Below are 255,850 nucleotides of genomic sequence, written 5' to 3'. Positions count from 1 at the left end.
GGCTTTTTATACGATTTCATACAGAAAGGACAATAAATTCAAATAAATTACTATAGGTATATGACGCATAAGTATAGAATATATTAGAACATACATTTTGAATACATACGATATTATTATTTTTTAATTACATACATAGTAATAATAATAATAATAATATGTATTTAATGGCGTAAACTAATAAATATTTGACCTAACCTTAAACCTACCTACATTGTCCGCACGGTATAATTTATTCGACATGAGTTGAATGCTGATCGATCCGGTATCGGTGCGGAACGTCATGGGATTATATTAAGCCTCGAGGCTTAGCTAGGAAGATGGATTTTTCAATGTCCTCTCCGCCGGTATGGGTTTCCTCGCTCTAATATGTTTCATATCAAATATACATTACCAAAGGTTTTTTTCAAAAAAAAAAAATAATAATAATAAAGAAAAAAATCCTTACTGAGAATAAGGCACATACCTATTCCGGTAACTATACGTATTAACAGTGCGCTAATAGCATTCTAAGGATTCTTTGAACGAAAAATGGAAATTTACTTTAATAAATATTACAACATGCAGGCGGTCCACAATAGGAAACGTGAATCAGACGTAGTGTTTCCCGACTTTGAAAATCATATAACTAGGTATATATTAAAAAAAAAAAAAATTAATACCATCGTGTTTCATGTCGAAGCTAAAAAAATATAAGTTAAAACAAGCAATATAATAATATAGGTATACTATTATATTATATAATATAAATTATAATAGGTACTTTGAGTGCCAAGAATATCTCAAATGCTTTTGGTCCCTTTGACGAAAAAAAAGCCCGACGTAACTATATTATATTATTATTTCTGACCGATATTTGCATAAAAAATGGGCACAAATTTGAAGAAAATATTATAATAATATTTTGTAAACATATTATATAAATCTTGAAACCCTACAAAAAAAAAAGCTATGGTGTGGCAGTTAAAAAAGCTTAGGTAAAAAAATGTGACCGTTACAACGAATAAGTAAAAATACAATTTTTTTTCTTCGGTTATTTAATTTTCATTAGCGAGTATTATAAAATAATATTTACATTTAACAGTTATTATTTTGAATGAACCCAAGAAAACCTATTTGTTGTATAAAACCAAATAATTTATAATCGTGTTATCAGTCATTATGTACACATACAAAATAGTGTAACACCAATTTAAAATATGTACAAAAATATTTTTAAAAATGTATTAAACTATAATTTCAAAATTCAACCGAATTTTATGCATTTTTGAAACAGCATTAATCAAGGGCCTAAAAAGCTAAAAAGTTTTCAACTAAAAAAAACAACAGTTTTAATGTTTATGTAAAGTTTAAATACCGAATGCAACGTACTACATCCCGTTTTTCATTTTCCCTCACTATAAATGATTTAAAGTCATGTAATTAAATTATACGTGTGTAAATTATTCATCAAGGGTAAATAATTGCCAATTTTTTTAACTTTTTAAAGATATATATATATAACAAAGAAGGAAGAGTAATGGTAAGAGAAATTTATGATTATATATCACAAGCATAATTTGTTGGTAGAAAGAAATTAACAAATTAATTTTACTTAATAACGTATGTTTTACTTTACTACGTGATATACTTATTTTACTCACCAAGTTGTTAGTATAAATAATTATATTTAACAACTAATGATCGTTTTCAACGGTTTAACTAATTAATTAAGTACAGTAAAAAAATACTAAAACCATAGACTAAACTGTACTTTTAAATTTTAATGGCCAAAATGGTGAACCGGCCACGTAAGTTATTGTTTTTAGCCGTCATGTTTATTAAATAATAATAGACCCGTGCGAAGTTTGATTTCTAAAAAGCATTTATGAAAGCTGTAAAAGGGCAAAGTTATTAGGCGAAATTGCTTTTGGGGCACAATATGTGTCATGTTGCGCAGTTGAATAAAGAATAACAGTAATCGAAAAATCGGGACGGAAAAAAACACTCGCTGGGTAGTTTTGTGCTTTTTTTTCTTTGCCAAGAGCCTGTTCTTTATTAACATTTAACAGTGCGCTTTTCGGGATTTTAAAACCCGCATTGGCTTGTTGATCTCCAAAAGTATCTAATTATTAGTAATAATGCGGACAAACGTTCCCGTTGGATGTATACATTTAACATTATTATGTAGAACTTGCAGTAAACGGATACGAATTGTACAATTGGCGCCGTCCTGACAAGTCACACCCCCCTCCCCCGACACCCGTTTGCGATGATATCAAATTATACATATTGTGTATTATTACTATTACTACGGCGATAATTATCGGGAGAGCTGAGAAGCGTGCGCGGCTGGCGGCGGTTGTCAGTACTAGAATGGCCGAGATTGTTTTAGGGAATTATAATTTATTATTTCATTGTTGTCCGTCTTGACTATTTTACACTCGACGATGGTCTTGACCGGTCCGTTATCGATGGCCAATCAACTATCGATAGCGGATCTTCTTATCACGAGGTCGGGCGGCTGCCACGGCGACCTTGCGCGTCCGTCGGCCGAGGAACGGGGTAACACACATAAGGTAGGCCGACAACGCGTGCCAGCCGCAAAATGGCCGTCGGCCGTTTCGGACTCCGAAGGTTTTTAAGCGACCACGCTGGCGGCCATTCCGTAAAAATTGATAATACAATTTGCCGACATACCATTACACGGCCTACGGGAACACGCTAATGACGGTGGGGGCCAGCAGTTGGCGAAGAGTTAACCCGACCGACAGCGCGGTGCCGGCAGGCGGCACTAATATCGATAGTACACGCGCCGCCGCCGTCCACTGGCAATCCCCTTTGCACACTCCCCTCCCTTAAAATATATATATATACCCATGGACATATACGTATATATATATATATATATGTGTGTGTGTGTTATATATCGAGTAAGGATGTAGTAGTGGAGACCGACGACGAAAACGGCACCAGCGGTTGATCTGTCGGCGGCAACTCTATTATCAATTCCAAGGCGGCAGCGGCGGCGGTCGTCGTGCGTGCATTCGCTGTTGTGAACCCTAGCGTATACGACTGCTATTGGTGACTGTGCGACTTCGACGATTGGTATTTCGCACCAGTCGGATAATATTAGTAATAATATTTCTTAGTATTATTATTACTCTTATTATTATCCTTATCATCCGTCGTTATCGTCCTCACGATGGTTTTGTGATCTTGCTTGCTGCTGCTGCTGTTGCCGAATCTGCTTGAATCCTAGACTCACAACAGACACCTGGACCATCGAAGAACTGTTGGCGAACAATTATTATGATAAACAACTATATGGCATCGGTTTTTGAAAAATTATATCAATGAGCAACGTGGAGAAAAAACTAGAATCCGACAACGGTGCAGGTCGACTAACAACAGCTACAATGGAACAACTGTTTACGGGTACAATACGCATCAAATTATGCAAAGCATCCGGATTACGGCCTACCGACTTACAGACTCGCCTTAAGAACATGTCATTCCTGAAACCCGAAGACCCGTTGCTCGACGCCTATGTCAGCATCGATGTGGACGACAATATACTGTTGAGGTCACAGACTGTACCCAAGACATATGATCCTGTATGGAACGAATATTTTACTCAAGACGTACATGAAGCCAACAAGCTGGGTCTAACCGTATTCCACGACGCTGTCATTGAAGATCTATTTGTGGCTAACTGCAAATTATCATTTAGCGAGCTTATTCAACGCGAGAAATCTGAAGACCAAGAGTTCTGGGTAAGCATACTTGTATCGACTTGTTCTACTATTATAAAATTTAACTAACCCTAGCTTTCATGTTTATTGGTAAAATTCAAATAATTTATCATATTAAACTTAAATTAAAAATATTTATGAAGAAAAGGAAACCACCAACATTCATAATTTTATAGTAACAATAGTTTTTATAAATAAAATTAAAAATACAATTTTATTAGTATTTAAATTTTAAATAATATTTCAGTTGATTTTCCTATAGCTAATATAAGTCATACTATTTTGTAGTTATTTTTTTTTGAACAAATAGTATAGACTACACTACTGATTTCTATGATATGCGATTACTTTAAATATTTTGTTTCAACGCTTTAAAGAAAAATAGTTAATTCATTTCAAAAATGTTTTAATCTATTGCAAATCAAAAACTCATTTTTATTTATTGATTTATTTTCATTCTATTGAACAATTCATATACAATGATGTTTTTATCACTAATAATAAATCTATACTATTGATGTTTTAAAAGATTTATTGGATATATAATATATATACACACAGGATTATTTTTATTTCATGTTACAGTGATTGTATTTAATGATAAAAAATTGTTATTTAATATTTAGTAAAAAAATAATTGTTAAAAGTCAAATACCAACATGCGTATTAACTGTTTATTAACTGTTAAAAGTAGAATGCTGTAAAAAAAACATTAACTGGTTGAATGTTGAGTGTGAGTGAGTGATGCATGTGGGTATAAATAATATTACAGTATACCTCATCCCAGTCTAAACCTTTAAATACTAATGGCTTAATAAACATTTAATATTTATTCTAAATTGTTTATCAACTAGCCATTATTTTGGACTTTTGAAACAAATTATTAATTTCATACATTTTTCAGTTTTAAATGCTGTAAAAAGATTCTCTTAAAAAAATCATAGCTGTATAACCCAATATTACCATGTGCCGAAATCGATTCAAAGTTTTAAGTTTAAGTAACATGGGATTTTCAAAAAGCTTTAGTTATATTGTTTCAGGTTCACAAAACTCACCTTAAATTTCAAAAACAGCATGCACAGTGTTTGAGTATAATTGATTATCTATATTTATTTATCTATAATCGGATAATCCATCTAATATAGTTTGGCTCCCTGCCGTAAAACGATATGGTAGCCGGCCGTTTTGGCGGCTCATGAGGCCCATGAAACTTATTTAAAGTTTCCCATCTGGTTATTTTGTGGTATGCGCCATTTATCATTACAGGTTTTCGAACGCCCTTAATCAATTCCCAAAATCGCAATATCTATATCTATGAATGGTAAACGCTTTTTCACCAGTTTAACATTTGGAACCGACATTATTGGTGAGGTATACCAGAAAAATGAAAAAACAACATAACGTGTCTATCCACATCATGTACGGAATTTTTGGAATTTTTCGTGACCCTGAAAAACAATAGTAATTACAGCTTATTGAAATTCCAAAGTTATTAACCGAAATAAAACTCGCCGTAAATGTTTAAACGTAAAACTTTCAATCGAATTCAGCACAGGTTTATATTGAGATAGGTACAGCTATAATATTTTGAGTTTTTTTTTTCATCATATAAAACCGAAAAGTTTTGTGAAAATTGTGTTTAAAATGAGAATATTTTCAAGGAAAAACTAATCATTTAAATATTTTTAGTTTTATAAATTTAGGCTCGCCTTGTAATTTATATCAATAACATATAATACACATTATTATATTGGTCGGTATTGATAAAAACTAAATAGTTAAGTCAGAAAAACTTTGTAAATAAAGGTTTAGTGTTAATTAAAACTGTTAAAATAATCTGGTAAAAACGTATGCGATTTAATTTTTGAATTACATCTGAAGCGAGACCTCAATATAATCTGATGATACAAGTCAGTTCACTATAAAAAGTGAATCTTTATTTTTCTATTTTACGTTCTTTGCAAGCAGACCAAATGGCTATACTAGAAAATAATCCTTTTAAATCACTTTTGCCCCATTTCTTTAATGCACAACTCATCCTTTGACCACGATTTTTCTCGGAAGATGTTCATAGACGTATAAGTTTAAAATACTATCAATTTCTCCATTTAAAAATCGAGATAATACTTAAATCTGTCGAACTAATAATAAATGTCACTAAGAACGTTCAGAAAAACAATAGTAAAGATGATTTTTAATTAACAGAAAAAATATTAAAATGACCAACATAAATGTCGATTTAATTGAAAAACAATTTTGGCAGTGACGAAAGAGAACAACGCGTTCATTAGAAATGCAAATCTCGACGTGAAACATAAAAAATATTTTGGTAAATTTCCGGTGATAATTTTCCATTGAAAACATTGATGTTTCGAAGTTACAGTTCAAACGTTATGCGCTTTTATCGTGAAATCAGTATTAATGGAAAATCATTAACGTTTCGTGTCAAAGTAAGTTAGTTTTCTCAGAGATAAAAAAAAAAATCAAATAAGTTATTTCGTCGCCGTACCGCCCATCTTGTGTCTCTTGCCACTATATAGAAGCGATTGTGGCAATTACGGAAAATCCTAAAGTCGAAAACTTCTCAACAAAACTCGTCACGATAAATTTCACTTAAAACTTGAACGTGGTAGGGGGGAGGTGTCCTCGCCATTACCAGTTGCTATAATCGAGTGAAGTTAAACGATGCAACGATTTATAAGACGTTGCACTCGAAACGGCTAATTGTTATTACTATTAAATAAAATATATTCAATATTGATTTCAACTTTAGGAAGCTCGTCGTTTTTTGTATTTACACGACATAAGTAATGTACAATTTTCGAGTCAAATATTGATGGGCAACAAAAAAGACGCCTGCGACAAAAGTTATAAAATCATTTTGAAAACGAAACTGTCGGTGACGACCGCAGTAATCGACATTAAATCAAAAAACCTAAATATTTTCACTGTATAGAATAGGTAATAAAATGGTCGTGGACCACCGGCTAACGGTGAAAATACCCCAAGCCGCGTTTGCGATGGGTTTGACCCTAGTCGATAACTTTGCCGGCAGCCGTGGTGGAAAACGTCGAATGGTTGTTTCCAGACGTTTTCGACCTTAGTGTGAACACGCATTATCTAATCAAAACTTTTACATTACGTGTACGACGACCGTGACGCCGGTGTGAGTTGGTCGAAAATACGAAATGTTATGGGGGCAAGTTTATAACAAGGTTTGGCTAGCGTTAAACTCGGATTCAGCTGAATTCGAAACTCTATTTCGTAGGCCTTTCAGACTTAGCGGCGTTCGCTCTAGACGCGTTAACAGGAGGGAAAAAACCCCGGTAGGTCCTAATCTCCACACGAATATCAAAAAGTTTTTTTATCGGCCGTTCTATGTTTTTGGTTTTGGTTTTTTTCATCCTTTTCCGATTTAAATATTCCAAAGCCCATAATACACGGTAGGCAGGTACAAAGCAAAACCGTATTGTGTTTGCAAAATAGTCTTCCGGCGTGTAATTTAACCCGCATAACCTTCGGCCGTAACGAGAAAAGGGTGAGCGCCAAAGAGGTGTCTACGCCTCGAGCGCAACATTTGAAAGGGCGCATAAATTTGAATGACTTAGCCAAAAGCAAACAAAAGAAACGACATCGTGTACACAAAATCTGGGTAATTTGCTAGTGTAAACTTTAAAACCGTATAACGGGGTGTGGTTTGTAGTGTCTGAAAAAGGCGCTTAGAGTTCAGAAATTATTACAAATGAACACAAATTTGAGAATTAAGCCATCGGCACAAATCAATTGTACAACAAAGTACAGTGTATAGAAAACATGCCTCCTGGATCCATTATGGTAGGTAAGTGTACAAAAATAACCCGAAAACTACGATTGTGTTTATTTATATTTTCACGAACGCCCGTCCGTTTAATGGAGGCGGCACCGTACATTCCTTAATACAATTTCTATACACATACGTGTGTTGTATCTGTTGTAATTCGTATACTACACCAGAGATTTATATCTTTAACTTTGCTTCAATAGCACAAAATATAACGAAAACTATTCATTTGTATTCGTTAATGCTTTATACGTTGTATAAAAACCGCAATTGTACAATAACTCGAAGAAAAAATAATTCTCGAGTTATACAAAGAACATCATTACACTATCTAGACAAAAAAAAACCACAAGGTTACATTTCACATACCTAAAAAATACTCTAATATAACCCATTTATTATGCGCGTCATTTGTTCTTTTCTGATGGAATAATCTTAGAATCCTTAAAATTGAAAATTTTAGCATACGCAACGACACCGCGTAATAAATATTTGAGTGCCCTCGAGAATATCCGTGCACTTAACTTAAATAAATAACAAAAATGTTTGATTTAAATACCTTTTAACACCTTCTCATGAAATTGAATTAACATAAAATCTATAAAGATAATTTATTTTGTATTTTTTCGTGAATGAATTACCTTCCATCAAATTTTTATTAAAAAATAGCATCTCTGCTCTGCATCGAAGCTAAAACAAGTTATTTTGTGTGACACAAAACCTATGTGTTTATATTTTTCATTTGATACTGCGAATACAAACATAATCATTAAGTCAGTCAGAAAATGTACATTTTAAATTAATAACCACAATATAAAACTAGGGAAATTTTGTATTTTTCCTATTTAGTAGGTGATCGACCTGTTCATTTGACAATTTTTAAATCTATAAGGTTTAAAAATTAAGTCTCGACCTGTAAGACTGTCCAAGCCTTAGAAAAATCTATCGTAAGCATACATTTTGAAAAACAAAGGGCGGTGCACTGTCAAAAAGTTATAAAAACATCAGATGAGTCACCTCGGGTGAGTCACCTGATGTTAGTACCATAGTACAGTATGTGTACTGTTCACTATAAATTACTTTATAACAGTCAGGTGAATGGGTCAGACAGAAACAAGCTATTTTTGGCTATAGGGTTTCGTTCCTTAATCGGTAGGTAAACCATATACTTGAATATTTTAAGCTATATATTTTTAGTTTGTTTCTGTATTTAAAAAAGTACTTTTAAGTATCTACATCCCATGTATCATAAAAACCTTGAATACTTTTTTAATGTTATCAAACATGTTTTTAGTATATTTTTAAATACGTTATAAAGGTTTTTGGTACGAAATTGAATGTTTCAAAAACGGTATTTAAAAAAAAAAATGTTTAAATACTGGAAGTATTTTGAAAACGTTTATACTTATCTTTTGTAATTACAATTTTTGAAACATTAAATTTCGTGCCAAAACATTTTCATCATTTATAACATATTTCAAAAATACATTAAAAATAGTAAAAAAATTGAATTGTCTACTGTATGCCGGCAAAACTATATTCATCACTGTGACGAATCCTAGTGAGTTACACTGTAAATCCAATAAGTAGATAAAAAAATATTATATTCTCAAATTTATAGTATCAAAAAAGTTAATTTTTAATAAAAATAGTGGGTTACTTCTTGTTGAACAAAAAAAACAAGTTAATTTCGCGATAACTGACATAAATTAGAGATCCTCTTACAACACGCACCGGTAAAACTTGTATTTAAAAAAAAATATCGACATAAATAAAACCGGTACAACACATTTTTACCTGGCGTAAAATATGCATTTGTTTTGCTTTTTACGTAAACTCAACTATAACGATTTTGTGGAGTGCGTGTTTAAAAAAAAACATGATTACCGATCCCTAATGTATCGCGGAACTGATATAATGTACTTTTCGATAAACCGTACTCATTCGTATTGAAAATTATGTAACATATTTTGTCCGTGGGCGGACGCTAAGTAGAGTTTTCAATTTTATTACATTTTAGATTTAGTATTTTTTTTATTTTTTCAGCCAAAAGGCATATAACCGCGTACGAAAATATGTGTCTTTGTAATTGAACGACGTCCAGATCGATATTACATTTTGTCCGTGACAAAACAAATGGCGGATACGTGAGCAAACAGTGTTTTATCAGCATTTGTTATCGTTAAACGGCCGCATAAGAAAATAAATACATTGTGGTTCGAAAAAGCAGCCAAAGGCCATTGTTCCTGATATCGCATAGTCGCCGTGACACGCCTGTCGTTTTTTATTTATTATTATTACTTTCTTTTTTTTTTGTCGTGATTTTTTCCTTTCCACCTACCCCCCTTCCCGCTTTTGAAGTAATAAAGCGGCGCTGCGTACCGTGTATATTCAATTGACGGAAGCTACTAAAGAATTCACAGGGGCTTTTATAGGATTGGTTAGATATGCAAAACACATAATAAAAAATAAAAAAAATAGCAACGCGCGACGTTCCGCCGGTAGTAGTAGTTGTAGTAGCAAAAGTATTTTGCGAAACGCGTTTTTTATTTTTATTTTTTTTTTTTAATTATCCGAAAGAAACACGAAACACTTCTTTTGTAGTCGTCGGCGAACGCAAAAGTTTTCGTTTGAAACCTGCGAGGACGAACGTCGAAATACACCAACAAAATAAATTTATCTCCAAGTTTATTTTTTATTTTTTGAAAGCAGTTGCAGGGAATTGCCGTGCCTCGTTGAGTTTGTTGTTTGTTTTAATGAATTCACCCGTTATCTGGAATGACCCCGTAAAAAAACCCCGTTTAATATTTGTGTTTGTGTAAATCACTCGACAGCTATATAATGCCCCGATTCAAAAGTCTAATAGGTACATTGTATTTTACTAGAGGTACTTACTATAATTATAATATTGTATAATTTACTAGCTTTTGTAGCCGACGTATTATACGCCGACTCAACTGCTCTCCTATTTTACTATATTATCATTATTTTTTATCTAAAAAACCCCCCCAAGACACACAGAAGTAGTAGGTATCCCTACCAGTCTTCAGCACATCCAATGGCGCATACCACCTAAATGATTTTAGAAACAAGTGCATCTAACACGTTAAATCCATTAGTAAAGAAGACTGCTCACTTGAAAGTCTGTATGTAACAAATTTTAACTGGGTCATCATAATGCTAAAATCTGTTCTTGGTATCTCGTCATGTTTAGCTCTTCATCCTAGCCAAAATGAACACATGAAAAAAGTAATTGATATACTTCTAGCATGTACTATAGTTGGATCACTATTTAAATATTAAATTATGTTATTTTACACTCTATAGCTGAGGGTTTACAATTGTCTCTGACACAAATTACGACAACTTTATTTTTTGACTATGGTGTAGTAATCTTCATTTATCCGGATGTCATCTTTAATAACAATCTCAGGTAACAATCAATTTGTTCATATGATCGGCCATAACAATTTATTGCGCATATCTCCTAAGCAATCGCCCCATTATGCCTCCAGGCGTCCTTAAATTGATTTTGGTCCCTTTATAATTCTGTCGCAATTTGTCGGGATCTATTCAATAGTATTTACATATTTTATGGGTAAAGTCTGAATTATCGTTAGCTGGCGAGCATTAACATTAGCCAATTTCGCTCACCGTAAGAATCCGTGTCGAGAAAACAGAAAATTATAATAATAACTATTTATAAACAACATGACAAAATTAAATTTAACGTAATACTTTAAAAATTAATTCAAGTTAAGTATATTAGATTTGATTGAAATTGAATTTAAATTATTAAAAATAATTAATAAATATGTAATTGATAGCATAATAAACTACGCCTCTGAACTTAACCAATATCGTTTCATTTAAAAGTAGTGTAATTACTATTTATAGTCTAGGTTTTAGGACTTAAGGTTTGAAGTTAGACTGATGGTAAACCTAGCGTGTACTTATAGAATACTAAACGATACAATATTAAAAATAACTAATCAAATAAAAATTTGTAATCGCACTTTTTTTCGAGATGAAGCCAACAAAAATAAAATCATATACATTTTTCTTTTAAGTTTATATTTTTACAGTTAATAACGTAAATTAAGTCGACAAAACAAACGTGTACTGAATAAGTATGTCAACAATATTTGATAAACCTGGCTTATATTAATATTACATCGACCCGTATATAGCTAATGTTATCTGCTGGAAAAATCCGATTTGTTGTAATTTTTATCATATATTCGTTGTTATCTAAAATGTATGACTATTTTAGGGGGGCGGGGTTTACTTATAGCTTTCCTACTTTTAGCACCAAAAAATTTATTTTTTCCCTCAAGTTCTTCGATAATTTCTCCACTACTCATTTTTAGTAAAATTACATCCCAGGATAAAACACGGCTGTACTAACGATTAGCACATTCGTCTTTGTGTATTATTCATAAAGATAATATATGTAAATTTATATTTTAATATTTATATATGTATACGCTAGTATATTATACTATTATACCCTACTAATACGGGGGCGGCGACAAACGTATAACCATTAACAGTACTAATGCATGCGATATTGAAACGGCTGCTAGGTAGGTATTAGCCATTCCGTTTTCGGGCGTATTGTATTTGGCGACATAACTCCAGGTTGGAAAAGCCGCGGTAAGAGGGGAAGTAAAGGGGTGAAAAGGACGACAGGACGGGAATAAAGATGATTACGCTGTGATACCCGCGGACCGTAACCGTTTCAAATTCACCGTTCTCTCTAATTTGGCGGAAATAATCTTAATTGAAGTTCACCTGCTACCTACAGGTGAGATTATATTAATCTCTATAAGCGCATCGTACGACGAGTGCGCGTTAATATTTTGGAGTGGCTAAAAAGGATAAGTATAACATTTCTTTTTTTTTTTTTTTTTTGACAGCTACAACTTACATATGACAGCACAAGCCACAATTTAAGATGATATTATCCTAAATCGTGGTGATAAGTAACATTAAATGATAACACTTTAATTGTTTTCCAATTAGGTACCGTATAAAAATGGGTAGTTATCTAATGTGAATAGTCTGTTAACGGGCCGTACCAGAAGTTGCTTATTTCGCCTCGATTCAGTACTGATGGGTTCTGCTGCCCTCCATCAGAGCTCGAAGTCCTCGGGGTTGTTAAGCCCGTAGCACAATATTGTACTCCCTTATAGTTAATAATAATTATAATTTATTGTTTGTTAAGGTTGCGATGGTTAGGAAGATACCACGCTAGCTATTTAAATAGAAGTAAATTATGGGCAATTAAAAAAAAAAAATGTTTATAACTTAATTCAGATCAAATAACCAATTCGCATAATACGTTTTTTTAATTATGTAATCGTTGAGACAAATTGTATTTATCAAGTCTGAAAACACATCGAAATTAAAAATCTTCCTCGCAGTTGTTTAGCTATATATGTACAAAAATATATCTGGGAGTATGCATCTAAAGGATTTTTTAGGAACTAAGCTATTCTGGCATAAAAGTACACCTATACAAAATTAGAAACTAGACTTCCTCTAGATTTTAGCTTAGGCGGTTAATAATACGAGTAAGTGGTGTGGGGCGCCCTCTTAAGATTTGTTTTTATTATTATTATAATTGTTATTTCGGTGACGGTGGAAAATGTCAAATAATAATAGTGTTACATTCTCAAGTGTTTTCTGGGGTGTTGTAAGCTATAAGGGTTAATTGGAGCGCAAAACCTTGGTCGTGTACAATGATAATAACGTGAGAATGGGCAGACCACCAGAGTTGCTCGCCGCCAGAAATTAACGTGAAAATAGTTTGAGCTTATAAAACTGGGGTAGTAAAAATGTAATAATGTTACCGCGTTTACCGCATTTCCTACGACTATGCATTCCGGTAACGGGCACTACTTCAGACAATTATCTTTTATTATCCACGGCCGACACAGCCCAATCGTCCGCAAAAGCATCTGTGGTTATGTTGGTGAACCGTTATCGGCTTTTACCGCAAAAATAACCACGAAACTCCTACGCTAAAGCGACCGCCGCGCCGCCGGGCACTTTGAAAATGTGCTCTGGATGTCGGTCGATAGCTATACAGTTAGCGACCATCCGTTGTAAATTATCAAAAGGGGAGGGGGATGTCAAATTGTCGTTTTCCACTCGTGTTTACCGCTTTTTAAGTCTGTCTTCGTTTTTCAACAAAATTCCCACCCCCAAGTACCGGTTATAAAATGTTTTTTTTTTTAAAGATTAGCTTCTATTAATCTGAACATAATATTGTGCCGCGGTCGACCGTTTCTACTTTTGAACAACACTGTCCCTCGAATTTACAAGTTTTAAAAACAAAAATACATTTAAGATCTATTTATTTAATATTTTTTTTTTTTTGTCGTTTTGTCGAAAGGCAGAGATCTATGAGAGTAATTGCTAGGAAACAACCGTGGGTCGGTAGCTGACCTTGCCGAACCCGTCCGCTACCGTATTCCCCGGAACGCTAAAATATCCTGACATCAGGCGGTAACTTGATTTAGCGAGTTGTGTTTTGAGAGCGAGAGAGAAGACACATGACAGTAATAACAACAAACGTAGCACAGAAAATAGCCAGAACGCGGGTTTTAGCCGAATTCATCATTTATAATTGTTCGGGTGTGTTTGCCCTTTTTAGTTATTTATTTTCCGGATGTTGTGGTAACAACCAGAGGCGGACTTTGAGTCTTTCCGGAGAAGAAGCCATTATAACAATTGCTCAAGATCCTTCCAAGTTCCAACGCTAAAATATCGTCTAAAAGTCCTTTTCGGTTTCTCCGAATCGTCAAAGTTCAGACGTTTAAACAACATTTAATCGAAAACACAATGAAATTAGTTATTAACGTTATAAAACGAGGGGTGATTTTTTTTAACGCTGATGAAATAATAATAAATAAAAAACTTTCCATAAACTTATTTGTATAGAAGGTAGGCCGACAATCATTTTTTTTTGTACGCATAATTTGTTTTATCGCCCATATTTTGAGGAAAAAAACTCCTTAACTTTATTATTATTAGTTTAAGTTTTAAATATTTGATAATCAAAAGTGTAAACGTCAAGATAATTACGATAGAATCGTTTGTACCTTTAAATTTTTATTAGTTATTATTAGGGCCTAAAAGTTTATGCTCTAAAAACCACCGAACGCATGCATTTATGCGCTAAAATGGCCTATATTATATGCACTTACATGTGTAAATAAAATAAATATTTAAATAAGTATACAATATTTATTTATAAATTATTAAAAATTAAATTAACATTTACAAAATAATTGTCAACATTTCTTAAATTTTACTGGTTATATAGATTTATGTTATACTACAATTCTCCATTTAAAGCAAAATGCATAATATTGTCTAATTTTAATTGGTACGTTGATATGGTAATTATCAATTATCAATTACCAATATCTATTGGTAATTGATAAACAAGATTTAAATAATGCTGTAAATATCGAAAATATTAAAAAATCTGCGTAATAATTAAAAAAAGTAAAAACTGAATTATTCTAATATATGCAAAAGAGATATTTTAATTTGGATTCATTAAAATTAAAATTTGTAGCTCATCTAGCTATTTTTCAGGCAAATTAAAAACATGCAAATGCTTGAACTTTTGGGCCCTTTTTATTAATCCCCTTCTTCTTTCAGGTCTATATTATCTCTAGGTTATATTAACTCAAAGTTCTTTAAATTGCAAACCTAATAAAAAAAATGATTTTGTAAAACTGCCTGTGTCGGTCCTGTTTTTTTTTTGGTAAATTAACGTCATAGTTTGATGTATAATTTTATAGGGAACCTACAGCGTGACGTACTACAGCTGCGCTATTATAATATACGATCAATAATAAGTTATATTGGATAGGAATAATACCTGCTGATTATTCAAATGCGATAGTGTGTTCATGTGTTTGTTTTGTGAACGGAAGGGAAGGGAGCGATTGTAACTCCCCTGTCCTTTCGTATCGGCCTATTTTTTGGCTTCGTTGCAGAGCTCAGAGGATATAGCTTTTATAACGATGTGTTGTTATTATGTTTTGTGTCTGGGACCGCTATATTTTAAACCGCTGAACCGATTTCTTTATATAGCATCGTACCTGAAACATAATATGTTTGTCCAAACATTTAATAAGTTTATCCCTTCCCCTACAAAATTGAAAAAATTCCCAAAAAATGTATATGTTTTACAATTTACAATTACCGCACGTTAAAACTTTTTTTAAATTAGTCTAATTAGTTCAAATTTTGTTTAGAATAGTTTTTAGTTATTGTGCTATTGATAAACGTCGACAAACCAAAAAAATCATAAACCCATACTTTTAGAATGGGTCGAAGCTTTTTCGAGCGTAGTTTTAGGATTCAAGGTCTGAAAATTACATTTAAGATAGATCTAGAGTGGGACTATAACATTTATGATTTTCTTAAAAAATGTGTTATCTAACTTTTCTTTATATTAAGGAAAATCCCCAAAAAAAGAGAAAATTACACTTGGACCGTAGTTTTTAATCATCAGTTCACGGGTGTCTGAAAAATATTTATACAAAAAATTATATTTTGACTGTTTTAATTTTCCAGGCTGTTATGCGCGAATGAGTTAACCGTGAACAGGTATCAAAAAAATATTTTCATACTATTGTTTACAACGACAACAGCAACGAATTATCACAGAATAGACTAAATGTATTATATACTGTGAATTTATTATAGACAGACGATCAATCCAATATAATCATATTAACCCTAACATAAAAAAATACAAACCCATTTTTGCTTCTCAATGTTTTTATCGATATTTAATATTTATACTATACAAATTTTTATTGAAGCGTTTGTTTTCACATTCAGTTAAAATATTTTTTTAGAGACTACCACTTCCTTAGTTACAATATACTGTGACCTCACTGTGCTGGCTTTATTTATCATCAGTTTTAGCCATGCGCTCTGTAGATAGCTGTGGCTAGGGAATTCGTGTTTTTTTTTTTACAAAAAATGATTTATTTACTTATGCTATAGTACTTTTTGCCGTATAAAAGGTAATTAGTTTTGCTTTTATCGCTCTCGGGTACTCAAAATCAGTTAATACGTTGTTTGACATGCTTTCAAACTCGTATTGACACCGCCATCGTGGTAGTTGTTTTTCGGAAAATTCTATTGGTAAAATAATTTGCGTTTGATGTGCGATACAAAAAGGTGGGTGGAAGTAAAAGGGGTTAACAGCAAAGATAGAGGGTAGATTGGAACGACTGATGGTTGGCTTTTAGTGCGTTTGAATAACGTTTTTCGTGAGGATTTCAATCAGAAGCTTTTAATGCGAGAGATACGACTAATGACGTGCGACAGTAATAGCAAAAAAAAAGATAATGGAACGCGATAATTATTGCAAGCGGAAAGAGCATTCCATCAAACTGGAGTCGCCCATTCCCAAATTAAAAAAAATATTATATAATATGATAATGGTCGTGTACAGTGTGTTAGTTGACACTCTACATTAATAATTTTAGGTATATTGCTTAATATTTCAGTGCGGTATTTTCAAAACTCACGTATGGCTAGTATTCTGTTTGTAAACATAATTCACAAAAAATAGTTCATAAACTCATGCTGTTTTTAAATATTAAATCAGTTATTATAGTGACATAGATACTTTTTTTGATAGTTAAGAAAAATGATTAGATTTAATTTTGATCAGGTAGTAAACAGTATGAACGGTTATTTACAAACAATTTAAACATTTAAATTATTTCTTTCATTCAATATAATTATTTTTTCTAAATGAATAAAAAATGTTTAGCTCTACAAATTGACTATTCGAACATTTCTGAAAATCATGCTAATAAAAAAATACATATTTTCAAAAAACAATTCTAAAATAGACACATTAAACTTAAAATTAAATATACTGACTTGCTAGTTAATCGATACACTGTATACATAATAATTAGTAACAGGTATATCCTTATTGACCTGCAGAAACCATATCCAATAATGTTTTTTTAGAAAATCGCTTTATTTGAACATACACAATAATTTTACAGCCGAATCATCTTGACTGTAAACATGAATTGTTCAGAGAAGAGAGAAGTTTTATACATTTTGTTAAACTTTCAAGGTTTAACCACAATGGTGCGAGCATACGTAATACGTCATAAATTGGGTTTATCGACATACAGACAGAAATCCAATGAAAGCTCTGATGTGACATAAATGTTCACATGCACCAAAACAATGAGAAAAGGTCGCTTCCTCGACCTTCCCCTCTAACAATTGAGTTTTGCAATTAATTAAACTGATTTGTTATTATTTTTAAAATCACTGAAGATAAATACATTAAACAACACAATAACTCGGTACTTTTTATTTGTACATCGGTTTTTATTATTACAATAGTTTGACACTAATTTAAAATAATGTTTGAAAAAAAATATAAAACGGGACTAGTCCCAAACAAAATAATTGATAGGTACCTATATATTTATTTTCTAGATTGTATTGTTCTGTTCAATTACAATCAACATATTGTTCGTACAGTAAAATAAAAATTGAATTTACCAAATTCATCATTTTTTTAATAATTTATTTTGATTTTTTAACAACAATCCGTAGCGTTTGCAGCTGTTGTTTTGATAATTTGTCGCAATGACTTTTTAGTTGTTATCAAACGCAAAACGGTTTAGCATGGCCTTTTAAATAATTTTAATGCAATAATTTAATAATGTGTTTGCCCGTGTCGTTTCGGTGAATTTCGAGCGAACCAGCACAATGCAAATACAACAAAAGTGCGTTCCCTCGGCAAACTTTAACGCGATTCCGGGAAAAATGGCGCCGGCCAAGTTTCGCGCTCGAAAGTGTTATTATTATTATTATTTAGCGTTTGATAAATTAATTGAAAATCCACCGGCTGTGACGTCAAAAGCTTTAAGTTCAGCGTTCAGCCATACTAAGCAATGGTATGCGTTATACTATATTATTATCACTTTCGGCGTTTCTCTAAAACAGTTTCCTTGGTTTATTATTTGGACAAAAGCTCAAATTACATAAACAACGAAACGGCACAATGATTTTCGTTCGATCGACTGTAAAGGTCAACATGAATTCATACGCCCGCAAGTTCCATTAATCGACCTCGGGCAGTACTTATTACATTTTCAATGTTTGTTGTACGCCGCCAAAAACGCGACTTTCGGACCTGTCTTATATTTTAAATTAGAAATATACTTCATTATAGTAAAATGTTTCAGCCGCCACAATTACAAAATACTCGGCAACTCGACAGTGTACGAACCATTGTAATTGATTTGAAATTACTCGCTTTAAAATGTACACCAATGTTATTCAAGAAACTGTCCAATAAAATTTATTTGGGAATAATTATTTAAAATAAAATAATATAATATTTTCATTGTTTTGAGAGTGTAGCAATTTTTGAACTCTTTTTGAATCTTAAACGAGTGGAATTTGATGGGAATGAATATATTATAATGGGTTTCATCAATCTTTTCTTGCCCTCGGCTCATTATTTTTCTGTTTCATATTCATTGAACGAAAAATATTGACTATTTTTTAAATCAAATACCCGATTAAATAATGATCGGTAGTTAGATAAATTAATCTATTGGGCGATGCCTAAATGAAAGTATTTTTTTTTCACTTGTGTAGAAAAAAAAACTGAGAGCAATTCCCATCTTCGTGGTTGTTACAAAGTTTTAACTGAGTTAACTAATTTTATTGTTTGTAATTATATAATAGCCAATGTTAAAGAAAGTGCGGTTTTATTTGGCCGTTGTACAAAGATTTTCGATTATTAATTGAACGCTACAGTAACGTAAAAAACACAAGTTTACGGTTAAGTCGGATAACAAACAAAAGACAAGTTGTTAAAGTTAAAAACCAAAATTGACTGGACTCATCAGTTGAAGAAAGTTTAAAATTGCATTTTTTTTATATTGAAGTAATTAATTAACTGAAAAAAATGTTTAAATTGTGCCACGACCTATGCCTTGAAAATGTTGTAAAGAATTCAAATGTTTTTTTAAAAACTTAAATCGATGTATTCTTTAGGACAGTACGTTTGAAGTAAAAACCTATATGCATTATAAAAGTTAAATTATTATCAAAATAGATACTTTTTCCTATGGTAATATGTATGTTTAAAAATGTTAGCTTAATGTTAAGTTTTAGCGAAAAATTGACTGTATAATGCGCCTTAATAAATACTAGAGTAAAGGCCCCTTTAACAATAATAATAATCGTTTTATTATTGTCGTAAAAGCCGCCTCGTCGAGTCCGCGTTTGGAGGAGTTCAGTTTGAAAATTAAAATTCGCGTTGGCCAACTCTGTTTTGTGTATCGACTCGGTGTCACGGGTGTTGTAATAATAATATTATTACTATGTTCTACTGTGAATCGTTTTCTTTAAAAAAAAAAAAAATGCATATAAATCTAGTGTACTATAAAGACACGGGCGTGACCTGGGTGGGTATCGCATACTAAAACGTTAACGGTCAATCTTCATACGAGAGTGGCCGTAACAGTATTTCTACACAAGAATACACGCACCGTGACGTATATACCTATACATCTAATCTAATGCCTGACGACCAGCAACAGTTGTGTTCCTGCAGAAGTTCGTTAATCCGAAAATTAATTTATTTTCGACTCTTCTGCGATAATTTAATTAATACATTTCTGGAAATCGCCGACTATTCTGCTTGGGCGAGCCTCGAGGCACATGCACCACTACGGCGGTACTCCAGTAGCTTCTGTTTGGAGTATAATTGAAATGAAATTAATGAAAACAACAAGGCACGCACGCCGTGTGATTTAGCGCTGCGGCACATCTCGAGGGCACGTTTCGTTTTCGTTTGCAGTTTTCCGACATAACTTCAAAACTGTTGTCCGTCCCGAGTCCCGAATAACAACGATAATTATAAAATTATTATTATTGTACGATTGCTAAGTACGTCATCCGTTTAAAACGTGTCAGAACGCAGCCGGGGCTACGCCACAAAAGGAAATTGAACTTCGGATATTTCTCGGAAAAGCCATAAACTTGCAGGCGTTGTTTTAATTAAACAGCAAGACAATAAGTTCAGGTATCCATTTGTTCTTACTACTATCACCGCTGCTGCGAACTTTAATAAATCCTAATCTGACAGTAATCAAGCAGAAAAGAGATCTAAGTAAATTTCTACCAACCAACTAACATCAAAACAAAAATCGAACACAGCTAGTATTAACCGACTAACAGTATCGTTACTAATTAATTCGGTCTTATAATCTATAAACTATTGCTTCGAAAAATCACTTGGCACTGACCGTTTTACTGTTGTTTGATATCAGTGCTTTATAATTAGGTGAGACTGGATAAAATTGTAACAATTTTCATGAAATGATCTATTTCAATTAGGGTTCTACATTTTTTTTTTTTGGTTGATAACATTTTTAATCTGTTGTGTAACATGTTCCAATTATAAATGTCTGAGTATTGATATTTAATTTCCCCAAATTGTTGAATAAATGAGAATAAAAAAAACACTTAATGTTAAGTGTTACAATTGTAGCCACAGTATGGGGGCAACTGTAACAAGGCCAGGGACAAATGTACGTTCTTTTAATATTTTAAGTTCTTCAATTCTTTTAGCTTATTTAATTGTTTAAACTAGTGGTGGGACTATTCGAATAAACAAAATTCGAATATTCGAATACTTTATTTGCACGAATATTCGTTATTAGAATATTCGATGGGTTATTCGAATATTCGAATATTTTATTATTTTCTTTGCAGGATTAATTAGATAAAAAAAAAAAAATTAAGAGACAATTAAGGTGTCCTTGATCTATTTTTAATAATTTTTTAATAAAATAAATATAATTATAACGAATTATTCTTTTGACAAAATAAATATTATTACTTATTACAAAAAATAAGATTTTAACAATTTATATAGATATATAATTACAAAAAAACATAAATTTGACAAAATATTCGAAAATTCGAATTGTTTGATTACTATTCGAATATTCAAATAATTCGAATAATAGAAAAATTCGTTTCGAGGTCTCGGCTCTAGTTTAAACCTTCATAACAAGTCAAATAATAACTACTCTAATCATCAGCCTCACAATTATTACATATATTATATAAAGGTGAATAATTTTGTGATATACATTTACAAGCTTCGTGCGACCATAACTTACACCTTTGGCAATGGATCCGCGGTTTTCCGCTTTTACTTTTTGAATACAATTGATACAATAGGTAAATTAATACAATTTCAATAAAAATGTAATGTTACAGTCTCCCACTTTACTGTTACATTTGGCCTCATTCAATTTGATTCAATTATATCAAGCATTAAAAAAAATACTAGACAAAGCTTTATTAACAGACAGAGAAAGTAAACTTTTGTTTTTTTTTTAATTTTCGGTGTCATAATCACTTTATGTTATTTTGCTTGTAAAATAAACATGATATCGGCCGATTGATAAGGAGATACCATTCATTACACGGTGTTACCAATTAGTGTATTTTTTTCAAATTTTTATACTTGTCATGAAGGTAAATATTGACCCACAATAGTCCCGTGTTACAATTGTACCCAGTCTCCCCTACACCCACATTTTTATTCGAACAATATTTATGCTGATGACTTTCAACTTTTTACTAGTAATGTGCAATTTAGTGAAAAATTAAAACAGACAATTTTCATATATTGCGAACTAAGAACTAGAGTGTGTCCATCCACATAGACTAATGCTTAATTAGGTCAAAATGATACAAAGAATGTATCGAAGACCCACATCAAAGCTGGAAAAAAAATTATCATCAACGTTCTATCCAATAAAAATAGATTTTAAAGCAAAGTTCCATGTACAAACAAATTATTTTTCTACTAGCCTAAACTACATTCGTTTATTTATTATAGTTTAATTGAACACGAGAAAAATAGTGTTAAAAGTTTTAAATGAACTAAAAAAATGAACTTGTAAAAATAACGCAAGGCGAACAAAATCTATAACACAGCCAGTAACCTGACACTTCACTAATCAATTTTATACAAATACAACTAGTTAACCACACAATAACGGCTTAATTTTTGTTAGGTATTGTATTTCAATGAAATGTTATAAAATTACTGCTATTCAGGACTCGGCAATAATTGAGAATTACATATTATTAAATAGGTATTGTATTTAAATACTATATTTAAATAAAATAATAGTCATTTAAATAGTAGAACAACTTTTTTTAGAATTGCTTCGAACAACAAACGTTTTTTTTTTACAAAAAATGACAAATGTTTCTCGGCGATATCTTGTAAATGTATGAAGAAACGACATTTTTTTCAAAACTTAAATAAGACTATTTTTAGAAACGCTCTGTTCGAAGTAGAAACATATGTTTTTGTACAAGAGCTATTTAATTCAACTCGCTAGGATTTGAAAATTGGAACCCGTTTTGATTTAAAATATATTATTTATTATGTGTCACGGATGTCTTGTTCGTATGTTTAATCTATTCTACCCAAATAACATACCGTGCGTGTTATTCAAATCTACATATATAAACATTTGCATATCGTACTCTCTGCTCTATAACGCGATGAAATATATTTTACAAATTTCCAGTGTAGTTTTGTCCGACTAATATATCCGATCACTGCAGCGCAGTTTCCGCGACTAAACAGTGTATTATTTATTCATTGTCGCCAAAACCGTCCCGCATAATATTACCACTGCATTATTCAAATGTAATCATGCGATTCGGAGGGAGGACTTGAAGTACTCAACCCTGTCTAGGAGGAGCAGGGACACTGGGGATGGGGGAGTGGAGAAACAGCATGATTGGTATAGATAGAGTAAAAGCGTGGTTATATTGTGTTATGTGCGATCATTATACGACAGTGAAAAATATATATAAAAAATAATGATGGGTTTTTTATTTGTGCCTATGCCGCGCCGCTATGTCGATATAACTCAACTAGATATGCAAAATTCGCCGGTGCAAAATATTCCAAACCATTATTAATGTATTATTAATCGTTTTTCAACGAGCAGTTCGTTTCTTGTCATTGCATATATTAAATTTTTGCCGCGTTATTGTGGTTTTCGGTTATAGCATCGATCGTCGAGCTTTATTCCTCTATATGATAAAATAACGTTTTTTTCATTTTTAAGTGAAGAACACTTCAAAATAATCCGGACGGTCGGGATAGAATCTCAAACATTCGCACAATAAACAAAGCGAGAGTGGTGTTACTGTGTTTGCAGAGCGAAAACACTATTGTAGTTGTCTAAAGTTTGTTTGTATTTATACTAAACCCTTCCTAGTTGTGTACCCTCGTTATGTTACTAGATAGGTACCTACGTAGAGAGTAAAAATCCCAGATTAAACAGACAACTCACTCCCAACAACTGCATTAACTAGTGAAATATTATTCTCCGTATATATATATATATATATATATATATACATAGTACAAACATATATATGTATAATATTAAAGCTCCGCGAGAAGGACCCTCTAATACTACGTTGTGCAAGACAATAGTAATAATAATAATTACTGATACTATGGGTATCTGGGGATCGAGTGGAGTTGAGGTTGAACTTTTGTCCAAACACGTCGAAATCAAGTTTTCTAGAACAACACGACATTATCGAAAATTACTATGGAAACTGCTATTTTTAACTTGTGTTTTGTTTTTATCGGGGTAATAATATCACCGCTATACCTACTATTATTATTATTCCAGTGGTTGTATTACTACCCTATATCTATACAGTGATCGTATCCTGTCCTGTTTTGGGCCCAAACATTAAGTTTTATTTTATAAATTACTTCAAAGATTAAACTGTAGGTAGTGGACCATTTTTAAATTTCCATTTAGTTTGGTAAAATTAACGTTTACACATTTTGTTAGTTATATTTTTTTGCCTTTTCCTCGTTATACGAAAAATCATTATTTTACGAGTATTTCTTTTGAAGGAAAATACTGGTCACTGGTCCGCCATAATTGGATAATCGTCGACATAAAAACTTTACTGGCAAACGAGCAACAGTAAATAGTACACTCGTTGTTAAATATAAATATGTATTTATTGAATGGTTTAAGGCAGTTGCGCATTTGCTGCTAAAATCATAATGACAATATTAACGACCAAAAATCTGATCACTGTATTTATATAATATAAATGTATACGTATATTATCTGTAAAGGATAGCGTACATCAATTGATTCTAAAATGGTTTTGTTATTTCTATAAATATTATTACTTATGATACCAGCAAATTAAAAACTAAACCAAAAATTAAATGTTGGTTAATGTACGAGTATATGGTGCCGGAAGGACGTATACAAAATTTGCAAAATGTGTTGTATCAACTATATATAAAGATGTATTCAAATTAAGTCTAGCCTATGTCGCTTTTTGTCCAAAATGATTTAAAAAATGTAGAACACTTAAGAAAACTTCAAAATTTACCACATTTACGCATTTCCTTCAATTTTTTTGAAGGAATTTTACACAACAAATTTTTAATACTAATTCGTTGGATGTCCTCTAAAAATCACTCTGCTACTCGACTACCACTACTATTACTATTGCTACAATACTACTACTGCTACTACTACTACTACCACTACTACTACTACTACTACTACTACTTCTATAAAAAAAAAGTATTTACTTCATAATTTTCGGATATATCCATGTCTTTGTTGACGCTTCAAGCCCATTGCAGAGTCTATCTTTCCACTGTCGCGACTATACTAATTATACTAGCACATAAACAAAGACATGGATACAAAACGCGTTAAGTTAGTTTTGTGGAAAATAAAAACTTAAAACCCTATTTGTCGAAAATTACGAAAAGTGAAACCTAGCCTTAAATACCCAAGGTACAGATGTAATTAAATAATAAAAACAGTCGGGGCAAAGTCGAGGTCACAGGTCGACAGAATTTATTAAAACTAAGAGTGATAAAATCACTTTCAAATAAACGCTTTGATGCAAATCTGTGGATAGTAAGTTCTTACTTGCCTCAGTTCAAACCAGTACAGTCCAAACCAAGCACAAAATAAACCAGCACAATAAGAAAGTAGGTATGTAAGTGAGGTCCATTTTCCTCAGATACCCATCGAAGCGTTTATATGAAAGTGATTTTTTCATTTTCAGTTATAATAAATCCTGTAGAACTATGACCTACGTTTCCCTACTATATCGGCTTTTTTTGTATTATTTAACGCTCAGGTTCGATTACATTATATTCGTGTTACCAGTACTTGCGCAGTAAAATACACGAATCATAGGCTAACACAAAATAATAATTTATTTAAAAAAATTAATTTTAATTGTTAATCGAATATGATTGGTAAACTTGATGTGGTACAAACAAATATCATATTTAGCTTACATAAAACAATTTTTGTATGTGTTTTTCACTGTTCTGCGTAATATTTTTTTATCAGTATTCAATTGGCAACTTCAAATAAATCTTAGTTTAAACTAAACTAGTTTTGTGTGTACTGATAGTCTTAAACGTATGCTAGATTTTTTCTTCTTTTACTCTATACTTATGTTTATCCTATTCACATTTCCAGATTTATTTACTGCTTTTACACATTTAAAAAAAAAATTGTCTGTACTTGATTTTACTATACCTTTTTATTACTGCAATTTTTAATTGCTTTCTGGTGATTCAAAAAATTGATATTTTAGATAACATTTAAAGCATAAAATATGTAGGTATGATCACCGGTTTAGTTAGTTGTGTACTTAACAACACGGTACAATACTTAGTAAAATGTGTATCATATATATATATATAATGCTTTCAACGATAGCGTCCCATAATGTATGATGCGTTTACATTTTTTGTTTTTACTTTATGAACATTATTTTTGTTTCTAGAAATAATTGAAATGTTATAAAGCGGCGAGCCGCTGTGTGTAAAAAGCACAAAATATGTATTCATTAAAAACGATCAAAGCTGGTAAACGTACTGACAACGTTTCACAGCATAATTATTTTATATGTTGGCGAATTGCGTTAATTACTAACCGCGGATTCGTGCCGAATGCCGGTTTAACATAATCCTGTGGGCGACTGCTTTAAATTTTGCTCGTGGCTTCGCGTTTTGGGCTTTACGTTGAAATTGGTGAGCTCTCTAATTGGAACAGGTAATCAAACCCTTGCACGGCGCGTCTCTGCCGGAATACTAATAGAATATAGTTAATACGCAACGATAATAATATAATTGTCAGTAGCTGGAGTTAAATCGAGTTTCGCCGAAGTTGTGTGATCCAGTGTCTAGATTTCCATTTACCAGAACACAATGGCCGGGCCCGGGGGAGTTGTGCTGCTGCGTCTAATGATTATTATTCATGGAAAATGGCAAATGCGGATTCAAAGAACTTTGAAACAAATTATATCGTGTAATGTTGCATATACACAGCCGAAACGTTGGCAGTTTAATTGCCTACGATAAAAATATATTGTACAACAAAATCGACCTCGAATATTTTGAATCCGAAAAAGTTTATTTTTATATTTTAAAATGATAGTTTCAAGTTCGGTATTTTGCATTTTTTTTTTTGCTAGAAATAAACACGGCGGTCGTGTTGGGCTGTGTATTTATAAAAGTGCCGACTGCTGAATAATATTTAACTACTATACATTTAAACATTTGTTTTGCATTGTATTTGTGTACTATAGCTTTGTATTAGCTTTGTTTTTTAGGTCGGTTACAGTCTGTCTTGTAGTTAAATTAAATTCACTATTATCGATGTACTTTGAAAATAGTTAAGTTTAGATTTTCAATAATAACATCAACAATATTGTCATAAATAAAATTTTGCAATTCAGTATAATACAACAAATACAAACGTAATAAACCAATCATTATAAATTATAATATAGTTACTATTTTCATTTCGAGAATGAATTAATTGAATAATTTTAGAAGCAAAAATAAAATGTCCAATATTAAACTTGATTTATAATAGGTAGTTTCAAAACGAAAACTATGAACATTCGTCATTCTAGATAGCTGAAACAAAAGTAAAAAACGCCTTACTTTATTTTAATTAAAAATATAATGAAAATTATATTATTTTAACCCTAAACTTGACAGAAATAAAAAAATCCACACAAAAACTCCTAGCCAGGTTTTTCAACTAATCAAGACCCGTATATTACATTTTTTACGTTTCTTTTAATGAGCAGTTTTTAATTATGGCGTGTAACATTAAAGATACACTACGTCACTCCCCATAGAATAATTTAATAATTGTGTCTTTAAAGATACATTACCACATTATAGCTAATTTGCTGTTCGTAACTACCTCATTAATCTATTTAAATGAAATCACAAAAACACAAATCACAATTTTAATAAGTGTTTTATGATTTACGGTATTATTCTTTGAACTAAATGTATGAGTATGGTTATTTGTAATAAAAAAAAACTGTTTTTAGGAACTTTCTTACCAAGTTAAAAACGAACCTGCATTTAAAAAATAGGCATTTTATTTGCCGTAATTAAATAATAAACACCTATTAGAACAAAAAAAAATTATCTAATTATTATTTATTATGTTTATAAAATTTTAAGTATTATTTTATTAATTTATAGTATTACTATTAGGGCATTGTATCTTTTTGGATACAACATATTTTCGGTATACGAAGTATAATATTTTTTAGGATACATGCGATTTTATACTTAAAACTAAATAAGTGATTGGCTTTATTTTAATATTAATAAAATTCCAACAGCTAAATTAAATATATATTGGCTTTAAATTGGAAATAAAATCTGTTAAAAATCAACTCGAAAAAAATCATATGATAGCTGATAATATTGTTTTTGAAACGACATGACAAATAGAGAAAGATACAAAGACATATATATGTATACATAAATATAATATACAAAGATACATCTCCAAGTTAAGGGTTAATTGATTTTTATTTATTTTTAGGTGGATTTAGAACCTCAAGGCAAATTACATCTTCGCATCGATTTAAAATGGAATTCAAAAGGTAAGATAAAACATGTTAATCGGTATAAATCAATATTGCTGGTAATAGCTAACAAAACTGTTGTATGAAAAAATTAAATATAATATTAAAAACTACTAATATTTCAGATATTCCTACTCGGCCATCAGAATTCAAGGAGCGTCAGGGATTGCTAAATCGAAGGCGTGGAGCTATGAGGCGAAGAGTTCATCAAGTAAACGGACACAAATTTATGGCTACATTCCTGAGGCAACCCACATTTTGTTCACATTGTCGGAATTTCATATGGTGATTATAAATCGTTTTTAATTTTTAGTTATTTCAATTCCCAATCACAATTATTTTATTTTGTCTTTTACGTTTAAAATATTAATTTTGAGTGCAATGTCTATTTTCTAGGGGATTTGGAAAGCAAGGCTATCAATGTCAAGGTAAAGATTAAATACAAATCCACTCTTAAATATTATTTAAAATATGATACCTGTTTGTCGGTTAATAAGATTACGGAAAAGGAACATGTAATACCAGTAGGGTATATTAGATCAGTAAATAGGTCAGTTAATTAATTAATCATTCCTAGTATTTTACGAATCTAAACCAGGTGCTCATTTATATTAAAAGTATTGAGCGGCTGTAGAAATTACCAAGTATATTAACATATTAAGAGAACGTTGCTAGCATTTAAACATACACAGAATATGTTTTACTTGCTCCTTGATCATTTTAAAATGATTCATAATAAGATTTCACTTATAGATTCATTAATATTTCCAAAATATATATATATCCATAATATATTGATATCTTATAGTTTTGATATTCATTTTATAGATTTTGTCTTAACTCTTAATTTTTCAGAATTTTCATGTTTTTTGGGTAGTGTACCGATCAGTGATCACTAAGTAACATTCTGCTAACCAGTCAAGCACCACCAAAAATTTATTTTTTCATGTGATTTTTGATTATTTTTTAATCATCTACTTAAAGATTTAAAATAATTTTATGAAATACCAATATTGACATTTCTGAAGTTCCTTTATCCGAATGTAGTAAAACTTTTACTTATACAATAATATAGTTGTTAAATTTCTTCTTGTTGTAGTATGTTTCATAAATATACTATTGAGTTAAGACGTAATACGAAACTATGACAATCCATTTCGTTTTCTTAGTTTTATGGTAAAAATGTATTCTGTGAATTGGTATGAGAATATAACCTTGTTAGTAAAATAAACTTATTTTGTGTTCTTACAGTTTGCACTTGTGTTGTTCACAAGCGCTGTCATATGGAAGTAGTGACAATATGTCCAGGGTTTGGCAAAAAAGAGGTTTGTAATAATAATGCATATGACATATATACAAGATGAATCATTAAGGATAACACACTCATTTTCTTTGTATAATTGAATAATTTTGTGTACAAGAGATAAAAATTTGAATATTGTAAAATAACACTAACTAAAGTGTACTCAAGTGTCTTCTAAAAGAAAACTTGAGTACACTTTAATTTGTGTTATTTTACAATATTCAAATTTTTATCCTATGTATTTTTTCCTGAGCTCTATCAACTTTTAAAACTCCAATTACAATGTGTGTATTTAACTTTTTAAGCTTAGAATTACTTGCTGAAAAAATTGTCTAATCGCTAACCACTTTCCAATGTTTACTTTAAAAGTTACTAAAGTTTAATATTTAGGAGAGGTGGAGTGCAGTAGAGTATTAAGTGCAGATAATATAGATTTAATTATCCAAAACTGGTTATCAACTATTCGACATTTTCAGAAAATTGTTTTTAATTTAAAAAGTTAATAAAATATAGAAGTTTCATTTAAGTTTTAAGAGTTAATAAAGCTCTATCTATAAAATACTAAAAAAGCTAAATATTTATAAATTTTATAAGGTTGTAAAGTAATAAAAACAAAAAAAATTTCAAAAAGACACCTACTCTAGTGCAATTATTTTATGAAAAAAATGAATGTCTTATCGTAATAAATAAAATTTACAAGTACAGATAAATGTATAAAACATTGTATATACAGTTAATATCAAATTTAAATGTTTTTTTTTTTTTGTATTATAGCTAAGTCAAGGAAATCAATCTCAACGATTCAGCGTTAATGTTCCTCATAGATTCAAACCGCACACTTATAAAATATTTACATTTTGTGATCATTGTGGTTCTCTGCTTTATGGTATATATAGGCAAGGTTTACAGTGTGAAGGTCAGTAAATTGTCATTGGTGTGTTTAATAAAAGGAAAGTTATCTTAATTTAATATGATTATATTTATGTGTTTAGTATGTACATTGAATGTGCATAGACGGTGTGTCAAAAATGTAGCAAACAACTGCGGTATTAATCCTCGAGAAATGGCCGATACTTTGCGGAGCTGTGGGTTGAATCTTAGCAAGAATGTGGTATGAAATATTTATTTAAAAAGCAATCATTCGTTAAAATATTTTTCCGACAATATTTATAAATCTTGGTCTGTAATTATCAATTAAAGTGCGTATGTGTTTGCAGGACTGGCCTGCCGGAAATGGTAGCTTTAGCGTAAGCAGTGGAAGTGGTTCCAGCTTACACCGTGATCTCACTCAACAAACCTCAAATATTTTAAACACCATGTCGGACAAGCATTCCTTGCAAGATTCTCACAAACGAAGTGGAGAAAAACCACAGAAAAGTAAAATATATTAATATATAATGTTACATATATTTTGTTTTTTATGCAATAACATAAAATTTAATTTATTTACTATCATTGCAGTGAACCAAAGTTTGAGCTGTTACAATTTGAACAGCAGGAAAATGAGTGTGACAGATTTCACATTCTTAAAAGTATTAGGTAAAGGAAGTTTCGGTAAGGTTATGTTGGCAGAAAAACGAGGCACCGAAGAAGTCTACGCAGTTAAAGTAAAATTACAATTATTACATTTTTTGAATTGAATATGTGTATAATAGTACATTATACTGGGTTATAGGTTTTAAAGAAAGATGTAATAGTACAAGACGATGATGTCGATTGCACGATGACTGAGAAACGAATTTTGGCACTTGCTGCAAAACATCCATTTTTGACAGCATTACATTCTTGTTTTCAGACTAAAGTACATAATCCAAGAAATTTTAGTATTAAACATATTTTATAATAACACTTTAATTTTGAATAATAGGACAGACTGTTTTTCGTAATGGAGTATGTGAATGGCGGTGATCTTATGTTTCAAATACAAAGAGCAAGAAAGTTTGATGAGCCTCGTGCTCGCTTTTATGCCGCAGAAGTGACGCTTGCTTTGCAGTTTCTTCACAAACATGGCGTTGTTTATAGGTAAAATAAAACATTTACTTTTAGGAAAATCCCAGTTACCAGAGCACACTTAAACAAAGTTAATGGCTTTATAAATAAAATAATTTATGTCCAATAGTAAAGTATATTGTATTTTAGAAAAAAATGGATTTTATGTAAGTCGAATTTATGAAAATAAAAATAAAATGTATAGGTAAAAAATATAAAGTACCAATACGAAATTAGAAATCCAATTTTGTTTACAGAAATGTTTAGTTTTTCATCGTTCATTTTCATAAAATGAGGCTATGATTGCAAAACAAGGGCCTAACCCATAAATTAAAATTAATTAGTTAATAAAATTAACCAACTTAATAAATTAAAAATAACTTAAGTACAATTAATGATTTGTTATATACATATATTTATTTAAATTGACGAATTTTATAAATAAATAAAATATAATTTTTTGAAATAATTTTTAATTTATTAAGTTGGTTAATTGTATTAATTGTATATTGTGTTGTGTAACTAATTAATTTTAATTGACGGGTTAGGCAACTTTTGCACTCATAGTCTCAAATATAATATCAGTATTTTGATATAAAAGAAACTTATTTTGTTTTTTAATAGCTTATGATATAGCTGTTGTATATACTAAGCCTTGAAAATATAAATATGATAACACAATGAAGATAAACAATTTTCCTGTATATTCGTTATTGGATTAGTTACACAATTTTAGACGTCTCAAATAAAATTTAAATATTCACATTGTTTTTAGGGACTTGAAATTGGACAATATATTATTGGACAATGAAGGCCATTGCAAACTTGCTGATTTTGGTATGTGCAAAGAAGGAATTGTCGATGGAGTTACTACCACTACATTTTGTGGAACACCTGACTATATTGCCCCTGAGGTAAACTATTTGGAATGATATTTGGTATAAAGTTAATATTTACAATAACACTTACAATTACAGAAGTAAAATATATAAGTATATATTTTACTACTTCTGAATTTTTTGTGTACATTGTGGATAACAAAATATTGTTTTTCTCTTTAAGATTCTTCAAGAACTAAACTATGGTGCAAGTGTTGACTGGTGGGCATTAGGTGTGCTTATGTATGAAATGATGGCCGGACAGCCGCCATTTGAGGCTGACAACGAAGATGATCTCTTTGAATCTATTTTGCATGACGATGTGCTATATCCAGTTTGGCTGAGCAAAGAAGCAGTGTCTATTCTCAAAGGAGTATGTTAAGTTTATTAATATAATGATTTGTATTTAAAAAAATCTATAGCACACGGCCCATTAGGCCACTAGTAGGTTTTTCTTTCGGGCAAGTAACTTTCCAGAGAAAAGAATAGCCACCCTCCCCTTACTTAGGTAGACAACTTTTGGGTGAGTCCAATAACCCATTCTAGGGAAGATAGAGTCGTTTAATGTGACAAAGAAGAAAAGTGTATTATATAATTGATTATATTATATTGTATTCTAGTTTATGACAAAAAATCGCAACAAACGTCTCGGTTGCGTATTGGCTGATGGTTTAGAAGCTGCAATAAGAACCCATCCATTTTTCCGAGAATTGGATTGGGATGCTTTAGAAACACGGCGTGTTAAACCACCTTTTAAACCAAAAATAGTGAGCCACTAACTTATTGTTGAGTAATGAGATTTTAGATTATTAGACTAATTTATTTGATTTTATTTACAATTAGAAAAACAAGAAAGATGCCATGAACTTTGACGCAGAATTTACCAAAGAAGAACCTGTTTTGACACCTGTACCTGTTGATGTAACATTATCAATTAACCAAGAAGAATTTCAAGGATTCTCATTTGTGAATTTTGATTTCAACCCCAGTAAATTTATTTCTTCTTCGACAGATACTTCCTCTAAGTAATAACAAACTATTTTAAGTAAGTGAAAAAAATATTTTTAATTTCAACACACATCATACATCATTATTTATGTTAACAATGGCCAACTTAGGGTATGGGGAGGGGCGGGACAGCTGACCTTAACTATGTTTTAGTTATTTAAGTGTACCTCAGGTACCTCTAAACCCAAACGATGGTGCTTATAGGTAACTAAAATGTATTCGTCTAAGTTATTGAATAAAAAAAAATAGCATTCTAATAAGGGGTTTGACTTGAAATTGTACAGCAAATCAAATTTTAAGAATAATACACTAAAAATAACATTTTTTATAAAAAAAAACTTTTAAAAAAGGCCATTGAGAAAATAAAGGTTGGTGAGATTTGTTTTGAAATATTAAGTTTGTGGTACCATAGGAATGGTATAATAAGAGGGCTTATGGATTTTTAAAATTAAATGAAATTGCCATGCATTGGTCCACTGTTTAGATATTAAAATATTAACCTCAAAAATAAATATAACGGTGTTACATATTATACCGTAGAGATTTGTTACTATTTGTTAGTTAAGGCTAACATATTTTACCGTTATTTTCTGTTTCCAAAAGAAAATAATTTACATTTCTGTAATATTATTATAATATTTTGTTAATGATTACTAATATGACATGTTTAAAATATAAATATTGTTATTAATAATATTATTAATAACAATATTTATATTTTAAACATGTCATATTATCATTGCTAATAATTAACAAAATATACATTCATATTAAACAAATATAAATAATTTCTTTTGGAAATAGAAAGTAATGATACAAAACATTAGCCTTAACGAACCTTCAAATTGTTACAATTCTTGATGGTATAATATTATACAGTTTAATCAAACATAATAACAATTTAGTTATTGTTTTTAGAGCTTACAATCAACAAAATTATCATGTCTGATATGAACTATCTGAAATGAATGGAAGATCGATCATAATAATATATGTGATACATATAGTCACCACATATATTCCTTCAAAAGTTGCCTATTGATGTATATGATTGTGTGTGTGTATAAGATCTTACTTCTAATTTTGCGCTTCACTATTATGTAAAAAAAAGTATATTCTAGTCTAGGATCAATATTATTCACGATTGATCCTATAATATTGTGAATTATTAGTTTAACTTATTACTATACATTTAAAATTGTTTAGAATTTTATCAAAATTCAGAATAACAGTATTATTTTGCATTTTATTAAAACTAGTCACTTTTTTCCATGTTATCGTACAACACATTTAAATGTAATTTATTATTTTGTTAGTGTCTTTTTTGTTTTAATACCGTTTTATATGTTATTTAGTTTTTTTTCACCTTGAACCAATTATTCTAACGTGCATTTATTTTATTGGATTTAATTTATGCAGCAATAGTGAATTATAATTTATTTAGTGTTTAAAATAAAACCACAATATAATCAATAAAACTTATTTACATTGTATGTTGCATATTATGTAAACAAGTCTCAAGTTATTTGACAAACATGTTGTAATCTCCATTTACGTATTTTACAAAGTAAAAGTTAGAAGTTTACAATAAATAATATTGATTTTAATAATATTGGTTAATTGGAAAACATTATATAACAAACAGTTATTACCATATAATGTTAACTATATTTGATCATTTTCTTCATTGGTCTATCTAGATATCATGTATTATTAATTTGACATTGACTAGCTATTTATGTATATACATTATTTTTTAACACTGCAGATTTTGCGTATTACTTTATACAAAAACTCGTTTAATTCAATTCTCGTATTATTCATATTAAAAAATACACATAGTGCTAGTAAAACAACCCAAAAATACATAATTTCAAAAACAGCCAATTATAAATTCTTAAATGTCAACTTCAAGCAAATAATTTTCTGCCATTTAGTGGAAACGTTATTTTTAAAAAGTTTAATGTAATAAAACAAAATTTAATGCACCTCATTCATATTATCTTGAGGTTTTTCTCACAATTAGTATCTGTAAATTATTAATTATAATGGAAAACAATTTATAAATTAGAGACTTGGTTACCTGTATCATTGATTTTTTAAATATACAGTTAAACGGTACTATACATAAGATTGGCGACTGATTTTGTGGGGCATGCTTTATAGTAGGACAGACGATTAACTATGACGAAGGTACCTCTTGCATTCCCTCATAAAATAAGTAGCCGTTTTTGTGTATTGCATCGCCTAAATGTATATTTTAATTTCAATGCCTGTATCAAACAATCATTTTTTTTAGATACATGTATATAATACTTGTTACTAGATTTAAATATTCTATATATATATATATATATATATATTATATTATAGATAGACCATACATTATTGTAAAGTAATTCTGTTAAAGACTAACCATTCAAGAAGTAAAATAAAAATTTTTTTTTTATTGATTGGTTGTTCACGTAGCCCTTAAAAATATTAATTTAATGTGTGTTCAATCAAGTGGCCTTTAGGTATTAATTTTTAGTAAAATATGCAATACATAATGAAGATATGGACCACTTTAGTGAAGTTAGATAGATTATTGTAAAAATATATTTTAGGTTTAGAATTTATCTATTATATAACAACATTAAGAGACCCAAGAAAAGAGAACGTGTATAAAAGTTTAGACATGGTGTCGATACCATTGACAATTACTCTTAATTTAGTTTAAAACATTGACTATGTATAAAAGTGATCAGAAATTTGTGTTACACTTTACATAATATGACCGATATATGTATACTTCCACAATTAAGTTTCTGATCTCTGTGCATTACTTTTACGTTATTTAACAGGGTTTTGTAGATTAACGTAAATATATATACATATACATAAACAGTATCAATAAACTAATACTTCTGAATTTATTGACAAAAATTATGCTGCTGTTTAAGAAATAATATAAAACGTCTAACATGCCCTTCTAATTTAGTTTTTGCAATTGCAAATTTTTAATTATTTATTATATGTATACCTAACTGACTGATCAAATAAAACAAAAAGTTGATTAATTATCTACGAATAACTGAATTAATACATCTGTAAAAGCCATTGACTATTAAAGTAATTTACCTAACATATTTCATGAGAGCGGGGCTCGGTCATTATGTTTTATTTCGAGGAATATTATTGTTGTTATAATCAGTCATTTAAATTATAAAATATTTACTGCATTGCGTGCTTTATTATAACTGTCTTCATTAATGGGTTTTAAAATTAACTAGCTATACAAATTCTTATATAGGTATTCTCCATCTTAAGTCAATCAAATTCATTACTAAATTAAAATTTTCAAACTATGATGATATTTTATGAAATATCTAATAAATTTAATTAAATTTTACAAAATACAAACTTACATTTCATTACGAAATCCTATATATTATAATCAAATAATGTACTGTATTATACTAATGTGCTTAAAATGTAAATGCTTAAAATTAAAAATGTGTTTGTTATGTATTTCATAGATGCCACTTGTACTAAGTGTAGTTACATATATTTATAATTAAACCAAAAAATAAATACTCCGTCTTCTTTAAGTATAAATTTAAATTGTAATTCTTTGCTATAAAACACCAAAAACTATTACATTATAATATTTTCCATGTGCAATGACGGTATATTTAACAGTTAAAAATGTATTTATTTCATTTTTAAGCATGTGGCCTTTACCATTTATGTGTAGCCAACTTAAGTTAATTTAATGGTTAGAATTTAGGCGTTTATATTTTATCGATTGTTATGTTCGACATTGCCAAGATTTTAAATTTACAATATACATATAATGAACTTACGTTAAAAAAATTAACTATGATATTATATATATATACATGAATTTATTAAGAATTTATTGCACTCAAATGACCAGTTATTAACAGTTAGGAAAATTTAGATGCATGTGACACATTATCATTAATTAATAGTACCATTGATTAAGTATACAGATAAACTGTGTTATACACAAAAATGACAACCAATACGGTGACAGATTTTATAAGAGATTTCCGCTGGCAACAGAGGTTTTTACGGTTTTTGCGTATCAGGCCGCTTATCTGTATATTTTTAATTTAAACCACTAATTAACTCAATAAAATATATAAAAATACAAAAAAAAAAAATTTACTATAATGCACTTTTTAGAATATTTAATTAATAATGACTAAATGTTCATAATTCTGTTACTTACATTTTGGGCCTTTTTTTTTAATAATTTAATTTATCTATTACCTATCTGTAATAAAAATTGCTACTTCAATCTCTTCTAAGTCATTTTTTTTTAGAGAACTTATACTTGTAACCTGAATTAATTATTAATTTACCAAATCATTTTATATTTATTCTATTTACTATACAAATATACTAAATATTATAGTTTTTAAGATTCATTTGATTTCTTCAAAATCAAATTGATCAAATTTGTTTAAAAAATAATTTTATTATTATTCTATTTCTTCAAGTTAAGTAAGAGTAATTATACACGTCAAATATACATTAAGTACAACTGCCTAGTCACATTGTCATCACCAAGGTACTTTTTAATTGTTTCTTATACTTGTATTAATTAATGATAACCTATATATTATGTTGTGTTTATTTGGAATATTTATGTTTGTTTGTTTTTTTTCTGTTCAGTATTATTATTTATTTTTATAACAAAAATGTATTTGGAAATGATTATTTTTTTTTAAGTTTTTAAAGAAATTTTCTTTAAGTTAACATTATTTGTTAATTATAAAAATCATATTATAATGATTAATACTAATGATACATTTATGTATTGTTTAAACGTGTTGTTGAGTTTTGTTTTTTAATGGTATTATGTTATATTTTTGTGCCAAACAGTGTTTTTAAATTAATTTAATAACTTTCTTACAGTAAGAAAACCAATTTTTTTTTTATTAATATTATTTTAATACCTCGCGCTTGTATCACTAATAATTTGTATTAAATTATTTCAAAACAATTAAATAATATACCTAATATTTATAAAAAACAAATTATGTTAGATGTAGCTTACAGTGTAATATGTACTCATTAATCATTATGTTTTTTTTGTTTTTGAATAATATATCAAACAGGTCTTACAATGTTTACAAAGATTGTTCTTATTTCAATGTAACTCATCCACTGAACTGAATACATGAAACATGCCTTAAATAAAAAATGTACCCTTACCTTGAGGGACGCTATTTTTAAAATAGTAAAATGTTCAATTACTTTTAACACTGACTTCTATTTTATCACTTGTTTGTCTTATTTCATACAAATGAAATCAGCCAGCCAATTTCTCTTTATCTATATAAATTTCTTCCCATCACCACTTTTTTTTTTTAATCTACAGATCTTCATGATTTTACTTATGTAATATCAATGTGTAAAGAAAGAGGTTTAGTCTATTTATAATAATAATTCTTCTTTCAGAATACCAAAACCTTAAAGATCTATTTTCTCTCATTTTTCCTACTATTAATGTAGCTTTCAAACAACCTCTTTACTCTTATAAACTCAATCATAATTCTGTTTAATCTAGTCACAACTCTTAAGATGAGATTTCACTAAGTATAGCATTGCATTAAAAAAAGCACAGGACCACTAAATTGAATAAATGGAATTCGTTAAAAACATGATATGTGCTGCTAAGCAAACTGCCTTCTTATTTCTTTATATAATTATTTAATTAATTTTTATTCCAAAACTTTGCTGATTTAATATATGAAATAGAAACGTTTCTTCTATTTGTCTAATTTTACTTATTTTCTAAGCAATTTGATCAACATTTTTACATAATGCCGCCCCGGTAGAACAATGACAAAACTGAAAATTTTGGTAAAATGGACTAAATGCTTCAATGTATTTAGATATAGCGAACGCATAAGGTAGAAAAACGACGTAACTGTAGTTGTAATAATTTCCCTAGCATTCCCATTCCATTAAAATTACGTCCCATAACATTTTAGTAGAAATAATTTGGTTTTTTGGTTCTCCTGTAAAATTGTAATTGCCATTGTTCTACCGGCAATATAGTTTATAAGTTATTATTATTAATATTTCAATAACGGAAAACAGAAAGGTAGCTTATCAAAGCACAGAGCTAATGACAAGCGGCACAGCGTTGCTCCGATTTAGTTTTAGACGCTTCTCTGTTTAGTCCCATATAGTTTACTAGAGGACTATGTTCAATGCTCCGCTAAACTCAATTGGTGGTCACAGAGCTTCAATATTCTCATTTAAGCTACTTCCATTCTCCAACATCTTTCTCATTCAACGCCCAACAATACTCATTTCTACACATCTATGGCATAATGCACTATATCTGTAAAAATAAATGCTCAAACAAAAATCCAAGGAAAAAAGTATTGATTACCTATAGGTAAATAAACAACTACAGTAATCAAAATGGTAGCTTGTTACGTAAATACATTTTAAATATCATTATACTTAACTGTAAGCAATTCGCGAATGTAAGCATGCATTCAATTCAGTGTGCTCACCCGACTCCGTGGATTTTCTTGTAAATACTCTGCTTCTGTTCTTTGGATAAACTTAAAGACCGTTGAACTTGGCATTGACTTTTACAATAATTATGAATGGTAAATTTAATAACAATAAACCATCTATTACTGATTGATAAATACAAATTATAAATGATTCAGCGGACACTGGACAAATCGTAATGTCTAATACCTAAGCATTAACTCAAGTGTTAAGTGTAAACTGTAAACAATAAACAACTGTTATCGATAAAATTATCTTGCTTGCAGTTTACACGGCGTTAAACATGACGTCGGTGAAGATAATATTTAAGCTAATGCAGTGTAGCCACTGAACAGTTGGTAACAATGCTGTGACGCATGGTTTTAATTATTTTTTAAGCGTAATCAATATGGCGATATTATAATACAACATTAATTTTGGCAGAGTTAATTTGTGTAGTTTTTATTTCCCTTGCAAGACTGTTGTAATAAAAACTACAGCTGTTATTTGCAAAATATATAGAACTTTTACTAGTTGATGAGGCGTGCATGTGGTTCCAGCAAACCGACGTAAGAGAGCGGTTTAATTTGACTCAGAAGTGGTCTTTGCACGTGCGCATTCGAATTCGAATTGACAATCAATATTGGGTAATGCAAAGCACAGTTTGTGTATACGTACTACGGTGGCTCTTATTCAAGTAGTTTTTTTGATGTTCGATGGGCGTGACCCCTCTAGATTGGTTACAAATAGTTTATATAAATCCTAGCAATCACGCAACTGCGTATCTCAATAATAACACGTGCTACAAGCCTTCAACTTTTTACTATTTACTAATAAGAGGTTTTTATCAATCATAATGTAGCACAAGTAATAATTACGACTTATGAAAAAAGTATGATTCTTGTATGGTTTTCTTCCTTGCGGTCGCTCCATCCCATGACGGTTTTTAGCACGAGTCAAAAAACAAAAGGCAAGAGTGTAAAGCTAGTATGCGATATCAAATTGTTTTTTTAACAGATTTTCGATTTATAAAAACTTAAAATGGAGAACTCATTATGGTGCTTTAAAAATTAAATTCATCAAATTAGCGAGAAATTGTTGTATAAATCTACTTTACCGGACACCCTTTTTTTTCGATTTTTATTTTAATCGATAGTATTTTGCACGCTGTTTACGAATATGTAAAGATTTTGCGCCGCTCGCACTTAGTTAGGAGGTTATGGTCTTTTAAAGATCGCCGATGTCGACATACGCGTGCGCCCGGTGGGTACTTCGTCCGTCGATCGCCGCTCGATTATGATCGGATTCCTCGTCTACCTGCCTCCGTTCGTGGTCCTTTTTTTTCCGGACACGTGACATGGTTCTTAGAGCCGTTTTAAACCGACTCATTTTAAACTGTGATCTCCTCCTAGACTGTAGCCTTCAAACCTAGGATATTTTTAGTTTAGCGGAGCCAAGCCACGGCGCCACTGAGCGTGACACACGGTGACTTGCCGTACGCGCCATAGCTGTGACCAACGAATAAAGTACCCAGCGGGCGCGGGTAGACGTGCGGTGCCGGGCGCGCGCGTATGTCGATATCGGCGATCTTTAAAAGTCCGTAACTTCCAAACTAAGCGCGAGCTGCGCAATTCGTAGTCAGCGTGCAAAATACAATGGATTAAAAAAAATCGAAAAAGAAAGGGTGTCCGGTAAAGTCGATTTGTTCCATATTTTGACAATTTATATAAAGAAGGATCATTTTTTACAGAAACTAGAGTTCTATACTGAGTTTTGAAATGAGCATTTCAAAATGTTCTAGATCTAAGGTATTTGAAATAATTTTTTTTAAAAACCAATATTAACAAATAGTAATCCTTTCTCGTTCACTTATGGTAATAATTAAAAGCTAACCGGTCATCCGGTGGACGTAATTATGGCCAAACCCAAAAAATCAAATTTTATACTAATTAAACACAATTTTATAATTAAAAAAAATGGTTAAAATTACCATGGACTTAGAGCATCTTAAAAAACTCATTTTGGTTCGCCGCATCAAACAGGTTACTCTGTTATGTTAGGCGATTATTAGACTTGATGCATCGGTTCATAATTACAATCTGGATTTTATATATTCTACACATTTATTATCATTTAGCCAATCCACATTTTAAACGTTTTTCGCAGGTACTTCAATTAAGTAATAATGCGTAGGTAGGATTGGATTAAATATTTTTCAGAATGTTATTAGTCATACATTTTATAAGACTGTCACCAACACTTATTAATTATACAAGTTTTTTAGCTTCGATGCGTTGTTTACAATGATGTTTTTTTTTTTTTTTTTTTTAATTTTATTGATCATTTTACATATTTCGCTGTAATTGTCATTTTCTATAGCATCAATCATTCTTAAAATTTGTGTCCTTAAACTTAGGTTTACCGGTCCAATTTAAACCATGGCATATCTTTTTTCACTCGCGGGTTATTTTTAATAACTGTATCAACAAACCGTTTTTCGGCTTTTAATATTCGTGTACACTCATTGTATAGCCACTCGATTTCTTGGTTTGCATAACTTATTATTTGCGTACAGTTTAAATTGGTGAGACTAACATTATCTCCATACTCCATAGTCATAGGACACTTTGTTTGTACTCGCTTTTTTCATGAAGTCAGAAGTTTGTACTTCATACAATTGTATGTTCTGCGATTGAGCCCTTTATGGGCATTTACATCAGTAAATAATTATATCTATTGTAAGGCTATAACATAACATACAATTTTCTCAAAAATCTAATCACACATTTTTTATTTTGAAAAAAAAACAAAAATGGAAAAATCACACACGTGCCGTAATACATTTCTAGGTTTTTACATGTGAATAAATCAACTAATAAGTTTTTCAATATTATTTTTACATTATTGTTTATTAAGATATTGCCTATCGGTACAATGGCCACTGTGGAATGTGGTGGTTTTTTTCCTTCGTTGAATTATAACGAAATTGTTATTTTAATGACTTAAATGGCGGGGAAGTGGGAGGAAGCGGTCGGTAGGACAGTATTGTACGTGAATACTTCTGAACTATTTTTTGTAATAATATTTACCCATAAGCAATAAAGTTATACAAGTATAGGCGTTTGTTATTTTGGTTTCTATGGCAGACAAACAAAAAAGCCATTTGTGCATAATATCTGTGTTCGTGTGAGCCGCATTGATAAAACTTTGCAGATAAGAAGCCGGTATAGACCTGTTTAATATTAGTTATTACTATTATAGTTTAGTGTTGTGTGTTGTTAGTTCATAGTTTTTATTTCTTATTAGTTTTGTTGTAGTAGGTAGGCAGCCTATTCGTATTTCATATTATTGGTTATTATACATATTGTTATTATAACTACCTATTCTACTTTGTAGTGACTAGTCTCTCAATGGTCGTTTTTAAAATGATTGTTTTTCATAATTTTGTTGGTCTCCAGTGTGCTAGTAAAGCTGTAGCCAAAAATTATATTAAGGATATATTTTTGTAAGTTTTGTAAATTAGTCAAACAAGATATCATATGAAATTCTAAGTCTTTCATTTACATGGATATTATTCAACCATCGAATAAGTCATGATGAGTTTATAAGACAATACGTTACACACTACTGTCTACTGCTCAAACTAGTTACTATAATTTTTAAAATGGAAATGCCCCAATTGTTAGAGAGTAAAAATGAGAATGCACAGAACGAGAAGTATATATTCAGATCTTCTAGTGGCAACAACACTTGTATTTTTTATGCGACAGCGTTGGACCACAGATTGGATGTAGTGCCGTGGAAAAAAATAAACTTATCATTTAAGTTGTTGAACGTTGATTCAAAACTGGTAGTGACATTACTAGCAAACCATGGATTTCGTGAGGTAAGCTATTTCTAAGTCTTGTAGAATATTTTTAGTTTATTGGATTAATTATCATCTTATATTTTGAGAAATAAGTGGCTAATGTGTTAAGATAATTGTAAATTAGTCTGTAGAACTCATATAATGTGATAAATACTTAGTCGATTTGGTAAAATGTTTCAAAGAATACTATATTCTACATTTATTTATTACAAACAATACCTACACAGTACACACAAATATACACAATACCTAATAAAATGTATGTGCTCCTTACAAACTTTAAGTGTAATAGGTTAAAAAATGAATTACATCTTCAATTTGTTAAAAAACAAATAATATTACCATCCTTTAAAAATAAAATATAATTCTAGAATGCGTCTGGATCTTTCAAGATAATTAAAGAACTTATTAAAGAATTAATAATAGCAACTTTACATTTACGAATTTGATTTTAAAATATTGACATAGGTAATTAAAAAGTTGGTGTTTTCCTTTATTTTTAAAATATCAAATTGAAAACTATTTTAATGTGCCTATAGGCCATAGTTTATGTTATATACATAATTTCAATGATATTTCAAAATAATTATAAAAATTAAAAGTAACTTAAATCTATATTAATTGCAATTCATGTTCGACAAATGAAGAGATAATACTTTTAAGATGTACATTATAAATTATGATTAATGGACACATGAACTTTAAAAGATTTTGTTGAAAAATATCCGCTATATAGAATATATGCTTTGCTGCAAAAATGTGTAAGTAAATATGGTTTCAATGATATTATCTATGTAGATGTGTTTTTTTTTAAACCTGGCATTACTAAAAATTAAAATAGTTAAACCCTTGAATTTTGTTTAATCAATATTTATTGATTAAACATTAACAAAACAACTCCATGACAAGAAACCCATTGTAAAAACCTTTTCTCTTGCCATTCACCAATGTAAAGAAAAATGATAAAAAAATATATTTGGCTTGCAATTTGTATTTGTTTACCAAATCCATATACATATAAATAAATGTTTGTCTGTTTGTCTTTTATGCATTAGTACACCGTTCATCCGATCGCCATGAAACTTTGGGAAGTTGTTAAGTCCACTCTCGTGAACCTAACTGACATAGTACTTTTCGAAAATTCCACCCCTAAGGATGACCTCAAACACGAACTTTGTACTTTAAATACGAAGTGTAAATAAATTAAATGTTTGCAACCATGGTACATAACCACGGTACTCGAGCAAATGGTAGGTGATGATTAAAGGAACAGGCCGATTCTATGCACCACGATTCTGGGCAAGCTTTTAACTATTGGAACGGGATCTGGGACCGGGACTGGGACCCTTGAGTAAGAGGAGGACATAATAACCGAAAAAAGTGTCACAAAAACGCTGTCACGCTGTTATCTGATAAGAGATCAGAGATGAGGGATGGGGTGGAGATGGGGATGAAGGTGGGTATGGGGATAGGGATGAAGGTAGGAATGGGGGAATGGGAATTATTTTTTTGTTCAGCCCTGGCAGACTAAATCTCGGGCAACGCCGGGTCCGGACAGCTTGTTTAAAATAAGGGAAAGCGGTTCTTACAAAATTCTTGTTTGATTGGTAAATAAAATGTTTCTGTTACACTTTATAAACAATTTGTACAAAAATCATTATCATAACTATTATGATAGGCTAGAAAACATGTTGAATGTGCTTTTGGCATTTTAGCTAACAAATGGGGGTCGTACATGCTACATACAGTTATAACATAACTTATATTAGTGCGGACACAGTACAGACATAACAGACGACATTAGAAAAACCAACTGTATTCATCATAATTTTTCGTAATGGAATGGACACCGTTTTGTAAATACTCTAACAATTTAGACGAATATCAAAAGATTCAAAACAAAGCTGCTATAGCTCGCAAGAAGGGTTCTTTGTTTATTTGTTCGCGATTCATACGCCAATTATTTTTAATCGAATGCTGGATTAGTTATATTTGAAAATCGTTTCCTTCAATAGTTCAATGTATACTCTCTTATATAATATATTACCTTGTATCACATTACTGTATTACAAAATTATAACTATTATCATATTTTATTATTTCATATAATTATTATTCATATTAATAGTAAAATAAAAAGTATGTTGACTCGATTTTTTTTTTAAATTCACACGTTCTATTTTCAAATTGCATCTTGTCGAAAAATTGCAATATAGTAATAGTAGTACTATTAATAATATATTATAAAATCAATGATAAATAATAAATTGGCTAAATGATGAATAATATATAACTAAGTAGTGATTAATAATATAATAATTTAAAGGAATATGGTCAGGCTTTGTATGAAAATTAGTAAAAAAAAAATTACTAAATGCTTGTTCTTTAAATTTCATAGTTAATACTAATTGAAGGGCACAGAGGAAGAAGGGTAGTAGGTCCATATATGAAAATTTTAGAGTATAGCAAAAACAAAGTTCGTGAATTCCTCTCCCTCTTACATAAGAACAAAAAAATTAAGTATTATTCTAAATGTATTTATTTAAACAATCTATTGACATAAATAAAAAAAAATAATGGAATATATTGAAAAAAAAATTTCATAAATGGACTAGTGACTACCCCCTGTGCCCTTCAATTATTTTAAAAATAATTTAATTAACAACTTTTTAGAAATATTATAACTATTTTATATAATTCAGATTTTATATATAAAACGATAATAATAAAAAGCCAACCCAGTAGGGTCGGAAATATGGGGGCAGAGCTTAGTCATAGGTTTATGTAGGTAGTCAAACCGTTAAAAAAACGATTCAATGCGAACAGTGCCGGATCTAGGGGGGGGCAAGTGGGTACCCTTGCCCCGGGCGCTGTTGGTATAAGGGCGCTCTTAAGTATATGAAAAATAAAAAAAAAGCCATAATAAATAAATAAAATATGTATAAATTATAAAATATTTCCAAACATCTATCAAGAAAAAGTAATATTATTACTATTAATACTATAATATTATTATTATTCGTATATATTTATCTTTTGTTTATATTTTTGTCCGGTGTTGACGTCTTTTATAGTTGTCCAGTCTTTATCAGTCTATTTGTTTTCGGAGAAAACCCAACCTGACGATCGACGATAAATGTTTATTGTATATTCTTTGTTAAAAAAAAGTACCTACGATAATATTTTTAACGTTCATTTGTTCCTGACGAGCAGCCCACAGTCGTCTCACATATTTTTTTATTATAACATTTATTACACGTTTACACCTAAAAACAAATAATGAGTTCAAAGAAAAAGCTTAGTGGGGCTGAAAATCGAAAACGAAAACAAGAAATTGAAAAAAATGTTCAAAAATTACCAAAAATCGTAAATTTCTTTACAAAAACAGAAACCTGTGGTAAGCAATTTTAACACCTGTCAAATTAAATTATATATTTATATTTAACTTTCATCCGGGCGCGCCCCTTTCCGTAACACTCGCGGGCGCGCGGCGGTAACTTACCGCCTCTCTGTTGTAGTAAAATTTTCAATATCGTTGTAGGATACATTTAGTATTGAATTATGGTAAATAAATATAATATACCTACAAAAAATAAAAATTTAGAAAAAAAAAAAATGTAAATAAAAAAAAAATAATACCATAAACGGGCGCGTCCTGATGGTAATTTACCGCTTAATTGTAGGTTAGTTCGACTTGGTACGTTTTACATTTACTTTAGACAAGTCACCATGAAACTTTAGCTAGTATGACACTATCACCTAGTGTCATATTATGTCATTTGAGAATACAAACCTCTCCCGTCTTCCTCATCGTGCTTAATTTATTCCTGCGCGCGTTTTTATGAATGGAGCGGTAATCTACCGCCCGCGCTCCCGGATGAAGGTTGTGTAATACATTTAATCAGGATTGAGATGTTTAAAATTTTTGTTTTGAACTTTTATTTAAAACATGTTTCAAACATCTAAATTGAATTGAATTCTAATTTTTTGTAACTATAAATTAATTTTTATTGCTTAATAAACAAATTTATAAAATTTAGTATTGAATATTAAATAATGAAAACATTTCATAAAAATCATTCACATTTTAGACTTAAGTAGGTATTTTTAATTTTACTAATTTGAATTATAAATATTGTTTATAAGTATTGTTTAGTCAAAACAGCTAATACAAGCTTAAAACATAAAAACTAATCAAAGGTCATATGTACAATCCAAAAAATGTATATATTGTAGTACCTTAACTCTGTGTTCATAAAACAATTGAATTAATGAATCTAATTACTGAATATGAATTAGTTAATATAAATTTAGTTAATTTATCACAAACATACCTTTCTTTACTTACCTTTAATTTATAGAACTGGTTCCTTCAAACGCTGAAAGTTCATCAACTATTATAGCCGAAGAAAAAAATACAAAAAATGTTATTTCTACAGAGCCTGCGCATAGTGATGTGGAGTATGATATAGCTATAGATGTGATTAAAAACAGTTGCGATAAAGTAGACACCATAAACTTAAATTTTGCTGATCTTGGTACATGGCCTCTAAATATTACAGATACACAAAGAACATATTTAGTGAAAATGAGGTACAATTATACTGAAATTCATGATTTTAGTAATTCGGAAAGAGACGGTAGAAATGTTAATTCCGACTGGTTTTTTAAGATACTTTTGAATGGAAAAAAATTAAAAAGGACATGGCTCAGCTATTCTTCTTATAAAAATGCACTTTTTTGTGTACCTTGTAAATTGTTTACTAAAATCGAAAACTCATCTAACGTATCGAAATTAGCATACACTGGCTTAACTAATTGGAAAAAAGTTACCGAAAAAATTCCATTACATGAAAATTCACCAATACATAAAAAAAATGTGTGTTCCTGGACTTCTTTGGAAATTGCATTGAATCAGTGTGAGGGTATAGATAAAGAATTGCAACTTTCTATTAGAAAAGAAGAATGTCACTGGAAATCCGTTTTACTGACAATTATAGACATTATAATGCATTTGGCAATGGAAGGAAGTGCGTTTCGAGGATCTAATGAAATTGTTTCGAGTGTGGGAAGTTCAAACCAAAGTGGAAAGTTTTTAAATTTGGTTAATCTAGTGTCTCATTATCATGAACCATTATCAAACCATATTGAAAGACATAAAAAAGGTGGTTTGTCTTATTTTTCTCATGGTATTCAAGATGAGTTTCTAGAGATTATTGCAAAAAGAGTTAAAGATGAAATTCTTTCAAAAATAAGAGAGGCGAAATATTATTCTATATTATTTGATTGTACACCGGACATTGCACACCAAGAACAGATGACCCAAGTTATTCGCTATGTTATACAAAATAACGAGAGTGAATGCGAAATTGTAGAAAGTTTTTTAAAGTTTGTGCGTGTATACCAAAAAACTGGTGAATCATTAACAGAAGAAATATTAGATTCTCTGTCAAAAGATAATCTTAGAATATCAGATTGTAGAGGACAATCATATGATAACGGGTCAAATATGAGTGGAAAAATTAAAGGAGTTCAAGCACGATTAATTGAAATTAATAAACTTGCAAGATTCATTCCATGCTCAGCTCACTCCTTAAATTTAATTGGTGTTAATTGTGCAAAAAGTATACCTGAAGTAGAAACGTTTTTCGGCATCGTACAGAAATTATTTAATTTCTTTTCAAGTTCAACGCAAAGATGGGATGTTCTAATGAATAATTTAAAGTTATCATTAAAAGGGTATAGTACAACAAGGTGGTCAGCTAAACATCGTGCCATAAAATCTTTAAATACTCAACTGGATATGGTTTTTAAAAGCTTTGACGTTCTTAAACAAGAAACATTATCAGAAGAAACAAAATTTGATGCAGATAATTTGATAAGATCACTTAAACGTTTACCTTTCATTTGTATGCTTACGGTTTGGGAAAAAATTCTCAGTGCAATTGACAGGATTAATATAATTTTACAAAAACCAAAATTAACAATTGATGTAGCTGTCAAACATCTTCAAAGCCTCCTTAAAATATTAGAAAACTTTCGAGAGCAAGGTATAAATGAGGCTTTATCCGATTCAAAGAATAAAGCTAAAGCATTAGGCATAGAAACTGAATTTCCAAAAGTCAGATTACGAAAAAAGAAACTTTTACCCGGAGAAATTGCAGAAGATGATTTTTATAACATAAGTAAAGAAAAAAAATTTTTAATAATGATCAAAAATGTTATTGACAATATTTTAACAGGACTACGTCAAAGATTTAAATCAATGGAAAATATCGCTCAAGATTTTTCATTTTTAGATCCAACAATAAATTATTCATGGCCTATGGAAGACTTAAAAAGATCCGGAGTAGATTTATGCAATAAATATGAAAATGACCTTAACAAATTTGAATTCATTTCAGAATTAGAGAGCTTCAAAGAGCATGTTTACAACATAAGTGAAGTTTTAAAAAAAGCAACCTTTTTTGAAATGTTGAATTTTATTTATAAAAATAAACTTCAAGATGCATATCCCAATATATCCGTTGCTTACCAAATATATCTAACAATGCCAGTTACTTCAGCTTCGTGTGAACGAAGCTTTAGCAAATTAAAATTAATAAAAACATATTTACGATCCACTACAGAGCAAGCAAGACTAAATAACCTATCGATTATATCTATAGAAAATAAAATAGCAAGGCAAATTAATTATGAAGATATAATAAATGATTTCGCAGCAAAAAAAGCTAGAAAAGTTAATTTTTTAATTTTCACAAATACAATTATTTTACTTAATCAAAATAACCAATTAAAAATCAATTTTTGTTTATGTGTTTATATTTTTTAATCGTTTTTAAGTATAATATTGACTAGTATATGGTTTCAATAACATTTTTAATATAAAATTATACTTTATTATTTGTACCTATTTAAATATTCTATTTTGTGTTGACAACACCTGGCACTCCGACCCCTGTAGCTCGTACTATATAAGGGCGCTAATTTTTTATTAGCCCCGGGCGTCAAATATCCTAGATCCGGCACTGAATGCGAATAATATGTACCTGATAGAAATATTAAATATGATTGAGGTTAATGGCCTATCAATATTAATTTGTTGCCGTTGTTATTATCATATTATTATTATTAACAAAAACAATATAATGTCATTTGTCGTATTTTAGTTGACTGTAATGTTTTTTTATTCACACATAGCAACATGGACATTTAATAATAATCGTTTTGATTTACGCCCATTTGGGCAATAGAGTATCATAATACGGTAAAAGTGTAATATCACCCGACTTTTTGGTTTTTCATAAAAAAAAAAGTTTGACTACAGATGTTTAACTAAATTGTATCTTATAGTCTACTTTATATGTGGGGTATTCTGAGTCAAATCACGCGGTCATCGGTCTGACCTCCTCAAATTTTTTTTCAAACTTCTTTTTGTCTAATATAATATCCTTATTTTTTGGAAAATGTTATCACTAATTTTTGCCACAAATATAGAGGTTTTTTAAGTTATTTTTCAAAAAAAATCGATTTTGACCAGTTTTAAATTTCTGAAATTTTTATCATAAAATCAGAGACTTAAATCAAATCTTTTCGTCTAATAACCGGGGTGGGCCGAGATTTATTTCTATTTTTTTTTTAATAATGAAAATTTCCCCGGGTGGTCACCCATCCTAGATCAAGCAGCAACGGACACAGCTTAACCTCAGATGCCGCGTGGCAGCTGAGGTCTCCGCCCACACTATGCCCCTGCGTATTATTTTTGATGTTATACGTAAGGAACATTTTTCACTTTTTACTTCTAAAATATGCAAAAATTCACAATTTACCAAGACATATTTTATTTTTAATAAGAAAACTAAAATTACATCTTTTTTTCAGAATTTGAAAAAAAAAATTTTACATAAAACTACACCTAAAAAAGCGAAATAATAGAAAAAAAATTTGAAATTTTTTGGGGTTTAACCTTTATGAAAAGCACTATATCTTTAAAATAAGACATAACTCACTTTTATTAAGTCTTCAGCTACTAAAGTTATTAAGCTCTAATAACCGCTCTATTTTTATACGCTATAAAATGTATGGTTTATACTATATATTTGAGATGAGCTCGCCCTCCGAAAAAAACCTTTGTGGGTTCAATGTCTTATAATTTTAAAAAAATGGTCAGTGCAATTATTGTATTCCATTGAAAATATTGTCAAATCCGGTTTTATAAGATCTGTGAACCATGGATGTCCTTTATAAACTGGATGTTACGCACATACTTATTATATGAGCGTTTCTTCTACTTGAATAGTTTTGTTTTGTTTTAGAAAGTGGCAGTCTAGTACATTCGGAGTCCATAAATTCCTTTCTAAATCCGCCCACTGCTAAAAAGTAAAACCGGTAATCGCGCATAGCTTCTAAAAAAAGTGAGCGTTGACTATTTTTATACATTTATTTTGTTATATAGTCTTAACTTTTTTGAATAGGATAAAAACATGAAACCGTAAAACATTGTTTTATTTTATTATTATTCTACTATAGAAACTCTTCAATCTATAATTGGCTCGGCCTGGCCGTAGTCACGCGAAATATTATTATTCAATTTGGGTTTGCTATTACCCTCGAAAATATACTTTCTACTTTAACGGTATCCGACCGTTATTTATATTTTATTAAGAGCGTGCCCTTTTGGGTAGAATCCCTGCTGTTTACCATATTTCAAACCAGTACATCTTGCTATGCATTTATAATCTGTTGTTAAGCGCACATTGTGAATTGCAAACGCTGTCGGTTGTACCGAATAACGACTGATACAGAGAATGTTTTAGAGATGTATTTTGTTTTTTATGTATAGCACTTTTTTTTTCTTATCGAACATGGCACGTTTTTACCGTAGTCAGATATTATACCTATCAAAAACCGTCACACTATACACAATAACAAACTGGCATTGCATTATCTGCCACAACAGGAATTCTATCACGTTCGACGTGCTGTGTCTTTTTTAAAGTGACCGTGATTTTTTTTTTATTATTATTATTAATTAATGTTACCGTTATATGCCGTTTTATTTATTATTTAAAAAATCGCACCTACAGCCCTGGTAGACGGTAGTATAGTCCATTTCTATGGATTTATGTCGCGTGGTTCTAATTAGTATAATTTATATTTAATCTTTCAAAGGGTTAAAACTGACGTTATTAGTAATGAACTCCAAAGAGTGGTACTTTTTGGTTTCCGAGTTCTAACTCTAATGTAAGAGATCGTCCCAAGGGACAAGCGATAGATAATGATTATGAGTTTGCAATTAATAATTTCTAATTCTATAAGTAAGAAAAAATCTAGTGGCTAGAGCATTTCATGAATTAAATAAATTATAGTAGAGTATTTAGTAGAAATATAATATAATATTTAGTCCACCAAATATTATACCAGTGTTTGGAAATAATGTATTCATTGAACTTTATTCCTTTTTAGAGGAATGCATTCATGAGTGCATTACATTTATTTTAAAGAAATGAGAAATGGGAACGCATTCGTTTTATATCGGAATGTGAATGCAAATTAATGAAATTCCACAAAAACATATTTTCTATTTAAAAGCAAGAATTATTTTTAATAATATTCTTAGCCAAAATTTGAGTGGCTTTAACGTACTGGTTAATCTTTTGACATATATTAAGTCTACCTACATTTTTCTAAAGGTATATTATTACAAAACAAATGTATAGAGTTTACATAGAGCTACTATGTCTATACATTTGGTAATAAATCGTACTATTTTAATACCTATTTAGCATAAAAGCAAATATTAAACATGATTTTTTTATTGCTTTAGTAAGCACTTGAAATCTTTCCATTTCTTATGAGTGTGAAACTGAGTGCATTACTTGTAAATAAAAAAAAATTTCTAAACACTGTATTTACTACTAATATTATACGTTTTACCGCGGTGTTAATACGAATTCTGAGTATACTGAAAGTATAACTGCTATAAAACATATATTATATTTTCTTCTATCACCGAAAAGAAGTATAGGATTTGTTCGAGTCGAAAATCAAATTACCTCCATTTAAACAAAATTAACACAACGCTTCTGGCTTCAAGGAATCTAAAAGCCAGTCGACCAATCCATCAAAAACAAATTAAAACGCAGTATTGTCTGCATTCTATTGATCTTTCGTCTTCGGCTCAGAGCTGAGAATGCTGACAACGTTTTAACCACTATACTGAATTTTTTATATATATATATATATAATATGTTATACAGTTTAAGAGATCAGACATCTTTACGGCATAATACAAAAAATGTTGATAAATAACATCTTCTTGTCAATAAAACATCCACAAAAAAAATATAATTTAAGTATTAATATTGACACGTTTACTCCGAAAAATATTCTAAACAGTTAAAATAAAAATTCTGTCTATTATCTTTTTTTTTTTTATGCGAGTTTTTTGGACCTAAAACATTGGTTAGATAACCTGGATGTAATTATATAGTGCACTTCCGCCATGAGAAATTTTTAAAAATCTGTATCTGCTCCGCTCCGTTGTCGAGGTATGTTTTTCGGGTATTCATTTTTTTTTCAAACAGACTGATAGGAGACAAACATTTCCCAACAATGTAAAAGAAAAACAATGTTTATTTCTTAATAAATAATTAAACGGTAAGATAAATACAAGTATATAGTTATATTATTCTATCGAGAGATGTCTTATATAATAGGAAAACATTCAGAACAGAACCAGTGCGAACCGCCGTTGGGTTCTAACCGGTAGTTATTGCGTTGGATCCACGCGTTCAAGTCTTTGATCTCATCTCGGGTCACGCCACCCCAGTTAACAACGTTGCCAATTTTGCTGATCTCCGGGCAAACGGCCACCACGGACTTAATGGTGTCCACCCCAATGCACGGAAACAGTTGGTTCACGTATAGGCAATTGAGGTTTCTGGTCAGTCCACCGTCCTCGTTCAGCACGTCCGTCAGGCTGGTCGCACCATCCATAGATAGACTGTAAATGTGCAGTACCTTTAAGCGGGGCGCACGACGCAAAATCGTTCGCAGCGTGTCGGCGTCTGTGATCTTGCACAACTGTAACTTCTCGAGTTTGCTCGGAGCGGCCGTGGCGATGGCCGAATAGGTCGGCAGTGCTGACCACCTCATTTCGGCACCGTCCACGGACAGCGTTTCCAGGTCGGTGAGCGACGGTAGAAACGCACTTAGGTCGACTACTGGCACCCTGTCGACCCGGCTGAACTTGATAGACACCTCACGCAGACGCCGGGACTGCGGACCCGACAGGTATTTGCACAGCTCGTCTACCCACGTCTGTTCCGCCGGTACGGTCTGCAAATTGATCTTGGTAAGAGTGCTTGGCAACTGACCGAGCATGTGAGGGGCATGCAGCGGCTCCGAAATGGTCAGCCTATCCAGTCGAGTGCACGTGTCACAAAGCGCTTGCAGTCTGGTCGAGGTCATCCGGCACGCGTTGGCCATAGTCAGCTGTAACCGCTTGGTCGTCGTCGGCGTCGTGAACTTGTCCAACAACTCCAGCGCTCGACCCACGTGACAGTACTCTCCTAGCGTCTCTAGGTTAGGCACTTTTTTCAGCGTCAGCAGAATACCTACACTCGTCACGCTCGTGTTGGCCATGTTGAGAGCGCGCAACGTCGAGCAAACCAGTGTGCTCTTCTGGCAGTACTCCAGCACAAACGACATGTCGTCGATATTGGTTCTATCCCCGACCACTCTGGTCTTGAATTTCCTGTAAAAACGTAATTCGTCATCAGTTCGTGTACAATTTATAGAAGAGGAAGATGAGGTGTACTTTACTTTGACAACGCACGTAGAGTTTGCATTATCGTTACCATCTTGGTGGGCGTTTGCCTGTAACCGCATTTGGTGGTGGCATACGAATGTTTTTGTTTGTCTCTGATTTCGATTTGTAACAACAGATTCTTGATACCGACGTCCGTGACTTGGCTGGAATTGGAAACGTCTAATTTCTCTAGTGCGAAACACGATTGTCCGACGGTTTTCAGGATTTTATCGCAAGCGATATTTTTGAGCACCAAACACTTTAAGTTGCTCATTGCCAACAACGCCGACTGAAACAGTTGCGCGTCTGAAAAACAATAACCGGCAAATATGAGTTAAGCTGATAACGGCGAGGTCGTGATTTGATTTATGCGACGCGCAATATTATCATATTTATGTTAGGTCAAAATACTAGCCAAATAATTTACCTAATCGCAGCAACGTAGGCCTAGTGAGTTCCAATCTCTCTAGTCCTTTAGCCTCAGCGGCCAATAGCCTGAGCAACGTGTTCTGGTGGCTGCAACCGTAGTAACAGCATAGCTGTATTTTTAGCTCATTAATGTCCTTGTCTAGCATGACTGCTAGCAGACACAGCGGCACGGCGTCCGCCGTAGCACTGATTGAGTGACCCTCGCGAGCCACGTCTGCCAGCTTGTCCATGCACTTGCTCAACAGGCGACGGCGGACGGCTGGAGGCGTGGCAGACTGCCAAAAGCGTCGCATCCGGTTCCTGGCGAATGTCATTGTTTGCGTCGAATGGATTAGCTCTTGTATCTGATAACACGTTTGCACGAGATTGGATACGACTCTATCCTCCGACAAGCTCAATAGACTCTTCGGTTGATAACGACACGGCATGATTGCGTTAACGGTCCAGTGACTGAATTCACCTATGTACACCAAAATTCGACCACATTTTATTAGTCCAGCATAAAATATTATACTTAATAGGCATTTAAACTATATAAAAGAATACTTTTAGTGGGTTCCATAAACGTTCATAAAATATTAATTAATCAATAGATGTTTAGTAGATTCCTTAAATATAATTTAGTGGTCACATTAAATGTATCAAATTGTATGCAATCCGGAAATAGAGTTAAGTTTAATATCGCTGGGGTAAATATGAAGTGAGAGATTATGTTGCTACGATTACTTTAAACCAAATGTTTATTTCCATGCTGTTATCAATCAAATTCGTGGGGCACAGAGTTAAAATTATTATAATTTATGTAGGTCTAAAGTCAATCCTACTATAAATTAACCACTTTATATCATAAACTGTTATAATTATATAACTGTATATCGCAACTCGAATGTCATTAGGATAGACAACTAAATAAATATGCTTTTTTTCTGTGAAATTAAGTTTTAAATTTTAAAACAACGACTTTCTAAACAAAAAGTTTTTCAGCCGAGTCTGCAACCACGAAAGAGCATTTTCATGTCTCGTTGAAATACTGAATAAATTTAAATTAGTTGCGGAATTATAATTGAAAAAAAAAAAAATTACATGGAGCTCCCAGTTACAGCATAAGGTCAAGTAGATTAAAAAATTATGTACAATCAAGTTTCTGGCTAAAATTGTAGTGTTTATTATCTGGCCAAAAGTAACTTAACATAGAGAATTAAATTATTTTGAATTTATTATTTAGTTCTAATTTGAACGTTGAACGTACAACATATCTCTTATCTCATATTAGAAACAGCGTAACAGATTAACATTCGAAATGGATCCGAAATGGTCTTTCCGATAATTGTCTTTCGTCGTCGCTTCGTAGTAGCGACTGAAACGAATGATTTTTGGTACCTTGCGGCGCGTAACATAATACACACTACAATTTTAGCCAGAAACTTGATTGTACATAATTTTTTTATCTCCTTGGCCTTATGCTGTAACTCGAAGCTCCATGTAATTTTTTTTTTTTAATTATAATTCCACAACTAATTTAAATTTATTTGGTATTTCAACGAGACATGAAAATGCTCTTTCGTGGTTGCAGACCGGCTGAAAAACTTTTTCAATTTTTGATAACGCTTTTTAGGTTACGCTTTTTTCGGTTATGTGCCAGAGCTAAGACATGAAAATGTCAAAAGAAGCTGTTGAAAAAAAAATGTATACCCGCACAAATGGTGAGGTCAATAGGTGGGGCAAATGTTCAATAGGTTCAATAACACAGTGAATAATTTGATAGACAATTTTAGGTTCTTCGTTATTTTTCTTGACTTAGCTATAGTACATAAAAAAATTAATTTGATATTTACCTCATATACTACTTTATATATACAGAGTGATTTATTAATGATAAGGCAGTAGGCACTAATTTTTTCTTTAAATAATTCTTTAGGATTTCTTCTTGAAAACATTTTTGTTTATGTTATTTTACAATATTAAACAGTAGGTATTCAACATTTTACTTTTTTTAGTATTTCCCAAAACGTCATCAACTTTTAAAACTTAAACGGAAACGTTTATATTTAATAACTTTTTTAAAAGAACACAATTTTCTGAAAACCCGTTTTAAATAACCACTTTTAGTTAATTAAGTTTAAAGTTTAAAGCAGAATGAAGGGAAGAGTGTAGGATTTAAACAAATAATCTAAACCATTAGGTCTATACGCTTCTAATTAAGTATTTTATTTTTGAATAATTTTTTTATTTGATTCAGAATTTTTTTAAGAATGAAAAATTGTCATCCTTAAATTTTAATGAATCTATTACTGCCCATTATTCTAATAGGTAGCGATTCCAATGATTTTACGCCACGAACTAAATTTAAAAACAATTGAAGAACAAAATTACACCTATTACGAGAATATTTTGTTACAGGGTTAGGGAATATTTAAAATTAGAAATTACCAAGAAAAAAATAGTTAAATTTGAAGTGGTTAGTACCGTTCCGAAAACATATGAAGGGCTGCGGGGAAAAAAGATCAATGTCATTTTTTTTTTGAAAATGAGATTTGGTATCAAATTATTTGTATTTATGTATTGTATCTTTTATGAGCTCGAACCAGGGAATAAAATAGATTAGTCGAGAGTAACGACCGCCGGAAGTTTAGGCCTACAGGCAAAATGTATTACGTTTTGAAATTAAAAACATGATTTTCTCAGAATGTTAAAAAATTGACATTGATCTTTTTTCCCCGCAGCCCTTCATATATTACGTCTTATAGGTACATTGGTGCATACAATTTCTAGTTCAGTTTCCTGTAGTACTCCAGAAAGATGACGGAAACTTAGGTGCTCTTCTTACCGGCTATTATTATTTATATTATTATTATTATGATTATCAACACTTCATATTTTTTGTTAGAGGTAAAGAGATATAATGCTCTTAGCTTCCATTGCTAGAGCATTCGGGTAAAACACTTTTAACCCGGAATAGGTTTTTTGGATGGGAGAGAACTTGTACAAGGGGGCACAGCGTTTAAGAGCGAAAAAGCGTTACAACGCGATACCCTAATTTAACTGATCGGCGACAAATAACCTGATCCAAGTAGCAGTGTACTAGAACTAAAGAAGTTTTTTTTTAAATAATCGTCTTACTAGAATTTTTTTTCCCATATTGTAAGTCGTATAAACTCTGTTTTAAGACCACAAGAAAATTGAACAAAACGTACTACCTTAGTACCTATCCAATTGTGGCGTTGCAATGCTTTATTGTAAATTGCCAAAAATGGATATTTACCACGCCGTTAGATTCTACAACAAACACCTGCTGCAGCTATTAAGTATTAACGCATTTTTTTCTCTATGGGAAACCATTTGCGATTAAAAAACCTGTGTAAGCAGTGGATAGAGCGTGAACAAAAGTAAAAATATTACAGAGGGTAGTTGATAAGCAGTGGTCGTTGACGTTGTTGGCAGCTTTGGCCGTAGCACGGCATACCTAGTACTTACATACGCATAACAATTAACAACTCTGACCGTGATTGGCAGATTGCTAATAATAATAAGTTTAAGTGTGCAATCTCAGACAGTGAAATAAGTTCAAGGTCGCTGTTGTGCACAACATTACACCGGCCGATAACTGATAGATAAGAGAAAGCTATATAAAACCTGCAACACTACAAGTAATAGTATACACATAGTGTTTACCTTAAAAATATGCCGTTATCACTCGACGTGTTACCGTTCAATGTTAAACCGCCGCGTATTTTCTGACTGTTGACCTCCCGTTTCAACACACGCGCTCGCCGCGCACATTGGGTTTAATTTATATATTATTATAATCTACTTAAACATTTTATTATTGTGTTGTGTGTTCTGGTACAAATGATATTGTTGCGATTGAACATTTTCCAAACTCCATTAACGGTAGGTATGTTTCCTAACCCGGCAGCCGCGGATTTTGGACCGGCTGCGTTAATGACACCGATGACTGACCTCGATCACAGGCTGCAGGTTATCAACAGTATTGAAATCGATAATCGTTAATTCCATTAGAATATTATTATTATTATTACTATAACGTACACATACGTCGGATGACGTTCATTTTGTGTTCTGGCCTATTGTAAAGTGTGAACACTTAAAGACTCAGTACCTATACACAATTGATTTTCATTATCAAACATAAATTCTCGATAAACTGACGGCGCTAGTTTCCATATTTTATCATCAGGACTCGGTATTTATAGCAAATTAAAACGCGCTTTAACTTGACCTTAAAAATAATAAAAACGACACAAATTAAAAACATTGTCAAAAAAGCCACCCCAGAAATGGAGACGGAGCGTATTAGAACCGGAAAAGTCGTTAGGAATTATATTACATAAAAACTATGGAAGTGATAAAGTCATTTAAAAATAACGCTTCGTTGCAAAACTGTAGACGGTCAAAACCATTAAATAAAAATTGATTTATAGACATTAAATCTGTGTATAATCGTGTTATTTGATTTTTTGGATACAGCTAGTACCACGGAAAGTATGACTTTAGACTTTTTGGATTTTTAAAAGAAAAAAGTAATCTAGGTAAAGATCTAGGATTGTTTGCTCTATAACATATGAAGTTTTTAAAAATGTGTGAAGTAATTATTATGTAATTCATTATTCGTTATATATTTTGGTTGATGATAATCTACGGTACATTTTATTGGTCGATATGAAAATGTATTGAACTGTAAAAAAAGATAAAAAAAAACTCTGATAAGATAATTTTTTTTAATTTATAGCGTGCCGTAATTTTAAGATGAATAATGAGTAATTGTGGTTTATTCTCCGTCTACGATTATTATATGTTATTAACAGTATAATATCTTAATTAACAATAAAATGAAAATCGTTTATAGAAACCAGTTGATTCATTCACACATAGCAACATGCTATTAACTAATACGGCAATAATGTAATTTCCCCCTACTTTTTAGTTTTTCATTAATTATAATAAAAAATTGTCTATTTATTTTAAGGCAATGTTTTATGTTGTGTAAAAAGTTATAGTTTTTTTCTAGCCGGCTTTTTGTATCTCGCATCAATCGCAAATTTCAAAGCATGACAGACAATGTATAAACTGATTTACAGTACCCGAGCGCGGTAAAAGCAAAATCAAATACTTTTTATAAGGCAAAAAGTAGTAAGCACAAGCAAATTAATAATTGCATTATTAACAAAACGGCCACGAATGTCCCAGTACGCCAGAGCTCACTACAGAAAAAGGTTTGAAATACCTATTTGATAAAAAAAAACCAGACCAGTAGGGCGGGCATAGTGGGGGATGGAGCATATTAGGATCAAAGAAGTCTGAAAAGTGATAATATCACTTTTAAATTAACGCTTCTATGCGAATCTGTGGATGGTAAAAATACTAAATATCTGTATAAACATTGTAAATGCAAAGATGCGGCTAAATTTTGTTTTCGTTTAGAGTAGATACGATTATGATTGATCGTTTGTCTGAATATAATCTGTGGCTTTTGTTATACATGCATCGTGATTAACTATATAATGCAAATATTTTTAAATTTTGGGAATTCTTATTTGAATAGATTTCTATAAATTATGGAGGAGGAAAAAAAATGTAAATAAATAACATTTTAGGCATATTTGCTAATGTTTTTTAAAACCTATTGCTATGAAAACAATTTAGTCACATCGTAAAAAAAGCAAATATCATAAAGAAAATTCATACATAGTACATAACTAATTTGCATAATAATATAGTGTATGTATCGAGTTTATACGACCAAGCTTGATCACTAGAGGAGACAAGTGTAAATAGAAAATACGTCGGCGCTCTGCAGAAAAATGATCGCGAACATTTAAAAGGACGAGATGAACATGAGAAAAAATATTTAAATTGTTTACTCCAACACTGGCAATCAATATTGATTTGATAACGCCCATTAGGGATTTGTTTTGAAAACTAACAAAAAAACGATTAAAAGTAAATATGACAGACGTGGAAAGATCTATTCGATTTTATCCTTTTGTTCGTAGTACAATGATTTACTTAATACTGACTGAAAATAGTACGTAGTAGTCATTACTTTCGATAAACGTATAAATAAATATAACAGCAGTTTTTTTTTATTCAAAATCACATAAAATACAAAAAAAAACCAACGTTATAATACAATTATAAGCAATGAAGTGAATAGATTATGTATACAATGTAATTTAACGTTAATCTTTTCTAATGTAAAATTAAGTTTGTAAAAGAAATGTAGTATTTATTTCATAAGAAATTTTAACTGTTCTTGCTCGAAAAATGTATTTGGTATGAAAAATATATAACTTGCTTACAGCGAAACTTTATTTTAATAATCTTTTTAATGTTACTTATGTTGTTAAAATAATTAATCGTGTAAGTAATTGCGGAAAAATTTGTTCGAATTAAAAAACTAATACCTTTTCAACGTTAAAGTTAAAAAGACACAAATAACAATTATTTTAAAACAAATTTTCTAGATCATTAGTCAGACGTATTGGAGAACCGCAAACACTTCTTTAATAATAATAATATTTCGTTACAAATTGTTTTCATGTTTTTTTTTCAGGTATCATTACCATAATTGAAGACCTTGTGGCAACAAAATGTAAATTTTTTTTGATTTTTTTGCAAATTTTGCGTTAGTTGGTGCAATAATCAGACATGTCTGACTATTATATACTTACCCTAAAACTAAAATCTACAATTCTTAAAAAAATTCTAAAAAAATGTAATTGAATTTAAAGGGTTTTTTTTTTCTGAAAAATTTGAAAAAAGGACATGTCTGGTTGTTCCCCCAAAGTCTTCAATTTTTCTTAATTAATTATTGTAATTTACAAACCCGGAATGAACGGCGATAAATGTGTGTCTTTCAAAAATGTATGATTTATATTTTTCCATTTGTGGTCGTTAATTAATATTTTAACATTTAATTTTACCAAGGACGTTGAAAAATAAATTACTCGTTGGAGTTATTTACTTGTATGTTGAAAACAAACAAAAATGATTTATATTTAATTTTCCCCGATTTCATTAATTGTGACACCGCGGATCCGATTCAATAAGCCTTGTGCTGACCTGTTACCCTTAGATTCTCGCTTTGTCTTAAAGGTACTAAAAGGTCTACTTGTAAGGTTAGATTGTTTTGTGAATGCGAGAATGGTAGGTACCTTTAAAAACCTTTATTTTATTTTTTACCCGTTAATAGCTTGACTTACAATTAATCTTACTCCGATGTCATATATGCGACGGTTTGGCGGTGTTGAAATTTGTGAACGTTTCCTCTACCGGACCTGAACGATTTATCCCACCGATCGATCACTTGGAACACCGAAGAGCGTCTGGCACTGACATGACGGCAGCGGTACCGCGTTATCGACTACACTGAAGATATGGCGGAACGACCGGGAAACATGTAATCCACATGTGCTGGCAGATACTCTTACCACTACTCCTGTCGGTGAGACGCGGCGCCGGCGAAGGGAACACAAACAAACAAGATTAGAGAAAACAATATCATCGCCTACTCTTACGGCATAATAACAACAATACCATTATTATCAAGTTATTTTTATTATTATTATTTATTATCCTCTGCGTTGTCACCGCGGTCCGCTTAAAAGCTTAACGCTCGCTTAAACAACTCGCCGACGCGTTCTGGTTTGCTTGCGCGTTACACATAGATTACCCCGTGTTTTTTCACCGAAATAGAGAACCGGGCTTAGACAGCTAACTCAGATGTCGAGCCCAAGTCATAACCTATAGTACATACCGTTTATTTTATTTATAGTATAGTGCTATTTGTTAACCAATAAGCTCACTTAAACAGGCGTAACTCTAGAGAGAGAAGAAGTGTGCTTAGCTCCTCCAAAATTTGTTTACATTCCTTACATTATTTTCAATATAAACTAGAGAAAATCCCGTTCATCGTGGCCACGACAGCTGACAAGTCAAGACCATTATCGCCCTGAAGATGGACTCTGCAAAGAGTCCGAAACATCGGCATATAACTAGTGACGTGGATATATCCGAAACTCTTTCGAATGATATAACAATCCACGAAACCTTCAACGCATTAATTTTACTACATTGTTAGTTAACTTAATTTTTGTAAAAATTAGTACATATATTTTGGCTTTCCCGTAAAATCACGAGCGTACTTACTGTACTGCGACGGCCGACGGACACAAGCAATGAGCAGAATAAATGCATAAAAAACGTTTGTTTGTCCTACAAAGTACAGCCTAGTAGGGGTAGTTATATATATATTTTTTACACTTGTTTATATTAACAAAAACGCTTTTAAAAAACAAAGTATAAAATAAATTTGACTATTTGTTTTTGATTTCTTGCATAGTCTATACAAATATCGCAATGTGTCTATTAACATATTTCTTCATTAAATAACCGCAAACATAAATGAAAGTATTTACTTCAGGGAGTGGTAAATGTCTGTTGCCTACAAAATCGACATCAATTTGATTTTTATCTTCATTCAAACTGCCTTAAAATATGTAAATAATAATGCTAAGCAGCCGGTTTGCCCCGGTGATTATTTTATACACATTGTAACCATATAACAGAAAAAAATATATTTTTCATATACAACGGTATTTTATTTAGAAAATATTAGTTATAAAAATGTTAAATTTCATTATTGTTTTTTTCTTTATATTTATTTAAAAATCTTTAGGTAACATTTTATCGTAGAGCTATTTTATCAATATGTATGCATTTTCCGTGTTTTATTTCAACTAAATGCCTTATCAGTGTACACGGATGGGTGACCCTGAACAACAAATAATTTTTTTCGACGAGGTGGTCTGCTTCTGCGCCAGATGTTAAATTATGACTATTTTGTTTACATCGTGAGTGAGTTATTTGTTTTCAAATAATCCGTGAAAGTACAATTTCGTTTCTTTTGTCACTTACCTCCAAAACCAGTTACTCTGAAAGAAATTCAAGGCAAAAAAATCTGGTTTATTTAATTGCTTGCTCAAAAATCTCCATTCGTAAAATACTGACCAAAAAACGAATTAAATCAAATAGTTTAATTATTCAAAATTTTAACAGCGTTAGGATTAAATTTGTTTTTAAATAACATAATAAATATAATTGAAAGTAATTAAATTTGTTTTTTGATCTTGTTTTTAAATAACTGACAAAACGTGAACCGTTGTCATACGCGTTTACGTATTAGTCCCATTGAAAAGTATTCATTATTTTTTAGCTTCGATGCAAAGCGAAGGTATTGGTTCTACCATGATGTGGGCTTTTTTTTGTCTGTACACACTTTAACTTTTTTAATATTGGACCAATTCCTTCGAGTAGCAACTCTATAAATCACATATTTCATCTAGTTGGTACTTTGGGTGAGTAAAAGTTAAAAAGGTTTACTTCTTTATAGTTAAAATTTTAAAAAATAAAAAAAACCATACGAGTTTTTAAGTCAGAACTTTTACTGGCTATAATTTCGAGAAAAAGGAGTCGGGTCGAGTTGAAGTATATATGGAATATTTATTTGGTATTTGAAAGTGATTTGATCCGAGATGCCTAATACAGTAGAATATATGTACAGGGTCCGGCAAAAAAACCTCCCTTATTTAGAAATGGCACTGTATGAGTTGTGGTGGTGGTACAACGGTGGAGGGGGTATCGATCGATAGCTGTATACATGCCATTTTCTTCTGACCTAACCTAAACCAATTGCTAAGAATCATAATGAGGGAGAAGTCTGGTTTCAACAAGACGGTGCCACAGGTTACACTTTGTGCCTGTCGAGAATGACAACTTTCGAGAATGACCATAGCTCTTCGTGTCATTTCCGGTGTAATGGCAGCCACTGCCTGTTTGATTGCCTTCTTAAGTCCCCAAAGAAAAACACCACAAGGGGATAAATCAAGTGACCTTGGCAGTTAGGTGATGTCTCCTCGCAAAGAGAGAAGACGTCCAGGAAACACCTCTCTCAATATTGCTAGGGAGCGCCGCGAAGTGTTACTTGTGGCATCGTTTTGTTGGAACCAGACTTCTCCCTTGTCATGGTTCCTAGCAAAACCGGTTTAGGTAAGGTCAGAAGAAAATGGCATGTATACAGCTATCGATCGATACCCCCTCCACTGTTGTACCACCACCACAACTCATACAGTGCCATTTCTAAATGAGGGAGGTTTTTTGCCGGACCCTGTATAATGTAATAAAAGCAAGAGGCGATGGAGAGGTCCCAGGTCTACAGGAATTGTTATAAATAAAAGTTGTAAAAGTGAATTAAATCACTTTTAAATAAACGCTTTGATGCTTATTTGTACATACAGCACCTCAATTGAAGAATCGGTCATTTCAAAAACGGCACAAATCACAAAACTGAAATTTTACACTAGCCACAAAAAACTTCATAAATAGTTTTTGCAGTGATTCTAATTTCTTGTACTCAACAAATTTAGTTTTCACACAGAATACGTAACTAAGTATATAATTATCAAATTTGACAAAAAGTCATATTTGAAAAATCGGTGACTTATGTCGTTTTTTGAAATGACCGATTAAATTTAATGTTTTCTAACTTTGCTGGCAGTGTAATACTGTGCTTGGTTTGGACTGTACTGGCTTTAAAATACTAACTACCGATTTGCATCGAAGGGTTTTTTCCAAAGTGATTTTATCACTTTCAGATTTAAAAATTTCTGTAAACCTGTGACCTCATTATGCTCCGATGTACTGTACTGGTTTTTTATGTCTTGATGCGGAGCTAATTGTTGGATTTACAGTGATGTTTCTTTTAGCGTCTGGACAAAATTAACTTTTAGTAATGACCAGGTTTTCTAAATAATCTCATCGTCTTATAAAAATAAACAACTTATCTGTACTAGAGTTTATTTGGCTGGATAGAAGAGAAGAGGGTGCAAAGTTCTCCCATCCAAACGGATAAAACAATTTGTACAATAGTTGCAACTTTTAGTTGCGGTACAAGCTTCATAGGGCCTAGGGGTGGATACTTTTTAGCGACGCGTATTTGCGTTATATTAATTTTAAGGTTAGACTCTGGGGATAAACAATTTTAAAACACTGAATCTGGTCAAGGCACTCGGGACTATATCAATTATTTAATTTTTTAAACATAAACATTGAAATGTTAGGGTACAAAATTAGGCAATTTTAACGCACAGCTGTAAATGTAGTACAATATCGTACAATTACTCAAGTCATTGAACTGTTTACTTTAAAATATGTGGACGTTTGTTTTGGGATTATAAAAATAAAACATGAGTTATTACGGTTATATGTTTGTATTAACTGTAGGACTGCTATTATAATTTCTATTTTTGATATGTATTAAAAGTTTTTAATAAATGGTTTTAGAGAAAAAAAATGTATAAATCTAATAGGATATATTTTTTTTTTTGGCTAAATGGAAATGTTTTCAATAATATTATATATAAAACGATAATGCGTCGTTATCGTTTGACCTCGTTTTTTATTAATGAATCAGTTTATGATATATTTTAAAGTAAAACCGAACGCGTTTTGTCAAAACATAGGGAATGTCTTTTTGACATGGATGTGTCTTATCGCTGGGCGTCATTCTAAAAATTTGTCCGAAACGTAACGCTGGATATCACACTCAACAACCAAATCGTTGTTAAGGAAACGGTTTATTTTACTTGTTTGTGTTGTGTGTATCCATGTGCCGATGTATTCTTGTATAGCGTGGATACTTATGATTTTTTTTTTAGTTTATAAAATCATTACCCAAAATCACAGCTCTGAATTATTTCCTTTTACCCTAATACATCAATCCAACAATTTAGTAGCTACAGTAATAAATAAATATAATAGTATAGTTACTCAATTATTACAGTGAATTGCTTAATCACCATTTTCAAGTCTCAACTACCCTAGCCTTTTTAAATCATCTCTAAATTGATTTTATCAAAAATTAATATAGTTATTTTTTGTTTAATGACCATCAAACGTACAGGGTGATTATTTTATCGTGAACCACTCAATATCTCATTGAGTTTAATATGAAATACATTTTTTTTTATATTACTTTTACACAATATGATTTCAATTGTTCACATTTTTTCTCCCTCCCAACTTTTATCTAAATAGCAATATTATAGATAAAATAATCTATAGCATATAGTACTCATATGTCTTTGAGGATTAGGTCGCTTAAGAAATTGCCGTAGAGAGTTCATTGCCACGGCACTATGTATTTCGATTTGAATTTGAAAAATATACTTAATAGCATGATATAATAAAAATGTAATTGTTCTTATGTACCCTATAAATATTGTATATTTAAATGAAAATACTTGCAGGTCGCCGCCGATTCAAACGATTACAATTTACTATGGTCCAACAACCACGTGAAAACGGAAATCATCAGTTCGCTAAAACCTTTTCAGCGTGTAAACCATTTTCCAAGGTAAGCTATTCTACTCGTACTCATGTTCTATTCGTAGCACTTAACGCGTTAATATATAATATAAATAATTTTAATAATTACCATAATAATACTATAGTATATATACACAACCAAGATCGTTTTCGATTCCCCAGAAGGAAGTCCTTTCCAGCACGTCGGAACGCTTCCGCTTTGTTCTCATTCATCCAACTTTTTTTTTTATTATTATAAACGTATTCAGGCATATTATTATTATTATTATTATACCGACCTACGCTGTTGCTGATGACGTCAATAGATTAAACAATGTTTTTGTCGCTAATAACGGATGCATTTGTAAGGCGCCATCGAATGTCATTAAGACATTTTCGTCCTCGAGTTGATCCAACGTTACGAGGACCAATTATTATTATTATCGTTGCGGTATCGTCGAATATTTTGCCTTAAAATGTCTTTATCAAAGCTCTTTATGTTTTTTCTTACAACTTTGTTAATCCAATTGTTTATACAATATTTATTCAGAAATGTATGCGCTACCATTTGAGTTTTAAAAGTTGCTATCGACAAAATTAAGTTGGGAGGGGGTAAAAACAAAACAAATTGTGAAAAATTGAGATCACTTTGTATAAAAACAGTATGAAAAAAAAATTGAATTTCTTATTAAACCCTATGTCCTATGAGATATTGAGTGGTTCACGATAAATAATATTATCATCCTGTATATACTACACTTAATAGATAATTTGATTTGATTAACTAATCCCCGAGCCGTTTACCTACAGCTAAGATTAGCCCCACCGACGTTTTTTGTCCTGTCACCTAATATAGTCGAAAACACTCCAACACTCGTGTTAACATACTATTAGGTAATTAGATACCTACGTACATCCGTATATGAACACTTATATACCTACTCGTGTTTTGTATTGTATTATTATTGTTATTATGTGTATAATGGGGTTCGTTGATCATTTTTAAAATGTAAATGAACAAAATGTTTTCCGACTGTTGTATCTAATTGTCAAGATTAATAAACAGGAGTAAAACGAAAATCCTTCGGTCGCGCCTATTATCCGTGTCGCATTCAATAATATATTTCATTATCAATAGGTATTCTTCTCTCGCTACAAACACCTATTGTACTAGAAATATTATCATATATATATAGTATCATAAACATCATAAATATATGTATGTCATTTTTTTTTTTTTGACTTCAGTTCAAGATTGTTGCTCGGCACATGCGTTTCTGGCGATGAACATTTTGCGATATTATCATTATTGTCACTCCGTTCATAATATTTATGAGCGAAAATAATAACAATAGAATGTTGATTTTTACATTATTTTCGAGGCCAGTTTGACTAGACGCGGGCACTATGACAAGGCCTCTCCGAATATCCGCATCGACTAATAGTTAATTACAATTGCGTATCGTTTTGGCTTCCGTTCGTTTGATACACCAGACGAGTGATGACACAGTATTGGACCACAATGTTCATACGATTATACAGGATGGCCACGAAAAACCTTTACATTAAAAAAAAAGCAAAATTATATTAATTTTTCAAAACAAATTAAATTAACTTATGTAACATGTGTGTTACTTCGTTCGAGTAAGTTTTTCCACACTCGTGACCGGGAAAACCCGTTATATTTTTTATGGGACTTATGTTATTTTGTACGCGGCCTTGGAGAGTCATGGTGAGGTGAAGGGGCAGTCATTCGACTTGTGAGTGTTAGTTTATTTATTTATTCTTTTTTATTTATAGGAGGTCTCTGCACCAATTCCTTTTTAATCTTCTTGGCGGATGATCTGGGATATGATTAGAAGAGAGGTAGTTTATGTTAAGGTTAGGGTGAGAGTTTAATTTTTTATGATATTTTTGGTAGACAGTTTTGGCGATCTTGTTTACATAATTAATTTGGAGATCAGAATGGAGGGTTTATTTGAAATATACCATGGGGAATTAGTTAGTGTGCGTATGCAAATGCTTTGAAAAGACTGGATTTTTTGTATGTTGAATGGAGCGGCACAGCCCCAGATTTGGATACCGTAATACCATAGGGGAAAGAGAAGAGTTTTGTAGATGAGTGTTTTGAGTTTAAGATTAAGTTTGGAACGTAAAAGAGGGCGAAGTCTGGTGTTAATTGTTTTAATTTTTCAGTTATATGATCTTTCCAAGTTAGGCGTTTGTCAAAAATGAGACCTAAGTATTTTACTTGGTTAGTTTGGGGGAGCAGAGTGTTGTAGAGTTTGTCTGGTGGGCAGTTGTTTGGCCGAAGAGAAAAGGTGATGTGATTAGATTTGCTTGTACTAATTTTAATTTTACATTTAGTAAACCATTTTTCTAAAAGATTGAGTGAGGTGGTGTTGGAGTTATAAATTTGTAATTAAGGGGTTAGCGTCAGATGCTAGTATACTTGTATCGTCGGCAAAAGTATTAAGAATAGTGAAGGAAGATGTGCTGTGTAGATTAAGTAAAGAAGAGGGGATAAGTCACTGCCTTGGGGAACTCCGACGTTTATCTTGAAATGACTAGAGAGTAAATTGTTTAAATTTACTTGGAAAGAACGTTAGTTTAGATAGGATTTCAATATTCATATTATCGTTTTGGGAAGTTTGTTTTTAACTTGTGGAGTAGACCTTTGAATTTAAAGATTGTAATACAGCTGTATGGTTAGAAAAAGTTCGTTTATATTTGTAATAGAACTATGTATGGATGGAGAAACTTGTTCACAATAAAAAAGTCGAGTATGTCAGGGTTTCTGTTTTGATGAGGAGGTTAATAGGTGGGGTGCGCTGGAGATATAATGCGAAGGTTGGAATTGATTATGGATTTGTAAAGATTACGACCACGGGAGTCTGTAATGTTGTTTCCCCCAGTAGGGGTGCTTAGAGTTGAAGTCACCCCCAATAATGCAGTTATTGTCTAGAGATTGGAAAAATTATTTTAAGGTGTTTTCGTTAATTGGATTACTTGGAGGAAAATATGCAGCTACAATGGCAGTGTTTGTATTATTTATATATAACTGCATATTTGAGCTCTGAATTGATTGGCTTGAAGTAGGAGGACTGATATTGAGTTTGATTTTGTTACGGATGAATGTTGCCGAACCACCATTAGTTGTTCCGTCAGGATGGTCAGAATGGTGGAGTAGTTCGGGAAAAATATGGTTTTCTTTGGAGTAAGTGTGATAAGTGCAATGTCGATGTTTCTGGTGTATAGACGAAGGGAAAGATCGTGGTAATGGTTTTGTATTTCATTTGCGTTCCAAAGGAGGATTGAGAGAGGTGATTTGTTTGGTTGGATAGAAGTCATTTGTTTTAGTAGGGAGTCGATGATTTTGGTGAGCAGGGAGATAAGAGGGCTTATTAAGGTTTGGAACTCATTAAAAAATGAGAAAGTTGGGTTGAGATAGAATCAGTATTATTATTTGAGTGAGGTTTGGTATTAGTATGGTTTGATTTGGGGTTTGAGTGAGTGTTAAGGTGTGTCTTAATGGAAGGCTGAGAGGTAAACCATTGGGGTTTTTAAAGGGGAGAAGTTCTTTTCGTGATTGAAGTTGCTATTAATTTTGGGAGACGAATTGTTCAGGTAAATTTCAGTTGACTTGCTGGTTTTAGATGGTTTACGTACATTTTGCAATATTTTGAATTTGGGGCATCCTTTGTATGAGAGGCCGGGTGGGGTCCTCTGCAGAGAGCGCAAGTTGCTGGAGTAGAGTCTTCTTAGGGAAATTGATTTGAGTCGTGGGTGTTTCCGCATTTTACGCATCGAGGTGTATGATGACAATATTTACGGATATGACCGTAATTTTTGCATCTTAGACATTGAACTGGATTTTTTTTTTTGGGTGGGGTGCTTCAACTTTTATTTTAGTGTAACATATTGTATCGGTTTTGTAGATACTTAGGTTTGTTGGAGATTGCTCCAAGTCTATAAAGAATATGGGGAGTGGGGTTTTATACTGAAGACAGTTAGTAATTGGCCGTACAGTGAAACCAAGAGCTTGAAGCTCTTCTTTGATGAAATTGATTGGTGAGGTATGGTGAAGGTGTCGAATCACTACTCTAAAAGCTTTTTCGTCGCTTGGTTGATAGGTGTGATAATTTAAATTATTTGTTTCTAGAAGTTTTATAATTTGACTATAAGCGTTAATGGTGTACGTCATTAATTTTATACTGGTAGACGAGCTTTTAGTGCTAAACTCTACAGGTTCAGTGAGAGGTTTAATTTTTTTTTCAAAATTCGAAGTAGTCTATATTGTCTTTAATGTAAATAGGTGGAATTTGTATTACTTCTTTAGGGTTATCTTGAGTTTTCATTTCTATATCATTTTCATATAATTGGTCGTTCATGGTAAGAGCTGCATAACGGGTTTGGCTTGAGAAGGAACTTGTTTTTTGCATTTTTGGTTATGGGGAATGACTTGGCGAGGTGATTGGAACGGGTTTCCAGTTATAGTTGTCGTTGGTTGAATTTTTAATACTTTTCTTAAAATGTAAAGGTTTTTGTGGTCACCCTGTACAATATACGACTATAGGCCTATTTTGTTATACATAAAAAATAATAGGTATTTTGTACAGTTCATTATGATGGCCAATGTTGGTTAATTTCATTTTTAACTTTGACGTAGATCTGAGAAAGTATTGGTTTTATCATTGATTATAAATAATACGCCCACTGGCATGTATTTTTTGCTGCCCGTAAATTGATGCCGTTGTAGAGCTTTATACTGTTTTGAATTATGACGGTAGGTACCGTGAGCGTTGACAATTGTCGCGCAAGCGCACTACGTCGTTCCTAGCTGTATTGCGTCTATGTTTTTATATTTGTATCTGAACCCATAATGACTTTTTTTGACCGATAATTTATCTAGCAAGTATAGACCTGCTAAATAAATTATGAAAAATCGTATCTGAATGGTAACTGAAAAGTTGACTTTTTTTAATTTCGCTTTTTAGGTGTAGTTTTTAAGACTTGAGATCTGTCAATTGGAATTAACAAATCTATTACAGAAGTACCTACAATTTTTTTTTAAATCTGTTATCAAACTTTTTTTATTTAAATTACTTAATATTTATATTAAATTTATATTTAAAAAGTTAATGGAATATATACATTATCATTATGTATTTGTATATTATATAATATATGTTACCTGTTTGGAACCTTAAACTCTTCGCATATGGACTGTAACCTTTATTCTTGTAAATCATAAAATTCGTTTACGATGAATTCTATTTTATTGTAATAAAAAAACACTCGGGCGGTCATGGCGTGCGTATAGGGAATAGAACTATGACTACTTTTTGATACATGATCCGCGGATGGACTCAACACTACACAACCAACTGGTTTCGACAATAATAATAATAATAAAACACAAAACACAACCGCCTTGGAATAATTTTTAATAATTAAACTATAATACAATTCAATTTCAGTATATTAACAAACATACGAATAAATTTAAATAACATTTTTTTTTTATACATTAGTTTCTGTATTATCCTTTAATGGTAAAGGGCATACTTTGCAGACCCCTCTCCGGAACATACCGCCCACCGTGTGAATAATAATAACACAACAGTTACCATTGAAGTTTTAAAATGTTAGTTAGCGCTATATCCTCTAGGGAATATCAAAATAGGTACCTTTTTTAGACATCCTAGTGTGTCACTAGCTAAAACCTACTCAAGAAAACTACTTATTCAAGCAACTTAAATAAAAATACTGTCCTGATAAACCAAAACTATAGTAATATAATTAGACAATTTAGTAATAAGACAATTAGTACAAGATTGACGTTAGCCTATCTCATTTTCACCTAATTTCTCAATCCCGTTGTTAATTGTTATATAATTGCCTTTTTCAGATTTCCTTTAATATTTCTCGTGACTCCAGCTGTAGATTATTTTTTAATTGAAAATATGCAGTCCAAATAGATTTTAAGGTTATTAAAAGAAAATTTAAATTTCTTATTATACTTAACTTTATAAAAATTTGATGGTTACACACTACACTAGACTTAATATAATGTTATATTTTCTCAATTTTATTATAAGTGTAAAAAAAATCAAATTGGTTTTATTTGTAGAATCCAGTGATTTAGTTACATTATTAAGTATTTTTGCTATACACCATGTACATTCCATTTGAATATCCTTAAAAGCCTTAAGTATTAAATAAAATGCTTAATATTGTAAGATATTAGGGTGTTGTTTTTTATGCAAGATGTATTATGTCATTATAATTTGTACATGCGTACGAATATGACCATAACATTAAGAGCATCAACTCTTATGTTTTAAGGTCATGCGAGCTGACCCGGAAAGACAAGCTGTACAAAAATATCGAGCTTATGAGCCACCGAAACGGAATAAAACATTTCTCGTTTGTACCCGAAACTTACATTATGCCGAAAGACTACAACAGGTTTATCACCAATCAATATCGACACCGAGGCCTTTGGATAGTCAAACCTTTTGACCTGTCTCGAGGTAGAGGCATCACGATTATCGATTATGTAAGCACATTCAAATTTATACTAGTAGTAAAAATTTAAGTAAATCATAATGAACAATTTTAAGACGGTAAAACCGTAGCTAGTTATGTTATAAATTACTAATGGCAAAGAGTAACGTAAAATTTACAATGTTGTTACTGGTCTAGTCTAATGTTATTTCGGAATACATGAAAAATATCTGAAAACCGTTTTTCGTGTGTCCGGAAAAATTGCCAAAATGGGCTCTACCCTTCTGTTAATCAGGTTTAACCGAGTCGTGAATTTTTCTAATAACAAGCACTGTTCACCCTCTCCATAGCCGTTTAACGACGTACAACAGCAGTGTCTGAAAGACAACGTGGTAGTAGCCAAGTACTTGGACAACCCGCTGCTGGTGAACGGATACAAGTGGGACCTCAGGTTGTACGTTCTAGTCACCTCGTTCAATCCACTGATAATTTATTTGTACGAAGAAGGCCTAGTCCGGTTCGCCACGGTCAAATACTCGTGTGACCGTACTCAGATCAGCAACAGACGAATGCATTTGTGCAATTACAGCGTCAACAAAAGCAATCCCAGTTACATCAGGTATTGGCGCAGATCCCGAGCTTGTTCATAAATAAATCTGTTGACAAAAATTCCTTTACAAATCTGTCGTGACTCGTCACTCACGCTGTAAACGATTTCGGATTCGCAGGAATTTAGATCCCAACAGGGAAAACGTCGGTCATAAATGGTCGTTGAGCGCTCTCCTCAACCATCTGCGACAAGAGTGTTTGATCGACACCGAGGCCCTGATGACCGAAATCGAAGACATCGTCATCAAAACCATCATGAGCGCTACGGCTCAAATGTTGCCGGCCATCAACTGTTTCGTCCCGAACAATCAAAACTGCTTCGGTAATTCAAATATCGTGTCTAGAGTTTGTTTTTACAGCTTCATACTCAATAGAAGACTTAAAACTAGACGTTTTGTAGATCTGTTAGATATAAAAGTGTGGTTTTAGGCGTATAACGAATTGAAAATACTCCACGTATTACTATACAGTACGTAATACTGGAAAGCTTGTTAAAACGACAAATGGGGATCTTTATCGATATTTATTTTTTCCATTAAGGGAAGAATTCGTTTTTATTTAAACGTTACAATATTTTAGATTTAAAAAAAAAAATTTTGTTTTGCCGCCTGGGCCTAAAAAGCGTAACGCGGAAGTAGAAGTAGCCTGAAGTAAGCTTTATGGAAGTAAAGAAATTGGAAAGTACTGAAACTTTTTTCTCATGGAGGGGAGTCGAACACACCTGTATCGCTTACTGGGCGTTTGTTTGAGCGAGATCCTTTCTGTCAAACCCGTACCTTTAACTTTTTGGTCAAACAAGATAACGCCCGATTTCCTATTCCGCCAAAAAAAAATATAATTGCAATTTGTCGATGAATAATAATTGCCTAATAAGAAAATGTCACATCGGTGGATCGCAAGTTTTAATGAATTATACTGGAGTTTTTTCAGGCAAAATAAATAAATTCTTGTACAAGATTTTTGTTTTAGAAATTTATATTTAAAAAAAAAATTATAAAAATTGTCAATTATTGATGACAATTTATGAGTAAAACAAAAAGTTACAGTCTACTTAAAGCCTAACGGCTAAAATTTTAAAACATGGAACATGCTTTAGCCTGCTGGATAGTGATTATTTCTGATCTATAATCTCCTTGCGATTGGCCAAAACGTTTGCAGCATAATATGAGTAAAGTTGATGATGCAAGAGGCACAGGGACAGAATCAAAATGATCCGGTGCATTCAAATAAATCTTAACAAAAATAGGACCGCTCAAGCCCGTGGCCACATCGTCATTATTAAGGGAGGACGCGGCCATGCTGCCCAATGATATTCCGACCACGATAGCTGGGCTATTTTGTGTCGTTTTCGAGCTGGAAGGCCTAGGCTAAAGCATGATCTATGCTAAAATTTACATAACTTCTTGAAAACAATAAAAATTAAAACAGCTTGCTATAATAATATTTATTAAAACCATTTATGTGCCAACTTCCAGAGTTCAACAAAAAAAATTCAAAATATGTCATTAAAATATTTTATAATTATTTTACTAGCTAAAAGTTCTTAACTATAAAATATGCTTTGAATATTATAAAATTCTTCGAAAATATTTTAATAATATATTTTAGATTTTTTTTATTTCTGTGTTGTCTGGGTAATTAGGAGTTCTATTCTCAAATACATAACAAACTGTATTTTTAATTTCGATTATAATATTTTTTGACGAAAACAGCCAAGTCCGTTTGTTTAGAGCACTACTGGGGGGTAGACATATTTCTGTAATAATTTTAAAGCCATTCCAAAAAATTACTAATAAATTTGTAACAACCAAAGAAATCCTAATGATTCATTACAAATATATCGAAAAATTCGCTTGTTTCCAAGGAAGCTATCCATACGACATGCTTACTTTTGTACAGAAAAATCGAAACAGTTTGTCACTCAACTATTATTTAACAATAATATTTAAAAAGAAGTTGCATAAACATGTTTTATAGTATATTAAACTGTATGTTCATAGAACATTATCAATGTTACTTTGTGTAGAGCTCTACGGGTTCGACATTTTGGTAGACGACAAACTCAAGCCATGGCTTCTTGAAGTCAACCTCTCGCCTTCATTGGGAATCGATTCCGCGCTGGACTGTCGGATCAAGAGTTCGATGATATGTGATCTGTTCACCTTGATCGGCATTCCCGTCATCGACCCGACTGTGTTCGGTAGTTCTATCAGGTGGGCATCCTGGTGTTTGCTAGAGGAAGAAACGTACTTCAGCGGTATAATGATTATTGTTGTTATTTTTATTAAATACAATAGCTCCAGTAGAACGACCGAAAGAAGACCGAAATCGGACGTGCCGAGAAAAAGGAAGGCTTCGTCGGTTAACAATAGTTTGAATGGCGACGAGAAACGATTGTTGTTGCATACAATAGATCAAAACCGCAGAAGTAGAGGGTTCATTAGGATTTTTCCGACCAGTCTGACATGGAAAAAATATTCTTCGTACTTAGGTACGTAAGATGCTAGTAAATGGTAATCGTTTGCAACTTATTAGCACTTTACCTTGGCTGATAAGGGATTGGTTTTTAAATTATATGTCTTTTTTTGTGCTTGGAATAGCCCATGGTAACTTTTTAATCCCCCAACCTATGTATACGACAAAACATTAAATAATTTTGGAAACTGTTAAAAATTGTAAACCAACAAATATCGTTTTCAGATTTGAAACTGCTAAATGCTAATATAAATGTTGTTTCAATGGATTCTGTCAATTTTAGCATTTATTAGGAACCATAAGTCATTTAAAGTTCCCCTATATTGGTTTCAATGCGTGTGGTCGTGTTTTAATACGATTATGTTCTAAGAACTTATATCATGGTCACGTCTTATTTTACAGACGACACCAATGGAGTACCTCGAGGATCGACTATACCGCCTTTCTACGTGAAACTTATAAAAAACTATAATTGCTTATTGAACGATCAGCTGTTCGGGGAAAATTCTTCGTTTTACATGGACATCAGTCGACAGAACCGCTACGAAAGATCGCTGAGAGGTAGCAATGGACATTTTGACGGTAAATCACAACTTAATATTGTACTTGTAAAACTTTGGTTTGTTATGAAATATTTAGAATGCTAACAACCTTTAAAATACATATTAAAATACTATTTTGGTTCTTCTAAATTTTAATAAAGTTTAAGAATAGACGATACTAATTGTACAATTTTACTACCGACAGTGGTTTTTAAGATCGCCACTACTCCTATAATTCAATTTGAAAAATCAGTTTAATACAAAATGTTACGTTAGATTTCAAATCATTGTTATGCTTATGAATAATGTGAAATAGCTAGAAACTTACTAGATACTGTACACAAAATATGAACTTATTTTAGAACAAGAACAAAAAAAAAATTTATTTGTTTAGGAACTCGGTGTTTGGGCATTGCATACATTAATAGCACCTAGCATAAAAACCCGTATTGTTTACAACTTTTAAAAAATGCTTACGAATAAATAAATAAATAAGGCGTATTAAACAAAATTTGAGTCCAGATTCGGACTCAGCAAAATATATTATATTAACTAATGTATTATGAATCTTTTTCCAAAATCATGTGTACAGTATTATTACCGCTTCATTAATTTAAATGTATACCAAATGTATACCGTGTCTTGATACATAGACATTATGATACACGTATGCTTACTAGACATATCCTATACCTACATATCTATTAAACATCGTCTATTATTACCCAAAACTATTCTGCTTTTTATAGGAATCCGCCTTCGCTCCCGTTTTGTCATTTATTCAAATAGCCTCGGATGGTTAATATTGGTTTTGCTTACAGATAAAAACAACAAAGTCGACGATAGTCCTGACGTAACCAAACTGAAAGACGCTATCATGAAGTATTTACGAAACGGATTTATTTTTAGGTGAGTTTTAGTAGAAATTGGTTTTTTTTTTTGAAAACTTTTTTTGACGTTAGGCAGTAGCAGTTATCGTTTAAAGCCAGATCTAACGCCGTCTGATTTTAGCTCGAATTCGACTTTATTATTATATATAAGCAAACACGTAGTGTTTAGTAAAGTGTCGAATTTCACGGGTTTCAGCAACCACCAGGCCAGGCAAACGTTTGCCATGTATTTGACTTATATATCGGCGACGCTAAAAAAATGTGTTCTGGAAAAACGCTACGATGATTCCTCGTCTAGCGCGGACCTCGTTTTGATGTTCCTAGTGAAAGCTTCGAAAAACCTCAGTATCCCCATACAATTTGAGGTTAGTTTTATTTATAAGTACCATACTAGAATCTTACTAAATAGCTCACAAGACATTATCGCTGCAACGCTTTTTAACGGTATTTGTTATAATGTTATGCGTATGACGGGTCTACGGATTTTTTTTTGGTAATGTTAATATTAAAATTTTTTCTCTTCCCCTCTGGAGTTAACAAATCAATGAGAACTACTTTTTTCACAATCAAAAAATGTATTAAAGAGTCGAACGGATGTATTATAATAGTCCTAGCAACTATAGCATAAGATTATTAAAACTATAAAAACTTCAATTTTAAGTCGTTAGCTTGATGCCTGTTATGTAATTGTATTGTAAACATAATATATGGAAGCTAGAACTGTTATTTTTAAACTTTTAGAACTTTAATATTAATTTAGTAAGCTTCAAATAATAAATTCTTTAATTTTTACTCAAAAATTATGTGCAATATAAAACGCAATTTACTTGCTTCTGTAGTCAGTTTCTTTTTATATTTTAAAATTATTCATATATAATTTATAAAATGTCCCATTTCATAATGTTCCAGAACTTATACAAATGTTCCTAACCGGTATGGAACGATTAATATTGTTTGGTTATTCGATCTTATTTTACTATCTACAAAAATAAATTAAAAACATTTTTTTATAAAATTATATCTTTTCATGTTTTACTAACATGATATAGTTAGTTAATTAATAAAAACATATTCTAAACCTAACCAAAACATAATTGAATCCTATAAACATGAGCTCACCCGAAACTACAACCTAACCTGAATTTGATCAGAAATTAGCCCAAATCTAACATAAACTTGACCAGAACCTAACTATCGCACGGTTAATAAGACCTTACTAGAAGAACACACATATTTACACTTGTAAAATCTTTTATTATGTGAATGCAGCTTTAAACCTTGTAACTAGTTACACAAACTCGGAGTAAAAATTGCATCTTGTAAGTAGTTGCTTAAATAATTTGTTGAATCCTGATTTTGTTATTCATTATCAATTTTCAATGGTATATCTCATAATTTCTGAATAGTTAAAATACATAAAGTGCAATAACATATTATGTATACAAACAATATTAGCAAGAATACACTTGATAAAACGATTAATATGTGCAAATCATAATGTGACGTCGTCGTTGATGATTCGCTATTAATATAAAAGATTTACCACGGACAAGATAAACATAAGAAGGTAATAGTAAATTTCAAATCACTAAGGGACGTGTGAAGTATGACCAATCGTCATTTAAACAACATAATGTTTATAATAATGTAGAGGTAACGTATTTTAGCCATATAGGTTATCATTGCAACTTTGTTCTTCTATGCATTATTAAATATTTTTACAGTAATAAGCCATGTACCCAAGTAAAATATGTTTGATGAAAATGTAAAAACAAAACACAATGCCAAAAAGGTAAACTCCTTTTGGATTTCGGATTTGTTGAGATCCGAAAATCCGGAATTCGAAAGCAATTTATAGTCAAATTTAAATGATTAAATTTAAATTTTCATCAAAACATTTTACTCAAGTACACAGCTTTTTATTGTAAAAATATGTAACATGTCTAAGACTTTTAAGTGGCTTAAATAGTGTTTTTTTTTTAAATCCGAATTTTCGGATTCCCATCACTAATTCGAACTTATGTATATTTGTAAGACAAATGTGTTGTTAATTGGCACATGTAATCGTTTTCAGAGCTACCATGTGTGCACAGTTAGTGTATAAGATAGGCGCACAGTATTTTTACATTATTTATATGCATGTTATTTTTATTATACTACTATTTTTACACTTTGAAGCTAAAAAACAACGAAATTTGAAACGTCCATTAAAAAAAAATCTGTGTTATATCGCTCCAAAGTAATTAATGTTAGTTCAAGTGAAGCGAAGTCTCGTCAATATCACAAAAACTTTAAGCTGGTTTAAAAATAACAAAGACCTGGCAGGCTCAAAGAAGGTTAGGTTAGGTTATACAGTGACATGGACCAATCGGTTCCTTGGATGGACCAGTGAATATCAGTTAAATAACAACGTTTGGAATAATTTCATAGCTAGTCTTTTAGTATGTATATATTATATAATTATTATTATTATTTATATATTTATTTACGGATAACTCTATTTACAAAAATGTGTACAATATAATATGTAGCAAGTACATAAAAAGGACTAAGTACTTTTATTACAATGGTAATAAAATTCACTCCTAATAATACAACAATGTAAATTATAACGATTAAATTTGACAATAATCTTGTTGGAAAAATTTTAACGTTTTTAAATATAAGCAATCTATTAAGTTGTTTAATAATTTTAACAGAAATACATAATTAGAGTAGTTTTCCACGAATTTAATTAATTTTAATCATAATTTAGATTAAAGTATGATAGAACTCTATTATAACTATGCCGTAGACGATCAACATTAAATTTAAATGATAGAAAACGAAGAAAATGATACTGCACTGCTTCAAGATTCTGTGTTGTAGACATATTATTAAAGTCTAATAAAAGAAGCATTTTTAACTGTGATCTAACAAATACAAAGTATACATTTTTAAAAGCATTAAAATTATTAAAATTTAAACATATACGAATAATGAACCCCATATTTAAAAAAAAAAATTTTAATTTTTTATCAAAAACACTACTTGTTAAAATTATTCAAATCATCTTGTAAAGCTATACAAACAATTATAGAGTCTATTTGTTTGTTTTTTAATAATTTAGCATTATCAGTAAATAATAAAATATTTGACCTATAAATAATAAAAACATGTTGGTGAAAGGTGATCACCCTAAGGACCACCTGATAGAACTTTGTAAAGTTTCGATATAAAATGTTTTAATTTTACAATTTGTATTATATTTAACAAAAAATAATTAAATTAAGATAGTAAAGGATTATTTATTAGTGACAAGTAATCGACAATATCGAAAGCTTTCTCGAAATCTGTTTATAGAGTATTCATTTGGGCGGCACCAGTTGAAAAAGAATCGAGAATGTTAAGTTTAAAAATAGCCAAATTAGTCAAAGTAGAACGTCCCTTACGGAAACCTTGTTTATAAAGTACTATTTAAAATATAATAAATTATTTTATTATTTTATTTAGAAAATGTATTTAGTAGTATGGAAATATTTGAAATAGCTTATTTCATATGTATGTATATATTTATATATATTTATTCATCGTATTATAGTATAGGATATAGGTTTATTATGTATGATTTCATTGTGGAATTGTTAATGTACACGCTTAACGTGTGATCAAAATAATTCACAATTGATTTTCATTTCCTTGTAATTTGTTATTTTAATTTCAATAATACACCGTCTGAATATATAATATACATTAGCACGATTACAAATACCTGAGTGTACTATTCACGTTGAACTATGGGAAACGAAGTTGCGGCTTGTAGGTAATGTATTCCTCGCTCGTTTAAAGTGTCTAACTGCGACACGTTATTGCAAGTCCGTCCAAATATCAAAAGCATTCTGTCCCCATGATATTATACTCAACAACTTTTGCAGTTACAATTTGCATAGTAATAATGCTTAACCATGCCGTTAAACCTTAAATCGACAGATACTTAACATTATATTTTATTATGCACCGAAATTCGAATGAAGTCTCGTTCCAATATCTTTCACAAACTATACTCTGTTCCAAAATAGAAAAACCAGCGCAGAAACTAAAACGTGACGACGGCGCAACGTTTTAGTTTCTGGTTATTTTCTTTTGGAACAGAGTATAGAAATTGGTATCAGTTTTAATTCACATTTCGTTGAGCGATCACTATTTACAAATACCCAATATTGCCTGTATTTAACTTTCGGTAAAATACAATGAACGTTTTTTTAATCATACCAAGATGTTTTTGTTATTTCTATAAATATTATAAATGTATTCTTTATTTCACCACCAATTTAAAACTTAACTTACAAATGATTTGTATTTATATATATATATATATATCAAAATCAATTGTTGGTTTAATAGTTGTTTTTCTTAATTTTAAAGAGAAAAGGGTGAACTTTCTCCGCTTCGCATCGAAGCTTAAATATGTATACAGTACCTATATATATAATATATATACAGAACTGCAGTTATGTGTTTATATTATTAGTTTAATTCGCGTGACAATTAGATTACATGCATTGTGCACGATTTTCACTAATTTATTTTATCAAAAATGTAATACTTATTACTTTGGCATACGGCACAGTTGATTGAAATAATGTTATAATAATATATACATGTACAAGTATATGTACTTTTATTTGTATTTTGGTTTATCTTTACACCTCAGCCACTTATACATTTATAAATACGTACGGTGTAATTAAAATGCAGTGCTTAATGTGTTTTTTAAAGCTTTACATTATAGCTATAACTTACCTACAACTAACTCTAAAGAACTTAATTTCGAATGTTTATTAAGTATTAACTAATATATTTTTATACATTTCTTAACGTTAATTTTTATAGATTCCCAAGTCTTCGTTGTCAACCAGCCAAAAATCACTGAAAATATTCCAGCTGTTAGATAATTTTCTAATAAAGTACAATTACGACACGGTTATGTTTGCGTCACACGGTAACCAAAAGAATTGTATTCCCCACAAGTTATTCAATTTATTTTTGTCCCGTGCCAGGTAAGTCTTCGAAACTGTAATGTGACTTAACACATTTATTTAACTATATTATTTGTCTTATCCCAATGCAAGTGGCTAGCTTCCTTAAGGCCCCTAGATACCGACCTTATTTTTCAGCCAAAATACATAATTTTTTGCTCAACATACAGGCCGAAGTCCGAACCTGTGATCCGATAAGCAATCTAAAAACAGATATGAATTCGTCATAAAGTTTACTTGAGATCGGTCAGAGTACTTTTTTCAATTTTGAATTTTAACCCTTTCCAAATTCGATTTTAAAATTTGAAATTTTATTAAAAGGTTATCGTGTTTTATGCGTGTAGGAATAAGATATCAAAAAAGGACGCTGACAGATCTCAAGTAAACTACATGACAAATTTAAATCTGTTTTTAGATTATTTATCGGATCACTGATTCAGCCTGTGCGATGGACAAAAAATGTACTATTTTTATGAACTAAAATGGCTTTTACTCATAGACAAAATGATTTAAATTAAAAATAATACCATGAAGCTTATACAAGTTAACCGGTAAATTAATTGACAACCCCATCGCAGTCTAACTTGGCCATCATTAATATTCTTACGGTTATTAATTTAAAAAACGGCTATTATCATATATATATATATATATATATATATATGAGTTGTATCTAATATATATATATATATATATATATATATATATATTAGGATGGTCCTTAAAAAGTCGATTTTCGAGTTTTAACCTCGACGCCCTGTAAAGAGTTTTAAATACAATAAAAATAAGATAAAAAAAGAAAAATTGAAAAATATTAATTTTAAACGCGTGCCCCGCAAGGATTGAAGTTTAAATGGGATTTAACATAGGATTTCGACACTTGTGCACAAATCAATGCATAACTCTTTTCCTTCTCTTTAGTTTGATCTGAAGTTTTGGTTGTTTTATAGCTTGGAGTCTGTTAAAAATTCATACCTGCCAAAACTGCTGCCAGAAAATGAAAATTTAACAAAAAAATAAGCGTTTTTGGTACTTTTTTTAGCTAATTTTCAAACAAGGGAGAACACAAAGAGATGGAATTGTTTTACGTTTTATATTAAAGATTTATATAACCACATCACGTCATCTGCCGTCCCCACCATATTCTCTAGGCATTACCCGTCGATGTTCTTTAGATTTTTAAGTGGAAATTACATTCTTTGTGCACAAGTGTAGAAATCCTATGTTAAATTCCATTTAAACTTCAACCCTTGTGGGGCACAGGTAAAAATTTATATTTTTTTGATCTTATTTTTATTGTAGAAACTTTTTAGGGAGCGTCGAGGTTAAAATTCGAAAATCTACATTTAAGGATCACCCTAATATACATATCACTTCTAGTGTTTTTTTTTCAGAAAGGAAGATATCGAAGAAGTGATAAGTTATTCAAAACGCAATTGTTTATCGTCCGCAATAAGTCCAGTGATTGATAAAAAAAAATCCTTCGAATCGAAATCATCGCTAAAGCATAAAATATATCATGTAAAGATAGCGTAATTATCGAACATGTGTTCCTAAGTAGATACACAAATCACAATCATAGGCGTGTGCACGTAGCGTGCCAATCGCATACAGGCTCGATCAGACATAGATTTTTTACTTAAAAGAGGTACATAATATGTTTTATAAATTATGTGCCGTGATCAAGAGTACTTAATAAAAATATTTATATTACAATGTACAACACGATTTTGGGGAAAAAACTAAAATACTTCTTTTTTATTTTTATTTTGCTGAATGAAAATCTAGTCTTAGAATGTCTTTATCACGTCTAGCTAAAAATTATTTTAAATTCCTCCATTGTTGTAAAAATATATTTTTGTAGTTTATACAGCAAGTTTTGTACGTTTAAATAATTTTTAACATTTCTTTCAATTGCAATTTATTTAGTACAGTCCCTTATTAATTGGCTGAATTAAGAACTTATCTAAGCCAAGCGGATTTTTATGACGTACTTTTAAATATACATACTTAAATTTGCTTATAAAAAAATGTACGATTCTTAAAACATAACACTTTTGGAGAGAAGCCACCAAATTTTGTTTTAAAAAACAAACATGTATTTTTTCGTATCAATTTTTAATGTAAATAATATTTAAAAGTCATTTATATCAGAAAATATGTTTTTATAATACTAAAAATATAGTAATTGAAGTTTTTAGGTATCTCAAGGATATTATTTCCGGGGAAAAATTGTATTCCAGTCATGAATAATTATAATCAAAACAAAGTACCTACTGTACAGGGATAATCCAAAACAAAATGTATTAGAACTTAATGATACTCGTCTAGGTTTACCGTAGAATAAAAAATTACATTGGAAATCACGGTGGAATACTTAAGAAAAACTTTTAAAATTCTGATTTACATTCCGAATTATAGAATCGGATAAAACCAGATATATGTATTATTCGGTTATTCGGATATTCAAATTGTTTTATTTTCGGATTCAATAATTATGAGTTGTTACAATAAATTTAAATTACTATAATATCGACGAAATCAATTATTTTTTTTACAGTGCATTGTTTTACGAGTTGCAAATATTTTCAAGTTTGTTTTCCCGCTGTTATTTAGAATGTATTATTTTTTCCACAAAATATTCTACCCAAAAATATAAGTATATAAATACTGTAAATATAAATACTCATTAAATTGACTAAACATACTTTTGATCCATAAAACTTAGTTTACTAAAAATAAATAATTTAAAGTTTATTAAAGTTTAATTTATTAATTTACTAAAAATTAATTTAATTAAAAATTAATATATGAAAAAATTATGTTTTTAAAACAAAAGTTGGATTTTTAGAAAAAAATTATTTAGGGGAAACGAAAAGCACCTAATTATATACAAATAAGGGCTAAACGCGTAAAATAATTGAATAAAAGTCACTTTCTAAAGTTTCTACCGCACAACTTTCAACATTTTTTTTGCTATAAAGTTAAACATCTTCTCTATGCGGCCTAAAAGGTTTCAAACAAATTTTATAAGCGTTTATATTTTTTAATAGTTTTTACCATCAAATCTAATTAATTTTCTAATTGCTAAAATAAAAATCGGAATTTTAGACCTTATAGGGAAAATAATAAGTTTCACATAAAAATAAAATTTTGGAATTGGTCAAATAAATACACCAGAAAATGACTTCTACAATCTACGAAAGCCATTTCAAATTTTCACAATAACTCGAGAAAAATAACTAGATAAACTTTATATTTTTTCACTTTAAAATTAGTCGGCATATTTAAAACTTAATTTTTGTTAAATATTGCCCATTCTCTATCCCTTAATAAAAATGACTTTCCTTTCCCCTTAAGATGATGACTACTAGATCACTACTAGTGAATATCTGAGGCCAGATTCAGATTCATTGTAAACTACTATATATTTTTGGTTTTGTGACGAAAAATATACAATTTTGTTGTAGTGTTATTAATTTACTTAAAAATGTTTAGGTAACAAGTTTTAAGCCCAAACTTTGATTATATTCCTAAAAAAAATCAAGCTTCTGTAGTTGTTTAACTATATTTGATCTATATACGTTTAATGTTATGTTCACTGTTGTTGATTCAACGATTTTGTTTTAGGCAATTGGCGTTTAACATGTAACAGCCACGTTATGGTGGAGTGTCGTGGCCGTTGTTTATAAGAATTAAATTGTTAATTATCTTGGTGTTGTGTCTTTTAATTTTAATAGGTTTTTAAAATTGTATTTGTATGAATCTACACTCAGCTCATTTATACATTCAAGATGCCAAAGATTACAATATTTCAACGATAAATGTGGGAACATACGTAATGCCAAAAAATAATAATAGTTTTTTAATGTTTTTTATTTGACATACATTACCCTTAAACCTTTTATAATATGTATTATATGACTGGAAAATTAAAATATGATTACGCCGCACGTTACTCGTTTCAAAATAAAAAAGATTAAAATAGTAATTTTGTTTTGGACACTTGTTTGTTTTTATAAGTATCTATTATTCGTTTTATATAATATTGTAGTAAACTATGTATAATTCTAAAAAAACAAATTTATGGCACGTTTTATTATAATTCCAAATGTATTTCAATGTGTGACAACTAACAAATGTAAATTACTACGAACACAAAAACATTAATTTGTAAACATTTGAATATACTGTTATACCTTTGAGTGAATATTTATTGTTTTTAAGTTACCGATTGAACATAACACTTTATCCAAATTTTACATCATGAAGTTATCTTAGTTAGTCTTCATATTTATTATTTTGTAATAATCAACACATACCTATCATTATTCATTTGCGAAGTGTATAATTCAAATGAATAAAGTTTACTGTGTGTTGATAAACCCGCTTTGTCTAAAATTGGTGTATAATTTCCTTTAACTCGTCCAATAGTTGAATATAGATTTAATCCTCCGATTAATCGAATGATAAGAGAATTTGATTCCTTAAAAGTTATTTAAATATTTACACGGTTTGAAGTTACACCTATACTTACAAAATGACTTCTGACTTTACTAACGTTAGCAAACTGGGCCTTCGCCCTTCGTTAATCGTTTTTAAATAATCAAATAATTTTGATAAAGTTTTAAAAATTATTTATGAAGACCCAATAATAGTAATTTTAAATAATAATTTTAATGTAGAAAAAGTTAGAATTAATAAATTAAGTTTAAGTCAAAATGTTTTTTAGTTTCAGAATAGATTATTTACACAAACTGAAGGCACAGCAATGGTTGTTGTAATCTATTATCATCTTTCTTGGCAAAAGTTTTCATGGGAAGCTTTGAAATAAATATTAAAAATAGTAATAATTATTTTCCGTAAATTTGGTTTAGGTTGATGACATTTTTGCTATAGTGGATAAAAATTTCAAAATTGATGTTTTTCTTCAATGTATAAATTCTCATTATCATTCTATTATATTAACGTGTGGAAAGTTGCCTTTCCTTGATTTACTAATTAAAAGAATGGAAACAAATTTAGGTTTTAAGATTTATAGCAAGAAAACGCACACTTTAGTACATTCCCAAAGATTAAAATCGCTGTTAGCAACATTTAATAGTATGGTTTTCAACATTCTTATGTTAAAAATGGTTGGTTTTGATAAAGAACTTTGAAAGAATTTTGATAAAGAGTATTTTAATTAATTTAGTGCTTAAAATAGCTAAATTGAATGGGTCACACAGATATGATTTTTAGATTAGTTAATAAACATAAATGGTCAAGATATTAGGAAAGTTAGTATAGCCAGCACGATTAGTAGGAGAGATGATGAAAAAATTATAAGATCAGGATGGTTTATTTTACATGTATCTCAGGGGGTTTAAATTTGATAACTTTTTTTTCTGCTATCTAGTCTAAAACTTTAACAGTCCTGTTCAAGCATACCTTATTGCTATACTCGATACTATATACTCTATAGTATCTTAAATCAGTTTCATGCGGCTTTTGAAACCAAGCTTAGAGTAAATTTCATTTCTTCATTTTATAAACATAATATCTTAACACATTGGCTCGCTTCGAAATAGCTTTATACATTTGCTGCTCCCAAAATTAAGGTTATGCTATAAAGCATCTATAGAGTCGTACGACAACAACATGTACCTAATTTATTTTATTTTTTCCTAATTGGTGCAAAAACTGATAAACATTAAGCTGTAACGGCCAACGAGAAATCAAGACTGTAATAATTATTATACTTTTATATTGTGTTTTTATAAACGGGAAACCTTAATACAAGACTTGTCTTCTGTGTTTTATGTCCTTCGCCACATTTTTAAAAATAATTTATCCTTCGCCTTACAGCTGCCCTTATAATATGTTTACCTCCATAATACCAGTAATGAACGCGTTTTGTTACTTAAAACATAACTATGATAACAAAATGCTGACTATTCTTATCAATTCATAAGTAAGTCATAAATCACCAAATTTAAGTAATAATAAATTTCCATAGTAAGTACTTTCGTAATATGTGTACCTATCTTTATATGTATCGATATCCTTTATATATTTGACGTATTTATGTTCATTATTTATTTAATTTAAAAACTATTTCTTTTGTATTATAATTTATTGAACAGATAAGCTGGATCAACTGGTAACCTGGATAATATAAATATATATATTTTCGAATTCTAAGGTAAATTTTACATCATCGCAAACTAGTTGCGAACCTATGCATTTCGTTAATTATCGTAGACAGTTAATTATTTTAACAAATCAACTCAATGTTATACAGAAGGGTTCCTAGAATATTCATTATTGTGCAGATTGCCTAAGAACTTGCTTAACTAAGTATAATAACTGAACTAAAATTAAAAGTTAATAATATAATTAACTTAATTATATGAAAACAATGAAATATATTATTGACATTACATTAAAACTCTTGAAAATAATATACTAATAATACTTAATAATATGCTTGTATGATTTTTGATTTCAGATATGGAGATTTGTGTTGACAATGTAGAGTCTGTTTTAAATGCCGTTTCGGGTGGCGCTCATAGATTAGAACTGTGCAGTGCTTTGAGTGAAGGCGGTTTAACTCCATCCGTAGGTTTTTTCAAAATTGTTAAATCCCTTGTAAGTGTACCTATTTTTGTCATGCTTAGACCAAGAGGAGGTAATGACTTCCAATTGTCAGAAATAGAATTGAAAATTATTCTTGAAGATTTACAATTGCTAAAAAACGCTGGTGCGGATGGTTTTGTTTTTGGAGCCTTGACTGCTAAAGGGTTAATAGATACCGCTGCTTGTGCTTCAGTTATTTCTGCTGCTCATCCATTACCTGTAACGTTTCATCGGGCATTTGATGTGGCAACAGGTGATCCAATGGTAATGGTAAATGAAATTGCTGATCTCGGTTTCAAACGTTTGTTAACAAGTGGTAGAAGTTCAAATGCTTTTGATGGTGCATTGCTAATTAAACATTTAATCGAGGAAATGGATAATAAGCTCATTATTATACCAGGGGCAGGCATTAGCATTGATAATCTAAAACAAATTTTGGACTTAACATTGTGTCGTGAAATTCATGGATCAGCAAAATCACTAAAAAATAAAACTAATAATCCTACAATAAATTTAGGACAAAATTTAGCACCTAGAATTTATGTTACTGATTCAAATATTGTTCGGGAATTTCTTAAAATTTTTGAAGATTATTTAAAACAAACTTTTTAAAATGTTTCTAATATTTGTATCATTATTACTTAAGTTTCTATGATGTATCAGTATTAAACAATAAAAAATAATATCTACAAATATCCTCTAAATGTTTTTTTTTTTTAATTATTTTTATTATTGATTGATAATATATAATTATATTGCTTAACCTTCAATATAAAAAAAAATTGTTTGTACTTAAGATCAATCAGTGTTTATACAACAATAATCTGAATAATGTTTTAAAGATCGTGTGACCACAATATTTTTTTTACCTAAGAAAGAATAAGAGAAAAAATATGGGATAATCAAACCTGGGCATTATTTAAATAATTATTAAAGAATCATCTTAGAAATACCTTCTTGACTTTGTACTGTAATTAAAACTTATATTTTATTTTTTATTTAAACAATGCAGTAAAAACCTATCTAAAATGGACCTTCAATAAACCAGAATACTATATAAGATGAATTTAATATGTCATAACCTATCCTAACCTTCCAAATTTGACAAGCTTCACCAGTAGCGTAGCTACCGTTGGTGCAGGAAGCACAGCAGACCCAGGGCACATTCAAATTTGTACGGTGTACTATACGTGGTAACTTTAATCTCTAGTTACTAAACTGCAATAAACTACAAAGATCGACAAAAACGGTAGAAAGAATATTTTTTTGTATTGTCTTTAAACAATTTAAACAATTAATTATAATCAGTATTGTGCAAGTTCTTATTCAAATAATTTTTTTTGAAAAATTTTTGAAATTATTCAAATAACTTCTACTTGACTAATAAGTTAATTAGATGATTTTTAAAAAACGTTTTATTCGAATGATGCACAACTAATTATAGAACAAATTTAATGAAATTGCTAGTCTAAACATAGTATTTGTTTATTTTAAGGTGAGAAAGGTGGTAAAAATTATAATTACATCGGGCACCAAATGTTTAAATATGTATTTGTTCAAGGTTAATTTATTGACTTCATTAATCTCTATACATACTAGAGTTAAGAATAAAACTTGATTTTCTCACTAAGTATAATTTGTATAATTTTAAAACATGAATGCTGTATTTGTGTGAGAATTCAATTGTGAGGAAAATTGGGATGGGATTCTAGATTGTCTTGGAAAGGCACAATTTTACAGTTCTATATTTCAATTTAAATACTTCTGTCCCTAATACATTTACAAAATTAAATTACATTTTCTTCATATATCTCAACAAAACCAAACAATTTTGTTTTGTAAATTAGTAACTATATATATAAATATGTATAATATATATTTTTATTACTACAATTTAATTAATGTAGATTTATTATAAATAATATAATTGATATATTTTTTTCAAAACATGGTCAACATAAGAATATTTTATAAAATGTTAACAAGTTTTGTCTCTTAATCAATCCATTTTATTTGTATTTAGATAAAGGGCAAATTGGACACACCTCCAGCTACTGGACAAATGTTAAAATGGGCCTATAAGTTAAAACAAAATGTTTTATGTATCATAGAACCTACCTCAAAAAAGAATGTAATGTTTCTTCAGAATATATTATAATTTAAGCTCATTACTAACTTAAACAGTTGTATAATATAAAGAAGGTGGTGACTTCATTTATTGGGTAGAGGTTGAGAATTTACAACATCTTATCTTCCTAAATATGGGCCAGTATTATAGCTATTTTGTATAGTAATAAAATATAATAATATTGTAATCAAGATTGGTAAGCTAGAAAAAACTTGAGCAACTTATGGTTATATAAGAAATTAATATTTAAAACCCTTAACCATAAAATAATAAACTCTCTTCGTGTACGTATTTCGGTAACAATGTTGTCATTTTCAGCACTAACGACAGACTAAGATTACATATTATGTTAATTAAATAATAAATTTTATTATAATGGTGTCTTAGTTAATATTTTTACCTACTAGTTTGTTTTTACATATCTCCTATCTATTATCAAATAAGTCATCTGAGAGAGTATCAGTTGGTTAGATTTGGGTTAACCAATTACAGTGTAATTTACTGAGATCTCACATATTCAAAAATTAAAATAAGTAATAACAACACTGAAAGAAGGAATTAACACTTTAAATACATTTTAACCTTTTAAATTCAGTTTTTTCATAATAATAGTACTATTGATGTTCATAAGTTTTAACTATTTATAAAGGTAATCCATAAGAAAACATAAAAGTAAACTGTTATCTAAACCTGGGTATTATTTAAATAATTGTTTTTATTTAAATAAAAAAATACCTAGGTTTTCACTTAAAGTAATAGTAATAAAGTTTTATATTTAAAGTAGTCTTTTTAATGAAATTAAGTATACAATTAAAAAAAAAAATTATGAAACACACTCAAGTAAGGAATTCTAGATGATTAATTAAAAACCAGATAAAAAAATCTAAAATATATACTCAAAATACTTAAAACATTGATACTACCAAATTCATAACTAAGTTTAGTTTTTATTCAAAGATACTAACACTTGTTAAAGTGTCATTATTTAAAAAAATCTATTTTTTTTATAAAGAAATTCATTCAAAGAAATTGAATTAATGAAATTATGATTCACCGCATTCAAATCGTACAAAATCCAATATATCAATCCCATAATCAGTTGCTACTTGTCCTACAGTTAAAGAAGGATCTAATAAAAATGCTTGTTCTAACATGCCATCTTCCTCTATTTCATCACTTGGCTTTTCATCAACATTTACTGTGTCTTGAATTTCAGTGGAATCGTTTTCATCATTGACTTTATCTTGAGATTTTGTTAGTTCATAAGGTCCAAGCACTCCAACACTTTTAGGATTCATACCTAAAGCAAAAAAAACAAATGATTACAATCTATTACATAATAGTAAAGAAGTAACATTGGGTCACTTTACGTGACGTGAGAGTTAATCCTGTAGGCATAATTTTAAGTCAAAAATATTCTCTAGTGTGAAAAATCATCAAATCATGGATATATTTTTTGCCTTCTATATAGGCTATACACAATTCAATGTTTTTAGTTGTATTTAAAATTTGAATTTCAGTCTTAAAAAAAGTGTGATACAAATTTTCAAATGACACCCCCGGGCAAAAAACATATCCATATTAAAATGTATGTATCTAGTTGTAAAGTTGTGTAATTACCAATAACATGTTGACACATTTGACGAAGAATTTCATTATGAGAACTTTCCATAGATTTTTCACTTATGATGTCATTATCTAAATGACGACGATAAATTATTAGTGATCCATATTTTCCAGCAAAATAGTTATTTCCTGTAGTGTTCGCAGGGTGAGTAAGACCAGTTATATTTAATCCTGTACCATGAGTATTTAAACAGGTTGCACGTCTAAGTGTAAGATTTTCACCTAGATTACCAATAGTCATTGCAATATGATCGGCCAGCGACTTGCCCTCAGTACCACTTAAAGCCATCAGTTCTCCACTTTTGAGATTGACCTGTAAAGAAATGTATTGTAATCAAAACATGGCTGTATAAACATTTTTTTAAAAAATAATTTATCAACAAAAATAAAATGTGATTTTAAGTTTAATAAAGTATAGTAGCTGTGGTTTTTAAATTTTGACCAATATCTTTTTTACAAATTGTTTATTTTAGAATAACATCCTAATCGATTAAATTTAGGTATAGTATGACTTATACTTTCCATCTATTTTGAAAAATTTGATGGCTTAAATGCATTTCTGGCAATACTACTAATATAATACTTTTTGCCGCTGTAAAATCATAGTGAGGTATCAACCAAATGCAATTTTCTCAGAAGAGAAAAAATGTAATTTAAAATATATCTACATTTATTAAAGATATGTTTAAAATATAAAATAACCTTCCTGTACTCTTAGAGCTACATTATTTAACCACTAAATTCTACAAAATATTTGGTTGATATGTACTTAAAAAAAAACATTTTTGGCTGATTCATCATTATGATCCGACAGCGATAATACATTATCTCCTAACTGAATTGTTTAGTTAAATAAAAGACTATTATAGTAGTAAAGATATAAAATCTACTTGAACCCTAAACCATACAAATTATACACTTCTTGCATACACGTGTTACAACGATGTTGTCATCTTCAGCGCTAACAACAGACTGAGCTATAGTAAATGTTCTGATTTTCTAACGCTAACTCATTTTGGGAGAATTCATTTTTTGAACTTATAGTCAAATTTACAACATTTTATTAAAACAAAAATTGAACCTGACCATATTTACTACCAAACTTACAAGGTCGATTGCTTTTTTAATGTGATACAATTGTAGCTGATATAAATGATAAAAAAGTAAAGCTAAAAATGTATTCGAACAATGTTCTGCCTACACCAGTGGTATAAAAACCATTTAAGAATAATACATACTTTATTAATACTGTACAAATGATGATGATCATGGAATATATTTTAGGAAAAATGTATCAAATTCAATTGGTACATACTATCCTATCTAAATCAATTTAATTAAGTATAATAATAGTATACAAATATTTTAGTCCCAAATGTACAATATTGCATTAATTTATTCAGAAAATAAATAATCAAGGATTGAAAACACCGAAACAAAATGAAAATTGTTTTGTTTCCCATAATATATACAGTATATTTATTAAAAACATGGTAACATTTTCAATCCCTGTAAACTATATAGTACATTCAAAATTATAAAATAAATGAAATAATAAATTATTATACTAGATAAAATCATTGTAACCTAACATCTAATCATCTAGAAAATCATTTTTTTTAATTTGTCTATCTGATATAATATATAATTAACAGTATAAATTACATTTATGACCATAATAATGCAATATTTCAAATTATTCAAATATTGATACTTAACTATTGGAAATTACTTGATTCAAATATAATAAAAAATATTTTACCTTAGAAAAAGAGTTTTCTAAAGCCTTTTGTTTTTTAGCAAAATCCAAGCATGACGACGTCACTACATCCACCACAGATTGGAAAGATTTGTTACGAGCAACAAAATCAGTTTCACAATTTACTTCTACCATGGTAGCAATTTGTTTTTTATTATCTACTGCCAATGCTATAACTCCTTGAGCAGTAGCACGGTTTGCAAGTTTATTGGCTTTTGCCCATCCTAACCTTTGTGCTTCTTCTTTTAACCAATCTTCAGACTTTAAAAATTATCAAACAAAGTTTACATTAGTTATTTTTTTTAAATACCTTCTATTTATGGTTTGTATTTACCTTCTCTAAACTGTTGTTATTTAATTGTAATGCTTTTTTGCAGCTTTCAAATGGGTATCCAGTTTTTTTTCTTAGTTTTAATAATTGTGCTTTGCTAGAAGACCAATTAGCATTAGCTAAATGTATCCCTCTGACGAATAAAAATGATTTAAACATTATTCTGTAAACAAATACAATACAAATTTATAACACATTAAAAAAAGGTATTGAACGCAATTGGTTATAACGTTTACAAAACGTAATTGGTAATGATTATTAATTTACTTGAACACGAAAAGAACTCGAAAGTCTGAACTGATAATGAATAGCCATTTATCTTTTTTTTTTCGCCGCTCATCGGCACATGTATTATATTCACTAATTTTATCATCGATTGTCTTTATCAGAATGCGTTATCATTTTTTGGGAAGAACTACCTCCATCTCGTTCAGTTGGGATAGCAACACTAACCAAAAACCACAGATCTCCAATAACACAATTGTCCTAATAATAATTTTTCATAAGTTAAGTTTACCTATTGACTACTTATGCTCAGTGGCATATGGGGAGGGTTTAGGAGGTTCACCCGCACCCCCTCCGAAATTAATCGTTGGTACGGCACACGTTTTAATTCATTTAATATTTAATAAGATTTTATTCTTTAATTAAGGAAACTTATTGAGGTATTATAGTTATAATTATATTATTCATTAATTATCAAAATAAAGTTAATTTATAGTATTAATCAAATTTATACTTATTTTATAACCCCCTTAAATTAAATCCTATATACGCCACTGCTTATGCGTATAGAAATGATGAAATCCAAGTTGATCATGCAAACATAACTTATCGTTTTTCGAGAAAAAATATTCATTTATTACAATTAACTATGTAGGTATTATAAAAAAAATTCAATACAATTCAATTTTCATTACATATTTGTGCACGAATTTTATTATGAAAACAATAAAATCTGTCTGTAGTAGACACTTGATGGTCCAGTGAATTTATAGATAATATAAATAAACAATAAAATGGATAAAAAAAATTTAACGTTATGATCATACTTTAAGCAAAAAACGTTAAATACAGATAAGCTTGAGAAAGTTTTTTTAATCAGTTATAGGTATATTAGGTATTTAATCAGGTTTATTTTTTTTTTTATTTTAGTTATTGCTATACATTTATCAATTTATGTAACTCTAAACCTGAAACATTATTGACTTAGCAGTTACATAGTCATACAGCTACATAAATTGCACCTGTGAAAGCCATAATACCGACAATCGGATTTGTCGAAATAATCATGGGAAATGTAAATGTTCCTAGTTATTAATTTGTATAAGTATTTATTTTTAGTACCGTGTACCGTGTACAGTGTACACTGAACTCAATGTATGGAACGCGTATTGCCTATAGTCGGCTGCTTATGGAAATGTCCCATGGTAGAATGCTGTCATTTTGTATACTGTTATTGTTTTGTCCATGATACATGCATTTATTTTCCAATATAACCTACCTACGAATTCCTTATTGTTATGAACTAAAATAATGTTGAACGTATTAACAAGTGTAATGATGTAATTCCTAGAAATTAATTTCTGAACGCTAAAATAAAGATGAATTAAACGTAATTAACAAATCAGTATAATTCATATTGTCGTTTTAGATAATGTAGTCTAAATCGTCCTGTAAAAAGTCTTTCTTTTTCGAACGACAAACATAAATGAAGTGATCGAAATCAGACCAATCTATAAGCCGTGAGACAATTTTCTGAGAAGTACCACCAACATTTTTACCACCATTTTGGCTAGACACAAAGTTATTAATAAGAACTGATCATTTTTGGCATGAAGCTTTTTTTTTTTTCACTGCTGAATCGTAGGTGGCCCTGGAACCCGCCGTTAAGTATTACTTCAGGGCCGCCTACATATTTATTGTGAACAGACAGTTATATACAAAATATTTACAGTCAGTTAACACGATACAACATAATGATATTTAATCATATTAAAATAATAATGTTTAAATATTTTTATTCTTTTATTCTCGCCCCGCGTCACGGACGCCACAGGGCATATTCTGGATCATGATTTCGTAGACACTATTGTATACGCCTTGCACTTTTCGCTCCCTGGGAAGTGGTCGGCGGCTTTCTTAAATTCTTCGCACAGCACACAGTGGGGATGAAAATTGGAATATTTTGCAAGGTGGCCTTCTCCGCCATAGGTCATGCGAAGCTTGCTTCTGTTTGGCTCTTTGCATCCCGCTGCTTTGTGGCCGTAGCCGTGGCAATGAAATCATCTGGTTGTACCCGACATGAGACGAGCCCGACCAAGAGTCTTCTTTTTTTCAACAATCGCCCCGCAGCCGCTTCTGGCATGGTCACTACTGCTCGTTGTGAGCCTCCGTAAACGGGCACCAGCCGCCTTACTGTGACTTCCTTCAGCCTCCCTGTCGATTTCTTCCCGGCAGTTGGCATGAAGATTAATTTGTAATAATTATCCACGATTATTAGTGAGACAGACCACCCTAGTAGGTATATCATCGTAACTGTAAAGAAAAAAAACCTGTTAACATTTTCGAGACTGCATCTCTACAGTATAATATATACCTATACTAATATTATTACTATTGGTTTTGAAATAAATTATCATACAGCCATAATATAATTTGTATTGTAGTACAATTTTATAAAACATTTTGATAGCGGCTTCTTTGAATGTTATTAAAAAAACTAAAAAGGTTACCGCATGCGTTATTGCAGGTCTAAAGAATAAACGCCGCTAATTGCGAATAACTAGCTACATGTTGATCAAACAGATTAATTTATGTCATCGAATACTGACTTATTGATCCTTAATCATGAAAAATATTACGCATGTATTACAAGAATTTCACATAATTAACATATTGTAAAAACTGAACAAATTATGGTATTTAAATGATAATTAAAACAGAGCCCACCGGTATATTCCCGATGTATCCCGGTGAGCCAGCCTGCGCCTGATTAACTGAGTAAACTCAGTTAAGAGTATCTACACTTCATGCAGATACATCAATACATAGATACGTCCTGATAATTATATGATTATGACCCATCTATAATTTCCTTGCGACATATGATGATAGTATAGTCTTGATTATATGTTCTGACCAAACGTTTTTTAGTATTTTTATAATATCTGGACTAAATCGATTTACTGGCAACATTTATCAATATTCATTATTTCTTATTTCCGTAGTTTGCCAGTAAGTAAGTGCCAAGTAACAAATTCATTTGACTATCTTTATATAATATATCGTTATATCTAAATATATTCATATATCCTTTTATCCTTAGATCCTTATTTATCCTAAGATATCCTGTATATCCTGCAACTTGATGTATCTGCATGAAGTGTGGATATTCCTAACTTTATTTTCATAACATAATCTTCCTCCATAATGACGTCAGCACTGTGACACTTACCATCTCGCTCAAAACGTGAAGGACAAATTTTTAGAATGACCCCCAGCCATAATAGCCATATCCATGGCAAAATTATTTCGGCATCGGCGGTCGGCCAAGCTAAGATTATGCCCGATTTTTTTAGAATTTTACATAATTACCTAACATACCTAGTGTAAAAACTGAATAAATTATAATATTTAAATGATAATTAAAAAAGATAGTTTTTAATATTTAATATATTTGGTTATTTTGAACAAGCGACCTACGAAAAAAAATTCAATTATATAAATATATTATTAATACATTATTTTCTAGTAATCACTAAATATAATTTAGAATAGATAAATCGAATTATAAATGTAGGTAATTCTTACGAGAATAAAAACGGTTTACCTGAAGAAATATTATAAAAAGTAGGTATTTTTTAATTCTGATGTATTATACTTTCATAAATTTGTTAATAGCAATAGTTGTTCAGACAACAAAAAGGGATTTAATTAAATGAACTTAACCCTTTTCATATAATAATGAGTTATTTAGCCCCTTCATAAATAAAACTACTGAATCATAAATGGGTTTGTGTGTAAAGGAGCGATATAAAACAAAACTACTTGGCTAACGTATTTGATTAATTTTTACTTCTTTCAAATATACTTTCATAAAAATATAAAAATCATTAATTCTTTTAGTACTATTCAAAAGTAAGTAAACTAAAGGTTTAAAACGTCATACAACATAAATTACCTACCAATATATTATGACGTATGTTAATAATATAATATACTATTATTATTTATATAGTTTATATTGAAAGTTATATTTTTTGGAATACTTAATCCAACGTTTATCTACTCTTGTTCTGAAGATACTTTGTGTCAATTATCTTTTTCTCGAAAATGTTTAACTTCCATGAACGATTGTTCTACAGTACTGAGTACTAATATAATTTTTCTTCCGCAAAACATTTGTTCCAAATATCACTTATTCCATACATCTTATGTCCCAATAGACTTTTGTTCCACAAAACATTTAGAACAAATGTTCATTGGAAGTAAAAATGTGTGGAACAAATATTACCCACTCGATTCTCCCCATCAATTCTTACCGAATTGTGTTTAGTGCTTACAGCAAGCCGGTTTAATAGTTCTACCCCTAAGGTTAATAGAAAATAGTGCTTATATATATGATTATATTACATACAATCATATATTATTTATTAGTAGATAAAATAATATTATAGTCTCCATATTTTATCGTCGTCATCCGCCGTCGCGTTATCAGTGCGGATCCTACTCCCATCACCAAAAACCAACGATTTACGTTTTTCTGTGACGGAGACAGTCTGCGCGGTCCACACACACACACACACACACACACACACACACACACACACACACTGACAGTGGCAAATGGCAATATCGTTCTGAAATCGACCAGTGCGGCCGTCCGTTGTAGTTCATTCTGTTTATAAAGATTTAAGATTTTGCATTATCGCATTACGTTTGTGTTTTTTGTAATTTTTAATTGGAAAATGTTCGGGCCTCGAAAATGTGTGACGTTGTTGGCGATCGTCTGCTTGTGTTTTTTGTTGACTGCCAACGGAGATCACGGTCACCGATCTCTGGAACTGGATGAAAACAATTGGACAAAAATACTAAAAGGCGAATGGATGGTTTTGTTGTGAGTTGACCGTAATCTTATAATTATTTTTTATCTTTTAAATTAGGCGTAATTAGTATTTTAACGTCAATCCAGCAGAAAAAACTGTAAAAAAACAACTGATAGTATTATAACATCTATTTAAAACAAGAACTGCTAAAAACAGAGATTCTATAATATAGTTATGAATTAAATAAACTAATAGTAATGCAAGTTCTGTGGCAGGCGCGTGGTGGATTGAGGTACGACAGCAGTGTACCAACGCACGGCCGCCGGTTGGAATATCGGCCACTAGCGGTTTGGTCTTCTGGATGGGCAACTGAAGAAATGCCCACCTGCACCTTTCTCTGAGGCCAACTTGTTTGGTAGTGTTAGGTCGGCAGCCAACTATTAGATGAAAAATCTAAACTGCCTAAGCCCCCCATCAGTGAGAGTAATGGACGTAAAAACAAAAGAGACTAATAATGCAATGAACTAAAGTTCTATGCAGACTGTTCAAGTTCTAGTTTGCCTTTATCTTTATATTCCAACAATGTATAATTATAGAAAATTGTGTACTGGTTGCATTTACCCTTGGTAACTAACTTAACTAGGTATAAATTTCCTTTACTGAATGGGGACATCTTTTTGTTTTTCAATTTTTAAAATTACTAATTATAATATTTGTTGAGCTGATTTTGCACCTCCAATCAAAAATCCACAGACTCAACTGGTTCAAATATTATAGCTTCTTATACTCAAGTAATTATTGTGATACTTTGTAAGTGAGCTGTGACCGGTTGATGGGCTGACATCAGCGTTTTCGCTTACACACCTTTTGTGGTAATTTTTTTTTTTTAAACATGTATTACACCTTATTTCAAAAAATAATCTGTAGAGTTACGGCAGCGGAACAGTCGTGACATTACCCTAAAGATGAACTCTGCAAAGAGTCCGAAACGTTGGTTAACAACCATTGACGCGAGTATATCCAAAAATCATTCATGTGATATTTGAATCCGCAAAAGTTTCAACACATTCATACTTGAAATTTGTAATTTCTGCTTGTATATTAATAGGTGGCAATGCAAGCATAGGTCTTGTTAGGTCGCTGACGCTTACAGAGTGGTAAGTTAGGTTAATTAATCTTTTAGACAAGCTATTTTTTCCTCTCGGGGTTTGGGGGCATGAGATCCTATCCAAAGAAGAGTCTTGAAGTTGGCTCCCAAAGACAGCAGGCGTTGGGAGTTATTATATATATATGTAGTTAAAGATTTACTAACTTAGAGCTTTAATACTTAAGAAAATTATATTGCTCAATACAATAATCATGTAAATAAAAATGAATAATTAACCAATAATACTGAAGCAGCACGCTGTCGCTTTGCCGAAAAATGTATGGTATGGCGGCTGGGGCCGCAGTCTCAAGTTTACTATTGTTATACACGCGGAAATATGCAAATTTCAAGTAGCTATAACTTTAGAACTAGAGGAATCCCGCGATTTTTTACTTCAGATTCGTTATCAGCCTAAAAGATTTTACGATATGGTAAAAAAATTGCAAAAAAAAACTGAACCTGGTAAAGTTAATTTATTTTTAGGCACTTACGATCTTGTATGCCTGATTTCAGAAATAAAAAAATATTTGTTACTTATTAACATATTTTTGTTGCATTATATTCTTAGCCCAAATAATATTATATTTGTAATATATTTAGTGGTGTTCCCCTCCTGATCCCCTTTTTTTTTTTTTTTTTTAATATAATATTATTTGGGCCAAAAATATAATACAACAAAAATATGTTAATAAATAACGAATATTTATTATTTCTGAAATCAGGCATATCTAGTGGACAGTTTCAACTTTTAATGAAAAGAGTTTTCTTTATGAACAGTGAATATTAATGTATCATTCAAAACGTTTTCTTTATGAACAGTGAATATTAATGTATCATTTAAAACGTTTTCATTTTATTTCAGCTATGCACCTTGGTGCCCTGCTTGCAAGTCTCTTGAACCAGAGTGGAGAGCATTTGCTAAATGGAGTGAAGACTTCTCAGATATATCAGTGGCCAGTACTGATATAACAGTATCTCCTGGTCTCACTGGTCGCTTTATTGTTACAACTCTTCCTACTATATTTCAGTAAGAATTCAATATTTTATTTTTAATTATAATATTAGCTTCAGTGTGATAGCTGAGAAGCTATTGTTTTAAAAATTATGTGGTTTTTTTTTCGTGTGCGTGTGTACCCATGATATTGATACCTTAGAGCACACAATTGCTATGTCCACTTTTTATGGTTGTAAGGTAGAGGAGTTAAGCTCTTAAGCTCTTACAAAAAATTCACAAAGGACATTTATGCTCTTTGGACATACCACTGGTGTTCATTCGATTCAGTTTTTTTATCTCAAATTCAGAAATACCCAAAATCACGATTTTGTAAAAAATGGACCTAGCACTTGTGTGCTTCAAGGTATCATTATCTTCTAAGCCCCAAACCAATTTCTTTATAGAACAAATCTAAAGATTAGAAATCTATGGTATGTATGGTAGAGTCGAGAACATCACCAATAAATACACAAATTTTCAAACTTAAAATTACAGTGCTCCATAACTTTTTTAAAAATAGTCCAATTAGTTCCAAATTTGTAGGAAATATTCTTTAAAAATAATATATTGACAAACCAACAAAATATCGTAAGCCCTTCCCCTAGATAGGATAGTCATTTTTTCTATATTTCACTTTTCCAAGCAAAGTTTTAGGGATTTAAGTCTGAAAATTAAACCGAAAGTAGATCTAGAATAGGCTTATAATATAAACAGTTTTCTCAAAAATCTTTATTTAGTCAAATTTTGTTTTTATTAAGGAAAACCCAAAAATTGGAAAATTACACTTTTACGGTAGTCAGTTTTTAGGTTGCTATATGTGAGTGAACTAACACGCAACAGGTATCAATTGAGTAAGTTTTAACGCATCCAAGTCAATAGGTAATCAAAATATTTTTTAAGAAATACACCAATTACGAGAAAAACACTAAACAGTGTACATATTTTTCAACTTAAATTAAAGTGTTCTATAATTTTTTTTAAAATAGTCCAATTAGTTCCAAATTTGTGCAGAATATTTTTAAGACATAGTACTACGGATAAATAATGTTGACAACCTAAACAAATATCGTAAACTCTTTCCCCTAGAAGAGGGGGAAACTTTTTCTTTATTCCTCTTTTTCAAGCAAAGTTTTAGGATTTTATTCTGAAGTAATTTTTAATATAAGGTTGCAAATAATATTCTATACTTAACATATTTCAGCGTGAAAGATGGAGTGTTTAGGTATTATAAAATGGGTCGTGACAAAGAAGCTATGGTATCTTTTGTGAAAGAACGCAAATGGGAAAAGTTGGAAACAGTATCTTCATGGAAAGCTCCTAATTCAATTCAAATGTCACTAGTTGCTCAATTCTTTAAGCTTTCCCAAAAAGTTAGAGTAAGTAATCTCATAAAGCATTTAAACTAAAAAAAAAAAAAAAGAGTTCAAAATCAAGATATTATAGTTAAAAACTAATCTACAATTTAAGGTGGTTCATTCTACTCTCATGGCTGAATACGGACTTCCAACATGGGGATCTTATTTGATTTTCGCTATAGCGACCATATTTATTGGTGCCATACTTGGATTGGTAATTTTTTTATCTAACTATACAACAGATGTACAAATTATTTGCAATTTCTTTTTCTTTTAGGTATTAGTGTGTATTATTGATTTGATATATCCTCCAAACAATCATAAATACCAGTTGAAGAATAGAAAAGATGATAACAGTGATAGTGGACAAGAATCGGTTAGTTGAAATTTAAAAATAACTATAAAACCTTACTAAATAGTGTTTTACTGTAAACTATGTATGTTTTACAATTTTTTTAGGATGATGAACTTGTCAAAGATGAACTATTGGATGACCAGACTAGTGAAGAACCTAAAGATAAAGAACAACTAGTAAGAAATAGGCGCAAAATACGTAAAACTGACTGATTGGATTCTACTCCAGTCCATTTAAATTTCTTCCAAATAATTCCAACCAATTTAATTGATACCCATTAATGTATTATAGGTTTTTTTAAATCTAACATATTCTTATTATAATTTATCTTTTATAGGTTCACAATATTAATAATACTATTATTAATCTTAGATTCTTATACTTAAGCAGTCAATAATAAGTTAAAGTGTCTAGTGGTTTTTTTATTTTATTTTTTTTTGAAAATTTAGGCTGAAAGCATTTAATAATGCTTACTCGTTCCTAAATCATTGTAAGTAGAATTACTTTTTACAAAAATATCATTTATTTCTCGAGATGTTAAGTTATATACATGTTAATATATATATGTATATAAAAACCCTTAATATCGACTGTGATTTATTTCTTAAATTGTATAGTATAAGTGAAAATGACATTGTGCACACAATAATATTGTTTAAGGGAAAAACAAATTCAAAAGATGCTTTACTAATGATAATTTGCGTGTATTATATTTTATTAATAAGATAATTAAAAACTTATTGGTTTACAAACAAATTAATTTAACATACTTTGTCTTAATATATTAAAGTATGAAGTACAAATAATATAGTGTTATGTATATTGGAAAAAAATGTATTTATTCTTATATAAAGTCTAAATAACACTTACATATGGTATAAACAAATTTAATATCAATAGCTTAACTAGTAAAATACATTTTCGTTTGCACTGGTTTCAAGTTATTTTTCAACAATAATTTGAATTTAAAAAAAAGTAATACACACTTATTAATGATTATAAAATACTTGATTTAATATGTAATATTAATAAATAAATAAGTATAAATTATTAAATATAGTATTATATAGGTAGAATATTTGACAACATAAGACTTAGTTTTTATTTGATGACAGAATAATCACCTTTATCAATACTAAGTATAAAATATAATTTATTCATATACATGACTAAAGTAATTATTATAGGCATTTTTATTAAGATATATTTTTTTTTTTTAAATAAAAGCTGACACATCCCAGATTTTAATAATTCGATCTTGACCAATGGTAACAACACATTTTCGTTGTAAATCTAACGTCATTGTAACTACACTATGTTTAGCGTCATGGAATGTAGCCATTGGTGTATGACTGGAAAAACAATTATAATATACATAATATATACAATTGGATTTAAAGAAACAGCTTTCAATTTATCTTACTCTATATTAGTGCTACAGAATTTACAGACTCGTACAGGAAGCTCGAATCCCATGGACGGAATAGTAGATTGTTCTTGGCTGCATTTATCGCAAAGGGCGCGACCACACGATCTGCAATGATGTTGTCTCGAGCCAAATTGTTTGCGTTCAAATATTCCACTGATATTCCACAAAAATGGTCGACTACAAGATTCACAATTATCCGACTCAGTCCATGGTGGTGTCTATACATTTAAATGAACAATAAGTACAAAAATAAAAGTAAATTTAAATTGTTATGATTCATTTGAGCCTGTTCATGAGATAATAGTAATGCACAATAATTAAAGTTGATAGTATTATCTAGTAATGTGCATGAAACAACATGGTTCTCAAGGAATAGAGTGGAGTAACATTTGTTAATAAAAGTAATTATTAACACATTTTCGGCACACATATTTTGATAACAAATAACCTATATTTAATACATCAAAAAAAATTAACAGAGGTTAGGTCATGTTGATACAATTAATTCACATATACTGTTAGTATGATAATTGATTTTACAAATCAATGATATGATTATGATGATAAATATTTGTGCAAATAGCAAAGAACCGTGTTAAAATTAATACTAAAGGTACCTATAAAAGAGATGTTAATTGCCTCACACAAGCTCTGCTTAGTTACAGGAAAATACATATAAAAATATATGAAGGGCACAGGGGAAGAACAGTAGTATGTAGTCCATTTATGAAATTTTTTTTTTCAAATAGTTTTTTGCAGTATATGCCATTAATTTTATTTATTTATCTCAATAGATTGTTTAAATAAATACATTTTTTATCAAAATAGCATTTAATGTGATTTTTTGTGTTTTTGTGTGAGAGGGAAAATTTTCATTATGTGACTACTACCATTTTTCCCCTGTGCCCTTCATATGAATACTATGCGTTTTGTATTTAAAGATATTGTCCGGCATCTCTGTAATAGATAAACTAATAAGAAAATGTCAAATAAATTATGAAATATACTTCATTTAATAATTTACTTTATGTCAATATAGTTGGACAATTAAAAAGGGTAAAGGAGTTATATTGGGCTTGACATTTTTATTTTCTTATTTAGAATCAAATGAAAGAGAGGTACCATACAAATTAAGACTTCACCTAAATAACAATCTAATATAATTTAAAAAGAAACACATGAATGATATTTACTTCTTTTCTTTGAGCATTTAGATCCCAAAACACCATGACTGAATCTTCACCAGCAGATATTAATAGATTTTTTGGCAAAACGAATGCCAATGATGTAACTCTATTGCTGTATAACAAAAAATAAAGAATTTATCCAAAAATATTTTTTTAAAAAAATGCAATACATAACCATAAAAGCTAGATATTCCAATCAATAGCTTATTTAGTTTTCTTCTGGGGTATGATATGCAAAAAAAAATTCACTCTGGCTCCCTTATTTAATTCTTGCTATTATGGCCAGACAAAAAAAGCTGAACCATATTTATCTCTTTAAGTATAATCCTGGCAAGAGTTTGTTTATCTACATTGTTTGTTGTTTTCAAATCGTAATGTATTTAGTATTCATTTTTAAAAGTTTGCTTGTTAAAATAAAACATGTTTGTAAGGATAAAAAAAAATTACTAAAATGTATGTTGCTATACCTTACTATAAAGATATAATACTTAACTCAATATTATAATTAAATGTTTTTTTAGTTTTGTAACATTTTGTCCAAAAAAATTCTGTTCAATAAATAGATTATTGAAAATATGTTTAAAAAAATAAATAACCCCTCCCCCCGGTGTTATATCTCCCTGATCACCCCTTGTAAATATGCCACTGATTTCAACCAATATGAAAATATGTTTATGTAAAATTTTCATACGTATGGCCATGCAACTCATAGGCAGTGCCTTGGCCTCCTCCAATATCCCATATTATTATTAAACGATCATGTCCGGCTGAAAACAAACGTCTTGATGATGAATCCCAAATAAGCATTTCAACACTAGCAGTATGGCCAGTTAATGTAGTTACTACTTTCAAACCATCAGATTTTATGTTAAGCATGGTAATATTTCCTGAATAATCTCCGACAAAAGCATGAGCAGATTCCGGATCATATCTGATATTAATGAATGTAAGTTTAAATTATTTCTAAGAACTTTTTTTGATTAAACATTTGTTTATCATACTAAATTCAATATGCTTAAGACAAAAATATATATTAAAAAGGATACTCTAACGATGTACACCATGAGGTAGAAACAAAGGGCGGACCGATTGGGTTACCGTTCTTGGCATTGTGATATTGGAAACGTTTATCACGAGCAGTACTCAAAATCCATTCTTCCAATGTCCCATCAATAGCTACTTCTGTCCAAATTATACCAGTTAAACGGCCGTGGTGAGCTAAGATGTCGCCAATGGGCTCCATGCGATTGAAGTCCTCTTCTAGTATGTATTCCTAGTACATAAAGAAATATATATTTAAAAAAAGTAAATTATTTGAAATTATAGGGAAATTTTTTTTTTTTTTTAAATTAGTAACATTATATGAATTTTGTTAAAAATCTAACAAAGTACTTGTTTTTCAAAAGGCTGTGAAAATGTTTATAAGATGTGGAGCAACTGATTCTTCGTTCAAAATAACAAATGCGTCAACATTTGTTATCAAAAAAACAAAGTCAAATTGAATTAAACCTATACATATTATACCTATTTTTATATATTATATAAATGGGTATTATACCTTATTACCCACGATTTTGGATAATAAATTTAAATCAAATGGTCAGTAAAAAGCTAAGTGCATTGATTATAAAATTGAATAAAATGACTTTTTTCAAAGTTTGAAATTTAACCAAGTATAAAAAATGAAAGAATGAAAAATATCATGGGACATTTTCAGTCAACATTTTTGTTCACAATATCAGTTTTTCTCTTCTAAAATGATACATCGAAAATATGCAATATATTTTTATCAAAACAATTAATGGTTATATTCAATGCTGTGTACACATGTTTTAAAGTTTTAGCTTTCACATGAGCCAGGTGGGAAAACTTGAAACATAGACTTGAATAAAAGTTAAGAAATTTTTTAATTAGTCCAAAATACCGACGAGCTACTTAAAAAACAATTGTAGATAGATATTTTCTAGCAATTATATATTTTAAAATAATAATTTCAAATGGTAATCGTCTAATTAACGGCATTACATTTTTGTCAAATAAGATTAAAATATTTATTCAAACTCACTGATATGGTACCATTTTCTTGTCCAATAAATAATTGTCTAGTAGTTGATCTGTAGAATAAATCGACTGCAGGTGACGGTAAATAATTACAAATACTTGGCCAGTACTGTCCTGAATCTCTTTTTAGCCATACCCTTACAGTACTAGAAAAACAATGAAACAACATTAGTGTTGCTACTAACTCAGTAAAAGACTTGGGTTTCACTCTGACATGGATTCTTTGCCCCAACAAGCATATTCAAATAATCTGCTGCAAAGCACTTAAATTATTTGATTTCATTAATCATGTCTCAGCTGAATTCAATTTAGTTGCTCCTCTAAAAGTTCTGTTTTGTTAGTTTCCTTAGTCAGTCCTACCCTCGAATATGGCTATGTACTCTGGGACCCCTCTTCCACCGCTGCTCGAAAATTGATTGAAAGAGTTCAAAGAAAGTTCCTTCGACATGTTGCTTGGAAGCTACATATTCCCCATCCCCCTCATGACTATTCAACGATCCAACAAATCTTATTTCATTTAATGTTCCTTGTCGCCGTACACGTTCATGTTTTCCGTTCTATATTCCATTCTCCTCGTCTAACTACTATCTTAATTCCTCAATTTTCCGTATATTGCGTTTTGCTAATAGTGACCAGTCTTTTTTCTATTTTTTATCAGCCATTCCAGTTTACCATGATGTTTCTTACAATGTACTGTATTTAAATTTTTGTAATGGGTTCGTCCCGTACTATATACATACAAATAAATAAATATTATCACAATTAGATTTGAATGTTTTACACAATATTATAATTTTAACACTTATTTGATTCATTTTTAAGTTTTGGACCACTAAGAAGATGAATGTCTTAAGATTGAAATAATATTTTTTTCTTACTATGCCCATAAAGCTAAAACAATAATTAGTTATTTATTCAAATAGTCCCCAACTTAATAAACCAATGATAAGCAGTGACATAAGTTACAGAAATAATGATATATTGTGTAAAGTTTATAAAAATACCTATAAACTATAAAATAAGATGGCACTCCCAGTCATCAAAAATTGTATTATTATGCACTACCAGTCAAAAAAAACTTGCCTGATGCTCACAAAAATCAATTTTTTGACTTGGCAGGCTTTTTTTTGTGTAAATGAACGATTTTTTTCATAACATAACTACCTGAAGTATCTAGATATAATTAACACATATTTGAGTGATAAGAATATAAAAAAATGCATGTTTAGCAAAGCACTTAGTAAAAATATTGTGGCATTTTTCCAAATGATTTTCAATGATTTTAGATAGAAATATCTAGAATGGCAAATAATGACGAATAACAACTATCACACAATCTGCATTAAATTATCATTTGGATAGGGTTAGGTTTGAAAATTATATATAAGTATGTATCAATGTATCATATAAGGTATGCATAACAAATATAACCCGTTGATCCTCTTGGACAAACATTTTTTTTATTTTCCCTATTATTTTCAATAAATTGTTCAAAACACATTACATTAATGTAGACAAAATTCAAATACTTGTTGCTTTATCAAACATTAAACACTTCACTTTTACGGTCTAAATAAAATATTTTGAGTCTTACAACAATTATACATAGTGTTTACAACAGTGTTACAATTGTACAATTTACACATTATTACACTGCAGTTTTTACCAAAAGGCGCTAAACGCGCAAAACGAGAATTTCTAAAATCCAAAACCTTAAGTGCTTTAAATAGATAAATTTAAAATTATAAAGATTTTAAGTTTTTCAAAATCAATTTAAACTGTTGTTGGATTTGGAGATTCTCAAAATGTTGAAAATCCAGATTTTATGGCGACAACTAAAATGTTTTACCAAACATCTTTTCAAAAACTTAACAGAAAGTTTATTACCGATCACTGGAAACGCTTATGACTCCGTCAGTTTCTGGAATTAAAATGGCTTTGTTCACACTGTCACTACATCCTTCAAGTTTGGCCAGTAGTACTGGTTTTCGATTAGAATTAAACTTATCGTTGTTCGAACTCGGCCCGGGTTTTATTTGTGCAGCCATTTTGACTAAAAAGGTCGGCCACCTTACAAAATATCCAGAATCCCTTATTATTTTCGAATGGCTTACCGCTTTATGGATTATGATACAAACAAATAACACTTACAAATTACAACAATATCGCGCTCAACTCCCGAAGTCTCAACTCTCAAGCTTTAGAAAACCCGGAGGTTTATCAATGTGTTATCGGTCCGGAGTCCCAAACAAATATTATGTTATCTATACGCATGCGTAATCACGAGTTTAGAATTTTGATGACAAACACATATTGGTCATGATAAAATCCAATTATTATTTATTAATTATTTTGTTTCCTAATCCCTATGCATTTTGAAAATAATCTGTTTCTGTTGCACGATGTCCGTTGTCTTGTCGACATGAAGATTGTAGCCTGCATCAAACCCTACAACTCCGGTCCGCTTGTAATACATTTGTTTCCTAAAATACTGTGTCAAAGTTGTTGATATTGTTATTTAAAAAAATAATTATTGATGCAAATGTATTAAAAAGAAGCCAATACAGTGGGGACGGGGAGGTCACAACTCACAGGTCTACATAATAATTAATGTTATAACTGAAAGTGATAAAATCACTCAAATAAACGCTTCGATGCGAATCTTTGGATGGTAAGTTTAAACCAAGCACAGTATAACAATACAGTAAGAAAGTATTATACGCAAGACGTAAGTGAGGGAGGTCCAGTGTTTACAGACAACAAATATCGATGAAAAGCATTTGTGCTTAAAAATTAATTTTTAGCATTAGTGCTGATCGTCTGTCTACAAAAATGTGTTGCCATAGTTATCCAAATATCGTGAATAACTCTCACATGGCCACCTAAAAACTGACTATGGTCAAAGTGTAATTTTCCCTTAAAAAAAAAATTGACAGCATCGAAGTTAAATTGCAAGGTATCGATTACATATTATAGATAAATCGGAGGCTGTGTCAGAATTTAAATAATGTATGTATTTTGCACTTCGATTCGAAAAAATGATCAGATAGTTTGAATTTTTAATATCTCCATTAAACACCCTGTAGTTGTAAACGTTTATAAATAAATAAAGTTGATATACCTCTTACCGAGAACAATAGTCAGTACTATTACAACTGTAACACATTCACGTAAAATATAATTTGAAGTCTGTACAATGGAAAAACGTAAATTAAGTTTTCTCTTAAATGTGACAATCGACCGAAGATAAAATTGAATCGCTTTTTGTATAAGGGCACATGTTTCAACAGGTGAACTTTTGGGAAATGATAAAAAAGTAAAAACTGCATAACTTTCAAAATGTGATAACTTTGTAAATCATTTTTTCGATGTACATTATGACGTGCATGGTACTCGACATTTATACCAAATTTCCATATTGTAAAAATATTTAATTTAAGTTTATACTAGTTGTAAGTTGCAAACAAATTTAACAAAAAATGTAACATATGCCTTTTTAACAAAAAGCGATTCATTAATGTAATTAACTATGTTACTTGTGGAACTTGCCGAGTTTAGAAATTTATAATGTCCTCAGCACTATGTAGACTACAGAATGTAGTTATCCGCAAAAAACAGCTAATAGTATTGTTGATTGTATTTACCGTTGTGGTTATGCGATTAACCCCTTAAAACGCTTGCTCAACTAACAAAGTACCAACATCATAGGGATTTCTATGGCAAAATTGTATTAATATTGTATATTTTTATTTATTAGAAATATTCACAATTATAGTTATTAAGTATCAACTAGAATTTAGACTATTTACAGCAACCGAATACAATAATTAGTGTAAATTATAAATATGCAATTCATTACTTATCTAACTACTAGTTTGAATTGAATGCTTTAGAAATCAAACCTAAAATTTGATTGGTGTTTTTATATTATCCATTCATAGTTTGTGATTTTTCATAAAATTTCTAGAAAATGTGACCCCACATTTACGGACGTCATGTTCTCAAATACATAACTGAAACATTAGTTGACTTTCTTAGATGTGAAGCTGGGAAGATTTCAATTATATAATTCATAATTCCTTATATGTTCTACAATCACCAGAAATGTTTATTTAGTGATTTAAACATAATTGCTTTTATAAATATTTTACCAGTAAATATATTGAATTTTTTAACACAAATAAAACATTTTTCTTTTCTAATTCAAATAAATATTTTAATAGGAAAATAAAAAATACACAGTCACTACAATTTAATCAATATTCTATTTGAAAATTTTTTACAGGAAGTTTTGATTCATTAAGAAGAAGTATTTATGTAAATTATTTGACTTAGGTTAAAATGTTTAGTGATAAATTTCTTTCACTCTTTTGACAATTTTATCACGGGAATTCACTAAACAATAAGTAGTTGCCAAACCAAAACCAATCAGACCACCAATTCCACATCTTTTGATACCACCTAAAACAGACATTTTTTATTGAAATAATGTGTAACAAAAACATATATTATTTAAGTACACAAATTTTCTATTTTGTTTTAATATACTTTTAGTTTTGCTTTATAACAAAGCTCAACGTTATTAATAATAATAATAAATATATATATACATATTAAATATAAATGTATTGAAATAATGCCAATTTCAGTTTTTACTATAGAAGTTAATTTATAATGAGAACTCGAGTCATTTATTAGCTACACAAACGTTGATCACGTTGTATGTCATCTACGTCACTGTTAATTGAAAGGAGACTGATGTTGCCTGTGTGCGATGATGGTGTTAATAATTGTAGATTTTTTATAGTCGGAATGAGGGATAGCTAGATTACTTCCTATTATTAGAACTTTTTGATCATTTTTTTTAAAAATTGCATATTAACGAGGTGGAATATTGTAGATAACATATGATGCGAGTTCCTTAAAATGTATTCTGTTTTGCAATATTTCATTTTTATTTGAAATAAAAGTTTTATATCTTACTAACTTGTGCACTTGTATAAAAATCCTGTACTGGTACCAGATACTATGGTATTGAGCTCATCATCACAGCCTCTAGTTTTTTCCAATATTATACCAAAAATACTGTAATAAATAGATATTGTACCAAATGAATTGGCTAGCCCAGCGCCATTTTTAAAAATACTGTTTAATATCCTGCAAGTTAAATCAATAGGTTAATTAGTTTATTCCTATTAACTATATGACAAAAAATGTATTTAATAATTTCATACTGTGTTCTATTATATGTGCTAGTTTGGTTTTCCATTGATGTCATCTTTATTCCGTTGTATAAACCACGTATACTTCCAAGTGCCGCACCAGCTAAACATGATGAACCAATTTGGTTAAATGCTAGTTCGAATTGTCCTCTTTGTTTTGAACCTCCTTCTAAATATAAATATTCAGGTTGTGTTGACTGAGGTAAAAGTGTTGGATCAAAGTTCAAATATGGAGATGGAATAGAGAAACCGTTCATTTGTCTTTGATTAGCTAAAATAAAAAAAAATTTCAAAAAAATGTAACACCAAAAAAAAAAATACATGTTTTCAAACTTACTGTTGTCACCACTTTCTTCGCTAAACATTTTTCTCAACGAGTATAATATTATGAAGTATAAATTGCTAAATTGTTTAGTTTGGTATGATGGTCATATAATTATTGTAAAATGTAATAGATATTTTTGGTTATGAACATTTACACAATTTAATTTTTTAGAAGATAAGTGATAACACGGCCTAATGATATAAGAATTGAAAACTGAAAGAGAAATTAGGTGTCCAATGGCAGCACTGTAATGAATATTACCTTTAAAGAGGTATAGTTAAAATAAACTAATCGTCGAGTGTTCACAAATGACATGAAGGACACCGACCGACGCACACTGGGGCAAAGGGCCTCCAAAACTGGCAAAAAATAAATTTGAATTTAAACCACGAAAAAATTAGAAATATGTACCTATTATTATATTATTTTTGTTTGTACGATAACACGGTCAAATAGGTCACGCTATTTTAGTAACATGGTTAATTTATTGCTCGCCACCAAAATATGATATTATGGCACTTTTTCCCGCTCCTTTCACTAGGGCAAATATCGACGAGTCACCTCGATAAAAAAAAATGTTTTATATGTTATTAATATTATTCCATTTTGTTTCTATTTTGAGATATTATCTAAATAATACATTTTTAAACTATAAAACCTTCGACGTAACGTATGTAATGATTCATTAGCCAATTTTTTGTTTGAAATGATTTACAATTTATATTTTATAGAAAGATTCTACAAACATTTAAAAGTTTTTAGTTATGTTCCGAAGTTGATCGTGTGCCGAATGTTTGTTTTTCTATTAAGTATGAGTTACAAGAGTAAAAAAAACTTTACACATTTTGCTACTTTCTGCTACTTTGTTAGTTATGTCCACATTTTGTCCAAATTAGCATAATACAATCTTGACTAAGGGGTTTCTTAGCTTACGCATACATCTCGCTATATGTTTCTATTTATATTTACTAAATAATAACCCTAATAAATGGTTTAAATAAAGAATAAAATAATAATTGAAAAATGAAATAAACAAAAATTTTATTAGTTTATAAATAGTTCCGCATTTTATTATATTATATTTTTTGCCAATTTTGGAGGCCTCTTGCCCCACTGTGCGACGTTTAGCAGTGTCTGCCCTATGTGTTTTGTATTTTCATCGTGTATCGGTGTATGAACCATATTTTATACTTTTTTAAATTTAATATATGTGTATCATCTCGCTGACATCTAAAGCATACTCAGTACACCCTGTAGCTCCGCCAATACAAGCTGTAAAGATTTAGTCGAACTCGTTTTTGGACACCCAACTTCTACAATTAAGTATAATAATTATGAGAAATGAGAATGTCAACCCTAATTAGATATATTAAAGAGGATGTGGTATCCCCTAGTTATTAAGGAGTTAGGAATGTCTAATTATTAGTTAAGTAATTAGAACTCTTTTTGGTAGTTGATTTATTTTTCGGACTATCAAAACATCTGTCAGTGATTTTAAATATTTTTTTTCATCTTAACATGGTTACGCAGAATTCGTTTTACTAAGTCCTTGGTTGTTTTAGAGAAAAAACACCTATTATGAAATCGAAAGATAATAACATTTTGGAGACAATGTCATATCCGATTTTGAAAATAACAAAATTATAGCTATTTTAAAAAAGGTTAAAAAACTGATTTTAAAAGTTAAGTATTAAGCTAAATATTAGGTTTACCAAAAAAAGGATATGACGTTGTCTCCAAAATCCTATCATCTTACATTCTTGTTATAGGTATTTTTTCTCCAAAATCGTTATGGAGTGAGTAAAACGCAATCTGCGAATGTTTCTACGTTATTACTTCCCCGACAACCCCCCACGGCCACGCAGACTAAAACGTAACTGGAATGAGAGACCTACTAACATAAAATAAACAACTTAATGACATAACTTAACTTTACATAAAGAGGTGTTACCAAAGGGTGGCTTCCTTTTCAAGACATTTAAGCTTTGTAATATAATTAAGAAAAAAAACGTGTTGTACATAAATACTTAAATACATAAAAACATTTATGTATAGATTGTTATTTGTAAAATAAATAAATAAAAAAACCTTATGACTTGTGTCTCGATACATTAATCCCTTCACCTTTATTCATGTGTCAAACATGAACCGATCATTGTTTAAATTATTATATAAATTAGTAACAAAAATAATAGATCTATGTTGATTTAAGTATACGATGATGCAATTTTATAAAAAAAAAACAGTTTTTATTAAATACCAAATAAACCTAGTAAATTTGTATTAACGTGAAAATCATAAATAACAAATAACTTATAACATTACCGACTAGAGGTGTGGCCAACGGATCATCAAGCCATTCAAATCATCCTACATACTTATTATTATTACTAACACATTTACTTATTATACTTAACATATATTGTATAGATTGTAAATATTATCTTAAATAAATAAAAAATAAAAAAACATAACATGAACAAATATATATATATATAATGTTATTAAGAATTTTTACCATCTATAAATTCCAGATTCGTAACTAGACTATTTTTGAAGAGTAATTTTATCACTTTCGCAGTAATAATAATATCTGCAGACCTTAATGGCCGCCCGAATCTACCATATAGGACTTCTATTTATTTATTTTGCTGTCGAGTACTCGTCTGTTTCTTATAAAACTAAAAACCAATTTATACTTTATACCGTTTACGAACAGACCAAGACGATATTTTTTTTTTATAGTCGCGTCGTTTGGTTGTACAAAAATCCGTAATTGTCTGTAGGATATCTATTTTATGCTTGAATGGTTGATAGTATTGAGATTTAAACTAGTTCTTCTTTTTTTTTTTGCAGACACTCAACGGTAGGTTAATGCACATACGGCTAAGCGTCGAATAACAATGAAAACAATTTAAACGGTTTAAATATGCGCGGGAAATCGGGCAGTGGTCTCCGTCCGTTATCTGCCATCAGCCATGGCGTTATAGATGAGCAGGGCAAAGATGAGGTGATTCGCTTATAAAATTATGTTGCCTGGTTACTATGTAATCGTCTTAAATAATCAACGATTAACGATAATCAGGGAGTCAATCTATTAGAGACCCGTCAATGAGGCCTTAAGTGTATATTTCATCGCGTGAACGAGGCCTAAAAGTATAATATGATTTTATCATCAGTTAAAGTTGGGAATTTTTCCACAGTACGCTACCTAACTTCTCTCAAAAAGATGCGTTTATTGTATTTATGATTAAAAAGCGGAACGAAAAAACGTAAATTGTTTACATTATTATTATAATAAAATCAATGTATAATTAATGGTAATAATATATAGTATTTAATCGTATATTGTTTTGACGGAACCACCAGAATTGCGTTTCTAGTTTTACCACAGAATAATAATTCTATTAATTTGATTCATTCAACATCTATTCTGCGGTTTTACTCCGCTACGTAGCGCTGCTGTTTGATAATATTCTGGAACGTGACATTATAGATAACCGCACGGCCATCCCCCTCTCTGTCCAAAATTGCCAGTCCACAAAACACAGGATAGGTACATCTTACTGAATATATTAATTCTCTAAGGACTTGAGAGTTGGGTACGCTTATTTTTTTTTCTATGGCTCGAGGCCTCGCCATCTGTGCCTTCGTAAACCGGGTGGTACTGTGGTAGTAGACAGTAGCGCTCCTACGTTGCTCTCTTCAAACGCCAACAAGCGATAAACAAATAATAATAATAAAATAGGTATATACAAATACGATGATATAGGCTTGATGATAATATCACTTTATTTTTAATCGTAAATCATGATTCGTATGTCGTATACGATAATATTACTCAAAACTATTATAATTTTATACATGTTCATTCTTACTTCGATTTAATTGTTTTTTTCTGTGTGTTAGTGTGCAAGTTTACTCGGCGGTCTAAATATTTGCACGTTATTCGCTTGTCGTCGTTGCGATCACACATAATATCTACGTTCACCGCACACACATACACGTAACTGAAGAGGACTGAAGGACAGTCTTTTGCTGAGCAGTTTTGGCGTTTCTTGGTCGTTGCTGTGTAATTCTTAATATCTTATATATGGTGTTGAACTCGTACATAAGAAATTGCTTTACGAATGGTCACGGGGCACTAAAGAAGGTAAACAACAAATGTTTAAATGGAAGCATCTTCAATTATCACCCAGGTGTCGCGTGAGGAAGAACACTTAAAGAGTTATACTCCAGATAAAGGTAAATATCATGCAGCGTGTTTGGTGATGTCACCCGACAGCTTTTTGTGAGTGGTAAATTGAATAGCGTTTGTCTAAAGAGCTTTTGTCAGCTAATGGCATCATTCCAAAATCAATAAATAGCATTTATAAAAATATAAACTTAGAAATACTAAATTGATATTTCAAAATAAGTTTTATGCTAATTTTTTTAATTGTGCCGATTGTATTTATGTCATGGTTGATAAAGGAACAATCTAAAAAATGAGGCCATTCAACTTTTCTTGTTGTTATTTTTAAAATGGTTATTATTTTTGTTTATCATTATTATAATATTACTTATCAAGTTAATTGGATTGTAGTGTACCAAATAATTTAACTATAGGTAATATAATTATCAACTACTTTTTTCAGAATGTATTATCTGTAAGACATTTACCTATCCAATGTAGTTTGTATGTAAGAATTCACCATATTTTTTATCATAAAATGTTTAAATGTGGTTAAAAAGTTAGGCGTATGCTTGGGTTGCAATAAAAGTTAACAAAGCACATTGAGGTTGGAGGTCACAGGTCTGTAGATAATAATATCATAACTGAAAGTTATAAATCACACTCATAAAAATGTGTCTATTCAAATTTGTGGTTTTTAAAAACACGATATTAGTAATAATTGTGTTATTAAGTATTTTTGGGTTTCTTTTTAAAAAAAAAATTACTACATATGGTTTCTGAAGAGTTAGGTTTTCGCGGTTTTAGTATGAGGAACAATGAATTTTATAAAAAGTCGATTAATATAAAAACACTTATTCGCTGTCCATTTATCAAAATTATCCATTCATTTCATACTTATATAATTGTTAAAAGGTATTTTTTCAATTCACTTTCCTGTAAAATTTGACTTTTGCAGTTAGGTCACTGATTTTTGAAAGTTGTGATATTAAAAAAAAAAAAAAATGTTCATTTTAAGCACACAGACTAATTTTCAGTTTAAGTCCAAAAACCAAGTTCGACAAAGTGAAATAAAGAAAAAGATCAAATATCTTTATAGTACTTTTTGAACATACCAATATAATTTTAGTTTTTTTTGCACAAACAATAGAAAAAATAGTATTAAGAGTCTATTTTTAAATTTGTATACATCCTTATATGTTTATGTATGTAACTAAAAACATGTATGAACTATTTCTCTTAATTAGTGTTATTGACCTTAATTTTCAAAAATGATGAATAGTAGGTTAAACTGATCTGTTTTATTCCAACCATGAAATAAGTTTGAGTATTATATTATAACAGCAAGTTTTGTCTATTAACTGCTAGAAATTGATATTAAATAAAATTATTTATTATTAACAACCACTGTTGATTTAATACGTTCATGTACTATATGCATAATGTATTATCATTGCATTTTATATTATTTCTGTCTAATCTTCCTCTTGAGGCGTATAAATTAGTAAATAAATGTTAATGTTCAATTTACTCAGGAATGGACAACCCATTTCGCTTTAATACACACATTACGTCGAATGCGCACGATTATCTAAGCATCATGCAAACAGACAAAACTGTAACAGTAAAGGTGTTGTTATTTTCGTACATAATATTATCATTTCATGTGTTGTCGTAATGTTATTGTATCATTTTGTATTCCTTTTTTTTTGTTTGGGTTTTCCTGTGATAATGTTTTGGTTACCTTGTTTTTAGGTTTGATGCTAGAGATTCTAGTGGTTTTACAATGATGTGGACTTTCTTTTTGTCTGTATACACTGTGACTTTTTTAATACTGGACCAATTCCTCCGAGTAACAACTCTATAGATCACAAATTTCATCTATTTGGTTCTTTGGGGGGGGGGGGGGGCGAGGGTAAAAGTTGAAAAAAGTTTACTTCACAGTTAAAATTTGAAAAACAAAAAAAAAAACATACAAGTATAAAAATCTTAAACTTTTTCTGGCTATAATTTCGAGGAAAAGAGTCTGATCAAGTTGAAATTTTTAAGGAATATTTATTTGGTAAGCGTTTATTTAAGAGTGATTTTATCACTTTGATTAATAATAATTCCTAGAGACTTGTGACCTCTCCGGGACAGACATCCCCTCTATGCTTTGATTACATTATGTCTTGACCCTACTGTACTAGTCCTCTAATCACTTTCAAATAAACACTTTTATGCTAATTTGTAAACACTGCACTTCACATTAATTCTTTCTTATGTTGGTTTATACTATGGTTTAAAAATACTAACTACTGATTCGCATCGAAGCATTTATTTGAAAGTGATTTTATCACTTTCAATTTAATAATTCGTCTAAACCTGTGACCTCCTCGTCCCCACTATGCCCCAACACCACTGTACTGGCTCTTTTAACATTTAATATAGCAATTTTATTAAGAATACTTTGCTAAAATATTTGACTGGTCAACAACCGCTTTTGGATCATTAATTTTAAAGTTATTTAAGTTTAAAGTTTAGGATGGGAGGTGGAATACGGTAGATAATGCGCCCTGATAAAAATAACTATGCGCATTACTCTACCATACTCCACAATCCATCCCAAACTTTAAACTTAAATAAGTTAAAAAATAATTATCCAAAACTGGTAGTCGACCAGTCAACATTTTCAGCAAGATTCTAAATAAAAGGGCTATCATAAAAAAATAAATTACAAAAGTAAAACAGTTAAGTGCAATAAAAAAAAATGGATTTTATAGCGCAAATAAATATAAATTAATTTTAAAAAAAATCTTAAAAATTTTTTCTGGAACAAAAGTTATTTCATTTGTTGAATATTTGTAGGATACTCTGTAATTATATATACAATACTTGTATATTGTTTTTTGATGTGTACTGTATTTATTTTTTACGGTCAGCCTAGCCTAGCCTATACAACTAACTTATCAGACACATTACACTACCAAAAAAGTATCCTCAATAGTATCTTAATAAAATAAATATACAAAACTATTTTAGCTGTAAATTAAGTTTTGGCAATAACAGTCAAAATGATAAATTATTATTAAGTACTTAATTTTTCATTGTAGGTAGCCATGTTCGAATGAAAAATGAAAGAGGATTATGGCGAACACTACTGTGTTGTTTTGGGAAATCGAGGACAAGACCAAAATCTACTTTTGGACCAAGCGGTAGTATTCGTGGAGTCAACTCCAAATCTAGCCGTAGTTTTACACCTCCACTAAGCCCGGACCCTTCACAAACATCATATCTTCTTCCCGCTATCAAACATCAAGATATGCATAAAAAGTGTATGGTGATTGATTTAGATGAAACACTTGTTCATAGTTCATTTAAGGTACATTTAAGGTTTCTCTTTTTTCAATTAACAACAGTATATAGTTATTCTGTTTTATAGTACCTATGGAATTAATTAATTCAACATGTTATATATTTATACATATTTTTTACAAATATAGGCAATCAACAATGCAGACTTTATAGTGCCTGTAGAAATAGATGGTACCATTCATCAAGTATATGTTTTGAAAAGGCCACATGTAGATGAATTTCTTCAGCGTATGGGCGAACTTTATGAATGTGTATTATTTACTGCAAGTCTTGCCAAGGTGTGTAACTTTTTTATTTTCTATTGTTTTTAAAAAATGTATTACCATTGATCATGTATAATAATTTCAATCTTATTTTTGTTGAATTTGATTACATTTGTTAATATTTTTAGTAAGTTAAATTTTAATTTGTTATCTACAAAAAAAAAAAATACTTACATATATATGTATATATATATTTATCTATTGTTTTTTTTTTTAGTATGCTGATCCAGTAGCTGATTTGTTAGATCAGTGGGGTGTCTTCCGAGCTCGCCTATTCCGTGAATCATGTGTTTTTTATAGAGGAAACTATGTAAAAGACTTAAACAAATTAGGCCGTGCACTACATAAAGTCGTAATCATTGATAATTCACCAGCTTCTTATATTTTTCATCCTGATAACGCTGTATGTATATAACATTTTATAATATCTAGAGAAAACTTTAGCAACACTTGTGGCTATATATTATAATTTATAAGTAATTAACTATTTAAATTAACCCTTAATCACAAAAATGGTTTCTTATAGCATATACGTATTTCGGTAGCATTGTTACCATCTTCAGAGCATACAATAGACTGAGACTGATTACGGGCAAACACCTCCTTACATACCTATACAGTGTCGTCATACAGGAAATGATCATTATAAAAATGTGTTTAAACTTAACCCCGATATTTTGTTTTGTCTGACCAAAGATAATATAGGGGAATACTAAAAATTGGGAATTTATAAAATACAATGTGAAAAATGTGATAAATTCTTTGTAGGTCCATAGGTGGAGATTGGTGAGTGCTTGGGGGTCTTATCCCCCCCGAAATTATTGAAAGCCACCCCAAATTATTTGATCACTCACTAAAGTAATGATGAGGGGGTGTGAAGCCTTTGCTTATCAAATCTCCGCCTATGTGTAGGTCTGACGAAATATAGGTGATCATTTTACCATGAACCACTCAATATCTCATTGAGTTTAATAAGGAATACAAGTTTTTTTTCATAATGTTTTTATACAATGTGGTCTCAATTTTTACATTATTTTTGTTTTTACCTCCCTCCTCACTTAGCTTTTTTAATGGCAGCTTTTGGATCTTAAAAAGAAAAACATTTCATTGACTTTTTAAATTGAGAATAAAGTTGCCAACCGCACTTCCCCTCCCATCATACTTTTAAACTCTTATAACATTAAAAATAGTTGTTCAAAACTGGTTATCAATCAGTCAATATTTTTAGTACATTATTTTCAATTTAAAAAGTTAATGAAGTGTATGAGTTAGTTACCATTTATATTTTAAAAGTTGCTATAAAATAACTAAGTTGGAAGGGGGGTAAAAACAAAAATTGAAAGCACATTGTATAAGAACAAAATGAAAGAAACATTTTAAATTTCTCATTAAACCCAATGAGATATTGAGTGGTTCACGATAAAATAATCACCCTGTATTGGGGTTAGATTTAAAGAACATGCAAGGCTCATAAATAACCTAGAAGTACACAAATCTCTTGTTGCGGAACATTTATTGGATACTATTCATAGCATAAACTTAGTAAAACATTTTAATAATTCTAAAGAATTTAATATTAGAGAGGCAATCAAAATGTTGAAAAATTGGAACAATTTGTTAAACTAGGAATCGAGTCCATTACAACGCATTTTATTAAAATTCGTAAAAATACATGATTACAGTGATAATTTCCGGTATGACGATAGTGTATATGTATATACGGAGGTGTTTGCTCGTAATCAGTATGACTGATGATGGTAATATTGCTACTGAAATATGTATACGCTGTCGAGAATTATTTGTGTGGTTTATTTAAATATTTAATTATTTTTTATAATACATATTATAAGAAAACGGTATAAAACTTAATGAGCCTGACACCGGTAAAAACTTTTTTTTTTTGTTTAATCTTTATTTAATTCTGTGCTCATTGATATGCCATAATAAATACTAAAGATTGCGGGAAAATTGTATATAATTTTTTTAATTTGCTGATTTAGAAGCCTGTATTAGCTATACTATTCAGTAAAATCTATCTCCTGTAATATCAAGATTTTTCCCATGCTAGGTACATTTATTTGAAATCTAAGAAAGATCGAATCCTATGGAAGGCCCCTTGTTTTGAAGAAACCTGTTATTTAAATTTAATATGGATAAAGAGAGAGATTTTTTTGACAAAAAAATGTATAAGCTTTTCTTGCATTAAGAACCAAAAAAATGAGTTTTTTTTTTTTATCGACGAGCCAACAGTAATTAAATGTTTTAGACACAAAAAGATTGTATTCAGTCTAGTATTTTCCAGAAAATGTTCCTCAAATACCCTCGATACTGCTTTTAACAGCCTCAGTGCTAGCCTCTTAATGCACTTAAAAAAAATTAAAATGTGTTATTAGAGCAATTTGAACAAATTTGCAAAGACATATAGTAGATATAAAGTATAATTTAGTTATTTCGTTGACAGGTTCCTGTTAATTCATGGTTTGATGATATGACTGATAAAGAACTGTTGCACTTGATTCCATTTTTTGAAAAGCTTAGTAAAATGGAAAACGTTTACCCAGTTATTTGCAACATTAATCATATGGCGAACGCTGCTGCCGCTGCAATTGCTGCCCAATCACAACACATTAACAGTGATAACAATTTATAGCAGTGATTTTTCACAATACAATGTATTTGTGCCAATAATGGTTATTTGATAGCCAATCGTGTGAAAAAAACAAAGTAAAATAATAATTATTATTAATATTATATTAATTATCATAATACAATAAATTACATTTAACGTGTACAAAATTAAAATGTTACAATGTACCTAATTGAGGTACAATGGAACAGTTACTATAATAATTCTTGTTACACTTCTTTAAATGTTGTTTTCATTTTTGGTTTTTTATAAACACGAGACTAGAAAAAATATCATTATTTTGAGGTGTTTTTACTAAAGATAATTATTATTAACTAAATTTGTTTGTAAGTCAAAAGGATAATAATGTTTTAAGATCGGTACATATGTATGATAATAATTGTATTCTATGTAAAAAAGTGTCAAAATACGTATTTTGTTGGGGTTATTGTTGTCTTGTATGCAGAAACATCTCGATGTATTACAAACTTTAAAAACTATTGATTCAGACCTACAATTTAACTACATGTATTTAACTGTTACAAAAATTTATATATGTATACAAATTTTATGTTTAAACGGATAATATAGTTGGGAGCGTAACATAAAATAATTTACTATATCAGTCACCTCTATATTGCGACTAATAGTAAAAAAAAAATAATTTTCTTTATTCACTTATTAATAGACATGCTTTCTAAAAAAAAATTTCAAACTTGACATACATTTGCAAAGAGTACAAACTATTTATGATGTATTAACAAATAATGAATATTTTATTCAAATCACATCCAATATTTTACAATTATTTTCATTTTGATTTTATATTTTTCTAATATTATGTCTATTGTTTTTATTAAGACGAGGATATTTCTGTTCTTTTATGGTGTTATATTTAATGTTGTCTTCATAATTCTCTCATTTACAATGATAACTTTTTCAAATAATTATGTTATGTAGTTTGAATTGTACAGTATTTATCAATTTTACAGTATTTTCTCCCAAAAATTCCATTTTATATTTCTCCAATGAACCACTCATATCAAATGCTTGAAATGCATTCATATTTGCAAACATTCTATTTTCAACTATAAAGTTGTCTTATGTTTTCTTTAGACTATGCTTGTTGTTTTTTTTTTTATTTGCAATATGTGATATTAAATTTATTAAACTCAACAAATAAAATTGTTGATACATATTAATTAATATCAATAAAACATTTAAAATTTGTTCATTAACAATATAGGATTTTCGCATTAGCCATATGTATATATTAGTTTAATGTTCATATCAATATTCAAGAAATGTAGAAGATTACTCGCTTCATTTCAACAATAATCCTGCTGTATAAAATAATAGGAACACCAATTTAAGATCATAAGATTAAATACCCTTTCACTTTATAAAATATTTGGCCAACACACATTAAGCAATTAAGTTTTTAAAATTGTTATTATTATTATATATCAATTAATTTGTATATTTTTATTTTGTTTTCTTTTAAAAGTTATTATTTTTATTGATTATATGGATATAAACAAAACTAGGTTTAACATTAGAGATTAGATGATTTCTTTATTACGATAACAATTAAAAATATATTTTTCGTTAATTTAGTTGTTACAACTAGGTTACAGAATACGTTTTTTATCTATTTTTTTTGTTTTACAACTTAAAACACGCGGCCTTATTCTTGCTAATTTAATTAACTTGGTTAATTAAATTTTTTGCATCATGTCCCCTGTCGTTTGAATCTCTAGTTTATTATTAGTATTAATTTTTTTTTTTGGTAATATGTATTTTTCTCTAATGTGTAAAACCAGTCTGAATACACCAGAAAAAAAAAGTTGCCAATATTTTTGAAATGTATTTGTTAATCTATTGTTAAGCATTATAAATTTGCCTGGTTAAGTTAATTAATTTTTTTAACGCAATTTCATAAGAAGTGATATTTAAGAAAAAATTTGTACAAGACTTTGCTCATTAAAATAACATTATCATTAATTTGTACTGTCTGTTCCAATTTTATTTTATATCTTACAACCTCATTTCGACTTCAACAACAATATAAAAATTTACTTTAGCTTTGATGTAAACCTGAAAAGGTATTGGATTTTATTTTTAAAAAACTAAACTTTAAAGCTATTTATATTATAGTTATTACTTATTATAATATTATAGTTCTGAGCTATAATATATTTAATTAAGCGTACAAAGGGTTAAGTTTTTTTTTATAATTACTATATTATAAAAGGGTCTATTTTAAGGATTTTTACTTAGTTGACTTTAAGACAGTCCGCTTGTTTTTAATTTAAAATAAATATTTATGTAATTTTAAGTCGATAGTTTTTCCAACTAGTTACATCACTTTGGTGTAACATAAATTATATTGATATTGTATTTCAGTTAGTTTGACAAGTATGACATTGATGTATAAATATACTATTTCATTATCCATAAAACAAAAATTAAACTTTTTAGTACCACATAACAAACTTTTTTGTAGAGCCTCCTTTAAATTGCATTATTGAGGGTTACATTATTGGCCAATAAAGTGACGGTATTCGATGGTTAAGGACACACAGCTAATTACTATTATCTAATGATTGTAATCTTTATGAAGTATATATATATATATATATATATATATATATATATATATATATATATAATATATACATTTTCCAAAAAAAGTACCTACATTTTTTTTTTTTTTTTCATCATAAACAAACAAATCAAACAACAATTCAACGTCGATAAAAGAACTTTTAAAAAATTTACTACATAAAAATGGTCCTATATTATATTATTATAATACAACGTAAGAGTTTAAGGGTATAAATCAAATAATTTAAAAATATAATAAAAATTAAAAATACAGAATCAATTATTCTAAAAACTATTTCTTTAATAATTAAAATTGTGTCGTTGTCAGCTTATCATTAGCAGAAAGGAGTTATTATACAGAAATTATTAGCTTAACGTAGTAAACATAAAATGTTATCCCATACATCTTTAAACCTTATTTTATTTAAAGCTGAAGTATTTTAATTATATTTAGAAAGTTGGATTTTTAATGTACGACAACAGATATATTGCAATAATCAATGATGAAACAAACATTTAATAAAGACCGACGTCCATTTTCACGATTTTATAAATGTGCTAAATGCTTGAGAATGTTTAATATTACGTTTTAATGTTTTATGTTCTGGTAACTATTGTCATATTGATTGAAATGCATATATCCATTATTTAAAAAATTCTACAGTATGAATTAAGCTATGAACATTAAAAAAACACTTACACTGCCCCATACTTATAGAATTTCAAATTTAGTTACGAAATAGACCAATAGTTCTTGAATTATTCGAAATTTGACTCGTTAGGTTTAACCTGAGTTTAAAATTCTAACAGTTACGTGTAATGCCATAAAATTAATATGCAAGTCTGTATAATATAAAAAGGCAGAATTATGTTGTATTAAATCTTAAACTAGAAGTTCCCTTATTTATTCAATATGTTTTTTAAGCACTTAATATTTAAAAAGAAAATGAATAGAATTGTTTATCGACCATTAGACTAGCCTATAGTCTTGTTAAACTATCAAAAACATTTTTTAAACACTATGAAGACGAGATAGATAATTGTCCTAATTATTAAAAAAATAAGAAGGAAACAAATGTAAATAATAATAGTAGTTATTTTTCTGCTAAGCTCTTAAATTGAAATAATTTTAGTCAAAATCCCCAGTGTATGTATAGTATTCGCTTTAGTCATCGCCGAGTTTTTGGAGATTATTATAATTTGTCTAGTCATAACAATTCCTGTATACCAGCGACCAACGCATCATCCTTTGTTTATGCTTTGCCCACTCAGCGATAATTTATACAGAGTGTAGGTACCAGAAGTTTAACTATAATTATCAACTATAATAGCTAAATAGTTCGGCCAACTAAATATTAAAGCAATTTTATTAATTTATTGTGTCCCTATAATACTAATAATTATAGTTGATCCTAGTATATAGGTATTTTTTTTTTTTTATGGAAACCAATATACAATGTCAACTATTTGCCTAGAGTATAACTTATAAGTACAGAGAGTGAATTTTTACGTTTTAAAATGTTCAATATATAACGCTAAATTGCCTAAAATATTCCGGTTAGGTTAGGAATATGTTCTAACAAGCAAAATAATATTTCTTTAACCTAATTTTCTGAACAATACTTTATACTTGATTTATACTTAATTTAATACTTGAAATTATTTAATAAATAATTTTATACATCCTAACCAAATATCTTTAGATGTTTTAAAACATTTTTTATTAAATACATGTTTTAATAAATAGCTGTTTTATTCCTAACAAATTATAAAAAATTGTTTATACATAAAATTACCTTATTAAAAACAGATACTTTAAATACAATTATAATAAATAATAAAATTTATTTTATATTATAACCACCCCTTTCCTTTCAAAAGATCTGTAAATTCTTAATTTTTGAAGATAAATAGTTGGGATTAGAATAATCTTGTCGCTTTTTAAATTATCTCCAAATTATATCTTATGACTTTTTTTTCAGATAACTAAAGAAGTTATAGGTCTTTAATGAAAGAGTGGTGATTACGTGTTATTTGAATGAAAAACAGTAATTGTTGATGAGACTTGTGCAAAAAAATCACAACAAAATTTCGTTCGAGGGACTACTTAAGTTCATCTATTTTGTGATTTCATCAAAAAAAACAACGGCGGGTGATGAGAGGCCAAAAAAACTTTTTATGATCCTACCCCTTTTTCAAATTAGTTTTTTTGATAGTAACTTTTAAAACTTAATGGTAACATATATATTTTAAACATTTTGACTAGTTGATAACCAGTTTTGAACCACTATTTTTAAAGTTATAAGAGTTTGGGCGGATTGTTAAGGCGGGAGGGGAAGTGCGTGCAGATAAATATAATACTACACTCCACCTTTTCTCCTGCCCTCAACTTAAAACAACAAAATTTAAAAATAGTTATCCAAAACTGCTTATTGACCAGTCAATACTTTTAATATAATTCGTTTGGAAGGGAGGTACATGCAGAGACGTATTTAGGGGAGGGCCAGGGGGGCTTGGGCCCTGGCGGTAAAATTTTAGAGGCGGTAAATTTTGAAGAGCATTTTGGTATAATACGGTAGGTCATTTGGGTGATAAAAAAAGTAATGATACTAATAAATGTATTATTGTGGTTTTTATTTGTCACGAAACATGCATTGAAAATACCAGGACATGTAAAAGTATATTGTAGTTTGAGCATTAAGATACACAGAATATGGCCGCCCAAAAATATTTCGTAGACATGTTTAAACGGTCGTGCCAACTGTCAGTAATAATAATCTTAGTTCGTAACGTTGATGTACTCGTAATCTATTATCTATGTTCGTAATCACAAAGAAACAAAAAAAGATTTGTAACTGTATGTAGAAATTGGGTTACGAATTTTTGTTTCTAGCCCTACATCTAACTGTTCTGCTGAGAGGTCTTTTTCAGTCTTAAAAATGGTCAAATCCTATTTGAGATCAAGTACTACCGACGAAAGGCTAAATTCTTTGGCTGTTTTAACTATAGAGTCAGATTTAACAAAGAAGTTAGATTATGATCATATCATTGATACGCTCGGCGTAAATTCTATTGCTTTTGCTCGCCTTTTAATGGCGTTTTTTATTGAAAAAGCTCGGCGTAAACATTTAAAATTTTAAATTTTTAATATTCTTATACATATGGGAAATTATATATATTAAGGGATTTTTTTTTAAATGTTGTCATTTAACCTATTACATTTAGGTTTTTTGTATAATTAATAATAAATATACCTAATATAATTATGTAATATGTACTTCAATAAATGTATTTTTGCATGCTTTTCTTTAGCTCGCTAACACGTACGTACGTACGTTTGTACGGTTTTTTTTCAAATCATGCAAAATTAATTTAACCCACTTCCCGATGTCGTATAGGGCTGAAACTTGGCACAGACACTCGTATTAGATGACAATACAATATTCTGTAATCATATTGGGACTCGGACATCCAGGTCGCCCTACACAGGGTCAAATGTGGGGGTCATTTCACTAAAATTTCATTTTTTTCCAAATCTTCCAAAATTAATTTAGTAATCTATTCAGCAATTATACTTTAAATAGGACTAAAAAGTAAAAAAATAAAATAAATAATTTAAAAAAAAATTTTTTTAAAAACATTTAGTGAACTAAAAAGTAAAAAATAATTTTATTACAAGAACAATTTACCAACCAATTGTAGCATATTTTATTTAAAGAGTCAATTACTTTGAAAACAACCGAAAATTAATTTTTGACTAAAAAGAAAAGCATGTGCCCTATTCAACAAAGTCCCTAATAAATTTATCAGATAATGTTTTATATTGTAAGTTTTTTTTGTAATTTAAATTTGGTTTAATATTAGTGTGTGATACATACATTTCTTAATACTTAACTCAATAAATTTGGACCTTTGTTGAATAAGGCCCACGCTTTTCTTTTTAGTCAAAAATTTATTTTCGATTGTTTTCAAAGTAATTGACATTTTAAATAAAATATGCTACAATTGATTGGTAAATTGATCTTGTAATAAAATTTTTTTTACTTTTTAGTTCACTTTTTACTATTTTTTTTTTTTTTAGAAAAGCATGTTTTTAAAAACGTTTTTTTTATGTATACCTAATATACCTTTCAGATTATGAGTTTAGCGAAGAATGCATTGGTTTCACTATCATGTGTTTTTTTTTTCAAATACACCTATTGATAAGAAATATAGGTTGGGAAGGGGGTGTTTATTTTTCTTACCTGGGGCGCAAAATTCCTAAATACGTCTCTGGGTACATGAAAATTTGACATTTGTGGAAATTGAGATCACATTAAATAAAAACACTATAAAAAAAAAGTCCAATTATTAAATAAACTCACTATACCTACTCAGTGAGATATTCAGTGGTCCATAATAAAAAAAATCATATGACAAATAATTCTATCAATTTAGTTTTTAAAATTTAGGTATCTAAAAAATGTAATATTGTATAGTTGAACAAATACAATTATACTTAGATTTTATAATGTTGATTGTTGAATTAACATTATATTAACTTAATAGTTTCCACTATCGTCATTAAATTTAATCATTAATATTTTAAAATCAGTACAGTCAAATGAGATGGATCATTACTAAATAGTATTCCTTAATAATATGTGATGCTGGCATAGACCTATAGGCTATAAAGAAATTTATAGATCTAAGGATGCTGGCCGCACAACCAACACAATTAATAATCTTGTATTGTATACGAAAATTGTCAATGTTGGCGTGACTGAGAGGCGGTTTTTTTGGGCGGTGATTTGTCGGGCGACGTTTTGTCCATTTTCGGCGGCGTTTTGTCGGGCGACGATTTGACCTGCTTCGTAATTTTGATAAGAACCTTTGCCGCCGTAAGCTGCTGCATTGGCCGTCGCATTACGCATACGGCGTAACCATTCTATCTATAATCGTAGGCACCGGGTGGTGATCTTTTATCACACTCGTGATTTCCTTCTCTTTTATTTTCTCATTCTTGATTCTAATTTCTACCCAGTACCTAAGAAGTAACGTATACGAAAATACAATTTACAACGATACACGTTGAATTTCGTTAACAAATTATTAATAAAATGACTGAAAGTGAAACTGGTAACTCTGAAAGTCCATTTCAGGACTTGGACGTTGACCGATTAGAAGTTAATGTAATTGAGAGCTTGTGTTTTGAGTGTGGAAAAAATGTAAGTACTTTCAAATTGATTTTTTGTTTGATCAGTTGTACCTTTATTTTTGTGTGTATTTTTTTTAAAGGGAATTACAAGATTGTTACTGACACGCATACCATTCTATAAGGAATTGGTAATATCTTCATTTGAGTGCCCTCACTGTGGCTATAAAAACAATCAACTGGACCCAGCTATTGAGATCAAACCTCAAGGTGTACGTTTAACTTTGAGCGTAGAGGAAAAAGCTGATTTGGATAGGTATGTGATTACCACAGACTATACATGTGTACGGGTGCCTCAACTAGAATTTGAAATCCCATCAATGTCACAAAAAGCACAAGTTACTACTGTTGAAGGTGTTATAGACAAGACAGTTGTAAATTTAAGCCATCAAAAAGATCAGCTGTTTGAAACAAATGCTGAATTTGCTTCAAAGATTGATGAAGTTATTAATGGTTTGAATAGTATTAAAAGTCTTAACAAACCTGTTATAATGGTAATGAGCTAATGGTTATTTGTTTAAGTATTTATATTTTCTTAATATAATTTATCAATTATAATTATTTAGAGTTTTGAAGATGCTACTGGTAACTTGTTTATTTCAAATCCAAATGCACCTCAAGCTGATCCTAGAATGCATTCGATCGCCTTTACTCGCAATAATGAACAAAACACAATGATTGGCTTAGCTGCAGAAAATACTCAAGATTCTATGATTAAACCATTGGGTAGTTTTAATGATGAGGCTGTCAATAATATTAACGATGAGGTTGTACAATTTAACGGCCCGTGCCCAAATTGTACGCAGATGTGTGATACAAATATGAAAGTAACAGGTACCTTTATTCATAGATTCAAAGATGTTTTATAAATTAAATTAACTTATGTTTCTATGTGAAAATTTAAGACATTCCATATTTTAAACAAGTTGTAATAATGGCAACAAATTGCGACCAATGTGGCTATAGAACTAATGAAGTAAAACCTGGTGGTGGTATAGAAGATCAAGGTGTTTTAATCAAGGTTAAAGTTACAGCCCCAGAAGATTTAAACCGGGATATTCTTAAGGTAATATTGCAAATAGTTTGGCCATCGAAAAGTAAGCCGCAATAGTCACTCAACTAGCGGCCGATTTTTCCTTATTGAGGGGTTCAAAACGAGTGAACGATCGCGGCATATTTTTTGCTGGCCGTACTATAATATTCCAATAGTTATATTGTTATTATCTCTTATTTCTTACTAATTATATTTATCTTAACATCTATATTATTTGTAATATTTTATTGGTTCTCTATTCCAGTCAGAAACTTGCGATCTTCTAATTCCAGATTTGGAGTTTGAAGCTGGTGCACTATCATTAAGTGGCCGCTTTACTACTATTGAAGGACTACTAACTTCTTTACAAGACCAATTGAGTAAGACGGCTTCTACTTTCTATAAAGGTGATAGTCAGACTGGGGAAGTAGCTTTAAACACAGAAGTTTTTTTAGACAAATTAGAAAAAATTAAAAAATGTGAAATGCCTGTAGACATATTACTCAGAGATCCAGCTGGAAATAGTTATGTTCAGGTTGGTCACTTTTAAACTTTAATTTTAATTGTTGAACATAAAGTAATTATTAAAAATAATTTTTTTTAAGAGTCTAACACCTCCGACTTTGGATCCAAAGCTGACTATCACAAAATTCGATAGAACTGAAGAGCAAAATGAAGAACTTGGATTAAATGATATGAAGGTAGATGGATATGGGGAAAAATAATTGTACTTATGTAATAACAATAATTATTGAAGAATAAAATATATAGATTATTATAAAAATATTTTGTTAGAACATAAAATTATCTAGACCCTAGACTTGCATAAAACAAATTTTATCCCTATTATTTCACTTTCAGTAATTGATGTTAAGTTTTTCAAATTAACAATAATGTTTGATTTAGTTATATTTACCTACATTGAATTGGGTATTTATGTTTGGAAAATGTTTCAGTGTGACGATAAAAATCGCATATAAGGCTGTAATATAGGGGATAGTTTTACATTTATTTATGTCTCCCAAAAAAGGAAATATGGAAATTATGTAATTGTGAGTGAAAACCGCGTTGTTATAAATATACTAGCGTATTTTTATATAACCATTTTATATATCACTGGACTTTTAATATTGTTGACTTTTAATTAACCTTTAATCATAATCTTAAATAAAAAGTATACAAATAATTATATAGTTTTATTAATATTTAAAAAGATAATTTATTTATTTTATTGTTAATATAAATCTGAGGAAAATGTTGATAATTATAAGTAAACATAAAATAATTAATGATAAGGATGTGATTAAATCTATACAGGGTGTCAATGTTCCATGAGGGTTAATTTAGTATCTATTTAGAAAATGTAGATTTTTAAATTTATTACTCATTTTACTACATAATATATTAAGCATTATAACTTTAAAAAGTTATTAGAGTTAAAATTTTAAATCGGGAAGAAGGGTGGGGTTTAGTAGATTTTTATTTGTGCATATTAATAAACCGTACTTCACTACCCATAGGCGCAACTAGATCTATATTTTAGGGAGTGCTAAAATTATGTATATATAATCATTAGATGTAAAATAAAATATTTGTAAACAAAGATGTCACTTTATTAAAATTGTATGCATACAAATCAAGGATTAGGGTTTGAATTTGGGGGGGGGGGGTGCTAATTTTGGGTCTGGGATTGCTAAAGCCTTAGCACCCCTTAGTGAAGCCTTTACCACTACTCGTCCTAAAGTTTAAACTTAAAACGTAATTAGCTATCCAAAACTGGTTATCGACCAGTCACCATTTTTTAGTACGTTATTCTTAATTTAAAAAGTTAGTTAAATATGTATGTTACCTACCATTTAAATTTCAAAAGTTGATAGTGCTCTGGAAAAAAGGTAAACATTTAGAAATTTTCTATTATTTTAAAATAACATAAATAAAAATGTCAAAAATAAATACTATAAAATTGTTATTACGAATGTTCTATGTTAAATCGATCTCCTGTGTTGTAATTAAAAATATAATTAAAGTATTTTTATGGTAAAACACGATTATTTAGAATTTTTGGAATTTTTTTATATACCTGAAAAACAATAATAACTACATCTTATTAAAATTCCGACGTTATTTAAACGTAAAACTTTAAATCGATTTCAGCACGGGTCGATATTGTGGTACAGCTATGAAATTCAGCATACCAAACCGAAAAATTATGTGAAATAAAAAAATTTGTTACTAAGTTTAAAATAACGGACACCTTATTATAATATAATACTGTGACGCTCGAAGAGTGATTCTGGTGATAGTGATTGCTAGTTGCTACGTCAGACACTGGTTGAGTTCAATCTACAGTCTACTGTTCATTATTATCAATACGGGTCCTTACTCACAAGAACTTAATATAGCCATGAGAAAACATACTTTTAATGCTCCCAATAAAATGTGTCCCGCATTTCTATATGAGCTCAAACCGCTAACAATAATATAATTTATACTTGTATATCAGTGTATAATATACAATATTTAATTATAATGACTATAACAATAATGATTGATTGGTCAGGCTGAGTTTTTGTGTCATTGGTCGTCTGACGTTTTATTATTGTTTAGTAGTAGTGTTTTTCCAACATTTCTCAAAAGTAGAATTTTTGTAGGTCAAATGGTGGGGGTTACAATTAATAAAAGCTGAGCTAGGAAATGGAAAAATCAAGCTTTGGGCGGTGGTTTTGTTAAATAATGGTTTTTCATGTCTGGCGCTCTCTACCGTCCGTGACCCGGTCGCCTACTCGCCAACTTTATTATGCTGCTACTTAAAGAGGGCGTCGCACCGGTGATTTCAGTGGTTAAAACATGTTTACGCCAACTGAAAATAACTCGCTTAATTTTGGTTTTAGAGTAAAAGCATTTATTATAAAAATTAAAAGAGAAAAATATTCCGGAGGGCAAGACGGTACGTTTTTTTTAAAAAATTTATTTTTTTGAGAAGTTACAGTCATTTAAAAATGTTAAAATAGTCGTTATTTAAAAACTATGTATTGAATTGTATACTTGGAATAATGAAAAAAACGCACCGTCTTGCCCTCCGGAATATTGTTCTCTTTTAATTTTATAATGGGTGTTTTTACTCTAAAACCAAAATTGAGCGAGTTATTTTCAGTCTGCTTCAACATGTAGATGAAAAAAAACATATGTAGATATAAACGGAGGGCTTTACATTAGAAAAAAATAAATAACACGTCGAATAATATAAAATAAAATCATTATACAAACAGTGCTTGAATTGGGAGGGGGGCTGAGTACCCAACAATTTTTTACAAGTGGTGGTTTTTTTAGGAGTAACAAAAAATTGCGGGTACGTTCTTTTTCCTAATGTAAAAACGTCCCACTACTTTTATTTTTCTAATTTCAGCACTGTGTATAAATCACATATTGTTGTAAAAATTTCAAGGTAGGGTGAAGGAAGGTATTATCGTGGCATAAGTAATGTCGTGATATAGTTTGTTGATCGTATCGCGTAATTCCCTATTAGAAAATTGTCTTGAAAATCACACTGATTGTTAAAATAACTGTGTTTTAACAATACCTTTCTTCACCCTATACGTATTTTATTGTCATACAAAAAAGATATTTAAAATTAAGGTAAGCATAAGAAAAATGTTCGCTCTCCTCGAATTTTGACATCTTTCATTTTATTAATAGTTTCCCACGAACAAATGAATGATTCGTTCAGTCTTCGTTATATACTGAAATTTAAAAACTACGTTTGATTATATAAATTCGTGCTCAACGATTCTGAATGAGTTGTGCTAGGACTCAATAGTATTAAAATTGGTTTTATGACTAAATACATTTGACCATCCTATTGCGTCTCTTTAAATAAACATTTTTTAAAATTTTAATATTTAACGTTTAAAGTCGAGAATTATGATAGTCAGATTTTGCTGGACTTTTAAATTTTTAACTTTTTGAGTTAGAAAACTCAATTTGATAATTAGTGACCTCAGATCGTGTTATAGACGAAGCATATTATGGAGAGAGCTTATTAGGGACGATCCAAATTGCAAAAGACCTCTACTTCGATTTAAGAGCACCCGACAAAAAAAATGATATCATCTCAATAAAGATCTTTTATTATTATTTTATTTTTTTTGCTTTGGTGAGGGGAGTTCGGGGCTCAAATGTTGCTCGCACCTTACATATTATTGTGCCTCAACATTTTTACGGTGACAGAGTGATGAGCATCAAATATTATCTTTACTAATCACTATCATTCTTTGACGGCTGACCAAGGCGCGTCTATGCGTCTACGTGCGTCTTGTCCGAACCTAGATACTTCTATTAGGGAGGGTTTTCAAATTTAGTTTTCAGCTTTATAAAATTTGTATTTTCTTATTATACTTAGAGGTACAGACGTACGGTTTTGAAAACTCATGTACCCGGGTATTTATTTAAATAGGCGTAGCGCGAAACCAATGATCTAAGGGTTATTATTCCTCTATACATTTTCTTATAATAGACCCATAGGGTTGTGCCCCCTTCCCATACTACACATGTGATAACAACCAAAATACATCCGTTTGTACTCCGGATATATAGATATGGGGTATTCTGAGTCAAACCACGCAATCGTCGGCCTGACTTCCAATTTTTCCGAAAATTTGATTTTCCAACTTCTTTTGGTCTATCATGAGACCTTTGTTTGTTTGACATTTTTAACACTAATTGTGACTCATCAAATAGAGGGTTTTAATATTATTTTTCAAGAAACATAGATTTCCTAAGGTAGGTGATGATCATAGACGGAATTAGGGTAAAAAATTTAAGGGGCTAAAGCCCTCGTAACAATTTTTTTATTCACAATTTTATTTTTCGTACCATTAATATGATATAATTTTCTAGTTATTTATTTTAGTTTGGAATCAAGAATTAAATCTCTGCGTGAATTTTGTGAGGACTATGCATATTTTCGGGGGGCTTAGCCCTTAATTGCGCTTCTGTAGGTGATTTTGAAAAAACTATGTTTAAAAATACAATATATACCTAGTATATATTTAAAGAGAGGCCTTGTTTAATTCGTTTTTCTATAGCAGAAGGTCACGAGCATGTTGTATGACAAAAAATATTTGAATTTGCTAAAAGTGAGTCATTAACATCGCAAAAAAGTACAATAATTATGTTTGACTTTAACTGTAAACATTCGATTCAATAACTGCTGATATTTTTTACAACGTGAAATGAATGGCTGAAAAATAAAATAACACGTGTAATTTGTAAAACACATAGCTGTACATATATTACGATATTTATGTCGCTGTAGAACGTCGTGAAATGATTATACATGTGTTCAAATAAACTAAATTACAAAATTATAATATAGTGTTGTATGGAAAACAGTAAAAGACAGCATTATGTTGGCACTGTCTATACATAAATCATTTTTTACTCGCATATTTACCTACGTTGAAGTACGCAATACCAATTATTAATTATTATTATACTTATGCTTTGTTATTTTTCACGCGCGTTAAAAAATGTGTACATTAATGCTGCGACCTTGTGGATTTTATGTATGCTATTAATTAGTAATTATTAATTATATTATGTTATTAAAAGGTTTATACTCATAAACTCGTTGACGTCCTGCAATAGACGATCGATACTTAAAATATTATTATTATTATTATTATTACCTAGGTATTTATAATTATTTTCAACACGCGGTGGTTTAGGTACCACCTACTTTAAGTGCAATATCCAAAGGGTCACACCCAAAAAGGCCGACGAAAAGGTCACGGCGTAACCCCCTCCCTTGTATGTATATACACAATAATAGAATCGAGTAGATTTATTATTATTACTATATTGTGCAAGTGTACTATAATACTTTATCCTGTGTCGTCTTGTAAGTTGTATGTGCATTGAGTGTCTGTGTAAAGTTATACGCCAATATCTAAGTTGTAGGTATTGAATTCCGAGTTTAACCTTTGGTCACCTCGAATACTACTATAGTCAAATCAATTTGTATTACTTATCGACGTAATCCGGAGACGGGCCTGAACGATAAATAAATCAAATAATTTATATTATTAATTAATGTTATCGTTATAAACTGGGTGAACGTTTTAACTTTTAGGAGAAAAACGTGATATCGGTTTTTGCACGTTCTCACAATCAGCATCTGTTATCACATTGTGTAATTTAATACAATTCATTTTTACCAAATATAATCGTATTATTGATTTTTGACTTAATCAAAATTATTATTATAATACACAGTACACTATATTATATAGGTATAGAACGTTAATGGAGTTTTCATAGGAATTAGACGTGTAGTATTGACGCATGGACATTGTTTACTCGGCGACCGACGTGGCGTGTCCCTACAAAGTACAATCGGTTTTTACTTTTTCCTCCCTGTGAATTGTTCATTTGCCGCAGCCGCCACCGTCGCGATAACGTCGGTTTCGGGAACACTTCATTCTTCCCTTGATTTTGGCTAAAGGGTTATCCGTTGTTTAATGTTCAGTGTTTCTTTTTCACATAAACTATTTTCTGGCGTTCGATTTCTCATAATTAACAACAACAACATTATATCTGAACGGTCCCGCCTAGTCTTCGGTGCGTTTAATTAACAGTGAATTACAGTACACTGGTAAAACTATAACATTGGAGATTTCACTTTGAGTTAAGTCCATCAAACGACGACCATCTATCAAATCCCGCAAATGTACTGCTATCCAAACACCAGAATACCAGTTGAAACTGTTTGCAACATCTACTGACCCGGGTCTGCCAAACTCCATTGATAGACAGTCGGTGATCCGACTATCCGAGGACTCGACATACTAGTCAAAAATTCACTGTCCGATCCTCATATAAAACCAGCCATGTTATATCGACAAAATCTAACTACGGTATGGAGATTTGAGTGATAGGTAAGATTTATAATTATTATCAAAAGAATACCTACTGTTTACTAAATATGCAATATTGACTGTCTAGCGTAGTGTTTGAGTAGCTAACATAAAATCATTTTAATATAATATCATCATCCTGTAGCTTAACAAGCCTTGAAGGACTATCATGAGATGATTTCTAGATGAATTTGTTATCTGGGATGGGTTGTCAGTTCGCCACTAGAAAATCTATAAAAACTTGATAAAAAATAATCAAATATTAATAAAGAGATTTTTATAGTCACATTTCAGCTTTATGTATGTTTTTTTTTAAATTGTAGACATTTGTATTAGTTTTTAGGCTAGAATTTTTTTAATAAATAATTAAAACTGTCCATGTTAATCAAAAGCAAAAAAAAATGTAGTTTGATAGAGTACTATGTATAGGTAGGGGTGGTCCGATACTCAATATCTGCTGTTATTATTGTTATCAGTTTTTTTAAAAACTGATATTTGAACCTATACTAAAAAAAAGAAAACATATACATATTAAAAAAATGCATTCAAAAATTCACATGGGTGGTATATTTTACAAGGTTTGTTAATTGTTAAAATAATTTAATTTATTTTTAAATTGTATTTGCCTCAAAAGGATACATATATATTTTGAACCTATATGGTTAATTTGTTTAAAGGAATATTGATTGTTTAAAGTTTAAACTGAAAATTAATTTTGGAATTATTAAAGACTAACAAGACGTAATTAGAAAATTGTATACTTATCATTAAATATTTAGTTATATAACTACATTATCATTATTGTATTTGCAAAAAAGATTCCATACTATGTTAATGCTAGTATCATTGAGTTTAAACTAATAAATAAAGTTCAAAATTATAAATAATAATCAATGGTAGGTTATACGTAATATCAGTTTTAGCAGGAATATTGTGTATCGGTGAAAAGTGGTAACGGCCCATCCCTAATAATATGGCTAAAAGAAAAGAGGTAGGCGCTTTTATTCCTCTAGATCCACGCCTCCATAAAGATTATTCAATTTATATTTAAAGAAAAAAAACAGGGGTTTTAATCTAGAAAAAATGTTAAGCAACTTATAGTTATATGAAATATCATATAACTATTAAATAGTAATTAAATAAATATTTAAACCCTAAACTATAAAAATAATACACTTTGTGAATACGTATTGTTGCTGAAAACAATGTTGTCATCTTCAGCACTTACAACAGACTGAGTTGTTAAGTCTTTTAATTTAAAAAAAAAAAAAAAACTTCATTTAAATTTACAAATTATGACTACTTTATCATTTATAAACTGTAGTAGCTACTAAGTAACCAGTCACACTGTACTCAGCTATTGCAATAATAACCATACCGCATCCGTGTTCTTAGATTGAGAAAACATAATGAAAAATAATTTATACAATAGTTGTCAGAAGTCCTTGAGCCCCCTTGAGAGTTATACAACTATTATATTTGTGTTTCCTAGATAATGATAACATTCATATTTGTTGTGATATATATGTTTACAATGAATACTTTGTATACTTGTCCCAAATAAGAAAGGCAATGATTTGTGCATCTCGACAGGACTCAAGCACTGCTAGACCCGTCAAACCCTTTCTACGCACTGGTGTATTAAAAAAGTAGATACAAGTACTTAATTTAAACTTTAAAAATATTAATATAATATTCTTTATACTACTTTTAATTAAATAATGTTGGTACATTTTTTTTTAATAATTGTTCTCATTTAGTAGGCTTTATCACTTTTAAAAATACTTTATCCAAAATAAAAGCAATTTTATAATAACTATATCACTTTAACTTAGTATAATATAGGACTTAATTAAATATATATTTATTTATTAAATAAAAAATAATTTTTATGACTATTACTTTTTTTTTTTAGTATGGAAATCCTCGGACCAAATTTCAAACCGAAGTTTATTTCAGTTTGTCAACATGGAACCAGTTGTTGTAGAAGAAGTGAGAGACATCACAATGCGAAAAGTAACACGTTGGTTTTGTTCAACGATCATGGTGTTTGGTGGTGTTGTTCCATACATACCACAATATAGAGAAATTTACATTAAACAGGACGCTGAGGGTTTCTCTATGTATGTTTGCTTGGCACTTTTAGTTGCCAATACTTTGCGAATACTTTTTTGGTAATTTTCAGTAATTTTAATAATAACATACATGGCTGTTCTCGCCAATTTAACTTAAAAATGTATTACAGTTCAGTATAACAACACTACAACTAACCTTGAACTTTACTTAAATGTTAAACAAACTAGCAAAAACAGCCATAGGATATCTTAGTATCTGTAGAAAGGTAGCTATATAATTTTTATATTATTAGGTTTGGTAAACGCTATGAACTTCCATTACTGTTTCAAAGTATAGTAATGAATATTATGATGTTATTTATGATCCACTTGTGTGTAAAAGTACGCAATAAAACACAATTAATCAGAGGTCCGGAAAGATATTTTACAGGTAAAAACTATTTAATGACAGACTATCAAAAAAAAAATGACACTTTTTTTTCTTCTAGATTTTGATTGGCACTATTTTTGGCAGTGGACTGACTTTCAGTCATACATAGATTTTTTAATTGCAATGAGTATTTGCCTGTGTATCATAACATTCATATTTTTACACAATGTCATATTTATTGAAATAATTGGATTTCTTGCTCTTTTAACCGAAGCGATGTTGGGCGTTCCGCAATTAGTAAAAAATTTAAGAAACCGATCAACAGAAGGAATGAGGTAAGGTACTTTTAAATAATTTTAAAAAGCCAGTACAATGGGGTCGGGGTATATTTAGGGATGGGAAGGTCACAGGTAAATTACATAATAATGTTTCAGTGTAGACTTGTAGATGATGTAAGTACTTCTTCTTCCACTAAAGGCAGATATTGCAGATATCTATTGAGTGTGTTGATTCACTCACACATAGCAACCTATAAATTTACAACAGTCAAAGGGAAATTTGCCCCTTTTTTATGGGTTTTTCCTTTATAAATAAAATTAAACTACGGATTTTTAATAAAACTATATTTGTAATCTATTGCACTCTAGATCTACCTTCAGCCGTCTAATTTTCAGACCCTAAGTCCTAAAACTTTGCTCCGAATAGAGAAAAACTTTCCACCCTTTCTAGGGTTTATGATACTTTTTGGTTTGTCAGTGTTTATCGATCATACTTTATTTTAAGAATGTTCCATACAAACTTGAAACTATTTTTAATTTTAATAATATCTGTACCCCAGAGCTAAAGTGTAATATTCACAAAATTAAATATTTTAAGAAAGATAAAAATAAAATTATTTATTAATAATTATAAATTAATAACTATTATTTATCTATTTAATTAATTAAAGTTCTATAGATAATTTAAATTGATTAACTTAGATAGACTCATCTAAGAGTCCAAATGTCTTATAAGGTAAATCAGTGACTAGAGCGCAAAACTTTAATTATATAGATGAACCAAAAAATCAGAAAATTGTAATTTTTTGCTTAATACACTTTTGCTCTGAGGTACGGATTTTTGGGATTTTTTTGATTTTGAATGGGAGAATCAATTTTTTCATGATTAATTTCTAATATTACATAACATATATAAATTGAATTATAACATTTTTTTTTATTTGGTATCAATATTTATTTAAAAATAAAAATTGATTGATTCTCATAAACCAACCTGCCTAAATTTAGAACTTTTTGGATTTTATTAGTGGACATTTATTTTAAATGTTAATTTTATAAATTGGTCGAATTGCTTTTTTTAAGCATTTCCTTCTAAAATAATTTGTTGAATTAGTTGATGGTAAAAATATAACTATTTTATTTATTAGTGTTACGATGGTATTACTTTGGACTACTGGTGATGCATTCAAAACTTGTTACTTTGTCAGCCGCAAGGCACCATTACAATTCTGGATGTGTGGCACACTGCAGGTTTTCATCGATCTGACTATCCTTGGGCAAGTAGTTTGGTATCGTAACGAACCACCTTATAAAATTCCTCGAATAGACTGATGTGCGTGTATAACTGAATAAAATAATAAACTTATGTTACTATCATCGTATTTTAGATCTTTTAACATCAAAATTAGACTCTGATTTTAGATTGTTTATATTATTTATTTTAGTGAGTTTTTTTGTTTTCTTTTCTAGAGGGTTTTAAGCATTCAGTGTTCTTTTTATTACTTATTTGAATTAATTAATTAAATTAAATACTATAAACTTTATTTTCTCTTCTAGACTGTTATCATTAAAAAAAAAAAGCATAGCATAATATATGTTTAGTAGTTATTATTTCTAAACAATTTATTGTTTATCTTGTAAAAAAAAAAAATATGTTTGTAAGAGGGATATACCTTACTGTGCCTATTACATTTGCTTTAAATCTTTTATTTTCTTAAAGAAACAATTATTCTATTATTTATTTATTTTTAAAATAACATTTAAAAAAAAAAAGCACGTGTTACCTAGAAACTAGACCAATATTTTTTATCCTGTATTATGTATTAATTAAAATGCATATTTATGTCTCTAACTTTTATAGTTACTGGTTCTAAAATTAATTGTACATGATAATATGTTAATTAATTATTTAATTTTTGTTACTTATTGAATTCCTATGTGGTATTTTCTCACTGCAGTTGAAATTTAATTCTCACGCTTTTTTATTCTGTATACAAAATTATATTTGTTTGTTTTAGTTAAATATATAATATGTCTTTGACTTTTAAAAAATTATAAAGGTTGCAGTATCTTCCCTTTGTCCTTGAATCTATAGTAAATGTTCTAATATTTAATAACTGACTTCCAAAATTGGTTAGTCTTTCTCATATTTTGAAAAATATGTATGCTTATACCTATTTGCCTTGTTTTCACTTTTATCAATTCTATTTTTTTATCTAAAACGTTATTTTCCTTTTTAAATTTGCCAAAATTAAAAATCGCACAAAATCTATGAGTAATTATTATGCCAAAACTATACTTATTTTGATTTATATATTTTATTAAAGAGTAGATGTTAAACATTTATTTATTTTTATAAATTATATTTATATATTTTTTTTTTACACAAACATAAATAAGAATAGACTTAATTAACATTTTAAAATGTATTAGTATATATTATGTACTATTATATAGTAGGAATCTCTTAAGATTATAAAAACTTATAAGTTGGCAATTTTTACGACCATATATTTTAACCTGACATCCTTCACTATTTTTTATTTTAATGTAAATGATTACTAGATAATATTTCTGTCATCAAATTATTGTTTTGTAAAGTCAATAGTTATAAACATTTAAATGCCTGTTTGAGTATATATTGTAAACACAATAAATACTTATTGGCTATTATTTAGACAAACACTGTGTTAAAAGAAAAATGGTCATATCCTTAATATTTATTATAGAAAATACCTATATGTCAAACATTTGTGATAGATTTCGAGTCATTATTTAATGTATTTAAAATTGTGAGTGTTTTGTTTAAAACACATTATTTTATTTAAATAGAATTAATATAAAATGTGTTTTTGTTCACCTTTAGCCTTAAAAGTAGATATCTAATATGATACACGAGTGATTTTATTATTATGTGCTCAGTCTGTCAAAATATAGCATATTTATTATTTATGTCATTTTTGTTAAAAAGACATTAGATCTTGAAAGTTATTTTACATACAGCTTTCTGTATTTTACATTTTATTATTATTATTGTTATTGCTTTGCTAAATGTTTAAATAATTTTGTTTTTTGTTTATTATTTTGTTTTATTCGTCATATTGGCTGTGTCATTTAATTATTAGTATCTAACAGATGGCGTCTCTGTCCATTTATTAAATTTACTCTCATGCTACCTAAATTCAATTATCTTAACTATTAAATTGTGTTACTACCATTGATCATATAATATAACTACCATGCCATCATATGATTTTCTATGTACAAGTCGTCTTCCTGCATTACTTTCCACATTACTTTTATTATTATTGAATTTTTAACTGCAGACACTCAAATATATTTGTAATTAATTTATAACTGAGTCTAATATTTGTTCTTTTTCATTGCATCAATGCTTTAAGCGTAACAGTGTATTAATTAATTAGCAAAACCATTATTATAATGATAACTAAATAAGTTACTCCACGATTTTATTAGTTTTAACATGATATTGTGTTTTAATAATTTGAAGTTGAGGCATATACTTTATAAAAGCCACAAACATTTATTAAATTACTAGCTAATTTAAGTTTGTTTCACTTATAAGTTTTTACATAGTTGGATACTGCACACATTTTTGTTGTTATGTGAACTCTATACTTAAGTTAGCTTTGTTATTGTGATGTGAGAACTAGTAATACACACACCTTTGTGGTATTCATTCTACATTTGCTTAATAGAAAACATATCTTTTGTAATCTGAACGCGTTCTAGATATTAAATTTATATAAGTTATATAAATAAAATTAGGTTTGTTAAAGGTAACTCAATTGTTATAAGTTTGATATGTTATTAATCGTTGCCAGATAGATTGGCATGGTGGACGGTGGTGGCCTTAATCAGTATATAGGTGTATTCCAAACTAAAACAATGTTGTCACAAAAAATCTTTTGTGTTAAAGAGCCTAACTCTTTGTCAGATGATTCTAGGCATGTACCTATATAACAATATTATTGTTTTGCTGATCAATGTGGTACAAGTAACATCATACACCAAAAACCACTGCTATTGTGTTATTGCGCCCCGCTGTGTCAATCTACCTGGTAACCACTGTAAAAATGTATTTTAGTTTTTATTTTAAAAGAGAGAAAAATATTTTAAAACACTTACGCACTTTATTATTTTTCAGTTGCTCAAACTTATTTTACCAATATTTCTTGAGAGGTTTTTTTGTGGAAAATACATTTTATATGCAAAATAGTATTATAACTCAACATAGATAAAAAAGATAATATGCAATAAATACGTTTATGAGTAGGTTATGGTGTTTAATAGTTGCATTTTTAAAATCAATATAAACGCACCATTTTATTACTGCCTTTCATTTTGACACAATAATAAATGTTTATAATAATACCAAATTGGTTTTTCAACATTTTTTCTAATAAATCTGTTTTTTTTTAACAATATTAAAATATTATTTCTGCAAAATTTGAAGTATAATATCTAATTTTAGTAGTATACATGAAGTATTACCATGATTTTATATTAATCACAAAATGTTTAAAGAACTTACAGCTAACTATTATCATTATGATTGTGTTGCTCATTATAGTTATAATTGACTGTTAGTAGATATAATTTATTGTATTATTTTAATTTACTTGTAATGATATAATACTTGTTTCTATTCTTTAGAACATATCCTGGGTTGATATTAATTTTAAATTAGCCATATATAATTTTGCCAACTAGGCAAAATTATGTATGAATACTGAAAACATTATTGATGTCAGTGTGCTTTACATGCATTGATACATATATATTTTTCCAATTTTTTAATGCGTTTCTTTTTTAGTATTACATTAATACATTTGGTCTTATATAAACAGCTGCTTCAGATAGTGATGTGATCTCAAATTTAGTTAATTTGTTTTTAAATAAAAATTGTAGGTAAATTTCAAATACTATAACTATTATTATTGTTTTTTTTTTTTCATACTTTTACAGTAATAATTGTAGCTGTAATTTTATTCCAATAAAGTTATGAATTTTACACCGCTTAAACTGTTTGTGTATTATTACTATTCAATAATTCAATAGATAATATAAACGTCATGATAGATTATCTGAGCTGATATATTTTTAAAAGATCTAATATCAACGTAGCTGTATTACCTTATACTTAATTAAGAAATGTAACTTAAATTTCAATTAAAAATGTTGAAAAAAAACGATATGAACTAATAGAAATAAAAACATATGCGCTATCGTGGTCACGATGTAGAAAAGATAAGGTGATGCCACTCCAACCAAATCAGTGGGTCAAGAAATTACGGCATTTTGGTAGTATAATTTTGTCACGTAGATAGCGCCACCATTCGCCCGGAGGCCGACTTTTTCATGGAGCTAATAGGGTTTTTTACATATTATTATACGTTACTGTCATTTTTATTGCTAATTATAAATATATTACATGTAATTTTATTTTATTACAGGACTATAGATTATATATTATTTAAAAAACCACAATATTCGTATATTCCACAAAAGACGTTTATAGTCGAACGATGACTATCCTTTTATAACAATATATATGAAATTATTCTATACGATATATAATATAATAACACGTATTATGTACAAGAAAAAATTGTCCTCAACCCCTCCCTTCCCCCTCTATATCGAATTTTAAGCACTCGAGAAGTTTTTTCAAATTGAGGTTATAGTTGTTGAAGGTTTAAGAATAATTTGTTATAAAAAATAACGAAAATTTCTTTAAAAAAATGTAGTTTCTTATAAAACCATATGTGAAACTAGACATTTTTACAAGATAAAGCTTATTCTATGGTAACTATAGGGACTTATAAAGTAGGGTATATTAAAACAGGGATCGGAGAGTTATTTAGGAAAAATTTATAATTATGCCTCTGACTTAATAAACGGAGCCTTATCCATTTGAGTGAACACACTTTAGCACGCTTTTACATAACCAGTGGCGTACATTAAATCTTGCTCTGGGAGTGGAGGGGGGGGTGTAAAAAAATAATATTACATAACCGGATATGGTTAATTATTATCAATTAAGTTGGAATATTATTTTCGAAAAAGAACTCGATAGTACGATTTCAAGAAATAACGAAATTTCTGGACTTATAGTTCCGAAGATATTTTAATTCTTACTTAGGTAGCCGCAATTCCTCTTAACACTTAATAATTCAAACATAATTGTTAAATTATTATTTATTTACTTCAAGTTCTAAATTACTTCAGAGAGTAACATTGTAACAATTATATAATGAACGCTTATAATATATTACTTAAAACACAATTTTTTTTTTAGTTTTGGGGGTTTGAACCCGAACCCCCCTGTTAGTACATCACTGTACATAACAATAAATACATTTTTTCCGATTATTTTAATTTATCCCCGAAAAATAAGCATCGCTTGTGTAAGGTGGATATTAATTACTTTAATAAACCCCAATTAAGTGTCTTCGAAAGCCCGACTACCGTGTAATTCAAGCCCAACCATACGTGCAATGCCTAGGGACGAAGTAGAGACATATTCTCTACATTGTGTTCCAAGAGATGATATTTGCATCACAAATAATTGTTTATATTTTGTGTCTACATAATAAACCGCGGCATATAAAATTATAAAATGTTCTCATTAAATTGTTCTTAATTTTTACAAATAACATTCATTGACTAATGTAGATCTTTTGGATTTATTGGCAATATTTGCTCTACTCTAGTTTTATTCTATTACTCTGAACTAGAAATTATGACCATGTATACTAATGACTAATTAGTATTGGAATACTACTTCATATTAGTAGAGTAGCTAAAATAATAAAATAAATAACTTTGCTGGACAAAGACTAGATCAGAATGAATTTAATTTAATTAATTATGAAACCTATATTCCAGTGCTAATATTTACTTTAATGCCGTTAAAAAACACAGTTTTTGCAATTAAAAAGTTAACAAAATAATTACTTATTATTAAATAAGACAATAAAAATAATAAATACTCCAAATAAAGAATAGTTTACATAAAAATAATAAAATAAAACGTTTATCGACCATAAGCTGCATAGAAAATATCGGTCTCCGGGCGAATGGTAGCGCCGCCTCTACAGCGAAGCTGAACTACCAAAATGCCTGAAGCATTCGTCCTCAGATTTTTACTGATAAGAAGTTGAGTGGTGTCACCTTATCTTCTCTACATCGTGGTTACACCTAATAAAATTATAAATTAAAAAAAAAGCGGCTCTGAAAATCAAGGGGTTCCAAAAATGTTTAAGACCTGTCCTTGTATCATTCTGTTGAGTGGCGAAAATTAAACGTCAACTATCTGAACGGTCGAATAGAGTTGACAGTTGTGGTGAATCGTGTGCGAATATTCGTTAATTGTAAATAGGTACCATTAAATAATCCTTTGCAAATAATCAAATTCTCCACTTTGTTTTAAGTTTTAATATAACTTGTCAACTTGAATTATGCCAAGCAGGCGTCCGAACTAGGCCTTCGGGCCTACTCCCGGACATTAATGTCATATGCAAAAAAAAACCTGAATTATTATATAATTAAATTTCAGCTAGCCATATTAACACTAAGTAAATTCTATTATAATTAGAAATTATTGGTATTTCAATCGACGCCATATAAAAACTATGATTGGAGCTTGATACGACCATCTTGATTGTGTCTGTTAGATCTGTTGTTCCTACATTATTTATACCCAAATAATGTTTCTATTTTTTTTAATTACTTAACAGATAACTTAAGCTTAAGCGTAGTTTTACATTTAAATATTTTCTATTATTATGCAAAACTCTATTAGTAGATAAGTTAAAACCAGGGGTTCGGAATTCGTTCCTATTTGACTCATTTCTCTTTTATGTTCCGGAACAAATACCCGGAACTCGTTCCTCAAGATATTCGTTCCGGAACAAATAAAATGTAATTGTTCCATGTCATTATTAATAATTTATTAATGGAACAAAATGTATTGGTTCTACATATTATGTTGTTTCGTTCGAGTTTATTGAAGGTGCACATTTTGGCATTTACATGTCTTAGCTCTGGCACATAAGCGAAAAAAACGTTCTTTACAAAAGTGTTACAAAAAGGGGGTAGGAGATAGGGGGTAAGATATAGGGGTCAGGGTGGGAATAGGGATGGGAGGTGGGAATTAGCTCTGGCACATAACCGAAAAAAGCGTTCTTTAAAAAAACCTTCACAAACCCGTTACAGGGGGTAGGAGATAGTGGGTGAGAGATAGGGAGTGAGTGATAGGGGATGGGAGATAGCGGGTAGGGGATAGGGAAAGATATAGGAGATAAGAGATTTGTTGTACGTTCAAATTAGAACTAAATAATAAATTCAAAACAGTTTAAGGGCCCAATTTCTCTATGAATTGTTTTAAGCCAGATAATAAACACTACAATTTTAGCCAGAAACTTGATGTTTTAATATATTAGCGCTTGTTACTGCTTCTTAATATACTATATCATTATTTATAATCTAATTTATAATATTATTTATCATCTCGGTACTTCAACGAGACATGTAAATGCTCTTTCGTGGTTGCAGACTCGGCTGAAAAACTTTTTTAATGTTACTTTAGCCTTTGTGTGTGGTATTTTAGAAACAATAGACACATTTATTTAAGTTGAATGTTAATTAATTTAAGTTAAATTTATTTTTTCATATTGTTTTTATACAATGTGATCTCAAATTTTCTCCTTCAACTAAGTTTTTTTGATAGCAAATTTTAAAACTTAAACGGTAACGTATATATTTTATTAACTTTTTAAATTGAGAATAATATACTAAACATTTTGACTGGTCGATGACCAGATTACAATATTTTTTTTAAAAGTTATAAGAGTTTTAAAGTTAGGATGGGAGGGTAAGTGCGGTTGGAAAATGTGCGCAGATAAAAATAATCTTACACTCCACCTTTCCTCCTGTCCTAAGCTTAAACTTCATCACAAGTTGGGAGGGGTAAAAACAAAAAAATTGTGAAAAATTGAGATCACATTGTATAACAACAATATGAAAAAAAATATTTGAATTTCTTATTAAACCCTATGAGATATTGAGTGGTTCATGATAAAAGAATCACTCTGTACATGTCATGTAAAAAAATTACACTGGAAATTAGCCATATATTATAGCCCGTATGTATCTAAAAAAATATTAAATTAATATAAATTAAGCGTTTTTTAACTTAACAAGTTTAAGGACTGATGGTTTTGATGGATTAGTTGCATACATTTTTCTTAGTATGTATAAATGTATTATAATAACTCTGTTAACTTTCACCATGTATATACTATATATATATATATTTATTTACACTGAAAATAAAATGAATTGTTTCATCAAATGCATTAACTATAATCTTTTGGTAAATTAATTAACATTTAACTTAAAGAAATGTGTCTATTGTTCTAAAATACCACACACAAAGGCTAAAGTAACAATAAACATGTGCACCGTCAATAAACTTGAACGAAACACATAATACGTAGAACAAATACATTTTGTTCCATTAATAAATTATTAATAATGACAAGGAACAAATACATTTTATTTGTTCTGGAACAAATATCAAAGGAACGAGTTCCGAGTATTTGCTCCGGAACGAGTTCCGAGTATTTGTTCCGGAACGAATATCTCGAGGAACGAGTTCCGGGTATTTGTTCCGGAACAAATATATTGAGGAACGAGTTCCGGGTATTTGCTCCGGAACGAATATCTCGAGGAACGAGTTCCGGGTATTTGTTCCGGAACGAATATCTTGAGGAACGAGTTCCAGGTATTTGTTCCAGAACGATTGCAACAGGGAGTCATGAAGGAACATGTTCCGGAATTAGTTCCGAACCCCTGGTTAAAACACAATATAACTTTTTAAGAGTATACATTTATAAAATTTAAAACCAATTAAAACAATTTTTTATTCTATGGACACGACAAACTATACTCAATCGTTATTGACATTTATATAAATAAATAAAACAAACAAACAAACAAACAAACTACCTAATAAATATGATTATTACACATAAAAAATTATCCATAATATGTATTTATAGGTATACATAAAATATCAGTCATGTAATTATGTAAATACAAGCATATTATTAACACAAAACATTTTGTCTGTAAACATTAATCATAATTAGAATAAGAAATATATAATAGTACACGGTATACACTATATTATATAATTGATACAATCGTATATAATTAAACAATAATTAGTTTGACTTTATGTATTATTTGTCTAAGGATAGATTATAAACCAAACAAATATAAAAAAACATTGAGCTGGTAGTATTACCTACAAGGAATCTGATTATTAACTTATACTAGGTACCCACTTCTATAGGGTTTTGTATGATAAATACACGCAGTTGTCAAAACAGTAATATGAACATTTAACTAATTTATTTACTAATTATTGATTTAAAATATCTAGTTTATTTAATTTAAATGAATAGAAAAAGAAGAATTATTTTATAGGTATGTACACAATGTGTACTACACATATACCTACAATGAAACTGCATAAATAAATACACTACAATAAGTGACTAAATAATTTTAGTAAAAGCCTAAATTACTTTCAATGGCAAATTACATTTTTAATCCTATACATATGATTATGAGTTAAATGCTAATATTTCTGATATGGATGATTCCGAACTTGCCTATATTGGTATGAAGGAGAACGAGAAACATTTCTATTGTCGAAACCACGACTAGTTGGAACACTGCCTCTATACTGTTGATGAGCAGCATCCAGATGTGGTACACTGCTACTGTAATGATGACCAAGTTCACTCAAATATTGGCCACCTGGACTGTAACGAAGAGAATCACTGCTGTAACGTCCCAAATCATATGCATTATCGCGGGTCAACAATCGTCTATTAATATAATTTTGTCTATTTTCATCATGAAGTAGACGCAAACCACTATCTATCATATCATGTGCATTATACAGCCGAGGCGGTGGCACTGTAAAGTAGTCTCTATGATTATGATTTGTGTTGTAAGATGGTCTAGGTGGAAGTGCTTCACTTATGTATTGAAAATTTAGTGGAACCATCGCATCAAGAGTGTGACGTGGTGGTGATGTAGTAGCTAACATATTTGGTGGTTTAGATGAAAACATAGGATTTGTAAATTGTTGTGTTGAATTTGTAGATAATGAAGAGTATTGGTACAAAGCAAATTCTCCCGGTGTTTGAGGCGGCATAGGTTGAGGTTGTATAGGGGCAACATTTTGAGAAGATATAAACATTTGATTTGATGTGGACGAAATAGATGGTTGCGATAGTAATGGAGGTGGCAGCCCTACAGGTAATGATAGTCTAACTGATGGTAACTTATGAATTTTTTGAGATGGCTTTTGTAATGGCAAATTGGATGGTATGGAATGCGATTGTAAAAATGGCTTTTGCACAGTTTGAGATTTTGACACAATAGCAGAGATCGTTTGAGACTCAGTAGCAATTTCTGTTTGAGGTTTTGACTTGGTATCTAAGATTGTTTGAGGCTTCGACTCAGAAACTGAGATTTTATGAAGCTTTGACTTGGAAGCTGAGATTGTATGGGGCTTTGACTCAGAAGAAGAGATTGTTTGAGACGTTGACTCAATAGCTGAGATTGTTTGAGACCTAGTTCCGGGGGACACTTGTAATATCGATTTTGTTGGTGCATTACTATTTTTTGAAGTTGATAATTTAAGATGTTTGCTCATAACTACCTGCATTGCTTGTTCAGGGGTAAGATCTATAATATAAATACAGTTTTTAAAAAATCACAATTAACATAAAAATAATAATAAATTGATAATTTTAAAATAAACTATTCGACTCACTATACTTAAAAGCCACTTTCTGAATTAATAATTTCTGATAAACTGATTGAGGGGGTGTGATTTTTTTTGGTATCACCAATTCACCTTGAGGTGGAGGAGACGACAATAATGCTGATTTCCCAATTGGAGATGAATATAGATCAAGCACTTGATGACAAATATCTATACAAAAATATATCTATAAAGTAAAAACTATATAGCTTTAAATGATAATTTATATTTTATAAATTACCTTCAAGCAAGTTCATATTCATTCCCTGAATAAACATGTCCCACCAACGCAAATGAACAGACGTACGCCCATGCCAATCATCAAGTTCAAACTTACTTAGTTTACACGCAAGGTATATCAGTGACACAGCTATTATTTCTGGTTCCCATTGAAGACAAAGAGTAGTACATAAACTGTAACATTATTATACTCATTTTAAACATTTGTATCAGCTAGTTATTCATAATTTAAATTTAACCTGTCATTCACAAACGTCCATGCCATTTGAACCATTTTTGTAAGTTTACTTTTGTCACCTAAAAATGCAAAATTATCAAACATGACAATAGTAATGGATAACTCTTTCATACATTACTTAGTCACAAAATAAAGGCAACACATATGATAAAACCAATGAGTTTCTATAAATTTAGACTTTTTTTCTGGTTATTTTATAATTTGTTTAAAATAGTTATACAGTTTTTCCCATATTACATTTTTAACATAAGTTAGAGCTTTTTTGTGATGATTTTAGACCCAAAAGCCTAACTCAATTTGCACTACTTAGAATGGTCCGATTCTAATTTAGCAAGTTTGCAAATTTAAAATCAAAATAATTAGGATTTCATAAGAAACATTTGTATGTGATGGTGAAGCCTAAAATATAAATAAATAGAGCACTTCCAGTATATTTGGGAACAGTCATAAACATTTTTTTATCAAAAACCAAAAGCTAACCTTTTAAACATTTTGCATATTTCAGTAAAAATTTATAAGGATGATCAACTTGCAAATCAAATTTAATCGTCTGAAGCAAAATTCGTTCCAGTACCATTACTTCTTCCTAAAACAAAACAATAAATTATTGTTTTAGTCAGTTAAAATTATAAAAATTATTACTATTATTTAACTGTTTGTGAATAAGATCAACAATTTATTCTAATTTTTATGTTGTCTGAAAAAATTACCTTTGGGTCTATTCCAAGGGTTGCATATTTATTCGCAGGCAACAAAATTTTGGCTATTCTTATTATATCCCTACATTTTTTTGGTGTTTCTTCAACCTTACCAGCCAAAAACAAACAACAACAAGCTGTTAGCTGAAATTAAAAATATGATTAAATATGTTTTTCTTATAATTTCATAGATTAATGATGATAACATCAGTTTTAAAAGAAACACATGAAATAATAATTAATAAAAAATCTAGAAATATCAGAAAAATGTATGATAGCATTTAAAAAAAATTTAATGATACAAAAATGATTTTTTTACAATAAACTATTAGAACTATAATAATAATACAATTGAAGAACTATAAATCAGGGTTCCTTTTATTATACTAAAATAATATTTTAAGTGTATAATATAGAGTTTTGTTAAATGCCATCTCTCCTGTATATTTTATGTTTAAAATTTATTTTTTTGTCTATTTTGTAACATTTTAAAAATGCAAAATTAAATGTAAGTTAGACTTACGTAGCGTGGAAATGTCTTAAATGAATGATACATATAAAATCGATGAAAGTATACAACACCAGTTGCCATAGTATTATATCCTAAATCCATTTTAGTTCCAGCATCTATAATAAATCTTGCCCCTTCTTGCCGATATCGATATTCGAGCTCATTTGACAAGCCTTCTTGAGCCGAAGCAGTCTGCAGTAATTCGTCCTTATCGAAATACCAAAATGACATTGTGGATTGTTAGAGCCTGTTTGTTGTACAATATATTCAATTAATACAGTAAGATTCTCAATTTATAATCATTAACCAGCAAATTGATTAGGTTTAAGCATATATTTTTAGAAACCCTGCTTAAATTGTAAAATTTTATCAAACAACATAAGTAATAATATACACTATGTAAATCAATAAATTACAGAATGGCAATTGAATTTTCAAGCAATTATGTCATAAAATTGTTTGCAATGGAATGGGTGAGCAGATATTTAATTAATACCAAATTGAACAAAAATATTGATTAAAATTTACAAGTCGATATTTTTAAACCATATAGACATGACACTAATATTTTAAAACATACCTCCAAATCGGCAAAAGCATAGTAGTCTGATCTTTCTGCATTTGATCCAACTGCATAATCACAAATTAAATATTATATCGATTTTAACAACAATTAAATTTAGGACTTACATGTCCAGTTAAAACCGATTTAGGTAAGTGTGATATAAGCAGCCAAAATCTACTTAAAAAACATTTAATTAGGTTTGAAATTACTGGATTAATGAACTAGAATAAAGTTGGTAAGTTTAAAAATCTGTTTCCGTGTAGGTAAACGCGGGCGACCGGCATGAGAATTATTTATATTTTGTTATTGCTTGTTATCAGTAATAACTTGGCGCGTACATGGATATTACATAAAACAAAATATGGAATTAAAATTGGTGGGGACACCGTGCGGCGTGCACTTACAATCAGTCGCAATGTAAACAAAATTATTAAGCCGCTATCCGCCTCTCATCCGGCAATATTCTTATATCTATACACGATTCACACAATGAAATTGATATTATACTTTTACAAAATGTTCTTACACTTTATAACAGAAACTATGAAGTATGAACAACTATTACCCTATTCATCATCCAACTATGTATATTACCTGTATATCAATACGCTCTATTATAAATTATAATATAGTGCTTTAAACGATAAGCAATGTTTACACTTTTCAAGTATAATATAATAGCTGATGATAATACATAAACAATATGTAACCTATAGACGCCGTGCGAGTGGTGAAAAATGCGTGCTCTGGTGGTCGAAGTACGTAATATTTTAGTGGAGGTAAACAAATTGATTATTTAGTCAAGACTTAAGCTCACGAACGATAATTTAAAACAATTCTTGATAGTATTTTTAGTTGGAGACAACGGTTTTCAGTTTAATTGAGAAAACTGCATAACAAAATGTTAATTATCCTAAAAACACAAAATAGAGGAAAATATTGCTTATAACAAACATTTTATACTATAAACTTTTAAGTTTATGGAAATTTCGCAGTTATTCTTCAAAAATTGGCCTGTAAAGCATGAACTAGTTCCTTTTTCCGTTAGATCTGTCCCGCACAAAATTATATATTTTTAAGTAGAATAGTACAACAACGTATACGGTATATAACAATTTATTTTACTATTATTAGTTTAAAACTAATAGTAGTAAACATATAGTTTAACCAAGTAATGTTAAGTTTTATATGTCATAGTTATTAGTGTAGAGTGTACAAACGAAAACCGTTCTATACTTCTATGGGCCAACGGTGAGCGGTGTACACAAGATTCAAGAATACAAATTACAATTAACAATGCAATTAATGCTAAAACCTACAAAATAAAATGAACGGCTTTTATACAACGTTTCGGGTAAGACAATGTCTGCGCAGAAACTAAAACGCGTTGCTCATGTATACTATGTACTCTTTGATTAATTAATTAAATGTATTTCATTAATTTAAATGGATGAACTAAAGATGGACTCATCTAAGAGTAAGTAGAGCATACCAGTGAATAGATAGCGAAATTTAAAACTAGGTAAGCCAAAAAAAGCGGGAAATTGAATTTTTTACTTAATACACTTAAGAGATACGGGTTCCTACTGTATTATAGTAAATATCACAGATTATATGAAAATCAACTTTATATATAGTACATACCATAGACATGGTTTGATGATAGATCTTTGTTGAACAATTATAGTTAAGGTACTTACAGATAACAGCTCAGTATGCCAGATTCCCAGATTTTCTATAGAAATATCTGCCTCTTTCTGACTAGGGGTATGACGGACGTTGTGACCCTTTGTAACCTGAAAATGTTATAAGTCTACTCCCGAAAAAACACTACTTTGGCATAACTATTCTTTTATTATTTATGGCCACGACTATGTAGTTGTTTACACTTCACTTAATAGTTAACACACCCCACGCCAGTAACTACTTATACATTAAAGTACAATATATTGATCTCTGTTACGGAAAAGACCAAACAAAAGGGCGGAATATTAGGGAGATAACAGGGTTACCACCCTATCGGAAATGTTCATAATAGTAAACTAATAAAACGATTCGGAGTAGTGGCCCTGTTATTTACAGTAGAGGATGGGGAGGGGGGCTATTCCTGGTTCAATAACAGAAGAAACACATAATTATAAAAATATTTTAACAATTTATACCTTTTACGCTCTACAGCATCCCTAAACGTCTTTTTAATAATGCCGCTAGGGGCAACTGCCTCTCCGAGCTTTTCCTTAAATGCGGGCCTGGTTACGCGTCGAATGTATTACATTTAATACTAATATATGTAATTAAAATATTATGGCATTTACTTAAATTAATTATCATACTTTAACTTAACGATTAATAATTGTAGCTATAAAAATTGTTAATTATTTAAAAAAAATTAACTAGGTGGAGGATGTGTAATTAGGGCGTATAGACCTGTACACTGTTCTTGGAGGAATGCAAAATCACTATCACTGTGATTATAACTATAACTATTAATAGTACTTCTTATTATGAATAATAACTTCCCCTATCTGCCTCAAAGAATGGCGTTTGGGTCTTTACGCTCTTATTGCAATGTCTACAACAATTATAATAAATTGTAATATATAAATCATAATAGACATGGTAATAGACATATAGGTCATATTATAAAGTAAATTATTTCATGAAATAGTTAGCTAGGTCGATGTAGATTAAACTTTTATAAAATGTACAATGTATACACGACATATACTGTCTATATGGTCAGGGTTAGGAGCTAGGGTATAAAAAAAATGTTTATGCTTGCCCCACCTACCCCCCCCCCCTTTTAATCTACAATAACCTATTCAAATATGAAATACTTAACATTTTCGATCCCTAGCTTACCTCTATGTAATTCTCCGTGATTTTTTTTTTTTTCATTTGATTAGCATGAGAAGTATTCATTTTTCATTTAAAAAATTTTAACTTCAAAACTAACCAAAGTTTTTACAAATTAAAAAAAATATATTTTCAAAGACGAAATAATATGACACTTCAAAATAATTCTCTTGATTATTACGATAAAATTGTTTTTATCAAGTTACAGCCCATTGAAACTGATAAAACTAGTAATTTGCTGAAACAAAATTTGTCACGAAACATCAAAAAAAAAGTTTTAAATGTCATATTTTAGCTTAAAGAATTTTTTTTTTAAATTGCAAACATTTTTATTAGTTTTTCAGTTTGGATTTTTTTAAGTAAAAATTAAAATTTGCTATTAATCAAATGTAACAAAATAATTCTTCATGACCAAGTACATAAATAGTTAAACTGGGTATCTAAAATTTTGAAAATTTCTTATTTGAGTAGACTACTATCAGTTAAAAAAGTAAATCATGGGAACAACAAATTAAAAGTCTAATGTACACATTGTACACACATATTATTACAAAAACATAAAATCATAATTTATTCGACTTTTAGACTAAAAAAAATCTGAAAATGATAAGTAAGATACCTAATAAGGAATAATTATTCATCCATTATAAACAATAGGAGTTAGTTGTAACTTTTATCCAGGCAATAATATAAAATCCTTTTATATTACAAAATAATTATAATTTTAGTATACAATAATAAGATGATCCATTAATTCCAAATAAAGATTTGGAATAAGATAAATAATGTCATTCACTTTTCTAGTATTTTTTATTTTTAAATAACTAATATCATAAATAGGCTACAGTAGGATTACATTGTTAAAGGGCTTGCATCCTGTCTGTTTTTAAGGAGTTTTGTATATGCAATATATAAGACAAAAAAAGGTTTTAATACATTTCGACCATATCAATTAATTTACTGGTTAATTTGTGTAAGCTTAGATGTAGTTTTAATTTAAATAATTTGTTTTATTAGTAAAATCCATTTTGGTTTATTTTAAACCAAAAAGCTAGATTTTCGATTACTTAGCATAATCCAATTTAAGTTCTACAAAGAGATTCGAGTTTTATAGCTGCTTAACTATGTTATGCAGGGAGCTGATTTTTATTTAAAAATTTCAGTTTCTTGTAATTAAAATAATTTAATTTTCTTTGTATTAAAACTAATTTTTTTTACATAAAAAAAACAAAAAATCTGTTCCCTACTTAACCTAGTTAAATTGCAAAGAACTCCTTTATCTTTATAGAATTGAAATCAGACCATCCTAAGTAATCGGAATTTAGTCTGGCTTTTTTTGGTCTAAAACGTTAAAAAAACAGACTCCGTAAGGCGGGTGAATTGATTGTTTCGTAAGTGTATTTTAAAGAAATCCAATTGAAATAAATAAATTGTATCTAAATATCGATATTGTTCGGCAAATTAAAGTACAAAATAAACAGAAAATCATTATTGCATTTGTAGTATAGAGTAGAATTTAAGTAAATAGATTAAGCAAAACAAATTATATGTTCAAATAATGAAATATTATGTACTGTATAACAATAATGCCAATTCGGCAAATCATTCAAATGACCCACATTAACTTAATGCAAAATAAGCAAAACAATATTAACTATTTTTGACTATAAAAGGCGAATGTAAAACAAGCCAAAGACAGCTCTCCGCTTAGCATTAACTAGGTGGAGAACATATTGTATCGACTGTTGTTTTGTGCCATTATACTTTATTTTTTAATTATAATCTCGACTTGCGTATTTATTTATTAGCGTTACCTTTAGTGTCTCATTTTTAAGTGTTAAAGTTTACCTTTTAAATAACGTGTGCTAGGACAACCTTTTTAGTGATAAAAATTGCAAATAGTCCTTATTCTTTAAAGTTCTATACTTACGGAAATAGTCATTAATCTTGCACTAGGTATAATTGAAAATAGTCCCTATTTACGATTAAACCCGTATTAGGTGTCTGGTTGATTACTACTTAGTGTGGGTTAGTCGTCTGGCTGAAGTATAGTTCCGGAAGGTTTAAGCGGCTGGGCATTGGCTTTGACCAACTTTAAAGGATCCTAGTATAACATCTTTAAAGGGTATCACGTTGTGCGTATCGAGTTAATATTGTATACGACACATATATGAATAGTAACAGTATGGGTAACTAAAATAATAATAATAAAAATCGATATCTAATTCATATAATTTTTATAATTGAATACATAATTATTATGAATTATAAATGAAAAGCAAGCACACAGCAAATCTAGTAAAAAAAGTATTAAAAAGTTTGACTTAACAAGTATTAATTATAAATAAATAATTGTATTATTACGTAGACGTAGTTACATAAATTAAATACACTATAGATAGGCAACGCTAGTGTTAAAACTGGCAACTCTATTTTACAGGAATTTCTGGATTTAACTCTGAAATTACACCAAAAAGGAGAATCAAATTCATACATGGGCGTTGTCCATCTATACTATACTTCTATAAAGTAGTATAAAGCAAAAATATTTGGCAAAGCTCTATTCAAATATATATGAACTTTTGTTGTACACACATATTTCTGTGTTGTACTATTACAATAATAATAATTACGTTAAATTCATAATTTGACATACCAATATAGAAAGAATAAATTATTATTATATATTTATATTAAAAAAGTGTGGTAAAAAAAAAAAACAAAAAAATTAAAGACAATACATAAGTGCTAAAAAAAGTTAATGAGAAACTCCTTTTTTTCAGGAGTGTTAATGGTTTAACATTTTTTTATATTTTAAGTGACTGTCATGGCAGCGCGCTTTAGTGTTGTTTGTTTTTTTGGTGGACCGTTACCAAATGTATCTTCATGATATTGTTTGAGATTGCGCACTGGTGGTGAAGGCAATGGACCTAAATCAATATCTGCTACTCCGCTATCACGATTCTCTGAATTACTGTTGGTCGATCTGCAATGGATACATTAAATGTTCTTACTTAGAAACTAATTAATACACTACAGAAAACATTTTTACCTATTATTATGACCATGTCTATGTCGTTCGAGTTCAGATTCAATTCTTAAGTTTTCCATCTCATCCATTTCACAAATAGATTCCCGAATATCTTCAACAAATTTACAGCGGTCATGATCATTGCGTGCATTGAATGTTATTAACAAGCGGTTGTCGAGTCGTAGTGTAAGTTTAATACCATATTGATAATCTACATGAAAATATATTTAGTAAATCTTTAAATTCTAATAACACACATACGTTTATGATGTATACATACGCGGCATTTGAAATAATGACACGGTTAAACCATTTAGAGGATAACTTTGGCGAAATGTATAAGTGACAGAGTTTTTCTTTTTGGAAAGTATTTTGGTAATGACTAGAAGATCGTTAAAAAGGAATACTTCCCGTTGATGAACACCTGGGCGTTCTTTTTTATAAACATCAATCACTTCATACAACCTACAATAGCATACCAATCGACGATGTGGCAAAGCCAAGTTCTAAATACACAATTAAGTTATTCATTAAATGTTTTATATTATATTTTAATTTGATTAAAATAAAAAAATCAACGTACTGGCTTTTTCCCAACTATTGTGGACTGCACCTTCATGACTTGGGTAACGTGATCTGAACCTGGTTTGAACTCATTTGCTTTTATTCGCTCATAAATACCAACTAACATATCTCGGTCAATATCACAACAATCATCAATACCTAAAATCGTATTGTATTGTTAATAAAAAATTCCATAAGCATTTATAAAATTATTTACCTCTAAGATTTTTTATAAAGTCGTTCATTTTCATGCGTCGTTCAGGTTTTAAATTTGGTGTATGTAAATCAGTGTTAAGCATTATAATTGCAAATGCCAGTATAAAAACTGTATCCAAGTTCCTCAACCTAGCTACCACATCTCTATTACAATGACAATATCGGTGGCTAAACACTTCAATGAGTCTTTCAATTTTTTGAGCTTCACCAGGCATTCGAAAATAAGTCTGAAATTTACGCAGAGCAACATCTACCTGCATACCTGAGAGGTCTATTTCTTGTGCGAAATATCTGTAAAAAAAAACAATATCAAACAAATATGCCTATATTATTGTTAAATATCTAACATACTCCAAGACAGTTGCATTAAATGGATTTTGTAAATCGCCCAAGTATTCTCCAATCATTTGCTTACTAAGACCTTTACGAGATATCAAGAACCTTGCTACTGCATGAGGAGAGTTGTCGAGAAATCCTCTACAAACAAGGTAAATAATTCCTTTAGATGGTTTCTTGTTAAAAAGATTGAGACCAATGCGATACTGCCGTTTTCTTATAACATCAGAAATCTAAAAAAATTTTTTATAAATTTATTTTAAACATTTTTTAGTAACATTAGTAACATTATTTTTTTTTACTTGAGACTTTTTATTCCACGACACAGCAGAGTTTGACACAACTGATGAGTCAACTGAAGTGTTGGTTTGATTCATATTATGAGATTGACTAGAAATACTACCATCGCTGCCAGAAGACTGAACACTTGACAAGCTTCCACTATCGGTCATTTTGTTAAGCGTATTAGGGGCTAAATTTTGATGTTGATCTCTTAAAGACCGAAACGATATCGAAGAAGTTCGTTTTGGTACCTCTGGAGGAACTTTGTTTTTGGAAATATTTGATGTGTATGCTGCAGAGCTCACAGTGTACATACATGATGACGATGAAGAGGTGTTGGTAGGGTACTGATTGCACTCTATACCAGTATGACTTTGTCTATACGTGTCGGAATCATTGCAATGATGACCACTGGCATACAAGTAGTTAGGCATTTTCTGATGTGTCATTTGACTAGTAATATCCTCCTAAAGAATCATAACACAATATCTAAACAATCGTATAATAAAAGAGTGGGCAACTGGCTAATGCACTCTAATTGGTTCTTGTTTATACCATACATTAAATTGAAATGCCCCCTTTTTTTATATATTGACAGTTATATTAACTGGACAGTAAATAATGACCCATCAAATAGTAATAAGACTTTAAATGGTAACTTGTGGTTACCAAATGGTTTTGTTGACTGCTGTAAACATTTTTATTGTTGTCAAGCACCAACACAGCGTTATTAAACATTATTTTACTTATGTTGTTAAATACAAAGATATTTTTATTATACCCATAATATGTTGCTAAATACGACTCCAAAGTTTGTTTATTAAAAGTTGTATTAATTATCAGTGATAAGCGCTGACAATAAAGCGTCTTTAAATAACTAAGAATATACTCATCACATAGAAGAAGTAATATTGTCCAAAAATAAAACGAAATACAAAAAGACACTATAAAAATATTGATGTGAGTACGATGTGATATTATTAATGGTAAAGAGTGCATTATTAAAGATATAAGTTATGATAATTAAGTATACGTTATTATGCTAAAAATGAAGAATTATTCGACATTCTCTATTCTATGCATAAATTGATCAGTCCTGGTGGCCAAGATCGTATGATGGCTGAAATGATATGAAAATATTGTAATATAACAAAAGAAATGATAATGATTTATTCAAGTCTCTGTACTGACTGCCATAAGAAATTGTCTAACGCAAAAAGAGGCCTCGCTTCAGACCAATTTTATATTTAGCGTGGAATTCCTCACGTGAAAAATTAGACTTGATTGATATGCCAAAGTAAAGACGATTATACATTCAATATGAACTATCAAGATCAAGTGAAAAACAAATTTCACTAGCAAAGCAGCTACTATAAGCAGTGATTCAAGAGCTCAAGGCTATACCCAATGCCATTTTAAGCAAAAATGTAAGACCAACAGGTGTGCTTGCAGGTCAGTTTTCAGAACGTATAATTAAAAATGCCACAGAAGTTTACCAAGTGAGAAAAAAATGAATAATAAAAAAGTATTAATACAATAATAATTATTGTAGTAATGTTTTTATTTAATTTTATCATTGCCTGCTATTGTTAGGTACTGATATCATTTCTTATGTATATTATGATTTAATATTTAATTTTACTCACTTTCATGTCATTGTAACTGTAATTATGTGAGTAGAAATGTGCACAAGAAGACTCTAAACCATAATAATAGTTTATATCACAACGGCCTGAACGAGAACGTGGAAGAGAGTTACATTTGGTAGGAGAATAGCCCGATCGTCGTTCTCTTAGCGATCCTGATCTGACACTCAACTGGCTATCGTGAGATCGCAGACTTTGGGTTTCTTCTAACCGTTTGCTAAGTCTTTTTTCAGCTTTGGCCATAGCTGTGATGTGAGCAAACTTTTTCACTAACATGTAGTGGCGGAACGCTCTTTGTATGACTAATGCCGCTTGTCTAGCTTTGTCTCCACCATATTTTCTTTCAAGCAACTCAATTTGTTTTTCAATCAAATCTTGTGATAGCTCATACCTATTAAATTTTATTGATTATAATACTGTAGTTGAAATAACTCATAAGACTTACGAAGCAGTTGTATGAAATAGCTCTGGTTGAACCATATTATTTTTAGTGGTAGTATTTGGCCAATGACTGTATTGTTCACACTGATTTAAGAAATTTCTGTTATTGCTCTTTTCATATTTGTCCTCCCTAAAATAAAAACCAAGATTAATATTATATACATTTTTAGTAGAATTTTCAGTATACATAATTTTATATTTCAATGTATAATGGACTACTATTTTTTTAAATCAATGAAAAATTGCTTTGTCTATATTTGAGCCATCAATCATATGCTAACTGACCAAATAACTATGTGATAAACAGTAATTATAATGGCAAACATACTGCTCATGTCTATGTTACAATAAACAAATATAAAAACGTCCAACTCATCACACATTCAAATTTTTATCTAACATTAATTTATACATTATTTATTATTAGAATCAGTTTCAAGCTTGAAAATTATTTTTCATCTTAAAATCATTCAAAAGTTCCCCTTCTTGATTGTTTTGTCTGAATCCACAATGTCTTCTAAACTGCTGAACTGATTTAAAAAATTTGAAAAGTTCACTTTACCATTTTTAAGTTGAAAAAACAACCAAAATAATTATATATTTTTAAATTTTAAATTACGGTGCTATATAACTTTTTAAAAAATAGTCTAAATAGTTTCAAATTAGTATGAAATATTCTTAAGATAAAGTAATATCAATACAAGTTGACAAACCAAAAAAATATCAAAAATCATTTACCCTAGAAGATGTGAAAACCTTTTCTCTTTTTCAAGTAGTTTTAGGACACTAGGTCTGAAAATTTGACTGAATCTAGAGTGGGGCTCTAGATACAACTTTCTCAAATATAATAAATTTTTTTTTTTATTAAGAGAACCAAAAAAAAGGAGAAATTAGACTTTGACCGTAGTAAATTTCTAGATTGCTATTTGTTGGTGAATTAACAGTCATGGGGTATTTGAAAATTATTTTCATTATATTGTTGATTATGATACTTGTGTAACAATGGCAACAATTAGAATTGGGTGCACAGATAAAAAGTTTAAAAATCCGGGACAGCAAATTCCAACTCTACCTAACTACCAATACCTTACTTTATCTTATCAACTTTTACATGTTAATAAAATGTTAGATACTGAATTCAAAAATAATTATAAAATGAAAAGAAAATATTTTTATTTTCAACAAAAAATAGTTATAAAATGTATTTTTATAATAACTACAAAATAATCTAATCTAAAGTTTATACTATATGTCTAATATTTTTTTATTTTTTCTTCTATTGTCACCATATATTTGTGTACTACAATAAAAAAGAAAGAAAACTCAAATAAAATAATATAATACAACAATCAACACAATCAATGATAATCAAATGTTTGTCAAGGGTGTATTAAAGTTGAACACTGGTATAATATATCATTATATTACAAAAATCATTATCATCATATTTAATTACAACTATCTTACTATCATAAAATAATTTAAATATAAAATATTGATTAAGAGAATACTTAGTTATTGAATATTGGTTTATGAATATGTAATGTATATACTATCTTTAATATTAAATAATTACTGTTTTCTAATAAGTTCTTTAAAATTAATTAGAAGAAGCAAAAATAAACAAAGGAGTTAGACAAGGATGCACGCTATCCCCAATTAAATTCAACGCATATATTCAAGAAGCAATAGATAAGATAAAAGAAAATACCAATCTAGGGATAAGGATTAACAGACAAAAAATAAGTATGTAGCGTTTTGCTGATGACATAGCTTTAATTGCTGAGAATAAGGAAGATCTGGCTCAATTAATTTAAACTATGAATGAAACATTGAATAAGGATTTGGACATGAAAATAAATGTGCAGAAAACAAAAAGTACTGGTATTTGGAAAAGAAATGAAAATAAGAATACTGTTAAAAATACAAGGAAACCAAATAATAGAACAAGTAGATGAAACTAATGGTTTTACATACCTGGGAAGTGCAATCAGCAATGATGGAAGAAATAGAAGTAAAATAATAAAACGTGTCTGTCAAGCCAAAATAGCCTTTAGCAACATGGGCGGATATAGAGGTCCTAAACGGGGGGGGGAATATATATAAATGAAAAAAATAAAATAATAGGAATAGCTAGGCATAGGAATTGTCTTGTTATTAGTCGACATGAAAATTAGTTGTGTACAGAAATCAGTCATACTGGTAAATGTGATGGGTCTTACTGTTTTGGAAGACACCTACTTTTAATTTTGAATGAGAAACTTAGGGGTTAGGGGTAGTCAGGATTTTCAAAAATTCGATTTTTTATTTGTATTTTCTTAAAGTATGAGGTCTCGAAAATATTTTCTGAAAATTTCAAGTTATTCAAAGGAATAGATGACTTGATGTAAGTAATAAAATAATTTATTTTTCTATACATAAATCGAGTATAAAACTTTTAAAATGAGTTTTTCTCGAAACTATTTTTTCAAAGTCAGTGACCACTGTAATTCAAAAACCTCTTCACAGATTTGAATGAAATTTATACAGCTTATTAAAAGCATTACAAACTAGTGACTGATCGAAGGTTTTTTTTTATTAAAAATTATATTTTTTATAACCAATAAACTAGTGCTTTTTTCCTTAAAAATTTGCCAGTAAACGATCAGAGGTCACCATTTTGTTTATATTCAAAAAAAAAAAAAGCTTCGTTCAGGCACTAGATTAAATATTAAACTAATGGTTTTTTTAGGTTTGATTGATTGTAGATGATTCAGCAAAATTTTATGTTAGTCACCGCAAAACACGACTTGTGAGACGGAGTCCAACAAATATAGCGATAACTTGGTCTACAATACTTTTTTTTTTTAAATTCTTGTCAAATAAAGTTAAACCATAATATAATAAATTTATATTATTTGTTTTATAAAATAAATTAAACTACTGTCAAAACAAAACTAACGGCAAGCAGCGAGGAGCGGTAAAGCCATTGTAGTACGGCATATTAATTTAAAAATAGATCGACCTGGTGACTAGTGTTATTGCAAAATCGTAGAATATAGAAGGTAATATCATAAACTTTGTATGTGTACTGTGTCAAACCCCAGTAATAACCGGTTGTAGATAAAATGTGGCGCCTCGGGTGCCGTGATCACTATTTCAATAAAATTAAAATGGACAATTTTCAATGGAAAAATAATTAAATGTTCATGGTAAATACAATAACGACCCTCTCTCGAATTTTAGTCACAATTAGTTACAAATGGAATATTTGATACTTTTTTTTGTGAACGGGGAGGGGGCAATTGCCCCCATTGCCCCTCCCTTGTATCCGCCCTTGTTTAGCAACATGTTTACATATTTACATCAAGAAACATTAGTCTAAAAACAAAAAAAAATCTATTGAAGACATATGTATAGCCCTATATGGGTGTGAAACCTGGACAATAACAATAGAAGAACGAAGAAGACTTGAGGCGTTTGAGATGTGGTGTTATAGGAGAATGTTAAGGATAAGTTGAAAGGAAAGAGTAACCAATAAAGTACTGGAAACAATATCAGAAGACAAATTACTATGGAAAATCTAATTAGAAGACGAAACGAATGGGTAGGCCATATAATGCAACACGAAGGATTGTTAAAACTGGTTATAGAAGGAAGAGTAGAAGGAAAGAACCATAGGGGAAGACCAAGATTAGAATACATTCAACAAATAATAAATAAATAATAATAAAGGATCAAGGATGCGACTCATAATTAGAAATTAAAAAGAAAGTAGATAAGAGAGAAGAACGGACAATGGCTACAAACCAATCTACAGTTGAAAACATAGAGAGAGATAGTAGAATGAATAAATAACCAAACCAAATATATATTTTTAAAAGTCTATACATACATCTATTATCTTATTGCAATACTCGACACTTGGACGATTTATATGATTATTAATTATGTTTAAAAAAAATGTTGTTTCTTTCTAGTTATAGGTTCAATATACCAAAATAATAAAATCCTAGTACAAAGATGAAGTTTAACTGAAGAAAATTTTAATGGTTAAAAAATGTACTTAAAATAATATTTTGGAAATAGTCATCCTAATTTTATCATAGCCATATAATATTTAATTTATTTCCAAAATACAGATGGATTAAATGTATGTTAAATTTGAGATGTGTTAACGTAAATCATTCTAATTTGTATTTTATCCTTTAATTTATTATTGCGAAAATGTTTAACTTCACTATTACAATTAGCAGTACTAGATAAATTTATTTTAATGGATTACTGTTAAATAATAATCATGACAGAGATTAAATACAGAATGCTGTTTTATTGATAAGATGCTGAAAAAATACCCCCCTAAGCCCCATGGTAGGGCGCTTTCAAATTATCAATTTATCTTTTTACATAACACCTTAGATGAAAAAAGTTTACAAAATATGTTTTAGACCACCTATTAATTATGTCCTTTAAAGGGTTAAACTATATATTTTTTATTCCTAGTAAATTGTAAACAGTTTAATAGAAATTCAAAAATATTATGTTTTTAATTTTTAGGTAGGTTGATGAATACTATTGTGATTATTGAATATACAAAAATGTTATTCTATAATCTGTTCCAAAAGAACATATTGGACAGTGACCGGTTTACGTTCAGCAGTGCACATCTCGCCCGCGACAAGCTTCAGTTAGGTTTGAGGTTTGGATAGAAAGCGATGTGTACTTTCGGCTCCACATTTCAGTGAGAGTGGGAGAAATTGGCCACGCAGCAGCCGATAACCATCAGTCGTAATGAGCAAAACCAGCATGTTCTCTTGTGTAACAAAGTATAGTTTTATCTATGTTTATTCTATTTAGTTTAATTACTCAATACAGACTATTAATATAATTAAAACATGAACTTCAAATTTAAAAGTTTAATTAGACATGATGAAAATTGATACTAAACTAAATGGTTACAACCAAAATAGATAATGATCCAATATTACTATTAACTGGTAACATAAGGTACTTAGGTACCTACAAAATATTATCAATGGAGTTTGAAATATATATTAACAATTAATCTTCAACTCCTGCTGAGTGACATGTGTAATTTATTGTATAAGAACTTCTTTAAAACAGTTTTAAGAAATATTATTATTAGGGCATTGAGCCAAAAACTATAATTATCAAATATAGAAATACGTATATTATAGAGTTATTTAAAACGAAGAAAAAATGTACAATATTTAGTTAACAATACTGTACACAAATTTGCTATACTTCATAATTTTTATTGCGTGTCGATGAGTAATTAACTACCATTGTAAATGTGATATCTTTTTGAGAGGTGCTCTTCAAAGTAATCAGTTCAGTATAAAATTTAATTTTGCAACAGAATAATAAATAGGTTAGGTATTAAAATGTTAGATGATTTTTATTCTATACTGGAATAACAAAATGATTGATTACCTGACATCATGCAAAGTTGTTCTTTGTTCGTATAGTTCCATATCAAATTTGAGGCGCCCAACTTCGCTGAGCAACATGTCTCGCTCGTTCATTACGAGATTCAACTGGGTCCTTAGTTCATAAATCTCCTGGCTCTGCTGATTAATGATCTCCATGCTCTCCTCCAAAGTAATGTACTTGCTGTTACTGGCGGTGCCACCGTTGCTGTTAAGCATCGCCACTGGTTGATGACAACCCAATCCATTTATTGGCTTTTGCGACTGCTGAAGCTTCTCGTCGCACATATCTCACCGAACGTCACATCGGTCATGTAGCCGAGTCAGGTCCTAGGCACCGCCGCCACCTTTGACTTGGTCGCTAAAACTCACTATATCCACCCTAGTGACATGGCGAATCGCCTGCAATACCGCACAATCAAAAGGCGACAAGCGTTTGCAGTCAACGGTAATGACTAGAAAGTAGAAAAATATAATAAACACTAATCGCGCACAATAAAACGAAATAATCGCCAAAAATAACGGCGTGCCGCTAGGCGGTTACAACAAATAGCCTATCTGTAGTATTATATTAATTATTATAAACATTGTTATTGTTGTTTATTGTTATTGTATTAATCGTATGCGGTTAGGAGGGCCGTCCACCGCGTTCATAGATAAGTATATAAAATCACGTTATCACGTGCCCACTCGCGCTCACTGGGAGGGATCCAGGATCCAGACGACTGCTGCCGTCGTTTGGCAGCACCATCGCGAGCGCGGTATACACTATACGGTAACCTTGGTGTTACTCCTCTACCGCCCTCTCAACGTTGTGCAAATCGCCAATACCCTCGCCTTCGCCACAGCCCACTGCCAACGCATCAGCACAGTAATAATCCATATTCTACGGTACGACTGCCTGCTGCACCGCCGCAGGCCACCACCACCCGACACCGTGGCCGCCACCTCGACATATCCATATCGGGCCATCTGTGTGATCGTTTAACACCGTTCTCTTCGTAGAAACTGAGTTTTGTATGAACAATGTGTGTGTGTGTGTGATAACGCAGAGAAAGAAAACTGGTTAATGTATGTGGAGTATATGTATTATGTTGCCTATTTGACGTTGATATAGTTTTTAACCGTTTACAATATAAGTAGGACGTTGCCAACAGCTGCTGCTGCAGCAAATTATCATCAATTAAAATACAATACTCGCTAGCTTCAACGAAACGTTCATCCAACAGGCAACAATGCAATATGCTTGCCTATATGCTATATTAATAAAATTAAAAAGTAAATAATCATTTAGCGGTTGCCGGTTAGATGTAGACGAACTTAGGGTACGCCGTACACACATCTGGACAAAAAGTACTTTTTAAATCTGAACACCATCGGCATCTCCCATCCGTTAGGTAAAAAGGATGTGAATTACGGAAATTAAAATTCAATGACTAGAAAACGTATTGCTATTCATCTCCTATGATCTACCCGATGAACGATTTTTATGTCACGTGTAAATAACTTGTTATTACTAGTTTGGTGTACCGTATAACCACCGTTAGCAAAAATTTTAGAAAGTAAAATCCTTGTCATCATTTTAATAAAGCATTATCGTACATTTAAAGTATACGAGTATAATATTTTCACATTTTTTCAGCCATACACTGCAACTTTCATAGCTACTTAAATAAAAGAAAACTGGAAATCATATGGTCTTCAATAATTTTATTTTTATAGGTCGACGATTCATGCTAAAAGTCAGCGCGGTTAGAGGGAAATAGGGAGGTTATTATAATTTTTTTTTGAATATGTTTTCTATTTCATGCTTAAATTATGAAGTTGCTGTAAAAAACAAACAGTAAAAGGTCATACTATAATAAATAATTAGCACCTGATACCTATTTGTAAGCTTAAAGCCTATAGGGGCATATCTTTTTTTAATTAGTGTTCTGTGTTACTCTTGTAAAGTTGGCAAAGTAAAATAAAATTTGACCCCTCTTTTAGACCTGAAGGAAATTGATTAAGGTCAACCGTCTAAGGCAATCATGATAAGATAAATTCTATTAAAGTTAATTAAATTGTATAAAATTAAAGCAAAACATAAAGCCAGAAAAATGTACAGTACGTTCAAAAAATCTTTACAGGTTACTCCAATAATTTAGTTTTTTAAATTATTAAATTTTTTATGTATAAACTGTCATAAGCTCATAATAATAGATAAAATATTAAATACTAATTTTAATTATGTTATATTACAGTTTTTAACATTTTTTTTAATAAGCTAATATCAAAAAACTTCTTCGTTTTTTTTTTTTGTTGAAAGGCAGCACTAATTTCCAAAATCTTTAGTAACAAAAAAAAAAGCAAAAACTTAGTAATATATCTAGACCAAATGGCAGACGGTTAAAGTGTTTGTACAGCAAAAAATATACTTATTTCTATTATTTAAAGTCGCATTCTCTTGGGCTTGGCCCGTGGAATTTGCACTCTCCCGTAATCGCTCGTCTGATACGGGGGGAGTATTTTCGTGTGCTATGAATTGTCTTTTGATTTTACATTGTTTTTATGAACATTATATCTCGTGTGTTTATTCATTTGAGTTGCTTTTCTTTTACTTAATTTAAAAAGTATTACATTTGTTTCTCATCTCCTTTTTCAAGGTAATAAATACTAAGTGTCCGCTGTCCTCAGTCCTTTAACAAATAAGTGTACTCCAATAAAGACCGCATCTCCCGAGGAAGCCAAAGTACGGCTTTTGGTTATTTGCTAGTGTTAGTATGTACTTGCGTTCAGGCTATTAACCCGTTTAATATAGTAATATAGCTAGACAATATAATTGTCCCGAAGAATTACTATTTATAATCGGAGACCTGACGTTGGATGGAAAGCACCCGAGGCAGGATCAATCCGGAAGAGGTGACTAGAGCTCTGCCACGTTTCTGCACCACTTATTGAAGGCACTTTAGTTATCAGGTAAAAGGTATTAAGTAATTTTATTTACAGTGTGTGTGTGTTTATAACATTTCGTGTATGAAAGTGCGTATACGACAATGGTATTGAAACAAACAATTTTAGCTATTTTAATCTTTGTAAAGTAATAGTTTAACTTTGATCTTATTAATGATTCGAGTAAACTGTGCATTGATAATTTTACTTGAACTCGACATTTTCGACTATTGCTTTGAATTAAATAATCTCATTTTCGAGGCCAGGTTCTAAATCTTCCCTATAATTAGCCACTAATTGTTTTGCTTTTTCGTGTAATATCATTTTCCTCCATTAAGAGGACGCTACTTACCCGTAATTTATCTACGAAATATGGTTTTGCGGGGGACAAGAATGTGAGGGCGGTATTTAGAGTGGTCATATACAATTTTTACAATGTATAGAGAAGAACTTTATCTACGGGGTAGCGTTTTTAGTTTTTTGATAACTTAGCACAATCAAAATTATTCATTCGTAAATATTCATTATTTTTTCTTTTTTTAATTTGTTTATAAAAAAATATTAAGTATAGATATCAAAAAAAATAAAACGCTACCCCATGGATAAAGTTCTTCCCTATACATTGTGAAAATTTGGTAAATTTATTGTTTATACTGGCCTCACATACTTGTCCCGCGCAATGCAGTTTTGATGGGAAAACAATTGTAATTTATCCTATAGAAATGATTATGATAATATGACAAAAATAATGTTAATCAACAAAGTATCCTCATTACTGTATTAATAAGTATATATTATCAGGTGCGGATCTAGGAATGAAATAAGGGAGGGGGTGCTAGATGAAAAAATTTACTTCAAGTACATAAAAGCATAGGCATTATGTTTAAGTTTATATAGTGAATAAAATATTCAACATTTATGTATATTATTATAATAGTTTATTTAATAATACTAATTATAATAAAAACAAACATAACAATTTAAATTGACCAATCCTCCGTCTTTATTCTTCTAGATGATCTTAAAAATATATTAATCACTTCTTCAATATGTATAGGTATTTTATTATGAATGTTTAAAACAGCTAAGCCATTTAAACGCTCCTGACCCATGGTTAAACTCAAATAATTTTTTAAACGTCGTAATGAAAAGAAACTTCTTTCAGCACTAGCTGTGGTAACTGGTATGGTAGGCTATTATAGTTCAAACTCTAATTTAAGATTTTTCGAAAAATTGCCTGTACTTTACTCCTTAGAAATGTTCTGGGTAGCGTCCTCTTAACAAAAAAACAAATATCCAAAATAAGTATGTCGCAAACACGTAACATTGTTTCAGTTATTAATTTCTCTTTAGTCACCATAAATCATTATTTTTTACTTATTTTTCCCCCTCCACATTTTTAACACGACTCTAAAAACTCGTTATGATGATAAAGAACCGAGGTTATAACTCATTTTAGCAGATAACGAGAAGTCGAGGCTATATAAAATAATTATTGAATATGAACTCTAAACTCCTTAATTTAATTTAGATAGACAACTTATACTGCATACGTGCGTGGGGAAATTTCTCAGACTTTTAATGGTAGTGATTTAGTATTATAAATAGTAAAACTACTGCCTATTTGAGCCATTTGTATAAAAGTAATAAGATAATTATTCATTTTTTTGAGTTGCAATTGCCAAATTCACACACAATATTCTTATAATAAAATAAAAACAGTGCAATTCTCTACACCCCTTAATAAATTATGTAAGTAAACATATTTTATAAGTAATATAACATTAATATTACAAGAAAAATATATAGGTGGATTACTACAAAAGGTGTAAAATATGTTTGTTGTCTAGATTTCGGTGACATTGTTGAAATTAATTAATTAGAAGCTGATGTACAACAAAATCTAAGCAAAAATCATTGAAAACGGACTGTACTACGGACTTTTAAGTTATACTTATCTAATCGTCTTAAAAATTTAATTTATGTATTTTGTTTATGCTAGGATAATACAATTATTTTACTAATATATAAATATATATATATTAATGTATAAATTGTAATTCAACTTTGGGGTTATCATTAAATTGAAATCATTATACATTTGAACTAAACTTATATTTAAACATTAAGTTGACCTTTATATCATTGATATCGTTTTAATGTTTCTATGTTTACTTACTTATTGTTTTTGTTAATTCATTTAAACAACCATAGCGAAAGAATAATAATTGTATAATTTTTATTGGATTAATATTTTTATATTTTTTAACTATGTTATTTTCTTATTTTTATACCATAAATACAGAGTGATCAATTTATCGTAAGACAAATTTTCTTAAAAAATTGTTGTTTTGTAGTTTTCCTTTTTTTGAGACACTTAAGCTATATGTTATTTTATGTATTAAATTATTCTAATTTTTATATTTTGACAAAATCATTTTTGTTTTAATTAAATTTTTTTTTTTTTAAAGTACTAATTGTACTCATTTTATTTTTAAACTAGGTGTGATGATTATATTAATTTTACTTTTAAGTGTCCGATTCTATAAAAAAGTTTTATGATTATTAAAAATGTCCATCTTATGATCACTCAGTTTCAATATATTCAAAAATATTTTGAAAGTGGTATTAAAAATGATTTGCTCAACGATCATTAGGCTTAAACGTCAAAAAGTAATTTTAACTGATCATCAGAATCACACGGGTTGAAGCCGGATGACGATGATGTTTTGACTTGAAATTCCCCATATATTTGTAGATTACTTACAGTTTTTCTATTTTGATTATCTAGATACTTTATTTTACTTACCCCACGCAGGTTATTGTAACACATTATTTTTTTTATCAATTGTCGTCTTTAAATATTTTCAATTTACAAACATACTACTGTCTTTACAGAACTATATTTTTTTCTTACCGAACATATAATAATCAATATATATATATATAATAAAAGAAAGTCTACAATGTGTGCGTGCCGCTATTACTCAAAAACGAGTCCCTGTACGATCAAGGGAGTTATATGGTGTGGGTAGCCCTCTATCCCCCATACACGAAGAAGGTTTCCGTTTTTACCTAAAGGGCGTGCTTTTGAAGATATAAGGGCGGAAAGTTTCTCCCTTTAGAAATTTCTACAACTTTCGAGAGTATTCCACAACTGACAACATTTTTTTGTTTGTTTACAAGGTAAGTGTCCAGTTTTTCTTTTTTTCGTTTTTTTCTTTATTTTTGTTCTGGAACGTTCCTATAGTGGTTTGGAGTACACCGTGTTCGTGTATATTCTAAAAAATTTAAGGCGAAATTCGTCGCACGTGGCCCCCATGGGTCAGTTTTATTTTGATAGCTACAGTGGATTAAATGTGAAAGTCTATTATAGTCTCGAATCAGAATATTCGATTTCCAAAGGTATGTAAAATAAAATGTATTATACGAGTGTTAATATATATTCTCGAAACAGAATATTCGATTTTTAAAGTAGAAGTGGGGTAAATGTGTAAAAAAAAAGTTGGTTAATTTATTTTTATTAGCATACATTTTAGGTTTTTGATTTCGCTAAGGGTATCATTGTTTTTCTTAGTGTTTAGCTATTCATATTTTACAAAAGAAAAAAATTGTTGAAAATTTAATTTTTAGATGTTTAAAAAAAAAATTAAAGTGATGTACGATTAGTGTGTAGCAACTAGCAAGAAGGTAAATAATTATACTGACAAGAGTGGTTAGTTAACTATGGACCAGTCAATAACTTAGACGATATTAGACTTTTTTAAATTATTTTTTTTTATAATTTTATAGTTATTGGTTGGGACAAATTTAACATTTTTTTTAAAAATTATAACCCCATCCCTTATATGTTAAAACCGTATGAACTTAAGAATTTTAAATGGTAACGTATATATTTTATTAACTTTTTAAATTAAGAAAAATATGCTGAACATTTTGAAAAAAATGTTATATTATAAAATTTAAGTGTAACTAATTGGTGACTTCTTTATTAAATGTATCACATGTTTTGTATTATATCAACGTATACTTATTGTGCTTTTAATTGTATAGATTGTATATTTTTTCAATAAAAAAAATAATAAAATTTTGAAATAAAGTTGTTCCCTGAGCGAAGCCGGGTATCCCAGCTAGTATTAAAGTAAATTAACGCTATTTGAGTTTTAATATCGTGAAAGTAGTTCTTATGAAGTTAAAAATAGAGATGTTTTTAAATGTGAAAACAGAAAAACTATATCATATGAGAATACCATGGAAAGGGGTAGGGGTTTATTATACTAATATTGGTTTTAAATTATATATAATATAATCATTAATATTAATTTACATATAGACATAAATCACGCTTTTAAAATGTTTTACAATTCCGTCACTGTATTTTTCTTTTTGCGTTTATAGATTATATTAGTTTTATCCGACGTGTGTGAAATGCGATAGGTGAACTGTAGTAATTTAAAATGTATCAATTTCACGTGTGTTGTGCTCTACTTATGTTCTTGAAAGTTGAAATGTACACTACTTAGGTATTTTATAAGTTTGTAGTGTCATTTTGCACTGTACATACAGCGTAATTGTTATTTATTATTATACTAAGAAGATAAGTGATTTTACTCGTTTCTCGTATGACAATAATTACTATACAACACACAATGTTTCTCGTTTTGGTCATGTGTAATGTGTGGGAATGATATAAAATATTTCTATTCAAAAGATTTTGTGGGGTTCGTATCTGCGGTCTGCCTTAAGTATAGCTCCGACGGTTGACCGGCGAGTGAGGCGAATACACAGTACAGTTAACAGTTATCCTACTTACACAGGCTATGGTTAAAAAGTTGACTCGTCCATACGTCATAAAAGCAATAACTTATATAAGAGTAATTACAATATAATATTATTTAAATGTATACAATGTGTAACGTATTCGGGTAGAGATAGAACCGTTGTTGTAGGCTACAACAACTTGTAGCTCCATAATATTTATTACTATGAGATGTTAGAGGTCGTAGATTAAAGTACGGACATGTCTAATAATATATTTTATTTTTATTATTTAACAATGTTTACGCGTAACGCACTCACAACCGGTACTGCTTATCGGTTTTAGATAACGCCGAATCCGATTATTATGTGTACCGTGTACGGGGTTTTTAAAAAATGTATATATTTTTAGAGGTATGACCATCGACCAGTAAACTGCTAAGTAGGTACGTTGCGACTTGCGATTTGCGGCTAGTAAGTGTGTACCGATATTAACGTTTATAGTGTAGCCTGCCGGCCGCTTAGATAAACGCTGACTGCCACTGTTGTTGGGTTGGTCTGAAGCCAACAAAATCTTTACTTATTTTATTTTTGGACATATCTTGCCAAGTTTTTGTTTTTGTCGGCGCTCACAATACTGTAACGATGGGAGGCAAACATTCAAAGATGGACCCTATGGAAGTTGAGGTGCCCGAACTGAAAAATCAGCTGGACCGCGATCCATACTTGAAGCCGTATGAGCGCGAATTCAGACGGAGGTATTAAAATAAAATTATTTTGAAATGTGTACTTACAATATATTGAATGATATATTAACAATGTGTAGTTTTTAATTAATAATTCGCGGGTTTAAAATATGTCTGGTTGTGAATTGCTTTTTGACAAATAAAATAAAGAAGTACAATCGCCGGCTGCGCTTAAAATTCAATACCACTTGACTCTCAGACATCGCTCCTAAACTCCCTTTCGCTGCGAATGTTTCACATTGTCTTAGATAATAATACTTTATAAATATGTAGCCGTAACCTCTAGATACGTATTTACGTTTTTAGCAGCCTAATTATTTGTAAGATTTTTTTACTTTCTGACTAAACATGGACTTTATTCTGCGTAACAAGGTTTTTTTTCGAAAAGACCGATTTTAATTCTGTACTTTTTGACAAGTTTATTAGATATACAGGGTGATCATTTAAGGATAATACACTTAATTTTTTTAAATAATTGAAATTTTGTAGTTATTCTTTTAAAAAAACATTGTTGCTTATGTTATTTTATAATAGTATAAACTTACTTAGTATTTACCTATTTTAGTGTTTCCAGAGCTCTATCAACTTTTGAAACTTTAATGCTAATGTATATATTTAATTAACTTTTTAAATTAAGAATAATTTACTGAAAATGTTGACTAGCCGATAATTAGTTTTGAGTCATTACTTTTAAAGTTATTACATTTTTAATTTTAGGATGGCAGAAAAAGTAGAGTGTAGTATTATTTTTTTGATAAACATACAATAATAGCATTACGCTATCGCACTCCACCCCTGTCCTAAATTTTAAACTTAATAAGTAAATTTCCAAAACTAGTTATCAGCCAGTTAAAACTTTCAGAAAATTCTTAATTTCTTAATATTCTTAATTTAAAAACTTATTTAAGTATGTACGTTTACCATCTCTTGATGGCATTAAGCTACATGATAATGATGATTATTGATTAATAATACATTGTATGTAAAAATAAAAATAAGGAATGCTAATATTGTAAAATAACTTTAACAAATGTGTCTCCAAAAAGAATATAATTACAAAATTGCAATATTTTAATAGAAAATTATTGCATTAAATTTATCACCCTGTATTTATGGTATAAATATATGAAAATAACATAAAGAATAATATAAAAATATTTATCTAATAAAAATTATACAATTATTATTTTTTGACTATGGTTGTATAAATTAATAAACAAAAGTATAATTATTTTAAAAGAAAATGAGTGCCTTATCCATGATCATCTGTATAATATTATATTATTAAAGTATACATACAGAGTGATCCATTTAATATAATATATAATATTTTCTGAAAATACTTATAATTTTGTAATTTCTTTTTTTGGAGACATTTTGGTTAATGCTTTTGTATAGTAGATATTAAACAATATTCTAATTTTACATTGTTTTTGTGAATTATAGAATTTTATCAATTTTTGAACTTAAGTGGTAACATATTTTATTAACTTTATAGGTTCAGGAAACTTTACTAGAAATGTGGACTGCTGGATAACTAGTTTGATTAGTAATTTTTAAAGATATTTTTGCTTTAAGTTTAGGACGGGTGAAATGTAGTATTATTTTAGTGGTAGGATAGCAGAAGTTTTTTTTATAATAAGACATTAATTTTTGTCAATTTGATACATTTTAAAATAGGTATTGTACAAAGTGGCAAAATATGGTATGTTTTTCTGGTATGTCAAAATAGAAATTTCGATATTGGATATAATTTTCTTTAACTGAAAGATGAGCTAGGAGGAGCTGCCCCCCACCCCTTCCTGTAGGCGCCCTTGAATGTCTTAACATGAAATGCTCTTCTCCCCCTGTCAATATACACATTATAGTTTAAAACTGCTGGTTACATACTTAAGTGATATAATTGTAATATTTGTGTAAATAACAATACAATTGTAGACTAGTATTATTATTGTATTTTTTATAATGCATCATTTATACTAAATAGATACAGTTTACATAGATCAAGTGCTGTGGAATTTTATGTTTCAATAGCATGTTATTTTTTTTAATTAATTAAACTATGTTATTATGTATTTAATATAGATTTCATTTTTTTAAATAACCTATTAGATATGGTTGTTTCCTCGATTACTTGGAAAGAGTAAAATCAGATTGTGGTTTAGAAACATTTACTACAAGTTACAAATCATTTGGTATTCACTTCAAAGATGATGGATCAGTGTATTGCTTGGAATGGGCTCCTGGAGCAAAACAATTGTATCTTGCTGGTGATTTTAGTAAGTGCAAACCGCTATTAGTATCTTATTAATTACAATGTATTTGATAAAGTGTGTCTTGGTCGTAAATGTATGATAATAGTTAAACACGGACAACTATTAGAGCACAAAAATTAATAATTTTAAACACAATTATTTTAACCTCCACATCCTTTTTCGAATTAAATAAAAGTCCTGTTTTATAAATAAAAGCTTAAATATAAGTTTGTATTTTTCAATATAGGTTAGGCATATCTTTTTGACATATTATAATCGTGTAATAAATGTGAAATCCACTTTCCTTATCAAAAATTAAAAACTAATAAGTCAATTACAATAACGTAACTAAAAATTCAATGTATCCACACTACAATGTTTTTCAAAGTTTATGGAAAATATTAACCAATGTTTCAAAAATATTATCTTGACTGGATTTCTTGATGATGGCTGGATTCTTCCTATTTTTACAAATTTCATCAAAGCATTTGATTGTGATAAAATCACAAGTAAATTTTTTATAATTAATAATATATGTGTGCGGCACGCATACTTACGACGAATGTATATAAGATTTCTTTAGGCTTTAAAAACTAGTGACTCCCACCAATAAATACAATTTTGGATGTAGTAAAAACTAAATTTTAAGGTTATGTTTAATAAATATATTTAAGCTTTTATTTATAAAATAAGACTATATTTTTATTGAACTCGAAAATTTCGTTAAATATTTTTGGATTTTTCAATATTCAATAATTTAAAACAAATATTTACTTTTGTATAACAGAAATTAGATGGAGTGCCATGATAAATTGTATTCTATGTATAAGGTAAATTTTATAACTACCTAAAATATCTATTTCTTTAACTTGGTATTTCCTTAAGCCTACACATATACCTATACTTGGAAAAAACCAATTCATCACTTATAATCTGCTTTTAAATGTTTGTGTAGATGATTGGAATAGGGAAAACACACCTTACACAAAACTTGAATATGGAAAATGGGAATTAACAATACCACCAAAAAGTGATGGGTCGCCGTCTATTAATCATTTGTCTGAAATAAAAGTATTCGATTTTAAATAAATAAAATTCAAATATTTTATTAACTAGTGTTTTATTTTAGATTGTTGTTGAAACTCATCACGGGGAAAAACATGATCGTATATCACCTTGGGCTACGTACGTAGTTCAACCACCAAAAGAGCAAGGAGTGACTTTTAAGCATAGAGTTTGGAATCCATCTGATCACGTAAGATTTTATAGTATTGATTACTAAATAAATACCATATTTTATAAGTAGTACAATAATAAAAAGGTAATTATTTTTTAGTATTTTACCTATTATACAATACTGATATTTTTGGTCAGAAATTCGATATCTCAGAAATTTTGCTTACAAAATATTATTAAAATATTGTAATTTCGTTTAAGAATAATAAAATATTTAAACAATATTTTTAAGACATATTTCTGGCCAAAACATGATTATAACATATTTGTATACTAATAAAATATTTTTGTTTAACAGGAATTTTAATGTTATTAAATAAAACATAATTATTTTTCAATTTGTTACCTTTTCTTATACCACCTTATTTTTTTTAAGGTATACAAATTTAAACATGCTAAAGTACCCAAGCCAGCAAGTTTAAGAATATATGAATGCCATGTTGGTATTGCTACATCTGAGTATAAAGTGGGAACATACCAAGAATTTAAAGATAAAATGCTCGATAGAATTGTTGATTTGGGTAAAATTATAAATATTTTATATGGTATGAAATGTAATGTTCTATGATAGTACTTCATTTTTGTTTTTAGGATACAATACAATTCAAATAATGGCGATAAAGGAACATGCTTATTATGCATCATTTGGCTATCAAGTAACCAGTTTTTTTGCAGCATCTAGGTAATTTATTATTTACTTAACTTAGAAGTATGTGTAATAAATCACACTTTTATTATTATCTATATTTACTGCAGTTTCATTAATATATATTCTTAGATTATTATATATTTACATTAAACATCATCATATTTCAGTCGTTTTGGAACACCAGCAGACCTTAAAGAGTTAGTAGATGTTGCACATAGTAAAGGTTTATATGTGATGTTAGATGTAGTACACTCTCATGCATCCAAAAACGTTTTGGATGGTTTGAATCAGTTTGATGGTACAAACGCAGGATATTTCCATGATGGACCTAAAGGAAATCATCCGCTTTGGGATAGTAGACTATTTAATTATTCTGAGTAAATAAACATAAATTTAAAATTTAAAAAATTCTTAGCTAATAGAATGTTTTTTTTAGGTATGAAGTTTTAAGATTTTTGTTATCCAATTTACGCTGGTACGTTGAGGAATATCATTTTGACGGCTTCAGGTAAATGTTTTTTGATAAAGTATATTTGTATGTTAATAAAATATTAAAATGATTATTTAACATTTTAGATTTGATGGTGTAACTTCTATGTTGTATCATTCTCGAGGAGTACAGGGGTTCAGCGGACATTACGATGATTATTTCGGACTCAATGTCGATACTGATGCACTAGTTTACCTAATGTTAGCAAATGATATTCTCCACACCTTTTATCCAGAATGTGTTACTGTAGCAGAAGTAATTTTTAAAAGAAATAATAAGGCTAACATTTTTTTTTTGTGTATACAATGCATAATTTTGGTAGGATGTCTCCGGAATGCCATCTACTTGTCGTCCTGTTAGAGAAGGAGGACTGGGATTTGATTATCGCTTAGGAATGGCTATACCTGATATGTGGATCAAGTTACTAAAAGAATTTAAGGATGATGATTGGAACATGGGAGATATAGTTCACACACTTGCTAATAGAAGATGGATGGAGAAAACTGTTGCATATGCTGAATCCCATGACCAGGTAATATTTAGATTATAATGATGTATATCAAAATTTTAATTATGGTTGTATATATATTTTCATCTCATAGTTAATTGTTGTTTTTTTCTTAGGCTCTTGTTGGTGATAAATCAGTGGCATTTTGGTTAATGGACAAAGAAATGTATACTCATATGTCTATTACTAGTGATCCGTCATTAATTATTGATAGAGGAATTGCACTTCACAAAATGATTCGATTAATCACTCACAGTCTGGGTGGTGAAGCTTATTTGAATTTCATTGGTAAAGAATAATTAATTGAAAAGTGTATACCTCAACTGTTATACTATATTTAAATGTAATTTTTTAGGCAATGAATTTGGTCATCCCGAGTGGTTAGATTTTCCTCGGGAGGGTAATCAAAGTTCGTATCATTATGCACGACGACAATGGAATCTAGTTGATAATGAACTTCTAAAATATAAATTTTTGAATAATTTTGATAGAAGCATGAATAAACTAGAAAGCAAATATGGATGGTTGAGTGCTAATCCAGTAAATATCAATACTTTATGTCGCTGCATTATTGACAAGATTTTTTAACAATTATTGACTAAATAATTACAGGGTTATGTAAGCTTGAAACACGAAGATGATAAAGTAATAGCTTTCGAAAGAAATAACCTCTTGTTTGTGTTCAATTTTCACCCTACTAAAAGTTTCACGGATTACAAAATAGGTGTTGATTTACAAGGTTCTTTAAGAATTGTTTTGAACAGTGATGACTCAGAATTTGGTGGACATTGTCGTATTGATAACAATATTAAATATTCAACACACTCTGGTCAATGGAGTGAACGCCAAAATCATATTTATGTAAGTTAACTGTTTTTTAACAATAAATAAAAATAAAGCTAATGTAATTGGTATAATTAGTGTTTAACTAAAATAATTTTCTGGTTATTTAACTATTATACCATTATCAAGAAAGAGGCCTTTCTTTATTATTAAGTTACTATATCATTTATACATTGATTTATTTACTATAACATTGCAGTTTAATTGAATTTTTAAAAAACTATTCAAGTAATTTTTAATTACTTGAAATTTAATGAATGAATTTGAAAGTGAAATTTAATTAAATTTAACTTTAATTTTTAGTACTGAGTATAATAAGAAATTCGACACCATTAAAAAAACATATATTATTTTAATAAATATTATTTCTCAACATGTTTATTTATGCAATAGTAAATTCACTCTTGTTAGTTGTTACTACAATTAAAAAATAGTTATCTTATTATTTAACTTAGAAGTATTCCTAAACTTTGATAGATAGGACATGTGATGACTCATAGTATAATTTTAAAATAAAATGAGTGTCAACTGCAGTGAGTGAACTAAAATGAGTGTTAAGCAGACTGAAAATAACTCGCTTAATTTTGGTTTTAGAGTAAAAGCACCCATTATAAAATTAAAAGAAAACAATATTCCAGAGGGCAAGACGGTGCGTTTTTAAAAAAAATTAAATCTTTTGGAAAGTTACAGTCATTTAAAAATGTTAAAATAGTCGTTATTTCTAAACTATGTATTGAGCGTTATACTTAGAATAATGAAAAAAACGCACTGTCTTGCCTTCGAAATATTGTTTTCGTTTAATTTTATAATGAGCGCTTTTACTCTAAATCCAAAATTAAGCGAGTTATTTTCAGTCTGCTTAAACAAGTTGAGATGAAAAAACATTTTTAAATCGCTTTCAAGGATGCTGTGATAGTCCAAAAAATAAATTAACTTCCAAAATAGAGTCCTAGTTATTGAATTAATAATTATACATCACAGTTTAACCTTAAAATTAAGATTTTGTATAACATTGCCTATACTTTACTCCTTAAAAATGGGCTGTGCGAAGCCCTCTTAATACCAAGAACAGCGAACCCCTCAGTATTATTAAATAAACTATTTTTTTTTTATTAAGAACTCGCAAAGTTAAGTTCTACATTTGTATTTTAGTATGTTAAAATATTAACAGAACTATATTCAGATATTATTTCTTTAATCTATATATTTACTAAACATTTTAAAAAGCACAAGAACTTTGCTTATAATATTTATACTTACTGAAACTATACAGGAGTATATACAAATTAAAACAATAACACTAATAATAAATAATACAATTTGTTTACATTATAATAACCGTAGTTTACTAAGTGTGTATATATAAAGTAAGTAAATTATGTGGTAAAACGTTTTTATACAATCTTTACATTGGGTGGGGAAGGGGGTTATTTTAATGTTTTTAATAATTTTTAATTAACATAAAATTGATCATAAAATAAAGTATGCAATAAATATTTCTAAATCAAAGGTATAATTCTGTTTTTTATTGTTACTGGTTATGGCATAAGTAACCAAGAATTATACTATTATCTTATATTAAAGAATACTTAAGAATTTTTAAAATAACATTTATGAACAAATAAGTAAAATATAAATGGTATATTGACATGTGCAGTTTTATCAAAAGTAGTTATATGTTAATATTATTTGAATTCATGATTGCAGAAACATGAGATAATTTCTTATAAACTGAACGAATAGAAACCCTTTTTCTGGAACGGTGTCTACTAAAAACTTAATTTTATAACAAAAAGTGACTTGTAACGTTTCTGGAATCATCGATTCAAATATTCTAGTCATGTGTTGAGAAAAAAATCTACCAGTGTTGTTCCACTGGTATCATCAATTAATTTCAGTGTTTAATTTTGTTTGTTCAAAGAAATATTAATATTTGATTATTCTAAATTGCGAACAGAAATTATTTTATTTATACAGTTAATTTTAGTCTGTTATTTCTAACCATGTTTAAAAGTGACAAAAATATATTAATTTTTTTTTTCAGTTGTATTTGCCTTCTAGGACTGCAGTGGTCTTTGCATCCGACTAAACTCAATGTTCAACTTGTGAATCATGATTTTCACATTTACTTTCCAAACACAATGAGAAATTAATTTAATATTATTGTTAATTTTTTAAATTATTATTGAGTGAACACTTGCATTTTTTTTTAAATTATAAATAATAATATTTTATATTTGTTTACTACTTTTATTATTATTACACATATGTATACGTTTTGTATCAACATCTTAAATATTTATTTTTTTAAGTCTGAATTTTTAAATTTTTTAGTGATATCATTTTAAGATTTATTGCTATATTACTTGTTATAAATATTGTTACAAATATAAAATAAATTAGCTACATTTTTTAAAATTAATTGTCACCACCTACAAAATATAATCTAATGACAAAAGTTACAATTATGTTATGACACATAATATGTTGGCAGGGTGGTATAATGTGAATTTCTATAAAACATTATATTAACTATAGTTTTGTTAGGTTAGTAAAACAGTATTAAATTAATAGAAAAACTAAAAAGTAGAACTCTAGGAATTAATTTTAATTACAGATTGTATATTGGACATTTTTGTTTGGAATATAATAAGAAAAGGTATATAATTTTATCAGATAAGAAAAGAAAAAGTATAAATTAATAAAATTGAAGAGCACAGGGGAAAAACGGTAGTATGTTATTAAAATTTTTAAAGTATAGCAAAAACAAAGTTCGTGAATGCCTCTCCCTCTTACATAGAAAAAAAAAATATTACATTAAATGTTATTCTAATAAAATATGTATTTATTTAAACAATCTATTGACATAAATAAAAAAAATTAATCGCATAAATTGAAAAAAAGAAATTTTTATAATGTGTTAACTACTGTTTTCCCCTGTGCCTTACAAATATTAATGGTAACAGTCTAAGGATGTACCAAAAAAATTATATTTCTTTAATACATAAAAAGAAATTATTTATCTAAGCAATTCTAGATATTATCAATTGACATTTTCAAAAAAATAACTTTTATAGTACATGAAAGCTAATATAAAAGTCATAAAATAATTAAGTTTTAATTTTACTGATACAATAGTGATGTATGTGTTTTTAATATATTTTTTGTTTTTTTTTTTTAATGTAACAGTATTACATCTATAACTAGCTACATGGGTTAGGAACATTTTAATAAGTAGGCTGCCATAGGTTTATATTAAAATCAAATAATATTAATATAACTAAAACTAAAAAATTATATAAATGTAAAATTTCAGTAGATTTCTTCCATTATTTTTTAGCAGAACAAACTTTCTGAAAAGTATCTGCCAGAATCCACATGACTTTCTATTTCCAAGAAAAATGAAGTCTGCTTTCTTGAAACATTGATAAGTTAAAATTAATTGGTTTTAACTAACCAAATCATAATATCGAATCATCTAATTATTTACTGTTTCTTCTTGTTTCTCTGTAGAGGTCTCTCTGGAATTAATAGGCGTTGAATTGGTATGCCTTAGTGCAGAGTCTTTTTGTTCCTTATCATTTACTACAGTAATATTATCGGCAGACTGTGGTTTTTTAATCATTGATAAGTCCTTTTTCGGAGGTATTACAGGCTTATTAGGCGGAACCGGTGGTGGCGCACCGCGATTCAAGGTAGTCTGTTGTTTCTTTACTACATTCTCGGACAAAACATTGGGTACGGACATGTTTCTCTGAGTGCCAAGTAATGATTTTTTAATATTTGAATTTGATGGGCTAGCGTCTAATGATTGCATACTGCGACCAAAAGCTATGGGCTGCTTTTTTATAGTACCTAAGGAAGATGACGGGTCTTCATCAAAATTAATCTTTTCAACCTAAAAATCCAAATTTAAGTAATTAATAAGTAATAGAACACTAAAAAAAAAAATGCTTAGATTTAAAATTTCAATTTGTTTTAGATTTTCAATTATTAAATATTAATAAAAATTATTGTATCGCCAATATTGTGTTTTAATTGTATTTTTAGTGTTCAGGTAGAACGATTACAGGTGATCCCTGTAATAATGTGTTAATGTGATAGTATTTAACAACCTAATAAAAATACTCTTTTTGACACCTGTTGATTGTTGATTAATTTACACAATGGTCAAAGTGTAATTTTCAGACCTTAAGTCCTTTAATTATGCTCGAAAAGAGAAATAAGGAAAAAGTTTCCACCCTTTCTGGGGAAAAGGATATTTAATACTTCCAAACGTATATTTACAGAATGTTTCATACAATTCGGAACTAATTTGACTATTTTAAAAAAGGTATAGCGCACCATTATTTTTAAAATAAAACATTTGTAAAAGTTTTTCTCGATTTAAAAGGAGATGAGGTAAATTTTTTAAATCTTTGGGCCAGTAAAGTACCTGTCAGGTACGATTTCTGATCTATAGATTTTTCTCTATAAAGAAATTGTTTTAATGGTTTAAAATATATCATGATCTAGACGTTTTTAAAACAATGCTTTCTCAGCTCCACATTAAAGTTACAATTATATTTTACACATCTGATACAATTGAAATACAAATGTAAATTTTAAATGTGATTTTAAAACTAGATTACTCAAAAACATATACATAATACACACATAAATAGTATAAATAGTAAAAACACACGCTCATAAAATTACCTGAGGATCTTTAATTGGTCCAGCAGTACATCGGATACCTCTTAAACTTTGTCCTGGGTTAACTGATTGAGCTATTCCAGTCACTAATAATAAAAAATGTTTTGTTATAGTTAGATTATGTTAAGTAAAATAATATTATAATTAATATGGTTAGAATCAAAGAATAAGAATAAAATATTTTAAAGGATAACAAATTTCATTTTTAAGAATTATTAGTTTTATAACATTCTTTAAATTCATAGAACAAATAATAGAAATTTGATTGAGAAACCAAAACAATAATTGACATACTTAAGCTACAACAAAGTTAAAGTCAAACTTCATTAATGAATATAAAAAAACATGGCATATGCACTTTTGGTTCAATTACTAGATTTGTTTGAATGCTAAATTATAATTTATGTTATTTAAAATATATATCACTGTAATGTTATTACTTGGACCCGATACACGAACACTTGACGCAGTAGCTGTAGGTTGAACAACTTTTGCTACACTGCTCATAATTGGATCACTTGGAGAAGAAATAACTCGACTACTCGAAACTATAACAGATTAGTTATTTACATTTAAATAAACATATTAAACTAAGTTGTAAATACTAATAAAAATATACACATAATGAAAAAGAAAACAGGTTAAGCGACCCATTAAGGGCTACTACTGCTCCATGGATGTTACCTTACAAATACTCTTATTCAGAACGGGTTGTTAGTCTGTCACTTAGGAAGAGGATTGCGGCTCCTTTTTACTTTATTGAATAAAGTTCAATAAAGTTTCTCATTTTGAACAGATCTTACTCAGTAAACAAAGCTATATTAGTCTTATAACTGAATGTCAAACCAGTAATAATAATTACTGAACACTATCATTCTATCCAATCGTCACTTGTTCACCCTCATAATGAATAATAGAGAAAATAAATATTACCTGAACGGCTTGAAAGTTCTGGTAGATTATCTTGAAGTGCTTCACTTAGTACTTTCTCTAACGAAGTTATCTCATTTCGGCATTTTATTAATTCTGTTTCTAAAGTCTTTGTTCTAAAATACAAATTAAGAGAAATGGCCATGAGCAAAAACACTCAATATAAACCCCCATATTAATATATAAAAATACTTATTTAAGTATCTTATGTAACAATGAACAAATTTATAATTGCTTACTTTTTCTCCTCGGCATTTAAAGCTGTTGCCATTTTTTTGCTTTCACTATCAAATAAAGCTAAATGTTTTTCTAATTCGGCTTCCATTTGCAAAGCTTTTTTACTTTCTTCTTCAAGTCCTTCAGCCATAGAATCTATTTTACTTTTTTCTTCGCTTAATATCTAAAAACAAAATAAAAAAATTATTCATTAAGTTACTTAGTTAAAGACGTTTCATTAAATTATAGGAAACCACAGATAACCAATACTAGTAGTCTTCCCATTAACACTGAAACAAGAGCCAATTGCAATGAGAAAGACTCGGTAAATAAGTCAATAAAAGAACCCGTTTATTGTTTGCATAGACAAATGATATAAAATGATATAATATTTTATTATATTTTAGGTGGACGAGTGGGTAAGGTATTAGCGCTCATTTGACACTCGGTCACAGGCGAGCAATCATCCAGTAAAATAGAGCCATCCTCCTCTCGTCCGATGGACTGACGACCCATACTAGACAGTGCATTTGTCAAGAAACCATCATCTCATGATAGCTGTGTTAGTCTTTAAAGTCCTGTTAAGCTGATGATGATAAATATTTTATACTTTTTTTTTATGGCTTGTTTACCAAGTTAGTCTCTTGCTTTAAGAATTATGTTTTATTTTAATAATGATTTTTATCTAGTATTAGCTTTATATTTTTAAAGAACCCTTTATAGAAATGTTTATAATAATAAAAACATACAAGACCATGATATAATTCTATTTATTTTAATAATATAAGTTATACACCTCATAACTTACTTGTCCTAAATCTTCAGACCGTTTTCTTTCTTCTATATATTTCATCACAATTTTTTTCCTTTCTGCTAACAAAAATAACACTATTTGTTTATGTTTAATTTTTTCTTCTTCCATAGTGTGTTGCAATTTTTTATACTCGTACTCCAATTGTTTTTTTTTTAATCTTTCGAGTTCAAGAATCTACAAATTAAATTATTTGTAATACTATGTTTTTAACAAGAAAATAAATAATATATTTTGTGATTTACCTTGTGATGCATAATTTGATTATCTTTTAAAACATTTGCTATCCTCAAATGAGTTCTCCTTTGTTGTAGTACGAGATTTTCCAATGATCCTAGTTGTTGATATGAAAGACTATCGTTGTTGGTATCAAAAGTTGCAAAACAATCACGTTGTAATGCAGCTAATGGATCTTTTATGAGGCAGTCGCTTCCTCTGTTTCGCAGCATAGATTTAATTTTTTCACACTATAAAAGTAATTAAAATATGTACTTGTGATTTATAAATAGATATAAATACTTAAATAAAACAATGAGTTATCACACAGGAGGAAAAACTTGCTGTCAAAGCATAACTTTTTAAAAACTGAAGGATATGAATGTAACAATGACCAATGTACATCAATTATCAGGACAAAAACAGATCTGAGAATCTCTTAACAGGATAATAGTAACAGTGGCGTATTTTGGGGGGTGTCCACGGTGTCTGGACACCCTTCTGGCTAAAAAGAAAATGTATTATACATGTCAAATTTGTATTAAATATACAACAAAATAATATTTTTTTTTTATAATAAAACTACTTATTTATATAATACAAAGACAAAGGCATTCTATAAGTGTTATATAACTTTACATTAAAACTTTCAAAAATATATTTGTTTAAATTAGAATTGGCCTCGGCAGTCAGCACCAATGGTCATTAGCAAAAACCGTAATCGTAGAGACCGACACTGTACTGCAAGAACTAAATAAAAAAAATTATTTCTTGATTTTAGTTTAATTAAATTAAGTTTTGTTATAGAAAAAAAAATAGAATACAAAAAATATATGTATTATAATCAAATATTGTGAGTAAAAATCTTTAATTTATAACTATATAAAAAAATGATATTATAAATATTTACTAAGTTTTTAGTGGTCGGCATTTGTGAAAAAAAGGCTATACAAAAATACAAATATAGAAATTACGGACACCAGGTAGTACCAAAAAAATGGACACTCCTCAAAATACGCCACTGAATAGTATAAAATGTCACTTAAGTGGCAACACAGTCTTTCTCAAATTTTGGCCTAATTGTTTATTACTGTATTTACTATGAAAATATTGTACAACTCAAAATTTTGCTTTGAATTGACTGGGGGGGGGGGGGCTGAGATTTATGATAAAGTCAATACAGGGTGATTCTTTTATCATGGGCCTTTTATCATATGGAGTAAAGTTTAATAAAAAATTTAGTTTTTTTTCATGTTTTTTTATATAATCTGATCTCAATTTTTTTTTGTTTTTACCACACTCCCAAATTAGTTTGACAAAAACTATTTAATTTTGAATGGTAACGCAAATATTTTATTAACTTTTTAATTTTAGAATAATGTACTCTTTACATTTTGACTGGTTGATAACCAGTTTTGGACAACTATTTTTAAAGTTATGATGGGAGGGGAAGTGCGGTTGGGAAATAAACGCAGATAAAAATAATACTACTTCCACCTTTTTGCCTGCCCTAAACTTGAAACTCCAATAACTTCAAAAAGAGTTATGCGAAACTGATTATCGACTAGTCAACATTTTTGGTACATTATTCTCAATTAAAAAAAATAATAAAGTCTCTACATTACCATTCAGAATTCAAAAGTTACTGTCAAAAAAACTTAGTTGGGAGGTGGGGCAAAACAAAAAAAGTTGTGAAAAACTGAGATCTTATTGTATAAAAACTATATAAAAAAAAACATTTTAATTTCTCATTGAACCCTCAGATATTGAGTGGCCTCAATATGATGAAAAAATCACTCTGTATATAATGCTATAATCGAATAATTGTTAACATGTTCATAATGTCAATAAATGGTAATTGAAACTGATTTTTTTACTCTTCTGTAAAGTTGAGAAAAATAAGATAGGCAGTGTTGCAATTAAACTGAAAAAATGTATAATAAAAGTTTGATAACATCAAAAAACAAGTGCTCAAACACAAACATCGTTTTAACAATTACAATTTTTGTAGAAACACAACTGGATGTCTTGGCATAAGGTATATAAAAGATTTAAAAGTAAAACTAAACAATTGGCGGCTAAATAATCAATCAAGTGAGTCTCGCACTCACTAAACAACCAAAGACTTTGATTGTGAACTATCAGCATCAGCCTAACGGGCCTTTTAGGTCCAACACTGCCATCATGAGATTAAGGTTTCTAGATTAATTCGTTAGCCGAGAAGGGTCATCAATCCATTGCCAGAGAGGGAGATGGTGGCTCCTTTTCACCAGATGATTTCTCGCCTGGCCAATGGAGCACCCGTGAGTGTTGAACCAGTGAAAGCGTCAAACGTACTGAAGCCTTAGCCACTCATCCTCTCATATATATATACATATCGTCCTTTTATTCAAAAACCAGATATAGATAAGTAAGGTAACTTTTGAAACTTATTACATTTAATATGTCATTACATTTAATATTATTAGTTAAAAATTTAGGACAGGAGCAATGGTGGAGTGTAGTATTATTTTTATTTGCGCACATTACTCAACAGCATATAATATGATATGGTTAGGTATATCAAAAACATATTTAACTTACAATTAATTCTGTAGTGTTTGGGTAGAAGACAAGTCCAAATTACAATTTTAGGTTAAATAAGGTAACCATTTTTTTCTTATTGATAAAATAGTTAAACTCTAAATCATATTTACTTAGTCGAAAGAAAGAATAAAAGGATAGGTGGACTTATTTTTATGCCTTTTTGCCCTAGCACTACAGAATTAATACAATTGACGAAAATACATACTTTAAGGGTTGCTATAACGACGTCTCTTGCTTGAAGCTCGCCTTCTAAATAACCCAACAGCTTTAGTAGATCTGACTTATTTAAATCCATTTTTGGAGTTTTCTATTTACACAATTATATTTAATTACATAAGGAAATTAACTATATATAAATATATATATATATACAGGTGTGTGTTTATATTACTTTAACTGTATTGCTATCACTTTGTCCTTTGACCTGGTCTTTTTCTTCACTTTCCAATTCATTACAATTTATAGAATCTTCGTCTTTTGTAGTCATTTTGCATCTATTTAAATTTTTGAACATACGTTACATGTAATTAGTTAAAATTTGTATCAATACTTTTCTAAAAGACTGTACATAGTACAAAAAGAAATATATAATATTAAGAGGGTAGTTTGTCAAGGTCATAGGTTAGATAGTTATAACACAATTGTGGTAAAAGAGAATAGACCAAAATTTATATATTTATCAAAAAGAAAATATTGAATAAATTATAAACATAAAATAAAACAATATATCTAAGAAAAAAGACAAACTAGTCGAAAAGCTTGAATTATTAAGTCATAGGACTATCCTCGGTTCAAGCGTTATAATTTAATGTTTCTATGTTAGCTTATGTTGATAATACTTTAAAAGTTTGAAATAAAAAACATCAACAAAATGTTATAGTTTTAATAACGTTTTGATTAGTAACAAACTTTGTTTGATTCGTAAGATCTCATGTTTGAGCTGTTCAAAACTTAATGTATTATATTACATAAGCAGTGGCGGTCTGGCTTGTAGAGAAAAAGAACAATTACTAGCTGGGCTGTCAAGATTTTAGGCTATTTGAGATTATGAAATTGATTATTTCATGGTATCTTAACCCTATGTGGTTTGTGAGCATAATTATATAACTCGGGCCTGTATTTAGGCTCAGTCCGCACCCTATATATAAGTATTAAAAATGTAAAGTACCTTAATAACTGACAGAAATTAATGCGAGTATTAACATGTTGAACATAACAAAATTACCCGTTTTCTTTGTGATTTATAGCAGTGTGTGATGTCGCGTTGAGTTCACAGTCGAAACATGTCGCTATTGGATGTAGTCAGAACGGCTGAAGTCGAGTCATGAAAATCAGTAAACTAATATTGTGTTTTCGGGTGAGAACGATCAAAACAGCCAGCGGTGGCTGTGATCCATCGTGATCTTCGGTTTAACAAATACGAATCTAGCCACTACCCATTGACCATTCTCATCATCTTACGCATGGTATCTACAGTCTACTATTGTTTTTTAAATTGATTAGACGGTCGACGGCATTCGGACGGCCGATGTATACCGAATTAAAACGCGGTTACTTTTTAGGCTTGTCCGTACATCGCTCCCGGTCGATAGTACCGAGTTAATGCTTAATATCACTAAAAATTGACATTATGATTGCATTTTATACAATTGCTAAAACAAAACATTAAACTATTACACATAAAAACATTTCCGATTTCCGATTAATCAGAATATTCCGATCCGACATCCGTCGTCAAACGCTAGCAATTCATGCAAATTGCGATCATGATATTTGATAAGAAATAGACATAGTTGCGGTATAACAGTATATTATAATATTATATTCGTAGGTATGATACCAATTAACATGTTAATATTTTATAATATAACAATATGTAATAATATTATGCCTACATTGAATGTAACATATAATAAAGGGGTAAAATGTTTTACAGAAGTGTCACTATGATATGACAGATTTGCATGAATACGTGATGACGTACATTTTTATATTATGTAAATCCAGGGCAAGGGCGTTCCTGAACATTTATGAGAAGGCGAAATATATGTATAATATACACATACATATAGTTCATATAAGAGTGCCCATATAGTCAATTTACCGGCAGCCAAACTCAAAGCTGTGTACAAAATAAAAATCTTGAACAAAAATACCTAGCCCCATTTTTACATATAAACCGTATACATCATTCAATCAAAGAACATTTAGCATTAGCGGGTTGACCACTCTCTAATACAGACGATTTACATGCAGCAAACGTTAAAAAGAATAAAGGAATTTAAATTTGTTTTATTAAACAGAGATTAATATTGATATTCGATTTACATTAAAAGGCTTAGTTTATTGATTAAATAGGTACCAACATTTAATAGGATATTACATTATTATATTAATTATCAAAGTCTATGTTGGTAGACACTATTTTAAACTTTGTAAACATTAAATTAAATATTAAAATCTAGACGGATGGGTGTCATTGCCCATTAATAATAAATAGGTCACTATTCATTCGGGCTCGTGTTTTGAATTGATAAAAGCATAAAACCATTAGGTATTAAATTATCAACGTTTTGAACAAATTATTTTAACAATGTATACAAAACTAGGGGTGTACGAATAATAATGAATTGAATAGTATTCAATTCAAAAAAAAAAATTGAATAATTGATTTTTTTAATAACTTGAATAATTCGATTAAAAAAAAAGAAAAGTAAAGGTAACGAAGAAAAAGAAATATTTATCTACCTACCGTACCATACCTACAGCATCAATACGATGACTGAGATGCAAAAGGCATATTGTTTAGTGCTTAGAGGTAACTACTTATTAGAGGTATCTTACTTATTTTTAAAATAAAACGTTGTGTAAGTCTTATTTAATTTTAGCAAAAGAAAAAGTTCTTTTCCTAATTTGTACTCTATAATGTATAAAGCACAAAATAATAAAAAAATTATTTTTACCAAAGAAACTTCTTGATATTATTGTTGGGTGCTAATGGAATTTCAAGTTAATATATTCTATTATTATTTATACAGCTCACAAAATTACTAAACCTTAAATAATTACACGCAGTGACTACATGCATAGCATGTGAGGTACCTGGATTGGATTGGTGGTCAGTTGGTTATAGGTACACACAATGTGGCATAGACAACATTACATAACCATCACATGATTACCATACTCGAGATCATTAATTATTAAATTAATGACTCAATTTAATATAATGAAGACGATTTTATTTTTTGAAACTAAAATGGGTTTTTTATTGTTGTAAGGGTATTAAAAGTGGTCTACTTTTTTGACGTTTAAGACAAAAAAAAGCCTGACAAAATGTTGACTAATTACTACTTATATGTCTACTTATGGTCCGATTTTGATTCTTTATAGATATACGAGCTATTTGGCTACTTTACTAGGTTATATTGAAAACAGATTGTTAATTTTTTCTTGTTTGATGTAAATAAATTATGTTTTAATAATAAAAATCGTTTTTCAACATAACCCAGTAGGTATAAAACCAACAAAAATCCATCTTTTTACAAAATTGAAATTGGACCAGCCAGTCTTAAACTTATAAAAGTATAATATGTTAAAACTAATACGCAGATGACTAAATTTGAAAATAAATATTACCAGTATTTATTCAAAACAGCCAATATTTCGAGATATATAGTTAATTCAACTATTCATTTTTATTTACGAAATTTTATTTTACACAATTTAATAAAATAAACAATGAAAATAATCCAATTTTTAGTTGAAATTCTGTCTATAACTTATAAGTATCTATATGTTTTGGGAATTTTAAATCTTAATTTACCGCGTTTTTTTAATCCTGCATTTTGTAATTTATTTATTATACAATACAGGGCAGACTCAATTAATACAATATTGTAAACTAATTGATAGATCATTTTTAGCTACACTCATCCAAATAATCAAACAAATAATGTTATGACTTTATTCGCGATTTGATATGTATTCACAAATTATTCATTCAAATATCAATAATCATTCAATAATGATTATTCATTATTCTTCCGGCCAAATCAACAAATTATTCATGATTAATCAAATTAGTCGAGTTAATCAAAAAATCAATTACTTAATTAGTTTTTCGAATTACACACTATTCAATTTATCATTATTCGTACACCCCTAGTTTTAATATCTTAGCATACAAAATAACGGACGACGCGAGAGTTGTCATTTCACATGTTTTGTTGACATTATTATAAATTCAATGTTATAAAATATGTTTTTTAAACATAACTTTACTAAATACTATTTTATTTTTGGTATGGTTTTTCGGTCGAAAACTAGTTAATTCTTTTTCATAACATATTTAATTAACATACCCACGGTTTTTAATCTTTATTTTGTTACCTGACCTAGCAAATCCCTCCAGCTCATAATTCTATGCAGATAGTTCCTGAGTGCACTAAGAAATGGTCATCAATCTGTATTACTGTCTAAAGGATTCTAATTTTCAAAATATATCATTTTTTTTTTTTAGTCATCTTGTATGTCTTATTTTGTACTTACTTCATTGTTTATAGGTGTGATGGTTGGTAATGTATCATGATCGATAAGAAGACTCTGTTCTTGAGAACAACACAGACGAATTTCTTTACCCAAATAGAAAAACTAAAATGATGCATTTCTTGCCTAACCCTTTTAATTTTTAAATTTTAATTGTCTGGAAACTACAGTCTGGGTATGAAATATATTTTATGTAATTTATTAAAAAACGATTGGAATGATTAGTTTATTGCAGGTTAACAAGAAACGTGTTTATTATTTCCTATAGAACTTCCTTACAATCTCGAATATAGATTGCGATGGCCTTGGTATTAGGAGAAATAAATATAGAACGACTATCACAGAATGTGAACCTGTGAGTTGGTCATACAAGAATTTTACTCTACGCGGTAATTGTTTTTTGTTTTTTTTATCATATTTGTACTTTTTTATCAGTATATTCACGTCTATGTATAATAAGTAATTATGCAGAAAGCACAAGCTAGATATCGATTGGATAACGAAAAACGAATTATTCATTGTCATTATAATATTAATGTTGTTCATACATCATTTGGTATGCTAAATGTCAATTGCCAATACCGTTGAATAAACAAAACAAAGTTGTTTATTGAATTATTACTGTTTGTATCGAAGCAATACAGCTAGTGGGATAGTGATAATGGAAATATCATGGTTAATAACCAAACCTGGAACCATCTTTCTATGAACTCCATCTCGACTTGTTATAAGTATTTGCTAGCCTCACGCAGTCAGGATTAATCTTAAATCAAACGGGAATATCTAAACAATAATAAACAATAATTTGAATACATACAAATTACCAAAAACTACATCTGCTTTTTTCTGAGCAGGGGGTTCTTAATCAAACGCGAAAATTACAAAAGTGAGAGAGCCGTCTGAGACAACTAGTAAACAAACGTTTTTTGTCATATCTCATAACCATTTTTATACTCTATTGTTAAAAGTAATTACATAATCATGAAAATAATATCAATCGTTTTTTCCAACATCGAACCATTATTTCATTGCTGGTAAGTTTTAATATTCATACGGTTATGAAGCTAAAAAAAAACATGGGTTGTTAAGCCCCTTTACACAACCCTAGATCCGCCTGGAGTTATTCTCTTTTCTATAAGATTCGTTATGGAGTCTCCGACTCTCACATTATCCTTTCAATATACGTGCCTGCACCTACATAGCTGATACAACATTATCGTGTTGCAAGTGTTAGCTACGATGCGTTAGCTGCTAAGGTATTAGTTTTATAATGATGTTTTTTTTGTGTCTTAAGTCACGATAACTTTTTCGATACCTAACAAAAATGTACATAATTAATATATCAAAAATATATTTAAAAAAAACAAAAACATAAAAGACAAAACAACACAAGACCACAGATAAAAATAAAAACGATAACAAAACTACAGAATACCTAAAACATATAATCTGAGAATTGTGCAACTCAACGTCGAAAGCTTGACCAAATTTAAGACCTAAGTCCTAACTTATCACAGTTCGAAGTAATTCGACTTATCACCCCTACTGTCAATGTGATAAAATGTATTTTACTTACATTTGATAGAAAATACATTTTTTTTTAAGGTTGTAGGTACAATGAAGATGATGCTACCCTCATTCTACAATTTGAATGTGGTATAATTTTTCAATTTTTAGTTTTCGTCGGTTTAAAAAAAAATATTGAGGTGCCACTGTTTTCTCTCCTTTCATATAATTTTCAAATCCCGGCTTAAGGATTTTTTCATTAATTTCAAAGAAAATTGTGGCTAAATAAAATTTATTGACATTTTCATGTCTTAGCTCTGGCACATAACCGAAAAAAGCGTTACCAAAAGAGCGTTGCCAAAAGATCGTAACGAAAAAAGGTGGGTATGGGAACGGGGTGGAATTAGCTATGGCAAATAACCGAAAAAAAAAGTTACCAAAAGAGTGTTACCACACGAAGATGGGTTGGAGGTGGAAATAGGGGTAGGAGATAAGGGGTGGGGTGGGATAGGGTTGGGGTTGAGGACAGGAGATAGGGGTGAGTGATAGGGGGTGGGATATAGGGGTGGGATATAGGGGTAGGGGATAGGGGTGAGTGATAGGGGTAAGATATAGGAGATAAGAGATATGATGTACGTTCAACGTTCAAATTAGAACTAAATAATAAATTCAAAACAGTTTAATTCTCTATATATTAAACTATGTTAAGTTACTTTTGGCCAGATAATAAACACTACAATTTTAGCCAGAAACATGATTGTACATAATTTTTTAATCTCCTTGGCTTATGCTGTAACTGGAAGCTCCATGTAATTTTTTTTTTTTTAATTATAATTCCACAACTAATTTATATTTATTCGGTACTTCAATGGGACATGAAAATGCTCTTTCGTGGTTGCAGACTCGGCTGAAAAACTTTTTTCCATCATTTTGAAATAAATTTTTTTTTTTTTAACGTAAAATTAATCATTACTTATTTAAAAAAAAACAACTATTTTATACGATTTTTTTTAAAATTATGTTCTCTATCAAACTAGTCTTTAACGTAATAATACGAGGATATGGTAGGTATGTACACACAAATTAATACATATTTTAATTATTGCACTCATCGAAAAAAACTCAAATTTAATGTTTTAATTATAAACGCGCTTTATTAAAACAAACCGTTTGACCCGAGAAGGCATTGGTTTTACAATTATGTGTTTTTTGTTTTGAAGTCTTGATACATTTTTTTCCGTAATCGTGTGGGTCTGGTACTGTGGTGGGCCAAAGTAGAAAGGTTTACTCACTTCAGTTGTATTAATTCATGTAGACCCGTGACTTCCCCTGCCTCCACTGCATTGGCTTATTTTATCATGCCTATTTCAGTTAAATTTTTTAACTATTAAATTATTTTATCATTAAAATTAGACATTTTTTTGTGGAAAATACAATTACAGTAACGTATTATTTGAGGTTTGTTATTGTTGTGTTTGACAATCTAGGCGGACTCATATTGTAAAGTAGGGCTACGACAATTACAGATTACTAATTTTCACCTCATAACTGTTATATAATATAATAATAATATATTCAAATTTGCTCACTAAACGATGAGCTAATCAGAAATAGATGTATATTTTATCACTATTTTGGACAATGACCGAGTTGACCGTTAGTCGTCGACCGTTTGGTCGTTTGGCGATTTGTCGTTGTTCTACAACATGGCAGGGGGTGAGCGCGCGTTGACGACATTACGCCGACCAGACAGTGCTGCAACGCGAATCATATTAACAGCTGCTGTTGATGCGCGACACCAGCACCAGCACCAACTATAAGCAGCCAGCAGGTGTTTGCCAAGAGTATACCGCGTTTAAGGGCAACACCGGTTACGGTCTGTTTCATAACAACACACCACACACAAACCAACCGACTGGCGCGCATAAATATATAATAGTAATACGTAATGTAGGATATTATACATATGTATACTATAAATTGTACAGTGTGTGTACACTGCTTTTCCCCCACCACGTCCTTGGGGTAGCCCCATTGCGTGTGGTGCGTGTACGCGGACAGCGGCGCGCGCCATAATATAATCTTTACGGTCAGGGTCAACGGTACGAAGCATGTGTTGTGTTGTGTGCACTGTATACGCTTTGTGTTAACCGGCCATATTGGAATGCGTACCGTGATTGCACCACGGCGGCAGCGGCACCACCACTCAACACCAGCAGCGGCGGTGAACGTTTACCTTGTTCGTGTTTAGACGATATTTACACTGTTCGACATCAACGACAGCGACGGTTCGCCGGTCGAAACAACCGATACTTCGTTTATTACTATTAAAAAATACGCACATCGTTATAATATATTTGATATATATTGCACTTGTACCCGGTTACAACAATAGTACTAAAGACAGCAAAAATAACAATTGCGTATAGTTTTCAAAATAATCTGCGATCGAGCGTGTACCGTGTTTTTGTTGTGTTTTGTTCGTGCGCCGACCGTGTGAGTGTGCGAGTGATAAAACGGAGGTACCAGTTTTTTTGGCCTGGTGAACGGCAACGACGACTACTGTGTGCGACTGCTACACATCTAATATCAGTGATAATAATAATAATAAATATTGGATTATTATAACAAATAACATAAATAAATATTTATATGAATAATGCGATCGTCCGGGATTCTTCATCCTCATTCACCGGTTTACCGCGCACGGAAGATGGTTGAAACACGACGGATTAGATTTTAAATCTACTCTCGCCGTGACATGCACCCAGTTCTTTCAGGTAGGTAACAAATGAATTACTAAACTTCATTAGTCTGTACTGTTCGTTTAAATGTTATCGTAGTCGTACTGTTAAAGTTTAGGTTTGCGATATGCCAACGTTAAACCAATTAGGATGGTTAAAAAGAATGTAGGTATTTAAATTGTCACCACAGTATTGCGGTGTATTGCGTAGAATTTACACTGCAACCGGTATGCAATGCGGACAATACTGGCTGACAAAATTTTCACTAGGCTATACATTTTGGTTTGTAATTGGCTCATAAACACTCTAGAATAGGTATTTCAGACATACTCATACATGCCAATATGGGTGTGATACTGCCAAGGTCTATCATTGTTATAACCAAATTTAATTCAAACACCTGCTGTTTTTTATCATTGTTAAAAGTTATTTGCACCACTTTTCTGTTTAAAAACAATAAGTATAAGCATAGAGCAAAATAATTTTTAAGAAAATAACAATTTTTCATCTACCTATCCCTACAAATACCTATCAGGTATATATTGTTAGTGTCAATACCAACATAAGTTGAAAAAATAAATCTATTAGAAGTATACTCAAATTTATATTCATTTTCTATTAGTTTATAGACTTAGAAAATTAGATTGTATTAAATTAACTATATTAAACTATTATTCAGTACTATTTATTGGTTATCTGAGATTATGTATAATATGTCCTGGCACTGTGTCTTTGTGCTTGTGTGTATCCTAGTTAATATTAATATACTTAATTATTGTAAAAAACTTAAATGATTTTAATAATATTTTGATATCTTCCATGCATATTCCAAAATTGTATGGTTTTGTTTTTTATCAGCATAATTGTTTTTCATGTTAGAACCTTTACACTGTTCTTTATTTATTCTAGAATTTCTCGATTTGTCAGAATAAATTAGTTAAATTTGATGATGTTTAATGTGACCTAGTTTAGTCGTCTTTTCCTGATTATACAATAAAATTGATTACTAATTAATTCCCTTTATAACTGTATAGTGATATCATATACCATGTTTTCATGTTGAAGATTAATAATATAAATATAGAATAAAATATATGCTACAAATTAAAAACTTTAATTTTGTATAGCAGTAAAAAATCAGTAAGTTGCTTTGTTGTCAGTAATTTTATAGTAATGCTGCTTACAAAGGTTTCTTTTTCAAAGCTATATAAAGTATAATATTTGTGTTATCAAGAAATAGTAAAAATGCATTTGATCAGTTAAATATATTTGCATACAACCATTCTTTTACTTGGTCAAAACTAATTAAAATTTACTATAGTGCTCCGATTTTGCAAACAATTTAACATGAACCATAATTTGGCTGAATCCTTCAATTAAATTATTATTTATTATTTATTACTTAAATTAGCAGTAGGCTAAGGTATGCTGGTTTACAGTTCAATAAGTTACTGCTATTACAGGAGTGGTAAATACAGTCAAGTGTTCACTACCTTATACTTTTAGAAAAATAAGTTGTAATATTATATAATAGATATATTAAAAAGGAGGTGCTTGAGTCAGTAAAGCAGCAAAGTAACAGATTATAGAAGAATAATTGTTATGATTTATGACCCAATACACCTTTAAACACGAAATTCAAATTCAAATTATTATTTAAGTACTCTATAGACAACTCAGGAAAACTTACATATTTTACTATAAAATTACTAAACAAATTGAGGATTAATAAAATATATATTTAAGTCGTTATTAGTATAATGATATGTAAATTTACTTTTTTCTGTTTTGGAGGGGAACCAAGACAGATAAAGTTTTTACTGAATTCGTATTTCTAAAATTATCCAATAACTATTTTTTTTTATTTTTGAATTTGGAAAAGTATAAATGAATAGTGAAGTTAAACATACATTTTGATCAAATTTGCGTTAAATGTAGTGCTTTTTTTAATGTGCTATTGTTTTCATAGAAATTTGTAACTAGACTGCTACACAGTCGAGATAATTTATTTTAAATTGCCACTATAAAATTATAAAAAATATATTCACTGATATGATATATGCTATTTATATAATGTTTAAAATGCACCATTGTGAAATTTTGTAGTAGGTATAAATTGTTTACATAATTTGTTATTCTAGCTACTTACCTAAGCAACAACCTTATAATATGTTAGGTTGAATATTCAAGATAAGTATAATTATTCATAACTCTTAATTAATTTGCATATTATTTCTTTTAATTTTAATATTAATTCTTCACAATCAATTTTTTTACTACCTAATGACGATTAGGTTACTTGTATTGATAACCTTTTTGCGTTTTTACTAGAATTATTTTTGTTTTTGTTCTTTTTCCTGTCAATTAATAGATTTAGCCAATTGTTAATTAAAATTTGGTTATGCAATGTTTTTTTATATTAATATAAATGCATTTAAAAGTTAACTCTTCATGCTTTGTTGTAAACTGCAATCAATTAAACTTTTCTAAAAAAAAAGTATACTTAAAATACTTTTTTATTAATAACACTATGACTGATTAAGTTCATGTAGTCATCACTGATATTAGTATTGTACAACTTTATTTATGTTATGACAGCTTAAAAAGGTTTTTATTATTGTGTTTGAAGTATGGAGTAACAACTATTAAACAGTTATTTTTGTGTGAGCGCAATATAGATGCAATTCATTTTTCTTCTTAAAATTGTGTATTAGACTCTTTTGTCTTCTAATCGTTGATATAACCATTATATGATAATAATAATAGTATAGAAAGCTAACTTTGAAGGTTTCAGTGTCTTATGATATTATAAACAAATATATTATTGAAATATGTTGTTTTATTGTTACAGGTTTAAGTTATTATTATTACAGTTAAAAACAAAATACTAAATTTTGAAATTTGTCGTAGATAATAGTAAAAAGAAATAATGAATTCTGGAATGTAAAGAAACGAATAAAAAAATATCAAATGTTTATATTGATTTGTTTGTCAAAAAATGTATGCGTCTACTTAGGTAATTAAACAGGAAATGTGTTTGTATGACATAGGCTACAGTTGAAAGTTTAATACCTTTTATTGTGTTTATTATTCGGCCTATAACAGCATTGTTGATATTGTATGCAAACACTATTCATTTATATTAATTTAAAGGAAGAAGCTCATAAAATAAAATGAATTAAAAAAACCTTGTGCGTATGGGAGTAGTGACGTTGATATATGTTAGGGCTGTCCCCCTGATTGTTCTATTAGTAACTGTAGCACACAAATATATATATTAATAATTTTAAATTGTTTTAATGATTTGGGTGATAATAATGTATTTTATAATGAATTTTTTGTGAAATGTGTAATCTTGTAACGGTGTAGTTTCAGTGTAGTTTTTAATGATTTATTTTATTTTATTACTACGACAAGTAGCAAGAGTGGCCATATTTATTTACATTGGAAAAACCAATGATAGGCCAAGATAAGATGGGTGAATTTTTCCAAGGTCATTTGAGACTCCTCTAAAGGTACATCTATATCTCTGAAACTACTAAACCACTACACTAATTGCCAAAAAGTCCAATGTTTTTGTTTTTTGACAATTTTGCTTACCTTAAAAGCGCAGTAGAAGTATATTAAAATGTTTAGTTGCATGACTTGATCAAGAAATAATATCAAGAAACCAGTTAGTTAGATAAGTAAAGAGAATTTTCAAATTCAATAATAGCAATACAACTTGCTTCTTTACAGAACCTTTTTACTGTTTTATTAAATTTTATTTGCTTTTTGATGGTTTATTTAAATAATATATCAATATTTAATTTCTAATTGAAATTTCATAAGTAAAATATATACCTACAAGTATACAAAAATATTAATTTTTAAAATACCCATATTTGCATATTTGCAACTAGCACGTGGTTACTACTTTCGATGTCTGACTTTAACTGATGACAAAATAATTTATTTACATGTTACCCACCAAAACTACTCTTTAAAATAATATTTTTAACTTTAACATTAAAAACTATTTTTGATAATTTTCTATTGTTAAGTGATCCTATTTAAAACATTCTGCTAAAACAATTTTTTCATAGATAAAATTACTATAACATGTAATTTGGATAACCTGTATAATTCTTTAATATTATAGTTTCAAATCATATTTTTTTGAAAATATATCATGTATTGTACATGTTTCATTATTGGGACTTGTTGAAACTAAAATAATCGTTAGGTAGGGATCAAGAGAAGTCATTGCCTATAAGCAATAACCCATTAACATTCGCTAAGCTCATTAAATCCAACTTTTAATTTAGTTATGATTACAGTATTCACAAGTATAATACATATAATAAAGCATTTCTTGAATATCATCATCCATTTTAAAACAATACTTCAATACGAAGATCTACAGGAGTAAAATTCCATAAAACCCAAATCGAAAATAAAACCATATTTTACATTTTAATTTATATTATTATTTAGTATTCAAGTGACTCAAGAAGTCTTTGAAATACTTGATTTTCTCAAACCCATCTTGATCTCATACAATTAAGGGTCTATTTTCACTGCTCTGAGATGTGTCCGGGCCGAAACCGTATCGGTTTTTAGCAAGTGCGGGTCGGCCCGGTCAGGTATTCACACTATTCAGTAGGAGATCAAGATGGGTTTGAAAAAATCAAGTATTTCAAAGACTTCTCTTGATCCCTACCTAACGATTATTTTAGTTTCAACAAGTCCCAATAATGAAACATGTACAATACATGATATATTTTCAAAAAAATATGATTTGAAACTATAATATTAAAGAATTATACAGGTTATCCAAATAACATGTTATAGTAATTTTATCTATGAAAAAATTGTTTTAGCAGAATGTTTTAAATAGGATCACTTAACAATAGAAAATTATCAAAAATAGTTTTTAATGTTAAAGTTAAAAATATTATTTTAAAGAGTAGTTTTGGTGGGTAACTAAAATTTAATAGTAACATACTTATATTTGTTGGCTTTTAAAACCAAAATTATATAATTAAAATAATGACTGGTCGATAACCAGTTTTGGTTATCGACCAGTCTTTATTGTCCTTCTTTTAAGTGATATGTTAGTTGCCATTTGACTCTAAAAAGTTACTCACTAAAACTCTCCTTCTTCTTAATGTGCCGATCCGTTTCGGATGTTGGCGATCATCATTGATATACGAGTTTTGTTAGTGGCACTTCTGGATAGTTCCACCAAACTTTTGTCAAACCATGTTCTGAGGTTGGCTAGCCACTAAAACTACCCCTTAACAAATTATTTTAATTATTAAATATATTTTTTAATCATTTAACCCTTCCAGGACGGCCGCATTATAGGTCGGCCATCCTTTAAGTCAGCGATTCCCAAACTTTTTTGGTTCACCACATCCCTAACAATAAAAATAAATAATCGTGCCTCCCTTGAATAAATTAATTACAAATACTCATGCTAGTACGTTACCTTTTGAAATTATTGTTGATCTAAAAATATCAATATTTATCTTGCCCAAGGGAGGCGCGCTTTACAGTTAGGAACCGTTGCTTTAAGTGATAATATAACGATTTTATTTTAACCTTTTTTTAGTCAACACAATTATTTCATAGAAAAAATAACTGTAACATGAAATTTGGATCTAGTCATGACTTAAGTTTAAAGATAAACTATCACACCACGTATTCAGTTGCAATCGCATTTATAGTATATATATATGTATATATATGTATGTTATGTATAATAAACGATAAACGTTTTTAAACAAATAAAGAAGGTTACGGGGTATGAATATAATAGTATAAATTATTCACGTCGGGAGAGGGTATTATAGGTATTTTGTTGCGCCGTCTCGCCGCGCCGTCACCGGTGCCTTGTAATAATCCCAACAAAAGCAAATAATGGTCGTGACGATAACAACCAGATGGTAAATCCGCCGTGTTCGTCCAGGTGGACAATGATTTACCTGGCGTCAGTTCGGAAGGTGTGTGAAAACAACCCTTTTGCGTTCATTCACTCGTATTCTTTATTTTTTTCTACTAAGGTGTGTATGCTTCGTTATCTTTCAAAGTATTATTATTTATTTTTTAGTTTTTTTTGTTCGTCCTTTGCCACCGCTTCCCTTACTATTTTTTAGAGGTATTCGTTTTTAACATAAAAATATAGAAGGATAATATATACGATAATATATAATTAAAGAAAAAAAAATATATATATATATTTATATTATAATACATTTTACATAATTTTTTCAAAGCAAAATATGGGAAATAAGGGGAAAAAAAACTTGCTTTTGAATAGCAAGTGTTTCTATCGTTTTTTCTCCTTTTATGATTACTCATGTATATTAACGATACATTTTTCTAACACCTTGCACCGACGATCCGTATGGTAAATTTTCAGATCGTTGATAATTATTTAAACGATAAAAGGGTTTATTTTTCACAATTTAACCTGTATATTGGTACTTCGTCATATTACGAGCATAAAAGGGTTGACATTATTTATTTACTCATGCATGCCGCATGTGAACACGCTTGTGTGTGTTTTACCATCCTAGATAATACTTATTGTAAGCATTTTCTGGTTAAGTATACGAGAATGATGGTTTTTTGGTTCTTAGTACGTCTGAAAAAATTATTTCCATGTGTACATAGTGCACTAGTGGCAGGCCGATCGCCAGACAGGTAAACATCACATACATAATGCATTATCGAAAGGCACAGGTAGGCTTATCCAACTAATAACAATAATTATGGGGTATGCGCGCATTAGCGAGTAGGGGTAACCGCACACACGGTACATCAAGTTAAATAGTATAACTTTATGTGTGTGTGTCTTAAAAATTGCCGATAATCTCCCTCGGCAGTCGGGCCTATGTGGCTTTTAGGTTTACCGTCGACAAATTAACGCCAACTAGATAAAGTAAATGCAGCTATTAACGATGTCACTATTATACTGTATATTCTTAATTAATCAACTACAATAGTTATTGTGATTAATGGAACAAACTAAGAGGCGGTGTTAAGCCGAATCCACGCTGCCGCGCAAAACGTTATGTTCGCTAAAATGCTAGGTACTCTATGGGGAACATCAAACTTCAATGAAATGTCCATGATAACGTACAGCATCCAAGCGCACAAAAACCCATGTAATTGACAAACGTTTGCAACCGTTTTCCGCGGCCATGTGGACCCAGCTTTAAACGTGATTTGCTCTAATCAAATGAAAATCATGTCTGTTGTTAATAATTAATACACGTTGTGCAAATCACGTTGGTATCTAAGTCCTTACTTGTAAAATGACACTCGTCTCACTTGTCCTTAGTAAAATCGCTGTGCTCATTAGGTTGTACCAAAAAAATGTGTGCTCTTTTCAGCTGGGTTTAATCTGCTCTATTAACATAAGTTACTACCAATTTGTGCTCTTTTGTAATAACGGTCGAATTTGGTTATTTTTGTTGACCTAGGGCCATTAGCTTTAGACGTTAACGTTTCTGTAAAATGTTGGTTGACTGGTAGCGAAAAACTTAATATTTCTTTCGTACCGTCCTTTTAAAATAGCGTATGTAAGTTCATATCTTGGTGAGGCCATGTTAGACATTTATTCGTTGAAATGTTGGGAGTTATAACGAAAAGCTATTGGTTCGTTAAAGCAGAGTATTTGATTTGAAAACACTTTACAAACGTTAAATATTTAAGATCCGCCAAAATGCTTTAGTTAATTATAAACAACAGATGTTTATGTTGATAAAATGTTTATTAAAATATTAAACCACCGTTGACGGGTTTATGAATATGACAGGAGACAGCAATGGCACTCAAACTAAATACTTCAGTATCGACTACATAAATGTCAACAACTGCTAAAGAAACTGGTTAAAATTATACTATAGTCATATTTAAAACAAAAATTTGACTATTGTAAACGATAGATCCTTTGAAAAAAATCAAATAATTAAAACTGCAAGTTGGTTACCCATTTGTTTTTTTAAATATTCGATATTTGGTCATTGAATTATTATTATCTCCTCCTTTTCTTAATATTGAACAAACAATTGATAAATTGTTCCAAAAAATATATGTATATTCCTATCGAAATTAAATATAATACTTTTTTCTTAATTGCTCTTAAGCCGATTGCTTTTAATTCTAAATGTTCTTTTTTTAGTAAAACCAAGGATATTTATCCTTCCTTTAAAATATTCCTCTAGGAAAATTGTTTTTATACTTCAGTGGTCAAATGTGTTCATAATGACCTTGTATACTTGTGAAATCAGTATATGTAGAAATAACTATTTAGCTGATTAACAAATTTTCGATAATGGCTAAATCTACTTTTCAATTTTTTTGTTTTTGTAAAGGCGAGCGACAAAAAAATATACGAAAACTTTTGTTGAAGGGGCGAGTTTTTAGAATTATTGTCACACGGTGGGTTTTTAATAATTAGTTTTTTTTAAATAAAAAAATGCGAAAAACTCGCAGGTAGACGTAAACACTAAATCGAATCTTTAAAAGTCGGTAATTACTTAAGTTAGTGAGTTACATGGTTGTAAGAAAAAATATTGAGTGGTTCATTAGTACGACGCGTATAATATTGGAATATTATATTTACTTGCATACATAAGTTTGTATAGAAATTGCCTAGCTTTTGTTCCTTAATGGCCAGAGGTCATCGTTCATCTTAATAAAATATATTTTTAAGCATTATATATTATGTAAATATATATATTAGATAATGTTACATTATATCATTATGTATAGTATCTGTATGCATTTTTTATTTTTAAGACCCATCCAAGTATTCAGAGATATTATACCTTATTAAACCTCTCAAGAAGCCGATCATTTTAGAAAAATAAATGTCTGCTATGAGTATCACGTTATTCTCGAGCATTATAACGAAATAGTGGACGCGACGTTTGTCCCAAAATACACGATGTTAAGGGGTTGTGAACACTTCTACCCGTGTAGGGTCGCTATTACGTCGAATCACGGGTGGAAACGTCGCGGTAGTGGGTTTTATTGGCCTTCGGGGTGGTAGTAGGAGCACTGCCGACAACGCGCCGTGATCTTGGTCGCCGTTGGTTAACGCAATGGTATTTAACAATTTTAGCGTTTCGGCGTATAGACGAGGAGTAGTAGTCGACGTGTCGTCATTGTCGTCGTGTGTATATATCATAGGAGGCGGCCTGTGGTAGTGTTTGCGGTAGTGCGTGCGCAACGTTGCGCTTGGCCTACTGACCCGTTTGCTTGGGCAACCCACCAGAGTGCCGCCGCGGCTCTTCAGTCCGATCTCAACGCGCCGCATGTGTGCCACAACCGTGTCCGTCGACCACCTCCACCGAGAACCGCGAAAATTATTATAATTTATTTGTTAAATAATAATACAACTTTAAAATAATTACGTTTTATGTTTATTGAATTCATCGTACCTCCGATATAATATAATAGTTGTGTTTGTTTTCAACATTTATATATTACCGTTAATTGTATTGCAGCGCGAGTTTCTGCGGTAAACAATGCGTTTCCGTCCGAAACATTGAAACGTCACATAATCAATCTTGTGTAGGAAAAATATTATGTCAACCGTCAAATTGCAGAGCAGCAACACGTTTAACAATTTCGCAAACGATGTGGAATCCATGCCGTCTTCCCCGAACTCACCGTGCAGCGTCTTCATAGACACGGGCAACGATTTCCGGTAACGTTTTACAAATGTATTATACATAGTAATTTAATAATCAAATTAAAAAAAAATATTTAATTTATAACACACGTTGCAGTAAAACTAAGGTGTAATATAATATATTTTTTTTTTTCATTACAAATAAACTACAAGTGGATCATCGGCGAGACTAGAGACACATTTTTTGTGTGAAATACAATATTTGCGACATGATTACACTTAATAATAATAATCTTCAATAAAATCACAGATAAATCTAATGCTAAATCATGATAAATAATAATAAATCATGTTGTTATTGAAATATCGGTTTGTAAGTATAATTGTTATTGTGCAGCAAATATTAATTTGCTGCGCAAGCAAAGGAAACGGTTGTTTTGCTGGATCACTTTTTTTTTATTCGTGGGATTTTGCGAAGATTTGCGATTTTATCTGACGAGTCACAGAAATAAAAACAAATATTTTATTCAATTAGTATCGGAATTATATAATACCATTATTATATGTAGGTATTGTGATTGTGCTTATGTATAAGCAACAGAAAGGTTTAAAAAGACCAGTCTCGAAATCGAATTCTAATCATATTGGCTTACAAAAACCAGAGAGAAAACTGTTAGGTTAAAAAAATGAATTCAATTTTAATAAGTAACGATTCTTGTAATATAATGGCAAGTCTATGTATGTTTGTGGCGGCGATATCGAAAAATGATAATTTTTTCTGTTTTATTTCTAGGGAAATGAATATCAGATGAATTTTTCAATACGCATTCGATTCATTATGATTATTTCAGAATAGATAGGTTAAGAAAAAAAAAACCTTCATGGTTAAAAACAAAAACATTAGTAACAACAAAAACCTGCTGATAAAATGTATAAGAATGATAATACTCTTTTTTGTAAAAAAAAGAGTACATGTGCGGCAGCGTGGCCCAATAATAATGATTTATACCTATATCCACAGCGATGGATTTTTTAGCTTCTATGGATTTTTGTTTCATTCATTACACTGATTTGGTTTTAAGTATATTTATAAATATTCGACAATGACGTTAACGTTATTGTTGTGTAGGTTATTGTGTGTCAAGAGTTAAACTAATTATAGAATGGTACTACTATTATATTGATACGAAGATTCATACCAAGATCGAATTGTATATAGTATGCGATGAAAAAGGCATGCTATCGGTGTTGTAATATAATATAGTAAACGGATGGTGTCCCTCTTTTCCCTCCAGTGTAATTAACTTACAGGTTTAACTTTAACAGCCGTTGTTGAATTTTCTTTGATAATGTTTTTTAAAAATTTTATGATAGCCTCTACATCGATAATGTTGATTGATAATTTTGTTGTTAAACAGCTTTTCTCTATATAAATAATAATAATGTATGAAATACGAATGTTAATGTGTTTAACAATTTTAAAATTTTAAAACCTCCGGTATTATATATATATTATGGTGGTCCTTAAAAAGTCAATTTTCGAATTTTAACCTCGACGCCCCCTAAAAAGTTTCTAAATAAAATTAAAATAAGATAAAAAAAAAATTGAAACATATTAACTTTAACCCGTGCTCCACAAGGGTTGAAGTTTAAATGGGATTTAACATAGGATTTCGACAATTGTGCACAATCAGTGCATAACTTTTTTCCTACTCCTTAGTTTGATCTGAATTTTTGATGGTTTTATAGCTGGTAGTCTTTTGAACACGTACACTATAATCAAAACTTCCTACCTATCAAAAAATGAAAATTTAATTTAAAAAAATTGGCGTTGTATTTAATGTACCTGTGGGATGTCGCCCTTGACCAGAAACCTAATATTTGAGTTCAGTGTATCATAATTTTTGGTATCATAGTAAAAAAATTAATACACAACTAGGTCAATAACACGATGTTCAAAATAAAATTAACAGTACCTAATGTAATAAGTTTAAATCACAATCCTAGCAAAACGGAAACTTTTGACATTACTGTTATCATAATATAACGTCATCTGCCATCCCCACCATATTCTCTGGGCATCCTGGCGATCGGGCTCTCCTAGATTTTTGTTATGTATGGGCAATACTACTTGTTGTTGTTTACGTGTCTGTCGTGTAGTGATGATGTCGTTTACGTTTTTTCTATCACTTGTCTACAATTGACACGTTCGACATTATTATTATTTCATAATTTGTCGGGTTTTAGTTCGAACTCACAATAATAAAAGTAACATAAGAATCACTCGGGCTGTCTGTCGCGTCGATTTATACCAAAATATAAGTTATAACCATAACTATGTATTATTATATTTTATTGTGTTTTATATCCATCGCCACCGAGCTACTAGTATATTATTATTATTACAAACAAGAAGAATGCGACTGGTTTATTGTGTTTTTACACTTCCGCTTTCGGCCGTCTCCCGAACACGTACGGGACGAGCAGACGTCGAGAATTTGCGTGAGACTTGGGATAAACATTGGTAACGTCAAAACGTGCGTCTCGTATTATACTCGTTATCTCGTGTGTTAACTCGACACTTTTAGAATGCCCCACTGCACGTGACATTTTGCATAGTTTATCATCCAACAAACGATGATGGTCCGTCTCTTCACTGTTTATTCTACTGATGATGACGATTAGCGCGGGAAACTCACGAGATTATAAAGGTCCGTTTACATTAGGCCGCGAATGCGAACGAACGCGAATTCGGCACATCAAAATGCAAGTGTAAACGGTGAGCCGAATGCGAACGAACGGCCGTTCGTGCTATTCGTTCGCCTTCGCAGCGGTTCGCTCCGGTAGCGGTAAGATCAAAGGAAATGATATTCAGTGCGAACGGCATAAAAAATTAAAGTATGTTTACCCGCGCCCTGAATCTGAGCAAAGGCTGGCGAACGCTTGCGAACATCGGGGAATGAACACGAACGAGTAGTCTGCACGGTGCGGCCGAATCCCTACCGAATTCGCGTACGAATTCGTTCGGTAGCATTCATTCGCATTCGTTCGCGTTCGCCGCCTAATGTAAACGGGCCTTAAGGAATCGGACGTGTCTGTGTCTATTGTGGGTTTGTGAGGCTGTATATCGACTATAATAATGAGTGTAGACATGTGCGGTAACGACGATCATTGCCAACTAGAAATATTCGTAAAGTAGAACAAATAATAATATTATTGACTGCTATTACCTATACTTATATACACATATATATATATATATATATATACACACATGATGATTTTATTTTAAAGTGTTCAATGCAATAACTCACGGGGTTTAATTAGTTGTTAAATAGTTTTTTGCCGGAATATTTATATACAGTGTAAACTCAATTTTGTATTTTTAACCCTTCTGTTATATTTATATTAACTTTTGAAACTTAAACTCGCAGTTGTGTTATCATAAAAGATACTTCCGACAACGTCCGTTTGCTGCATTCGTGTTGCACATGAGTAAATGTAGGCAAGAAGAATGTAGGTAATAAGAATCTCTGTTTTTTAATGTAACGGGTGATTCGTTAAATATGGCCAAGTTAATAACTTTTAAGATATTACTCAACCGCACTTCCCTTCCCGACCGTACCCAACGGTTATATTTTTTTAAGTATATTACATTTGTCTCAACTAATAACTATAAAAGTATATAGTTAGTAAATAGTTAAAAAAGTCTAATATCTTCTAAGTTATTGACTGATTCTTAGTTAACTTATCATCCGGTACACATTCTGTAAATAATCATTAGTACATTCTTTAAGTTCTTGTGGGTGTTAATATTATGACAATGACATATTTATACATGTGACAAATCAAACATCACTCAGCTTTTCCCATGTGAACTATGCTATCATTTAATCAAGCTCAATGAAAAACTAAATTTTATTTGTCAATTCTGTGGTGAGCATCTCTTCCGGCTCAATTAATTCAGTGCAGATTGAAGTCAATGGGTCTAAGTACGAAAGTTTACCGTACTTTAAAAAGCGTTTGAAAACGTTTAAGACAGGGGTATTAATAATCAATTCTTAAGAGTAGGTACAATGTTTTTTCTTTGTTTGAAACATAGGTATTGGCTATCATACCGTTTATTAGTTAAAGTATTACGCTTGTCGGACCTTACAGAGAAGTTTTTTGGCGTCTTGACGTGATTACTGCAAATTTCTGTTAGTAAATTTTTGAACGCAAACAGTTAAAAAAATAATATATAAAATCTGGTGATCGATACTTTTGACTGTTGCGTTTATTGAGGTTTTTTGGGGGAGAGAAAACACAATGAGATGAATAATTGGATACGTTTCTGGCGTATAATTATACGTTTATTGTTTGCTCGCCGGAGGAATCAAACAAGTGCCTCCAATTCCTTTCAACTTGGCAGATATTTCGGTTCCTGAATACACTAATCAGGGTGTGTGTGTTAACCTCGTAGAAACATTAATAACGAATAATGAACTAGTAGAGTTCACATCGAGGAATTTACTTTTAAAAACAATATTACAATTTATTTATCGAACCGTCGTATGATACTAAATATACGAAATGACACGTCCAGTGGTTTTTTTTTTTTTCATTTCTTTACTTTTTATAATATTAATTGATTTTATCGTAGGTTGTTTGTGTTATAAATATTTTTTTATCAAATGATAGTTTTATTTTTAAGATATTCAATCAGTTTTGTATAATTGAGAGAGAAAAAATTCAAGCAAATAGCAGACTTCATTATTATACGCGAATCCATAAAATACAATTATCGCTGTGGGAAAAAAATTACAACAACAAAAGTGATTGTAATCATTTGGTTAAGACAGAATGGTATTTTATTTTATTTTTTTTTATATAATTATAGTTGATGCGCTGGTAACGAAAACAAAATACACACGAAAACTATAAAATTATTATAGTTATCTATTTGCAGAAAAAATAAATTAAATTAGGTATGTGCGTTTTTTAGCGGATAACTAATTGAATTGTTTTGTTAAAAAACAATATTATGTTTTGTATATCTAAGGTTGTGTCGGAATCAATTTGTTGTATGCACGATGCTATGTAGTTAACAGTAAAATTATGTTTTTTTATTTTCCCTTTTAAATCAGTGGATTTAATTGATGCAAATTATTAGTTACCATATCTAAAACAAAAATTTACTATTATAAATTATTATTATATTATTATATAGACTTACTCATCGAATTGCGGAAAAAGTATAGTACCAATATGCCATTATTTTTGTATTGTTTCTTTTTTTTTATTCTGTAAACGGGTTACTTTATTTACCTTAGTAATTCATTGAGTATAAAGTTTTATGTCGTCAGAATAAACACATTGCGGGCTGACATATTTTCGTATCGTTAACCGTCATATGCGAATTTAGATTTTTTTTATGTTCTCTCTTTTCTTAAATGTTGTATATCATTTTGCCACCGAAAAATCCACAATTTCCTGAAATTTAATATTTTATCAAGTCCAAGCTTTTTGTTTTGTTCTAACTAGTTATCATATTTATTTTTATTTTAATCGTGACCTAGATGACCGTTATAAAGCTGTAAGAAGTTTTGGGAACTTTTGTTTAAACTTGTGTTTATAAAATGTATTTTATTGTGCTCTGATGATAATGCGAATGGATCCAAACAGTTAGGCATTTTCAGTAATTTTGTTACAATATACATAAGAGACTGCGTGTTTCAGGACTGCAGGTTTCTGTGGAATGATTAATTCAAACTTGAAACCCGAATTGATGTTATTCATAATTTGATTTATAACATATTTTGAAACAATTTTGCTCAGGGAATAGTCAACAAAACAACACAGAACACTTGTTCGAATGTTTTATCTTGTTTGGAACTCGCCGTTTTCATCAACGATAACACTTTTTATTATACTTTTTCATAGGTAAAACATTTTATTTCATCTTATATTAATTTGTTAAAAGTTTTATAAAATGCATCTCTCACATATTTATTTTCTCAAGTAGGGTGATGGTAATATTTTACAATTAAACAACGTTTAATTTACGTTATTTTAATACGTAACAATGCTGATATAGCTAACATTTTTTTTTATCTTCGGTTTAATATAATTACAAAAAAATTCAAATATTAATCCAATTACGATCCATACAATTTTCGCATTAACTGATTGGACTAAAAATCAGTACGAAATGATACGAAAATCAGCGATAGGTCCCTAATGGACATAATGTGTGAGCAATGTCCGACAACGACACCGATAATATCGTTCTGTGTGAAAACGCCCTTATTATTATTTTTTTGTTTTCTTAAGTATGTCATTTGTTATTAAATATTGTAAATTGTATCTATTAGACGGGCGTTCTTGATAGGGGTTTTTTATGCGGTTTAAAACAAACACACAAACACCTACCAATTTAACCGTGTCGTCAACGGCCCGTAGCCCGTAGGTAGTTCCCAACATTGACACTGTCGTTACAGACGACACGGCCGGCTAGTACGCGGCGTGTGGTGTGTTAAATGAAAAGGAGGAAAGGAGGGGACGTCGCAGCTGTTTTCTATTACGTGTGAGTTTGGTTAGCGCGGTGGTGAACGCTGGCTGGCTGTCCGTCGCTCGCGCTGCCTTGGTTTTCGGGCACGAAAACCGAAAACGTGTCGCCGGACCCCGGAGTAAGTAGTTCAAGAGCAATGGTAATGTGGCGCGCCGCCGCCGTTGTTCGCTCATCGAACTCGTTTGTAACCATGCAACCAACGGCGCCGCTGTATTATGTATGGTATAGGCGGCGCGTGGAAGTGCCGTCGCACAGAAAACCGATGAAGGGCGCCGCGGTTCCAGGGGCACCGCGCGGGTGGTAAGAGGGGAGGGAGAGAGTTTTTTGCCGTTGGTGTCAGGGTCGTTTGGGAGGGGGGCGTTTTTCTATTCCGTGGTAATCATACCGTATGTGGTGTGCTGCTGTTTGGCGCGCAAAAAAAATATAAGGATGGAGGCCCCTTTGTTTTTTTCACAAACTTATTAATATTAGCTCTTGCCTCTTTACGCGTACGATTCGTTGCGAATAAAGGTATTAATACATTCTCGAAAAAATAAAACATCACATTATTCGATAAAACCGTATAAAACACACTTTTAGTACACACAGGTGCTGCCAATGTCATCGATTTGACGATCCTTTTTCGGATTTTATATTACTGTTTTGTCCCTGTGAAACTGCAGATTTACTGCCGACCACCTACACGTGTATGAATAAATATAGCGGTGTTGTATATCGCAATTATTATTGTTAAAAACAAATGAATCCAACCTACGCCAAGCATGATAGCAATGTTATTAATGTATTTATTTCTAATCGTCAGTACGAAGTTGTTCACGTCATACGGGGTAAATCCCAAAGTGTAGCGGTAGTTTGAGCCAATAAAATTAATAGGACCTTACCTATTCCTCCTTTCAACTTGGAATAACCTATCCGTGTTGTCGAACGCTCATCTTGGGCGAATCAATAACGATTTGGTCCATCACTTAAATCGAATAAACTGGGTTGATTTGTGTGTAAGCTATGCATGAAAATACCGCAAATTTTCCTAATATATCGCGTACGCTAGCGGTTTTTCGCAGTAAAAAATCAAACTCATTCAATTAAGTACGTGAGTCGCTGTTTTTTCTTAGAAATTTGTCAGTAAAGTAATTCATGTTAACAATTTAGACGGGCGACGGTGGTTTATTTGAATTATAATAAGAGGAAGTACAAATTAAGCAAATACGTATAAATATAATAAATAATAAATACGAGTGCAAAATATAATTCAATTAAAACTGCATCTTAAATAAAATTGAAGTAACTTGTTACACTTCTCATGGCATGGTAGAGAGGATAGAATTACACGATCAAAATATATATTCAGTGAAATCGGAATAAGATTTGGCGGTACACTGACGGCATAACGATGACTTGGCGGTGTTTGGTCGTTAATATTGTGTAATATAAATTAGTCGTCCGTTTTATCGTATGTGTATGTCTCATTTGTAGAGTGAAATTTTTTCCGGTGATGTAAACTGTTAGTAAAACGCCGTACGTTTCATTGGAACGATTCTATGATATTTCCATCGAATTACGTACAGAACAAATTAAGTTTATAATTATTATTTTTATTAGTATAATAAAAACGATCTAAGCTAAACCGTTGGCTATGACCGCGTTAAGCCAACGATTATGTCGGCGGTAACCTGGTGTTGTTCCACTTTTCCGTCCGTCATCCATAGGCATTAGAATTTAGGCAATAAATAACGAACCGGCCTAAGTTTCTCAAATAAGCTGACAAACCATGTTGCCAAGGTGCTGGTTTTCATTAAGTAATTAAAGATCTGTTCGATAACGGCACCTTTTGCTTGACAGGAAATATCGTATTTTTAGAATATAATGATCTGTTCGATATATGATAGATCTTTACTATCAATATCGTCATCCTACACTACGGATAGTCAATTTACGGGCTATCGGGCATGGGTCAAACACGTTATGCTCGAAACAATAAAAAACTGAAACGATTGTCTCTGTGACACAATATTTTTTAAGTATTTTATTAATTCCAATAACAAACATAAGTGTTAACATAAATTACAAATGCTACGAATTTGAGGATGGTAACATTTTTAAATAATAGGTAATAAATAATTCATTTGGTTCTTGAAGTAAGTCCGCCGTTCACGACCTTGAGTTATTTTTAATTATATAAGGAAATTATATTTAAATTCACCCGCCGTTTTAGAAGTTTATACCAGGTTACCGATAATCATCAGTACACCCGTCGTGGTAACCTGGTGTTGGTCTGGTCATGCCATGTTATTAGAAAGTTTCTCTGAACGATTATCAGTATTGACAGGGCCGATGAAATATTGTGTGTACCCAAAGTGGTTGGAGCAACAATGAAAAAATATATTATGTATATTAAGTATATTATGCATAATTGTTATAAATGACAAGAAAGTGTGGGTTAAACGCAACCCTCCACGGCATTATATCATAATACCTGTCAACGGTGTAGGGATTAATGAACTCTGACGCGCGCTGCTGATGTATAGTAATTAAAATAGCATAATGCTGTTTTGCTGTCAAAAAACGCTTACGCCCCACATGAGTATATAGCCATAGCTGGTGTACTAATGTGTTCGTGATAGAGGGCTTCGACCCCCGAAATATGCACAATCTGCTGCAGAATTTATGGCCGGTTGCTTGTACCCACTAATTTTCCTGACGACTGGTTTTTTTCACCGTTTCCATACCGATGATGCGATAGTCATATATTTATGTTGTGTGTGTGTATAATATATCGATAATTGAGTATTGTTACTAAAAACACACAAACACATCATGTTCCAGTAAAATTGTTTGATTTCCAAACCATTATAAGGCCATTAATGTTAGGCAGTAATAAGTTCAATCTCCCTTAGCGATGGCCGTTAGTGTGCGTGGTCAATAACCTCATATCAACTGCACCTAGCCTAACCCGACTCGAAGTACGCGTAAGCCTTTTAGAGAGGGTTGTGATAAAGAGTGATGACGCCTCGTTTTTTGTCCAACGAACGAAAACAATTTTTTGGTTTTTATAGTAATAACTACTAAAACTATTCCCGTACAGGTTTGTGTATGCTATACCGTTAGATTGCATTATCATAAGCCGATGAACAGTGTGTTGAAAAAGCGTGTGTGTATCTTCTGTTTAAAAATTCACAACGGTCCGGTACGTTTTCCGGTTTAATTTTCAAAAAACTCTAGTTTTAAATTAATGTTGTGCATTTTATTATATTATATAAAGCCGCGTAGATTTGCATGACGAAACGCGTTAAAACTCTGGTTGTGTGCAATTGGCCCAGTTTTTAATTTATCTGTATATTAATAATTTGTTTGGCCTATTATGCCAATAACAGGTTCATCATATTTGCAAGGAAAAACGATGAAAAATGTTCTTGAATTAAGCTTACCCGTAAAACGATTTCCCGATGTAGTCGATATTAATATTTGTCAAGTCAGAAATGAGGTGTTTAGTATTCTGGTTTTCTTGTGTGTTTATTATGTTTTAAGTAACAGCAAAACTATTTCCTATTTTTTCTTATTCAAGTATTTCGACAAATGTTTATTACATACAGTTAGAATTAAAAACATTACTAAAGTTGTTGACGAACTCGGTAATTACTGTCAGTTCGCATAATCTCGTTATGTAACTATAATATTGATGTGCAAACAAAATTAACAAAAGGGTCATTACCTCTAAAAATCAACTCGTTTTGACTTCTTTGAAGTTGCGACGACCTTGGGCGAAACTATTATTTATTTAAAACCATTAGTAAAAACGTTATTCTATCGTCATAGTGAATTTCTATCAATCAATCGGTTTTAACGTGAAATATATAACGTTTACCGCTATCTACAGTGTAGTTTGTTTTGTCGGTTATCGCTGTCGACTAGTGTGATAATTTTTGTGTAAGTAAATTTTACTAGGAAAGCTACACAAGCAATTATTTAAGTAACTGGAAATATGTAAGCTAAGATTGAAAACTATTTCATATTTTGACATGCTGTAGTTAAAATATCTAAAAATAACGGACTCTTTGTAGTGCGTTTTTTCCGGTTTTTTGTTTGTAGATTGGATAAAACCAAATTAAATGACAATTTCAAATAAGCTTGTAGATGACAATGATAAAAATCAGTATTAAATTTGCAAATTTCGTTGAATATTACAATTAGCGGTTTTTACATTAGTATAATTATTAATAACTTTGTTTAATTATTTTAACTTATAAATGATACTAGGATAATATTTTATGAAAAATGTAATGACACGGCGTTTAATGTACCAATTCCTAGTTATTGATAATTCGTAGTAATTAGTAGAAACGCAAGTAAATGAGTGTTTAAAAGGTTGTATCCTATCCCAAATTTTGGTATTTTTTACCCAACTGATAGGTTGTTTGTTGCTTTAGTCTTTTTTTACTCACATAATAATTAAACGGACATTTTAAATATGTTTTTATTATATAACCATTGATTATAATATATTTGTTTTAACATGTTTTACTACTCCTGACCCCTACGAAATCGTGTTGCTAAAGCAGATAAAATAAATATATTTTGAACGTATCGATTGAAATATTGTCATGATACCGATTTTTGTTTTAGAATTCAAGCGATTATTGATAGTAGAATTGATTTTAAAATATACAGATATAAGCGGTTATTCGTAAGAACGACGACGGATTTCATGCGGATTGCCGCCGTCAACATAGGTACCCTCGTCATAGTTTTCCATCCGCCCGTCAATAAACTATGCCAAAGGTACCTCCGTTGACAAGGAATCGGCTGCCGATCTTATGTATAGCATCGCTGATCTGTATATTTTAAAATCAGTGGTGGTAGATACAGGTACGAAAATAATTCTTATGATGAAACCTGTATTTACACGTTACTATGATATATTTATATGCGTTTTATTTATTATTATTCGGTCGTAGAATGGACGGTGGCCAAAAAAAAAAGAAAACGGGGTGAGGTGGCAGATGTGTACCGTAAGCAGTGCGTAGATTCTGTGTTTTTAAAATAACGTCAGTTGTGCAATCTAAAAGTAGCTTTTGTTGTTTAGACCACCATGCGCCTAGTTTTAAGTTTGTTTGCAATGTTTTGTCCAGTATTTTAATGGTTTTTTTGTAATCTGTGTCTTTTGCACGGGGTGCGCTTGGTGGGGTTGATGATGGTAATCGGATCGTGCGTACCCCGCGGCCGTCCACTTCATATGCAGTGGTGTTATACCGTCGCCTCGGGATACGCTTTTAGTAGGTCATCCCTGCTGTGTCCCACGACCACGACGTCATCGGCGACCTCCACCTGCTGTTATCGGTAACGCCATTGCTCTAGTGGGTGGCGAACGAGTGTGAGAAGGAGGAAGACACGCGACGCAACTTGTCCACGTCGATAACATAATAATGGTAGAGCACGGAGCGTGTTGACTACGCGCGGCCCGCAGGGTCAAGTTCAAAGCACATAGCTACCGCCATTTAAATGTCAGCCCTACAATTTGTGCTATATTATAATAGGGTGTCTATAAAAAAATCAATATCGTGCATCCATTCCGCCACTTTCTTGCTAAGTGCTTCGATTTTATGTCAGACTTAAAATTATTAACAGACAATTATTTTTTCGATTACTATGTCATATTATAAACGTATTTAAGACGCTAAGTCGTTTTATTGTGACAAAATTTAATATTTTATCCTATATTATTTTAACGTTTAAAATTTACGGTGGTTGAAAAATTTAATCGAAAAAATTAAGGTGTAATCAATACTTGCAAAATTGACATAAAGCGTCATGTTAGTTGAGATTATGGTACACAATTGAAAAAAAATATAAACTCTTTTTATGGAAAGGATCAAAAACATTAAAAGCTTTTTATCATGCGATCAATTTGCATTTTATAGTTACTACTTTACTTGACCTTATTTTTATACATAAACTATATGTATAAGGCAGTGTTTCCCAGCATAATAACAATTATTATTATCGCGACTGATAACTGGTCATCATGGTGTAGATGTAGTCTGCGACTGATTGACAGTTTCCTGAGTGGTCCGTACAGTCTAGGTTGGAAAACTGGTATAAAAACAGTGTCAACAAATAAAATAGTTATCTAAGCTTTTAAGTTATTTGTTTATTATCATTCCTATGATAATGTTCAGTCTGTTGAAGGAAGGGAGGGCGAATTTCTTTTTCAATTCCAAGTTAAACTGGATGGATTCATTAAAAATGAACCATGTAAGATCGAAATCATTCAAAGTGATCCTCCGGAGTAAACTATTTTCAAAATTGGATTAAGTCCAACTATAGCTGATTCATCCAAAGTGAATCATGTAAATTCAGCTTAACTCCGTCGATCGCACGTAGACGCTTTGATACATTTTTCGTTTCCTATAAAATGTATAATTGTACAAATATACATTACTTATATATATGTACTATGTATTATCGTTTACGTGCGTGTACACTGTTTACGTTATTTGCGTGTATTATAATAACAACAAATAATGATTACCGAGCACTTGAACTACTGAACTAATTTCATACACCTAATTGAGTCGCTGCTGCCGACACCCCGTCGTCATAGATTGCATGAATCAATAGCAGTTTTTTTTAATAATTACTGTTTAGTCTACACTAGGTTATTGTTATTATTTAAATGAATATGTAATAAAATACTTATAAGGCACACCCAGTGAAAACAACGTCGTTGGCAATATCGTCGTGTCACAATATCGTAAGCCACCGGTGGATAATGTATAATGCCAATGGCGACGTCCGACAGTATAATACTAACACGAATAATAATACTATATTATGTTGCATAACGTTTTCACTTTGAGTACAGGCTATTTACTATATTATCGTTTGCCTGTGGTGGCGTCTATATATTTTTTTTATTACTAAAATCTTGCCAATTTGTCGGTAGGATTTTATTAGACTTACTATACAGGTATACAATAAAATAGAGTGTACGGTATTGTGTAGTCTCGTGTCAACGGTTTAACCCAACAAATGATTAATAATCAATAATTATTATAATCGGTCCAAGATGAAAGGCAGAACTCCGTCCGGCCATTTAGCCGAATAACTAATCGTTTGTGTGCTTGCCACCGCGTGTAGTGTGTCTACTCGATATTATTATAGAAGAAACTCGTATAATAGTTTTGTTATAACAACCAAGAATAGTTTTCATAAAATAAGCTAATTACATTCAGTGTGATCTATAAAATTGCGTTGGTCAGAAGTCAGAAGCATTAAATCTCTAAAACTACATATATTATACCACTTTGCTTTTTCTCAAAAAACATGGTTACTGGTGTAGTTTCTCAATTTTTATCGGCACAACTTATAAAACGTTTGTCGCAATTCATGATGGATATTATGATTATATTACACATATTAACCGGTTTACAGTAGTCGCGTTATCTGTGAAAGTATTGCGAAACCCGAGTGAATTAGTTATTAGTTATTACATTTAAAACAAGTCCAATTGTCAACATTTTTCTGTAGTATTTTGTGAATACAATACATGCTAATGAAAAGTATTTGATTGTTGTTATTTAGTAACCGCATATTATTATGAACTTATTAAAAGATTCGTTTATCATCGACGACGTTGTGTCTAACAACTAAATATTTCAAATAGCAATCTTAAGTTGATTAATTACACTTTATTTTGGTTATTAAAATTAAAAAAGTACAAGATATGTATATAGGGGGATAATTGTATCGTGAACCACTTAATATCTCATTGGGTTTAGTAAACAATTAAATTTTTTCCATATTGTTTTTGTACAGTGTGATCGACATTTTTCATAATTTTGTTTTTGTTTCCCCCCCCCCTCCCAAGAATAGTTATCCAAAACTGGTTATCGACCAGTCATCAGTTTTAGTACATTATTCTTAATTTAAAAAGTTAATAGAATGTATGCGGTACCATTACCGTAGCAACTTTTAAACTTAAATGGTAACATTTAAGTTTCAAAAGTTGCTATTAAAAAAACTAAGTTGGGAGGAAGGGGTGTTGAAACCCTAACATTAGTAAAAAATTGATTATTAAATAATAATAATTCAATTTCTTATTAAATTTTATGAGATATTAAGTGGTTCACGATAAAATAATCACCCTGTATATTTAATGTAGTTTTCGGTCTGTTTGGATTTTCTTTTTTTACATACTATGTTGAGTATTGACCAACCTCTAATTCGATTGTTTTGTGTCTTATTAAAATTATTGACTATTAACGATGCTTAAAGTGAATAATTATAAATTGGTCGTTGAGATGAAATGACCGCCGTAACGACTGTTACATAAAAAAAAGAAGTTTACAAATTGGCCTTATTAATTAAACGTTTAATTAAATATGTTCGGCAGTTTTTTTTTACAATAACGACAACTTGTTGAAAAACAACAGTATTACATGCCCGGCGACGTGATTGTGGCGTGGTGTTGTACAATAATATTTTATTATCTAAAACTTGGCAACACTGATTATTTGCCCAAACTCCGTCGCTTTTCATCTATTGCGTCTCTTCTCTTCCCACGTTACTCCACCTCTTCTCCTCCTTCTCATTACACACACACACGCGTTTATTTTGTCAGTAGGCCCGTCATTCCCCCCCCCCTCTCTCTCACTCGTTTTGCTCATGTAATCCGTTGTATGTGTGCGCATATTGACGGCCATGGCTATACATGCGTGTACGCTACTGAGCGACTAGTGAGAGAGAAAGATGAGGGGTAGCGACGGCCAGCATTGTTCGGTAGTGTAATATAGTTACGGTTAACAGGAAGTGGGGGGAATTGAAGTTGTGCGAGTTTATTCGTCGATGTTTTGCCGTTTTATAAAACTCAGAGTAAAATGACCATGAATTTATTCTATATGGCCTCTGCTGTTCGTTAGTGGTGTAGTAGCGGCATCGATTCACGTTGTACTGTCGTTTTTCTGTATAATATTATACGTATAGCATTTCGTTTTATAAATTAGAAATTTTTCTTTATAAAAAAAAAAGACGCCGACATACACATTTTCCCGTGTAATTATGACTGTCGAACATTCAGCGTCCTGTTGTATTAATTATTTTAAAAAACCTGCACTTAAAACAAATTATCGCCAAAGAATCCACCGACGATTTTTTTGTTGGTATTATTTTGCAACTATACACATCGTTGCGAAAAAAAAAACAAGTAATATATTCAATATAATATAGCGGTCATTGTTATGTATTGGGCAGTTGAACTCTTCGTTTTTGTTTTGGTTGTCATAGATATTATGTGCTACTACTTCTCCTACTACTACTTGTTATATCTTATTGATCCTTGCCGAGGCCCCCCGATAATAATTATTAATTGATTCTGTCGTATACTGTTGTGGTTTCCTTATCGTTATCATTCACAGACAGGTTCATCAAACTCTGTTCGCAGTGTAAAATATAGGTATACAAACCATCGATTACAACCAAACAACCGCTACAGTGAGACATCGTAAACAAAAATCGCTATAGCCTATTATGTATGTCTTGACTGTCGATCAACACGGAAACGATTTGCACAGAAATGTTTACACAATGAGTGTGCGTTTAAATATTGTATGACTTAATATTATACATATAATAACATAACATAATAATTATATATGAAATGTATAATATTTCTTAATAGGCATAAATTTAATATAAGACGCAACAACACGTGCCTTATATTATTTATTATTGCTTAAACCCTCGGTATCGACGAGAGTTTTACGTCTCGAGTTTTCCCCTACAACCCTGGAAATTGAAACATACAAAAGTAAGCATACAAAGTTGCTCTATCGATTTTACGACCCACCACGCGACCGTCCCCTCCTCTCGTTTAAGTTTTTTTTTTTTTAATAAACTGCGCCGTGAGTTTCCGTTCGGTGTGTACCGCTTTTTCGTAGTATAATAATAATATTTAATATAGTATTAAAATATATTTTATTATAAAACCGTTAAAACAATATATTTTGTTGTGCGCTAATCGGGCCTCACTCTACGAGTCCCAATCGTAATAGCTCGTTTTATCATCGCAATCGTGTATTGTATGTGTTTACGATGGAAGTTTATTAATTACCAGCTTAAAACTTTATCAATGGCCCGGACGTTTCGTGTACCGCCTAGCGCTTTATCGATCGAGCAACGGGTAACATTTTTTTTTTTTGCGTCAGCGACCGTGTATTGAGCCTATAAACCGTATTTGTCAAAGTACCTAATATTTTTTTTAAATTTTAACCTTCAGTAGAATACTCCACGTGCGCAGAGTTGATGAACGGGGAGGCTTTTTTTCTTTTTGCGTTTGAAAAACTAGTCTGGCTCGTATACGACTCGTATGAAAAATCGTTAATGGGTTCTATTATTATGGTCATGTTCGTTCGACTTGTGGGCACGCATATAATATTATTATTGTGTACAAACGCCGGGAATCATTGTACCATTTTATGCTGTTGAAAGAACTAAGAAGAGTTGTGGTAATTGGTACGCGTTCAATGTAATCGAATGACGAAACTGTTATAAGAATTTATAACACGTACGGAACATATCCTTTAATCCATCATTTAAGGGATTAATGATTTTAAAATGTTTGATAATTAATTTATGATGACTCGGTTGTTAGCGACGGTAGTTTAAACAACGCACGTGGTTTAATCATTATCAATATGTAATTATATTCACTTATTGGCTGACCGTCCACTAAAAATACCGCCGCGGTGCTTTATCAGAGAGATTTCACTCTGTCGTGCGAAACCTAAAGCATGTGTACTATAGTACATATTATAACAAAACGCACTGTTAAAATCGTTCAACCGGTCTACCGCGACTTTGACCGTTTTGCTTAGATAAGGTCGTGCTCTGTTTGTGTTACTCTGTATGGAGTACGCGAATAATATGGGTAAACAATTAAAGTACAATTCAATAATATGTGTCTGAGGTGTGTCAGGTGTTAAAACAGTAGTATACTTCTATCATAAAAACATGTTGAACGTGGCCGCTGTTTGTTCGACTAGAACGTTAATATGTGTGCGTATTGTATTAAAATTTGCGCTAACCATGTTTAGTGATGATGCGTTACAATAAAAAGAAAATACACATAACGCATTTACCGTAATAAAAACGCCAAGAGGACGTCATACCCTTATTTATTTAATAGTTAGGTGTAGGCAATTTTTTGGAAAACCTTAATTTGAACATCTTTACTGTGATAAGTAATTATTAGTTCAGTAACTAAGACTCTTTTTTTTGGTATAATTTGAAAATTGTTTTCTGTGTTTCAAGCTATCGAATATTGTTCGTATGTATACACAGTTGCTCAACTATTATGTAACAATAGTATATTAAAAATTTTACAATGAGAATGGTCACATCCCCAGTCCCTCTATTTAAGTTATTCTGTTTTCGTGTGTTAACTTTGGTGTGTAGACTTTAATATGTTCAGACAACAATTAATAATGAACCTATCCAAATAAGAGGGAAACTTTGTATACAGCATAAGGTATCTATAAATCCCACAAGGCGACGACGACTCATAATACACACGGCAAAATAAAATAATTAAGTCTAGGTTAGGATTATAAATTAGTTCAAGGCCGCCGTTGTGGGTGGACAAAATCGTGTGTGGACCCCCACGACACGCGACAGTTAACAATATACCATAATTTTATTTTTAAATAAAAATTAACATCATTTCTCTGAAGAAACTTCATGTTTTTGTTGCTGAAGATCATTACCGCCGCCTGTTCGAAGCGGTAGTGTTCAATAAATAACACTGCAGCAGACAATAAATGCGCCGAGTTTATAAATAAACCTAAAAACTTTACGTGAAATCGTTGTATTCGCTTGTACACGTTTCGTGTTGTAAGCGGCTTACGTAGTTCCATACGGTTTGAATTGAACGGCGACTTAATGGTTTTTTTAGCCAAATACACTTTAGTCGCGAAGTATGTGTGTGTGTTATTACTACTCGTTCAACAAAGCAAAAACCTCAAACGTGAATATATTATTATGATGATATTGACGACGATAACAAAATATAATAATGGAAATAATAATAATAAATTATTAATTGGTTATCATTTCTAGTAGTAAATGCCAAGACGGTATTTACCTCTTTTTTTTAAATGTTTTATTGAGCTGTACGCTATTACCATATGCTGTTCAACAGTCTCAATTAGTGGCATTTTCTTTAATTCATTTGAATTATTAATTTATAAACAATTTCATCCAACAGACATATCTTTTATTTTCTGAATATTTTGTATTAATTTTACCTAGTTTATCCTGTATTCTTTTATTATCGAACGATCTTTTTCTTTTTTATTGTTTTTTCTTTACCTACCACGCTTTTAAATATTGTTTTTAACACTTTTAGATGTACTAGTTAAGATTTTCAAAAACCTCGTTAATTAATTTAGGCTAGACACTATTTTGATGTATTTAAATGTCTATTTTAAAATTAAAAGATCTTAGTAATTTAAGTTAAATTATTAAGTATGTACTTACTATCCATTAAATATTGTCGTTTCTCTAAAATGTTGATTTAGTGTTCAATTTAATTGAATACTTTAATACTGGTGTTTAATGAATTCGTCCGTAGTCTGAATCATGAAACAATTATTCTTCAGTGATTGAACTCGGTTTTTGTGTTTTTACTATACTATAATAAATATCATATTTAACAATATTATATTGTTAACGGATCTTCTACTTGGATAATAATCGGGTGACAAACACAAATGAGTGTAATGTTTTTGTACTTATGCGTACACGCGCCAACGGTCGATTGTTACTTAAAACGTTATTACAAAAATATAAAATAAATACTCAATTCGAGCATATATTTTAATATATTATAAGTGCGATATTTGCCACGTGTTATATCACATTTTGTCGTCGATATTTGTGACGCAAGTCCCAGTATTTGCTTGAACAGAGCTCTGGTTGTGTGCGTAGGTATTGTAATTTTAAATATGCCTCCATGATACTTTAAATGAAACGGTGTTGATAACATTACAACGGTTGCCGTTTCTTTAAAAATAATAAATACACATATTGTTTAAATAATCTAAACAAAATGGCTATTATAGTAAAGCATAATAATAATTGTTAGTATAAAATTATAATTAACATCTGGGGTGTTGGGGGACAACAATAGATGTTGATTATAAGTATTAGTGTTTCACTGGATTTGGTATTAAAAAAGCAACTCCTATTGCAGCAGAAAATTTCGCTCTTACCGTAATTAACTTATTTGATTTAAATGTCTATATAAATAATATAGATCCAACATGAACGATATACTAGTAAGAGGTTACAGTCATACTCATGGAACGGCTTGTAAAGATATAAGACAAAAATTAACATTCTGTAAGAGAGTAAAAACAAAAGTCGAGATTTTCATAAGCATTTAAACATATAAACTACACAAGGTCACTTTTTTCCTCCACATAAAATATTGTGACTTATATATATAATATAATATGTACGGTGCAAGATGTATTCTTCTATCAAATGATGCGACCATCTATCTGAAAAAGGTCGTATTTTTTTTCTATTATTGTTGTCGAGTTCTCACAAAACATATTGTCCAACCTTAAGTGTATTTTATATTGAGTTGATTTTTTTCGGAAACCCAAACGGTTCTTTGATGGCATTCAACTAATTCAAAAGGGGTTTTATTGCACTGTAACGGTACCGGCATTGCTAGCCGCAATTTCAACCGTTGAAGGGATATATATCCTTAAGAGGTATTCTTTTATACCTAACATTTTTTTGTTGCTCTTATTAGCTGTATTACAGCTCGGGATACGGTCTTTTGGACCGTATCCCGACCCCATTATTGTCAACGCAAACCAACGACGACACGTCAGAACTCTAATAACATCAAACTAATAAATTATATTGGACACTTATAATAAATGTAAAATAATTTCAATTTGATCCACCTCCCGTCCTAAATTTAGAACTTATGTAACTTAAAAAATAGTTATTCAAAGCTGGTTATCGACCAGTTATCATTTTCAGCAAATCATTCTTAACTAAAAAAAGTTGATAAAGCAGAAATTTAACAAAAAAATTAAAAGTTTAATATTTTCTTATATTCTAAAATAACATAACTAAAATGTTTTCAGAAAGAAAAACTACAAAACTTAAATTATTTAAAGAGAAAATGAGTGCCTTACATTCACTGAATCCGACCCTGTATGTATAACTCATTAAAGACATTAAATAATCATCGACACAAATATTATCTGTTACTATAAAAAAAGAAAATTTTAAAAAAACTTCTTGCCTTCAGATTATCTAACCTAGTCAAAGCGATTATATATATTTTGCTGAATACTACTGGTGATTATGTAAATTCAACACGGGATTCGAGAATAATATTAGCATATTATATATATTATGTATATTTTTATCAACCGCTTTCGTATTTGATGCCTATTTTTTACTTCCAAAAGTTCAGTCAAACGAGATCACGGTTATTATTGTTATAGTAGTCTAATTGTTATGGTAGGTAATCTTTTATTATGACGTTGCAGGAATAATCGCTTAGGAAAATAAAATCAAATAAACAATAATTGCTATATTTGTGTAGATAAATATTTAAATATAAGACTTATTGTTGTTATATTTTCGAATCAATAAAAATATTAATTGTTTAAATACTTAATGTTTGATTTGTTTATTTTTTTGCAGGCTGGGTCCATATGATCTCCACGAATCTTGGCCTAAGATGAGCGGCGGCGCAAGCCCAAGCTCTGCGTTGCCAAAAAAAAAGAAAAAAAGCGACGCTAAGCCACAATCCCAAATGTAAGTACAGCAATTTTATATTATTATTATTTACATTTATGTCATTAATATTATCTATATGTAAACCTCCATAGACTATTACTCTACTATCACTATTTGGTTTTGGTATAGTTATACCATCGACCGATCATGTTTGCCTGCTTTTTCGGTGATGTAATATTTTTTACTAAAACGTGATTGTTTCCTATCCAGTTATCTTATTGTGATAAATTGTATAAAAAAAACAATTTGTACATTTTTAAGTTCCGTAGGATTAACATATTTAATGAGTATTTATTAAATTAGGATTTCTTCATCATCAGGTGGTTTATTCAGTATATAAACGAACAATTTAAAAATAAATCTCCGGGAAGTTGACAAGCTAATGAAAAGTTCCAGGAATGGTTTAATCTAATTTTATTATTTTTATAAAGTTATATGATTATATTTTTCAGACAAAGTTATTAGGGTTCTAAATTGATTAAAAGTAAAAGGCGCATTTAATAATATTCCATTATATATTTATTAGTAGTAAAATACCAATTGTTTCTATCCGTAACTCGTAGATAGGATATTTGTAAACGAATTATAGAAATGTGAATGCAACTTTTTTTTAGAAAATACCAACAATATTATAACCTAAAATATTAAACAATATTATTGTTTAATTAGGTAGTTAAAACAGAAAATTGTCAATTACTTTAAATAAAAATATAATTTACAATTACTCCTTAAGAGTTACTAGGGTTAAGACCGTAGTTCAAATCAGACTTTTCATACAAATTTAATTGCATAAAAAGTACAAAAGACACCACATTTTCAATTATTTTAAAAGGTACATTTATATTAAAACCTTTATTTTCAAATTGGTTGTGTATTCTCAATATTCTTTTTATTTTTGCAACTTTTAACCTTTTTTTCATTTATCTTAAGTCCGAGATCTGTCCTCATTAGGGGAGTGACCGCATTTTATATCGATTTGCATGTAAGACAATAGATAAGGAAGACAACGGGCACACTAAGATCAATGTGCCAGGGGCATTAGTGCTCAGTTATTTGACATTCTACCACCTTCGGACCGCGACCTAATTAATCTTAAGCCTTATTAATTTGTGTAACTTAATTAACCCATATCTCTTTTAACTTCACCCGCTTGTGTGTGTCAGTTCAATTAAGCATTTACCTAGACTACTAAAATAAACGATTTAGGATCCAGGTGTAGTGGTGTAATGAATACTTAATATCCTTCATTTTTGCAAATTAATAAAACTGTTTCTTATTTGTTACCTATTTGACAGTTACGTTATTTAAAGGTATGACTGCTCGCCTAACTCCAAACGTCTAAACTAATACGAGATACTTAAGGTTCATCCGTTTATCTAAGTGTAGACACGAGCTAACTAATCGTTTCCTGTTATGGATCCTTTTATTTAGTCCTATCAGCAACCGCTGTATTTAGATTAGCTGATACGTTGCTGATAGAGCATTTTTTTGAATCGTTAAAACTTCTTATTTTCCATGTTTTGGAACGTTTTTATAAAAATCTATATAGAATAATAAAAAATACTATCTAGGTACGGGTTTGATGAAGATAATAATACATAGCAATGTGTAATTGATTCCATTTTAACTATCGCATACGAGTATTGTGGGCAGTAACGGAAACATTATGCATATACGCACGCCTGTCACTTAAAAATCTAATCTAAATGTAAAACCAATTAACTATATCAAATTATAGGCAAATCCAGCATCCCTCAGGCTTATTTGTTTTGAAGGAAACCACTATGCCGCGTGTTGGCGTTAATTGAAAATTAAATTAACACCCGAGGCCCGTCAAATTATCGTTGATAGATCTAAGGATCTATTAACATCGTCACTTGACGTTTGTGTGATGCCGTTACGAGCTATTCGATTTACGTAATAATATTGTTATTATTAATTAATAATTATTATATCAGTATACAGTTATGAGGTCTACATGTTTCTACGTATCTTACCTAATATTCTGCTATTTTGATGAATTAAGTCCATTAATAAAGCCCATTTTTAAGATATCTACCGAACCGATTTGAAAAAAAATGGTTGTTATAAGGTAGAAGATATTTATTTTTAAGTTATGTTAAAACTTAAAACATAAACTTTTATATTTTTACAAGTATATGTTTTTTCTAATAAAACTAAGTACCTAGTAACTAAGTTGTAAGTTTTCTTAAAAAAAAAATTATATTGTATAATAGATACGCTAACAGTAATCAAGAAATCAGTTATTTGTTATCAAACTTGCGCTAAGAACTCAGGTAATATAACTTTAAAAATCATGTGACTAAAAGGACTTAATATTCGTTTACCCTTGTGTAAGTTGACATATTTGAAATGATTCCTAGATCAAATTACGTCGTATGTTGACTATCTTTTTACCTCTTAATAAATAGCTTCTTCATTCCCCTCAATAGTGTATTATACGTAAAGGTTGATAAAAGGATGAAAATAAATGATATTATTGCCTTTTTTCGAATACAATGGGCTTTTATTAGTTATATTTTTATTATTATTTCTATGCTAGAACTGAAATAACGATGATGGTAGTATATACATACACTTGTCACTTTTCCTAGATACCGATAGCCGATAGTAGTGTTACAGTCTGTGTAGTGGAACAAAACCTATTCGGAATCGACCTCCTCCGTGACGAAACGACGCCGCACGGTATTTTCTTTAACGAATTTACTGGGAGGGAAAAAATAAGCCCATCATCGTTATTATACAATTCATTTCATTGTTTCTCCGTTTCTTACCGAACTCAATTAAACGGTTAACCGATCGTTTTGCCGCGGTTCTTTGATTTTTCTTTCTATAATTTTCTATCGTCAACATGTGTATTGTAAACGGCAATTGTTACAGTTAAATTGGATTTTCCATAGTCGCTATAACTTACTACTGTGTGTATTATAATACATTTCCCTACAAACCGTAAAAACATAAGGTTTTCCTACGGAACGTCAATTGTTTATAAAAAAACGACTACGTTATTTATCGTAAACGGACACTGACCGGGCTTAATTGAAAGTGTAGTGCTACCGCTTCGTGTCGTTTTTATTATTTGTTTACTAACGTTTCTATGAACCCAGATAAAACTAGTCTATACAAATGTCAATCGTCTGTGTAAATGTACTGGTGTAAATTTGGCAATATAAAAAATTATATCATACGTAATGCTGTTATGAGAGAGGAGTTTATTATTTTTCTTATAAAATGTTTGGTCAATTATAATTTTATCATCTTATTAGTTTATTACTTTTTGTATTTTAAGCAAACGGCGTGGCACAGCAGCATACTGCTGTAACCGGCGAACCGGCAGGTTTATGCCATTTCGCTGCCTGCTTCCAAGGACACGTTTTCCCTCTTCATGGCCCATGCTATTACATATCATGTATTATTACAGCTGTTGTTTGGGCAAAAAGAGCGAGCCACACAAAAGAAATAACCCGTACCATATACACGACTGGCGCAGTGTTAAATTTTCTCTTCTGTTCTCTTTTTAGTGCACCCACAGTCGTTTTTAGAGTTCCTTAAAAGCGCTCTGTAACATTTCGTACTACCTCTTTGGGGTACAAAACGCTTGTTTTGCTGCACGACGGTAGATTCCGGAGGAAAAGCGGAGGTGTTAATTGTTAAAAATGCATTAATAACGCCATGTTTAATTACCCTATTAAGGTACATAATTTATCAACGCGTCGTTATTGTGCTTCCATGTATATATATATATAATGTATAACAAGTATATATTATAACCTAATATATATGTATAACAATAATCTGAAGTTAGCAGGGGTGTGTTTTTGACGGACCAGGAAAACACGTGCCGGCTTTTGATAATACAACAATATTGTTAATTAACTGATTTCTACTTGGCGCTCCAAGGAGTAATCAGCCATATGGTTTCTTCTGGATGCCTCGAACAAAAGATATAGCTGAATATTGTTAACGTCTATTGTTCGGTTTGTTGAAGAAAAACAGGTCGCTGAAAATCAGGTGTAATTGATCGGATAGATAAATCAATTGCTTTTAAATTAATATATTAAAATTATATGATTTGAAGAAAAAAAATTTAGCACTTAAATTCTATTTTTAAATTTATTTTTTTATTTTTCCCCTATATTTTCAAAACGATGTCATATGTAATATGGAGTTTACGTTTGTGTGCTTCATAGCGATAAATATAATAACAAAATCTGTCTAATGTGTTCTCCACTATTTCTGTCACCTCATTATTGCTCGCAGAGCTTAACATAAATTATATATAGTTACCTCAATTGGTCATAGTCGAGATAGTTCTGAAAACTGGCGCATCTTACTAGCTGAATTTAATATAAAAAAATACCTACCAAGTACACCTTATTTCAGGATGGACGTTGTATGCACCGGGCTAATAATACTTGACTTAAATTATTGCCGATATGAAAAAAACATTGGGGTTTTAAATTATAGCTTAAAGCCATTTAACATAACATCTATGACGTCGTAGATCTTAAATGAGTCTATGAAAAAATGTCAAAGGCCGAAGGAGCAATAAATGCAATTATTACTAATAAAGGAATTTTTAGTTTAGAAAACTACAAAGTGCTAAAAAGTAAAGATTTCTACGAATACAAACGTTTAAACGTGTGGAACATGGTGCATATTGTGTAATAATGTTTAGAACGAAGATAGAGAAAAATGTGTTAGTATGTGTTAATTCGTTACTTTCTAAGTCAAAATCATTTAGATCCTCTCGCTTGTAAATTTACACAAAAAAATTCCAAGTTTTCACGTGTGTTATATTGTCAAAGGAGATTAAAATATTTTCAAAACGCTGAAAAATATAAAGCTCTGTTTGTACGTGCTACGACGTTTTCGCTTTACGTTGATTAGTTATTTTTCAAATTTAATCAATCCCGTCATATTTTTTTAAATAAACAAAAAATTGTTTGCCGCAACAAAGTCTTATATAATGCCTAGATAGATTTCTAATCATATTGTTGGTTATGTTGTAAAAATTAGAAAGTCTTTTGTTAGCGAACCACGTTTGTTTAAAACTATTATATTGAACCAAACTGTATTTTAATATATTTTGAAAATTTAATCATTTAGTAAAAATTAAAAAATAATTATATTTTTTTAATACATGTAGTTATTCAAAAAATACAATTAACAACTTCTAGCTTCAAATCAAATAAACTACTTATTTTTTAGTAAAATCAATAACCTATAATTTTAATTAAAATGTTACGCCTTATGTTTTTGAATATATATAATTCATTTTTATGATTAAATTGTAGTACTGGTGCAACTAATTCTGAACAGATAATGTACATTATTTAGTTTTTAACACAGTTCAAAGCTCCTCAGTAAGATAAAGCCATAAAAGAATAAAATAAATAACAATTGTTAAGTTTTTAAACGCACAACGTGTAATCAGTTATTATCACTTATGTAACTTCATAAGTGATCTCCAATTATGAAAAACTAAATCCTTCTTGGAATATAAACATGAATTCTTATGTCACTCGATAATGTAATTTTTTTAGTATGCGAGTTATGCGTTAAAACCGGAATTCGTGTTCTGGGTGTATCGAGATTTACTTCATAAAATTGATTTGGATTTTATGGGTTCTCGGTTTTAAACATTTATTCGAGAGCTTTAAGGTTTTTAGCTTTACGAGTGCCAAGCCTTAGTTATTATTATTAATTATGTACGATTTTTTGTTGTTTTTACAGTAACAAGTGCCTTAATGAAAAACGCCGTAGAGAACAGGAGAACATATACATTGAAGAGCTGGCCGAGTTGATCTCAGCTAGTTTTGCGGACATGAGTTCCTTGTCTGTAAAACCTGATAAGTGCGCAATTTTGCAGGAAACTGTCAAACAGGTACCTGGCAGGCCTTTAAACGGCTTATCCGAAAAACAAAATCTTAGTCCATAATATTATTGTTGTAGTATAATATTATAATATTATTTATACTTACTTATGATGCATTCTTGTATACCAGAACCGTCGAATTAAACCAGAAAATTCGGAAAGTTTAGTTGGCATCGAATCTGCTGTGCAACAGGGTGAAGTCTCTTCATCAAAACAATCTAAAATATCCAACACAGAACTTGCTCCTCTTCTACTATCGGTATGTACTTACTACACACACCTCAAAAAATGTCATGATATTACGTAGTATGATGTATTTTAATAATGCTTTTTTTTGTTTGTTTGATGGTAGGCGTTAGAAGGCTTTTTGCTTGTGGTTAGTGCAGACGGCCGAATAGAATTTGTCAGTGATAACATTGAACAATTTTTGAACTACAACCAGGAAGAACTGATTGGCGAGAGCGTGTACAATTTTATACACCACGGCGATCACACTAGATTCGGTGTTCTCTTAAATAAACTGTTATTATACGGATCGTCTATCGTGTCTCCGGGATCAACCCATAGTTCAGCTTCACCTATGGACCATCCTCCCTCTGGTTCCAAGAGTAATAACTGGAATCATCGGAGGTTCACTACCAAATTCAATTGCCGCCTGTTGGTGAAACCGCAGTCTGACCAAGACCAAACAATTGAGGAAAAACAAACAAGAGTCTGTCAATACAAGACTTTACAGGTAAGAAATCACTTGATATAAATTATTCTTATTGATACTAAAACAGTACTTATGCTGATCGTTTAGATATCGTCCACAAAAATAAATGGTGGAATGCTCGATGACGAAGAAAATACCGAAGGCGGTGGCCAGAGTTTATTATGTATTGCCCAGCATGCACTTAACGAGAAACACTTGAGCCCACCTTTGGAACAGTTTACATTTAAACTCGATCAGAATGGAAAAATCCTGAGTTTAGATACCCAAAACGTATCGAATACTTATGCTCAATATATGAATAAAGTATAGTTTATTATTTACATGTTCACCTTAATAGTATATTGACCATTTTTAATTATTTTGTACACAGGATAATTTAGTTGGTAGAATGTTGCATGAACAATGTCATAAAAATGATTCACTTAAAGTGATAAACCACATAAAAGAAACGCGGCGAGCCGGGTCCAGCACAAGTCCAATTTATAAACTTCATTTGGTTGATGAAAAGTATATTAACGTACAGACAAAATCTAAGTATTTTATGAAAACCGATGATGAAATGGAATTTATAATGGCAATTATTTCAATAATTGGGTAAGTTTTAATAAAAAATGTATGACCATATTAGTTTTGTAAACTTTTTTATATATTTGCTAAATCACCTGTTGAATTATTTGTTGATGTTAGTGACAGTGAGATGTGCACAATGATTGAAAACCATTCATCTGCTTACGCCGCTGCTAGTGCGGCAGTAGCTGCAGTGACAGACCCATTAGGGGTGGTTTCTTTAAATGGAACAGACTCACTATCTTTGATGGTCAGCGGACCTGGGTCCAATCATTCAGGATCCAACATGCAGTCCGAAACAAAATTTTCTACTACCAATGCTTTTAACATGACTCCGACATCTGATCTCAATTTCTCGGATTTCCCATTATTCCAAAGTACAACATTCAGTGACATTTTACAAGAGAACAAATGGCCTGAACAAGCTATGAATGTAGTAGAAACATTGGCTAAGACAACACCTGTGCCTAGTCCGGCTACAATATCATCTAACCCGCACACTCCTACAGCACATACACCATATACCTCTTTTCCCTTTAGTCCACTAATTCCATCGCCAAAAGATACTTTTGATTCTATTAACAATGCTGAAAAAACAGAATCAGCCCGGTTACGTACATTACTCATGACAACTAAGCGAGCCGACGGCTCGTTTGAGGAGAGTAAACACAACATACTAAAAGGCCTACTAAATCAACCTGAAATGGGTTTACAAGATGAAGAGTCTATGAATCATCATAGCACACCACCTAGTCCTGCCAATAGTAGGCCACAATCACATAATAGTTCCAATTTGAATGATACTTCAGCAGCTCTAAATAATTCCTCAAGCAACAACATGTTACTTAAGGTTTGTTGTTTTATTATGATATACAAATCTCCATGTTGTCTAATATTGTTATAGAGATTGTCTTTTTTGCAGTTTTGACAGTTTTACATAGAAATTTTATGTAAATTGATCATAATTTGCTATCTGATTCTGTAATATTAATATTTAATCGGTATGGTGAGAACCAAAATAGTAACATTTTTAGAAGTGACATACTTTTCAAAATAAATTTGATCTAAAATGTACTATATTATAAAAGTCATGCTAAAACTGTATTATGTCATAATAACATAGATTAATATTTGCCCAGAAATTACATTTATGTAAAAGCATAAACCACTATTATTAAACCAATAATTGATTGTTGTTTTACGAATACAAATGCTTTTCGTATCTTCATGATTTAACAAAACATTTTGTCAATTATATTTGATTAGTAATTAGCTTCTAACACTATCTAAAAGTTTTTTTTTTTTCTTATTTTATGTATTTACGTATAAACTTTTTAAAAAACTAAATTAATTTGATGGTTTTTGCGTGTATTTGATTTTTCATATAGATTTGAACATAACTTTACGTTTTTTCCAAAAATAAATTTTTATTTGTATCCTATAGGTTTTCATCATTTAATTTGTACCCTACCCTCACTCGTTATCTTAAAAATATTAACAAAATAATTTAAAAAATAATAGTTAAATTAATTTTAAATTTTATGACTTACAGTTATTAAATGACAAAAGTGAAGATGAAGATTTAGAAGCTCGTGTTGGTATCAAAAAACAAAATGAGCTTCTTCAGCAGTTACTTAAAGAGGATGATAATGTTAGGCAGCATGGAGCCATGCTTGAGGTAATAATCTGCTATTAGTGTACTTATTTTTTTTATTTATTCGTAGTGTACTTGTTATAAATAACCTTGTTACAAAATAATAACAAATTTTCATTCTATTTTAATCATAGCAAAATGAACAGCAACACTCGAATGAAGAGCACATTTTGAAAGATTTTCATATTCTGCCACCAACATCGCCAGATAGTCTTGGTCATAGCCGTAAACGTAACAGCGTTAGTGCTGATGATGAGAATGACCGCCCACCTTTAAAACGCAGTTTGATCCCATCCGTACTGGAATCAATGCCTAACCCTTCTATTAGTTCGCAGCCTCAAGTACCAACAAACAGCAAGTTGCGTGAGCGTAACAAAATGCTTGCTTCGCTGTTAGCCAAAGACCCTCCACCTACTGCTATACCTGCAATACCAGCATCTGTCATATCGGCCACACCTCAGGATAAATTAGTCAACATAATTAAACAACAACAGCAACATCAACAACAACAACAACAACAACCTGCTGGTATGTTTTTTACAAATCATAATTAAATTTTAATTATTGTTTAATAAACCTTTTTTTATCATTTCATACAGCAGGTGGCTGGAATAGCAATCAGCATTCGATGACTATTCCACAACAGCGAATGCCACTTAACCAACTTCAGGTTCATCAACGTGGCTTACCACCAAAAAGTATGTAATAACTAGAATGTTATTGAAATTATTAATTTTCTTAATTTTTCAATGTATTATTTCTGAAGTGATAAATGGTTATAACTTTTTTCTTTAGGCGCTAATAATATTTTCCTAAATCACATGTTGGATCAACAACCACAAAGTCTTAACAGTCCAGGGCAATTGTCGAACATGCAAATGTCACAAATGCGGATTGTTACCTCAACAGCTGTTAGTGGCAGCTACAATCAGTTTAATAATTCTGATTCCAACATCAATTTGCAATCTTTTAATTCCGATCCAGAACTATCGGAACTTCTTGAAGAAGTAATGGACATCATGGTTGTGACCTCAGGTAATTATATAGTATTAGTGACTATAAAAGAACAAATACAAAGATAACAAATTATAGATAATTAACATTGTTACATTTGTACAATGTTTTAGAAACAACCAATGCAGCAAATACTGCTGTTGGATCAAACACGGCTAATCAGGGTTCGTTTAATTCATTAATGAACGAAAAAATGGCCGTCAGCGAAATTCAGAAATGTTTGATGCAAGTCGAGTCCACAGTCAAGTCTCCGGCTCAGGTACATACACCTATAATTTATTTATTAGTTAAAAAAATATATTTAGGCTAATTGTGTACATTTAAAAGTTAAAATAATCTAAATTTGTTTGACCTTATACAATTTTAAAAACTAATATTGTCTTTCGTTATTCAGCTTAACTATGGTTCACCTACCGGAAACGGTGTTCAAGCCCAAAATCAATTCATACCACCTCCAGCTTACCAACCTCAACAAAAAACTAGTGTTCGATTTAACCAGCAGCAGTCACCTAGACTGGGTGGTGTGGGCTCATATCCTAAAAATGTATGCAGCAGAATATGTAAACATAATAAACAGGGTTTTCCTTGTTTGTTATGTTTGTCTTGTTTTATTAAGTTTGATAATTAAGTATATTTGTTTATAATTAGCAACAACAACAGCTATTATTGCATCAACAACAAAAACAAAGGTTAATCCAGCAACAGCAACAGCAACAACAACAACAAAAGCAGAGACTTCTTCAACAACAGCAACAACAAAAAATGGTCGTATCTTCAAATTCTGCAGCCATATCTACACCAGATCCGACCACAGCTTTGCAGACTATTGATTCTTTATTGAACAACTCTGTCGCTCCTAATGTAGCTTTACAAGTAAGTCAAAATAAATTTATAGAACACGTATGACATTTATTGTACATGTGATATCGGATCCTTTTGTATAATTTAATAACTCAAAATGTTTATTTAATACAAATATTACAACACACTATACCCTGTTAGCCGAGAGAGCATGCCGCGACCCGACAAAAATTGGCTGTTCTGCGCATCCCTGCGTCGCACCCAGTGTGACTATTGATCCCCCCGGAGTCCGCCTTGTCTGCCAGCCTTAGTCTTGCTGCTTAGTCTTTAGTCTACATGCGCAAACCCTCTCTCAGCGAACAGGGTATAACCAATATTACATCGTCTCATGGCCCTCTGGTGGCGCCCACGTACATATTATATTACAATTGAATGGCGTATAATTAAAGTCATGTTAGTTATGGTTATACAATTATAGTATTATTCAATTTTTTTTAGTTATCCTCAAATGTACCTGATTCACAATCTCAATTAAGCCCAGTTTATGCTGCATCAGGTAGTCAGTTGCTCAATTCATCTCAGATCTCACCTTCATCTAACCGCCAACCTCCTTACTCTAATCTTACACAACAACAATCATTTTCCATGTTAAAGTGAGTAATAGTTTTCTTTAATATTTTAAAATTATAGTGTTACTTTGTTTTTTATTGATCTTCTGTATCAAAAATTAAAACTAATCAACAATTCTATTATGATTTTGTCTGCAGTTACGGAACGACAACACAAACCCAAACAACAGCACAGTCTCAGCAACAAGTGCCTCAGCAAGCAATAACGAGAATGTCTTCATCAAATCATTCTCAATACCAAAACACTATCAACCCATGTGTCAATCAAGTAATTAAAAATAAAATAATTATTGTACTTAATAAAGAAATATAATATACTTAATTAATTCACTAATTTGTAAATAAAATTAGCAACCACAAACTCAAAGTGTGTATTTAAATCAAACGCAACCTGGTGTGTGGACACAACAACAGAGATTGACCTTACATCAACAACAAAATCCTATGCTTAATGCTCAGCTACAAGTATTAATTCATTTTTACTGTTTAATATATGTTTTCCCTTTTTACTAATGTGTGTATTACACACAGCAAGTATTTATGCTCAATAGTTTGAGAGTTGTTCAATATATTCTTATTATAGGTTACTGGTTTCAATAATGGTAGCAATGCTGTCAGGCAAAACTTCATTAATACACAACAGCAATCACAACAACAGGGTCGTGTTTTAACAAGTCCTGTTAGTTATACCACAGAAGTGGTGCCAGCCAATAATAACTGTTCACCACAACAACAACAACAACAGCAGCAGCATCAGTTGCAATTTCGGATGCCCAGAAGTGTTAGCATTTCAACTCCTACAAACGTCCAAATTCCAGGTATAGTATTTTTTTTTTGACCTATTAAAATGTTTTAATATAACTAACTTTCATAATAATTAGGTGGCAACAACAGCGTTACAGAGTTTACTCGAAACGAACTAAGAGCATTTGTTGGGGTTCGAAGTCAACAACAGGGTGGTAATGCTCGTCTTACTGGTCAGTTATTGTCTGGTCAAAACATAACACCTACAGAGCTCGATCCATTAAGTTTAAATTTTGACATGTCTCCTACTGGTAAGCATGGTTACTTAATTAAAATCACTGCCTTATATGATATTATTTTAACTTTATTGTTACTTTACATAGGTGGCAGTGAAAGTCCTAAGTGGTCAGGAATGAATTCTGATCTTGGTGCATCATCACCTCAATCACAAGGAATGGCATCGAGGGTAAGTTTGCTAGTTTTATAAAAATAAACATTTTTAACTTAAAATGTATTTTGTTTTGCTCTATTAGGCTCCAGTTGATGACAGTAATAGAACAAACAACACAAACTCAACTACTAGCGCCAGTGCAACAGACCAAAAATCTTCTCTTTTACAAAAATTGCTTTCTGAGTAACCACTACATTTTTAAATTTATCAGAAAGTAGCAACTATATTTGGGTGGGCTGTTACTATTTATTTTTTCGTATGTATATTTAATTTTTATAATAGATGTACCTTTAGTTGTATAAAATTAAGAAAAGATTTGAATGATCAGTTTAACAATTTTACTATGTACAAACTACTATCGACTACCTGTTTTACTTAAACTGGGTGTACATACTAATTTTTAATATAGGCTAAAACGTTACATGTTGATTTATTTATTGATCATAAGTTATTAATCGTCGTTTTGTTTTACTTGCCAATGTAATTTTGTTGTGAATGCGATTATTATTGTTTTTTTCAACACATCTTTGTTATTATTTTTTATTCCTCTTTTACTACATTTTAAAATCATTATTTTAAAATTCATTATTTTTTAGATGGAATCCAGTTTACTCAGGTACATGATTTGGACTATAATGTTCTATTTTATCTTTTTTTGTTATATCCTAACACCTTTTTAACACTATCAATTCACATTAACTTTAATTATCAAGTTATTATTTTGTTATTGTAATATTGTTATCGTTTGAAATGTGTTTATTGTTGGTGTGTGTACTGCGGTTTTACATAGAATGCTTTCTCTAATTGAACATTTTCCGAGAAAGTTATTAGATATTTATTAGCCGATTGTCTTCCTGCTTGTATAACCTAAAAAAAAATGATTTTCTCTACACATCCATAACATGCTAAACTATAACATTTGTATCTCATTTTAAGAAGTAATTATAATTTTGGTCTTCCTATTTAATTACGAAAAACAGATTATTAAAATTCAGTTGCATTAGTCTTTCGGGTTTTGTTTTTTGCTTGTTGTCAGTTTTAATGGAGAAGTTGTTACCCTAAATGTATAATACCTAGCATCTAAAATAGTCTACGTTGCTGGATTCCATGTTTTCAAACTATTACATGTTATTTGGTCTTTTATTTTATTTGTAACTGCGATTAATGGGCATATCTTCAATACACATAAAAGTGTCGTAAAGCTTATTAGGGTACTCAATTACAGTCGTTGTTTTTGGTTAGTCATCGGCATCAAGATTATTACCCTGAGTGATGATGATGATAATAATAATAGTCAGAAACAAATATATAGTTATTTCTATTAAAATCATATTCAAAAACTTTAATATATATTTTCGAAAAGAATAATTTTATGAACATTTATATAAAACCCATCTATGTTATTGGCAAGATATTATTTATGCTACTATTATTATTATCATTATTATTATTATTTTTATTATTATTACATATTTTTATTATAGAAATTATTATTATTCATGTTGTTGTTGTTGTTGTGAGATTTTCTTTTTAAGTTCCTTTTGTTATTAATTATTATTTTTAACATTATTATTGACAAGTAAAATTTTTATATCTAGATAGTTACGTAAGGAAGTCATGTGTATTGTCGTTCATTTATTTTTTATTTTTAGAAGTACAACATTTTAAGATACATCTTTTTTACCCTATTTTTTCACTGTATTATTACTATAAATATGATTTATATTTTACATACATATATACACTTAAATATTATATTCATTGCAAGTATATAAATTTATACTGTTTGTATTAGAGTAACGTCCCCTTTTACACGCCTCCTAAGTTCTTCGTTTTCTTTCAATTGCTTCAATTGAAATTTATTTTTTTTTGGTGTAATGTAAAATTTTCAAGAAAAAAACATGACAGTTTTTTAAACTAGAATGATTTGTCGTAAAAAGACAAAATAATAATTACCGTTTTTGATATTGGAAATAAATTACTTTATAGTTACCTATATGATACACACTAGGGTCGAAGCTCGTAAAAATTGAGGTGTTTGTCTGTTTTTTAGTTTTTGGATAATTATTTGTGAAAAACTGTACGTCAATATAGTCGTAGGATATTAGTGTTTAGGTAAATTTATGTTAAGATTATAATAAAACTTTTTTATTATGTAAACAAAATATAACTATATAAATGTCTATAAACAAACAGTGTAGATTATGGTTTTTTAAAATTAATTATTAAGTTTTTATATAACCGGGATTTACTAAAATACTCTACGTCAGTAAAATAATATATATTATAGTACACATTATTACAGTGATTATATTTATATATATATATTCATATTTAAAAGTACACATATTTTACATATGTAAATAATATAAATTTTATGAGAAGTAATGCAAAATTGTAATACATAAACAAAATACTATTTTTCTCTATGTGATAATGAGTAAATAATGTATGAGCAATTTATTATTTCATTATTTTCTTAACAGTTTTATTTGTTCCAAACATTATAAGGTTAAATAATGCATTTCACGATAATTACGTAATAATCTTTATTTGGTATAATATATTTAAATGTAGTATGGAGAATATATATATGTTTATTAAGAAACGTGTTATATTAACCATTTCAGCCTCAATTTTCAAAAGAATTAAATAAAATAATTTACCTAAGAGTATATTTTTTAAAAAAAAACCTATATTATGATTAATATTATAGTCATTATATATTTTATTACAAACTGAAGAGTATGAATTTTGCATTTTTTTACAAGTGGTTTATATTTTATCTGTACGTTTGGAAAATTATGCAAATTTATAGATTATATATTATGATATTTGAGTAGTTTTCAAATTTTATTTTTATTAAAAAAAATATATATTTTATGAAGTCACCTCCTTTGTAAATCTAATATATTAGTTTTGATCAATTGATTATTACCTTAATTATAAGTACGATTGACATTTAATTTATAAAAAATGTATACATAATATAAAAAAATTTTTAAGTAGACCTGTATAATATCGAACCATCAGAAAGAAAGAGTACTAGTTACTTTTATGGATTTATTTTTTTTATTTATATGATTATATTACAAATAAATTTTGGTTATGTAAAGTTTTATTTTATGGATTTATGAATGTGTAATAATGTAATTTTTAAAAAATATTTTATTAAAGAGAAATTAAGTAAATACTATTATAATGGATATTATATATATATATATATATATATATATATATATATATATATATATATATATTGATAACATTTATATACAGTGTATGTAAATAATATTTTTACATAATTTTAACTATAAGGTTAACTACCAGATATTTGTCGATAATTAGGTGATTTTCTGAGAATTTTTGTTTTTGAAAATAATGTTTCTGTCTAAATAGACCTTCTTTATATTATTTTAAACTATTATGCATATTTTATTTTTTATCTATCACGTTTGATAAAACCTAGTGTACCCAAGTAAAAATGTTGACTTTATTTATGGCATATTCTTAATACTTTATATAAAAATAACTTTGTTGGATTGTTCATATTGTGCACCTTAAACTGTCGTTTTTAATTACACAGTTATTTTTAACCTTATGACAGTAAGGTTCAGCGATACAGTTTTGCTCCTTTTCCTGCACCAGTCACCACGATCATGTTTGTACTATTCAAATTAGTTATTATAGTTTTACATTATGTCTATGAGGCATGATTTTGATAACATAGCATTGAATACGTATAATATAACTTATTATGGTTATAATAATAGCTGTTAATAAAATTAAATACAATTAACAAATTCCTCGAAACAGTTAACATTTTTTAAAATATTTTACTATAAGTAGTAAGTGTAATCCGTACAATAGTACAGCCCGTAGATAAGAATAAACCAATTTTAATAATGAACATTAAACTAATGAATGAAGCATTTCTATTATTCAAAGCTCGGTTCTTAAGTCGGTAGTTAACACTATCTTTTTAACTTAACTGGGTTTTATTAATTTAATTTTTCAACATTAACTTTCCCCTGCATTAACACCAATGTTGTTATTGTTATCGATACTAACAACTATCGCTTGAAAAAATTTTATTTATCCCGAAATCCCGCATTTTTTTAATTTCACAGTGATTTAACTATTGTGGACAGTAGCGCCGAAGACCGAAGTCCATGTTCATGTATGGCGATTGGCGGTCGCCAGTCGCCATACATATACAATTTTTTTTTGGAGGTAGGTACCCCGTACAGTAAAGTAAAAACCATATTATCTTAAATCGTGGTAAATAGTAATAACAAATTGTAATAGTGATATACATATAAGTCATACAACTATATAAACAAGATTGTGAGTTCATAAAAACGTTATAAAAATGGTCGTTAGTGTTATACTGTTTACTGTTATCTGTCATGGTCAGTTAATGATATACTATAAAATTATATTATCTATTATGTTGATAGTCAGAACTGGTTATTTTTAAATTTGAATTTTGGAGTTTCCTTTAGTTTGATGTTTTGCTGTGTCGCTGCGCGGCGCGCTGTAATATTTGTCATTTGCCCACGGAAGGCGATAAGTGATAACGTAACAGAAAGCGGTACAGATTTTTAGTTTTAAACAAAAGACACCATGTCTAATACCAATATTGAATCGGATTGTGTGTACAGAAAAAAAAGATTAGGCTTATAGAGTAATTGAAATCATCATCTACCATTTTGTAAAGTTGCTAAATTAAATTTTTAATTTTTTTTAAAAACATGCTTTTATAAAAAATAGTAAAAAATAATTTTATTACAAGAACAATTTACCGATAAATTGTAGCACATTTAATTTAAAATGTCAATAACTTAGAAAATTAACTACAATTTTAAATAATGTTAAACATGTTTAATTTTTGACAAAAGAGAAAAGCGTGGGCCCTATTCAACAAAGTCCCTCATAAATTTATCAGATAATATTTTTAAATATAATTTTTTTTGTAATTTAAATTTGGTTTAATATTAGAGTGTGACAGTGACACATACTTAACTCAATGAATTTGGACTTTGTTGAATAGATTGTTTATATTTAGTCGAAAATGTAAATTTTCTGTAGATGGAAAGGTGAGTGGGTAGGTGACTTGACATACATATAATTATAGACTTCGGCGCCACTGATTGTGGAATCAAAATATGTAGCATCAATTGTACAGCTTTTATATTACACTATTTGTGTGTTTGACTTATGTCTTATACATATTTACATAAACCGAGTTATAACAATAGTACCGCGTATCACAGTCAGAGCGCACTGTTTTTGGACGGCTGGACGGTGTCTGACAAAAAAACACCATTGTGCTTTATATGCTTTATTTTGTTACTTGTTGGGTAATGATGCAATGGAAACAGAATCCGTATCCCCTGTATTATTGAAATGAAGGACAATAAATAGTGTAAATCCAACGTATTTACCATGGTGATTGCTT

General features: G+C 30.1%; 16 protein-coding genes and 1 long non-coding RNA gene across 35 annotated transcripts; 10 read left to right on the top strand and 7 right to left on the bottom strand.

The window, feature by feature from the left end:
* The first annotated feature begins 2,982 nt into the window (after positions 1 to 2,982).
* On the top strand, positions 2,983 to 35,223 carry LOC126844565 (protein kinase C). The gene is made up of 16 exons (XM_050582852.1): positions 2,983 to 3,755; positions 28,566 to 28,626; positions 28,734 to 28,893; positions 29,005 to 29,036; positions 29,860 to 29,933; positions 30,686 to 30,827; positions 30,904 to 31,022; positions 31,129 to 31,288; positions 31,373 to 31,518; positions 31,587 to 31,712; positions 31,779 to 31,933; positions 32,676 to 32,814; positions 32,963 to 33,151; positions 33,399 to 33,545; positions 33,622 to 33,823; positions 34,705 to 35,223. The coding sequence occupies exons 1-15, from the start codon at positions 3,336 to 3,338 to the stop codon at positions 33,805 to 33,807; spliced, it is 2,256 nt and encodes a 751-aa protein (XP_050438809.1). The 5' UTR covers positions 2,983 to 3,335; the 3' UTR covers positions 33,808 to 33,823; positions 34,705 to 35,223.
* An 8,360-nt stretch (positions 35,224 to 43,583) lies between these two features.
* LOC126844615 (tubulin polyglutamylase TTLL5) lies at positions 43,584 to 86,576 on the top strand. 4 transcript variants are annotated; one of them, XM_050582922.1, is made up of 13 exons: positions 43,584 to 43,631; positions 43,708 to 44,197; positions 68,747 to 68,853; positions 75,153 to 75,366; positions 75,665 to 75,933; positions 76,043 to 76,245; positions 77,950 to 78,136; positions 78,221 to 78,414; positions 78,801 to 78,980; positions 79,762 to 79,849; positions 80,027 to 80,195; positions 84,703 to 84,869; positions 86,243 to 86,576. In XM_050582922.1, exons 2-13 carry the CDS (start codon positions 43,976 to 43,978, stop codon positions 86,382 to 86,384), a joined length of 2,142 nt encoding a protein of 713 aa, XP_050438879.1. In that variant the 5' UTR covers positions 43,584 to 43,631; positions 43,708 to 43,975; the 3' UTR covers positions 86,385 to 86,576. The 4 variants fall into 4 exon arrangements, with proteins under 4 accessions (XP_050438879.1, XP_050438878.1, XP_050438880.1 ...); XM_050582921.1 differs by having other exon boundaries at positions 43,600 to 44,197; XM_050582923.1 differs by having other exon boundaries at positions 43,600 to 44,197; positions 86,247 to 86,382.
* Positions 54,797 to 63,827, bottom strand: LOC126844616 (uncharacterized). Its single transcript, XM_050582925.1, has 4 exons — positions 63,644 to 63,827; positions 56,419 to 56,880; positions 56,006 to 56,297; positions 54,797 to 55,937 (listed from the first exon to the last, which is right to left on the bottom strand). Exons 2-4 carry the CDS (start codon positions 56,846 to 56,848, stop codon positions 54,887 to 54,889), a joined length of 1,773 nt encoding a protein of 590 aa, XP_050438882.1. The 5' UTR covers positions 56,849 to 56,880; positions 63,644 to 63,827; the 3' UTR covers positions 54,797 to 54,886.
* A 4,202-nt stretch (positions 86,577 to 90,778) lies between the features above and the next one.
* On the top strand, positions 90,779 to 92,162 carry LOC126844484 (copper homeostasis protein cutC homolog). Of its 2 annotated transcripts, XM_050582721.1 has the most exons (3): positions 90,779 to 90,845; positions 90,974 to 91,032; positions 91,339 to 92,160. In XM_050582721.1, the coding sequence occupies exon 3, from the start codon at positions 91,341 to 91,343 to the stop codon at positions 92,076 to 92,078; it is 738 nt and encodes a 245-aa protein (XP_050438678.1). In that variant the 5' UTR covers positions 90,779 to 90,845; positions 90,974 to 91,032; positions 91,339 to 91,340; the 3' UTR covers positions 92,079 to 92,160. The 2 variants fall into 2 exon arrangements, with proteins under 2 accessions (XP_050438678.1, XP_050438679.1); XM_050582722.1 differs by lacking the exon at positions 90,974 to 91,032 and having other exon boundaries at positions 90,790 to 90,845; positions 91,339 to 92,162.
* A 2,306-nt stretch (positions 92,163 to 94,468) lies between these two features.
* On the bottom strand, positions 94,469 to 97,701 carry LOC126844235 (elongation factor Ts, mitochondrial). The gene is made up of 5 exons (XM_050582258.1): positions 97,578 to 97,701; positions 97,314 to 97,473; positions 96,983 to 97,240; positions 95,215 to 95,533; positions 94,469 to 94,894 (listed from the first exon to the last, which is right to left on the bottom strand). Exons 2-5 carry the CDS (start codon positions 97,467 to 97,469, stop codon positions 94,638 to 94,640), a joined length of 990 nt encoding a protein of 329 aa, XP_050438215.1. The 5' UTR covers positions 97,470 to 97,473; positions 97,578 to 97,701; the 3' UTR covers positions 94,469 to 94,637.
* A 4,229-nt stretch (positions 97,702 to 101,930) lies between these two features.
* LOC126844344 (thioredoxin-related transmembrane protein 1-like) lies at positions 101,931 to 106,629 on the top strand. The gene is made up of 6 exons (XM_050582480.1): positions 101,931 to 102,429; positions 104,368 to 104,532; positions 105,701 to 105,875; positions 105,967 to 106,068; positions 106,132 to 106,230; positions 106,314 to 106,629. Exons 1-6 carry the CDS (start codon positions 102,281 to 102,283, stop codon positions 106,419 to 106,421), a joined length of 798 nt encoding a protein of 265 aa, XP_050438437.1. The 5' UTR covers positions 101,931 to 102,280; the 3' UTR covers positions 106,422 to 106,629.
* A 522-nt stretch (positions 106,630 to 107,151) lies between these two features.
* LOC126844342 (WD repeat and FYVE domain-containing protein 2) lies at positions 107,152 to 113,144 on the bottom strand. 2 transcript variants are annotated; one of them, XM_050582479.1, is made up of 8 exons: positions 113,038 to 113,144; positions 112,774 to 112,956; positions 110,891 to 111,032; positions 109,872 to 110,098; positions 109,517 to 109,756; positions 108,832 to 108,937; positions 107,633 to 107,856; positions 107,152 to 107,561 (listed from the first exon to the last, which is right to left on the bottom strand). In XM_050582479.1, exons 2-8 carry the CDS (start codon positions 112,932 to 112,934, stop codon positions 107,426 to 107,428), a joined length of 1,236 nt encoding a protein of 411 aa, XP_050438436.1. In that variant the 5' UTR covers positions 112,935 to 112,956; positions 113,038 to 113,144; the 3' UTR covers positions 107,152 to 107,425. The 2 variants fall into 2 exon arrangements, with proteins under 2 accessions (XP_050438436.1, XP_050438435.1); XM_050582478.1 differs by having other exon boundaries at positions 107,154 to 107,561; positions 112,774 to 113,115.
* Positions 113,145 to 115,132: 1,988 nt separating this feature from the next.
* Positions 115,133 to 116,587, bottom strand: LOC126844393 (mitochondrial import inner membrane translocase subunit Tim23-like). The gene is made up of 4 exons (XM_050582555.1): positions 116,446 to 116,587; positions 116,121 to 116,379; positions 115,874 to 116,043; positions 115,133 to 115,347 (listed from the first exon to the last, which is right to left on the bottom strand). Exons 1-4 carry the CDS (start codon positions 116,471 to 116,473, stop codon positions 115,232 to 115,234), a joined length of 573 nt encoding a protein of 190 aa, XP_050438512.1. The 5' UTR covers positions 116,474 to 116,587; the 3' UTR covers positions 115,133 to 115,231.
* A 3,447-nt stretch (positions 116,588 to 120,034) lies between these two features.
* On the top strand, positions 120,035 to 128,899 carry LOC126844392 (phosphatase Herzog). 2 transcript variants are annotated; one of them, XM_050582554.1, is made up of 6 exons: positions 120,035 to 120,181; positions 120,343 to 120,678; positions 123,700 to 123,968; positions 124,090 to 124,239; positions 124,442 to 124,627; positions 126,686 to 128,899. In XM_050582554.1, the coding sequence occupies exons 2-6, from the start codon at positions 120,606 to 120,608 to the stop codon at positions 126,872 to 126,874; spliced, it is 867 nt and encodes a 288-aa protein (XP_050438511.1). In that variant the 5' UTR covers positions 120,035 to 120,181; positions 120,343 to 120,605; the 3' UTR covers positions 126,875 to 128,899. The 2 variants fall into 2 exon arrangements, with proteins under 2 accessions (XP_050438511.1, XP_050438510.1); XM_050582553.1 differs by lacking the exon at positions 120,035 to 120,181 and having other exon boundaries at positions 120,196 to 120,678.
* Positions 128,900 to 134,366: 5,467 nt separating this feature from the next.
* LOC126844341 (zinc finger protein ZPR1) lies at positions 134,367 to 136,470 on the top strand. Its single transcript, XM_050582477.1, has 6 exons — positions 134,367 to 134,664; positions 134,735 to 135,145; positions 135,218 to 135,485; positions 135,557 to 135,717; positions 135,950 to 136,219; positions 136,290 to 136,470. Exons 1-6 carry the CDS (start codon positions 134,557 to 134,559, stop codon positions 136,407 to 136,409), a joined length of 1,338 nt encoding a protein of 445 aa, XP_050438434.1. The 5' UTR covers positions 134,367 to 134,556; the 3' UTR covers positions 136,410 to 136,470.
* Positions 136,471 to 141,564: 5,094 nt separating this feature from the next.
* LOC126844661 (solute carrier family 66 member 2) lies at positions 141,565 to 149,125 on the top strand. The gene is made up of 5 exons (XM_050583015.1): positions 141,565 to 142,619; positions 144,514 to 144,772; positions 144,967 to 145,103; positions 145,162 to 145,378; positions 146,470 to 149,125. The coding sequence occupies exons 2-5, from the start codon at positions 144,567 to 144,569 to the stop codon at positions 146,651 to 146,653; spliced, it is 744 nt and encodes a 247-aa protein (XP_050438972.1). The 5' UTR covers positions 141,565 to 142,619; positions 144,514 to 144,566; the 3' UTR covers positions 146,654 to 149,125.
* A 6,338-nt stretch (positions 149,126 to 155,463) lies between these two features.
* On the bottom strand, positions 155,464 to 160,106 carry LOC126844281 (cyclin-K). 9 transcript variants are annotated; one of them, XM_050582356.1, is made up of 10 exons: positions 160,040 to 160,076; positions 159,571 to 159,619; positions 159,461 to 159,510; positions 158,893 to 159,127; positions 158,382 to 158,513; positions 158,152 to 158,257; positions 157,673 to 157,730; positions 157,435 to 157,607; positions 157,203 to 157,364; positions 155,464 to 157,114 (listed from the first exon to the last, which is right to left on the bottom strand). In XM_050582356.1, exons 4-10 carry the CDS (start codon positions 159,109 to 159,111, stop codon positions 155,994 to 155,996), a joined length of 1,971 nt encoding a protein of 656 aa, XP_050438313.1. In that variant the 5' UTR covers positions 159,112 to 159,127; positions 159,461 to 159,510; positions 159,571 to 159,619; positions 160,040 to 160,076; the 3' UTR covers positions 155,464 to 155,993. The 9 variants fall into 9 exon arrangements, with proteins under 9 accessions (XP_050438313.1, XP_050438312.1, XP_050438311.1 ...); XM_050582355.1 differs by lacking the exon at positions 160,040 to 160,076 and adding an exon at positions 159,850 to 160,033 and having other exon boundaries at positions 159,571 to 159,622; XM_050582354.1 differs by lacking the exon at positions 160,040 to 160,076 and adding an exon at positions 159,850 to 160,033.
* A 4,409-nt stretch (positions 160,107 to 164,515) lies between these two features.
* LOC126844569 (IQ motif and SEC7 domain-containing protein 1) lies at positions 164,516 to 174,991 on the bottom strand. The gene is made up of 10 exons (XM_050582856.1): positions 174,251 to 174,991; positions 168,822 to 168,947; positions 168,377 to 168,767; positions 166,751 to 167,197; positions 166,464 to 166,681; positions 166,114 to 166,403; positions 165,916 to 166,055; positions 165,613 to 165,838; positions 165,354 to 165,543; positions 164,516 to 165,287 (listed from the first exon to the last, which is right to left on the bottom strand). Exons 1-10 carry the CDS (start codon positions 174,532 to 174,534, stop codon positions 165,116 to 165,118), a joined length of 2,484 nt encoding a protein of 827 aa, XP_050438813.1. The 5' UTR covers positions 174,535 to 174,991; the 3' UTR covers positions 164,516 to 165,115.
* Positions 174,992 to 176,860: 1,869 nt separating this feature from the next.
* LOC126844758 (uncharacterized) lies at positions 176,861 to 179,118 on the top strand. Its single transcript, XR_007686624.1, has 3 exons — positions 176,861 to 176,977; positions 177,047 to 177,204; positions 179,028 to 179,118. It is a non-coding gene; the product is annotated as an uncharacterized LOC126844758 (long non-coding RNA).
* A 3,218-nt stretch (positions 179,119 to 182,336) lies between these two features.
* On the top strand, positions 182,337 to 190,981 carry LOC126845036 (1,4-alpha-glucan-branching enzyme). Its single transcript, XM_050583615.1, has 14 exons — positions 182,337 to 182,693; positions 184,794 to 184,960; positions 185,892 to 186,007; positions 186,066 to 186,191; positions 186,549 to 186,693; positions 186,764 to 186,854; positions 186,989 to 187,198; positions 187,258 to 187,329; positions 187,398 to 187,566; positions 187,634 to 187,843; positions 187,936 to 188,107; positions 188,175 to 188,359; positions 188,432 to 188,680; positions 190,707 to 190,981. The coding sequence occupies exons 1-14, from the start codon at positions 182,581 to 182,583 to the stop codon at positions 190,749 to 190,751; spliced, it is 2,070 nt and encodes a 689-aa protein (XP_050439572.1). The 5' UTR covers positions 182,337 to 182,580; the 3' UTR covers positions 190,752 to 190,981.
* Positions 190,982 to 191,153: 172 nt separating this feature from the next.
* Positions 191,154 to 199,870, bottom strand: LOC126845037 (CTTNBP2 N-terminal-like protein). The gene is made up of 10 exons (XM_050583616.1): positions 199,342 to 199,870; positions 198,508 to 198,610; positions 198,322 to 198,423; positions 195,560 to 195,781; positions 195,312 to 195,491; positions 194,527 to 194,687; positions 194,291 to 194,403; positions 193,798 to 193,905; positions 193,361 to 193,443; positions 191,154 to 192,560 (listed from the first exon to the last, which is right to left on the bottom strand). The coding sequence occupies exons 2-10, from the start codon at positions 198,601 to 198,603 to the stop codon at positions 192,141 to 192,143; spliced, it is 1,485 nt and encodes a 494-aa protein (XP_050439573.1). The 5' UTR covers positions 198,604 to 198,610; positions 199,342 to 199,870; the 3' UTR covers positions 191,154 to 192,140.
* Positions 199,871 to 206,358: 6,488 nt separating this feature from the next.
* LOC126844243 (nuclear receptor coactivator 2-like) lies at positions 206,359 to 252,688 on the top strand. 5 transcript variants are annotated; one of them, XM_050582273.1, is made up of 23 exons: positions 206,359 to 206,950; positions 216,418 to 216,620; positions 237,820 to 237,933; positions 243,673 to 243,823; positions 243,945 to 244,073; positions 244,167 to 244,550; positions 244,617 to 244,832; positions 244,900 to 245,123; positions 245,217 to 245,946; positions 246,649 to 246,774; positions 246,885 to 247,278; positions 247,350 to 247,448; positions 247,546 to 247,785; positions 247,878 to 248,023; positions 248,159 to 248,308; positions 248,413 to 248,637; positions 249,064 to 249,218; positions 249,333 to 249,462; positions 249,546 to 249,659; positions 249,778 to 250,012; positions 250,076 to 250,249; positions 250,322 to 250,404; positions 250,472 to 252,686. In XM_050582273.1, exons 2-23 carry the CDS (start codon positions 216,499 to 216,501, stop codon positions 250,574 to 250,576), a joined length of 4,446 nt encoding a protein of 1,481 aa, XP_050438230.1. In that variant the 5' UTR covers positions 206,359 to 206,950; positions 216,418 to 216,498; the 3' UTR covers positions 250,577 to 252,686. The 5 variants fall into 5 exon arrangements, with proteins under 5 accessions (XP_050438230.1, XP_050438233.1, XP_050438232.1 ...); XM_050582276.1 differs by lacking the exon at positions 216,418 to 216,620 and having other exon boundaries at positions 206,360 to 206,950; positions 250,472 to 252,685; XM_050582274.1 differs by lacking the exon at positions 206,359 to 206,950 and having other exon boundaries at positions 216,202 to 216,620; positions 247,353 to 247,448; positions 250,472 to 252,687.
* Positions 252,689 to 255,850: the final 3,162 nt, after the last annotated feature.

This window comes from Adelges cooleyi, unplaced genomic scaffold, assembly GCF_023614345.1.
Source record: "Adelges cooleyi isolate 19-005CV unplaced genomic scaffold, UGA_ACOO_1.1 ACOO_flye_CR_arks_rails_tigmint_CR_PRNA_651, whole genome shotgun sequence".
Taxonomy (NCBI): domain Eukaryota; kingdom Metazoa; phylum Arthropoda; class Insecta; order Hemiptera; family Adelgidae; genus Adelges; species Adelges cooleyi.
This window is presented reverse-complemented; position numbering and strand designations above follow the sequence as displayed.

What these genes read in the sequence shown, in the direction of transcription:
- LOC126844565 (XM_050582852.1), top strand. Translation starts at nt 3,336, where the DNA reads ATGAGCAACGTGGAGAAAAAACTAGAATCCGACAACGGTGCAGGTCGA. An exon ending in TGGAGAAAAACCACAGAAAA is followed by an intron (nt 31,289 to 31,372) that starts GTAAAATATATT and finishes CTATCATTGCAG; the next exon opens with TGAACCAAAGTTTGAGCTGT. An exon ending in ATTCTTGTTTTCAGACTAAA is followed by an intron (nt 31,713 to 31,778) that starts GTACATAATCCA and finishes TTTGAATAATAG; the next exon opens with GACAGACTGTTTTTCGTAAT.
- LOC126844393 (XM_050582555.1), bottom strand. Translation starts at nt 116,473, where the DNA reads ATGTTTAGCGAAGAAAGTGGTGACAACA. An exon ending in CGAAGAAAGTGGTGACAACA is followed by an intron (nt 116,380 to 116,445) that starts GTAAGTTTGAAA and finishes TTTTTATTTTAG; the next exon opens with CTAATCAAAGACAAATGAAC. An exon ending in ATTTTTATACAAGTGCACAA is followed by an intron (nt 115,348 to 115,873) that starts GTTAGTAAGATA and finishes TGTCTGTTTTAG; the next exon opens with GTGGTATCAAAAGATGTGGA.
- LOC126844661 (XM_050583015.1), top strand. Translation starts at nt 144,567, where the DNA reads ATGGAACCAGTTGTTGTAGAAGAAGTGAGAGACATCACAATGCGAAAA. An exon ending in ACTTTGCGAATACTTTTTTG is followed by an intron (nt 144,773 to 144,966) that starts GTAATTTTCAGT and finishes TTATATTATTAG; the next exon opens with GTTTGGTAAACGCTATGAAC. An exon ending in TCCGGAAAGATATTTTACAG is followed by an intron (nt 145,104 to 145,161) that starts GTAAAAACTATT and finishes TTTTTCTTCTAG; the next exon opens with ATTTTGATTGGCACTATTTT.
- LOC126844344 (XM_050582480.1), top strand. Translation starts at nt 102,281, where the DNA reads ATGTTCGGGCCTCGAAAATGTGTGACGTTGTTGGCGATCGTCTGCTTG. An exon ending in ACTCTTCCTACTATATTTCA is followed by an intron (nt 104,533 to 105,700) that starts GTAAGAATTCAA and finishes AACATATTTCAG; the next exon opens with CGTGAAAGATGGAGTGTTTA. An exon ending in GTGATAGTGGACAAGAATCG is followed by an intron (nt 106,231 to 106,313) that starts GTTAGTTGAAAT and finishes CAATTTTTTTAG; the next exon opens with GATGATGAACTTGTCAAAGA.
- LOC126844243 (XM_050582273.1), top strand. Translation starts at nt 216,499, where the DNA reads ATGTCAACCGTCAAATTGCAGAGCAGCAACACGTTTAACAATTTCGCA. An exon ending in CAATCATTTTCCATGTTAAA is followed by an intron (nt 249,219 to 249,332) that starts GTGAGTAATAGT and finishes TTTTGTCTGCAG; the next exon opens with TTACGGAACGACAACACAAA. An exon ending in TCAACCCATGTGTCAATCAA is followed by an intron (nt 249,463 to 249,545) that starts GTAATTAAAAAT and finishes AAATAAAATTAG; the next exon opens with CAACCACAAACTCAAAGTGT.
- LOC126844281 (XM_050582359.1), bottom strand. Translation starts at nt 159,111, where the DNA reads ATGTCATTTTGGTATTTCGATAAGGACGAATTACTGCAGACTGCTTCG. An exon ending in CCCTTGGAATAGACCCAAAG is followed by an intron (nt 158,258 to 158,381) that starts GTAATTTTTTCA and finishes GTTTTGTTTTAG; the next exon opens with GAAGAAGTAATGGTACTGGA. An exon ending in ATATGCAAAATGTTTAAAAG is followed by an intron (nt 157,731 to 158,151) that starts GTTAGCTTTTGG and finishes TTGCATTTTTAG; the next exon opens with GTGACAAAAGTAAACTTACA.
- LOC126844342 (XM_050582479.1), bottom strand. Translation starts at nt 112,934, where the DNA reads ATGGCTGCACAAATAAAACCCGGGCCGAGTTCGAACAACGATAAGTTT. An exon ending in TCATGGTGTACATCGTTAGA is followed by an intron (nt 109,757 to 109,871) that starts GTATCCTTTTTA and finishes CATTAATATCAG; the next exon opens with ATATGATCCGGAATCTGCTC. An exon ending in TTCTGTAGCACTAATATAGA is followed by an intron (nt 107,562 to 107,632) that starts GTAAGATAAATT and finishes TTGTTTTTCCAG; the next exon opens with TCATACACCAATGGCTACAT.
- LOC126844616 (XM_050582925.1), bottom strand. Translation starts at nt 56,848, where the DNA reads ATGCCGTGTCGTTATCAACCGAAGAGTCTATTGAGCTTGTCGGAGGAT. An exon ending in GCCTACGTTGCTGCGATTAG is followed by an intron (nt 56,298 to 56,418) that starts GTAAATTATTTG and finishes ATTGTTTTTCAG; the next exon opens with ACGCGCAACTGTTTCAGTCG. An exon ending in ACTCTACGTGCGTTGTCAAA is followed by an intron (nt 55,938 to 56,005) that starts GTAAAGTACACC and finishes ACGTTTTTACAG; the next exon opens with GAAATTCAAGACCAGAGTGG.
- LOC126844235 (XM_050582258.1), bottom strand. Translation starts at nt 97,469, where the DNA reads ATGTTTAAATCATTTTTATTCGTCAGAGGGATACATTTAGCTAATGCT. An exon ending in ATAACAACAGTTTAGAGAAG is followed by an intron (nt 97,241 to 97,313) that starts GTAAATACAAAC and finishes TAATTTTTAAAG; the next exon opens with TCTGAAGATTGGTTAAAAGA. An exon ending in TAGAAAACTCTTTTTCTAAG is followed by an intron (nt 95,534 to 96,982) that starts GTAAAATATTTT and finishes ATTTCTTTACAG; the next exon opens with GTCAATCTCAAAAGTGGAGA.
- LOC126844615 (XM_050582922.1), top strand. Translation starts at nt 43,976, where the DNA reads ATGGAAATGCCCCAATTGTTAGAGAGTAAAAATGAGAATGCACAGAAC. An exon ending in GTGTTCGGTAGTTCTATCAG is followed by an intron (nt 78,137 to 78,220) that starts GTGGGCATCCTG and finishes TAAATACAATAG; the next exon opens with CTCCAGTAGAACGACCGAAA. An exon ending in AAAATATTCTTCGTACTTAG is followed by an intron (nt 78,415 to 78,800) that starts GTACGTAAGATG and finishes CTTATTTTACAG; the next exon opens with ACGACACCAATGGAGTACCT.
- LOC126844484 (XM_050582722.1), top strand. Translation starts at nt 91,341, where the DNA reads ATGGAGATTTGTGTTGACAATGTAGAGTCTGTTTTAAATGCCGTTTCG.
- LOC126844569 (XM_050582856.1), bottom strand. Translation starts at nt 174,534, where the DNA reads ATGTGCGACGAGAAGCTTCAGCAGTCGCAAAAGCCAATAAATGGATTG. An exon ending in TTTAATGCAACTGTCTTGGA is followed by an intron (nt 166,404 to 166,463) that starts GTATGTTAGATA and finishes TTTTTTTTACAG; the next exon opens with ATATTTCGCACAAGAAATAG. An exon ending in GTCATTATTTCAAATGCCGC is followed by an intron (nt 165,544 to 165,612) that starts GTATGTATACAT and finishes ATTTTCATGTAG; the next exon opens with ATTATCAATATGGTATTAAA.
- LOC126844392 (XM_050582554.1), top strand. Translation starts at nt 120,606, where the DNA reads ATGGAAGCATCTTCAATTATCACCCAGGTGTCGCGTGAGGAAGAACAC. An exon ending in TTGTTCATAGTTCATTTAAG is followed by an intron (nt 123,969 to 124,089) that starts GTACATTTAAGG and finishes TTACAAATATAG; the next exon opens with GCAATCAACAATGCAGACTT. An exon ending in TTTTTCATCCTGATAACGCT is followed by an intron (nt 124,628 to 126,685) that starts GTATGTATATAA and finishes TTTCGTTGACAG; the next exon opens with GTTCCTGTTAATTCATGGTT.
- LOC126845036 (XM_050583615.1), top strand. Translation starts at nt 182,581, where the DNA reads ATGGGAGGCAAACATTCAAAGATGGACCCTATGGAAGTTGAGGTGCCC. An exon ending in TATCATTTTGACGGCTTCAG is followed by an intron (nt 187,330 to 187,397) that starts GTAAATGTTTTT and finishes TTAACATTTTAG; the next exon opens with ATTTGATGGTGTAACTTCTA. An exon ending in GATGGTTGAGTGCTAATCCA is followed by an intron (nt 188,360 to 188,431) that starts GTAAATATCAAT and finishes AAATAATTACAG; the next exon opens with GGTTATGTAAGCTTGAAACA.
- LOC126844341 (XM_050582477.1), top strand. Translation starts at nt 134,557, where the DNA reads ATGACTGAAAGTGAAACTGGTAACTCTGAAAGTCCATTTCAGGACTTG. An exon ending in GTTTTGAGTGTGGAAAAAAT is followed by an intron (nt 134,665 to 134,734) that starts GTAAGTACTTTC and finishes TTTTTTTTAAAG; the next exon opens with GGAATTACAAGATTGTTACT. An exon ending in TAAACCGGGATATTCTTAAG is followed by an intron (nt 135,718 to 135,949) that starts GTAATATTGCAA and finishes TCTCTATTCCAG; the next exon opens with TCAGAAACTTGCGATCTTCT.
- LOC126845037 (XM_050583616.1), bottom strand. Translation starts at nt 198,603, where the DNA reads ATGACTACAAAAGACGAAGATTCTATAAATTGTAATGAATTGGAAAGT. An exon ending in GGTCTGAAGATTTAGGACAA is followed by an intron (nt 194,688 to 195,311) that starts GTAAGTTATGAG and finishes TTTTGTTTTTAG; the next exon opens with ATATTAAGCGAAGAAAAAAG. An exon ending in TGTTCGTGTATCGGGTCCAA is followed by an intron (nt 193,444 to 193,797) that starts GTAATAACATTA and finishes TTTTATTATTAG; the next exon opens with TGACTGGAATAGCTCAATCA.